This window comes from Chiloscyllium punctatum, chromosome 23 (assembly GCF_047496795.1).
Source record: "Chiloscyllium punctatum isolate Juve2018m chromosome 23, sChiPun1.3, whole genome shotgun sequence".
NCBI classification, from domain to species: Eukaryota; Metazoa; Chordata; class Chondrichthyes; order Orectolobiformes; family Hemiscylliidae; genus Chiloscyllium; species Chiloscyllium punctatum.
The window spans coordinates 68179303-68415704 of NC_092761.1; the positions used below are offsets into that span (position 1 = coordinate 68179303).

General features: G+C 41.0%; 2 protein-coding genes across 3 annotated transcripts; one reads left to right on the forward strand and one right to left on the reverse strand.

Annotated features, from left to right (window-relative positions):
* Nucleotides 1–17656: 17656 nt before the first annotated feature.
* On the reverse strand, nucleotides 17657–116346 carry jhy (junctional cadherin complex regulator). 2 transcript variants are annotated; one of them, XM_072593137.1, is made up of 9 exons: nucleotides 116275–116346; nucleotides 108629–109186; nucleotides 87066–88095; nucleotides 56908–57027; nucleotides 47053–47258; nucleotides 38849–39137; nucleotides 27734–27820; nucleotides 24797–24934; nucleotides 17657–20156 (listed from the first exon to the last, which is right to left on the reverse strand). In XM_072593137.1, exons 2-9 carry the CDS (start codon nucleotides 108982–108984, stop codon nucleotides 19944–19946), a joined length of 2439 nt encoding a protein of 812 aa, XP_072449238.1. In that variant the 5' UTR covers nucleotides 108985–109186; nucleotides 116275–116346; the 3' UTR covers nucleotides 17657–19943. The 2 variants fall into 2 exon arrangements, with proteins under 2 accessions (XP_072449238.1, XP_072449237.1); XM_072593136.1 differs by having other exon boundaries at nucleotides 47053–47864.
* Nucleotides 116347–136859: 20513 nt separating this feature from the next.
* Nucleotides 136860–224893, forward strand: LOC140494123 (beta-galactosidase-1-like protein 2). The gene is made up of 19 exons (XM_072593138.1): nucleotides 136860–137082; nucleotides 160766–160963; nucleotides 167057–167125; nucleotides 168379–168474; nucleotides 173608–173716; nucleotides 175426–175518; nucleotides 178039–178120; nucleotides 185211–185272; nucleotides 187601–187682; nucleotides 198205–198342; nucleotides 199926–200006; nucleotides 200901–201007; nucleotides 203242–203388; nucleotides 206487–206558; nucleotides 208248–208326; nucleotides 211856–211943; nucleotides 216794–216905; nucleotides 223085–223201; nucleotides 224268–224893. The coding sequence occupies exons 1-19, from the start codon at nucleotides 136958–136960 to the stop codon at nucleotides 224349–224351; spliced, it is 1941 nt and encodes a 646-aa protein (XP_072449239.1). The 5' UTR covers nucleotides 136860–136957; the 3' UTR covers nucleotides 224352–224893.
* Nucleotides 224894–236402: the final 11509 nt, after the last annotated feature.

Sequence of the window (236402 nt, forward strand, 5' to 3'; positions counted from 1 at the left end):
ACTGCAAAACCTGCCCCCACACCTCCTCCCTCACCTCTATCCAAGGCCCTAAAGGAGCCTTCCACATCCATCAAAGTTTTACTTGCACATCCACTAATATCATTTATTGTATCCGATGCGGTCTCCTCTACATTGGGGAGACTGGACGCCTCCTAGCAGAGCGCTTTAGGGAACATCTCCGGGACACCCGCACCAATCAACCACACCGCCCTGTGGCCCAACATTTCAACTCCCCCTCCCACTCTGCCGAGGACATGGAGGTCCTGGGCCTCCTTCACCGCCGCGCCCTCACCGCCAGACGCCTGGAGGAAGAACGCCTCATCTTCCGCCTTGGAACACTTCAACCCCAGGGCATCAATGTGGACTTCAACAGTTTCCTCATTTCCCCTTCCCCCACCTCACCCTAGTTCCAAACTTCCAGCTCAGCACTGTCCCCATGACTTGTCCTACTTGCCTATCTTCTTTTCCACCTATCCACTCCACCCTCTCCTCCTTGACCTATCACCTTCATCCCTTCCCCCACTCATCTATTGTACTCTATGCTACTTTCTCCCCACCCCCACCCTCCTCTAGCTAATCTCTCCATGCTTCAGGCTCTCTGCCTTTATTCCTGATGAAGGGTTTTTGCCCGAAACGTCGATTTTGCTGCTCCTCAGATGCTGCCTGAACTGCTGTGCTCTTCTAGCACCACTAATCCAGAATCTGGTTTCCAGCATCTGCAGTCAATTTTTTTACCTAAACTAGGACAACACCTACTTAAGTGACATGCTACTGTGTTTGTTGATCTACTTATATGTGCTCTAAAAAAGGTATCACAAATTATTTTCTTGCACATTTATAAAATAAGCTTATTGTCCTCCTTGATTATTCAATTGAATCTTTGTCAACTTACAATCTACCTGCAACAGTCTCCAAAGAAGTGCCAAACCGAAACGTTTTCAGCTTGGCAATTCATTCTAGCTGCAGTTTCCTCTTTCAAAGGATGGACTTGATTCCAATCAAGGTACCTGGCTTATGAGAGATTGGGTATTAATTACAATATTTAAATTAAACTTCAGGCTGCATGTTTTTCCGTTTTTGAATTTAAACACTGCAGATCCGGATTCTTGCGATTTAATAGAATAGCAATTCATAGGAAACAAAGACTGCAAGATCTAATCCTTTGTCAAGTCTGCTCCTGAACCAAGAGAAATAAAAATAATTTCCCCCCCAACAACTTCACTGCCTCAGTATTAAAAGCCTTCCTCTCCCTGATTATTCATAATCTTTCAGCTTCCTCCCTGTGATCACTAATCTGCCCCTTGACAAGGTCTATTCTCTTTGACTTCAGGCTTCACAACCATCTCTTTCTCCATTTCTATTTCCACCTCTTCTGTCTTGATCTTTAACTATAACCTTGAACAGCATGTCTTCCTGCAATGTCTCACTCAGTTACCCGCAGGGCAACCGACCAGAACAAAAATGATGTCCTGCTGTCAATTCAACAAGACCTCTGCCATTCCAGGATTTAGAGAGGTTTCCAACAGCCAATAGTTATTCCTGTTCCTTACATGCCATATTGGCCATCCTGTTATTCTACCGCTACAATACAAAACTGGCTGAATAATCATTATTGAAAATCACTTTGATATGTCCAGAATAAAAAATCTGATGAAATTATTTCGAAGACTCCTTTGGATCTCACTTACAATATCTGTTATGCCTTTTTCTATCATGGGTTTACTTGAATGCTTGAACCACTCACCAGAGGAAGATTTTAGCACTGAGCACATGAAGATAAATTGGTGACTTTCCACCGACTCTGTAATAAACCCAGGCTGAGAGCTAAAAGTGCTGTTTGCTGTTAATATACAAAGGCAGCTATTAAGGTCTAAAAAGCTTATGTCAATTAAGGACTAGTTCAAGACCATTTCCATGACAGCCATCAGCAAAGCAAGAAAATTACTGGAAATTATCTAATGTGAATTCAAAGGATAAAAAGGATTGTAAAACCTGAGCCTAAGTATAATTTCAGGTTACTGTCTTTGAGGGTAGCGAAAGAGCTTGGAAATATGATGATTTATGGTTTATAGTGATAGCTTTCAACTGCACCAAAGGTGTCTCCTACTAGGAAGACCATTTTATTTTTCAGCAAGGGTCAGACTGCTGCCTTGCCTGAGAATTAACATCTAGGTCACATTGGCTTGTGGTGCTCAGGGTCTAATGCTGCACAGTTTTCTTGTTTCTCTGATGTTTACCAGATATTTTAAAATGTCACATAGTTACCATCTTTGTTGATGGTCAACAATGAGTTCTTCCTTTGGATTTAGCATATCCTCACTTTGCTCCAGAATATATGCTCATTCATAAGGAAGTCCCTTGCCATCATTATGTTATAGTCCAACAGGTTTAATTGGAAGCACTAGCTATTGTAACACTGCTCCTTCATCAGGTGGTTGTGGAATATAAAATCATAAGACACAGAAGTTATAGCAAAGATTTGCAAAGTGATGCAACTGAAATTATATATTGAAAAAGACCTGGATTATTTGTTAGGTCTCTCAACTTTTAGAATGACCATGTTGGTTTCACTTCTGTCATATGCAAATCTCAGTCCCTTTATTTAAAAGTTACATTCTCAAGTGAACTTTAACAATAGATGCCATGTCGGCCGAGATAATGCATTGAGGGTGTGAGGTGCTCTGTGTGAGGCTGTCTGTGCCCCAATGATGAGAGACTTAACAAACAATCCAGGTCTTTTTCAATACATAATTTCAGTTGCATCACACTGTAAACTTTTTGCTGTGTCTTACGATTTTATACTCCACAATCACCGGATGAAGGAGCAGCACTTCGAAAACTAGTGATTCCAATTAAACTTGTTGGACTATAAACTGGTGTTGTATGATTTTTAACTTTGTACACCCCAGTCCAACACTGGCACCTCCAAATCATGCCTTGCCATCATGAATTTTATTGCGGATAATTATACTGTCATTCTGTCTTTGACCAGTATTTAGCTGACTGATACTTGGTGTCTTGTGTGCCCAGCTACATGTTCCCTCACTGACCCTGTCTAAATCAATTATTGCCCTTCGCATCAAAACAATCCTTGACCTTAGTTTTGATTTCTTCTAATTAAAGCATTTTGTTTTATTCAGTCTCAACTTCTTAATTAAGCATTTTGTCCACTGCTGACTGCAGTTCTCAAGTAAGGATGCTCTCTGATGATTGCACAATGTTCAGTACCATTAACAATTCTTCAGGTGTTCCTATGCAGCAAGACCTAGACAATATCTGACTGATAAGTGGGAAGTAGGATTTGCATAATGGAAATACCAGGCAATGATCATCTTCCACAAGAGAGAATCTAATCTTCACTCCTTAATGTTCAATGTCATTACTATCACTGAGTCCCCTACTATCATTATCCGCTAGGGTTACCATTGACAAGAAACTGATCTGGACTAGCCACATAAATATTATGATTACCAGGGCAGGCTAGAGGCTATGAATTCTGTGGTGAATAACTTAACTTTTGTCTCCCCAGTATTGGTTTATTATCTACAAGGCCTAAGTCAGGGCAGTGATGGAATACTCTCCACTTGCCTGGATGAGTGTAGCTCAAACAAGGCTCAAAAAGCTTGACACTATCCAGGCCAAAGCAAGCTATTTGACTGGCACCCAAACCACTACTTTCAACAGTCACTCCCTTCGGTGCAGAACACATAGCGACTGCAATTATCTACAAGATGCTCCCCTGACACCACCTTCCACACTGGTGATCACTACTAGTGTCTCAGGAAGGGTAGTACAGGCATGGGAACACCCCACCTGCAAGTTTGTCTCCAAGTCACACACCAGCCTGACTTGGAACTCCATCATTATTCCTTCATTGCTGCTGGATCAAAATCCTAACAGCAATGTGGATATCCCCATACTCAAAGAATGTAGGTCACCACAATGTACTCCAGGGCAGTTAGGAATGAAAAGTCAATGTTGGTGAAGCCAGTGACACCCACATCCCAAGAATAAACAAACACTTTTTAATCTAATGTCATTATAATCACATCCCCTTCTGTCCTCTCCATCCTGCCATCCTGATCTGCTTAAATTTCTCCTTTCAGTAATACTTTCCTACCCACCTCTCATTGGTGGGTATGTATCACCTCTCATTGCCTTTCAAGTTCCTTGATCTCAACTACAGAGAAGACATTTTTGACCATTACTTTTGTCTTTCCATTCTCCAGATTGTTTGATTCCCAACATATGACTAGAGATATGCGTCAGGTAGAGTGCCAATGTGTTGGCCTATGTTTGGATTTTTAGATTCTATCTTGAAAAAAACAGGAACAGTAATGAACTTGCATCCCTCAGCTGTTTTGCAATAATATTATTAATTGAACAATGCCTTTATCTGTTCTGATTCCATATCTCATAGTACGTTTGTGTTGCAAGGAACTCCTCTCACATCTAAAAATGGATTTATTAAATCTTTCTCCAGGTTTAATTTTACTACATTGTTGTTGATAACCTCACAAATTCAGAGTCCACCAAGAGATGGAATGGGGAAATACTCTTAATCCCAATTTTAATATAAAAAGGGGGAAAACAAATCATAATCTGCTTGACAGATCAAACCTTAGCCATATTTCTATACTGCATTCCAAGATCCCAGACTTTAGTTGCAGCTCCAGTTTGACATAGCTGAGGTATTTAGCTGAGGTATTTTCCCAGCTGACTCTGATCGCTACATTGGTCATCATTGATTGCTTTCAGTTTACTCTTTAGTTAGTAAAGTAAATTTGCCTTTAGTAAATCTGGACTGACTTTCTTCAAAAAATATTTTTCCTAGCATCAATTAATTTTGACTCAGAATAATATCCCTAAGAAATTCCCTATTTAGACTGACTTACCTGTGGATGTCAGGTTTGCCCCTTTCTCTTTTTTGGATTGAGTCATAACATCTGCAAGTCTCCAGGCTTCTAGTACCATTCCCATATTTAAGGCCAGAATTTCAGCAATTTCCACTCTTACTTTCCTCGTTTGTCTAGAATGTGTTAAATTCAAACCAGGTGATTTTACTGTTTTGAGCACCACTAACCTTTTACTAACTCTTTACCTCCTGTCATCCTAAACTATTTATTTGCTTCCATCTGTGTTCCAGTGTTATTCTCAGTGAATATATCAACATTAATAAACTAGACTCTGACATGAAAAATTAGTCAAAATATTTGTGGATATTTTACAGATCAGTATCTTCAACAAGACAAAAGGAAATCAGGGGAATGATGAAACCAAATCTGTATTAGTATTTTTACTATCTTGTTGTATTCTCAATGGTCTTGGTGTATTTCTTACCTGAATAGCACTCACTTGGGGCAGGTGCAACTTTGAAATTGAAAACTTTTAAATTAAAAGAAAGTATAAACTGTAATCAATAACGATTTCATTCTCAAAATTAACTGAAAGCACTGTAGAAATGTAACAACTTTGTGAAACAATAACATTTTCATTGCTGCCATTTAAAAATATTTATAACTTTACAATTAGTACTGCTGATTATCCCAAGTAAACCAGAATTTATATTATTGTTGTTTACACTATTAGAATAACCTTTTCTTCATTTTAAACAATTTGTGCATTCCATTCTCCTACCTTTAGAAATGTCCTGTGCTCTGCCCCATAGTTCAACATCGTATCTGTTAAAAAGTTTACTGTCTGCCCCATAATTTCGAACTTAATTTTTGCTGTACCATATGAGCAACACCAACAGGCTACAAAAGACCTATTACAATGCAGATTAATTTAATCTACTTCCTGTAGGATTGATTCTAAATTATCTGGCTTCTGCAGGTTGTCTGTGTAAATATTGCCATTTCTAGTCTTGCCCATGAAAAGGGGACAGTAAGTTTAGTTCCCCTCGCCCCTCCCCATCACTGTTTGTTTTCTTTATTTATGAAATTAGCTCTTTCTTTTCACAGATGCATGTTAGTCATTTCCTTCTACAGTTCTTTTTGTGCAAATTACACCCATTCAGTCAGGGAATGCATTTGCATTATCATTTATCAGCATAAAGATCAAAAGAAAGATTCCCTTTCACTGAAAGGCATACAGTTATAGCTACTACAACAGCACCTTTTGAAATTTCAATGATTGTGAAATGTCAGGAATAATTTTGTCTCACGTTCAAAAATACTACTTTGGGGAAGCTGGGTATTTCAATTGGACTTGTATATGCTTTGGTAAGCCAAAATATTTCATTTTCCAAAATGCGACTTTGATAAGTTGACAATTTAAAAAAAACAGTAGTGTACGGATCGTGTAGAGGGTGATCAATTAAGAGATTAAGCATTTTGTAGCACATGGGGTGCATCTGCATTTTATCCTAATAACAAGGCCATCAGCTCATTTTCAGAGCACTACTGTCTACTTCAATTCAGACTTCACTTCAAAGAGGCAACGTCTGCCTGTGCAACATAATCAGAAAAGGGATGTTAATTTGGCCTCCTTAATGTGTGGTGGTAAGAGACTCCTTCAATTAACTAAATTCTATAGTCAGGGAATAAAGGGATGCAAACAGAGTCGAACTGGAAAGGCAGATTTCTCATTAAATCAAAAGGTCCGGCATTTATTACCGCTCGCATCTGAGGCTAAACACTAAATACACACAGAGCATCAAAGGGTCCGTGATGGGTTAAATAGGGAATGCAATCTAATTAAAATATTACATATGAGTAAATAGCTCTTTGATATTCATCTAAAGGTTCCATTAAAGAAATAGGTGCTTCAGATTTGTATTATGGGGGGATTATCACTTTTAAGTACAGGCAACAAGTTTGTGCCTAATCAGAACCGCTTCAAAGTGTCATCATTTTGTGACCCATTTGCAGAACCAGCCACGAATGAGAAAATATGTTGATACTTAGGTTGTGAAAGGCCATTTAATTCTGGCTCAATATAGCAGCAGGTGCACAAGCCAGAGAAACGAGACAGATAAAAAGAGTGGACGGAATACAGCAGTCGCTTCATAATAATATCAGTCTGCATCCATTAAGATTCATTAATTTGAACTGTAACAATAGTTTTGCTTGATCCTGCACTCTATTAATAAAAATGCTCATTTCCCTATTTTGATAGCAATGTTGAACGTCCTACCACTTCTGATTCACCACTCGCCGATACTCGGCTCCACAGACACATTGGGGTGACTGACTCTGTATCTGCCCAGCAAATTGTGAATTTGTTTGGCTTACCTGCTAACTAACGTTAATTTTACCTGTGGAATGAGGCAGAGAAATTTAGGGAGCAAATTCCAAAGGTTAGGGGCAGGACTTACACAGTTAATGGTCTGACCCTGGGGAATGTTGTCAAACAGAGAGAGACTTAGGGTTACAAGGTACATTGTTCCTTATAAGTGGCATCACAGGTAGACAGGGTGGTGAAGAAGGCATTTGGCATGCTTGCCTTCATCGGTCAGAGCATTTGAGATCAGGAGTTGGGACGCCATGTTACGGCTGTAAAAGACCACATTTATAGTATTGAGAACAATTCTGGTTACCCTGCTATAGGAAGGATGTTATTAAACTGGAAAGGATGCAGATGAACATTTACAGTGATGGAACCAAGTCTAGAGATTTTCAGTTATAAGGACAAGCTGGATAGGTTAGGACTTTTTCCCTTGCAGTGTAGGAGGCAGAGGAATGGCCTTACAGAGGTTTATAAATTAGAAGGGGCACAGACAGAGTGAATCGTCAAGGTCTTTTGCCCAGGGTAGGGGAGTCAAGAACTAGAGGTGAGAGGGAAAAGATTTGAAAGGGACCTGAGAGGCAACGTTTGCACACAGGGTGTGTGTATATGGAATGGGCTGCGAAAGGAAATGGTAGAGGTAGATACAATTACAACATTTAAAAGACATTTGGACAGATAGATTGGTAGGAAAGGTTTAAAGGGATATGGGCCAAATGTAGGCAAATTGGACTAGTTCAGTTTTGGAAACTTTATTAGTATAGGCAAATTTAGCTGAATAGTCTGTCTCTGTGTTGTATGACTCTCAAGGCCTTGGCGATGAAATAGCAAGCTATCAATAATGGAACCATTAAAATTGGCGGCTGTGAAGAGGTCAGATTTAGAAGAGTGCAGTTATGTTGAAGAACTGCAAAGGTGAAGGAGGTTACAGAAGAAAGGAGCAATGAGGTATTGTATTAGTCCATTCATGGCTGTTTCTGGCTGCCTCAACATTTATTTCTGGTTTCTTGTTGACTTTGAGATGGTAGTAGTGAGTTGCATTCTAGAATAAGTGCTGTCCATATGTTGTGGGCACCCTAGCAGCATGGTTAGGAAGACAGTTCCTAGATTTTGAGCCAGAAAACACTGGCAAAATATTTCCAAATCAGAACAGTGAGTGGCTTAGGGGGATGGGAACTTGCAGGGGGTGGTGTCCCCATCTATCTGTCCTTGTGTTTGTGTGTTTGTAAGGTACTCTCTAAGGAGCCTTCGTGAATTTTTGCAGTTTATCTTGTAGATAGTACACACTGCTACTACTGAACATCAGTGATGGAGGGAGTAGATTTTTTGTGGATGTGGTGTTAACCAAATGGCTGATTTATCCTGGATGGTGTTAAGTTTCTTAAATATTTTTGGAGCTGCACTTATCTAGGCAAGTGCGGAGCATTGCATCACAATCCTGACTTGATACTTGTAATTGTTAGACAGTCTTTGGAGAGTCAGGTGAGTTACTTGTTGCAGGAGTTCTACCCTCTGACCTGCTTGTGCAGCCACAGTACTTATATGGGTTGTCCAGTTCAGTTTCTGGTCAATAATAAACCCCTGGATATTGATAGTAGGGATTTAATAATATTAATGCCATTGAATGTCAGAGAGTGATGGTTTGAGGATTGTGGGTAATCCAAGATGGAGGATGGGAAAAACTTCTGGCTGTAAGAGCTGCTCCTTTTTGGGGGGGTATTTTAGGTGTTGGAGGTGATTTCCTTGAATTCCAGGAGCAGCAATGACTGTTGTATATGCCGTTGCATTGTTTTGGAACGTTGGGAAAAAAAGTCGAAACAACAGCAGTTTAAAAGGGAGAAGGGCAGACAAAGGAAGCACAAGGTGAGGACAGTGAAGGAGAGAGAGAGAAAGAAAGAAAGAATTCTGCACAGTTACAGCCTTTGCTGTTTGAACTTGTGTATTGCTGGACATACGAGTGCATCTGGGAAAATTAACAAACAGTCAAATTCACAACTAATCTTGAAGGAACTGTTGGGTGAAGTTCACAGCACAGAATCAGATAAGTTAATTGTTGTTTTAAGTCTGTCCAATAGAAAGGCTGCAGTAGTGGGTACAGTGGATTCTTTCTTGATTATATGTTTTTGGAGAAAAGTCTCTTGATGAAACTTAAAATATAAACCATAGCTATTAATTTAATTTAACCTGGGTCAGTGTTTGTAGAGGAATAAGACGGTGTTATTTTCTGGGTCTGTAGATTGTGAAGGAGCAAAAATGGCCTTTGCAGTGATATGTACTTCTCGTCAGATGTGGGAGTTTAAAGAGAGTTTAAGGGTTACTGCAGATTATATCTGCCATAAATGCTGTTGGATGCAAATCTTATCAGACCAAGTGGATCGGTTGGAAAGACAAATAGAGCAACAGCTACAGTATGTGATGGATGGCAGTTATAGAAAGGGGGGAAAGTCTCAGATGCAGTCATATAGATGGGTTAACTCCAGGAAGGGTAAGAGAGGTAGGCAGCTAGAGCAGGAGTCTTTTGTGGATTTACCCATTTCAAACAGGTATGCTGTTTTGGAAAATGTAGGGGGTGATGGATTCTCAGGGAACGTAGCACAAACAGCCAAGTTTCTGGTATTGAGACTAGCTCTAATGCAACAAGGGGTACGTTGGCTTCCAAGGGATCAATTGTGTTAGGGGATTCTGAAGTCCGAGGTACAGACAGACTTTTCTGTGGCCAGCAGAGAAAAAGCAGAATGGTGTGTTGTTTCCCTGGTGCCAGGATCAAGGATGTCTCAGAGAGGGTGCAGAATGTTCTCACGGGGGAGAGGGGCCAGCAGGAGGTCATTGTCCACATTGGAACCAATGATATAGGAAGGAAAAAGGTTGAGACTCTGAAGGGAGATTACAGAGAGTTAGGTTGAATTTTAAAAAGGAGGTCCTCAAGGGGAGTAATATCTGGATTACTCCCAGTGCTACAAGCTAGTGAGGGCAGGTATAGAAGGATAGAGCAGATGAATGCATGGCTGAGGAGCTGGTGTATGGGAGAAGGATTCACATTTTTGGATCATTGGAATCTCTTTTGGGGTAGAAGTGACCTGTACAAGAAGGACGGATTGCACCTGAATTGGAAGGGGACTAATATACTAGCAGGGAAATTTGCTAAAACTGCTTGGGAGGATTTAAACTAGTAAGGTCAGGGGGGTGGGACCCAGGGAGATAGAGAGGAAAGAGATCGATCTGAGATGGGGTACACCTGAGTACAGAAGTGAGTCAAACAGTCAGGGCAGGCAGGGACAAGGTAGGACTAATAAATTAAACTGCATTTATTTCAATGCAGGGGGCCTAACAGGGAAGGCAGATGAACTCAGGGCATGGTTAAGAACATGGGACTGGGATATCATAGCAATTACAGAAACATGGCTCAGGGATGGGCAGGACTGGCAGCTGAATGTTCGAGGATACAAATGCCTCAGGAAGGATAGAAAGGGAGGCAAAAGAGGAGGGAGAGTGGCATTTTTGATAAGGGATAGCATTACAGCTGTGCTAAGGGAAGATATTCCTGGAAATACATCCAGGGAAGTTATTTGGGTGGAACTGAGAAATAAGAAAGGGATGATCATCTTATTGGGATTATATTATAGACCCCCCCACTAGTCAGAGGGAAATTGAGAAACAAACTTGTAAGGAGATCTCAGCTATCTGTAAGAATAATAGGGTGGTTATGGTAGGGGATTTTAACTTTCCAAACATCGACTGGGACTGCCATAGTGTTAAAAGTTTAGGTGGAGAGGAATTTCTTAAGTGTGAACAAGACAATTTTCTGATTCAGTATGTGGATGTACCTACTAGAGAAGGTGCAAAACTTGGGAAATAAGGCAGGGCAGGTGACTGAGGTGTCTGTGGGGGAGCACTTTGGGGCCAGTGACCATAATTCTATTCGTTTTAAAATAGTGATGGAAAAGGATAGACCAGATCTAAAAGCTGAAGTTCTAAATTGGAGAAAGGCCAATTTTGACGGTATTAGGCAAGAACTTTCAAAAGCTGATTGGAGGCAGATGTTCACAGGTAAAGGGACGGCTGGAAAATGGGAAGCCTTCAGAAATGAGATAACAAGAATCCAGAGAAAGTATATTCCTGTCAGGGTGAAAGGAAAGGCTGGTAGGTATAGGGAATGCTGGATGACTAAAGAAATTGAGGGTTTGGTTAAGAAAAAGAAGGAAGCATATGTCAGGTACAGACAGGACAGATCGAGTGAATCCTTAGAAGAGCATAAAGAAAGTAGGAGTATACTTAAGAGGGAAATCAGGAGGGCAAAACGGGGTCATGAGGTAGCTTTGACAAATAGAATTAAGGAGAATCCAAAGGGGTTTTACAAATATATTAAGGACAAAAGGGTAACTAGGGAGAGAATAGGGCCCCTCAAAGATCAGCAGGGCGGCCTTTGTGTGGAGCCACAGAAAATGGGGGAGATAATAAATGAATATTTTGCATCAGTATTTATTGTGGAAAAGGATATGGAAGATATAGACTGTAGGGAAATAGATGGTGACATCTTGCAAAATGTCCAGATTACAGAGGAGGAAGTGCTGGATGTCTTGAAATGGTTAAAGATGGATAAATCTCCAGGACCTGATCAGGTGTATCTGAGAACTCTGGGGGAAGCTAGAGAAGTGATTGCTGGGCCTCTTGCTGAGATATTTGTATCATTAATAGTCACAGGTGAGGTGCCGGAAGACTGGAGGTTGGCAAACGTGATGCCACTGTTTAAGAATGGTGGTAAGGACAAGCCAGGGAATGAAAGACCAGTGAGTCTGGCCTCGGTGGTGGGCAAGTTGTTGGAGGGAATACTGAGGGATAGGATGTACCTGTATTTGGAAAGGCAAGGACTATTCGGGATAGTCGACATGGCTTTGTGCATAGGAAATCATGTCTCACAAACTTGATTGAGTTTTTTGATGAAGTAACAAAGAAGATTGATGAGGGCAGAGCAGTAGATGTGACCTATATGGACTTCAGTAAGGCGCTCGACAAGGTTCCCCATGGGAGACTGATTAGCAAGGTTAGATCTCATGGAATACAGGGAGAACTAGCCATTTGGATACAGAACTGGCTCAAAGGTAGAAGACAGAGGGTGGTGGTGGAGGGTTGTTTTTCAGACTGGAGGCCTGTGACCAGTGGAGTGCCACAAGGATCGGTGCTGGGCCCTCTACTTTTTGTCATTAACATAAATGATTTGGATGCAAGCATAAGAAGTACAGTTAGTAAGTTTGCAGATTACACTAAATTTGGAGGTGTAGTGGACAGCGAAGAAGGTTACCTCAGGTTACAACAGGATCTGGACCAGATGGGCCACTGGACTGAGAAATGGCAGATGGAGTTTAATTCAGATAAATGTGAGGTGCTGCATTTTGGGAAAGCAAATCTTAGCGGGACTTGTACACTTAATGGTAAGGTCCTTGCAGTGCAGGTTCATAGCTCCTTGAAAGTGGAGTCGCAGGTAGATAGGATAGTGAAGAAGACATTTGGTATGCTTTCCTTTATTGGTCAGAATATTGAGTACAGAAGTTGGGAGATCATGTTGCGGCTGTACAGGACATTGGTTAGGCCACTGTTGGAATATTGCGTGCAGTTCTGGTCTCCTTCCTATCAGAAAGATGTTGTGAAACTTGAAAGGGTTCAGAAAAGATTTACAAGGATGTTGCCAGGGTTGGAGGATCTGAGCTACAGGGAGAGGCTGAACAGGCTGGGGCTGTTTTCCCTAGAACGTCGGAGGCTGAGGGGTGACCTTATGGAGGTTTACAAAATTATGAGGGGCATGGATAGGATAAATAGGCAAAGTCTTTTCCCTGGGGTTGGGGAGACCAGAACGAAAGGGCATAGGTTTAGGGTGAGAGGGGAAAGATATAAAAGAGACCTAAGGGGCAACTTTTTCACGCAGAGGGTGGTACGTGTATGGAATGAGCTGCCAGAGGATGTGGTTGAGGCTGGTACAATTGCAACATTTAAGAGGCATTTGGATGGGTATATGAATAGGAAGGGTTTGGAGGGGTATGGGCTGGGTGCTGGCAGGTGGGACTAGATTAGGTTGGGATATTTGGTCAGCAAGGATGGGTTGGACCAAAGGATCTGTTTCCATGCTGTACATCTCTATGACTCTATGTTCATTTTTGTTGGAGATGGTCATTATCTAGTGCACATGTCACTTGTTGCTTGTCAGCCCAAGCCTGAACATTGTCCAGATCTTGTTGCATTTCACACTGACTGCTTCAGTATTGGTGGAGTCATTGATGGTGCTGCATGTTGTGCAATTGTCAGCAAACCTCGCTGCTTCTGACGTTATGATGGAAGGAAGACCACTGATGAAACAGCTGAAAATTGTTGGGTCTAGGACACTATCATGAGGAAGTCTTGTAGAGATGTCTTGGAACTGAGGTGACTGATATCTAATAACCACAACCATCTTCCTTTGTACTCAGTATGACTGTAGTCAGCAGAGATGCCCCCCCCCCCCCCTTCTGATTCCCATTGATTCCAGTTTTATTAGAGTACTTGATTCGACCTTCAATTACACGTGGCTGTGGAGGGATTTAGAATAAATACTAAAATTTTTTAAAATGGCAGCATTGCTTAGCCAGGGGTTAACATATGTTAAGTGAGAATGGGGGTTATTAGTTAATTAGACTGAAAGAGAGCTAGCATATGAGCAGGACAATTTAGAATGATTTCAAACACGTGGAAGGTGCAAGATGAGAGGTCAGTTAGGTGTGCACTGGAATTAAATACAGGCTAAAAAGAATGAATGAATGTTTTAGCACGATATGACCTGAGGCAGGGACAGAGTCTGCTGATGCTGGAGAGCTCAAAGTCGGTGTTCTTGGTGAAGATGTGAATATGTCGTTAGAAGCTCATATCAGAGTCAAATATAACGCAAAGATTATGAACAATCTACTTCAGTCTCAGACATGTTATGAAGAAGGATCTGAGCAGTGACTAAGGAATGCAATTTATGGAGGGGACCAAAAGCTTTACCTTCCCAACACTTAGGTGGAGGAAATTTCTGCTCATCCAGTACTGAATGTTAGACAAAAACTGAAAGAACTACGGATGCTGCAAATCAGAAACAAAAAACAGGAGTTGCTGGAAAAACTCAGCAGGTTTGGCAGCATCTGTGAAGAGAAATCAAAGTTAACATTTCAAGTCTGATGGCCCTTCCTCAGAACTGATGGTACCTAGGAAATGTCGGTTTATATTCAGAAGATAGGGTGGGGGAAATGGGGTAAGGAGTGAACAATAGGTAGGGATAGAGCCCAGAGAGAGAGAACAGTTGGACAGACAAAAGAGGGGATAACAATCTGCCTGAGAGGGTGAATAGCTGTTAATGGTGACTGTTAGTGGCTAACACTAGTTAATGCGTAATGGCAGACTATGTGATAACAAGGCCTGGTATGTGTGGTAGGGGACTAGGGCATGGGAAAGTTCAGGCCCTAAAATTATTGAACTAAATATTGAGTCCATAGGGCTGCAGGCTGAAGCACTGCAACAAGTCTTAGACAGAGATGTTGGCCAGGGAAAAGGATGATGTGTTAAAGCCTGCCAGCTCGGTCTTTTCTGCAGAATATCGATGTTCTGCGGAGAGGTCACCCAGTATACGATTTATTTCCCCAGTATAGAGGAGACAATATTGTGAACAGCAAAAGCAGTAGACTAGATTGGGAGAAGTGCTGGAAGGTATGTTTGGGCCCTTGGACACTGAGAAGGGAGGAGGAAAATGGGCAGGTGTTTCATCGTCAGCGGTTGCAGGGAAAGCTTCAGTGGGGTTGTGGGGTGGAGGTTGTTGGGAGTGAAGGAAGAGTAGACCAGGATGGCCCAGAAGGAATAATCCATGCAGACGGCAGACAAGGGAGTGGTGGGGAATATGTGTTTTGTGGTGGCATCTTGCTGGAGTTGGCGAAGATGAAAAAGTTAATCAATTTTGCTTCCAATTTTCATCCTGCCCTCACTTTCACTTGATTTATCTCTGACTCCTCCCTTTCTCGACATCGCTGTTTCCATTTCTGGGGAGAGATGGCTATTAATATTCACTACAAACCCACTAACTCTCACAGCTACCTGAACTATACATCCTCGCACCCTGTTTCCTGTAAAGACTCCATTCTATTTCCCAGTCCCTGTCTCTGTCACATATTTTCTGAGGCCAACTGTGTCAAGGAAGCCTCTGAAACATGCACCTTCTTCCTCAACTAAGGATTCCCCAGCATCGTTGTCCACAGAGCCCTCAACTGGATCCAACCCATCTCCCACACTTTTGCTTTCACACCCTTTCTGCCCTCCTGCAACAGTGATAAAGCTCTCCTTGTTCTTTCCTACCATCCCACCAGCATCCACATCTAGAAAATCATCAACCACCATTTCCACCACTTCCAGAGAGATGCCACTACCAGATACATATTCCCCTCCCCTCCCTTGTCCACCTTTCGAGGGTACCGTTCCCTCTGGGACACCCTGGTCTACTTTTCCTTCACTCCCAACATCCCTCTTCAGCCCCATGGCACCTTCCCCTGCAACTGCTAAACATATGACACCAGCCCATTTACTTCCTCCTCAGTATCCAAGGACCCAAACACACCTTCTAGGTGAAACAGCACTTTACCTACACTTCTCACAATCTAGTCTACTGCATCTACTGCTCACAATGTGGTTATCTCTATATTGGGGAACGAAGTGTACACTGAGTGACCGCTTTGCAGAACAGCTTCATTCTGCCCACAAAAAAGACCCTGAGCTTCCAGTTGCCTTCCATTTCAATACAATACCCTGTTCCCTGGCCATCATTTCTTTTGTCAGGCTTGCTGCAGTGTTCCAGTGAAGCTCATCGCAACCTAGAAGAACAACACCTCATTTTCCACTTGGGGATCCTGTAGCCCTCCATATCAGTATCGAGTTCAACAATATTAGGGCCTGAATTCCCCCATGTCTTAGCCTCCTACCACACAACCAGGCCCTTGTTACCACATAGTATGCCATTATAGACTATCTACTGTTAGCCACTAACAATCTCCATTAACAGCTATTCACTCTCCCATGCAGATCGTTATCCAGTCTTTTGTCTGTCCAACTGTTAGATTATTAGATTAGATTAGATTACTTACAGTGTGGAAACAGGCCCTTCGGCCCAACAAGTCCACACCGCCCCGCCGAAGCGCAACCCACCCATACCCCCACACTTACATCTACCCCTTACCTAACACCATGGACAATTTAGCATGGCCAATTCACCTAACCTGCACATCTTTGGACTGTGGGAGGAAACCGGAGCACCCGGAGGAAACCCACGCAGACACGGGGAGAACGTGCAAACTCCACACAGTCAGTCGCCCGAGGCGGGAACTGAACCCAGGTCTCTGACGCTGTGAGGCAGCAGTGCTAACCACTGTGCCACCGTGCCGCCCACCGTGTTCTTGTCTCACTATGGGCTCTATCCTTACCTATCGTTCATTTCCTACTCCCACCCCTCACACTAGCTTCTGCATACAAACCAACATTTTCCAAGGTACCATCAGTTCTGAGGAAGGGTCATCGGACCCGAAACATTAACTCTGATTTCTCTTCACAGATGCTGCCAGACTTGCTGAGCTTTACCAGCAACTTCTATTTTTGTTTCTGAACATTAGACAAATGGTCAGATAACTCAGAGAAAGTACAGGGGACGAGACCGGATTGGTAAAGTTGAGCTGACTGTTTTCAGCATAGATGTACATGTACCTCAATTCAATACTAAACATGGTGGTGTTGCTGTGCTCCCCTGAAATGTGTGATTTTCCATTGGTTTGAATCCATTACATTGTCTTGTGCTCATTTTGAAGGCACTTTCTAAAAAAGCAAATACAAATTACCACAAAATTACACATTAAATCATTGAACTGAAATGCTCTGGGTGAATTAGCAAACTTTTCAGGGAACTATACTGGGTTCCTCATGCTCCTTCACATTGGGTGAGTTTATGCTTATGATTATATATATGTTGAGTTCATAATCTCAGCTGGGCTGCTATCGTCAAGAAATTTTATGCTTAACTAAAAGTTGGAAGTAGAAAAGGTAATAAAAGGCCCAAAGTTGCATTCCTGTTTGTCTTAATGTTCAGTTTCAGAGTGGCACTGAAACAGTTCACTAATGGCCTCCTGTGCTCCATTTATAAAGATGAATGGACAGCCAAAGAGGAGAAAATATTTTAACTGACTGGCATCTATCACAAAAAGTAAAATAAATCATTGACATTTGTAAAGATCGAGTACTAGTATACCTTGCAGATCAAGTGTACACTCTGGTGATTGAACATTATGAAATTAGACATAATTTAATAAAAGAAACTTAAAGATACAAGCAAATGCTGTTTAGTACATATTTATAAAGATTATACATAATTACACTGTGTAAAAAACAGGTCATGCTTCAGTTAATACATAATAGACAAGCAATATTTCTGTAAGTGCATATTTTATTGCATATATTACATATCGATATTATGTGACCAACAAAGTTAAAATAATTTTGTTCTGGTAGTACAGCCTCATCTGTTCTGTAGATGCTGTCTGCTTACAGTAGACTCAATTGCATTGCCCAATTTCTGACTGTTTAGAAGGGCAAAGGGAATAATTTTCTGCAGAATCCCTACAGTGTGGAAACAGGTCTTTTGGACCATTGAGTTCACACCAACCCTGTGAAGAGCAACCCACCGAGAACTACCCTGTCCCTGTTACTCTGTATTTCCGTGGCTAATCCACTTACCTGCACATCCCCAGATACTATGGGTAAATTAGCATGGCCAACCCACCTAAGCTGCACACTTTTGGACTGTGGGAGGAAACTAGAGCACCAGGAGGAAACCATGCAGGCACAGGGAGAATGTGAAAACTCCACTCATACAGTTACCTGAGGGTGGAATCAAACCTCGGTCCGTGGCGCTGTGAGGCAACAGTGCTAACCATGAGCCACTGTGCCATTGCAACTCAGGAAACTGATATATTTGGGCTATTCAGTGGGAAGTAATGTATTACAAGGAGCAAAGTAATATATTAATTCAATTAAATGGTATGTTTTAGCTTCTTTTGGTAATAAATGAAATATTTTCAAAATACATGCAATAAAATAATGAGGGTTAGGAAGCCCTACAGCAATAGTCTGGGAACATTAAAGTCAGCTGGAGTTATTCAAACACCAGGGATCAATATTATTGTTCACTATTTTAAATTAAAAACATAAATAAATCACAGGTAAAACTTATACTCATGCAGACTTTTTCATTAAAATTAGCAAACAAAGGAAAATAGACACCTGTATGGGCCTAGAGACAGAAAGAACAAGTTTCAAGTTGACCTGCCACTTAAAAAAATAAAATCACATGGAAACAATAAACTTGCTGTTGTGCAACGTACTATTTCAAGAACAGGCAGAGTGGATGTCAGACACAATGTGCATTCTGATATATCATTTAATGTTGCCTGAGTTCGGTTGCAACCGAATATATTGCTTTGCTCCATCACTACTTGTTTGTGACTTCTACTTGATAGGCTTTATCTCTATCAATATTAAGATCAATCACAAAGAAGATTATTATTATGCAGAGCACTCAGCTAAATTAAACTGACAAAGTATTTTGAATAATCATCTGAGGTAATTTACTTTATATAGAAGCTCCTATCCTTCTAAAGGGTTTTTTGTAGTAAATTATGGATTTATAGAATCAAACAGCACAGATAAAGGCCATTTGGTTCACCATTCATGGTTTGGTATTTTGGAAGAGGTATTCAATTAGTTCCACTCCCTTATTCCTGCATCACACCCTAGAAATTTCTAATTAATAAATATTAATTGACATTTATATACACATTTTAATTGCAGATGGCAAAATTACATGACATGTCCTTTTTATAGACTGTTAAACACAATGCAGGATGAGAAATATTGTAATAATTCTCATGCAGTTGTTTAATAAAATCAAACCTTTAAGTTGGTGATAATATAAAATCATGATAACCTCTGTCTTTGAGTTCTTGCTGTTGGCTTTTAAATTATTTTTTAAACGGCATTGCCAAAGAGCTCTTAGTCTCAAGGATAAATGCTAAGCCATTATTGAAAGTACAAAGTCATTTGTAAAAGTGTTTGAATTTTAGAGTACTTACAAATTTTGTTCACAATCAATTTGGCTAAGCCCTCAATTAGCAAGATTTCTTCAACATTGAACAGACTTTTGTACCTTTTCGTAGTTTCCTTAGGTGCCACACTTACAAACAGGCTCTGCCTCGCAAATGTACAATTTACTTTTCTGGAGCTACAAGACTGCAGATTACAAGTATCAGTTTAATGGTGAGAAAGCAAGCTTCAAAAATAAGAACCCCACCAAAACCTTTAAGCCAAATTGGAATAACTCTCTAAATCCATTCAACGCATCATGAATAACGGTCAGTTATAATCCCTCCTCTAAATAGTTTGATATCCTGAAAAGACAAACTGCAAAGTATTTTACAAAGAATTTTGCACTACTTTCTCAATCACAACTGTTATACAGTATACAAGGTGAGCCCATCATTTACTATATTTCAACAGTGGAATCATGTAAGTCATGACAAAATGTAACTGTTTATAAATTATACAATATATAGCATAGTAATAAAAGTTTCTCCTGTGTGATTCATGTGATGTCTGATGTTCCACTTGAAATACAAATTCACTTATCATCAGCTCACATGCATTGCTGTGAATCTTGCTACAATTTGCTTCTCCTTTTCATGTCGTTGCTGCAGCATTGCAAGAAGTATATTGTGGGATGGGTCTAGTTGTGCATATTGACTATGTTCAGGGAACTCACCCCTTTCCGATTTCTCATTAGCATCCCCAGGTTTAGCTGCAAGTGGTTTTGGTTTCTGGATGTTTCTAGCATATTCCAATGCCTACCGTTGTGCAAAGAGAAACAGGGCAAGTTTCATTTAAATGATTCATTGTATTCTGGTTGCAAAGTAGAGTTTTACAATTGTTATGAATTACTGTCATGATCAACTTTCAAAAATGACTTTTTTTACAATTGATTTCTGAGACCTGGCATGGCCTGAAATGGCAGAAGAAAGAAACTGTTACATCCATGGAAGCATCTTTCTTGTTCACCAAGCTGTCAAACAACACTGATGACAGAAACCATGAAACTGTTTCCTTAAATAGTGAATAGATACCCTTCTGGCATCTATATCATGATTCCTGAAGTACGGACTCCAATCACAACCATTGTAGAAATAAATTTATTTGTGCAATATATTTTGCTGTTTTTCATTGAAAACTTTCTCTATTTGTGCAGTAAAGTGGAAATACTATAGGGTTCTCTCCACAAGAACATTTCATTATGCAGAATAGATTGCAACTGGAATTTGTAAAGTGACCAGAGAAGTACTGCAGAGGGGTTAAAGGCATTTGTGGAACTTGTGTGGAGGAAGCAGTCTCAATAGTAGCTTTCAAACTTGAAAGATAGCAAATTTCAGGACTTGAGGAAAGAGTCAGGAAGTGGAACTAATAGAAAAACAATGTAGGGTAGGTTCTGGAAATCTGAATGAAAACAGAAAACTTTCTGTTTTTTAGAAGTATTCAGCAGGTCAGATAGTAGGACAAAGTGAGGACTGCAGATGCTGGAGAGTAGGGGTCGAAAAGTCTGGTGCAGGAAAAACACAGCAGGTCAGGCAGATCCAAGGAGCAAGAGAGTCAACGTTTCGGGCATAAACCCTTCATCAAGGTTGTCAGACAGTAGGTCGGACAGTAACTGCTTAGAGAAACAGAATTAACACTTAAGGTCCATGACCATTCATCTGAAGTCCACTTGACTATATACAGCATTTTCTACTTTTATTTATGGGGAGTGAAGCTAATTTGCTAGCTCTCTCAAAGAACCAGAGCAGTTGGTTGCTGACTTCTTTTTATATTACAAGATTCTAACATTCAAAATGATGTCTAGAAAGTAATTAATTTGCTTGACATTTAGGTTTACTTATAGGTCTATTCATGAATCATTCTCACTGTATTAAGTCACTTGGTTTTAGAGGTTTAAACAGACATGCAAGACAACAGAAGGTAAAGTGACATAGATAAAATATAATTTGATAAAATGGTATAGGATTATTAAAATTAGGACACCTTTTGATATTCCCTTCTCAGTTAGATAATAGGATAAAAATCTCGCCCAACATAATAAAAACAAAAAAAAACTGGAGAAACTCAGCAGGTCGAGCAACACCTGTGGAGAGAGGAACACAGCTAATGTTTCAAATCTGATTTGACTTTTCTTCAGAACTCCTAGACCTTTGTATCATCGTATCATCCGTCGTCATTTCCACCACCTCCAAACGGACCCCACCACCAGGGATATATTTTCATCCCCTCACCTACCAGCGTTCCGAAAAGACCACTCCCTCTGTGACTCCCTCGTCAGGTCCACACCCCCCACCAACCCAACCTCCACTGCCGGCACCTTCCCCTGCAACCGCAAGAAATGCAAAACTTGCGCCCAAACCTCCCCCCCTTACTACCCTCCAAGGCCCCATGGGACCCTTCCATATCCGCCACAAATTCACCTGCACCTCCACACACATCATTCACTGCATCCGCTGCACCCGATATGGCCTCCTCCATATTGGGGAGACAGGCCGCCTACTTGCGGAATGTTTCAGAGAACACCTCTGGGACACCCGGACCAACCAACCCAACCACTTCGTGGCTCAACACTTCAACTCCCCCTCCCACTCCACCAAGGACATAAAGGTCCTTGGACTCCTCCATCGCCAGACCATGGCAACACGATGGCTGGAGGAAGAGCGCTCATCTTCTGCCTAAGAACCCTCCAAACATAAGGGATGAACTCAGATTTCTCCAGTTTCCTCATTTCCCCGCCCCCACCTTGTCTCAGTCCCAACCCTCGAACTCAACACCACCTTTCTAACCTGCAATCTTCTTCCTGACCTCTCCGCCCCCACCACCACTCCGGCCTATCACCCTCACCTTAACCTCCTTCCATCTATCGCATTTCTAACGCCCCTCCCCCAAGTCCCTCCTCCCTACCTTTTATCTTAGCCTGCTTGGCACACTTTCCTCATTCCTGAAGAAGGGCTCATGCCCGAAACGTCGATTCTCCTGCTCCTTGGATGCTGCCTGACCTGCTGCGCTTTTCCAGTAACACATCTAACCTTGCTAACCAGACTCCCATGGGGAATCTTGGATCTCTCCACCCTGCAGGCACTCTGCCTCTATTCCTGATGAAGAGCTTTTGCCCGAAACGTCAATTTTCCTGCTCCTCGGATGCTGCCTGTACAGCACCACAGTAATCTAGATACTGGTTTCCAGCATCTGCAGTCCTTGTTTTTACCTTTTTAACCTTGTTGAACACCTTACGAAAGTCCATATAGATCACGTCTACCGCTCTGCCCTCATCAATCCTCTTTGTTACTTCTTCAAAAAACTCAATCAAGTTTGTGAGACTGATTTCCCACACACAAAGCCATGTTGACTATCCCTAATTAGTCCTTGCCTTTCCAAATACATGTACATCCTGTCCCTCAGGATTCCCTCCAATAACTTGCTCACTACCGACATCAGGGTCACTGGTCTATAGTTCCCTAGTTTGTCCTCACCATCTTTCTTAAATAGTGGCACCACTTTAGCCAACCTCCAGTCTTCCGGCACCTCACCTGTGACTATTGATGATACAAGTATCTCAGCAAGAGGCCCAGCAATCACTTGTCTATCGTCCTGTGAGTTCTATGGGGATTAAACCACTTTTTTGCATTTCAAGACATCCAGCATTTCCTCCTCTGTAATATGGACATTTTGCAAGATGTCACCATTTATTTCCCTACATTCTATACCTTCTATGTCCTTTTCCACAGTAAAATCTGCTGCATCTCCACGCAAAGGCTGCCTTGCTGATCTTTTGAGGGGCCTTATTCTCTCCCTAGTTACCCTTTTGACCTTAATGTATATGTAAAAACCCTTTGGATTCTCTTTAAATCTATTTGTCAAAGCTATCTCATATCCTTTTTTTGCCCTCCTGATTTCCCTCTTAAGTACACTCCCATTGCCTTTACATTCTTCTAATGATTGTCTTGATCTGACCTGTCTAGATCTGACAATAGGCTTCCTTCTTTTTTTTTTAACCAAACCCTCAATTTCTTTAGTCATCCAGCATTCCCTACACCTACCAGTCAGTCCAGAATATACTGTCTCTGGACTCTAGTTATCTTATTTCTGAAGGCTTCCCACTTTCCAGCCATCTCATTATCTGTGAACTTCTGCCCCCATATCAGCTTTTGGAAGTTCTTGCATAATAATGTCAAAATTAGCCTTCCTCCAATTTAGAACTTAAACTTTTAAGTCTGGTCTATCCTTTTCAATCACTATTTAAAAACTAATAGAATTATGGTCACTGGCCCCAAAGTGCTCCCCTCAGTCACCTGCCCTGCCTTATTTCCCAAGAATAGGTCAAGTTTTGCACCTTCTCTAGTAAGTACATCCACATACTGAATCAGAAAATGTTCTTGTACACACTTAAAAAATCCTCTCCACCTAAACCTTTAACACTATGGCAGTCCCAGTCTATGTTTGGAAAGTTAAAATTCCTTACCATAACCACCCTATTATTCTTACAGATAACTGAGATCTCTTTACAAATTTGTTTTCTTTGTCAATTATTATTTCACATCTAATTTCCCATTGACCACATGAAACATCCCAACAATGGACCTATCATCCAGTACTTTCTTCTAATTTACAATCTGCAGATAGGCGTGAACCCACCAAACCCTCTCCATATCAGAAATGTATCCTTGTTCCTCTCTCCTCTCAGCTCCCAAAGAGATGCAACTAAGACAGCAAATGGAGGAATTGCAAAAGAACAGAAATGATGGAAATATATCAATATTGATTTCATGTTTGCAGCTACCAGGTTAGATACCACACTGCAGATAACAAGAGGAGAATTTTGCATTGTGAGACAATGAGAATAAGGCCTTTAGATAGAACAAACGGCATAGATCATGCAGGTGTCAAATCGTACATAGTTCTGTTATGGAGGGATCAAATGAGCATTTCCAACGTCTAGTGGCTGAAGCATTGAGCTCTAAATGGCATGCTGATGTCAAATCAGCACTTGATGCTGAATATTGTTATGAATTGCCTGTCTTGCAGATTCCTACTGGCAGTTCACTGCGTACTTAAGTTGATGCCCTTACCTGGATATCATTTGGCACAATTCATCAAGAATTGTGCATGCTTATGGATGCCACTTTTGAGCACTAAAAGCACAGAGGTGCAAATGATCTGAAGTCTCACCTATGGCATTCATCAAAAAGAAATTCGCAAAATGTAAAAAAAAAATCACATGCAATGACTTTTGAGATTCAGTTAAAATAAATTAATAGCATTTCAATGTTTTAAGTGTTTCTATGACTTCCTGTATCGCTACTTTAATTGCAAAATCTTATTTTCATAACACTGTTATCCCAAATCATTCATTGTTATGATAGTGATACAAGGCTGTTTGCTTTTCTTTTTTACGCACCATTTTCCGCCGAGAATTTGTCTTGTTTTCAATGCCTGGAGGAGGTTTAAGCTGAGATGGGGATGGTTTGGAGCCTAGTTTCATGTTCTGGTTTTTAACTTGTGTTGCATATTCCTTTTGTCGTTTCATTTTCTCTGTCTGAACAAAGGCACAAAAACAAATATCAACTGCAGAAGTGGAATGAAAAAAATAAACTTATTTCTGGCTGAAGGAAGAGCTATGATGGTGATGGTGGATTGGGAAATGTTACTGAAAGAAATGACTAGGTAGCAACGGCAAACATTCAAAGTCCAAATGGCTGAACCACAAAAACCATTTATTCTTGTTTGACACAAAGAGAACAGTGGCCAAACCATGGTTTGCAAGGGAAATTAAAGCTAGTATCAGATGCAAAAAAGAGGCATGTAAATTGGCAAGAAAAAAAAAGCACTTGAGGACTGGAAGCAGTTTAGAAGATAGAACCAAAGAAAAGGGATTGGTTTAGAAGGGGAAAATAAGTATGGGAGTAAACCTGTGGGGAACATAAGAATTTACTCTAAAAGGTTCTATAGGTATTATTGAGAGAAAAAAGATTAGTGAAAACTAATATGGATCCTTTACAGTCAGGAAATAGGGAATTTATAATGGAGAACAAGAAATATCTAATGAACTAACTCCATACTTCACTTCTGTCTTGGACATGAATAACATACCAGAAGTTATGGGTAGCACAGGGTTTAGTGAGAGGGAGGAACTGAAGCAAATCTGTATTAGTAGAGAAATAGTGTTGGACAAATTGACGGGATTGAAGGCTGATAAATCCCCAGGGCCATATAACTTACTTTGCAGAGTATTTAAAGAAGTGACCCTCGAAATAGTGGATGCATTGGTGGTCATCTTCCGAGATTCTTTAGACTCTGGAACAGTTCCTACATATTGGAGGATAGCTAATGTAATTCCACTAATTAAAAAGATATAGAGATAAAACAGGGAAATATAGACCAGTGGGTCTGATGTATGTACTGGGGAAGATGTTAGAGCCCACTGTCAAGGATTTTGCAGCATAGCACGGAGAGAAGAGTGGTAGAATCAGATGCATCAGTATGGGTTTACAAAAGGGAAATCATTCTTGACAAATCTACTAAAATTCTATGAGGATGTAACTAGTAGAGTTGATCGGTGAGCCAGTGGATGTGGTGCATTTGAACTTTCAGAAGGTTTTCAAAGAAGACCCTCAAAAGACATTAATGCATAAAACTAAAGTACATGGGATTGTGTGTAGTGTATTGAGGTGGACATAGAGTTGGTTAGCAGACAGGAAAACAAAGTGTATGACTAAATGTCTTTTTTTTCAACGGCTGTGACTAGTGGGATACTGCACAATAGATGTTAATGATTTAGATGAGGGAACAAAATATAATTGCTCCAAATTTGCAGGTAACACAGACTGGGTGGAAGAGTGAGCTGTGAGGAGGATGTAGAGATGTTGCAGTGTGATTTGGACAGGCTCAGTGAGTGTGCAAAGGTATGACACATTCAGTATAATGTAGATAAATGTGAGATTGTACACTTTGGTAGAAAAAAAGGAAGGATTATTATTTGAATGACTGTATATTGAAAGAGAGGAGTGTTCCATGACACTCTGATGGTCTCATGCACCTGTTGCTGGAAGTAAGTGCACAGGTGCAGCAAGCAGTAAAACTGGCTACCTGGATGTTGGTTTGCACTGCGACAGGATTCAAGTACTGGAATTATACAGGGCATTATGAGGCTATACCTAGATTGTGTGCAGTTTTCGTCTCCTTATCTGAGGAAGGATGGTCTTGCTATAGAGGGAGTGCAGTGAAGGTTTACCATATTGATTTTGGAATGATAAGACTGATGCTTGAGGAGAAATTGAGTCAGTTTGGATTGTATTAACTGGAGATCAGAAGAATTACAGGGGATCTCATAGAAAGCCACAAAATTCTCACAGGACCAGACAGGTTAGATGCAGGAAGCATGTTCTTGATGGTGGAGGTGTCCAGAATCATAGTTTAAGGATCGGGGTAAATACTTAAAGACCAAGACGAGGAGAAATTTCTTCACTCAGAGAGTGTTGAACCTGTGAAACTCACCAGAGAAATAGTTAAGACCAAAACATTATGTACTTTCAAGAAGGAGATAGATATAGATCTAAGGAGGTAGCCCTTGTGGCTAAAAGAGATCCAAGGAAATAGGGAAGGAGGGCAGGATTAGAATCTTGAGCTCAATGATCAGTCATGATTATGTTGAATGGCAGAGCAGTCTCAAAGGGTTGAATGACCTACTTCTGCTTGAATCTTCTATGTTTCTATGTCAGAGACAAAGGCTGGGTTGTCACTTTTCTATATCTTGCAGTTTGTTCCTGACATTGTGTTTTGTACAAAATGCCTAGTACTACCAGAGAAACCAGATTTGGTTATTCTAAATAACATCATTAAGAGGATTTGATGCAAGGGCACATTCCCACTCAAAACTAGCAGGAATCGCAGCCTGGATTCTGAACTTAAGGGACAGCAGGAAGCCAACCAATAGTGTTCAAAAGGAAAATCTGCCCACATAGGAGGTCCAGAAATGGAAACATCATATAATGGGAAGGGTCTAGGGAAGAGTGGCTCAAAGTTTCCCTGAGAAACCTTTAGGAATACACCTAGTTCTTCAGCACACGAGGAGACTAAAACAAAATACAAACATGGCTAGATCTTCTTTGTCCTTGGCTGTTGTTCCCAACAGGTTTACTGTTAGGAAAAGCACCACTGGCTTCTTGCTCAGACTACAAGTTAAAATGGAAATTTGGATCATAATTACAGCATTAGACCTCCATATTTAAAGAGGAGTTGGAAACATCCAGATTATAGTGGGAAATGTTTGGAAAGCGCCATTTCAAATAACCCCCTGACCTTTCTTAATATGAACACAAAAGCTGAAAGCACTTGCCTTTTCTTGAGCAGATTTATAGTCTGGTCCCAAACCTCCAAGTTTCACATCCTGTTTTAAACTCTTATAATCTCTCAATGTGTAGGGCTAAATAGGAAAAAAAATGGCATAGAAATCAACAATGTTTCCTTAACTATTTTATACCAGCTGATATGCTGTAAAGGTTGCACTTGAAGTTGTAGAAATTGTAAAACAGACAGTGGATATAAAAGATAAAAAGGGCTGAGAAGACTCTGCAGGTCTGGCAGCATCTGTGGACAGCCAGAGATAATTTTTTGAGTCCAACATGACTCTTCTTTGGGACTAGAGAAGTGGAAAAGTGATGGATGTTATTCTGTAGACAAAGGTGGGGAGTAGCAAGTGGAACAGAAGGAAGGTCAGGGGAAGATTAGAGGGCAAGGGAGGTTAGAGATAAGAACATAAGGCAAAGGTAGTAATAGTAATGTTTGTAGTGAAGTGAGATAGGTCCAATGTAGGTGTTTAATAATAGAATGTAGACCAGCTCTCTCTCCAGTTTGAAATGGCCATATTTGACTTAAAATATTACAGTCAGATTAAAAAGTGACAAAGGATCAGCACTCCAAAAGCTTGTGATTTTGAATAAAATCTGTTGGACTATAACCTGGTGTCATGTGACTTCTAATTAATTCCAAAGGTGTACAGCCTAAGTGGATTAGCCATGGGTAAATGGAGGGTTACAGGATGGGGTGGGTCTGTGTGGGATGGTCTTCAGAGGGTTGGTGTGGACTCAATGGGCTGAATAGCTTGCTTTTGCACAGTAGGGATTCAATAATATTTTCAGTCAAATATAGCTATTTCAAAACAGAAGAGAGAGCTGGTCTATATTTTGTTATTAACTTCTGGTTTTGCCTACCGAAGTCCAACTCCACATCATGGCCACCTTTGGACTGTAGGGGGAAACTCACACAGTCACAGAGAGAATGTGCAAATTCCACACAGTCACCAGGGCGTGTACTTGAACCTGGGTCCCTGGTGCTGTGAGGTAGCAGTGCTAACTACTGAGTCATCATGCCATTAAGTCTGTTTATCTCCATAGATGCTACCAGAGCTGTAGAAATTTTCCCAGCGCTGTTTTTATTTCACATTTCCAACATCCACAGCATTTTGGTTTTGTTTTAATGACTACAGAAATAATTATTTGGTATTCCCCCCTTGTTTCTTATTCTCCATAAGCTACATAAATAATTAAAACATAACTAAAGAACCTGTGTCTCTCAAATTATTTCTCATTGAGGCACAGATATCTGGAACTGTTCTTCACTCTAAGTCATCAAGACTACACCAATGAATGATTAAAGTTGACCCAAACTGTGGTTGTTCAAATAAAAAGTAGCTTAGCGAATTTTCAGAAGATTTGTTGCTCAGGTTGAGATTTTAGATGAAGGCTTGCTCGCTGAGCTGAAAGATTCATTTCCAGACATTTTGTTACCTTACTAGGTAACATCTTCAGTGGACCTCATGCGAAGCAATACTTAAACATCCTGCTTTCTATTTATATGTTTGGGTTTCTTTGGGTTGGTGATGTCATTTCCTGTGGTGATATTATTTCCTGTGGTGAAGTCATTTCCTGGTCCTTTTCTCAGGGGGTGGTAGATGGGGACTAACTCGATGTGTTTGTTGATAGAGTTCTGGTTGGAATTCCAAGCATGGCATTCCAACCAGAACTCTATCAACAAACACATCTAGTTAGACCCCATCTATCACCCCCGGGAAAAGGAACAGGAAATGACTTCACCACAGGAAACGACATCACCAACCCAAAGAAACCCAAACATATAAATGAAGCAGGAATTTTCAGCATTGCTTCGTATGAGGTCCACTGAAGATGTTACCTAGTAAAGTAACAAAACATCTGGAAATGAACTTTTCAGCTCAGTGAGTAGACCAACATCCAAAAAGTAGCTTAACCTGTTTATGCTTCCAGACCAGCAAAGGACATAATATCATGATTCTGGTACATTTCGCCTTGCTGATCAGTTTCAAATAACCAGAAATTGAGGTTATATGTGATGTTAGTGGTGGAAAGTATTTCACAAAGTAGATAAAAAGTTAAGAGAGAGCAACTTAGTCAAAGAATGAATTTTGAAGTAGTTTTTTAATATGAAGAGAAAAACTGATGATATTAGATTTTTTATAGTGTGGAAACAGGCCCTTCAGCCCAACAAGTCCACACCGCCCCTCTGAAGAGAAACCCACCCAAACCCATTCCCCTATATTTACCCTAACACACCTAACACTACGGGCAATTTAGCATGGCCAATTCACCTGACCTGCACATCTTTGGATTGTGGGAGGAAATTGGAGCATCCAGAGGAAATCCATGCAGACACGGGGAGAATGTGCAAACTCCACACAGACAAGCGGGAATCGAACCCAGGACCCTAGTGCTGTGAGGCAGCAGTGCTAACCACTGAGCCCCCTTGCCACAATAGCTGAATCCTATGCTGTCAGTAGCAAGATGGAGACAAGGCAAATTGCTTAAAATTTTTAAGTTGGAAATCAATTTTGTGGGAAGGTCTATAGTACAGGAAAAATTTGTAAGTTAAGCTGTGGCGAGGCTGTGGAGGGATTTTAAGACAGGGACATATTGGGACTTACCTAAAATTTTATTCATGATTAAATGAACTAGCATTATGATTTCTTTTATATGAAAGCAAAGATTTTACTTTTAGTACAAATATGGCAAAGCAAATGTATTCTTTGTTATGCAATTACTGTAATCTACAAATGAAACTGAGAAACCATTCAATTCCACAAGAATTGAGGGGAGAACACGTCCTGTTACTGGACTATAAAACACATTGCCTATCTAATAATTAACCCTATTGTGAGCCGAGTTTGCAGAAGGAGGTAATTTATACCAGCACTATAGGCAGTGAATCTTTTGGCTAGGGGTGCTTTTGAAAAACCAGAAGAGGCACAGACAGAATGTAAAACATGGATGTTTTCAACCAGAATAAAGAGTTACTCAGGAAGAATAAAATATTTTCAGCTTTTGTATATGTCATGGAGTCACCTAGACAATAAAATAAAATGTTACAATCCATGAAAGAGGAACTATTGATTATACTTGAATGTGGTAGAGAGATCTAGCAACTGGACCAGGTAGCATTCAATTCTAAAGATTCCCCTCCTAAATTATTGCAAATCAAGAGTGGATATTATGGAATTTAGGCACAAGGAAGTTAGCATAAATTGCATTTGCTTTCATTGGAGGAGTCTTGAAGATGTTTTGATTAAAAATTTAGAAGATTGTGAAGGGATTGAGAACACTAATTCTAGAAAACTGTTCACTATGGTGAAGAATTCAAACTCACAGAGAAAATCCAAAATTCAAAAGAGTAGGTCACAAATAAAAAGTGAAGTTAGACTGAGGGAAATCAAAATAAACTTCATCGTTCTGATTATAAGAGAACTGTAGACAATATGTAAAAATGCATAGTATAAATGAGTTAAAGAGGCAAATACACACACCTCTGGTCAGATGTGATTTAGGGTTTTGATCAGAAAATGAGGTCCTTTTTTCAAATGTGTCACGTCTGCGGGTAAATTTTAAATGTCAATTTGACTGAAGTCGACATTTCACAACATGGTTATCAAATGTTATGTTTCATGCATGCCTCTAATTCTAAGTTTACATCTTTTTTTTAAAGAGTGTGAGGACTGAACCTAGTGAAAATGGGGGTGGTGCAAACTTTAGCTGTTGTTCAATATGTATCAGAACCTCTTCTACCCACACTTACACAATTTACTGATAAGATTACACATTTTGTTTAGTGATCAAATACCTCAGAGGCATAGATCTGACAAAATTAGCAAACACAAAGGGAAACAATTATTACAGCACTAGGGGGGATGGATGAATCAGACAGATTTGTTCAATAGTCAGTGACTAATCCCTAAAACCAGTCTGCAGGGCAGTCAGCTGGCAATACACAAAATGCACAGCACAAAACTACAAAACTATTACTTATGTTTACAACGTCAGTATTAGAGCTTTAAGGTAACTTTTAAGTGTGTGCGTGATATTGGCTCTGCGAATCTCTTTAATTCTTTACCAGTTACTTCACTGATAATCTGCAATGTTCAAGCTACATCATGAAAATCTTCCCTATGAGAGTAAACAGAAAATACTAGTCTTAATTGTCATTCAAGATAAAAAGGATGTTGATCCATCCAAATCTCAGTTAACATCGGTTGAGTGACTCTGAGCTCCACTGTCAGCATCACTTCAAACTATAGAATAAATAGACCTTTAATTCTTTTTAATGTAAACAGATTATTGATTTGACAAAAGTATACTGCATTTATTAACAAAATAGCTGCATGTTCAGGGCCCTGCCACTGACAGGATTTTATAGTGCAGTCAAAGAACGACTAGAAACCATTACAAAGCACTAATCTCACTGAGGTGTTCAGACTACACCATGAACTATGAAAGCAAAGCTTGAATGTTTATAATTGCCAACTGAATCAGATTACACATTTACAAATCACTTGGATGCCTGACTACATCTATTATCTCAGGGAAACAAACATGGTAGAGATTGTACTCTCATATGCAAATTTAGAATTAGAGGCATACATGAAAACATAACATTTCATAACCATATTGCTAAAATCACATAAAGTTAGAACATAGAACATTACAGCGCAGTACTGGCCCTTTGGCCCTCAATGTTGCGTCGACCTGTGGAAGCAATCTGAAGCCTATGTATCCTACACTATTCCATTTTCATCCATATGTTTATCCAATGGCCATTTAAATGCCTTTAAAATTGGCAAGTCCGCTACTGGTGCAGACAGGGCATTCCACACCCCTGCTACTGTCTGAGTAAAGAAACTACCTCTGACATGTCCTATGTCTATCACCCCTCAATTTAAAGCTTTGTCCCCTCATGCTAGCCATCACCATCTGAGGAAAAAGGCTCTCACTGTCCATCCTATTTAACCCTCTGATTATCTTATATGTCTCAACTGAGTCACCTCTCAACCTTCTTCTCTCGAATGAAAACAGCCTCAATTCCCTCAGCCTTTCCTTGTAAGACCTTCCTTTTATACCAGGCAACATCCTAGTAAATCACCTCTGAACCATTTCCAAAGCTTTCACATCCTACCTATAATGCAATGACCAGAACTGTATGCAATACTCCAAGTGCGGCTGCACAATAGTTTTGTACAGCTGCAACATGACCTCATGGCTCAAAACCCAATCCCTCTACCAATAAAAGCTAACACAAAGTATGCCTTCTTAACAACCCTATCAACCTGGGTGGCAACGTTCAGGGATCTATGTACATGGACACCAAGATCTCTCTGCTCATTTTCACTGCTAAGAATCTTTCCATTAGCTCAGTACTCTTTATTCCTGTTGCTCCTTCCAAAGTGAATTACCTCACACTTTTCCACATTAAACTCCATTTGCCACCTCTCAGCCCAGCTCTGCAGCTTTTCTATGACCCTCTGTAACCTGTAACATCCTTCGGCACTGTCGCAACTCCACTGACTTTAGTGTCATCCGTAAGTTTACTAACCTTCTGTGCCCTTTCCAGGTCATTCATAAAAATGACAAACAGCAGTGAACCCAAAACAGATCCTTGCAGTACACCACGAGTAATTAACCTCCAGGATGAATATTTCCCATCAACCACAACACTGTCTTCTTTCAGCTAGTCAATTTCTGATCCAAACCGCTCAATCACACTCAATCCCCTGCCTCTGTATTTTGTGCAATAGCCTACTGTGGGAAACCTTATCAAATACCTTACTGAAATCCATATACATCACATCAACTGCTTTACCCTCATCCATTTGGTCACCTTCTCAAAAAACTCAGTAAGGTTTGTAAGGCATGACCTACCCTTCACAAAAACGTGTTGATTATCCCTAATCAAATTATTCCTTTCTAGATGATTATCAATCTTATTCCTTATAACCTTTTCTGACACTTACTTTACCCAGAACTGAAGTAAGGTTCACTGGCCCATAATGACCAGGGTTGTCTCTATTCCACTTCTTGACATTTGCTATCTTCCAGTCCACTGGCACTATTCCTGTAGACAATGACAACATAAAGATCAAAGCCAAAGGCTCTGCAATCTCCTCCTTGGCTTCCCAGAGAATCCTAAAATAAATCCCTTCCGGCCCAGGGGACTTATCTATTTTTACACTTTCCAGAATTGCTGACACTTCCTCCTTGTGAACCTCAAACCCATCTGGTCTCACAGCCTGTATCTCAGTATTCACCTTGACAACATTGTCTTTTTCCAGTGTGAATATCGCCAAAAAATATTCATTTAGCACTTGTCCTATCTCCTCGGACTCCATGCACAACTTCCCACTACTGTTCTTGAGTGGGCCTAATCTTACTCTCATCACTCTTTTATTCCTGATATACCTATAGAAAGCTTTAGGGTTTTCCTTGATCCTATCTGCCAATGACTTCTCATGTCCCATCCTGGCTCTTCTTATTTTTCTCTTTAGGTCTTTCCTGGATAGCTTGTGACTCACAAGCACCTTAACTGAGCCTTCACGTCTCATCCTAACATAAGCCTTCTTCTCCCTCTTGACAACTATACTCCAACTATAATTCTAATTGAAGATTTTTGCAAGTTAATTAATCTATAAAAATAAGTGTGTAATTTTAACTTTTGCAGTAAATTGCATTGTGGTACAATTCAATTTTATTTAAGCACGGAAGCAAAATTAAAGGTTCATGTCTTAAAATAACATTTCGATGGTAATTTTAAGGGGCAGTATAGGACAGTATTGCTCTTAGTGGGTCTGATCTTTGCCTACTGCCCAATTTTTGCCTGTAACGTGTAGATTTATATATTTTAATATAATTTATCATAAGTTCGGGTTTTTGGTTTTTGTGTTAGTGACATATGGGTTTTCTGTATGTCTGAAGTTAATAATTAACTTGTAACTTTTGTAGACGTGGTGATTAGTTTCGAAAAGGTATCTGAGGCCGAGGTTTAGAATTAATGGATTTTTGTATACTTTAGGTTGTTTTGCGAAGCACAAAGGTAAATAATGGAGCCTCAAGGTTTGTTAGAGATTTCTGGAACATGTTTGCTTTAAGTGTGAGGGAATCACACATAACTTAGAGATGGACAGATTGCTTATAGTTTGACTTTGAGTTTTGAGCATACCTGTCAAGCCTATGGATGAAATTGGCTCTATAGATCAGTGCTGCTTACATCAGAAGGATATAGGGAAGAGTTAATTTTAGTCCCAGACTAGAATCTTGGGATAAAACCATGAAGAGGTTTCTTAAAACTTCATAAATTTAATCTCAAATATAAAATAGCTCCATGAAGAAGATCCAGGAGTGACATCAATTTATCTACAGTTCAAATCTATAAAGTCACAAGTGACCTAAACCTACTGAAGTATTTGAGACAGGTTCTCTGGTGTGTGTACTGTACAATGGTGTCTTTTGACATTAGACAAGGTGTGTTTTGGGGTACTGTACCAGGGGTTTGTTTTGGATACTACACAAAAAGCTGTTCTTTTTCTTTACAATTTAGAAAGGTATGCTAATAGACTTATATTTTTCACAGTGTGTTTAAAAATCTTGGAATTTGTGCTTTCAGTAGATAGTTTTGTTTATTCCATTTCATTTTCCTTCTTTGTGATAATTAATTTCTGATTTATTGTTAACGGAAAGTCTGAAGAATTGTGTACTTATGTTTCAGCAAGAGACAAGCTTGTTAAAACAAAACAAAATAAAATATGATCAATCAAACAAGCTTCAGCCTGGGATCTGATTTATTCAGTAATAACATCAGCTGTGATAATAATAGCTTTTAAAAAAGAAAATTTACTCCTGGCTTAAAATCTTTAAATAAAAATCAAATAATACAGTTAAGACTCTAATAAAATATTCATTAAATTCAGCACTCTCTCCTCAATTCACTCACAAGTTATAGCTGATAAAAGTTGGGAGCTGGTCATTTTCTTTATTATTTACACAGATTTTACCTGATCTAGTTTAATACGCTGCCAAAATTGGGAGATGTCCCGAACCTTATTACTTGATTTTAAGCTGCATTTGGAAACAGAAGAATCTTCTGCAATCGTAAGAGGGGATTTCTGACCTTCTGTCAATTCTAACCTGGTGACAGACAAGGGGTTAGCAGAGAAAGGTAGAAGGACTATATGGAGTGATAACTGCAAGGAAATCAGCTACAAGAGGTTGTACTACACCAGCATAGTGTAGGCCCAGTCTAACATTAGGTAGATCTCATTGAGGAGCAGTGCAAATCTTGTTACATTTCCCAGTGAGAACGCATAAGAAGACTTACATCCCATTCCACTGCAATTGCATTGTCCCTTGCAGGCTTGGTCACTAAGGTATCAGTTTCTTTACCTCGAGCCTCCTCCAGATTGCAAAAGAATATATGAGTGACATCAATTTATCATTCATACATGTTTTAAGGTGACTGGTGGCGTGCTTGCTAAAGCAAACATTTTTATTTGATATTCCAATGGATAACTGGCAACAGCAGATTAAGAATTTCTCATATCCAATTTTCATTGACTGAAACTATATAACAGTATGAGCTGTTTCAGATGTCACCCCTTGCTTTTACAAATTGCACTAAGAGTTATTCCCTGCAAGCTGATGAAATGACCCCTTTAACATCCCACATTCATTGAGCACAATTGTTAAATCAGATACATAAGTCAACTTGAGCTTGAGTTGTCAAGCAACATCTCTGCCCTCTGGCTGCACTTGAAATGGTGTGCCAGCATAGCTCAGAAGGAGTAATCAGTATGCCAGTGATTCGTCACATGTGGTGAACTTTGGACACATAATTGATAGATGGATTCACTCATGAATATGGATCTTCAGCAAGATAAGGATAATGATACTGATACTAAGATTATTAAAATATCAGAAAACATAAAATATTTGTTAGGAGCTACAGATCTTTTGCAGTAGTTCATTGAAGAAAGCTTCTGTTGAACAATACTTATCTCACTGCATTAACAGTTATGGCCAAAATCTATCCAAGTCTTTGCAACTTCCAGTAAATTACAGTGTCCCAGAGATTAACTTTGATATACAGTGATGAAGTCAAAAGCAGGTCAAAGCGAGCAATCTCTAGAAATCTTCTGAAAACAGTGAGGGAAAAACTTGCAATACATGGAACTACAGAAGGAGTGGTTGGTAAGGACATGGCAAAGGGAATGAGGTGCAGTGTGGTGTAGGAGGAATGGAATCTACACAGGCATTTTTTAGATGACTTAAACATGGCAACTGGGCACAAAAAGGTCCCAGGAGGAGCCACGTATCACTCTGTGAGCAGCAGGAAATGCTTTTACAATTAAATCAGAAGCAGGAAGGGGCCAATGCCCACAACTTGATTGTATCAGGAAATCCATCCGACTCATTAACAAGCCACTTGACACCAATTATCTCTGAGCCTACCAGTATTTAGAGAATTCAGGGAATGAATGGCAGTCACAGACCTCTCCTGTGTCTTTTGAGGCTGCATTGCAAACACCATCACATTTGTCAGCAGGCTACTGAGAGGGTCTCTCATTACTAGGCGCTCTGTTCACAAACGAGGAACCGGGTATTGGGAATCAAAGGGGTCACAGAAAGCCCACTCACTCCCATCATCTTTGCCTCCAATCCTGCTACGCTCTCACTCCTGTTATCCTATCCCACTGACCCCCAGCTCACCCTCAATTACTCTCAAGCCCTGTCATTCAATGAAGTTCCATGGTGTCGTTTTAGTAGCATGACTGTCCTTTGCATTTGGTCGCACTGCAACCAATCATGAGCTGCAGGCTTCAGATTGACTGACAGTTCCAGAGTGAGGTGGAATTTTGCCCCAAGTTCCTAAATCACATGCAAAGCTTAATGCTGGTCATTATTTATTCAGGCTTATACCATGGACGTAATTGTAGTTTCTCCTCAGTTCTGCAACTGGTGGGTGGAACCCTCGATGATCTCAAAAAGTCCAGCCCATCATGTGCGCTTCTAAGGAACTAAAAATAAAAAAAAAACTGACTTACATCTATAAAGCACTTCTCACAAATTCAAGACATCCCAAAGCATTTTACTGTCAATGAAATACAGTCACTGTCAGAAAACAGAAATAAGGCAGCCAATTTGTTATAGCAAGGTTCCACAAAAAATGCATTATCAAACAATTTGTTCTTGATGATGGTGAGACATGAACTTTCATCAGTACTTTAGAAAATATTCTGTAGAAACTGGTCAGTCATATTAATAAGATAAAAACAAAACATAAATACTAAATCAATTTAAAAAATGGAAATTAAGCAAATTAGTCATCATGCTGGTTAAAAAAAAAGTTGTATTGATTTTCTTATACTGATTTGCTGAAACTCTTTCCATTCGTTAATATAAAGCCCCGATTCTATGCAAAGGCTCAGTTCCCACAAATTTCTATTCTTTATATAAACAGAAACCATGGATACTGGAAACCTTAAATCAAAAAATGTGGAAATACTAACCAAGTTCTTAATTATGTTTGTGTGCACAGAGACTGTACCCAAAATACTAAAATAAAGTTAAGATTAGATTAGATCCCCTATAGTGTGGAAACAGGCCATTTGGCCCAACAAGTCCACACTGATCCTCCAAAGAGTTACCCACCTTGACCCATTCCCCTACCCTAAATTTACCCCTGACTAATGCACCTAACATCATGGGCAATTTAGCACAGCCAAGTCACCTGACCTGCACATCTTTGGATTGTGGGAGGAAACCGGAGCACACCCACGCAGACACGGGGAGAATATATGCAAACTCCACACAGACAGAAATCTGAGGCAGAAATCAAACCCAGGTCCCAGGTACTGTGAGGCAACAGTGCTAACCATTGAGAACTGAGACAGAAGATTTGCACATGACATCATATAAGCCTTGTAAATTAATATCAGTTTGAAACGCATGAAACTTCTTTGTGCAGGATCATCAAATGACAAAAATTCCAGAAAGGATGTAAATACCATTTACCACACGTAACACAAAATGTCTTATTAAGATGCTATTTTTATAACTATCATGTAAAGTTTCAGAAACTGTCAGCCATTATGCTGTGTGTGTACCTTGTATTTATTATTTTCTTTCAGCTTATTAATCTTCTCCATTTGTGCCAGGTAGCCATCTGAATTACAGCGTGATAGTGTCACTGCTTTCTTCTCATTTGGCCGAGTTTGCTCTAGTTCAGAGTCACTGTCTCCCATGAGACCAATAGGTGGCAGCACCAGGTGAGAACTAGGGTGTGTGTGAAGCGGACGTGGTGTACCCTCATAAATATGCTCCATTTGCTGAATGAGGCGTGTGCTCGGAGACTGAACCAAATGATAAGGGGGTAGAAAGGAAAGCGGTGGAAACCTAGATAAAAAAAACAAACAGGAAAGGTGTTTAAATAATTTTTATTGAATTAACTATTGCCTGTAACATATTTTAAAAGGTAGAAATCCAGAATAATCATTGACAATAGGTCAGGGAAATGGTTCTAGTACTTAGCTTTTAGCTAATGAAAAACAACTAACATGTTCTTACAACCCGAGTGGGATCAGTGCACTAGAAGTCAAACCCCACTATTGCATGAGTTGTCATCAAAGTGAAATACGACCAATTTAATCTCTCAGATGGTTAATGCTTGACTTCCATCTAAGATAAAAGAAATTCACACCAGGTTTCATCAATGAACAAGAAAATCAAAATTTTATTGTAACAAGCTTATCCTCTGACAAGTGGCAAATATGGATTATTAATAACTAATATGAAGTTAAACAATACTTTCTTTAAACCTAATCATTCACACGTAGAATGGGCACTCAGATGGGAGAAGCAGACCTTTTAGAAATAGCTGAGATAAAATAAGGCACAAAGTCTGTGGATCAGAGTCAAATCAAAAAAGGGAAACAATGACTTTTCTCACAGTTTAAAAAAAATACTTTTGCAATTATATCAAACTGTTGACTGTTGCAATTGTCAATTTGGTAGTGGAGAAGTTGGACTTCGGTCTTGGCTTGAAGTAGATGTTTTCCTCACTTTTAAAATCTTCGAGTGTGTTTTCTTTTTATTTAAAGTTAGAGAAAGACACAATGATCTGGTTTGCTTAGAAGCTATTTGGAGATCTGTGCCCCAATTGCTCCTTAGGTCTGCACAGACCTAAGGATAGGTTTGTGCACACAAACCAATGCAAATCCATTGATGAGCAACTACTTTTGTCTCTCATCTGATACCATTGTGTCTCACAATAATTACTGAAATTCATCTTGTTAAAAGCATACAGGTCTTTGTCTGTCCAACAAGCATCTTTGAGTTATAAATACAATGAGGCAGATTTCCACTGGCCAGGCAGTTGTTATTCCAGCGTAGGTAGGAGTTGTGCTTGAAAGCCCTGCAGAATCCCAATTGTAGCACACTCCAAATGATTTGTCAGGGAAATTGAATTTTCATCTGGGGAATTCCTCTATACCTGGAACCCTCCAAAATTCTCCATTAAAAACTTGAGACTTCAGATAGCTTTGATGAAATTAAGTAAAATAGTTACTCAGGAACATACACTAAAATATACAGTCTAATTCCAAATCATGTCTAATTCCTGAGTAACTATTAAACTGACATCATTCTTACCTCACATATTCCAAACTACACTTCCCATAGAACACCTTACAGACTCTGACCCAATACCTCTTCCTCCAAGGAGCTGACACATCTTTGGAGGCCTAACTCTGGAGAATTAACATTCCCTACTCATCAACCTAATATCCTGTGCCATTGCCAGACATGACAACTGATGCCTCCCCAACTGCAGCACCACTAGCCCTGTTCCTGCCAAAACAACTGTTGAACATAACCCAACCTCTGAACCCACCTACCACCACTGAACCCAATCCCTGCATCCCCCCATCCTGTTGCTACTGGACCTGACCCGTGTCATCAGACCCAATGACCCATTCCCCACTAGACTGTACCCTTCTTCATCCCAACAGGATCTTCCCCTTGGTCGCAGCCAGACTCCAACCCCACCCCATCCCAAATCAACTCCCACTCTTCCTGCCCTCCTTAAACTCTTAAGTGGCTTCTTTGGCACTTACACCCTGGAACCCTAATCACTTGGTGATCTATACTTTTCCTGAAGAAGAGGTACACCCTAATCGTCGACTTCTCCACTCTTGATGCTGCTTGGCTTGATGTGTTCTTCCAGCCTCCTGACTGTCTACCTTGGATTCCAGCATTTGCAGTTTTTTTTGTCTCTTTCCCTTCCCACTGCATTGGACCAACCTGACACCCTAGCCTCACCACAGCTGGCAGCCTATGACTGGCACCTTACCCCTTCCAAGCTGATCTCCTATTCATCTGACACTCTAGCCAGCCTGCATCCAACTTAGCTGGCACCCTAGTCAATGCGCACCCTACTTACCTGTCACCTTAACCTCCTAGAGTCCTAACATCACACTTACCTGATGTACTGTTCATTTGACAGCAGCTGTTAAAATAGATGTCAGTACCTTTAGATTTCAAAACACAGCACTGAACTGCTCTAAAAAAGGGACTAGGTTTGTATAACAAAGAACTGTCAGAACAGTTTGGACCGAAGGGTCTGTTTCCATGCTGTAGATCTCTGACTCTATGACTCGAATGGACGTACGGCTCCATATTTTTGAGGAAGACCTAAGCAGAATGTTCTCTCAGAGATATGGAGGTCTTTTCTTTCGTAAAATTAAAAGACTGGAGTAGCAATCTCACAGTCCTCAGAAAATGTGGCCCAGTAACTGGTTCATTCTCTGCAACAAGGCAGTTGAACAAATCTGAGTCTGAGACAGATTTTTTTTCTGGCTGCAACAGAAGCACAAAGGCTGGAACCAGTTACAGTTGGTTCTGAAATAACGCGATAGTTCTATTCTCACGCGGTTATGTTATGAGAAAATCGTGCAATAGCCATGCCATTTAACCTAATGGGGCTGGAATCACCAATACAGGTAAGGAAAGTTTGCATTCTACAAATAACAGTCTAAATGATTTAATCACGTTAAAGCCAATTCGCTGTGAAGAAAAACACATTAAAGCAGAACCGACTATATGCTAATTAGTGTCTAGCAGCATTCTCAAATTATCAACGTGCATATATTTGGTTCACAAGGTTTTGTCAGTCTCAAATTGGAGGAGAATTAGCATTTTTTGTTAAATTTGGTTTTGATTGTCAGTGTTATGTAAAACATTATACCAACCAATATCAAAAATTGAAAAAGAAACGCAAAAACAAAAATTGCTGTAAAAACTTTGCAAGTCTGACACCACTGGTGGAGAGAAAGCAGAATTGACATTTCATGTCCAGTGACCCTTACTTTCTTACTTAACCAAAAATATTAACTCTACCACCACAGATACTGCCCCACAAGCTGAATTTTTCCAGCAAATTCTGTTTTTGTTTCTGATTTCCAGCATCTACAGTTCTTGAGGTTGTTTTTTTGACATCTATTGAATTCTTTTCTTGCATTTTGCCTAGTTAGACATCAGAACTTGCTAACCTTTTTAATAGTCATCTTTAGGAAAGGTGATCTCCCCATGGGAGCCATTTTGGCCACAATAATCAACAAAATGTGGTTTTTGTACATGTCAAAAATTTGACCTTGCTATAATTGTCAAATTAATAAAAAATGTTTTAAGTTGTTTTGGTCTATAAATATTGGAACAGTGTTTAATATACTGCACTTCAACTCTAGTCATAGTTTCCTGTGAGACTATTTTGCGTGTAGCAAGTGGATTTCTCCAAGTAAGTCATTAGTAACTTTCAGGAACATCATCACTACAAAGATAGCCTGTAAAAGAAAAACAGCTCTTAATCATAGAGGATAAAACCAGATAACATAAACTGATTAGACAACCGCAAAGTTGGCCAATTCTATAATTAAAAAAAAGACATCAAACTTGATCTTGAAAAAATATCAATTCCCCAATCCCTTTTAGCTAAAGGGACAAACGATTGTTACGTCAAAGGGGCTAACATTTTTACAGATAACTTGCAAATAACAATCTCCCATATTAATTTGGAGAAATGCTGCATTAATCCAATATCATACAGATTTTACAATGAGTTTGAAAGACAAGAATTAGTTGTTCAATTAGCACCACTAGTTGGCCTACCAGTAAATGACTCTTATAATGTTTGGACATATCAACATGCTTTTCAAATCTACTGCTGAACAGTAATCATCTGCCAGTTAAAAACTGATTGCCAACAACTTGTTTTAAATAGTCGTAATTGCTTGTAGTAAAACAGATGTAGCTGTAATAGTGATTGCATAATTGTTTTATGTTAGCTTCTTCAAATATTTTTGTTCCAATTATACATAATATTTGGAAAATACTATTAAGTATTAGTGAAAATGAGAGAACGCAGTTTGAGTAAACATGACTTAGTTAACTTATACAATGAAGTACTTTTTAAAAAATGGAAATTAAATGACAAAAAAACTGTTTTATACATAGAACAAGAACAGTGCAACGCAATAGCAGTACATGACCTTATCTAGCAAGAATTGAGATAATTTTTCAGAAACCAAACAACCATTCAATAAACAGTGATATATTAAAACCTCAAATAATTATTGTCAAATAAGATGTCAACTAAAGTGTAAAAGGTTTACTTATTTCTTTCAGGACTTCTCTCTCATCATAAACATAAATAACCAATAACTATGAACCAGTGATGGTGCTGTCTTTAGGAATGAGAAATTTGTCTCAATGCTAATAGTTCAGTAGTTGTTAGTGGAACAATCCAAGCCCTGCCATCTTCATTAACACCTTGTTGCTGATCATCCATCCATTAATTGTCATAAATGTCTCAAAGTCCCCTCAGTGATATCTAATGTAATTCGACATATTTGAAAATAATAACAACTGGCTGTTATGCTGCACATGAAATATTCCAATTACCTCTTTGCTAATGTGCTAGGAGCAGAGTTGGGAGGAAAGAACAAATAAAATCTAATGCAATCTTCAGGTTTTGCAGTTTTTAAAAAGCATGAGATACCGCTGGATAAGCCTGGAGAAAAGGGTGTGAGACTTTGTTCTGAAGATTTGTGCTCCAGAATTAACTGTGTCCTTTGACAAACTATTCAGCTAGTGGTGCTGATTGTCAAGATCGATGGATGACAGCTTCAACACAGGCATTTCTAGAATAATTTGCAAATTTCTTCAGCTACATGCTTTCCACAAAAAGCAGAACACATCCAATTCAGCCAAGTACTAATGCATTAGCTTGCTCCCTATAATTAGCAAAGTGGTGGCAAGTGTCACCAACAATGCTATCAGATAGCATTCACTCACCAATGTTCATTTTAGGTTCTTCTGAGGTCACTTAACTCGAAATGTGGCATCAAGGTGTCCTAGAAAAACTGAATGAAACTTTCTACTTTTTGGAGCCATACCTTGCTGGAGGGTGGACAACCTTCACTTTAGTGCAAGAATTATAGGTAAGAGCATGAATTCACACATGGAATTGTATTGTTGGTGTCATCATAAAGACATGTTTGAAGGAGGGGCAGGACTGGCAATTCAACATTCCCAGGGTATGCATCTTCAGCTAGGACAGGGGAGGGTGTAAAAGAGGTGGTGTCACATTGTTAATTAAGAAGCCTGTTACTGCAGTAAGGAGGGACTGTATTCTGGGAGAGTCTTCAGCTGAGGCTTTGTAAGCAGAGTTTAGGAATAAAAAGGGGACAGTCACACTGTTAGGAGTCTACTATAGACTGCGAAACAGGCTGCAGACAACAGACAAGCAGATATATTGACTACTCACTGAGGTGTGTTAAAACAATAATAGGATTATATGAGGGGATTTCAACTAACCCAAAATTAACTGAGATAGTCATAGCATAAACAGTTTAAAGGGCACAGATTTCTTGAAATGTATACAGGACAGCTTTTTGTATCAGCATGTAGTATGTCCAACAAGTGACAGTGCATTGCTGGACCTAATTCTGGGAAATGAAGCTGGACAGGTGCTCAAGGTGGTAGTGTGAGATCATTTTACTGATAGTAACCACAACAAGTATATTTTAAGTTTATTATGGAAAAGGAAAAAGATGGCCTGTGATAAAAGGGTTTTGTAATGGGGGAAGGCAGGATCTGGCCAAAGCCGACTGGGATCAGTTACTACTGGATTAGTGGTGCTGGAATTTCCTCTTCCCCCACCTCACCCTAGTTCTAAACTTCCAGCTCAGCATTGTCCCCATGACTTGTCTGGACTTGTCCTACCTGCCTATCTCCTTTTCCACCTATCCACTCCACCCTCTCCTCCCTGACCTATCACCTTCATCCCCTCCCCCACTCACCCATTGTACTCTATGCTACTTTCTCCCCACCCCACCCTCCTCTCGCTAATCTCTCCACGCTTCAGGCTCACTGCCTTTATTTCTGATGAAGGGCTTTTGCCCGAAACGTCGATTTCGAAGTTACTTGGATGCTGCCTGAACTGCTGTGCTCTTCCAGCACCACTAATCCAGAATCTGGTTTCTAGCATCTGCAGTCATTGCTTTTACCTCAGTTACTACTGGGCAAGCCTCCAACAGTATAGTTGAGGAGATGATCCAAAATGGAACTGGCAAGTGTGCAGGCATAGCATATTTCCTTTAGAGGGAAATGTTGCAGCAATAAGCCAAGAGAAGCCTGGACATCTAGGAATATTCAGGCAGGATAAGAATGAAAGGGCAGACTTTTAGTTAATTCACCACCTTAAATCTTTATTCTCTTCACTGAAGGTGCACAATGACAGCACTGTATACTATACTGTAGCACCAAGGCAAAATATCCAAGGCTCCTTCAACAGCACGTTCCAAATCCATGAAGGATACTAACTAGATGAACAAAGACAGCATACACACTGGAACACTTGGAATTATAAGTTCCTCTCCAAGTTACGCTATCCTGATCAGCAACTTGAGGCTAGATTTTCTGAGCAATGATAATCACACAAAGATTGCCACCCCATCCGTTCTTTTTTTACAAAAGGAATTAATCAGGGGGTCGTTCAAAAATGTACAGTCATACTTCCATTCTGACAGTTCTCTTGTGGTGCAGAAATGTCAGGGTAAAGCAAACCACACCTTTTTAAAACAGTCAACTGCCATACTCTGAATTTTGAAAGTTTGGTCGGCAAATTTGATAGCAGCTGTCAAAGAGCAAGTACAAAAGATAAGTGTGATGTTTGTGTGCAGCATGGTTAGGGTGCCAGATTGGCTCGGGTACAGGGTACCATGCAGGCAGAATGTCAAATGATAAGGTGTCAAGTGTCAGGTGCAAGGTGGCAAGGGGAGGGTCATGTCATCTGGAATGGGAAATGGAGGGAGCAGGTCCAGTTGTGGGGGAAGGGGTGTTAGTGCAGTGTGGGAAGAGGGGTTGTTGGCTCAGGAGTGTAAGTGATCTGATATGTACATGCGGTCCTTTGTGTTAAGTATGGGGTCAGTTGAATGACTCAGAAGTCATTCCATGAATTTAATTGTCCAGCTTCTCCTAAGTAACTGTTTACATCATTTTGTTTGAATCCTCTGAATTTTCGAATTTAAGTGGAAACATTTGAAGAGTTCCAGGCATAGGGAAATTGCCCAGTGGAATCTTCAATTTCTTAAGAATCTGTTACAATGCGAATTCTGTAGGATCCCCATGAACTACTCTCTTCCACGATGGCAAAAAGAAACTGTTTGACCAATGGAAAATCTCGACTTCTATTTCCATTCTCTCACTGTCACTGTATTAAAAAATTTGAAGTCTCTCCATAATCACAGTGTGGGTGAACTTGCGCATCTCGATCACAGTGCTTCAGGAAGGTTGTTGACCACAACTTTTACAGTATCACGAAGGGATTGGCAGAAAATGCTAACCTTGGTAATGATACCCGTGTTCCAAAGGCAAATAAAAAGGTTACTTCCATCCAGTTAATTGGATGGCAAGCAAGCCCACCCTCTGTCATTAATTGGTTGATTCAAATAAAATCACCACAGTTTCCAACACAGTATGGAGTCAGGACTCCCATTTGACTCAGCGTCAGTGTCCCAACCCAAAATGTAACATTTTACTCATTTTTCCTTGATACTAAAGGATCATGTGTGATTGAAAAAAGTGAGTAAATTTTATATCGTAAATCAAAGTGTCCTTTGGGTAAAAGCAATGTATTTTTTAATTAGGATTTCTTACCATAATTGACCTTCCCTGAAGCAGGTTTTCACTAATTGTAAATAACACAGAGAAAAATGATTGTGACATTGCTATACAGTTATTGCTTCTTGATTACCTTGAATTCCCATATTCTTTTTCAAACTGACTGTGATCCTCTTTTGTCATTTTTTCTTGATTCATGGAATAGGATTGAGAATTTCCAGCAGCAATATCTGTCCTTTGTAGATGAGAGTTACTGCAAAGACCTGGTGCTAGTGTTCTAGCATAAGCACCTTGATGATAGTTAGGATTGAGCATCTGGCCATGTTCGGTTTTCCCATACTGCATATAGAAAGGGGACTGCATGTTACACAGAAGTTGATGGTGGGCATTTTCTGGTACATACAAAGTTTTTAAAAAATGGGATGCATTAGTGCTGAGCTGGTTTGGAAAATGAGAGATCCTTGATTCAGGATTCTTCTGATACTCCTGAAAACACGGAACAGGGTTTTGAGATGTATTATAAACATTGTGATCTCTGCAAATGGAAGCATCTTGATTCATCGCATGATGTGCCGGGACCAGCTTAACAGTGGTCTGCGTATTGCCACCAGATGACAATGTATTTAAGTTGATATTCAGATTCACTGTTGGATGAGAATTCGGAACAAAGGCAGGACCAATTTGATTGACAGATGATGAAGTAAATGTTCGGTCAGTGCTAGGAGTCAACAAGACATGGCTGTCATCTCTCTGAATTACTAGCAACTCAGATGCATTTTTATTCTGATGGACTATGCTTTCAAAGTGGTGTGGTTGGTCCTCAGAGACCTCGGATTTCTGCATCTGCTGTTTATTGGAAGGTTTATCAGGAGGTTTTGAGGATCTCTCTCTCAAAATACTGGTCAATCCTTTTTTCCGAGCAGATAGTTGTTTTGCTTTCTGGTTCTGCATTTTAAAAATTAACATAATTACACAGTGTATTAATACATAAGTATCTTGGGTGATTTTTAACTGCCTGAAACATTATGACTTGCAATTGTCATAAAAGTGGTAAGGGGGCCTCAACAGCCTGATCTACCTAATATAATTTACAGACAGAATTGTAACTGAGGGAACCTGTACACACATGTAAACCATGTTATACCAATAAAGGTACGAATGGCTGAATGGCTCTCTTTTGTGCACTGATGTCTGCTATTTTAGAGAGATGGCAAATACATCTGCAACCAGGATCTTCCAAGTGGTGAGCTTCTGCTTTCAGTACTATCATTGTGCACTGCAATTGAGAGGAGGAGCAGCACCTTTCCACTAAAAGGGACTATTTAACAAGAAATTGTCATTTTATTTGGATTCAATAGGATTGTTTTGTTGCACAAGAAATATGGGATGATTAAAAAAATCCCTGTTGTCTTTTGCTGAAGAACAAAAAGTGAGAAAAGGGAAGGACTAATTCCTTTCACAGACTACATTCTGTTGCTCCCCAGCCTGTGTTGAATGCAGGCTCACACCTTCTGACTCCCCAAAGCCTGTCTATTATCTACAAGGCACAAGTCAAGAATACTTCTCACTTGCCTGGTTGAGTGCAGCTCCAACAACACTCAGGAAGTTTGACACCATCCAGGACAAAGCAGACGATCTTGGTTAGTGTCACACCCATAAACATCCACTCCCTTCACTACTGACCCTCAGTAACAGCAGTGTATACTATCTACAAGATGCACTGCAGAAATTCACCACAGATCCTCAGACAGCACCTTCAAAACCCATGATCACTTCCATCTAAAAGGATAAGGGCAGCAGAGACATGGGAATATCACCAACTACAAGTTCCCCTCCAAGCCCATCCTGATTTGAAATATATCGCTGTTCCTTCACTGTCTTTGTGTCAAACTCCTAAAAACTGCTCCCTCACGGCAATGTGGATCAACCCATAACAGGTGACTACAGCGGTTCAAGAAGGCAGCTCATCATCAGCTTCTCAAGGGCAATTGAGACGGGTGAAAAATGTTGGCTAGCCAGCATTGTCCATATTACACAAATGAATAAAAAAAAGAACATTTGTGCCGTGACCACAGGTGGAATGTAACAGTTGCATGAGGCCTAAAGACATCACTGTTTTGTTACCACTGTAAGATGTACAGAACCCTTAATAATTTTGTTTTAGGATAGTATAGAACTGTTATGGAACTACCTGGCATAGCAGTAATTTTATCTTTCAGGAAAGGCATAAATAATTGAAGGAACTAAGATAAAGTAGAGATAAGATTGCGCTCATTGCATTTCTGAACTGAAATCAAGGAGTTTATCTGATGTCCTGGGTCACCTTTGATCTTTGTAGGTTTTTGGACAGATCATGAAGAGACCTTCAGCTAAAAGGAAAACTGAGTGACAGACTGGGAGGGAGGTGAACATTCTCACATTCTCCTTACCTGTCCTGTATTAATTAGAAAGTTCAAACAAATAATTCACACAGGGTACATTACCAGGCTTAAGAAATAAATTATATTAACGTCCTTGGGGGATTCAAGATGGCAGCGATCTGAATAGATCAGCCTTGCTGAGCTTTGCACCCCAATCCAGGGTAGTAATTATTTTGCACCCCCACCATAGTTTTGTATGGAAAAAAATATTGTTAAGCGGTAATACAACCATTTAAATCAATTTTCGAGCATGCAAGAGTGATGAAGGGGAAACAAACGGCCAAGTCTCGACACTTGGGACATTCGAAAACATTGGGTGGGCCTGAGACTGCAACTGGGGAAGCAGCTGCAGGTCCCTCTGCAGCTGTGAAAGAAATGCATGCACAGCAGAACATTGTGGAGGAACTCGGAGCAATCAGACAGCTGATCCAGGAGATGAGGGAAGAGACTCGTAATCAACTGGAGCCCATCTCAGCCATGCTGCAAAAGCACGAGAAGGAGTTGGAAGTGCTCAGGAAATGAGTTGAAGAGGTTGAGCAGTGGACCGTGGCGTCAGAGACTGAGGTCGAGTCCTCAGCGGGGCGGATCCAGGCCCTTGAGAAACAGGTTCAGGCCCTCGCTGAGCAAGTCAATGACCTGGAAAATAGAAGTTAGAGGAAAAATATCTGGGTCGTTGGCCTGCCAGAGGGAGTAAAAGGTGGGCAGCCAGCGAGTTTTTTTTGAAGACTGGTTGCCACAATCTTTTGGCTGGAATGCCAAAGTGAACCAGGTGAAGGTTGATGGAGCTCACTGGGTTGCAGTGTGCAGATCCGGTCAGGGTCAGTGCCCTCACCCAGTTCTGATATGATTTCAATGTTACAGGGATAATCAGAGAGTCATGGAAACATCTAAAAGGTTGGGGAGAGATCCACAGGCCCTGGCCTACCAGGGAACTAAGATAATGTTTTCCCAGGACTTTTCTGTGGCAGTGATCCATAAAAGAAAACTGTTTGATGAGGTTCAGAGAAGGTTAAAGGACCTCGGTATTCATTATTTGATGAGATATCCAGCAGTGCTTCATATGACTTATGAGGAGACTGTGCGATCGTTTGATTCCTTGGAGCAAGCCAAAAACTGCTTGGACACTTGAAAATAATGTAGATGTATTTATGGACATGGACAATACTGAGTTTTTTTTTGTCTTGTGTTTATTTCTTGTACTTTCACTCTTTTCCCAAACAAGTTGTTGTTGGTGGGTTTTTTTCTCTCTGGGCTGGAGTGAAATTGATATTTTGTAGGGAGTGGGCAGACTGCTCACTGTTTTTGTTATACTTTTGTGTTTACAATGTCCTCTGTTTGGTTTCTTCCATTGCTTGGGTTTGGGGTGCGGCTCGAGCTGGAAGGGGGAATGGAGGTATGTGTGGGAAATGTAAGCGCCCTCTGTGGACAGAGGGTAGAGTCCCAATTAAGTACCTTTTGTGTTTTGCGGATGGCTTTATTTTGTTTTTTTTTGTAAATATGAGTCTGCTTTTGAGTATGCTCAGCGTGTTGCAAGACAAAGTCTTCCTCTTGGCAGGTCAACGGTGATTGTAAAGGATCATGGTTAGTAGCATTCTTAAATGGCACCTAGAATATCAGAGGGATTCATTTGCCAGTTAAAAGAAAAAAAGATGATGTCGAGCCTTAGAAGGAGAAGGTGGAAGTTGCCCTGTTGCAGGAGACTCCTCTTAATGACAAGGAACACTTGCAGCAGGGTGGGTTTGATCAGGTGTTTTTCTTGTCTTTTAGTACTTTGAGCAGAGGAGTGTCAATGTTCGTCCGGAAGGGTCTCCCATTTAATAGATTGTGTTAAAAATGAGTATATTCCTTGGTTATTCTTAAGGCTCTTATACATGGTGAGGAATATGATATTTTGAATGTCTCCTGTCCGCTGACCCAACCTCTTAAATGTCTGACTGACACACTATCTAAACTGATGACCTTGGCGTTGCGCATATTATTAAGGGGGATGGGGGGGGGGGCATTTTAGTTGCCTTATGGATCCTGTGCTGGATAGAATGTCCAAAGGCCCCCCCAAAGCTTTCTTCACAATCTAAGCAGTTGGGTATCTATGGGTGGAACTGGGGTTGATAGACATTTGGAGATGTTAACACCCTATGGACAGAGATTTTATGTTCTTTCCCAATCGTCATAAATGCCACACAAGGATTGATTATTTCCTAACTCCTGCGGTTTTTTTTTTAGATTTGGTAGTATCCTGTTTGATTAGGAATACTGCCACCTCTGATCATGCAGCGTGTATTTAATAGTTAAGATTAAGGGTAATGCAGTGGGCTCATGGTAATGGTGAATGGATCCCTTCATCCTCAAGGACAGCAAGTTTATAGATGACCTCCCTAGGGAATTTGAAGATTTTTTGGTCACCAACTCCGTAAAATTAGTAATCCGAATCATGAGTGTAGTGCTAGAAATGCACAGCAGGTCAGGCAGCATCCGAGGAGTAGGGAAATCAATGTTTCAAGCAAAAGACCTTCATCAGGAATCAGCTAGTAGTTCACCCATTCTTTGAGAGACTGCTAAGGTCTATGCTAGAGGGATGATTATCTCATACTCTGCCAGCCAGAAGCAAGAGAAGGGAGAGCAGCAGTTTCTGCTTGAGGTAGGACTGAAGGCAGCTGAGATGGCATATTACAGGAAACTGTCAGTGACTTAAGCTGCAATGGATCACAGCTCTCCGGTCCACCTTAAACTCCATGTTCACGCAGAGAGCAAAGAAGGAATTTCCTTTTGTGCAGCAGAGGCTGTTTTAGCATGGTGATAGGCCGGGTAAATACTTGGAAAATTTGGTCAGGAAGAACAATGCCTCCCAATCTATTGCTTCTATTAGGGAACGGAATGGGACTCTTACAATGCTAAGAACATCAATGAGGCATTTCGGAGGTTTTACTCTGAACTTCACCAGTCTGAATGCTGTGAGGACAGATGGGATAAGATGGAGTCTCTTTAGGAATTTGGATCTTCCTGGTGCTTCTGCTGAGCAGGCGTCTCCCCTTAGTATTCCATTAACAGCTCAAAAAATAAAGGAGGCAGTGAGGCAACTTCAAAGTGGTAAAGTGCCCGGCCCTGATGGTTTGCCCAGTGAGTTTTATAAACATACTGTCAGGACCACTGCTAGACATGTATAACTATTCACATAGTCAGGATTGCCGCCAGCCATCCTTGAGAAAGGCTAATATCTCTATTATCCTCAAGAAAGGGAAGGCCCCAGAGGACTATGCTTCTTAGAGATCCATCTCGCTTTTAAACTCTGATTTTAAAATTTTATCGAAGACTCTGACATTGAGGTTAGAAAGGGTGTTGCCCTCTACTGTTAAGGAGGATCAGACGGGCTTTATAAAGGGTTGCAGGTTTTCTAATAATGTTAGGAGACTACTTAACATGATTCCAGTATGCCAGCAACGGTCAGTTCAAGGGTTGTTAGTTTCCTTAGCTGCAGAGAAGGCATTTGACCAGGTGGAATAGCTGTATCTTTTTTATACCCTGAAGCAGTTTGGCCTGGATGAGGTGTTTACTAGATGGGTAAGGGTCCTTTTACAGTGATCCTCTGGCAGTAGTTCTCACTAATGGTACACGGTCCAATAATTTTAACATTGGTAGGGGCGGTTGGCAAGGCTGTCCCCTCTCACCTTTGCTCTTCACATTGGTGATTCAGCCACTGGCAGAGGCCATTCATGGGAACCCTAATAAAGCTGCCCCAAAGGTAGGGTTGAAGGTGCACAAGAACACATCATATGCGGGTGATGTTTCTCATTTTTCTTTCGAACTTGGCAGTTTCAGTGCCTTATTTGATCACAATGAATTAATTAATTTGGCTTTTTCAAGATCAATTTTTCAAAATCGAGAGGCTATGCCTATATGGGGTTTAGGGGAATACTAGACGTTGAAGGTAGGGTCCCCTTTAAGTGGGCACAGGGAGGCTTTCTTTATTTGGGCCTCTCTGTTACCCCTAATTTTGATCAGTTATTCAAGGCTAATTTTGTTCATTTCTTTGACAAGATTAAAAAAGACCTTCTAAGGTGGGGGGCCCTTCCAATATCATGGATAGGTCGTGTCGCTCTTATGAAAATGAATGGTCTTCCTTGCTTATTATACCCTCTGTGGATGCTTCCTTTGCTTTTTCTGAGACAAACATTTTGGAAATTAAATAGCTGCTTTAGTTCTTCTATTTGGCACCAAAAGCGGCCCCTTATCATGCTTACAAAATTGCAAATGCTCCAGAGTTTGGGAGGAGTGGATCTCCCGGATGTCAAAAGATATCAATTGAGCTCCCTTCTATCTTTTGTGAGTGATTGGGTCTGTGAGGACTTGGCATCGATATGGTCAGACATTGAGGCCTCCCAGGCAAAATATTGGGGTGGATAGGGGAGTCTCTTGTTTGGGATGACCTGTTCGAAGATGAAATGTTCATGTCATTTGATCAAACAAATGCCATGGGTGGCACGGTGGCACAGCAGTTAGCACTGCTGCCTCACAGCGCCAGAGACCCGGGTTCAATTTCCGCCTCAGGCAACTGTCTGTGTGGAGCTTGCACACTCTCCCCGTGTCTGCATGGGTTTCCTCCGGATACTCCGGTTTCCTCCCATAGTCCAAAAATGTGCAGGTTAGGTGAGTTGGTCATGCTAAATTGCCTGTAGTGTTAGGTGAATGGGTAAATGTAGGGGAATGGGTCTGGGTGGGTTGCTCTTCAGAGGGTTGGTGTGGACTTGTTGGGCTGAAGGGCCTGTTTCCACACTGTAAGTAATCTAATTTAATAATTCATAAATATGGATTATCGAGTACAGACCTCTTCCGTTTCAGATTCTGAGATTTTATCTGAAAAGATACTGCACTTCTGACTGGTACAGAATCAGTTACAAATCTGATACGGAAAAGAGGGCGCTTCAGGCTAAGAACACGCTTTCAGTGAGTACCCTCCATCATTTGTTGGGGGGAGGTTCCTCGGATGACATCGAGTGATTATGGGAGGTCTGGGGGAGAGAGTTAGGGGTGGAGATCACTCCGTAAACGTGGGAGGACATTTGTGAGAATGCGAGGAAGATTTCAATATGTAACAAGACCCATGCTATGCAATTAAAGATTCTTCATAGGGCTCATCTGGCCTCAGATCATCTTGCAAATTTAAGCAGGGTGCATCTTCAATGTGTCCCAAATGTAACATAAATATGGGTACCCTCACTCATTGTTTGTATGTACTGGAGTGCTGTGGCAGGGGTAATAGAGAGGGTCTTGGGGACCAAAGTCAAGATGGAACAGTTTCTCTTCTCTTTGGTTTGCCGAATTTATCTCCCTGAGATGTACACGGGAAAAAGCTTTTTAGCATCCTCACTTATTGTGCAAGGAAGAACATTCTGATGTGCTGGGTGTCTGAGAACCCCCTGGCTCTGTCAGGGTGGCATAAGTTAATTATGGAATACATTCTTTTGGACTTTCTTACAAACATGGTACACCAGAAAGCGGTCATTTTTTAATAAGACATGGCAGCCCTTTTTGAAGTATTTGGAAGCAGATTTGTTCGCCATTTTAATTAGGGCTTTTGCCTAGCATGGTGGTTTGGTTTAATATGTCTAATGTCCTGAGAGGAACAATTTTGAGCAAACATGGGTTTAACTCTCTCTCCCAGACCTCCCAAAATCGCTCGATGTCATTCTAGGAACCTCCGCCTAACAAATGATCGAGAGTACTCACTGAAAGAGTGCCCTCAAAGGTGGAGAGCTGAGGTTTTGTTACGCTGAGCAGTGTTATTTATTTATTAATGTGTAATGAGTGTAGTTGTGAGTTCTTTTGTAGAGAAGTATAATAGTTTGTTTATTGTTGTTGTTTTTGTTGTTGTAATGTTATATTTTCATATTTTTGTAATTTTATAATTTTGCAAAGAAAAAAATTTTTTCTATAAAAATATTTTAAAAAATACAAGTCCTTGGTACCAGAGCAGTCCTAATCAGGCAGCTGCCTTCTTCAAGTGGCAAGTGGACTGGGAAAGATGAAGGAAGATCAAGGGAAGAATTCTCTAACATTCAAGGAGAAGATTGCTAACATCACAAGCTACTGCGATCTACACATTCTGTGCCAATTATGTGTCCATAGTCTGGGACTATTGAAGCATTGCCAACAAAAATGATAAGTTAATAATAACAAACCTAATAACCTTAACACTACTTATGATTACTGCCTATTAAATATCTGTTGCTGCTGAACTATATGTAAAGCTTCATCACTGAATACAGACATAATCTGTGCCTTATTCTACCGTGTTTAAGGATAGGTAATCTTTAAAACTAGTGCTGTACCATGTTCAAAATATTACATTAAGGTTAGAAAAAAGATGAATTTTGGATGTTAGTGATTACTTTGATCAAATATCTTAACCTAAATTGTGAATATGTCCCTTTTTAAACTCTCTCATGGATGTTGGGCATCACACGCTAGCCAGCATTTATTAGATTAGATTAGATTACTTACAGTGTGGAAACAGGCCCTTCGGCCCAACAAGTCCACACCGCCCTGCCGAAGTGCAACCCACCCATACCCCTACATTTACCCCTTACCTAACACTACGGGCAATTTAACATGGCCAATTCACCTGACCTGCACATATTGGAGTCCTCTATTTGTCCTTGAGGTGGTGTGTGAGCTGCCTCTAGAACTGCTACAGTCCATGTGTTTTCGGTAAACCCCAATATCATTAGGGAGGAATTTCCAGGACTTTGAACCATTGACAAGGAAGAAACAGTGATATATTTCTAAGTCAGGAAAAAGTGAGGACTGCAGATGCTGGAGCGTCAGAGTTGTAAGTTGTAAGGGTGGTGCTGGAAAAGCACAGCATGGGCATAAGCCCTTCATCCGGAATGCCAGGACATTCCTGAAGAAGAGCTAATACTCAAAATGTCGACTTTCCTGCTCCTTGGATGCTGCCTGACCTGCTGTGTTTTTCCAGCGCCATCCTTTTTGATCCCCCCCTCCACATATTCCTAAATCAGTATGGTTAATGAACTGGAAGGGAATTTACAGGTAGTGGTCCCATGTATCTGTTGCTCTTGTCCTTTTAGATGGAAGTGGACATAGGTTTGGAAGGTGCTGTCTAAGGATATTTGGTGAATTTTGCAGTTCTTGTAGATAGCACACAAGATGTGATGCCAATTGAGTAAACTGCTTTGTTCTGGATTGCGTCAAGTTTCTTGAATGCTGTTGGAGCTGCACTCATCCAGCAAGTGCCTGACTTGTGCCTTGTAGACAGTAGACAGGCTTTAGGAGTTAGAAGGTGAGTTATTCAATGCAGTATTCCTATCCTCTGATCTGCTCTTGCAACAATCATTGATGGTGACACCATTGAATGTCAAGGGGTGGTGGTTAAATTGTCTCTTATTGGAAAAGGTTATTGCCTGACATTTGTGCAATATAAACATTATTTGCCACTTGTCAGCCCAATGTTGAATGTTGTCTGGGCCTTGTTGCATTAAACATGGACTGCTTCAGTGTCTGAGAAGTTGCATATTTATGGCATAAAATAGTAAGACTGTAAGTAACCTAACCTGCAATTTCTGTGCCTTTTGCTTCCACTTCACTTCAATAGTACTGCTCTCCTCACCATCCAAAACATGCTGGACAGACTCATGAGTATTCACACATTTGGAACTTTTTGCAGAAGATAGCTGTGAAGGTAAATGAGTGTTAGTATCATTGAAAACAGCAGGAAAAATAATAAACAAAAATAGAATGTGCTTGCAAAACTCCACAGGTCTCACAGCATCTGTGGAAAGGAAGTAAACATTTCTAATCCACTTCTCTTCTCATGAAATCAAAAATCAAATGACACCAGGTTAAGGTCTAACAGGTTTATTTGAAATTGCAATCTTTTGGAGTTCTGCTCCTTCTTCAGGCATGGTATGATAGGGAGGTGTAAGACACAGTATTCCTGATGAAGGGCATTTGCCCGAAATGTCAATTCTCCTGCTCCTCGGATACACCTGACCTGCTATGCTTTTCCAACACTCTCGACTCTAATCTCCAGCATCTGCAGTCCTCACTTTCACACAGTATTTTTTTGACCTTGTCCACCCCAGTCCAACTCCGGCATCTCCATATCACATCTTCACATGAAGGTTTAGAACAGAGTTTCACACCATTTAATACACTTGAATGTGAAGAGATGACAAGAGGTGGTTTTACATAAGTTACAGATGATAGGTGTACCTCAAGACAGCAACTTCCAAATTTTCTCATTTGACTATTAACATATACTTCCTGCAAGTTACTGTTTGATTTGTTCATAACTCAATGCCATTAGCTGCATTGTTAATTTCATGGCAAAATTTCATAGTCCACTGTGAAACAACTGCATCCACATTCAGAACAGTATAAAGACCTGAGAATAGTAATACCATATTACATTCATGTTCACGAGATAACAATCAACAAATGCAAATTAATTATGTGAAAGGTCACAGGGGCATTCAATTTGGAGGATAAAGAGAGTCCTTAAATAAAACACTTCAGGAATGAAGCAATGATTATGTATTTTTAATCAGTCTTCAATGACTCACATTTGCTGAGATGAATGCACATCACCAATGATGTCTAATTGAAGCCGAATACTCCTTACAATGATCATCCAACCACTTAATTCAATGTTTGGAAGGTGCAGCTGTTATACCCACTGGACCCAATAAAGTGAATTGTGCAGCATATTAAATTCAGAAAAAGAATATCCACAAAAAATATAATTTCCACCTCACATTCTGTATGCCCTTGTCCCACCCCTGGATGCCTAAGCTGAACAGATATCACCGTTATCATAAAGGGATCATTTTAAGTGTGCCTGTGAATTGGGCTGTTTGGGATGGGACAGGGGATGTGTAGAAGACAGAAACTCCAAATGTGCCCAAGCTCAGCAGTGTGGTCAGATAATTTTAATCTGCAGGCTTCATCTACATGCCACCAGTCAGCTCCTCCTCCCCGCCTTTCAAAATCAGTGAGTAGAAGATTAGAGGACCAGAGCAGACTAAAGTGAGGCTAACCGTGAAGGAAGTGAGTCACCAGGAAGGGGTTTTGGAAGGGTCATGCAGATATGATTTTAATGGCATAATTGTCAGCAAACATGCAACTCCAAAAATATACGATATCAGATCTTCTTGCCAGTGATGGAGCTATGGTAGACTACAATGATTACAATTAAAAGTAAGGCCCATTCTATTTGCAGCTGGGACTTCCTGTCTGGTTGTGAGCAGCAAGCCATTATTGCAGAAAGTCATGAGTAATGTTGGAGAGGAGAAGGACTGGTGAGATCATACCCTTTCAATGTTACTATCTCTAGTATCCCCCTTCAAGTCAGCATGCTTGCTGTATTATGGTAAATTTTTTAAGTGCTGAAGATGTTTTTGAAGCATTAGGAATAGGGTGTATCTTTTAAAGACTTTTAATTTCTTTAAGAATTTATGGGGTACAATGGTGTGTGGGGGTGTTGCTAATTGTTCAGGCTTAGTTTTAATACATTTCTAAGCATTTCTGATACAGCTCCCATTTATAATTACTGTTAACACAGGTTTTATACCTGTGATTACCATCATAAGTATCCTGAGTAAGTCCTAGTGCATAGAGTGGCAGATGAGAGCAGCAGCAGAGACACCGTGAGTGCCAGGTAGCAGAAAAAAAAGTGGTCTTACCCTCGTGGAGTGTAAAATAATTTTGCAGCATTGCTGACTGTTCCTCTTGATCATAGAGGATGAACAGACCTAGATAGTGACCTCAGGCCAGACTGTCAGGTCTGGTGTCGTAGACTCTACTGCCAGTCCTCCAGGAAAAGGACAGCCCTTCTCTACACAAACTCATCCACCTGGACTACCAGGTCCCCCTCAGAGAATTGTGACATTATTTTCTCCTTCTCCTACATTTTCTGAATGTATGCTCATCATCGAGCAGGCCAGCTTTGGAATGCACAGAGGCCTTTAAATATGGATGCCAGTCTTTCATATTAGATATCTGATAAAAGGTGGATTTTCCTGGGAATAGTCCATGGAAAGATGGAGCTAGAACTGACACGAGAGAGGTGCCACTAGGGTGGTATATATTGTTAAGAAGGCAAATTTGAGAAGATATGAAAGGTGTCTTGATAGACCTCAGGATAAGAAATCCTCCAAGAAACATGATGAAACTGACACAACTAAAAATGAGTAAGGTTCAGCCTGTTCCATTTAGTCAATAAGGGAGAAAATATTAAGCAAGGCATATGGTATGGAGGGAAGGCAGGGGACTCGAGGCTGTTTTCGTTAAAGAGAAGGAGGTTGAGTGGTGACTTAATTAGGACATGTAAGATAATTAGTGTTAGATAGGATGGATAGTGAGAGCCTATTTCCTCGAATGGTAATGGCTAGCACAAGGGGACGGTAGCTTTAAATTGAGTGGTAATAGATATAGGACAGATGTCAGAGGTAGTTATTTTACTCAGAGTTGTAAAGGCGTAGAATGCCTTGTCTGCAACAGTAGTGGACTTGCCAACATTAAAGGCATTTAAATGGTCATTGGATAAATAGGTGGATGATAATGGAATAGTGTTGGTTAGATGGGCATTAGATTGGTTTGACAGATCGGCACAATATTGAGGGCTGAAAGGTCTGTACTGTGCTGTAATATTCCTACGTTCCAATGTCCTATAATTCACTCTGGTAGCTCAGAGTGACTCAGAAATTACACCATTAATTTGAACTGAAATTTGAATTAAATTTATTGTCATATGTACTCACATGAACAGTGAAAAGTTTACAAGTTGCCACCCTAGATACATTTTTACCTAAGATGCTACCCTAGATACACATTCTTTGTTTATCTTACTTTTCTGCTTTGTAACTAAGTTAACTATTTTAGTCTTTTTTACGAGAAAAACAAAGCAACACTACATGGAAAGCTGGATTGGGAAGTAGAGTTCACCTAAAGAATTTGGGAAGACATCACTACGGGATCTCCTGAGAGCCAAACTAATTATTACTAACTGAAACCAAGCAAATAATGTCGTACTTTCCTAACCAGCTGCAGCTAAAGAATAAACAATTTACCCCTCAAACTATATGTTTGAATAAATAAATATCTGCACGTAATAAGAGAATGACTTATTGTCATTTCATTCCAGCTATTTTAACAGTGGTTCTGTATTGTGAAGGACAAGAAATATTAGCGAATTTTGAGAAGATTTGTAGCTCAGGTTGAGGTTCTGGATGTAAGTTTGCTCATTGAGCTGGAAGGTTCATTTCAAGAAGTTTCGTCACCCTACCTAGGTAACATCTTCAGTGGGCCTCTGGGCGAAGCACTGCTGATGATTTCTGCTTTCTATTTATCTGTTTGGGTTGGTACTGTCATTTCCTGTCGTGATATCATTTCCTGTTCTTTTTCTCAGGGGGTGATATATGGGGTTTAACTCAATGTGTTGATAGAGTTCCAGTTGGAATGCCATGCTTCTAGGAATTCTCATGCATGTCTCTGTTTGGCTTGTCCTAGGATGGATGTGATGTCCCAGTTGAAGTGGTGTCCTTCCTTATCGTATGCAATAGTGAGAGAGGGTCATGTCATTTTGTGGCTAGTTGGTGTTCATGTATCCTGGTGGCTAGTTTTCTACCTGTTTGTCCAATGTAGTGTTTGTTACAGTTCTTGCACAGTATTTTGTAAATGACATTAGTTTTGCTTGTTGTCTGTATAGAGTCTCTCAAGTTCCACAACATACAAAAACAACAGTTAATGAACTTCAAAGACCCTATACAGACAACAAGCAAAACTAATGTCATTTACAAATTACCCTGCAAGAACTGTAATAAACACTACATTGGACAAACAGGCAGAAAACTAGCCACCAGGATACATGAACATCAACTAGCCACAAAACGACATTACCCTATCTCACTAGTATCCTTACATGCAGATAAGGAAGGACACCAGTTCGACTGGGACAACACATCCATCCTAGTACAAGCCAAGCAGAGACATGCACGAGAATTCCTAGAAGCATGGCATTCCAACCTGAACTCTATCAACAAACACATTGAGTTAGACCCCATCTACCACCCCTTGAGAAAAACAGGAGATGACATCACCACAAGAAATGACATTACCAACCCAAAAATATAAATACAAAACAGAAATTATCAGCAGTGCTTTGCCTGGAGGCCCACTGGAAATGTTACCTAGTAGGGTGACGAAACAACTGAAAATGAACCTTCCAGCTCAGCGAGCAAACCTACATCCAGGACAAGAAATATATTAAACTTTAGCATAATCATTTCCCTTTTGAATATTTTCTTTCTTTACTGGTTTATTGCTTCAATATTGTATTTCAGCAAGATTTTGTAAAATGCGATTTAGCAGAACTGCTCCACAAAACCTAATACTGTCCTATTGCTCACATTCAAAAGCTTAAAAGAAATCACTGTTTGCTTAAACTTAACTAAAAATGCCATTTGGAAAGTATTTAAAAAATTAAGTCCACCAGTAAGGCTTTTCCAGCTCTCTGGTTTCTCCAGCGGGAGAATGTGTATTTAGTCCATGAGGATCCTGCTATGCCACAGGTGAACTGATGTCCAGCATAATTATTGAGTGAACTGAGTAGACAGCTGAGAAGTTCAAACAAAATATGTTCCACTCAAATGCATTCCAGTAAATTTAGACTAATGTTTTTGTTCTAAATTGTGAGACTAATTTGGCTTGTTGTCTCCCTTCTTTTAATTTATCAATTTACAGCTATTTAAACCCAATGATTAGTCATTTCCATTGAGTATTTGCTAAGTTGCAAATATTCTACTCAGCTGCAATTATTTGCCTATTTATGAATATAAAATATGAACCAATTACATGTGCTATCGCAGGCAAAACTATATAAGATCTACCATGTGGCAGAATTGTTTGTTGGTTTGTTGGGCACAGGCACTTCCAACACACATTATGCACAACAAAACCAACTTGCAATATATAAGAATTAATCAGTGTTTTTGAAAAAAGAAATCTCATCAGGAAAAGTATGTATTACTTATAAAAATAAAGTGATGTTTTATTTATGATATGGTGCACAAACCTGTAATCACTGCAAGGAATTAGCAAATATTTTTACTGGAAGATCTTGCATGATATTAAACACAATCAGCAGGAAAGGTTTTTTTTTATCTGTTCTTTTGTTTTTGCACAGGTGATGTTAATTTTAATTTTAAAATCACACAAAATGGAATATCTTTGTTTGAATTCAGGAATAAAAAGCTGCAGGTAGAACTGAGGTAATTCAATACAAGTTGGCCTACTATTCCCATTTATCTGAATAAGTGAACATGATCATGAAATAATGGCCACAATAATGATTATCATTGGTTAAAAGCACTTCTGTACTTGATAAGTTTTTTTAAAAAAAGACAATGGATTGGCTCAAATGTTCAATCCTCTACTGAATGAAATCTACACTATGTTCAGCATTTCAAAATGCACTGTAGTTATAACATTGGAAAATGTACACTGCTTGAAAGGACTCCCAGAGACAGCATCTATTTCAGGTGTTGATTGCTCAGACACAATCACAACATAGTTCCTCATTATCTCTTTCACTGTGACGCAGGCCTCAACCTCTGCCATGTTCTTTTCTGAGCTATTCTAATAATACCAATCAAATTGAGAAAATGATCAAATGAAGTTACATTTTGAGCATCATAAGCTGTGTAATGTTCTTTCTGTTAAATTGAGTTCGTAATTACTTCTCCACAGAGCATATACAACAAAGCTTGCAATCATGGCATGCTATTATCCCAGGCTTGGGTACTGAAATCTGCAATAGAACTTCAAAGACTCACGGTTGTTGAATTGCATTTGGCTGCTATTGTGGAGGCTTGGGCAATCTTGATTAGATGTTCATACTAAGGCGAAATATGCCGCACTGAGAGCCTAGGCCTTTTGGTCTAGAGCCAATGAGCCATTAATAAATTGTATATTATGTCTTCCCACTTTGAAGTGACAGTTATTGGTAAGGGAAGAGCGAGTTTAAGTGCAGCTGAGGTAGATGTACAGCTACATCTATTATCAAAAGAAGTCAACAGGTTCTCCTAGACTAACATGACTGGAAAAGTTGCTGCTTTACGCAACAGCAAATTCATTTTTATAGATTCAATATCAAGCTTATATGTCGCTAATAAACTGATGTGATAACATCAATTATCTCTCTCGAAACGTAATGTTAAAGGCAAAAGTAAAATGAAGCAGTACCCAAAAATCTCACAGCAAAATTGTGTTCAACATTGATAACTTCAAAGAAAATAATCCGCAGAAAGAAGAGACAACTGTTTAAGAGAAGTAATTAGTTGCTGTAAGGTGGTTGGGACTGACTTCATACACAGCTATATTCTGCAATTATCTTTTACTCACCATGGTTTAGTGAAGAAATAATGCTGCTGTACTCAGGCAAAGCAACCATTGTTTCAGCTTTTCTTTCTAAAATACTATCAGCTGTATTCCATTAGCAAATAGAATCCAATTGCTATTAGTTATGAGTAAATTAAAGCCACAAGTCCTGAAAGGGTTGTGTGGCATTGCCGAAGTGAGTATACCTCTGTTCAAGAAATTCAGGTACCAGGCACAGCTACCACCGAAGTGTTTCGAAATGGGTCCAAATAGTTTGATTGAAATAAAACACAAACCTGCATTACCTGCAACTGGTTGACATAACAGTATCAATATTCACATTTAAAAATAATTACATTTTCTTTTATTCATTCAGGGGCGTGGGCTCACTGGCTGGGGCAGCATTTATTGCCCATCCCGAGTTGACTTTGAGAAAGTAATGGACAGCAGCCTTCTTGAATCACCAGAATCCATTCGTTGTAGGTATAGCCACAATTTATTAGAAAGGGACTTCCAGGATCTTAACAGAGTTGCTCTGAAGGAAAGACAATGTGCTTCCAAGTTCAGATGGCTTGGTGGGGTACCTATACATGGCTGTGCTCCTAGGTATTGGCTGTTTATGTTCTTCTAGATAGTGGCAGTCCTGGGTTTGGAAGGTGTTGTCTAAGGAGGCTTGGTGAATTTCTGCAGTGCATCGTGTACATGGTTCATTACTACTGCTGCTACTGAGCATCAGTGCTGGAAGGCTGTGAATGTTTGTGGATGTGGTATCAAGTCTCTCGGTGGAGATGCACTCATCCAGGCAAATGGGAAATATTCCATCAAACTCCTAACCTTTGGCTTGCAGTTGGTGTACAGACTTTGTGGAGTCAGGGGCTGAGCAATACACTGCTGGATTCCCAGTCTCTTGCCTGCTGTTTTAGCCATTTTACTTATATCGCTAGTTCACCTTAGTTTCTGGCAAATGGTAATCCCCAGGACATTAATAGTGGGTGGTTCAGTGATGATGGTGTCATTGAATGAATGCCAAGGGGCAAAGGTTAAATTCTTTCTTACAGTCACAGAGCATGGAAGCAAGCCCTTCAGTCCAACCAGTCCATGCTGAACATAATCCTAAACTAGTCCCCACCTGCCTGCTCCTGACCCATATCCCTCCAAACCATTCCTCTTCATGTTCTTATCCAAATGTCTTTTAAATGTTGTAATTGCACCCACATCCAATACTTTCTCAGGGAGTTCATTCAACATGCCAATCACCCTTGTGTAAAAAATTTGCTGCTCATGTCTTTTTAAAATATCTCTCCTCTCACCTCAAAAATGTATCTCCGAGTCTTGAAATCCCAGATCCTAAGTACAGCATGAATATTATGTGCTACTTGTCAGCCAAACCTGAATACTATCCTTGTCTTGCTGCACTTGGATACAGACGACTTCAGTATCAGAGGAATTGCAAATGGTGCTGAACATTATGCAATCAATAGGTAACATCACGTGTCTGACTTGTGAGGCTGGGAAGGTCACTGCCAGAAGATCATTGATGGAGCAGCCAAATATGCTTGGGCTGATGGAATTCCCCTGAGGAACACCTGCAGAGATGTCTCGGAGCTAAGATGTTTGACTTTCAACAACCACAACCATCTTCCTTTATGGCAAGTATGACTTCAACCAGCAGAGAGTTGGCAATCTAATTCCCATTAACTCCAGTTTTGATAAAACTCCCTGATGCTACACTTGGTCAAATGCTCCCTTGATGTCAAGGGGAGGCACACTCACCTACCTCTGGAATCCCGCTACAAGACTGTAAGATGTAGGAGCAGAAGTAGATCACTTGGCACATCAAGTCTACTCCACCACTGAATTAAATCATGGCTGATCTGATAATCCTCAACTCTACTGCCCTGCTTTTACCCCATAAACCTTGATATCCAGACTGACTAAAAATGTCTTTCTCAGGCTTAAATATACTTGATGACCCAGCCTCAATAGCCCTCAGTGGTAAAGAATTCCATAATTCACTACTCTGAGGAAAGAAATTCCTCTTCATCATGTCTTAACTAAGAAACCCTTTATTCTAAGATTGTACCCTCTGGGCCCTGACTTTTCCAGAAAGAGAAACAGCCTCTCTGCATCTACCCTGTCAAGTCCCCACATAATATTGTATGTTTAATAAGGTTGCCTCTCATTTTTCTACATTCAAATGAATACAGGTTCACGTACTCTCCTCATAAGACAGACCCCTCCATACCTGGCATCAACTTAGTGAACCTTCTCTAGACTGCATAATAAAGTTGAGCTTGTTTGTTCAAAATCGGGGAATCTTGTGACCTTTTTCTCCTCATAGGTACCTGGCAGCTCAAACTTAATCTTGTTAAGAAAAACAAAAAAATGTTAGTCCCTAACTGGAACATAACCTAAGTTTATGGTCTCCTCTGGAATCTGAACAAAGTACAAAATGAGTCCTCAAAAAAAAGGATACAAACTTGCAGGGAAAACCTTGTTTATATATACGTGGATAAGAGAGGCAGTGGGCATTGAAATTTTGCAATTATTTTAAGTTGATTTGGCATTATTTATACCAAATCAATCTTGAAATGACACATCAACATGACTCTGCTTAGAATCATAAAGTCATAGAGATGTACACCATGGAAACAGACCCTTCGATCCAACTTGTCCATGCTGACGAGATATCCCAACCCAATCTAGTCCCACCTGCCAGTACTCGGCCCATATCCCTCCAAACCCCTACTATTCATATACCCATCCAGATGCTTTTTAAACGTTGTAATTGTACTTGCCTCCATACACGTACCACCCTCTGCATGAAAAAGTTGCCGCTTAGGTCTCTGTTATATGTTTCTCCTCTCATCCTAAACCTATGCCCTTTCGTCCTCAACTCCCCACCCCAGAGAAAAGACTTTGCCTATTTATCCTATACATGCCCCTCATGATTTTGTAAACCTTTATAAGGTCATACCTCAGCCTCCGATGCTCCAGGGAAAACAGCCCTAGCCTATTCAACCTCTCCCCATAGCTCAAATCCTCCAACCCTGGCAACATGCTTGTAAATCTTTTCTGAACACTTTCAAGATTCACAACATCTTTCCGATAGGAAGGAGACCAGAATTGCACGCAATATTCCAACAGTGACCTAATCAATGTCCTGTACAGCCACAACATGACCTCCTAACTCCTGTACTCAATACTCTGACCAATAAAGGAAAGAATACCAAATGCCTTCTTCACTATCCTATCTACCTGCAATTCCACTTTCAAGGAGCTATGAACCTGGATTCCAAGATCTCTTTGTTCAGCAACACATTTGATCAGGTCCTAGGGATTTATCCATTTTTATGCGTTTCAAGACATCCAGCACTTCCTTCTCTGTAATACGGAGTGTATAAGTGTATAGGTCCTGCTAAAATTTCTTTCCCAAAATGCAGCACCTCACATTTATCTAAATCAAACTCCATCTACCACTTCTCAGCCCATTGGCCCATTTAACCAAGATCCTGTTGTAATCTGAGATAACCTTCTTCGCTGTCCACTACACTTCCAATTTTGGTGTCATCTGCAAACTTACTAACTATACCTTTTATACTCACATCCAAATTATTTATATAAATGATGAAAAGTAGTGGACCCAACACCAATCATTGTGGCACTCCACTGGTCACAGGCCTCCAGTCTGAAAACCAAACCTCCACCACGAACCTCTGTTTTTGACCTTTGAGCCAGTTCTGTATCCAAATGGCTAGTTCTCCCTGTATTCCATAAGATCTAACCTTGCTAACCAGTCTCTATGGGGTAACCTTGTTGAATGCCTTATTGAAGTCCATATAGATCACGTCCACCATTCTGCACTCATCAATCCTTTTTGATACTTCTTTAGAAAACTCAATCAAGTTTGTGAGACATGATTTCCCATACATAAAGCCATGTTGACTATCCCTAATCAGTCCTTGCCTTTTCAAATACATGTACATCCTGTCCCCCAGGATTTCCTCCAATACCTTGCCCACCACGGCGTCAGACTCACTGGGCTATATTCCCCTGGCTTGTCCTTATCATCTTTCTTTAACAGTGGCATCATGTTAGCCAATCTCCAGTCTTCCGGCAACTCACGTGTGACTATCGATGATACAAGTATCTCAGTAAGAGGCCTAGCAATCACTTCCCTAGCTTCCCACAGAGTTCTAGAGTACACTGGATCAGGTCCTAAGGATTTATCCACTATTATGCGTTTCAAGACATCCAGCAGTACCTTCTCTGAAATACAGACATTTTCCAAGATGTCACCATCTATTTTCCTACATTCTATATCTTCCATGTCCTTCTCCACAGCAAATACTGATGCAAAATACTCATTTAGAATCTCCCCCATTTTCTGCGGCTCCACACAAAGGCCGCCTTGCTGATCTTTGAGGGGCTCTTTTTTCTCCCTAGTTACCCTTTTGCCCTTAATGTATTTATAAAAAACCCTTCTGGATTCTCCTTAACTTTATTTGCCAAAGCTATCTCATGTCCCCTTTTTGCCTTCCTGATTTCCCTCTTAAGTATATTCCTACTGCCTTTATACTCTTTTCAGGATTCAGTCGATCTATCCTGACAATACTTGACATATGCTTCCTTTCTTTTCTTAACCAAAACCGCAATTTCTGTAGTCATCCAGTATTCCTTATACCTACCAGCCTTTCCTTTCACCTGAATAGGAATGTACCTTCTCTGGACTCTCCTTACCTCATTAATGAAGGCTTCCCATTTTCCAGCCGTCCCTTTACCTGTGAACATCTGCACCCAATCAGCTTTTGTAAGTTTTTGCCTAATATCTTCAAAATTGGCCTTTCTCCAAATTAGAACTTCAACTTTTAGATCCAGTCTATCCTTTTCCATCACTATTTTAAATCTAATAGAATTATGGTTGCTGGTCCCAAAGTGCTCCCCCACTGACACCTTAGTTACCTGCCCCGTCTTATTTCCCAAGATGCACCTTGAGTAGGTACATCCACATACCGAACCAGAAACTTTTCTTATCCACACTTAACAAATTCCTCTCCCTCTAAACCCTTCACACTGTGACAGTTAAAATCCCCTACCATAACCACCCTATTATTCTTACAGATAACAGAGATCTGCTTCCAAATTTGTTTCTAAATTTCCCTCCAATTAATAGGGGGTCTGTAATACCATCCCAAAAAAGAGATCATCCCTTTTTTATTTCTCAGTTCCACCTAAATAACATCCCTGGATGTATTTCCAGGAATATCCTCCCTCAGCACAGCTGTAATGCTATCCCTTATCAAAAACACCACTCCCTCTCTTGCCTCCCTTTCTATCCTTCATGTAGCATTTGTATCCTGGAACATTAAGCTGCCAGTCCTGTCCATCCCTGAGCCATGTTTCTGTAATTGCTATGATATCCCAGTCCCATGTTCCTAACCACGCCCTGAGTTCATCTGCCTTCCCTGTTAGGCCCCTTGCGTTGAAATAAATACAGTTTAATTTATCAGTCCTACCTCGTTCTCTGCTTTGCCCTGCCTGCCCTGACTGTTTGATTCACCTTTGTTCTCAACTGTACCAGTCTCAGGTTGATCTCTTTCCTCACTACCTCCCTGGGTCCCACCCCCCCACCTTACTAGTTTAAATCCTCCTGAGCAGCTCTAGCAAATCTCCCTGCCAGTATATTAGTCCCCTTCCAATTTAGGTGCAATTTATCTTCTTGTTCAGGTCACTTCTACCCCAAAACACCTTCCAATGATCCAAAAATGTGAATCCTTCTCCCATACACCAGCTCCTCAGCCATGCATTCATCTGCTCTATCCTCCTATTCCTGTCCTCACTAGCTCGTAGCACTGGGAGTAATCCAGATATTACTACTCTCAAGAACCTCTTTTTTAAATTCCTGCCTAACTCTTTGTAATCTCCCATCAGAATCTCATGGTTTTCCTTTCCTATGTTGTTGGTTCCAATGTGTACAATTACCTCCTCTGGCCCCTTGAGAACATTCTGCACCCTCTCTGAGACATCATTGATCCTGGCACCAGGGAAGCAACACACCATTCTGAATTTTTGCTGCTGGCCACAGAAATGTCTGTCTGTCCATTGGACTAGAGCCCCCTAAGACAATTGATCACTTGAAACCCAATGTACCTCTCATTACATTAGAGCCAGACTCAATACCAGAAACTTGGCTGTTCATGCTACATTCCCCTGAGAATCCATCACCCCCACACATTTTCCAAAACAGCATACTTGTTTGAAATGGGGCTAGCCACAGAAGTCTCCTGCACTACCTGCCTACCTCTCTTACCTTTCCTGGAGTTAACCTATCTATAAGACTGTATCTGAGACCTTCCCCCCTTCCTATAACTGCCATCCATCACATCCCCTTGCTCTTGTAAATTCCTTATAGCATCTAACTACCTCTCTAACCGATCCATTCGATCTGACAGGATTCACAACCAACGGCATTTATTGCAGATATAATCCTCAGTAATGTGTGAACTCTCCTAAACTCCCACATCTGATAAGAAGAGCATATCACTCTACTAAGAGCCATTTTTGCTTCTTTCAATCTACAGACCCAGAAAATAGCAACAGCATATGAAACAGTAATTACTGCTCCTGGAATTCGAGGAATCACCTCCAACACCCAAAACACCTCAAAAAGGAGCAGCTGTTACAGCCAGATAGTTGTCCCATCCTTCATCTTGGGTTTTCTAGCCAAAGACAGGTCTGACCCATAAAAACACATCTTCACACTGGTAAGGCAAAGAGGTAAATCCTAAATCCACTACAACCAGCTCTCTTCTGATCTTAATTCATGCCATTTGTGTATATTGGAACATATTTAGAAATGTTATAATCACATATAGTCTATGATTGTTAGAAGGTGCATATTGTCTTGCAAATTCATGCACACACTAAAGTATTAATATTATTTGGTTTTAAAATATTTTTATTCATTGTATTTTCTTTTGTAATTAATTTGTCACAGGAATTTAGTAGCAATCATAAAATTCTTTTAAAATTCCAAAATTTGGTTCTGTAGTTAAGAGAATAAGTTGAGATCAGAAAAAAAACATTTTGCTCAACTGGCTGCAAAGTAGTTATAATGAAGTGCTCTATTATACATGGTTGTTTTGTATGTTTGAATGATAAGGCGAAAAACAATTTACTAACTAACATCTGAGTTGGTCAATCCATCAGAATACAATGGTCTATATATATGTATCTTATTGTTATGATCCTAGACAGTAAGCATATCCAACTCTATTGAAATCAATGCTGTGCATTTTCTTTCAGTACAATGCATTGAGTTTGCAATTAATTATTGCAACCTAGCATGACAATTTCTCTATAAAATGACTTATCTTTGACAATTTGCAAATTTTTAATCAAAGCAATGTCTGCAGCTTGGATACTGCAAATCCTTGCTAAATAAATTGAATGGTGTTAGTTTTGGAAATTAAGAATTGCACATCAATTAATATGTGGAGGACTACAGACACACTGCAATGTTTTCCTACATCAGTTATAATTGGCACTTGAATATGTTAATATTGGTGATAGAGAACATTATCACCCTGCTGAGAACAGATGGAGGCCAGAAACAATAACCTAGCTCTTTAATAGTACTAAAAAAACTGTAGAAATTCCCATATTGTCTCTTGTTCTTGTTGTGATTAGATTCCTAGAATAAGAACATCAATGTAACATTAGAGACTATGTAAAATACAAACTCATGGCCTGGCAATGTACTAACATGATACTGTCCCACAGACATATGAAAAGGAGGGTAACATGAGACTTGTAAATTAAATATTTTTGTAAAGAGATATTCATTTAAATTGGAAAACAAAAGAGTATTTGTTAAGATACAGATCTTGTGAAATACACCACAAGAGTACCTCCTCCTAGGTGATTCCTTCTTGATGAGAGTTGGTCAATCAGTACATTAAAGGTGAAAATACCAACATTTTCCACGCATTTCCAATGTTAGTATTTAGAGTTAGTATCTGAGCTGCAATTACACATGCGTAAGGGATTAATCAGTAAAGGGGAGGCAATAGCTGCATGGTATTATTGGTAGAATATTAATCCAGAGATTCAGGCAATGTTCTAGGGTTCAAATCTCACTTTGGCAGATGGTGAAATTTAAATTAAATTTAAATTCAATAAAAATCTGGAATTAAGAATCTAATGATGACCAAAACAAAACATCTGGATCAGTAATTCCCTTCTGGGAAGGAAACTGTTGTCCTTACCTGGTAATGGCAACATGTGAGTCTAGATCTTAGCAATGTGGTTGATTCTGAAATGGCCTCACAAGCTACTGAAGTGTATCAAACTGCTCCAAAGCAGAAATAAAGAATATGATGGACCGCGACACCAAAAATTACAGCAAACACAATACTGTTGATCCCCCTTACTAATATCTGGGGCTTCTAATTAAAACTTAGGAAAGCCGTCCTATAGACTTGTCAAGCAAACACCCGACACAGTTAAACTTACCTCTAAAATCTTACATACAATGTCACCATCCGTGGGTGCGTCCTGACCCACTGGCAGGCCAGTTCCACCAGAGGTATCGCCAGTGGAAATCCTCAACATTGACTCCAGACCAGTTCCAGACATGGGCAAGGATAGCTTGTGTTGATTATTAGCTTTTGCCATACCGGGCCATCAGCTAAGGAATCCATTCTGTTCCACGTTGAACAACACTTGGAGACAGCACTGAGGGTTGCAAGGGCATATAATGTATTCTGGATGGGGAATTTCACTGTCTGTCTTCAAGAATAGTTTGGTACCATCACTATTAGCTGAGCTGTCTGAGTCCTACAGGACAAGGCTACTAGACTGCAGCCTCTGAAAGTGTAATAAACTCAGGAAACCCGACTAGAAAGAAACAGTTTACTGTTGAACACCAAAATACAGCCACTACTTGTGGCATATATAGACTTGACCCAGCCAGCGAAAGACAGCCTTTTCAGGCCCATCCCTCTATTTGCTTTATAAAGGGCTCAGGTGATGGGTTCCAGTTGGGCAGGCCACTGTTTGTTACCAAGGGAATTCATACTCAACAAATTCCATCAGGAGGTTAATTAGTAACTACCCATGCACATTATGGGGTTATCACATCCCTCCTTCTTAAAGTCCAAGGGGTGCTCCTTGACTGCAGGGATGAGGGGACCTCATGTGTGGCTCTGTCCATAGCCCCATTCCTGTTGCTTTCTGGATCTGGTTGGGTGAGACATAATAATTAGGTGAATGTCTTTTCCATGAAGACCATCCTCAGTGGCATGCTTGACTGGGCTTTTGCTGCCTCTATCTCATTGTAGTACTCAGGGCTGGCTCTCAAGCTTTTACTGGGTAGAGTTTCATGTCCACAGGATGCTGATAATAGTGTGTCTGTTGAAAAATTGCTACCATTGTGGGTTCCCTCTGACAGAGATAGTCAATGTGCCTTTTTGCACTCTTCTCCCCAGTGTAAAACATGTATGATACTGATACTGTTTTTAAGGTTAACTTCTGGCATCTGTGGAGAGTCACCACTGAGGTTCCTTACATGGACTATATCTCCCAGTTTAAAATCTATGTCTGGCTTATGCCCATTGTGGACCCTTTTCTGGGTTTCTTCTTTCACTTCAACCTTGCCGCCAAAGTTTGTGAAAATCAGGCTAAGCCTAGTCCAAAGACATCAGCCCATCAACAGTTCCACAGGGGGTAGTTGTATCATCATAGGTGGCATTGTCCTCTAGTTGAAGAAACTTTGTTTTCAAAGACCCTGTAGTTTGTTTTTTCATGCTACTTTTAAATACCTGGACTGCGTGGATGTGTGTTAAGGTGCTCATCAGATGTGCCTTACCCTGTTTGTTTTCATTTAGGTCTGAAACTCCCTGCAGATTAATGGGGTCTCACTGTCTGTTACACGGACCTCAAGGACACCATACATACTAAAAGACTGGCCGAGTTTTCCTATGGTGCTGTAAAAAGAAGGAGAGGCCAATTATTTCTCATTGATCCATTTTGAATGAGCATTGATAAGGATTAAGAAAGACAAGTCTATTAATGGCCCTAGAAAATCTACATGAACGCACATCCTGGATCTCCCCGGTATTCCCATTAATGCAATGAGGCTTCTGATGAAGCCTTCCGGTTTTCCTGGCATGTTTTGCAGCGCTTGACCAGATTTTCGATATCCGTGACTCTGCCAGACCACCAAACATAGCTCCTTGTCAGTATTTACATTTTTCAAAATTTCTGGGCGGCCATTGTGCAATTCTTGAAGTTCTGGTCATAAGTTCTGGCTTAGACCCGGGACAACTACCAGGCTCCCCACAAGAAAGTACCATCTCCTATCGTTGACTCCTGATATTTCAAGATAAAGAGTTTCAACTCTTCTGTAGGATGTTGTTTTGGTCTACCATTTAGGATGATATGATGTAGCTTTGATATGGGGGTCCTTTTAACTCCAAACCTAGATTTGCTTAACAGGCACTGGTAGTCTGTCCATGAAGTTCAAAGTCACAATAGCTTCCATTTGGAAGTGAAGGTATACTGGTGGATAGTGGCAGGTGGCTGAGCGTATCCATATTGGCTGTAGATTTCTGCAAGATATTCCAAGGTATGTTCCTAGGCAACTAACAGCAGTGCCCAGCATTGGATCTGAGCTGATATAACAGGAGGAATTGCTTTGTCTTCCTTGAAGTTGCCCAGCAGAGGCTTGTTGGTCAGTTACTATGGCGACATGCTGATTTTAGACATACTGGTGGCACTTCCTCATTGCAGACATTGTGACCAAACCTTCTTTCTCAATCTGGGCATACTTCCTTTTTGCCTCCGCCAGTGTTTGTGGTGTGCACATGACTGGATCTTGTACCCCATTGACCCAATGGTGTGATAATGCTGCCCCTATCCCATAGGAGGAAGCATCACAGATTACAATGTGGTCTCAGTGAGTCGTAATGAGTTTTTTTTTGTTGACAGTAGTTTTTGTTTGACATGTGCAAAGACATTCTCTTGTACCATTTGCCACAACCATTTCTGATTTTTGTTTAGCAGGACTACGAGTAGAGTTTTAATTTCCCACAGTAATTTATCAGACCTAGAAAAAACTTCAACTGGCTTGTGTTCTTGAAGTCAGAGCCCTTTTTATGGCCTTCACATTCTCGTCGACAGGGTGTAATCCATCCTTGTCAACTCTATACCTGAGTCACGTTAGCTTGGTTACATGGAACACATATTTTTCCCTTTTTAACCAGATGCCAGCTGAACAGAAATGGTGCAAACTCTTCTTCAAAGTCTCCAAATGTTCCCTTTGCAACAGCTCCTGAGATAAAAACATTATCTAGACAGAGTCTGGGCATGCCTTGGAGGATGTTCATCATCACCCTTTTAAGATGGCACATGCCAAAGCAGCCCAAAAGCGAAGCAGGTATACATGTACGGTTCTTTGTGAGTATTTATAATGATGTACATCCTGGATGACACCTCAAGCTTTAGTTGGAGGTAATAGTGGTATATCTATCATGAAAATATGTGACCCCCCCAGCCAGCTTTGCATGGAGGTGAATGTATCATAGAGATTTTTAGAGGAGTTTTAGAGATGTGGTCACACCCAAGGATCTGGCAGATAAATGGATGACTGCAAGAAATGCCCTGTGGCTATTCTCCTCTCTAACAAGTAAATCATTTTGGACACAGGAGAGTTTAGGGGAGATTGTCTATCAGGGGATGACTACAGCAGCAGCCAGTGCAGTAGTAATAGTGGACATTCTAGTTAGGGGCACAGATAGGTGTTACTGGTCACAAAAGAGACTAGAGGGCTCCCTGGTGCCAGGGGCAAGGATGTTTCTGAGCGGGCGTGAGGCATTCTCAAAAGGGAGGACGAGCTGCAAGAGGTTATGGTACACATTGTCATTCTTTCTGGCTATGTCATAAGTACCAAAGTCCTGCAAAGGCAGTCTAGAGAGTTAGTTGTACTTACTAACTAGTACTACTTACTAACTTGCTAGTTGTACTTACTAATCAGTACTACTTATTAACTTACTAGTTAGTTTTCCACTAAATCTGTGGACTGCCTTTGCAGGACTTTGTCATTCTAGTACTAATTAGTAAGTTGAAAAGAGACTCTAGGATTGTAATCTTGGAATTACTCCCTGTGCCAGGTGCTAGTAAGTTAGAAATAGGAATATAGTACAACTAAATACATGGCTAAAGAGCTGAAGTTTGAGGGAGGCCTTCAGATATGTGGATTTTTGGATGTCTTTTCCAAGGCATCTAGGACCTGTAGATAAAGGACGGGTTGTATCTAAACTGGAGAGGCACTGATATCTTGTCAAGGAAGTTTGCTAGTGTTATTCAGAAGGTTTTAAACTAGTATGGCAGGGTGGTGGGAACCAGAGCAATAGGTCAGCAAATGAAATGACTGAGGTGGAGTTAGAAACTAAGACCTGTAAGGCCAAGAGGAAGAACAGACAGGAAGAATTTATTGAACACTGTGGGACTGGTGGTCTGAAATATATCTGTTATAACGTGAGGAGTATGACAGGTAAGGCAGACAAACTTAGAGCTTGGATTAGTACATATAAGTGTGATGTTGTAGCTATTTCAGAGATTTGATCAAAAGAAAAACAAGACTGTCAGCTTAATATTCTGAATTTTAGACGTTTCCAGCAAGACAGAGTGGAATGTCAGAGATGTGGAGTTGCATTATAGCTTAAGGAGAATATTACAGCTGTAATAAGGATGGACACCTTGAAAGGCTCATCCAACAAGCTGATATGGGTGGAACTGAAGAATAGGAAGAATGCAATCACTTTGATGGGTTGTACTAAAGGCCTCTCAATAGCCAGATAGAAGAACAGATACATGACATAAAACAACAAAGTTGTTATGGTGGGTGAATTTAATTTCCCATATATTGACAGGGACTCTGTTAATGCCGGGAGCTTAGATGGGCAGGAATGGGCAGGTGCATCCAAGAGGATTTCTTGAAGCAATATGTAAATAGTCCAAATAGGGAAGGGGCCATAACTGACATGGCACTGAAGTTTCAATGGGCAAACAACCAAAATTCTGTACGTTTATATTACTTATGGATAAGGATAAGAGTAGTCCTCAAGTGGAAGTACTAAATTGAGGAAGCTTAATGACAACAAAGGTCCATTTATGTACTGTATGACCTTATGACTCCATTAGGCAGGAACTAGGGAATGTAGATTGGTGGCAGCTCTTTGAGGGTAAATCCACATCTACCATTTGGGTATCTTTTAAAGGCCAGTTGATTAGACTCCAGGACCAGCATGCTCCTGTGAAAAATGAAAGATAAGCATGGCAAGATTCAAGAACCTTGGATGATAAGAGAAATTGCGAGTTTAGTCAATAAGACAAAGGAGGTTTAGGAAACTGAAGACAGACAGAGTCCTCCAAAAATATAAAGAAAGCAGGAAAGAACTTAAACAAGGAATTAGGAAGGCTGAAAGGGGCCATGAAATATTCTAGGCAAAAAGAATTGAGCAAAATCCCCAAAATTTTATATTTAAGGAGCAAGCAAGTAGCTAGAGAAAGGGTAGGTCCACTCAAGAACAAAGGAGGGAATTTATGTATGGAGCCAGAAGAAGCGGGTGATGTCCTTAACGAATACTTCGCATTGGTATTTCCAAGTTGGAGGACATTGTGGAGGATGAGTCTAGAGATGAGAACAAGTTTTTCTGAGGATGTGACAAAGTTGATTAATGAAGGTAGGGAGTAGATGTTGTCTACATGGACTTTAGAAAGGCTTTTGACATGGTCCCTCATGGCAGACAATGAAGTCACATGGGATCAGCAGTGAGATGGAATAAACTGGCTTGGTCATGGAATGCAGAAAGTAGTGGTTTAAGGGGGCTTTTCTGACTGGAGATCTGTGATCAGTAGTATTATACTGGGATCATTGCTGGGACCCCTGTTGATTGTCGTGTATTTAAATAATTTGGAGGAGAATGTAGGTGACCTGATTGGTAAGTTTGGGTGGAACAGTGGCATAGTGGTAAGCACTGCTGCCTCACAGTGCCAGAGACCTGGGTTTCAATTCCCGCCTCAGGCAACTGTCTGTGTGGAGTTTGCACATTCTCCCCGTGTCCGCATGGGTTTCCTCCAGGTGCTCCGGTTTCCTCCCACGGTTCAAAAATGTACAGGTTAGGTGAATTGGCCATGCTAAATTGCCCATAGTGTTAGGTGTAGGGAAATGGGTCTGGGTGGCTTGCTCTTCGGAGGGTCAGTGTGGACTTGTTGGGCCGAAGGGCCTGTCTCCACACTGTAAGTAATCTAATCTCTAATCTAAAAAGACACAAAGATTGGAGGAGATGCGAATAGTGAGGAGAATTTTATACTGTTTGTCCATACCAAACTGAATCAATTCTGCATTAAATTTCATCTAACAACTTTTCCACTAATTCCACTAACCTGTCAATGTTCTTTTCATGTTCTCCATTATTTATTTTATTCAGTTCATCAGATCTGGACATTGCTGACTGGGCCAGTGTTTATTGCCCATCTCTCGTTGCCCTTGAGAAGGAGTTGGTGAACTGCCTCTTTAACCATTACAGTACATTTGATGTAGGAAGATCCGCAACACTATTAGGGAGAGAATTCCAGGATTTTGATCCAGTGTTACTGGAGGAATAGCGATATATTTCCAAGTCAGGATTGTGAGTGGCTTGGAGGCAAGGTTATTTCCATATCCCTGCTATCCTTGCCCTTTGAGATACCAGTCACCATGAGTTTAGAATTTTCTGTCTAGGTTTGGAAGATGCCTTGGTGAATTTTTGGAATACATATATTGTGTATAGCAGATGGTGTACCCTGCTGCTACAGCTTGTTGGCTGTGAAAGGAGTAAATATATATGGATGTGATGTCAATAAAGCAGGTCACTTTATCCTAGGTGGTGTGAAGCTTTTTTTAGTGTTGTTGGAGCTACACTCATCGAGGCAAGTGGGGACTATCCATTATAATTCTGATGTATGGCTTGAAAATAGTGAGAAGGCTTAGTGGTTTCCGGAGGTGAGTTATTTATGGACATGATTCCTAGCTTCTGATGTGTTCTTTTACGCAGTGTTTATGAAGCTAGTCCAGTATAGTATCTGGCAAATACAAAGCCTCAGGATGCTGATAATGGGGGATTCAGTTATGGTAACGCTATTGAATGTCTGGGAATGAGGGTTGGATTATCTTTTCTTGGATTTGGTCATTTCCCAGATTTTGCTTTGTGTGAATGTTACCTATCACTTGTTCAGATCTTTTGCTGCATTTGGATATGGACTGCTTCAGTATCAATAGAATCACGCAAATGGCTGAACATTGGGTAGTCATGAGCAAATGTCACCACTTTGGACATGATAATGGAGGAAAGGTCATTGATGAACCAGCTGGAGATGGTTAGGTGCAAGACACTTCTATCTTCTTCACTGTAATCTTTCAAATTATCGTGATTTAGATGAAGGTTTTCATTGCATATTAACAACATTTTCAACTTTGAATTGGTTGATATCACATGCTAATGCATAAGTTTTTAATTTTGTGAATTTTTAAGAAGCAGTTTCTATTGTAAGAAACTAAACTCAATAGATTTATGCATTAAAGTTATGAAATTAGCTTGAAAAATCTTTCAGTAAATGTTCAGACAAGGTGTTTTCTTAAGTAGATAAAAATAAAATAGCATATTGAAATCTCTTTTCAACTTTCTATCATCTGCAATTTTAAATGTATTCTGGCCACCAAGGCATTAATACATATTGGGTACAACACCAATTCCTGGAGATTGCATTTTTACATTTCCTTCAACTCAAAGATAATTGTCATTATTTCTTGTCACGCAGCCAATTCTGTATCCATGTTGCTTTTGTCCATTTTAATTCATGAGCTCTGAATGTTCTCAAATATCTGTTGTGCAACATCATCCCAAACACATTTTGGAAGTCTCTGGACAAAAGCAATATCCTTATGAATCTCTCTGTTACCTCATCAATAAACTCAAGCATGTTAGTTAAACATAATGTTCCCTTAACAAATACACATTAGCTTTCCTTAGTTCACCCACATCTCCCCTGAATGACTATTTATTTTGTTTCAAATTATTAATTCTAAAAGCTTCCCAGAATCACTAATAAATTTCATAAGAACACAAGTGTTGTGTGCTTGAACGCTATTACCTTATAGATAATTCTGAAGCTGAATGTAGCAAGTGACCTCTCATGGGATTGCTCAAGAAAAGGAGTCTCTACTATCATAGTAGGCTTTTAATCCATTTCCCATTCGAATATCTTGTCTTTCTTGCTTTTGAAGGAAATCTGACAGTGCTGCTGAACAAAGAAACCTTTGAGTGCAGGTTCATAGCTCCTTGAAAGTACAGTCACAGGTAAATGGGATGGTGAAGAAGGCATTTGATATGCTTTCCTTTATTGATCGGAGCATTGAGTATCAGAGTTGGGAGGTCATGTTGCAGCTGTACAGGACATTGGTTAGGCCACTTTTGGAATATTGCTTGCAATTCTGCTCTCCTTCCTATTGGAGGGATGTTGTGAAACTTGAAAGGGTTCGGAAAACATTTACAAGGATTTTTCCAGGGTTGGAGGATTTGAGCTATAGGGAGAGGCTGACCTTATAAAGGTTTATAAAATCATGAGGGGCATGAATAGAATAAATAGACAAGGTCTTATTTCTGGGATGGGGGAGTTCAGAACTAGGGTAAGGGCAAAAGATATAAAAAGGATCTAAGGGGCAACTTTTTCACACAGGTGCACGTATGGATTGAGCTGCCAGAGGAAGTGGTGGAGGCTGGTACAATTACAACATATATAAGGCAGCTGGATGGGTGTATGAATAGGAAGCATTTAAAGGGATATGGGTCAAGTGTTGGCAAATGGGACTAAATTAGGTTAGGATATCTAGTTGGCATGGAAAAGCTCGACTGAAGGGTTTGTTTCTGTACTGTACATCTCTATGGCTCTATCTCTATCTCGTTTGATCTTTCTTAAACCTGAAACTCACAGAAACATGGCTGACTCTTATCTGCCCTCTAAAATGGGCCAACAAGTTGATCAGTTCAACAACAATTTTAGATGCATAATAAATCCTGGCTTTTGCAGCAAAGTCCACATTCCAGGAAAAAAATTAAAACAAACAGTAACAAACATCATAGTTTTGTTCACCAGGTATGCTGTTTCTTCATCCCCTGAAAATAGTTGAATCAACAAGGGAAGTAAAGTTAGAGTTGAGATCATCATATTAATGAAAAGAAAAATAATTATGGTATACAGAAAACCAAAAATAAACACAGGAAACAGTAGTGACTTGCTTATCTGAAAGAAAATACTACTCAATCCATAAATTTCTTACAGTAACTTCAGAAATCTGCCTTTTGAATTATCATTGTCAATCTCTATGCTTTTGAATATATTTTGATATGAGAAATTAGAAATGGCCATTCTATTGTTTGAGAAATCATTCCCAGATAATTCTGAATGTTTTAACTGTGTATGGAATCAGATAATTATAAGACAATGTTACATCCTTTGACACCTTTCTGAAGACTGATGTGGATTGATTTAAGACTGGGTTTTTGCACAACATTTATCATATGTGGTTTACAAGATCCTTACTGAAGGGCTAGGCTGGATAACTCACTTATTTTCTATTATGTAATCAATAAAGAAATAATGACATCCAAAAATCAGCAGGAAGTTATCCAACATCATGAACCCTGACAGCATTTAAAAATTATTCCTCTAATTAGTGGAAGATGTATATTCCTAGTGAACTTCAATCCTCATCTCTGTACAAACTATATGCAAATTCTGCTGCTTTGATGTGTTACGTCTCTCCAATACACCAGGATGAGAATGCTACTCGTCATCTACTACAACATTGTTTTTATAACAGTCATAGAATCCTGATTCTTTTAAGTGTTCAGTTTTTCTCCCTGTCATAGGCAAAACTATTTTGATGCAGATAAGTTTGTCCATACTGACACATAGAACAAGAAATAAAGATTTTCTAAACATATCGTACAATGTAGGAAACTACATTGATATTAACTTTCCAAGCAATCTATAAATAAGGAAATAATTTTGAATTTCTAAATGCCAGTTTTAGAAGTCTAGTGTAACACACTTATTGACATATGGGATGTTATAATGAGCCGACAATTCTCACAATATCCTTTAATACTGGAACTACCTGTATTTGCGATTAGGATGATAAAATGTTCAGAACTGCTTTTTCTTGGGGAACACTTCAGTAGTCCAGGACATTCAGCCTCGGACCTTCGGGTGACCCATCGTCCAAGGTGGATTTTGGGACAGGCAGCAGAGAAACGTGGCCGAGCACAGACTGATAGCTAAGTTCGGTCGGTACCCATAGGGAGGGCCTCAACCGGGACCTTGGGTTCATATCATATTACAGGTGATCACCATTGCACTACACACACACAAACACACACTCTCACATACACACGGACACAGGCACACACAGACGCGCACACAGACACCCACACACACCCTTATAGACACACACACTCCCACACTCATACATGCACCCCCTCACAGACTTAAGACACTCTGCACTCACTACACATGCACACACTTTCTCACACACACAACCCCCACCCCAGAGAGAGACACACACACACAGACATGCACAGATATATTTTGTGGGGTGAATTTGTACTTGCAGAGTTACATTATACTTTACTCAAAAACTGCATGCATTCATGTAGAACTCTGGGCTCAAAAACTGCATGAATTTATGTAAAACTCTGTTATCTCACTTTTTAGATTAGAATCAATCTAAACATCATGGCACAGACAGAGAACACAGGGGGCCAACACCTTCAACATATTGTCTAGCTATCACCATTGTTAACAGCTAACCTGAGAATGCAACTTTAAAAAAAAGGTTTTGTGATTTACACATGAAGGAAGTGAAACTATCACTGTATTCTAACAGATGAAAAGCTTAACAGACAATCAACTTTTCAATGTATAATTTCAGTTACATCACACTGTAAATTTTTGCTATAAATTCTGTGTTACGATTGAGCCCTCCACTATCACCTGATGAAGGAGCGTCGCTCCGAAAGCTAGTGTGCTTCCAATTAAACTTGTGAGACTATAACCTGGTGTTGTGTGATTTTTAACTTTGTACATCCCAGTCCAACACCGGCATCTCCAAATCATGGCTTTTTCTTTATGATTACTATAGTTTAGCCCATACAAAACGTAGTTTTTCAGTATAGCTGCATTTTATTACATATAAAATGTTTTAGCTCTGGAATCTGATTTTGATTTTAGCAGGGAATCAGTTTGGCTAAGTTGTGGCAATATTGCTTTTTCAATGGGCCAGAATTTAGTGAACTGCTGAATGAACAGCGCCTGCCATTCATTGACATGCCTACTTAATTTAATGAGATTCTGAACGATAAGTTTTCCACTACTGGGATCTACAGGATGCCTAGGATATGTGTTAACAGAGCAGAGGTCCATTTCCGTATGGCTCGAACCAATCAGATTGAAGAATTGTTAATGAGCAAATCAGCGTCTGAACTAGAAAGTGTCTGTTGCAATAGTGAACCCAATGTCACACCAAACATTGAAAAATCAAGAGGAAAAAGAAAGATTGAAGTAATAGAGCGAGAGGGCCAGGAGAGAAATAGTTTTTTTTTGGAAAGTGTCCAATAATATGTACTTATGTTATCTTTATTCTCAGAATAAAAAATGATTTCCCTCCATTTGAAACATTTTTTGCAATACTTCATGTAACGCAGCACTCTCTAGGGACTAAAGGTGTCAATGTACTCTAAAACTTCACTTTTCAAATAAATATGTATACCTACATACAATATAACAGAGTTCCCAAACACTTTCCCATTTTTCTTTCCCACTCGCCATTTCAAGTCTGGAAAATTGTTATGACTCCCCCTTGAGGTTGTAACCAATTTGGGAAGTCCTAGTGTGTGTATATATACACACATATACATGCTAGATTTAACTTCTTTGGGACAAATTTCCTCAGGTATTTAGTGCTAAAGCCCACTTAATTTTATAATTCCTCAGGCTTTTTTTAGAAAATGTATGTATAAGAAATAAATTAAGTAGCAAATCTGCAGAGTGCTGCTCCCCAGTTCCAAGGTGGTCTATGTATTTATGCCCCTGAGCTGATATCATCCAATGATTAAAATCATTCGATCATTACTATACTTCAGTATCACTTTAAAATATATGTCATAACATCTTGGCATTGCAAAGAGTCCAGTCATGACTGGACATAATCCTACATAATTTTACACCTTAAAATTAATCAGAACTAGTGACTGAGAACAGACTGGATCATTTCAATGGTCAGGCTCTCGAGCAGCTAGTACAAGCAAACTGAATTGTATTGATGGAATAACTTACTGATATTTATTTGACTGACACAGAAACTTGGGACTACACATCTAAAGCAGGAAACAAGATCAAACTAATTTCATATACACTACTTGAGATCTATTTGGCAACACTAAGTCCGAGCAGAAAAGTACTGGAACTTTCTAACACCAAAAAAATCATGGCAATGCTCAATTATCTCAACAAGATGGCTAGGCCATGATGGTGGTTGTCTTTCAGAAAATGCACTCTATGCAGAATTTAATTATGCCAGTGGATGTATTCGACAGCCAAATTCATAACAGAAACAAGACATAACTTCATGCCTTACTTTAACAACTGGGAACCGTTCGCACATGACCAAAGGAACTGGTGCCAAAGCCTTCTGAAATGTAAGAATTATACTTCTAGACTGTTGCAAAAAAGCATCCTTATATGAAGAAACCTGAACATGTTGGCCCTGCAGCAACAAATGACAACTTACAGTATTCCTAATGTAATCAATAATATGTTAAGTTTACTGTAATTCCACCTAAGGAATTACACCGGATAAGTAGATGGTGTGAATCATTTGCACCCAATGTAAAGCCAAAGAAACAGTGGGGCTGGAAATTGTAGTTCTTCCAATCTAATGAAAGGTATTACATTGAGATCAGAAACATCCATGGCCAGAGTCACAGATGTACAGCACGGAAACAGACCCTTCAGTGCAAACTGTCCATGCTGACCAGATATCCCAAGCTAATCTAATCTCATTTCCTAGCCCTTGGCCCGTATCCCTCTAAACCCTTCCTATTCATATACCCATTCAGATGCCTTTAAATATTGCAATTATACCATCCTCCATTTCCTCTGGCAGCTCATTCTATACATGCACAACCCTCTGCGTGAAAAAGCTGCCTCTTAGGACCCTTTTAAATTTTTCCACTTTCACCCTAAACCTATGCCCTTTAGTTCTGGACTCCCCCACCCCAGGGAAAAAAATAAATCTTGTGAAGGTGAAGGGAACTTCCTTTTACTGGATGCCTCCCAGAGAAAAAATGATGAATCTATTGGTCATGATACCTACTTGATACATTCCCTGATTTTCAGCCTACAACTGCAAAAATAATGTCCACACTTGATTGTAGGGAGTCTCCCATTCAAAAGTTAAAAACAGTTGTAAGTTTATCATAGACTCAGAGAATCACTGCTGTTCCTATGCATGAACTAGTCTCCAAATCTGGCCACTGATCTTGAAGCCTTCAGATATTCGAGTGAATGCTGGCAGGTATAACATCTCACTTATCTAGCATGCCTCTGAAATGGGCTTCATGTATAATCTGCAAGTATCAGTATGGCAAATTATTCATTGATATTTGGAGAATCCCTTCGTATTCATGTGTTGTATAGCATTAGATATTTCATTTCCTAAAACTGTGTTTTTCACAGTATGGATTGATTATTCTAAATTCAGTATCGGCAAATTGTCAAGGATTCATTTATCAATGTGATATTTGGGAAAGAAAGGTAATCCATTAAAGGTACCTTCAGAAAATTCTTGCAAAAGCCTATTTCAACACTGCCTTCCAATTTGAGGTTACCTGCCCACCTTTTCATGTTAAATAAAGTTTCATGTGGAAGATGTAGTGGTTGTAACAAGGTCAGCCAGATGGACCTCATAGAATATGAGTTCCTTTATTGATGTTTTTCTGAACCAAGCAGGGTGCCCTGGATGACAGATAAAAATAAAAGTGTCAAATATCCTGTTGCTCTGAGGGAGCTGGATCAATGTCAAGGACAAAGGGTAACTCGTGATGGGATACTGGCATCTGTGGAGTTATTTCATAAGAAACTAAAGATATTATAAAGGATTTTGTTTAACATCAAGGAATTGAGAAAACTTTAAATCAGTCCTGAAATAGAAATCAGATGATAACATTTAATGAAACAAAAGTTGGAGAGAATAATCATTCAGGGGTTTGAAAGATAAAATGAATGTACATGTAAATATTTCGCTACAAAGTTCTTGCTTTGTTCAAAAAAAGACAGGAACTAACCTACCAATTAGAAGGAAGCATACAATTCACTGCTTATTCTTGGGAAATACAGTATTTTGCCTCTTAATACTAGAAAGCAGTTGCTCATCTGATTTCAGTTGTAATTTGGGACTGAAAATCCTGGGGTTTTCTGTGCATTGTTAACAAATTTCATAAATGACAATGACAATCTGTTTTCAGATCAAAATGCTGTTTCCAATTTATTTCTGTGCTTTTGCTATATGATCGAGATTAATAAAGTATTAAAATAATGTTCTAGTTTGCAAACTAGGAGCCATAGTTTCAGTCCCATTTGGACTTGGATTGAAAAGACAACTATTTATTGAGCAGATGCTACTCCTAGTCCTGTCACTTGAAAATAACATTCAGAACATGTGAGCAAATTTAGTTTAGTAACTGAAAAATCAGAACATAAATATAAATGAAGGAAAAATTACAGATTTCTTACCAAACTTAACTGCCTGTCAAGAGTATATTAACAAAAGAAATAGTGTTTAAATCTCTGGCTTCGTGGTTTGGTCATCTTAACTCCAGTATAGCAACTAGTATACACACACTGATAAACATTTTATCACTTAAACACATGATGGCTTCTTCCTTATACTTAATGAAAAAAGACCAGAATCTGTGGTGAGAGGTCAAACATCTCCAGTGACTCATGGGAGTCTCTTGCTTCCAACTGACCAAAATGTTAGCAAATTTAGTCATCAGAGAGAGTGCACAAGCATCTCAACAACCCATCTACTCAATTCTCCAAGAGTCATCAGCCCCAACTACAGCAGATTAAGCATTAGATTTACTAAACCATCTTAGAACCCATTGAATGAAATAATTTCTTCTTCATTCAGAAGGACAATATAAGAAAAGAGAATTTTTACTGTGACACCTACCTGCTGTGTACCTTTAACCTCTTTCTTTTCACTATACAACAGTTGGTATGAGTTTATTTTGTGTCTTCCCAGGGTCTGTTTATTCCGTTCCACAATATCATCCTGCACTCTTACTTTTGTTTGCAATTTCCTGCCATGAGAGATCACACGGTTGTTGGAGTGTCTTACACTCTTTATGCTCATATCACTACAGGTTGACTCATGCTCCATGAATTGCTGGTATTCTTTTTGAAAGTGGTCATTCAAACTTTCATAGTCATCTTCTTCATTGTGATCTTCATCTTTCTCATGTTTATCCTTAGGTTCTTTAATTAAGAATTTTCTTGTTCCAGTTTTCTTATTGTTTTCCAAATCACTCTTAATTGTATCAATATAAAATCTAGGAGAATCGAGTGATTCACAATCTTGAGCACTTTGTTCATTTTTATAATAAGAAGGCAAATGTTTCCTTTCAGATTGCTTTTGCACATTATTACTTTCTCTCAACCTAAATTTAACTCCTTGAGATTTATCTGTTTGTCTTTTCTGTTCCAGTGAATCCAGGTATTCGCATTCAGAATCACTAAACATTTCACAATTATCTTCATCATGAGACTGATATTCCTCATGGTTTTCCTGGGATACTTCTGCTACAATTGTGTTTGATTTGATTTTCCTGTCATTTTGCAAATCACAAAATCCAGAAGAACCAAGTGATTCATATTCTTCTTGCATGCTAGCTTCACATTTAATGTAAGGTGAAGACGGTCTTTTCCTTTTAAGTTGTTTCTCTACGTTATCATCATCTCTCAAACTAAATCCAACTGCACGAGCTTTATTTGTTTGTCTTTTTTGTTCTACTTTATCTTGGTGTTCATTGTATCTTCCTTCAGTTTTCTCCAATAGCTCATTTGACTCTTGAAGCAAATTCTCCAGTGAATCATGAAGTGATTCATAGTTTTGTTTGGACATAAGAATCTTTGCTCCTGCTCTGGTATTTCTCCAATTAGGATTATATCGCAGGTTGGCGTATCTGTCAGTAGTTTGAAGGCTGAAAGAATTTTTTAAAAAGTTCAATTGTAACATAAAAAATTGTTGATCAAAATTATATTTTAAAGGTATCTTACGAGTTTGTCTATCTCAGATTAAAACGAATGTAAGATTAGGTATTTAATGCAAGGGTCATATAGTGTCAAATGTGGAACAAAGGATTAAATGGGAAAGCTACTGTTCCACTGTATGACTGCACATTAGGACTTTCATATATTTGTATGTTCATGCACAGAATAAAACAGTAAGCTATCTTAAATTGTATAATTGAATAAAGGCACATGAGAACACCTTACTTTCAATTTTGAATATTGTTAGAAAAGAGAAATTTTGCATTGGAAGCATTTATACAACAATGCACTCACACTTGGAAAACTCCTGTCATGTGAAATGCTATAAGCTATTATTTCTCAAAAAAGAAAATTCCACACAGGCCACAAAGTGTGGAATTTTGTGAAAAAGTGCAACCCAAATCTACAATAATTTTTAAAAGAATAATCTTTTGAACAAAGGGAGAATGGTAACAAAAGAATAATAAACAAAATAAATCCAGAGAACAGTGGTGGAAAATCTGTATTTAATGCTGGACTGTAGGGCTAAGATCAGGACTTAGAATTAGAGGCAATTTATTGGCTTAGATAGGGAAATGGCTCACATGGAGAAATTATAGACAGTGAGAATTACAGGCATATCTTCAAACTGGCAGCAAGTGATGAGTGGTATCCGCCCAGGGTCTGTACTGGGGCCACATCTTTTCACTATATCTAGAAATAACTTGGATGAAGGGATAGAGAGCTATTTCTGTAAATGTGTTGATGACACCTTGTTAAGTAGCGCCATAACTACTGGAACTAAGAAAAGAAAATTACAATAAGACACTGTGAGATTAAGCCTATCAGCAAAATTGTGGTAAATGGGATTCAATGTGGGAAAGTGAATTGATCCACCTTGTAATAAGATCAGGGTATTTTTAAAAATGAAAAAGAAACTGGGGACAAGCAACGGTATTTAGGGTTTAACCATAGAAATTACGATAAGTTAATAAACATGTGTAGCTAATAATTAGAAAGGCTAATGAAATGTCAACTTTAAATTAGGAATTTAGCAATATAAAGGGATGGAAGATATGTTGTAGCTATGAAGACCTTTGATTCAATCCTGTCGAAAGTTCTGCATTCAACTGTTTGTAATCTGCTTCAAGAAGGATATGTTTACCATGGTATATGTGTAGTGCAGATTTAGCAGAATGATTTCAGGGTTACATATTCCTTTGAATTTACAACATTAGGGAATGATCTGGGTGAAGTGTTTACGAGGTTTCGAGATTTAATAAGGTAAATAAAAAGAAAACTATTTTCTTTGGTAGGAAAACAGAGAAGAAAACATAACCTTAAAATTATAGTTATTTCTTTCAAGGGTGATGGCGAAAAAAATCAGTTCTTTACACAAAAGGTTGAGGAAATTTGGAACTGTCTTTGAAAACCTTTTGAAGTTCTGACAATAGCAAAAACATTTCATTATAGATTGATATGTTTATTTGGGACGGGCATTAAAATTACTAAACCAAGAAGGATAGGTGGAGTCACAAAAGAAGTCAGCTGTGATGCAACTGAATAGCAGAATCAGCTTCTGGAATGGACTATAGAATTCAGAGGATTGAAATGTTCAGACGAGAACATAAGAAATTGATTGTGATCAGGCCGATACGATCAAATTTTATGATAGCATTCAAGAAAACTGGGGAAAAATATTTTTACAAATTTAAATCCTAGCATGCCATATGCTGTACTTTGATGAGCCGTTAATGGCAATTCAGAGCAATATGACATTGGCACTAGAAGTGAGGAGGATAGCAATATGGAACTTTGGGATGCAGAGGAATCATACTATAGATTTCTGAATCAACAACTTTCTGCAGGATGTAGGTTAGATGGACTTTTGATCCTTAATAATGTTAAGGCATCAATGAGCATTTCAGTGGCAGGATGGATAAGGCACATGCTGCTTTGCAAAATCAAAGTGATCCATGAACTGTTTTCAGTGCTCTAATTGCATTGATAATGGCCACCAATTCTGCATCATATTTCAGTGCAACACAGTGCCAATGGTGCTGTTTTAAGATGGTGAGAGATAAGCACTGAATTACAGAATTGCAGAAATATTACAGTGCAGATAGAGGCCGTTTGGACCATTGAGCAATTTAGCTTAGTGTCAATCTCCTGCCTTTTTCCTATAACCCTGTACGTTGCTTCTGTTCACATGTTCATCAATGACTTCTGGAACACCTTAACTGAACCCGTCTCCATCACATTTCCAGGCACTGCATCCTTCAGTTCCCTATCTGTTTACAAACTAGAACCACTTTTTCCAAGTTACTCTGACCAGACCTCTGATGATATTGAAAACTTCTATTAAATCTCATCTCAACTTTCTCCTTTGCAGGGAAGACAGTCCCAATTTCTCATAAACATCTACCCAGCTGGCTTCCTTTGAAGAGCCATTAGATGTCATTATTTATTACTGCTATAAGTGATTCCCTGATCAATACTGTAACATCCCATCCTCTCTGATCTCTTTTGTTGTCTCACCAACAGATCCTATATTTTGAAATACTGAGCCACCAATCTTGCCCTTCTCTCAATCATATTTCAGTAGCAGCAATGACATGTTATGTCCATGTTTTAATTAGTGTGCTCATCTCTTCTGCCATGTTCATGAGACTCCTTCTATTAAAATAAGTGTTATCTGACCTTGCTCACCTTCGTTGTGCCTTAAATAGCCTATAATTTCTATATCTTGACTCCCTTTTCTGTTTTTACTAATTTTGGCCATTCATTCCCTTCAGTTGAGCCAGTTTTCTGGAACAACCACTACTCACATGCACATGGCACCACAATTCAGAGATTACTACCTTTACAGTCCTATTTTGGGAGTTGGGAAGTCATGTTGCAGCTGTACAGGACATTGGTCAGGCCACTTTTGGAATACTGCATGCAATTTTGGTCTCCCCGCTACAGGAAGGATGTTGTGAAATTTGAAAGGGTTCAAAAAAGATTTACGAGTATGTTACCAGGGCAGGAGGATTTTAGCTAAAGAGAGAGGCTGAATAGGCTGGTGCTATTTTCCCTGGAGGGTCAGAGGCTGAGGGGTGACCTTATAGAGACTTATAAAATCATGAGGGACATGGCTAGGGTAAAGGTACAAGGTCTATTCCCTGGAGTGGGGAATCCAAAACCAGAGAGCATAGGTTTAAGATGAGAGGGGAAAGATTTAAAAGGGACCGAAGGGGCAATATTTTAACGCAGAGGGTGGTGCGTGTATGCAATGAGCTGCCAGAAGAAATGGTGGAGGTTGTTACAATTGCAGCATTTACAAGACATCTGGATGGGTATATGAATAGGAAGGGTTTAGAGGGATAATGGTCAGGTGCTGGCAAATAGGACTAGATTTATTTAGGATATCTGGTTGGCATGGATGCTGTGCATCTCTACGACTCTATGCTTTTTAATCTACTTCTTAGCTCAGTAAATTCTGCTTCCAGGACCCCATCTCATTGACCACTGTCTGTTTGCTCTCCATGTTCACAATGTCCTGTAGCCTTCCAGTGACATCCCTGACCTTGGCACCAAGAAGGCAACAAACTATCCTGCAGTCTCTTTTGCAGCCCACAGAAATGTCCATCTGTTCCCCTTACCACTATGTCCCTCCCATTCTTTTTCCTCCTCTTTTGTGCAGCAGGCCTATCCATGGTGCCATGACGTTGACTCCCACTGTTTTCTCCTGCATTGTTATCTCCCACAACATTATCCAAAACACATATCTGTTAGAAATGGGATTGGTCATTGGGGACTCCAATACTACCAGTCTTCCTCTATTCTGTCTATGGTCAACCATGCCCTTCCTGCTTGTTACATCTTCACCTGAAGTACAATCATCTCACTGAACGTGATCCACTCATGCTCGGTAATGTAGAAGCTCTAGAGTGAATTCACCTGCTGCTCCATCTCTGAAATGCGATTAGCCAGTAGCTGAAGCTTGGACATATTTCCTGCACATGTGACTACCAGGGACAACTGAAGCTTCCATGGTTTGTCACATCTCACAGGAGGAGGATATTACAGGTGCAAGCTCTGTTGCCATGACTTCCATTAAGCCCATTAGTTACATACTTCTTAAAAAGATGCTTCCACAAGAATACTATGAACTAACGTCATTTATGGAAATTCACACAATTATCTAACTTTACTATACTGATCCTGATTTTCACTTGTTCCTGTTTTTTCTCAGTTAAACCCTGCTTCCAAAAAAAAGCTGCAACTGTTGAACTAGGACTCCACTTCACCACCTGGGCTCCCAATCTTGGGCCTCAATTTGTCTTGATGCTGACTCCCTTTCTCTCTACTCAGTTGAAGCTGAAGAACTTCATCTGTCACCTAACTGCCCATTGCACTAATGTACCAATGTCCATTTGAAGTTGCACACTATTCTCCTCACACTTTACAATTTGTTCCCTCTGCACACCTTGAAGATGTCCCCTGCACACCAAGATGTGGTCCCCATTATATATTATAAGGAAAAGCTACAGTCCCAATTTCAACACCAGGAGAACTCCATAATAAACTCCATAATAATCTTCCAGTCCGGAAAATACCAATTAACCATGACTGACTGTTTCCTATGCCCCAGCCCATTTGTACCCATTTGTTATGGTTTCTTTCAGCGCAAACCTGTTGTTTTGAATTGTCAAATGCCTTTCGGAAGTCCATATATATGACGTGAACAGCCTTGCCCTCATCAGCTCAAAAAAGACCAGCAAGTTAGTTGGGCACAATCAACCTTTAACAAGTCAATGTTGACTCTTTTAAAGCAATCTTTCCCACGTGACTATTAACTTGATCTCAAATAATTATTTCTATAAGTTTCCCCATGGCCGAGGTTAAACTGGCTGATCTGTAATAGCTTTTTGAACAAGGGCGTGATGTTTGTAATTCTCCAATCCTATGGTACTAGTCCTGAGTTTAGGGAAGTTTGGTAGTGCCTCTGCAATTTCCACTCTCACTTCCTTCAATATACTTGGATGTATCTCATCCAGTTCCAGTCCCTCAATTTTAAGGGCTGTCAGCTAATCCAATGCCTCCTGCTTATCCATTTCTAACTTTTACCATGACGGAGTTTCCCCTTCTTTCACCACCACCTCAGCCATGCCTTTTGCCTCTATGTGTAAATTCAATCTTTGACCTTAACTGACTTTGTTTCTACTTTGGCCAAGCTTTTACTATTGATATGTTTGTTGAAAACTTTGGAATTTTCCTTAATATTAGATGTCAGTCTTTCACTTTGGTTTTGAAGTTTCTCTGCTTGGTTCTCAATTATATTCACTATGACACCTGTCATAAACATACTTTTCTTCTTTAACTGAATTTCTGTCTCCTTTTCATCCAGAAAGCTATGGATTTGTTTGTCCTACCTTTCCCTTTTGAGGGAACATAGCATGAAGTTCCCAAACCATCTCCTCTTTGAAGGTAGCCCAATGTTCAGTTACTGTTTTTCTTGCTAACCTTTGGTTCCAGTCTATCTGGCACAGTTCTTTTCTTGCCTAACTGAAATCACTTCTCTGCCATTTGATTATTCTTAATCTAGATTGACCAATGTCATTTTTACTGTCATCCCAAAATTTAGTGATCACTTGACATATTTGGCCCGCATCTTTCCATTAACCAGGTAGAAATAACACCTTTTCTGTTGGACTGGATGCATACTGCTGTGGGAAATTCTCCTGAACAAAATCGAGGAATGCTTGCCCATTGCTTGCACCTTTCTTATTCCTTAGCTCTAGCTAAATAGATTCTGCCCTTGAACACTGAAACATCCTTTTTCTGCAGTTCTGTAATATTTCCACACCCTTCCTGCATTTTTCCCTTTCCTTTTTTTTGCCTGAACACCTTGTAACCAGGAATATTTAACAACCAGATTTGTCCTTCATTAAGACAGGTCTCCATTACTGCCACACATCATAATCCTACAAAGCAATCTGTGCCAGTAATTAACCAATCTCAATAACTATACTCCAGGCAGATAGAAATACTTATCAGTATCAGGCACACAAAGTGATTATAATATATTCCAAATTTGGAATGCCTTTATCATTCAAGTGTACACTTTGGATTTATCTGTATCACATAACTGTAGAAATTCTGAAATTACTGTTGTGAAAATCACAACTATAAATAAAGTGATCAATCAGGGGAAAAATACTTAAAGAATTCAAAATTAAGTTCAGGTGGCTCCCAGTTTTAGAGACCTTAAACTTTTTGAAGAAAATGGATGGAGATTTTTTAAAAGAGCAAAGACATCTCACATAAATTTTCTAAATGTTTAAATGTTAACATTCTCAATAGTCTCAAAGCCTGTAATGGCTTTTCTCAAATATATATTGTTAATTAATATGATAAAAACAGCGAATTTATTAAAAGGTTAACAAGTATTTACTATGAAAAACAATATGCTAAATTCTAAAGCATTTGACTTCTAATTCATTTGTGGATAGATAATTTGAATTAAAAACTAGGCATTTTTGGCTAAGTAAGATAAAAAGAATGTAAATCACAATAAAAAATGCAGCTGCAAGCAAACCAATAATTTAAAATACACAAATGGTAATTGTGAACAACTTGTTTCATTTGCATATTAAAGAACAATGAGTCACAATTATTGGAAATGTTAACTATATCCATGAGCTATAATCATCAGAAAACTTTCCAATTCAGCTCCTAAGACTGAATAATGCAGTGTTTGTGAAGCTATTATTTATTAGATAGATTTTTTTTATTTGATGTGACCATAATGAACACCATTAATATAGTCCATTGACCTACAAAAATATTATTGTGTATGGATTTGAACCCCATTAGACACTCAGGAATTTGAAGCACTTGTCACATCTGCTGTATATCTATAAAGTGTTGCGCATCAACTGTCTGCATAACCTTTTACTCGACTGAGAACAAAACGATTCACATTTATTTCACGATAGACTATGAAGGAGCACTTCATACTTGTTGTGTTTCCACACGGAGACTTGGGTCACAGTGAACAATGTGCTCTATTTGGGCATGGTGCACCACAATAGACCTCTTGAGATTCATATTCAGACAGCTAAATGATTAGAATCATTTGAAATAATCCAATCTTATAGGGAGCTGAGGTTATGAAAAGGATTTCAACCCATAAATTGCAAATTACAAATATTACTTCAGAAATCTTAATTAAACTTTTGTTTAAAAGAGTCTCATCCAAACCATTAACAATCTTTCTCTTCCAAATGTTGATTAATTGATCCTAGATTTTGCTGCTTTATTTTCAGACAGTTTAGCAGTAATACCTTCTTATATTACGTCTTCTGTAAGACAGACTAAGTTGAACATACCTTGATACACAGAAACTGCTGGTTCTAATTAGTGATCACCTGCTAATTATTAAAATTTTGTACAGAAAATTTAATAGCGAATACTGTATGATCACAATTTTGCTTGGTTCTGTTATATGAGCAAAACCCAAATGGTAGCCTGGTGAAAGGAGTGGCACAAGAAAAAGTAAGCCTAGCCAGTAATTTATTACAATGACTACATTGATTATATTGATTACAATACAGAGTTCTAAGGCTCAGAATAAATATTTTAATGATGAGCTGTGGGAAACATCACCACAGTAATGGTGCTGGAACCACTACTTTTCATTATTTATATAAATGATTTGGATGTGAGCTTCAGAAGTATAGTTAGTAAGTTTGCAGATGACACTAAAGTTGGAGGTGCAGTGGACAGCGAAGAAGGTTACCTCAGATTAGACGAGGAGAAAGTGAGGACTGCAGATGCTGGAGACCAGAGTTGAAAAGTGTGATGCGGGAAAAGCGCAGCAGGCCAGGCAGCATCCGAGGAGCAGGAGAATCGCCATTTCGGGCATAAGGCCTTCTTCAGGAATAAGGCTGGTGTGCCAAGCAGGCGGATATAAAATGTGGGTGGGGGGGCACTGGGAATACAATAGGTGGAAGGAGCTGAGGGTGAGGGTGATAGGCCGGACAGGGGGTGGGGGCAGAGAGATCAGGAAGAAGATTGCAGTTCAAGAGGGCGGTGCTGAATCCATGGGTTGGGACTGAGGTAAGGTGGGAGGAGGGGAAATGAGGAAGCTGGAGAAATCTACATTCATCCTGTGTGGATGGAGGGTTCCTAGGCAGAAGATGAGGCACTCTTCCTCCAGGCGTCGTGTGGCCTGGGTCTGGCGATGGAGGCGGCCAAGGACCTGCATGTCCATGGCCGAGTGGGAGGGGGAGTTAAAGTGTTCAGCCATGGGGCAGTTGGGTTGGTAGGTGCGGGTGTCCCAGAGGTGTTCCCTGAAACATTCCACAAGTAGGCGGCCTGTCTCCCCAGTGTAGTGGAGACCACATCGGGTGCAGCGGATACAGTAAATGATGTGTGTGGAGGTGCAGGTGAATTTGCGATGGATATGGAAGGATCCATTGGGGCTTTGGAGGGAGGTGAGGGGGGAGGTGTGGGCGCAAGTTTTGCACTTCTTGCGGTTGCAGGGGAAGGTGCCGGGAGTGGAGATAGGGTTGGTGGGGGGTGTGGACCTGACGAGGGAGTCGTGGAAGGAGTGGTCTCTCCGGAACGCTGATAGGGGTGGGGAGGGAAATATATCCCTGGTGGTGGGGTCTGTTTGGAGGTGGCGGAACCTGACTGCCCCGGCCGACCCATTGTCTCAGCCTGCTCCTGCCCCACCGAACTCATCTCTGCATACTTCGACATTGTCCTGTCCCCCTTAGTCCGAGAACTCCCCACCTACGTTCAGGACACCACTCACGCCCTGCACCTCCTCCACGATTTTCGCTTCCCCGGCCCCCAACGCCTTATCTTCACAATGGACATCCAGTCCCTATACACTTCCATCCACCATCACCAAGGCCTCCAAGCCCCCCGCTTCTTCCTCTCCCGCCGACCCAACCAGTACCCTTCCAGTGACACCCTCCTTCGATTGACTGAACTGGTCCTCACTCTTAACAACTTCTCCTTCCAATCCTCCCACTTCCTGCAAACCAAAGGAGTAGCCATGGACACCCGCATGCCTGCCTCTTCGTCGGATATGTGGAACAGTCCATCTTCTGCAGCTACACTTGCACCATCCCCCACCTTTTCCTCCACTACATCGATGACGGTATTGGCGCTACCTCGTGCTCCCATGAGGAAGTTGAACAGTTCATCCACTTTACTAACACCTTCCACCCCGACCTCAAATTTACCTGGACCATCTCAGACTCCTCCCTCCCCTTCCTAGACCTCTCCATTTCTATCTCGGGCGACTGACTGAACACAGACATTTACTACAAACCGACCGACTCCCACAGCTACCTAGATTACACCTCCTCCCACCCTGCCCCCTGTAAAAACGCCATTCTATATTATCAATTCTTTCACCTCTGCTGTATCTGGTCCCGGGAGGACCAATTCCAATACCGAACAGCCCAAATGGCCTCCTTCTTCAAAGACCGCAATTTCCCCTCCGACGTGGTCGACGATGCTCTCCACCGCATCTCCTCCATTTCCCACACCTCCACCCTTGAACCCCGCCCCTCCAATCGCCACCAGGACAGATCCCCACTGGTCCACACCTTCCACCCCACCAACCACTGGATATATCATATCATCCTCCATCATTTCTGCCACCTCCAAACACACCCCACCACCAGGGATATATTTCCCTCCCCACCCCTATCGGTGTTCCAGAGAGACCACTCCCTCCGCGACTCCCTCGTCAGGTCCACACCCCCCACCAACCCAACCTCCACTCCCGGCACCTTCCCCTGCAACCGCAAGAAGTGCAAAACTTGCGCCCACACCTCCCCCCTCACCTCCCTCCAAGGCCCCAGTGGATCCTTCCATATCCGTCGCAAATTCACCTGCACCTCCACACGCATCATTTACTGTATCCGCTGCACCCGATGTTGTCTCCTCTACATTGGAGGGACATGCCGACTACTTGTGGAACGTTTCAGGGAACACCTCTGAGACACCCGCACCAACCAACCCAACCACCGCGTGGCTGAACACTTCAACTCCTCCTCCCACGCGGCCAAGGACATGCAGGTCCTTGGCCTCCTCCATCGCCAGACCCTGGCCACACGACGCGTGGAGGAAGAGCTCCTCATCTTCCGCCTAGGAGCCCTCCAACCACATGGGATGAATGTAGATTTCTCCAGCTTCCTCATTTCCCCTCCACCCACCTTATCGCATCCCAACCCCCGGATTCAGCACCGCCCTCTTGACCTGCAATTCTTCTTCCCGACCGCTCCGCCTGCACCCCCTCTCCGGCCTATCACCCTCACCCTCACCTCCTTCCACCTATCATATTCCCAGCACTCCTCCCCCAAATCCCACCCCCCCCACCTTTTATCTCAGCCCGCTTGGCACACCAGCCTCATTCCTGAAGAAGGCCTTATGCCCGAAATGTCGATTCTCCTGCTCCTCGGATGCTGCCTGGCCTGCTGCGCTTTTCCAGCACCACACTTTTCAACTCTGCCTCAGATTAGAGCTGGTTCTTGATCAGATGGGCCAATGGGCTGAGGAGTGGCAGAAGGAGTTTAATTTAGATAAATGCAAAGTATTGCATTTTGGGAAAGCAAATCTTAGCAGGACTTATACACTTAATGGTAAGGTCCGAGGGGGTGTTGCTGAACAAAGAGACCTTGGAGTGCAGGTTCATAGCTCTTTGATAGTAGAGTCGCAGGTAGCTAGGATAGTGAAGGAGGCGTTTGGCATGCTTTCCTTTATTGGTCAGAGTATTGACTACTGGAGTTGGGAGGTCATGTTGCAGCTGTACAGGACACTGGTTAGGCCATTTTTGGAGTATTGCGTGCAGTTCTGGTTTCCTTTCTATTAGAAGGATGCTGTGAAACTTGAATGGGTTCAGAAAACATTTACAAGGATGTTGCCAGGATTGGACGATTTGAGCTGTAGGGAGAGGTTAAATAGGCTGGGGATGTTTTCCCTGGAGCATCAGAGGCTGAGGGGTGACCTTATAGAGGTTTATAAAATCATGAGGGGCATGGATAAGGTAAATAGACTCCCTGGGGTGGGGGAGTCCAGGATTAGAGGGCATAGGTTTAGGGTGAGAGGGGAAAGATATAAAAGAGACCTACAGGGCAACTTTTTCACACACAGGGTGGTGCGGGGATGGAATGGGCTGCCAGAGGAAGTGGTGGAGGCTGGTAAAATTGCAACATTTAAAAGGCATTTGGATGGGTATATGAATAGGAAGGGTTTGGAGAGATATGGGCCAGGTGCTGGCGGTGGGGCTAGATGGGTTGGGAAATCTGATTGGTATGGATGAATTGGACCAAAGAGTCTATTTCCGTGCTGTACATCTCTGTGACTCTATGACTCTAATTCTCTTGGAGAAAAGCAAATAATACTATGGCTGACCAAATGAAATCAATTCAGATAAGATCAAATTAAAGTTTGGAATGCCATGCACTTTCCTCAAGTATATCCATGCAGCCTCTAAAGCACCTGACTTACCATTAATAAAATCTTTGTATCATGCAATTCTGCCAGAAGCCACACATATCCTGAAAAGCTATGAAGCAAAGGCATATAAAAAATAAAGGGATTAGGAGCAAGAGTAAGTCATTTGCAGTTTTGTATCTACTCCACCATTCAACACAATCATGGGTGATCTGGTCTCAATTATACTTTCCTGTCTGCTCTTGTAAATTTTAACTCACTTGTCAATTGAAAATTTATTCAACTCTGCCCTGAATAAATTCAATGCCTCTGCTACTTTCTTACAAAGGGAATTGCAAATACTAATGATCCTCTAACAGAAGACAACTTCTGTTAAATTTAGATCTCTTACTCTTCAACTATGTCCCATTATTCTAATCTCCCCTACATGAGAAAGTATCATCCCAGTATGCAGCTTAAGATGTTAAAAGTTTCAATAAGACCGTCTGTCATTCTTTTAAACTCTAATCTGTATAGGCCCACCTGTTCAACTTTATTCCATTCTACTTCCAATAGGCACAATCATTCCATTTGCTTTCAGAATCATTTACTGTACCTGCATAGCAGCTTTTTGTGATTTATGTCTTAGGATACCCAAAACCCTTGATACCATTGAGTTCTGTAATCTCTCTTCATTTAAGTAGTAAAGCATTGCTTTTCTATCTTTCCTGTTAAAATGAACAAATTTACATTCTGCCACACTTTTATTCATCTGTTAATATTTTGTCCACTTACTTAAACTACCCATATTCCTTTGCAAATGCTCTACCTCCTTTTGACAACTTAATTTGATGTATTTGACAAGCATAACTACCACACATTCAGATCCTTCAATGAAGTAATGTCATGGATTTTAAAAGCTGAAGCTGCAAGCACTGATTCCTTGGTACTCCACTAGCTACAGCTTTCCAATCTGAAAATAACTCATTTGTCTCTCCTCTGTTTCCTGATTGCTAACAAAACCTTTATCCACTAAATACCATACTCTTATCTTCTGTCATAACCTTTGATAAAGTACCTTCTCAAATGCCTTTTGCTTACTTATATAGGCTCCTCTTTATCCATTTTGTTTGTTAATTCCTGAAAGAATTCTAATGAATTAAGTAAACATGATTTCTTCTCACAAGGCCATATAAGAGGCAATCGTGTCCTAAGGATTTGTCTCCTTTTGTTCCAACAGCTTTCCAAGCACCTTTTCTGCTGATGACTATTAATTTAAATTCTTCCCTTCTATTCAGTTTCTGATTTTCAAGTATCTTTGCAAAGTTTTCGCAAGTCTTCTATAGTGCTGACAAGAGACAAAATAGCTGTTCAACACCACCATCTAGTTCTTCATTATCAAGCCCTCAGATCCACTCTCTTGAGGACCAGTGTTAGCTTTAATTACTCTTTTCCTCCTTAAAATATTTATATAAACTCTTAACATCTGTTTATCTATTACTAGAAAGCTTTCTCTCACATGCTTGATTATTTTTTTAGTCATTCTTTGCAGGTCTTTCAAAAATGACCCACCTTCTGATATACTATCTTCGCAAATTTGAACAGTGTTTCTTTGAATTTGATGCTACTTTTAACTTTCAGTTAGTTACAAATGGTATATTGATTTCAAAGAATTTTTCTTTCTCACTGGGCTAAATTTTTGCTTAGAATTAAGTATCTCCTCAAAACAGTGCTACTGTATATCTACACTCCTACATTTTAAACTTGCTTCCAGCTCTTTTGAACTAGTTTTCAACTATCTTAAGCTAGCTTTGTCTTCATATTATTCAGGCTTGAAATACTGGTCTCACACCCATACTTTTCTTCAAACTAAATGTGAAATTTGACTATGCTATGGTTATTTTAACATAGACTCTTCACCATGAATTTATTGATAAAAAACACATTGCTGATATCAAAGTCTGGATTAGTCTGCTTGTGGGTTGGCAATAGAACATATGACCCTTATGAATTGTCTAAAATACACTCTGTGAACTCATTTACCAGGATAGCTTTATCAATCAGTTTCATTCAATTTATATGTAGGTTAAAGTCATTCCTTACCCAATTTATTCATTTTGTTATATTCTGTCCTCCAGTGTAACTACTTCCACAAGTTACCTCTACAAATGACTTCTCATCTTTCCTATTTCTTATCTGCATCCAAAATGATTCTAAAGTTTTCTCATTTGAGCTAAGGTCATTTCTCACTAGTGCACTGATGTTAAAAGCTACCCCGCCAAATTTTCCGAGCTTCTGTTTGAAACACTTTCAATGTTCATGTCCCAGCCTTGGCCATCTCTGTAATGGCTGTCATGTTATACCTATTTATATTCTTTATTCTATATTCAATCACAGTTTGCTTGCTTGATGTCAAATTCTGTCTGATAAAAATAATCTAAGAATCTGAATCATTTATACATATGGCAGGAAGTAATGTTTGCTAGGGTACCAGGATAATGTTTTATTGATTAATATGTTTTCAGTCCAATAAGGAAAGAAACCAATTTGGACCTCACTCTGGGAAATCAAGTGAGGTAAGTGGGTTAAATTCAGTAGATCATCACTGACCTAACATTGACTGCGACATCATTTAAAGTAATTATGGAGAACATTTAATCAAAGCTAAGAATGTTAATTCGGAAAATCTGATTTGAGTGATTTAAGAAAGAATCTTGCACTACAGAATAAAACAGAAAGGGAGGGAATTCAGGGAAGAGACAATTCAGATGGGAATAGTCCATTAAAGAGAAAAGATATATGTTCCAAAGCTATTCTTTGAAATGAAATAAAAATTATGATGAAACAGAAAAGGTTTAAAACATGTATCGGGAGCAAAACTTAGTTAATAATGAGGAAAATTATGGCAAGTAGAAAAAAGCTGAAAAATGTTAATACGGGAGGCAAGGAAAGGTACAGTCTTGCATTAACTGACAATTTTGCATTAAATCTTAGAACAATTCATATATGTATAAGACAGGGCTTTGTAGTATTGGCAATGGAGGTTATCAGTAGCCTATTGTTGTATAGAACTGGCAGCAATTTGTGATGAACAATTTATGTATGCTGCTAAACATAAAACTCAAAGTTTTTGTTCATGATGCTCTCCTCCTCTAAAAAAGATAGCAAAAGTAGAGACAGCAATGAATTTGGCTTGGCAATAATATCACTGTAATAGTGTGAACCTTGGTTAATTATTCATTACAACAAAACTGTGTTCATTTAGGAATAACTGGATTTTACTGGACAGCACGGTGGCTCATTGGTTAGCACTGCTGCCTCTCAGCACCAGAGACCCGGGTTTGATTCCAGCCTTGGGTGACTATGTGTGTGGAGTCTGCACATTCTCCCTGTGTCTGCATGGGTTTCCTCTGGGTTCTTTGGTTTCCTCCCACAATCCAAAGATGTACAGATTAGATGAATTGGCTGTGCTAAATTGGTCACAGTGTTCAGCGATGTATAGGTTGGGTGATTAGTCAGGGATAAAAATAGGGTGGGGGAATGGGTCTGGTTGGGTTACTACTCAGAGGGTCGGTGTGGACTTGTTGGGCCGATTGGCCTGTTTCCACACTGTATGGATTCTATGATTCTATCCATGCAAACAATTCATCTATTTTCATGCAAATGCTATATGCACTCATTTAGAGCCATTAATTCTGTCATTGTTACACACCTTCAATCGCTGATCTTAGAGTTTGTTTTATTAATCTGCTCAGATAAATAATGATACCTCTTGAGCAACTGCATCACAAAAACCCTGTTATGTTTGTGAATACTTTTAATCAACCTGTTCAGACTTGTTATGACATACTGTCTGGCCCAGAGGGTTGATAGGGATACTATTCCTGTGTCACAAAAGCCATCTCTAGAGCAGGTGGATTTGAACCGAGATCTCCAGGTCCAGAGGTAGAGAAACTACCATAGTACCATAACAGCCCTGTTTCTCTCGTTTTGTGTACTGATGCATTCTTAAATTTGCTCATTTAGTCCCTTCCTGTCACAATCCAGTTATCATTACCAAAAACACCACCCTGCTCTATTACCTCATTATTTCCCTTTGATTTATCACACTTCCTCTTACACAATTCCTTCCTCCCACTATTTAGTTTAAAGCTGTCTTACTACACTTCAGCTCAAGAGTGTCATAATGGATAATAACACTCATGTTCCCCAGTAATGATGCCAATAGCTATGAATCAAAATTGAAGTTATTACACACTAGTCTTGGAAGCACACTCGTCTAACCTTATTTACATCATGCCATATTGCATAAGGATTAAATTCAATAAGTGATTAATAACTATCAGAATCAAAGACATCTTATAGGGTCCTTAGACCCTCATCGACAACTTAGCTGGATCATGCACTTTTAATTTCCATTGGACAAAATAATTGGGGGATAAATAACCACGTTAATGTGCTACATTGCAAAATGCAAAATCTCAAGATTACCTATCTGCTTGCAGGTCACGAAGGCTCATAACAGTAAACGGCAAAGAATAACCAGAGGCAAACAAATGGGTTTACCCGGGTTTGATTTCCGCCTCAGGCAACTGTCTGTGTGGGTTTCCTCTAGGTGCTCTGGTTTCCTCCCACAGTCCAAAGATGTGCAGTTAAGGTGAATTAGTCATGCTGAATTTCCCATAGTGTTAGGTGCATTTGTCAGGGGTAAATACAGGATAGGGGAATGGGTCTGGGTGGGTTACTCTTTGGTCGGCGTGGACTTGTTGGGCCAAATGGCCTGTTTCCACACTGTATTCTAAATGCCTTTGGTTTAATCAGGTGTCCACCCAGCACATTAAAGAACATGAAAACACCAAGGAAATAGCAGACAATGAAGCTAGGAAATTCCACTGAGCCCAGATGCACTATCATCATATTGTTCATATTTCAGTTGTCAAATCCAGTCATGGACATAGAGGTTTTAAAATCATGCAGGGCATAAATAGGATAAATAGTCAAGGTATTTTCCCTGGAGTGGGGGAGTTCATAACTAGAGGGCATAGGTTTAGGGTGAGAGGGGTAAGATTTAAAAGGGACCCAAGGGACCCATTTTCATGCAGAGGCTGATGCATGTATGAAATGAGTGCCAGAGGAAGTGATGGAGGTTGGTACAATTAGCAACATTTAAAAGACATCTGCATGGGTATACGAATAGGAAGAGTTCAGAGAAATATGGGCCAAGTGCTGGCAAACGGGACTAGATTGATTTGGGATATTTGGTCAGCATCGACGAGTTGGACCAGAGTCTGTTTCCATGCTGTGCATTTCTAAGACACTATACATTCATTTAGAATCAGGAACAGTGCACCTAATAGGTACAAAACTAATGACTAATCAACATTAAGGATACATTTTGATTCTCTTCTTTTGTTTTTGCAGGCCCAGAAAAGTAATGAAATATTAGACAAGAGAAGACAAACTGAATATGAATAAAGTGGAACATCTTCCTATTTGTGTTCAGCATTACATTATGGATGACAGTCCTGTGATTATACAGATAGCATCTATTACCAAAATAGAACTGGGCAAGCTTGTTGTGCCATAATTCTAGATCATTAAATTTGACTTTTAATTTATTGGTCCTTCGGAAGAAATCATCAATCTTTATTATCTACATAAACAGAATTTTTTTCTCATACCATTACCTTAAATGGACCAAAGGAATTAAGATTGGAAAAGAGTATCAGCCATATTGCTGTCTGCTGACCAGTAATCCACGGTGTCCATGGCCAGAAATGCCTAGTAGATGATCAATCTCAATCTCCTCCAGAAATTCCCAGCATCACAGATGCCAGTCTTCAGTCAATACAATTCACTCCACATGATATCAACAAATGTTTGGAGGCACTGGAAACTGCAAAGACTATTGGCCCTGAAAACAATCTGGCAACAGTACTGAAGAATTGTGCTATAGAACTTGTCGCTCCCCGATCCAAGCCAATCTAGTACCCTGGCTCTCCCTCTACAGTGTGGAAAATTAACAATGTACATCTTGTACACAACAGCAGGATAAATCCAACTGGGTCAATTATCTCTACACTTGATCAATAAAGTGATGGAAGGTGTTATCAACAATGTTATCAAGCAGCACCTGCCAGAGCCACTCAGCTCGTGACCTCATTACATTCTTGATCCAGTCATCGATAAAAGATCTGAATTCCAAAGGTGAGGTGAGAGTGACAGCCATTGACATCAATCTGCATTTGACACAGTCAGGCATCAAGGAGCCTTAGCAAAACTGGAATCCATGGTAATTGGGGCAAACTCTCCATCAGTTGGAGTCATACCTGGCATATAGGAAGATGGCTGTAGTTTCTAGGGGTCAGTCATCTTAGTTCCAGGACATCTCTGCAGGTGTTCCTCAGGTCAGTGTTCTAGGCCTAACCATCTTCAGTTGCTTCAATGACCATCGCTCCATCATAAGGTTAGAACTGGCATGTTTGCTGATGATTGCATAATGTTCAGCATCATTCACAAGTCCTCAGATGGTGAAGTAGTCCATGTTCAAATGCAACAAGATCTGGACAGCCTTGGGTTGACAAGTGGCAAATCACATTTGTGCCACACAAATGCCAGATTATAACCACCTTCAATAAGAGACAGTCTAACCTTTGCCCCACAGAATTCAATGGTATTACCAGCACTGAATCCCTCACTATCAACATCCCGGCACTATCGTTGACCAGAAATTTAACTGGACTGGCCATACAAGTACAATGGCTACATCAGCAGGTCAGTGGCTAGGAATACTGCAGCGAGTAATTGACTCCCCAAAGCCTTTCCGCAATCTACAAGGCACAAACCACAAATGTGGTCGAATACTTCCCACTTACTTAGATGGGTGCAACACCAACAACACTCAACAGACTTGACAATGTTATGAATAAATCTGTCTGTTTTGATTGACATCACGTCTACAAGCAACTGCTCCTTTCTCCACTGATGCTCAGGAGCAGTAATGAGTATTGTCTACGAGATGCACTGCAAAAATTCATCAGAGATCCTTAGATAGCACCTTCCAATCTGAAAATTACTTCCATCAAGAAGAACAAGGTCAGCAGATACATGGGAACACCACCATATGCAAGTTTGCTCCCAGGTCACTCACCACTCTGACTTTGAATGTCCTTTCATCCTTCCTTCACTGTCACTGGATCAAAATCGTGGTATTCCCTCCTTTAAGTGCATTGTGGATCTATCTATTGCACATGGAAAACAATGGTTCAGGAAACCAGCTTACTACACCTTCTCAAGGGGAACTAGGGCCAGACAATAAATGCTAGCCAGCCAGTGATGCCCACCTCCCACAAATGAAAAAAAAATTGGTGAGAGCAGATTATAGAGCAGTGATGTGACCATCAAAAATCAATTAGCATGCCACACTGTGTCTAAACAATACAACCACGGGTTTGAGGAAATGAATCATCACATATCACTGATCAGAATTTTAAGAAGGTAGCAACTTAGACAAGATTGTAATGAGGAGAGAAACGCAGAAGAAAGCAGTGAGCTAAACATCAGTGTCCTGAACAAGATTTTGGTGATAGAAAAAGCAACTAATTGTACACAATGTCTGAACAAAATAATGAATGATGAATACAAAGTAAAAGGTGTGGAACTGTTTACACACTTAAGAAGATGTACACCCAGGCCAGGAATAAATGAGCGAAATTAAAGGTCTTTTGCTCTCAGCAAAGTGTGCTGACAAACTATGATAAACAAATCTGAAAGAACAAAGAGGAATATAGAATGTAAAAAGAATGCATTACTCCAATGTCTAAAATATGTGAGATGCTTGAATCCACAAGCAGCTAAGATATAGTGAGCTTGGATGCAAGCCAGAAGCATACAGAAACTAAGGGATAATATGTAAAGCTTTGCTGAAGGATGGCTTTCAGCAGGGAAATAAATTAGGTTAAATTGGCTGTATCTGTGTCATGTGGAATTATGATGAATGGCTAATTGAATGAGATAGCAAAGATCTATTATGCCAATGAAATGTGCCTAGCTTGAGTGAATACCTAGAATCATTGAAATTTACAGCACACAAGGAAAATAATCATGCCAGTGCTGACCCTCTGAAAGAGCAATTGTGGTTAGTCACAAATCCCCACTTTTAGTCTGCATCTCTCAGTTCCCTAGCCTCATATATGCTTGTCCAACTCCCTTTTAAAACTTTCCATGGAATCAACATTTTGCCACTTTTCCAGTAGATTAATCAAGAATCATGAAATCTTAAAAACATTCTTAAAAATAAAGGGTGGCATGGTGGCTCAGTGGTTAGCAGTGCTGCTCACAGCACCAGGGACCCTGGTTTGATTCCAGTCCAGGCGACTGTCTGTGTGGAGTTTGCACATTATCTCCATGTCTACATGGTTTCCTCCAGGTGCTCCGGTTTTCTCCCAATCCAAAGATGTGCAGGTTAGGTGAATTGGCCATTCTAACTTAGCTATAGTGTTCAGGGATGTGTAGGTTAGGTGCATTAGTCAGGGGTAAAGGTAGGATAATAGGGCAGAGGAATGGGTCTGGGTGGGTTACTCCTTGGAGGGGCAGTGTGGACTTGTTGGGCCAAAGGGCCTGCTTCCACACTGTAGGGATTCTATGATGCTTATTTCCCCTCTATATATTTTTGCAATTAGCTTGAATCTACTGCAGGTTCTCCTGTTATTCAGCCCTCATCACAGTTTTTTCTCTATTCACATTATCAAAACTTTGCACCACCTTGAAATCTCCAAGAGGTAACCTTGTAACCTTCCCTGTTCAAGAACTGTTGGAACATTTTCAATCGCAGCTCATAATTGAAGAACCCTCATCCCTTGTAGCATCCTGAGAAATCTGGTCTGTATGTGTTCTCAGGCTTTTCTTGAAATTTGATGCACAGAAATGCCCACAATGTTGGAGTTGAGGCATAACTAATAATGTAGAAAAACAGAAGGAAATTTGAGAGTGGTTGCTTGAGGGAAAACAAAGTCTACATACATTTTCAAAATTAAGAATTACCTTATATTGTTATTGACTTTGTGTTCTGGTTCAATCTGTTCTTCATATTGCTCATCTTCCATATCCTCCAGACTGTCATAGAGATTCCATTCATCCTCCTCCCCATTATTTACATCATATTCAGTGTCTTCTAAAGTTACCATCTCTTCATTGTCCTGAATGCGATGCTGCAGTTCCAGTTGATATTCCCTTTCTTGAATTAAGCTGTCAGAATCAGACTCCAATGAGTCAAATAGCCTTAAGGGAAAATCCTCTCCTTCCTGTGGAAGTGGCCTTTCAGGTACCTCTTTCAGTTGGGTGCAAGCTCCAGGGTTCAGCAACTTCCTATTCTGTGTAGGACTTCTATTTTTCTCCATCGTTACGACATTCAAGATGTTAGAAAGGCCTTATTGATTATTCGTTGTGCAGGTTAAGTACTAGTTCACATGTGGAAACTGTATATGATGACTTGTATAAAGTAGAACTTTCTTGACTTCATTGAATGCACAGAAAATTCATGATCTACACGACATTACAGTCATATGGTTTATTTGTATTTGTACCACATTTGTTCAGAAGCTAAAAAGGAAAAAAAAAGTGTTAAAAATCATTGAAAAGAAAGCAAACTACAATGCAAGTTTTATACTTATTTAATGTGTTAGAAACTCTTAATTAAATACTTTACCAAACTTGACTTCAATAGATTGGATAACTTTAAATTTTAGCATGTTTCTCCATTTTGGACACAAGTGACCTACATTCTACATACAATGCCTTTTTTCATAATATTGAGCAGTGTAAAAATACCGAGTATGAAACACATGACAGTACATTTTTCAATCATACACCCCAATCTCTATAAATCCTGATGAAGTTCAAATCTAAAATGTTAATTTTTCTGTTCTCTTCTTTGTTAGCAACTAACATTTTGAATGTTCATATTTTTATGTCAACTATAATGGCTTCACTTTTAGTTCTTTGATTTACAAAATATCCATACATGCACTGAGAACTGATTCTGTTGTTTATGAGATGTAATTGAATCTAAAAAAACAACCTCTGATTAGAATTAAATATATTAAAATCCAATGACCAAATTATACTTCCCATCATTACTTTATGGGGAAAAGTTTCAGTTCAAAGTGACGCAAGCAGTGGACAACATCTCTACATTTTACATCCAATACTAATTACTCAACTATATTACAAATGAATGCACAGTAAGGTTCAGTACAGTCATAACAATTTATCTTTGCATCGATCTTAAAAACACCCCACTCATCAGTGCACCAGTACTATAGTACTTTCGTAAACACGTCATTCTTATAACCTCTGAATTAGACCGCTAATTTAATACTAATTCTTCCTAAAACATGCCATTATGAACTCAGTCAAAGCAATCCAAAACTCTGAATTTTGAAGAAGAGTCATATTGGACTCAAAATATTAATTCTGTTTCTCACTGCATAGATTCTGCCACTCCTGCTGAGCTTTCTAGCTTTTTCTTTTTTTCTCCCAAAATTCTTAGGGCTGTCAAGAGAAGATTTCAAATTCACGATGGATTTAAATCTAGGTCTTAACCTAATTTCCTCAAGCTTGCAAATTGCAAATTGCATAAATGATGCCAGCCCTCATGCAGTGTTACATTGTTTTGGTTAAGTTCAAAGTTACAACATGTTTCATTTTAAATTGCTTCTTCACCAACGTAACTGAAATGAGGAACTTGATGCTTGGGAATCAAAGTCACAAGCCCACAACCTATATCTACACTAAGTAGCTTGCATATGAGAAAGTGAGAAATGCAGATGCTGGAGTACTAGAGTTGAAAAATGTGGTGCTGGAAAAACACAGCAAGCCAGGCAGCATCGAAGGAGAAGGAGAATCGACGTTTCGGGCAATAGCTTGCATACCCACTATTGAAACAACTCTCAGCAATACAGGGATACAGGGATATAATGACTGCCAGGTCAGTAGGTCCTCCTGTATTGTGTAAAATAATGTTTTAGACTAGAAACTTGCATGTCTTAGTTAATTAAACTCCCCCAGGAAATGTTGTTCCAGACTCCAAATATTGGAATGCATTCAGTGAGGTATTTACATCTAATGTTAGTGGAATGGATACTAGTCCATTATATAAAGCAATTCTAAGTATATTAAGGGCAAAACGGTAACTAGGGAGAAAATTGGACTCATTAAAGGCTAATGTGGCGAACCACGGATGGATGAAATTCTAAGTGAATAATTCACATCAGTATTTACCATGGAGAAGGACATATTCGGGGAAATAAATACCGACATCTTAAAAAGAATTCACATTAGAGAAGAGGTGGTGTGGGAGATCTTAAAACGTATAAAGTTAAATAAATCCCGAAAACCTGATCAGATGTTTCCCAGAACTTTGAGGGAAGCTAGGTAACATTGCTGGGTCCCTTGCTTAGATATTTGTATCACTGACAGCCAAGGGTGAGGTGTCAGGAGATTGAAGGTTGGCTAATGTGGCGCCATTATTTCAGAAAAGCTGTAACGAAAAGCCAGGGAACTACAGATCGATGAGCCTTACATCAGTGGCACGTACATTGTTGGAAGCAATTCTGAGGGACAGGATTTACATGCATTTGGAAAGGCAAGGTACAGACAGACATTTCTGTGGCCAGCAGCAAAAAATCAGAATGGTATGTTGCTTCCCTAGTCCCAGGATCAAGGATGTCTTTGAGAGGGTGCAGATGTTTTCAAGGAGGAGAGGGGCCAGCAGGAGGGTCATTGTCCACGTTGGAACCAACGACATAGCAAGGGGAAAAAGGTAGAGATTCTGAAAGGAGCTGACAGAGAGTTAGGCAGGAAGTTAAAAAGGAGGTCCTCGAGAGTAGTAAGATCTGGATTACTCCCAGTGCTACAAGCTAGTGAGGGCAGGAATAGGAAGATAGAGCAGATGAATGCATGGCTGAGGAGCTGGTGTATAGGAGAAGGATTCACATTTTTGGATCATTGGAATCTCTCTTGGGGTAGAAGTGACTGTACAAGAAGGACGGATTGCACCTGAATTGGAAGGGGACTAAAATACTGGCAGAGAGATTTGTTAGAGCTGCTCGGGAGGCTTTAATTAGCAATGTGAGGGGGTTGGACCCGGGGGATAGTGAGGAAAGAGATCAATCTGAGATTAGTACAGCTGAGAATAGAAGCAATTAAAACAGTCAGGGCAGGCAGGGACAAAGCAGAGAACAAGGTAAGACTGATAAACTAAATTGTATTTATTTCAATGCAAGGGGCCTAACAGGGAAGGCAGATGACTTCAGAGCATAGTTAGGAACATGAAACTGGGATATCATAGCAATTACAGACACATAGCTCAGGGATGGACAGGATTGGCAGCTTAATGTTCCAGGATACAAATGCTACAGGAAGGATGGGGGGGTTGGCGTTTTTTATAAGGGATAGCATTATAGCTGTACTGAGGGAGGATATTCCTAGAAATACATCCAGGAAGTTATTTGGGTGGAACTGAGAAATAAGAAAGGGGTGATTACCTTATTGGGATTGTATTATAGACCCCCTAATAGAGGAAAATTGAGAAACAAATTTGTAAGGAGATCTCAGTGATCTCAGTTATCTGCAAGAATAATAGGGTGGTTATGATAGGGGATTTTAATTTTCCAAACATAGACTTGGACAGCCATAGGATTAAGGGTTTAGATGGAGAAGAATTTGTTAAGTGTGTACGATAAAATTTTCTGATTCAGTATGTGGATGTTCCTACTGGAGAAGGTGCAAAACTTGACCTACTCTTGGGAAATAAGGCAGGGCAGGTGTCTGAGGTTCAGTGGGGGAGCACTTTGGAGCCAGTGACAATAATTCTATTAGTTTTAAATAGTGATGGAAAAAGATAGACCAGATCTAAAGGTTGAAGTTCTAAATTGGAGAAAGGCCAATTTTGATGGTATTAGGCAAGAACTTTCAAAAGCTGATTGGGGACAGATGTTCACAGGTAAAGGGCTGGAAAATGGGAAGCCTTCAGAAATGAGACAAGGAGAATCCAAGGAAAGTATATTTCCGTTAGGCTGAAAGGAAAGGCTGGAAGGGATAGGGAATGCTGGATGACTAAAGAAATTGAGGGTTTGGTTAAGAAAAAGAAGGAAGCATATGTTAGGTATAGACAGGATAGATCGAGTGAATCCTTAGAAGAGTATAAAGGCAGTAGGAGTATACTTAAGAGGGAAATCTGAAGGACAAAAAGGGGACATGAGATAGCTTTGGCAAATATAGTTAAGGAGAATCCAAAGGGTCTTTACAAATACATTAAGGACAAAAGGGTAACTAGGGAGAGAATAGATCCCCTCAAAGATCAGCAAGGCTGCCTTTGTGTGGAGCTGCAGGAGGTGGGGGATATACTAAACAAGTATTTTGCATCAGTATTTTCTGTGGAAAAGGACATGGAAGATACAGAATGTAGGAAAATAGATGGTGATATCTTGAAAAATGTCTATCCCACAGAAGAGGAAATGCTGGCTGTTTTGAAATGCTTAAAAGTGGATAAAACCCAAGGACCTGACCAGGTGCATCCTAGAAAATTTGTGGGAAGCTAGGGAAGTGATTGCTAGGCCTCTTGCTGAGATATTTGTATCTTCGATAGTCAGAGGTGAGGTGCCAGAAGACTGGAGGTTGGCTAATGTGGTGTCACTGTTTAAGAAAGGTGATAAGGACTAGCTAGGGAACTATAGACTGGTGAGCCTGATGTCAGTGGTGGGCAAGTTGTTGAAGGGAATCCTGGGGATTAGGATGTACATGTATTTGGAAAGGCAAGGACTGATTGGGGATAGTCAACATGGCTTTGTGCATGGGAAATCATGTCTCACAAAGTTCATTGAGTTTTTTGAAAAAGTAACAAAGAGGATTGATGAGGGCAGAACTATAGACATGATCTATATGGACTGCAGCAAGGTGTTGACAAAGTTCCCCATGGGAGACTGGTTAGCAAGGTTGGATCTCATGGAACACAGGGAGAACTAGCCATTTGGATACAGAAGTAGCTCAAAGGTAGAAGATAAAGGGTGGTGGTGGAGGGTTGTTTTTCAGACCGAAGGCCTGTGACCAGTGGAATTTTAGATTAGATTCCCTACAGTGTGGAAACAGGCCCTTCGGCCCAACAAATCCACACCGACCCTCCGAAGAGTAACCCACCCAGGCCCATCTCCCTCTGACTATTGCACTATGGGCAATTTAACATGGCCTATTCACCTGGCAACCTCTGGCAATTCATCTTTGTGTGCTGTGGGATGAGACCAGAGCACCCGGAGGAAACCCACGCAGACACGGGGAGAATGTGCAGTCGTTCGAGGCTGGAATCGAACCTGGGACCCTGGTGCTGTGAGGCAGCAGTGCTAACCACTGCGCAACGGTGCAGCCCCTAAGAGTCTGAGAATTAGGGCCAGACCATTCAGAAGAGATATTAGCAAGCCGTTCAAGGATTGGTGCTGGGTCCACTACTTTTCATCATTTATATAAATGATTCGGATATGAGCTTCAGAGTAAGTTAGTAAGTTTGCTGATGACACTAAAGTTGGAGGTGTAGTGGACAGTGAGGAAGGTTAACTCAGATTACAACGGGATCTTGATTAGATGGGCCAATGGGATGAGAAGTGGCAGATGGAGTTTACTTCAGATAAATGCAAGGTGCTGCATTTTGGGAAAACAAATCTTAGCAGGACTTGTACACTTAATGGTGAGGTCTGAGGGAGTATTTCTGAACAGAGACCTTGGAGTGCACGTTCATAGCTCCTTGAAAGTAGAGTCGCAGTTAGTGAAGAAGGCGTTTGGTATGCTTTCCTTTATCAGTCAGAGTATTGAGTACAGGAGTTGGGAGGTCATGTTACAAGGATGTTGCCAGGATTGGATGATTTGAACTATAGGGAGAGGTTGAATAGGCTGGGGCTGTTTCCCCTGGAGTGTCGGAGGCTGAGGGGTGACCTTATAGAGGTTTACAAAATTATGAGGGGCATGGATAGGGTAAATAGACATAGTCTTTTCCCTGGGGTCGGGGAGTCCAGAACTAGAGGGCATAGGTTTCGGGTGAGAGGGGAAAGATACAAAAGACACCTAAGGGGCAACTTTTTCACGCAGAGGGTGGTACGTATATGGAATGAGCTGCCAGAGGATGTGGTGGAGGCTGGTACAATTGCAACATTTAAGAGGCATTTGGATGGGTATATGAATAGGAAAGGTTTGGAGGGATATGGGCCAGGCACTGGCAGGTGGGACTAGATTGGGTTGGGATATCTAGTTGGCATGAATGAGTTGGACCGAAGGGTCTCTTTCCATGCTGTACATCTCTATGACTCTATATGCCAAATGTTGGCAATTAAGACTACATCTGATAGTGATATCTAGTTGGTGTGAACGAACTGGACCCAAGGGTCTGTTTCCGTACTGCATTCCTCCATGACTCTAGCTAATTCTCCTGGCAAGGGCAGTAAGCAGTTCACATAAGGCACTGTTGCCACAAAGTAAAACCCAGAGCGCCATCTGCTGGGTGTAAGGCATTGAATGAAATGGATTGTCTTGTGCTGTTGGTATGGAAGAATTTAGCTATGTGAGTTAATACCATAGATATTGAGGAGAAAACTAACTTAAATGAAATCAAACCATATTTGCAAAGTAAAGCAGCAGAAAACATAACTAGATAACATTCTAAGAAGAACATTTTCAATTTACAATCATCAATCATACTTGGGAAGATTTTGTTAACAAATATTTTTCACAATGCAACACATTCTTTGCATAAGTTCCTTTATACTCTTGGCAACAATCATACAAGCAAAATATCAATGTTCCACTGTCACCTTATTCCTGAAAAAAGGGACCTTGGCCTATTAAATTTACAAATCATCTCCTATGTAACTGTGTCCATGATATAATTGTCCTCATCATCTTTTTCTATTTGTCTACAGCCTTCCAGTCAATCATCTACATCACTATCATTATCTCGGTGAATGAAGTTATTTTTTTTTATCTGGTTTTATTCTCATCTATTCAGTCGTTGTCAAATATTTTACTGGGACAACTTCTGTTTCCTTATTGTTGACCCTGAAGTTCTTTAAGGATCTAATTGAGTCTCAGTGATTATTCACATCCCTTGTGCTGCTATCCAAAAAGTGAATTCCCTGTATACACTTGTAACACTCAGATCCAGCTTGCCTCCACCTATTTTCATTGTGCTCCTTCTTTAATATCCAGGTCTAGATGAGCCAAAAGATTTACCAAATAAATATTGGGAACACAAAAGGCATTGTCTTTGGACTCCCAGGAGAAACACCAAAAAATTCATCCAGAGCTGGCTGTAGAGTGGGAAATGTTAGAATTTAATGATGAGAAAAGCCTGGCAGTTATTCGAAACAAATTAAGCACATGTAAGGTACAGTGACATGTTTAGATTTAGGATGACCGAGCTGGGGCCCCTGCCTTGTCGCCCTTGAGTCCAGAACCTGGAGTGGCGCAGGCGCAGTCATCTGGAGAGTTTGAGGAAAACTTCCCCGCCGCTCGGGAGCTGCCTTATTCGAATATTACCACATTTTCAGAACCCGTTGGATCTCTGTCATTGACTGACTGACCGAATTGCTCATTTATGAGGCATCAGATCGCCAGTTGCTACGGGCTATATGAGCACACAAACTCACCCAGACGGGCACGCCGCCATGACACTAGTCTGGCCGATACAACGTCGTCGCCATGGCAACGACGCGGCAGACATCATCACGTAACCAGCGCCTCCGTGCGTGCTGTCGTCACGAGGAGGGAAATGCAACAGTTTACATCATGTGATCACCATTCCATGTGTTGGGTTGTTGGAGTGTACAATTCCAACTTACAAATAATTTTTTTTTGTATTCTCGCTATCTATTGATAGCTGCATCTGAAGTCAGTGTATGGTTCTGTGGCAGTTACATCTGATTTCTTCGAAAAAGTCTGATGGGCTGTTGTGGTGCCCCTAGCTCTGGGCCAGGAGGGTTCCTGTCCCACCTACATCAGAGCTGTGTCACACCATTCCTGAACAGGCTGAGGTTTCGGGGTGCAGCGGCAGTGTCTCTTCTGTGGCCTCAAGGGTATCAGCTCAAGATGCACCCACCTTTGGGTTTGGCAGAACTGGTTGACTTTTCAAAAAGTCTTTTGGGAAAGCTTGTCAGTTTAAGGCACATGTGGCACAGTAAGATCAGGGTTCAAGTCCCATCTGCCCATGTGTCTGAATTACAAATAAGTCCTTTACTTTCCCTCAATAAAAATACCTATTTACATTATCCCATTTATGTTGGACTTTTTTAATTTAAAAAATGTTTACTTAGATATTCTTAGTCAACCTGTTCAGATGTTACCCTAGAACAGTTGGAATTGAACCTGTGCCTTATTGCTCACAGGTAGCGAGATCACCACAGCATATATTTAAAACAAACAATGGTAGAGGGAGGTAATGCTTAAGTGGTGGAATGAGAAAATTTGTTTCAGTAGTGGCTTAACACCCAGTATTGTTCGGGCACAGCCACTTTATGCACTGCCTGACATTCAGTTATAAAGCACAGAAACAGACCTTTTGGTGCAACTAGTTCATGCCAACCATGTTCCCAAACTCGACTACTCTCATGTGCCTGTGCTTGGCCCATATCCCTCCAAACCTTTCTTATTCATGATCTTATCCAAATGTCTTTTAAACACTAACTTACTTGCATCCACCACTTTTTCTAATATTTCATTTTACACACAAACCACTCTGTAAAAAAAGTTGGCCCTCAGTTCGTTTTTAAATCTTTCTCCTCTCACATTCAAAATATGCCCCCTAGTTTTGAACTCCCCACCCTAGTGAAAACTCTTGTTATTTAGTTCTATAGCTCAATTGGCTAATTTGTAATGCAGAGTGATGGCAACTGTGTGGGAGCAATTCCAGCACTGGCTGAGGTCACCATGAAGGACTCTCCTTTTCAATCCTTCTCCTTGTCTAAGATATGGTGACCTAGGAGAAAGTGAGGACTGCAGATGCTGGAGATCAGAGGTGAGAGTGTGGTGCTGGAAAAGCACAGCAGGTCAGGAAGCATCGAAGGGAGCAGGAGAATTGATGTTTCAAGATTGGTCAAGAAGGTGGTGCCGAGTTGGAGGCTTGGGATTGGGATAAGGTGAGGGGAGGGGAAATGAGAAAACTGGTGAAATCCACATTAATCCTATGGGGTTGCAGGGTCCCAAGGCAGACGATGAGGTGTTCTTCCTCCAGGTGTCGAGTGGTTAGGATTTGGCAATGGAGGAGGCCCAGGACCTGCACGTCCTTGGCGGAGCGGGAGGGGGAGTTGAAGTATTCAGCCATGGGGGCGGTGGGGTTGGTTGGTGCGGGTGTCCCAGAGATGTTCTCTGAAATGATCCGCAAGTCGGCGTCCTGTCTCCCCAATGTAGAGGAGACCACATCAGGTGTAATTGATTCAGTAGATGACCTTGGTGGAAGTACAGGTAAATTTCTGTCGATGTGGAAGGATCCTTTGAGCTTTGGACGAAGGTGAGGGAGAAGGTGTGTGTGCAAGTTTTGCACTTTTAGTGGTGGCAAGGGCAAGTATGGGCTGTTGGGGGACGCGGATATGACAAACGAGCCGCGGAGGGAATGGTATCTCCGAAACGCTGATCGGAGTGGGGTCTGTTTGTAGGTGGTGGAGCATGATGTGATGTATACAGAGGTTGGCAGGGTGGAAGTTGAGGACAAAGGGGATTCTGTCCTTGTTGCATTCGGAGGGGTGGGGTTCAAAAGCGCAGGTGTGGGAAAAGGAGGGGATATGCTGGAGGGTATCATCAACCACGTGGGAGGGGAAATTACGGTTTTTGAAGAAGGAGGCCTTTTGGGATTTTCTGTGATGGAATTGGTCACCCTGGGAACAGTTGCGGTGGTGCTGGAGGAGTTGGGAATAAGGGATGGCATTTTTACAGGAGGCAAGGTGGGAGGACGTGTAGTCCAGGTGGCTTTGAGAGTCGGTGGGTTTGCAGTAGATGTCCGTCGTTAGTCGGTCACCGGTGATGGAGATGGAGAGGTCCAGAAAGAAGAGGGAGGTGTCTGAGATAATCCAGCTGAATTTGAGGTTGGAGTGAAAGGTGTTAGTAAAGTTGATGAACTGTTCAACCTCCTTGTGGGAGCACATGGTAGCTCCAATACAGTCATCAATGTAATGAAGGAAAAGATGGGGGATGGTGCCGGTATAGCTGCGAAGATGGTCTGTTCCATGTACCCGACAAAAGAACCAGGCATAGCTCGGGACCATGCAGATGCCCATGGCTACCTCTTTGGTTTGGAGGAAATGGGACGATTGGAAGGAGACGTTGTTAAGGGTGAGGACCAGTTCAGTCAGACAGATGAGGGTGTTAGTGAAAGGGTACTGGTTGGGATGGCGTGAGAGGAGGAAACTGAGGGCTTGGAGGCCTTTGTCTTGGCGGATTGATGTATACCTGTACTTCCACCACCTTTATCTAGATTAGATTAGATTTCTTTAATTAGATTACTTACAGTGTGGAAGCAGGCCCTTCGGCCCAACCAGTCCACATCGATCCTCCAAAGAGCAACCCACACAGACCCATTCCCCTACATTTACCCCTTCACCTAACACTACGGGCAATTTAGCATGGCCAATTCACCTAACCTGCACATTTTTGGACTGTGGGAGGAAACTGGAGCACCAGAGGAAGCCCATGCAGACATGGGGAATATGTGCAAACTCCACACAGACAGTTGCCTGAGGCGGGAATTGAACCTGGGTCTCTGGTGCTGTGAGGCAGCAGTGCAAACTACTGTGCCACCATCTCGCCCAATCCACCATGCTGCCCAATCTACTATATCCATTGCACCCGATGTGGTTTCCTCTACATCGAGGAGACAGAACACCAACTTCAGATCATTTTGGAGAACATCTCTGGGACACCTGCACCAACCAATCCCATCGCCCCATGGTTGAACACTTCAACTCCCCCTCCCACTCCACCAAGAATATGCAGGTCCTGTGCCTCCTTCATCGCCAAACCCTAAACACACAATGCCTGGAGGAAGAATGCCTCATCTTCTGCCTTGGGAACCTGAAACCACATGGGATTAATGTGGATTTACCAGTTTCCTCATTTCACCTCCCCCCATCTTATCCCAGTCCCAAGCCTCCAACTCGGCACCGCCTTCTTGACCAGTCCGTCTTTCTCATCTATCCGCTCCAGCCTCCTCTCCGACCTATCACCTTCTCCTTCATTTACTTATTGCATTCTTAGCTACCTTCCCTCCTGCCCCACACCCTTTCATTTGTCTCTCAGCCTTGGCCCACAAGCCTCATTCCTGATAAAGGGCTTATACATGAAACGTCGACTTTCCTGCTCCTCAGACGCTGCCTGACTTGCTGTGCTTTTCCAGCACCACACTCTCGACTAAGATATGGTGACACAGCTGTCATGAGAGCTGTGTATGAGTATAGTAATTTTACCTTTCTATTGTCACTCTGTCCACCCATAGTGCCTCAGGTTCCATATGCTCCAGATATATTGGAATTGATTTTTAAACTTATCATTGAGGAGACGTGCATTGACTTGTGTTGAGTGGGAATGAAGGAAATTTGCTAATCTTATTTAAAGGAAATATTTACGAACAAATTCTCAATAGTTTTGATGCAGAGACATCATTGATTTGGAATATTAACTGTCCCTTACCACAGATGCTACTTGATCTGCTGAGTAGTTCTGTTTTTAATATCAGATTGCTGGTATATGTAATGTTTTTCTCTTGTTTTCTCAAATATCAAATCAATAGGCCTGAACATACAGAAAAGATTTAGTCTTTTGCAGAATACATTGACGAACAAACAAGGCAAAGAAACAGCACAAGACAGAGAGGATTCGACTGTGTGGAACTCAAAGGCATGTTGATGCTGAAGTCACAAAATGAAAAGATTGTCTTGCTGAATATAGTTAGTGCAACTGAAGGAAGGATGTACAAAGGCAATAAGGTAAGTCAGCAGTATTAGATGAGAAGATTTTGAAAGCAAACCAAGAAAGTTTGGAGAAAAGCCACCAAACTACCTGTACACCATCTCACTGTGAAAATAATTTAAAGATCATGTGAACTATGCATTAAATAAATAAACAAAAGTGAGATTAGCTGAAATAACAAACAGATGGTAATGTGTGAGAACAGTACTTGTATATAGTTGGAAACTTGCTAGCTAAAAATATACATGATTATGCTTACTTTTTTTTCTCTTTTTTTCATAATAAAGGGGAATATTCTAGTCTGCTGTAGCTATATGACCTCTATAATAATTGAAACAAAAGTGTCAGAACTCAGCAACATGACTTCACCAAAACTGACTTCAATAGTTTGGACGTGAATAGAATTACAAAAATGAATATCAGTTATTCTAACACTCTCCAGAGGATGTGCTGTTGGAATTCCCTCTGATCTCTGTGCCTCTTCTGACACCGTGTTTCAAGTGTACAATACAACAGTGTGTTCATGCAAAAACTTTATTAATGTGAATTCAAGATGTCTGTCTCCAGGACATATGCCTTGTGTTAGAGTCACATTATGACAGCGAACTAGGACAGAATTTGCACATGATTGCCTTTCAGTCCAAACAATGATCATGTAAGGACCATAGGCATATCTGCATTTGCAGCTGTAGACTCCAAACATTGGCACTTCCAAAGCTCAGCATATCTATCACAACATTGTACAGGATCGGAACCTACCAGTTCAAAAGTAACTAGTTCAAGATTATGAGGATATGGGGTAGGGCGTTTCAGACTGAGGTGAGAAGAAATTTCTTCATCCAGAGAGTGGTGAGCCTGTGGAATTTTCAGCCACAGGAAGTAGTTAAGCCCAGAGTATTGAATGTTTTCAAGAAAGATATGTATAGTTCTTAAAGTAAAGAGATCAAATAGTATGGGGAGAAAGCGGGTATAGGATACTGATTTGGGTGATCAACTATGATCATATCGAAGGGCGGAACAGGTTTGAGGGGCTGAATGGAAAACTCCCGCTCTTACTTTCTGTTACAATGTTTGTTGAAATTGCATTTTACCTCCAGTAGATGGCATTTATAAACCAATGCGGGTTTTAGCCAAAATCAGATATAATGGTAAGAATGTGACTGCAATCTATTGGAAAATTACAGTCACTTAAAACCCCAGTTTTTGCAAATACTGTGCGGCTCTGTATGAAGTTGATAGCTGCTCAGAACTGGCTAAAAGTTTGGTGTTCCTGTGTTTGTTTCCTCTCTGCTGTATTGTGGAAAAGGAAACATGGAATTCTCAGAATATTGTAAGCGTGAACAGAATTCAATCAGTTTAGATGAAACTATTGCCTATATTTTGCTCTGAAAAAGATACACAACTCCATTTGATTAACTAAGAGTTTAATTTGTTTCATTCATTTTAACTATAAATGTCAATATGAAGGTCATAATTTTTGACAGTGTTTTTGTCCAGGGTAGGGACATTATCACTGGTCCAGGGTAGGGACATTATCACTGCGCTATAAGAGGGCCCAAATCTTACCTCTAGACCAACAAGCCAGCTCCACTAAGAAATAGTTGAGTTGGGTCAATAGCATTTATTTATTGAAACAGTGATTTTATTCCACAGTCTCCAGATAAAGAGATAATTGTTTTGTGTTGATGTCAATGTAATGAATAGGAAATCAAAAAATGCAGTTCTGTTACACATGCAGCATTGTGAATCTGTAATATAATATTTCCTGAAAAGAGTTTAAAAAGTGTGAATTTTTTTTAAAGAAAATTATAGAATACTTCTGCCAGTTGAAATTAATTATTTTCCTATGCCTGTACCTGCTGTCTAAGACAAAGTCATGCAACCTTGTCATCAAAATATAGTAAGATTCCAACTTTGGTAAATTATCTTACTTTGTGGTAACCTAGTTTTTAGCAGTAAGGGAGATTCTGGAATTCTATGTCCATGGCACTGAAATAAATGGCAAGCATTAGTTTCTTGATTGCTGCATGGTGTTGGAGACCAAGGCCATGTTGCTATACATCTAATTGAAAAGTACACTAACCTGTGTTACAATTGATGCTGGAGAAATGCATTGTCTCTCTCTCCCTCTCTCTGGTCCTACTACCCCGCAGGTCACAAAACATATTTAAGTGATGTACCTAGCTATCAGTATTGCCAATTGTCTATCTTGCATGTTTTAAGTTCAGAACAACAGTTCCACCAATCAGATTTCTTTTATAAATGAAAAAAAATTACACCACACTCTTAATATTCACAGGAGATGGAGGCATGATCCTTGGATAACACAAAAACATAGATAGAGTTATAATACAAATCCGCCCTCTCTACCTTGGGGGACCATGTGATCAGTCAGAACTGTCAATTTTGGAAAACAGTATTGGGTCTGCGGCCGAACTTATAAAGTTCTACATATAACGAGGAGTAAGTGTAATGATTCATTTTAAAACAAAACTTATTCAGCAAAGATCCAAAGCTGATAAGCGCACACAGGGTGAAATATGAAAGTATAAATATATACCCCTTTAAATAACCTAACACATTAATACTAGGAACAGGCAGAGAAAATAATTGTGGTTTCTCTGCAGAGACTGATGTAGGGGAGATAAACACTTTGTCAATAATAGTTGATTCTCAAAGAGAAAGAAGGATGAAGTATGAGATCATAGAATTCCTATAGTTTAGAAGCAGACCATTTATCCTATCAGGGCCATGCTGACCCCCTGAAAAGCATCCCACCCACACCCCCCTCCTACCCTATCCCCGTAATCCTACATTTCATCGAATTCATCTAACCTAGACATCATTGGACTGTGGGAGGAAACTGGAGCACCCACCGTAAACCCATGCAGATACCAGGAAAAGGTGCAAACTCTGCATAGACAGTTGCCTGAGATTGTAATCAAACTCAGGTCCCAGGAGCTGACCCAGCAGTGCTAACCAGTAAACCACTGTGCTGCCCCATGTTCAAGATAATTTTCAGATAGTGTCATGATACGTGTAAACACGTTGTGTCTGCAACACTTGCAGATATAGTTCACGTAAGACTCATCTAAAAGAACTCTTTCAGACCCTTTTATGATGAGAGGGGAAAGTCTTTGCACCAGGAGGATGACCCACATGTGGAACTCACTGGCTGAAACCAGATAAATCAGGATTTTAGTTTGCATACTGTACCCACAATGGTTTTCAGAAAAGCAGAAGCTAATTTGCATAGCTTCTTTCTCACACTTGGCTGTGACCCAAATGACATTTTAAAAAACGCTTTATGAAATTCAAACAGCCATCAACCCAGTCAGAAACAAAAAAAACAGAACCCAGTCAGGTAATTTGCCTTTATAGGTCCGAGCAACTAATTCAAGTTTTGTGATATTTGGGATGTTTTTTTTAAATGCACTAGTCTCCAGCTTCAATTTTGACATAAATCCTCCAAAAAGAAATCTCCTAAACATGTTTTTGTGATAGGATGCATGCCATTTGCAACATGAGTGATTCGCTGCCTTCATACTTGCTATATTTTTCTTTGAGAGAAACAAATTTTAACTGAGAAGAAACACTTGAAAAGCACATCTGAAGTTTCACTGAATCATCACGTCTTACAACATCAAAATGTTAATTTTAATAGAAAACTTGAGCAGCAAAAGATATTTAAAACATATAACATAGCAAATTTGCCACACGCTGAACTCCAGAGAATGTAGTTCTTTGCCATGTTTGCAGCTTTACAGTGTTGGAGAAATTAATGTCTTCCAACCTGATGTAACAGGTCACTTGCCATATGTGGTGGTCACACTGACCTGGCAAATACCAGCAAAATTGCCTTTGGTCTCTAACTGTATGCTGCAGCCAAGAAATTATTACTTGCAGTTCATTTCAGTGCCACAGCAGAGTAGTTTCAGAACCTTACACGCTCCAAAGTTTTAGATATCACAATGCAAGATAACTATTACTATGGGCTGAATCTCACCATCTTTTGAGACAATAAAATTGCAGCTGCTGGAATCCAAGGTAGACAAGCAGGAAGCTGGAAAAACACAGCAAGCCAGGCAACATCGAGAGGTGGAGAGGTCCCCCGAGAAGGGTTACACCCAACACGTTGAGTTCTTCACCTCCTGAAGCTGCCTGGCTTGCTGTATTCTTCCAGCCTCCTGCTTGTCTATCTTACTATATTTTAGCAAAGTATCATTGTTGTCTTTCTTTCTCTCTGTGAGATCCCGTGAGTTTTCTTTGATATCATTAACTAGCTGGAATCTCCGGTGGTGCTCCTCTCATCCAATGTTAGCCCAACTCTCCCACCTGCGGTAACTGGAAGTACTCACCATTGCTGGGATAAACCGGCATCCTTGGTGCTGCAGCAATATAAAAAAAAGATTGATGTTTACCTAACCAAGGGCTGGAAGTCCGGAGCTGCGCTGAATGTTTGCAGACACCAATCATCCTGGGCATGGCTGAGTAGGAGAAATTGGTGCCACTTCACCTGGAGGTTGTGGTGGTCAGGGTGGTACAGACAAGGGCTTTCCTCTTTTCAGAGGATGCCAGAGGAGACCACATCACCAGACAGAGCCAGCCTGGCCCTAGTTTGCCACCTGGAACAGTGTGGTCGGCAGAGTTCAGAGAAATGCGCAGCAACGCTGCAAAAAAGTCAATGGCCGAGGTAAGTACATCTGCTCTGTGTAACCTGATAGTCCATCCCTACTACGCACCCACCTCCCACTACGGCTCATGTTTTACCACCCCTACATGTAACACCTTTTTCCAATCTTTTTTCACCGCAACCTGTCCCACACTACTAATTCTGCATGACCTCTGCGCTGCCTACTCAGAGCACTCCGATGGTATCCCCATCTATACCTCCTCAAGCAGCGCATCTCACTCAGTACCTTCCTTTCTCTCATCTTAGCGGAAAATAGCTAATAGCAAAGCTGCATGGGCCAGGATGGATAGTGGCTTGCTGGATATTTGTTTCCTCGCCATTTACGAGGAGAGAATCTTGGTGCTGGTCAGTAAAGACCAGGAACACTCCTGTGGGGATGCTGAAACTTCAGTATGTTGGCAACCAAGTAAAAAACATTATTCATTGTTGTGCTACTCTCCCGTACTCAAATGATTCATTTAATATAAATATGCCACAACATTCATCTGTTTGTCACAGTCGTTCTACTATCTTCTGCAGACACCAGCAGAATATGGGCAGCACGGTGACTCAGTGGTTGGCACTGTTGCCTCACAGCACCAGAGACCTGGGTTCGATTCCAGCCTCGGGCAACTGTCTGTGTGGAGTTTGTACATTCTCCCCATGTCTGCGTCGGCTTCCTCAGAGTGCTCCAGTTTCCTCTCACCATCCAAAGATGTGCAGGTCAGGTGAATTGGCCATGCTAAATTGCACATAGTATAGGTTATTAAGTAAGGGGTTAATATAGGTTAGGGGAATGGATCTGGGTGGATTGCTCTTTGGAGGGTCGGTGTGGACTTGTTGGGCCAAAGGGCCTGTTGCCACACTGTAGGGATTCTAATTTGAATATTCACATTATTGACCATTGTGAAACCTGCCCCACAAGACATACCTTCCTCCATCTCTAAGGAAGAGAGCATGGTTGATAATGATAAGAAAGTTAGCATTAAGGCACTTTACCTGACTGCTCGTAGCATTCGTAACAAAGCAGATGAACTAATGGCACAGATCATCGTGAATGATTATGATGTGGTAGGCATCACAGAGACATGGTTGCAGGAGGGTCAGGACTGGCAGATAAACATGCAAGGGTTTTCAACTTATGGAAAAGACAGGGAGGTGGGTAGAGGGGGCGGGGTTGCCTTGTTAGTTAAGAACAAAATTAAACCTATGGCACTGAATGACATAGCGTCAGATGATGTGGAGTCTGTGTGGGTGGAATTGAGGAACCACAAAAGCAAAAAAACCATAGTGGGAGTTATGTACAGAGCTCCTAACAGTGGTCATGACCAGGGGCGCAACATGTACCGTGAAATAGAGAAGGCATGTCAGAAAGGCAAGGTCACGGTGATCATGGGAGACTTCAATATGCAGGTGGACTGGGTAAATAATGTTGCCAGTGGATCCAAAGAAAGGGAATTCATGGAATGCTTACAGGATGGCTTTTTGGAGCAGCTTGTCATGGGGCCCACAAGGGAGCAGGCTATTCTGGACCTAGTGCTATGTAATGAACCAGACTTCATAAAAAATCTTAAAGTATGGAAACACTTAGGAAGCAGCGATCATAATATGGTAGAGTTCAGTCTGCAGTTTGAAAGAGAGAAGGCAAAATTGGATGTAATGGTGTTACAGTTAAATAAAGGTAATTATGAGGGCATGAGAGAGGAACTGACGAAAATAGACTGGAAGCAGAGCCTAGCAGGGAAGACAGCAGAGCAAAAATGGCAGGAGATTGTGGGTAAAATTGAGGACACTGTACAGAGGTTCATCCCCAAGAAAAGAAAGATTATCCGGGGAGGGATTAGACAGCCATGGCTGACAAAGCAAGTCAGGAAATCTATCAAAGAAAAAGAGAGATCCTATAAAGTGGCCAAGAGCACTGGGAAATCAGAAGTTGGGAAGGCTACAAAAACAAACAGAGGATAACAAAGAGAGAAATAAGGAAGGAGAGGATCAAATATGAAGGTAGGCTAGCCAGTAATACGAGAAATGATAGTAAAAGTTTCTTTCAATACATAAGAAACAAATGACAGGCAAAAGTAGACATTGGGCCACTTCAAACTGATGCTGGAAGCCTAGTGATGGGAGATAAGGAAATAGCAGGAGAACTTAATAAGTACTTTGCATCACTCTTCACAGTGGAAGACATGAGTAATATCCCAACAATTAAAGGGAGTCCAGGGGGCTGAGTTGAGTATGGTTGCCATTACAAAAGAGAAAGTGCTAGAAAAGCTAAAAGGTCTTAAAATTGATAAATCTCCTGGCCCCGATGGGCTACATCCTAGAGTTATGAGGGAGGTGGCTGAGGAAATAGTGGAGGCGTTGGCTTAGATCTTTCAAAAGTCACTGGAGTCAGGGAAAGTCCCGGATGATTGGAAGATCGCTGTTGTAACCCCCTTGTTCAAGAAAGGATCAAGACAAAAGGTGGAAAATTATAGGCTAATTAGCCTAACCTCGGTTGTTGGTAAAATTCTAGAATCCATCATTAAGGATGAGGTTTCTAAATTCTTGGAAGAGCAGGGTCGGATTAGAACAAGTCAACATGGATTTAGTGAGGGGAGGTCGTGCCTGACAAACCTGTTGGAGTTCTTTGAAGAGGTTACAAGTAGGTTAGACCGGGGAAACCCAGTGGATGTGGTCTACCTAGACTTCCAACAGGCCTTTGATAAGGTGCCACACGGGAGGCTGCTGAGCAAGGTGAGGGCCCACGGTGTTCGAGGTGAGCTACTGGTATGGATTGAGGATTGGCTGTCTGACAGAAGGCAGAGAGTTGGGATAAAAGGTTCTTTTTCGGAATGGCAGCCGGTGACAAGCGGTGTCCCCGCAAGGTTCAGTGTTGGGGCCGCAGCTGTTCACATTATATATTAGCGATCTGGATGAAGGGACTGGGGGCATTCTAGCGAAGTTTGCCGATGATACAAAGTTAGGTGGAAAGGCAGGTAGTACTGAGGAAGTGGGGAGACTGCAGAAGGATCTAGACAGTTTGAAAGAGCGGTCCAGGAAATGGCTGATGGAATTCAATGTGAGAAAATGCGAGGTCTTGCACTTTGGAAAAAAGAATACAAGCATGGACTACTTTCTAAACGGTGAAAAAATTCGCAAAACCAAAGTACAGAGGGATCTGGGAGTGCTAGTTGAGGATTCTCTAAAGGTAAACATGCAGGTTGAGTCCATGATTAAGAAAGCAAATGCAATGTTGTCATTTATCTCAAGAGGGTTGGAATATAAAAGTTCCGTTGTGCTACTGAGACTTTATAAAGCTCTGGTTAGGCCCCATTTGGAGTACTGTGTCCAGTTTTGGTCCCCACACCTCAGGAAGGACATACTGGCACTGGAGCGTGTCCAGCGGAGATTCACACGGATGATCCCTGGAATGGTAGGTCTAACATATGAGGAATGGCTGAGGATCCTGGGATTGTATTCATTGGAGTTGAGAAGATTAAGGGGAGATCTAATAGAAACTTACAAGATAATACATGGCTTGGAGAGGGTGGACGCTAGGAAATTGTTTCCTTTAGGCGAGGAGACTAGGACCCGTGGACACAGCCTTAGAATTAGAGGGGGTAAATTCAGAACAGAAATACGGAGACATTTCTTCAGCCAGAGTGTGGTGGGCCTGTGGAATTCATTGCCTCAGAGTGCAGTGGAAGCTGGGACGCTAAATGTTTTAAGGCAGAAATTGATAAATTCTTGATGTCACAAGGAATTAAGGGCTACGGGGAGAATGCGGGTAAGTGGAGTTGAAATGCCCATCAGCCATGATTGAATGGCGGAGTGGACTCGATGGGCCAAATGGCCTTACTTCTGCTCCTATGTCTTATGGTCGCGTCTGAGGAAGCAAGGCAGCTTCCTTTAAGCCCCTCCAGTTTAAACGCCGACACCTCCATGGGCAGCTTTTCTAGTTTCGAATTGGAGCACATACTGGTGAACATTTCATTGCCACATCCCCGCAGCTGGGTGTGGGAGAAATGCCCAGGTCACTGGCATTCGGAGGATTGCCCACCTTGAATTAGGGAACATCATGTAGTGCTAAGGATCAATGGGATCTGTGTCTTTAATGTTGCAGTTTCAGCTAGACAGAGACTTGCGCAAACACAGGTGATGGTCAAAAGAAAATATATATTTACTAACGTGATAACATTTTTCCAGTGATGTTTGATCCATACCATCTCTGTGCCTCTGGAAAGTCTTTCTTTCACTCTCACAATGGCCTGGTGCAGTCTCAGGGTCCACAGTTTTAGTGGAGAAAGCTTACCCTACCTGTTGACCTGTTGGCATTCCTGATGAAGAGCTTTTACTGGAAACGTCAACTCCCCTGCTCCTCGGATGCTGCCTGACCAGCTGTGCTTTTCCAGCACCACAACTGTTGACTGTTGATCTTGAAAGTTTGGTCGGCAACCCCAGCGGTGTTTTGTCAAAAGGGTCGAGAAACGTGAGTGTGTTTTGTCCAAAAGAAGTGCATTGTCCTTGACAGCTAGTGGCGGATATTCTCAGCATCCTCGTCCAGCTCTGAGAAGGATGCCTTTCAATCTTCAGAGTACAATCTGTTACTGACATGTCTCCCTAGCTGTTCAAGGCAGAGACACCCCTGATCTCTGACACTTAGGGAACAGCTGGAGAGCAGGCACCTGGTTAGTCCCAGGCAAAAGACAATTTCATTTTGCCTTTCTAAAGATGCACGGAGAAATTCAGGAATGTCAGGCAGTCAGTACACTGCATCAAGGACTGGAGGAATTCACCAATGTTATCAGTACAGTTCTAGGTCCAGCGTGCAGCATGGACAGGTTGGCTACCGCCATGGTGACTTACATTCAGTACAGTGTTTATGAGACATGTGCATAGATCTGTACTGCATCAACCTAACCATAGATGCTCACCAACAATGGTATCTCAAACTGGACCTTCATCATCATTGAAGGAATCATTCCCTCTTAAGGAAACAGACTGGCACTCACATGGAGAAGATCCCACACACAAGCCTCCCAATAGCTTCTTGGTACATTTGAGGGATTCCCCCCTCCCCCATGTCCCTTCTGCTCATTATGCAAAATCCTCCAGAATTTCAAGGTTACAAGGAAACCTCCAAGCACAGGTTCCATTTTAAGTGCATAACTGGATAATCTGTGGAGAATGTCAGAATAGCACACCAGTAACAGGACTCCTGATCTCTCAATGAAGCAATGTGTTACGCGCTAAGAAAAGTCATCTAGAAAAGGCAAAACCAAGTTAGACTTGGGTGGCACGGTGGCACAGTGGTTAGCACTGCTGCTTCACAGCACTAGAGACCCGGGTTCAATTCCCATCTCAGGCGACTGACTGTGTGGAGTTTGCACGTTCTCCCCGTGTCTGCGTGGGTTTCCTCTGGGTGCTCCGGTTTCCTCCCTCAGTCCAAAGATGTGCAGGTTAGGTGAATTGCCCGTAGTGTTAGGTAGGGGTATGGGTGGGTTGCGCTTCGGCGGGGCGGTGTGGACTTGTTGGGCCGAAGGGCCTGTTTCCACACTGTAAGTAATCTAATCTTATAATTTTGGTCCAAAGTATCTAATTCGTTGCTTGAAGCCAAAATGTTAATGTTAATTGTTGCCAAGAGAATGACCTTTCAATGAAATCCAATTTGACGACAGTGGTGACATTACACCATCAGTGAGTGCATGACTCATGCAATTGCCTCTAATGAAACAAATTATACTGGGCCTCTGAAGGGAAAAAAGAGGAACTTACACTGCCCACTCTGTGTGTGGTGGCAGCCATTTTCTCTCATTGCACAATTGGATCCAAGATTGGCAGGGTAAGACGTTCCTCTGCTCGCCAGTTCCCTTTTCCTTTTTCTTTCTGTTCCCCACTTTTTTGAAGTATTTCTTTCTACACCCCTGTCCACCCAACTCTTAATTAACCTACCTGGGAAAGAAGTGACGCACAGGCCGAGATTCCCGGAGAGGTGGAAATCCATGGAGAGATGGAGAAGCCGAAATCCCCTAGAGAGACAGAGGTCAAGTGGTGAGCATTGGCATATAGTCCCATAGCAGCAAGAGGTGAAGGCAAATCCTGGTACAGCATGACTTATCTTGCTGCTGAGTGTCAGTGAGGAGTGGTCTAGAAGCTGCAGTGATGTTGGACTTGGATTTAGTATCACGTGCTGAGCTGCTGCTGAACTATAATTTATATCTCTTTCAAAATTGAACTGTAATTCACATTCCTTTCACAATGTCGAAGCAATGATACTGCTTTCCTTTAATCCTCTTTGTAAAAAAGACTATATTTTTATACTCTGTAAGATTTGTACTGAGGTACTTGTATCTGAGATGGTGCCAGTAAAAGGCAGCCATTTTTAAAAAAAACTTTCACTGTCCTCCTGTACTTGAGTACAAGTGACAATAAAGGATATTCTGATTCTATTCTGATTCGGAGTTAAATTTGCTGCAAACATGGCAAGATTTCAATTTCATATCCTCATCAATGACCCTATCACAGGCTCCACAAGATGAATGACAATCACCCAGATTCTTAATGTTCACTTTTGTGTGAGAGCACGTGTACCTGATGACCTTTCAGCCTCCTCTCTTTCTATGCAGCCCCGAATACTGTAATTTTTCAGATTTAAGCCCAGCCATCTGCTTTACAAATGGCATACCTTTATTGGCCATACACTTTCCTCAGGCTAAGTTCTGTGTGATTATGACTTATGAGAACCCAACACCCCACCCCCACAGTTTCCAATTCCCACCTACGCTTTATGAGATCCTATCCTTCCATCTTGAATTGCCCCTTTCATGAACATCACTCCCTGATTGACCCAATCCAATGAGCCACAATCTAGACCTAAAACCACCCATTTTCTCCATGGGCTTGTCTTAATAACCCTCCACCCCTATAGTAAATATCCAAACCCCCAGAACTAACTTAATAGGACAGCCCCAACTGACCTCTGGTAGGACCTGAGTGTCTGACTGACTGGCCAACCAGCTAAACTGAAACCAGATGTGCCCCTGACTCACTGTGGTGGCGCCCATTGTTTAACCATCATTCCTCTTCACTCCACTCAGAACTGGTCTCCTTTCATTTTCAGACATGGCCATTTCTTATAATTCATTCACAAGATGAGTGTGTAGCTGGCTAGGCAGTGTTTATTATCCATCCCTAACTACCTATAGGGTAGTTAAAAGTCACATTGCTGTGGGTCTGGAGTCATATATAGGGCACACCAGGTAAGGATGGCAGTTTCCTTCCCTAAAGGGCATTACTGTAGTGAATTAGATGGGTTTTTTCCCCTGATAATTGACAATGGATTCATATGTATCATTAGATTCTTAATTCCAGATTGTTTTTATTGAACTCAAATTCCACCATCTCATGGAGCAGGATTCAAAGCCAAGTCCCCAGAACATTATCTGGATCTCTGGAATAACTGTCTCGCAAAAGTCTCACTAGGCCATCGCCTTCCCATTTGATGGAAGCAGATGCAGTGTGATTTTCTTTTAAGTTGGTGGCACGTGGTGTGACACTGATTTAGCACATATTATATAGGAACTAGTCGAGTCATAGAGGTACATAGCATGGAAACAGGCCCTTCAGCCAACTCATCCATACCAACCAAGTTTCATGAGTGGAACTAGTCCCATTTGCCTGCAGAGGCCCATATCCTTCTAAAACTTTCTTATCCATGTACCTGTCCAAATGTCTTTTAATTGTGGTAATTGTAGCCACCTCTACCCCTTCCTTGGCAACTCACTATGCATCCATACCACCCTCTGTGTGAAAAAGTTCCTCCTCAGTTCCTTTTAAATCTTTCCCCTCTCATTTACACCTGTGCCCTCTAGGTTTGGATTCCATTACGCTGGGAAAAGACCTTGGCTGTTCATTGTATCTAAGCACCTCATGATTTTACAAACCTCTATAAGGTCACTGCTCAGCCTCCAACGTTCCAGGGAAAAAAGACCTCGCTTATCCAGTATCTCCTTATAACCCAAACCTTCCAGTCTTGATAACATCCTTCTAAATCTTTTTTTTGCACCCAGTACGCTTGAGAGTTGCCTGGTCTGCCAGATCTATGTGGTTGCTGTTCTGCAATATCCTCCTGACATTAAAAGGCTCCACATACTATGAGCAATTCCAATCTTCATTCTGAGGAAATACTAGACACACTTGAAATAAAAAAGCAGTAATTCACTAACAAGTTAGAATTTGGAAAAACGATTACAGCAGCATTTCTACATCCATTAGATTGACGTTTTATTGTCATGCATATTCAAGGACAGAAATACAGTGAGAAGTATATGAAGTCGCCTTTCTATGTCGCCATCTTAGCAGACAAAAGAGAGGATTAAAAACAGAAACAGAAATGAAGTAAATAGCCAAACAAAAAGCCAGTTCACTCCCCTGCCCCAAGCCATGAGTCCTCGCCACCAGAAAAACAAAGGCACAAAGTCCATCCCTCAGTCTGTGAACACTCAGGTGCCCTGTGTTCACGCAAGTCACACGCAGCCGGAAAGTCACTGCCTTCGCCGTCAGGCAGGCAGGCCCATTCATGGCCTGGAGCCACACCCACCACAGCTGGAACTGTGTCGCCATTCTTTGATGCCATCTTGCCTCCACTGATGTCACCGCCATGAGTCTGCAGGAGCTGCCGGGTCCTGAACAGGGCTCCAAACCAATGCTGGGCCCACCACACCGAGGCAGCTGGGGCCTCGTTCTGGATTATGTTGCTGCCGCTGCTGTCTCCTGGTGCCGCCATTTCAACAAAGGAACCAGCTGCTGACTCCCCAGAAAGGAACCTCTCCTGCTGCTGCCAACACCCTGTTTCCTGTGCATCTCTTCAATTTCTCAGCATTTAGATAAAATGTTTCTTCTTTTTTCTTCTTGCCAATATGTTCAATTTCTAATTTTTCCACCTTATCCTTCGTTTGCTAGATCTTTGCCCACTCACTTTATCTCTGTCTTTTTGTAGCTTCATCTTCTTCACAGCTTATTCTTACCCATGTTTGATTCATCAGCAAGTTTGGCAATAATACCTTTGGTGCCTCCATTCAAATTGGTTATATGAATTGTCAACAATGGAATTCCTGGCATTGATCTCTGTGGCACATCACTCATTGCATCATGACAACCTGAAGAAGGTCCATTTATGTTTAATCAGTTTCCTGTTTACCAGTCAATATGCAAGTCCACACCATGAACTTTTATTTTCCTCAATGGTATGCTGTGGGAATTTGAGTATAGTACATCCACTGGTTCTCATTCATCCATAGTAGTTGTTACCTACCTTTATCAACAAAACAATGTTTTTACATGGTTATCATAAAAAGCAGAGCTATACCAAGACTATTAAGCTATTGTCAAACCTTAAACTTGAGAATTTGTGCAAGATTAGGTGTCACCTGGAGTTATGCTTTCATACATTCGTCTCTTCAAAGAGCAGCTCTACATATCTGCTCCCTGATGGTTGCCTCCTGACACTTCACTCGCCACAAAGTGAGAGACCATCAAGACGTTGGCAGAGCTGAGAACTTCATTGGTCCACCACACTACCTTCTGTCCTCACGCTTTATCATCATTCGTTCCCTCTTGGCGCACCATCTCTCCTCTGTCTCACTCTTTGATGTGTCCTCCTTCTACAGACATCATCTACTCTTATGGTCATGTCACAGAGTGGCAAAAAGCACAAAACAGGCTCTTTGGCCTGTCATTTCTGCACTGACCTAGCTACACTAATTCCATTCTCCAGCACGTGTCCCATAGCCTTGAATTTTGTCACATTGCAAGTACCCTACGGGGCAACCTTTTTACACAGAAAGTTGTACGTGTATGGAATGAGCTGCCAGAGGAAGTGGTGGAGGCTGGTACAATTGCAACATTTAAGAGGCATTTGGATGGATATATGAATAGGAAGGGTTTGGAGGGATATGGGCCGGGTGCTGGCAGGTGGGACTAGATTGAGTTGGGATATCTGGCATGGATGGGTTGGACCGAAGGGTCTGTTTCCAAGCTGTACATCTCTATGACTCCCCCCAGTGCTATCACACCCTTTCTGTTGTGCAGAGACCAGAACCGCACATGGTAATCCAGTTCTGAAGAAGGGTCACTGGACTTGAAATGTCAACTCTGATTTCTCTCCACACATGCTGCCAAGCCTGCTGAGTTTTTCCTGCCAATTTCTGTTGTTGTTCCCATGGGATCTTCCGTACTTTTACAATCCATGCTGTGACTGATCAAGGCAAGTGCCCTTAATCCCTCCCAAAGCACTCTCTTAACCTGTCCTCCTCCAACAATTTTACTCAAAACCGCCCTCTGAAATAACAGGAGGAACTAGGGATGGATAGTAAACTGGGAAAGCTAAAAGAACTCTCACTGTTATTGTTATTGTTATTGTTGTTGTTATTATTATTATTATTATTATTTTTTTTTTTTATTTCAAAAATATACTTTATTCATAAATGATTTGATGGTCTGTACATTGGATCATGCCATACATATGTCCATATTTACAAACACAGATTCGACTTTATTCTTGTCCTTTACAATCCTGTGCATTTTTTCAATCTTGTATATATACATATATTTGGCTGAGGCATCAGCAGAGCCCAAAAAAACGTCTGTATGGGCCCCCTGTTCTTCTTTCGGCAGGCCGATCTTACACAGTGGTCTTTCCCCTCCGCGCCTTGGCGGCAGCTGCCCCAAGCTTCAGCGCGTCCCTCAACACGTAGTCTTGGACCTTGGAATGTGCCAGTCTGCAACACTCGGTCGGGGTCAACTCCTTCAGCTGGAAGATCAACAGGTTTCGGACCGCCCAGAGAGCGTCCTTCACCGAGTTGATGATCCTCCAGGCGCAGTTAATGTTCGTCTCGGTGTGAGTCCCAGGGAACAGGCCGTAGAGCACGGAGTCCCGCGTCACGGCGCTGCTCGGGACGAACCTCGACAAGCACCATTATTCCTCCTCCATCCACTTATTCCCCTCTGACTCTCCCTCTAACCTATGCCACATACATTCACTCACTCACACAACCACAATCACTTCACGATCAGCTCAACTTGCTTTAACTTTCCAAGTCCCCAACGTCTCCGCCTCACCAGTCAGCCAACCAATCACTGCTCCCTGATTACAATTGACGTGTCAGCCACCCAATCGGATATTTCCATCCACAGCCTGGACCAATGAGATGCGCGTCTCCGAGTTGGTGGGGACGGACCCAGACCCCGAAGGACCAATGGTATAAGACGTAAGGGGAGAAGCCGAACCAATAGGAATGGGAGGAAACGAAGCGCCAATGAGGTGGGAGGTAAGGAATAGCTAATCAGAAAGGGGTATTGTGCACGTCCAGCCAACGGGAGTAGAGGGACTGGAAGACAATTGGAGTGGGAAGCCACTCAAAGTGGGGTTTCGGGGACACGTGGCCAATGGGAGAGCACAGTGTGGAGACCAATTAAAATTGGAGATGGACGGGGCGTGTGACCAATGGGAGAATACGGTGTGGAGAACATTCAGACGAGGGCACAGCCAATGGGAGGAAAGGTTGTCTCCGACCAACGGGAGTGGAAGGATGGACAACCTATCGGGCAGGGAGCCAATAGGAAGTGGCGACAGCGCGCATGCGGGGGATGCCTGAGTCCCAGGTGGTAGCGGAGACTGGACGGTTACCACACCGCCGGCCGGAGGAGTCCCACTGCGGGCTGCAATGTTGAAGCTACTTGCCCAGAAAGGATCAAGGTCCATGCAGATCATTGCAGTGCGGAAAGAGCATATGAGGAGGATTGGCCTCCTACTCCTGATTATAGTGGCTGTGGTTCTGTATAGACTCAGGTACTGGAATGGGAGGGTGCACTGCCCTTGTACAACCCCCTGCCCACCCCAGTGGTGCATTCGCCTATCTGTTCACCAGCCCCCTTTCCCCTTTTTATTTCACAGTTATTGCTCGATGCATAACACGTTTGCAGATGCAATGATTATTGTGTGTTGCTAAAGGAACATGCATACCTCGCAAGTTATGTCTCAGCCACTTCGCTGAGTTCACACTTTGTCACTATTCTGGTACCCAGGCTGTCAATTTGAATATAGCAAAATTTCACGTAAGATAAAGTGACCAGGCATATTATTTTTTGTGCAGGATCTTCTTTAAGGAATATTAGTAGGCTATAGCAACTTCAGTGATCTTCTCCAGTAATGTTAATGGTTTTTTTGGGACTGACAGCCACTACCTTTTGACAACATTGCACTGCACTGAAGATTTAGCCTACATAATTGTTTTTAAGTATTGAAAGCACAATCTTCTGAATAGGAAACAAGAGTGCTACTGGATAACATCAGTGATGCATGTGGATTTTTCTACTGTCCAGACATATTGTAACATCTGTTTTGTATCTATATTTCTTCTCTCAAACTGTTAGTACTCTCCTCTTGTTTGGTGATCCCTCGTGTTCCACTTGCTCCTGCTCTCACTCAGTCAACAGAATGCGAATCTCAATGTTTTGGCCCCCTTCAGTTTCAAATATGTAGATAATGTTAACTTTTTTTCTCCTACACAGTTGCTAAGTTTCTCCAGCTCCTTATTTTTATTTCACATCTCCAATGGCAGGAGTACTTTGCGTTAATTAGATTAGATTAGATTAGATTACTTACAGTGTGGAAACAGGCCCTTCGGCCCAACAAGTCCACACCGCCCCGCCGAAGCGTAACCCACCCATACCCCTACCCCTACATCTACATCTACCCCTTACCTAACACTATGGGCAATTTAGTATGGCCAATTCACCTGACCTGCACATCTTTTAGTTACTTTTGTGGAGATGAGTGTTTCCTTTAAGAAATACGTTTAATAAAATGCATTACTTGGTCCATTCAATAGTGAAGTTTAGGCATGTCTGTATGGCCAGTCCAAAAGCATTGGAATGATTGATAAATGTTTGATGCAGACCTCCATCTGTCTTCAAATATTGGTAGGAGTACAGAAATATAAATACTAGAAATAGGAGTTTGGCCCTTGACATTGCTTTGCCATTTGCTAATACTATGGCTGATCTAATTGTTGATCCAACTCCACTTTCCTACCTATTCCCATACTCTTTAACTGCCTTGTTAATAAGTTTCTATCTATCTCTGCCTTGAAGATATTCAGTGATCCTACTCCCCATCATACTGTAAGGAAGAAAGTTCCTCATACTTACAACCCTCAGAGAAAGGATTTCTCGTTATCTTCATCTTAAATGGGAGACTGCTCATTTATAAACTGTGTTCCTCAGTACCAGTCTGTTTCAAAGTTGGAAATGACCTTTGTTATGACATGGCTGTGAGCCCTCTGTTAATTAAACTGAACACCCAGAAAAGTTCACCTCGCTTCATAATCTGTTTAAAATCAGAGTGACAGAGGCATCCTAATTTCCACTATTTAAGGAAAATAATATCATTTTATTTTAACTCTAAAAGTGAACATTAAGCAACAACTATTCATAGCTGTAAGCCCCCCTTTCTCTTAACTGTTCCTCCCTGCCTCCAACTCTATCGCAATATACTGTTCCAATAAAACATTTATTAAAATTACATCTACTTAATTACTTACTTAAGATAATGCTGTAATGAAACACATCAACTGTTCTGAACTCCTTCAAACAGATCTACATCCATCTTTTAAATAAGGAGACCAAAACTGTGCATTATTCATAAGATATAGTCTCACCAGCTTCCTGTAGATTTAAAACAAACCGGGCATACTTGTGTTCCATTCCTCTTGCAGCAAATTCCAACATTTAATTTGCCTTTTCAGTCACTTGCTGCACTTAGGTACTAAATTTTGTTTGAATTTCTTGTATTGAAATAATATGCTGCTTTTCAATTCTTCCTGACAAAGTAGACAAGTTTGTATTTCTCACATTATACTCTTCACCTTTGTGGACTTTAGCAAAGCCTTTGACAAGGTTCCGTGAGGTACAGTATACCAATTAATAATGTTCGATCACATGGGATTCTAGGAGAGCTTGCTAATTGGATGCCAAATTGGCTTGACGATAGGAGACAAGGTGGTGATGGGGTTTTTGTTTTTTTGGACTGGAGGCCTGTGACCAGCAGTGTTCACAGCGATCTGTGCTAGGTCTGCTTTTGTTTGTAATCTGTATAAATGATTTATTTGAGAATTTATGGTTTGTACATTTGCAGATGACACCAAAATTGATTGAATAGTTGACAACGAAGCACGTTACCTAAGATGACAAAGGGATCTTGATCAATTAGGCCAAAGAGCTGAGGAGTGGCAAATGGATTTTAATTTGGATAAATATGAGGTATTGCATTTTGGTAAGACAAACATGGATAGGACTTATACAATTAAAAGTAAGGCCGGGGTATTGTTCTCAAACAGATAGGTCTTTAGAAGTTGCCTCATGGTTAGACAGGGTGGTTAAGAAGGTGTTTAGCATGCTTGGCTTCATTGAGTATAGGAGTTTGTACATGATGTTGAGTTTGTACATGATGTTGGTGAGACCACTTTTGGAGTACTTTGTATAGTTCTAGTCACCCTGCTACAGGAAGGATATTATTAAACTGAAGAGGGTTTAAAAAAAAAACTTAGCAGGATGTTGATTGGACTGGAAGATTTGAATTAAAGAGATAGACTGGATAGGCTGTGACTTTTTTCACTGAAGCGTAGAAGGTTGAGAGTTGATCTTGTAGAGGTTTGTAAAGTCATGAGGGGCATAGATAGGGTGAATAACAATGGTCTTTTCCATAGAGTAGGGGAGTTCAAAACTAGGAGGTGTATTTTTAAGGTGATGAGAAAGATTTTAAAGGGACCTGAAGGGCAACATTTTTTATATAAAAGGTGGCTTGTATGTGGAATGAATTGCCAGATGAAGTGGTAGATAGAAGTACATTTACAATATATGTGAATAGGAAAGCCTTAGAAGGATATTGGATAAATACAGGAAAATAGGACTAGTTTAGTTTGGGAAACTGCGTCGGTATGGACGAGTTGGATGGAAAGGTCTGTTTCTATGCTGTATGATTTTATCTGCTAAATATTTGTCCACTTGCTTGACCTATCTGTGTCTGTTTGCAGTCCCTTATACTCCCTTCACAATTTACTTTCCTGCAAACTTAGCAACCAGACATTTGGTTGATTCATCCAATTAATTGATGTTAGGTGTCAGTAGTTGACACAGTATCATCTGTTCAAAGGAATACTGCTATAAATGTTGGAACCATTATTGTTATTTGACTGCAAGTAGAAATGATTTGGTAATAAGTTAACATGTGCAAATATAGAAAGTTAATGATTTCATAAACTTCTTGCTCAATTTAAGAATTGAGAAAATACGCACTATGAGCCATTGCTTCAATATAAAGAAAGTCAGATCAGATCTGGTGTACAACTAAAGCCAAAAATTTGGAAATACAAAATCAGTCACATATTTTGGTGAGAACACACCATTGATGTTTGGACCTTTGTACCTTTTTTCAAAAATGAGAGATAAGAACTTATACATCTGGGAAAGTGGAAAGGGAAGGAAAGCAGCAGGGAGCAACTATCAGTGTAATGGGTGACAAAACAATGGTAGCAAGCAATCAAGATTGTTTTTTTTATTCGTTCATGGGTTATAGGCATCACTGACCAGTCCAGCACTTATTGCCCATTATTGCCAATTGCTCAGAGTGCAGTTCAGTGGGTCTGGAATCACTTGTAGGCCAGACCAGATAAAGTTCCTTCCCACTGAAGCAGATGGGTTTTCCTGACAATCAAAAATAGTTTCATGGTCATCATTAAACTCCTAATTCCAGATATTTATTAAATTCAAATTCCTGCCACGGAAGGATTTGAACCTAGTTCCCCATTACTAGGGTCTCTAGATTAATAATCTAGCTGTAATGCCACTAGGCCAGTATCCCCCCCACGATGTTGGTCTTTGCCACCAATCAACACAATGTTTATGCTAAAAATAGTAAAAATGGTGAAGTTGATGCCTGAGCTGTCAGAAAGACCAGTCACGAGGCACAAAAATATTATCTTGGGCCTCTTTAGCACATCCGAGCACGAGTTGGCTGTTCCGCCCATCAGGCCTGCACCAATATTCTCTATCATCATAAATGATTATCCACATAAGTACCTTTTCTCCATACTATTGTGATGTCCCTTTATATCTTTGGTACTTACAAATCTGAAAATGTGTTGCTGGAAAAGCTCAGCAGGTCAGGCAGCATCCAAGGAGCAGGAGCAGGATTCCTGAAGAAGGGCTCATGCCCGAAACGTCGATTCTCCAGTTCCTTGGATGCTGCCTGACCTGCTGCGCTTTTCCAGCAGCACATTTTCAGCTCTGATCTCCAGCATCTGCAGTCCTCACTTTCTCCTACTTACAAATCTGTCAACCTCTATTTTAAACATCCTCTGAGCTTCCACAGTGATTAAAAGCACATGTCTCAGTGAAGATTAGTATGAAAGAAATATACTTTAAGATGTCTGAGGGGTTAGAGAACATAATGCTGGAATAAAATGAAATATTTGCATTTATATTGTCTTGCATAACCACAGGATGTCCCAAAATATTTGGGAAGTGTAGTGACTTATAAAGTGCCATATAGTCTGTTTTTGTGTAATATTGATTGATTGAGGGATAACTGTCACACAGGAGAGTGGAGTTAACACAGGTGTCCTTTGAAGTAATGCTTTGGGAGTTTAATGTTTGAATGAAAAGACAGATGAGACATTGGTTTGACTTGAAGTTAAGAGGGCTGACAATGAAGCTACACCTGAATAATAACTTTTATACATGCTGATGAACATGTTCAACAGTTTACAAGACAAGTTCAGGGCAAAACATCATAGCAAAAGCTGTAATGCAAAGATTAGAACAAACAGTCTTACCGCAAATTCAATCCAAACTCTGGGTCAGATATGTGGATGACACCTTTGTAATCATTAAAACACAGAAATAGAAAACACACACCGGATCATCAACGCCACACTCACAGGAATCCGATTCATTAGAGAGGAAGGAAAGGACAACCAACTCCCATTCCTAGACGTGATGGTACAGAGAACACTGAACGGAGAATTCATCACAAAGGTATACAGGAAAGCCACACACACAGACCAAGTCCTGAACTACGAAAGCAACCACCCCAGCACACACAAAAAGAAATTGCATCAAGACTGTTCAAAAGGGGCACAACAGAACTGCAAAAAGAGGAAGAAGAACACCTCTACAAAGTATTTGCCAAAAACAGTTACCCCTGCAATTTTATCAACAGATGCCTAAGGGAAAGACAACGGAATGAGGACATGCCACAACCCAAAGGACTAGCCACGTTACCATACATCAAGAACATTTCTGAACTGACAGCCAGACTACTACGACCACTAGGACTCATAACAGCACACACAAACCAACAGCCACTCTCAGACAACAACTCACCAGGACAAAGAACCCGATACCCAGCATGAGCAAAACTATTGTAGTGTACAAAGTCCCATGCAAGGACTGCACAAAAGACTACATAGGACAAACAGGAAGACAGCTAACGATCCGTATCCATGAACACCAACTAGCCATGAAACGACTCTTAGTAGCCACACACGCAGATGACAAGCAACATGAGTTTGACTGGGACAACACTACTATTATAGGACAAGCCAAACAGAGAACAGCCAGGGAATTCCTAGAGGCATGGCACTCATCCACAGATTCAATCAATAAGCACATCGACCTGGACCCAATATACCGGCCACTGCAGCGGACAGCTGGAACTGACAACCGGAAGCGGCAGAGACAAACCACTATAAATGCTGGAGGAAACATCACAGAAGTGCTTCACAGGAGGCTCCCAAGCACTGAGGATGTCACCTTGACAGGGGACGAAATGTCTGCTCAGCGAACAGAACCACAACAAGTTATGAAGCTGGAAAAGATTTGCAAGAGACATGGGTGGAAATTGAGATATATTTCTAATGGTGCCATGGAAGAAGTTCATCCTGGTATCAGGATGCTGTCAACAGAATTATTTTTCACTTGATTGTAATTTTGCAATTTTGTTATCTTTTTCTGCATGTCTCCCAGTTATGATTGAGGGAGTATGTAATATTGGTGCTATTTTGAATTTCACTCATTGTGTCACATTCTAAGTATATAATCCTTCAGTCTTGTCTTTACAACTTTCCACATTCGGGAAACTATTAGAATCAAAAATTCCTATTAAAATTACCAATTCAGTAATTCTCATATTCTCTTGTTTTCAAAAATGACCATGTCCTGCATTATGGACTTTGGCCCTTCCTTACTCCTGTCTCTCACTGTCCAGCTGGAGTTATTCTATCCATGTTGCAAACATAACCTGTTTGGTTAAGCTAGCAGCTTGACGAAGCAAATGAATCTGCAACATAAGATGCACTGTGCAGTCTATTGAAAACTTAAATTGCACCCGAGAGGCCAGGAGTGGTAATTTGGAATGTTGTTGCTCTGACTTAAGGGAATGACAGTCTTATTCTAGTTTTATTTTCTCTACCAACGTTCCCCCATCTTCAGTAATCAACTGATCAATTGTGCCTAAACCTGTCCTAACTTTTCATCTTGTATTTAATTATGTGGATCTGGTAGGTTCATTTTGGCAAGAGATAATGCAGTATTCGTGCATTTTAAATTATCTGTATTAGTCTGTTACGTCTGATTTGTAGAGGCTTTCCTCTGTTTTTAGATTAGAAAAGTTTCACTAATCAGTTGAGACTTTAGTATTGGCAAAATTACAAACTACTTGATCATTTGTATGTGAAAATTTATTTGATAATACTTCTTGATCCAACATAAATGCAGGCTATTATGTAGTAAATTCCTTAACCATTTTGACTCTTGGAAAAAACAATTATTCAACAATTACCCTTTGGTGCTTTGTGTCCTTTTATGTTTTAATTTTGATATAGTGGAGAGGATTTTGTTGAAAGCTACAGAAATCGGCGAGAGATTCATTAGGCTGACGATTGTCACATTAGAACAACTAGCGTCAGGAGGGGACATGATTCAACATTTTAAGATCACAGTTTGCCTGTTTACTTGAACTGTATTATTAAAGAAGTCAAGATTGCAAAGCAGAAGAGTATTTGATAAAGCCTTTGAGAAAGACTACATGCCTAATTCCTATGTTTGGTATAAAATATAGGTAGAAATATTCAAACAGTTCAGTAAACCCCATGATTTTTAAGCAGATTTGCAGCTTTATTGTATTTCTGTGAAAAACAATCTGTTCAGTTTGGATAGTCATCAATATTTGAGGATGTGTAGACAATCAGCCTAATTGTTCACTTTATAGCTGGGTTGAGGAAGAGTTTCAACAAGTTGTCTGTTGCTTGTGAAAGTATATAATGTATGAAAGGTCTGTCTGTTTTGAGCCTATATTGTTACATCATTCTTGTCCCCACCCTGTGTTCCTGCAAATTCATACAATCCATTCTTTGAAGTTCTACAATTCTAAAAATGTTTGTTCAGGTATAATTTTTGATCCAGAGAAGTTTTAATATACCAAAAATATTGTGCATGTAATTTTCTGAATAGCCATTGCTGCTACTGTTTTAGTATAGAGCTAATCAGGCATATTACCAGCAAATACAAATACTCAAAATTACAGGGAGCTTCAATGGCTAAGTAGAAAATGACTCTTAAAATATGAATGACGATTGAGGACTTTTGATCGGTTTTATACATCTTGACCAGCCATTCACATTTATGCTATTTGTCAATTCTCTGAAGTACATAACCTGCTTTAAACTTTGAAATTGGTCCCATGACAATATTCTAATCTTCTGGGATTCAGTGTCTGGATAAAAATGAGTTTCCTTGATCATCTGCATAGGATTGAAATGTCTCTTTCTGCTGATACTTTTATTGTAGAACAGGTGTTGGCAACATGTTTTTTTTAAAGCGTGAAGAGCTTTTTAAAAAATGATTACCTCAAATCCGAACCATTAGGGGCTATTAGAAAATTTGCCATTTTAAAATCAAATGCTTGGGAAATTACCAAGTGTATCTGGCAGAATGTAATTTGCATCCATATACAAAATACAGTTGTTGAACCATGTTAATTTAATGGAAAAACAGCATATTTCCATTGGGTTAATAAAAACGTACTTTGGAATATGTGAAAAAAGTCCTACCTCTGCTTTATGAGAAACAGTAGCTGTAATTGTAAAATCTGTTTTTCAAGCCAAACATGTTGGTCAAACTGAAGCAGCTATGTAAAATTGTGATGCAGCTATCCCACTCAAACAGGTTTTATTTTGAGTTAAATAATGTTTGCTCTTGTTAAAATATTTATTTGAAATTGTAAAGTGCAGCCTATTGTATTCACAATATCACTTACCTAATTTATTTAGGCCTTGTAGTGTAAAAGGAGGGCCTGGGGGCCTGATAAAGAGGCAACGAGATTCCAAGTTAGCTTGCTGTCTCTCCATGGATGCTACCTGACCTGCATTTGTGACCTCCAGCATTTTTTGTTTTCAGTACATCTTTCAGCATCTGGAGTAATTTGCTCCAATATTAAAGAGATGCTTACAGCTCTGGAGCCACAGCCTGTGCACTCCAGACCTTAGGAAGCAAAGTTGATTGCTGTCAGGGAATGGATGGATGATCTACTCCCTGTTCACGTTTTGTCTGAGCCTGGACAACCATCTTTTACAGTGAGTGCTGCAATATTACAGCTGTAGTGTGTTTGGCTAGGTCACTTTTGAAATACATAGAACTCTGGTCTCCCTACTGTTGGAAAGATGTTGTGATACTTGAAAGGGTTCAGAAAAGATTTACAAGGATGTTGCCGTGGTTGGAGAGTTTGAACTGTAGAGGGGTGGGGCTTTTTTCCTTGGAACATTGAAGCCTGAGGAATGACCTTGCAGAGATTTATAAAATCATGAGGGGCATGGATCGGGTGAATAGCCAAGGTCTTTTTCCCAGTGTTAGGGCAGTCCAAAACTATAGGGCATAGATTTAAGGTGAGAAGAGAAAGATTTAAAAGGACCTCAGAGGCAACTTTTTAATGCAGAGTGTGGTGTCTGTATGGAATGAGCTGCCAGAGGAAGTGGTGGAAACTGGTACAATTACAACATTTAAAAGGCATCTGGATGGGTATATGAATCAGAAGGATTGGGGCCAAATGCTGGCAAATGGGACTAGTTTAATTTGGGATACTTGGTCGGCATGGACTAGTTGGACTGAAGAGGTCTATTTCTGTGCTGTACAGGAAATGTATGACCAATAACTGACAGGAACCGACAAATGAGAAGTTTTCTTTTAAGTTTTGAAAAGTGAATATTTGCTATTTAGCACCTGAATGTAAATGCAACCACACACAGTCTACTTTCATGCAGCCACGCTGAAGAAAAGGTTTTGAGTACAAACTGTATCATGCATTTAGTTCTTAAGACCGCTTTTCCATGTTGTAAAGACTTAATGAGGCAGACCTGCAATCATTTTTGGTCCACTGAAGAAATAAAGTTTGGAAGTTTTAGCAACATAGATTTACTGTTGATTAATGTACACAGAAGCAGATTTTTCTTGCACCTCAACTAGAGTGGAGCAATATCAAAACCATAATAGTGATCCCTTGGCCTACTTCCTCAGTAAAAATCAACTCCGATCCCGGTGTACTGGTGGATCTTGGGTACATCTTGTTGCTTTTCTGGTCTAAATGTTTTTCATAGAGGCATAGAAGAAAGTGATGACTGCAGATGGTGATCAGAGTCGAAACGTATGGTGCTGGGAAAGCACAGCAGGTCAAGCAGCATCTGAGGAGCAGGAGAGTCAAAGTTTTGGGCATAAGTCCTTCATCAGGATTGTGGGATGGTGGGGAAGGGGACTGAAAGATAAATAGGAGAGTGGAGATGGGGTTGGGGAGAAGGTGTGGTTCCGGTAGCTGTTGGAGTCGATGGGTTTGAAGTAGGTGTCCATTTTGAGTCAGTCACCAGGAAGGGGAGGGAGGTGTCCGAAACGATCCAGGTGAACTTGAAGTCAGGGTGGAAAGTGTTTGTGAAGTTACACTGGCACCATTCCCCATCTTCTCCTCTGCTACATTGATGACTGCATTGGTGCTGCCTCATGCTTCCTCAAGGAGGTTGAACATTTGATCAACTTTATGAACGCCTTCCACCTTGACCTCAAGTTCACCTGAACCAGCTCGGACACCTCCCTCCCCTTCTTGGACCTCTCATTCTCCATTTCCGGCGACCGAATTAACATGGACATCTACTTCAAACCCATTGATTCCCATCCCTTCTGCAAAAATGCTACCCCATACTCTCAATTCCTCCGCCTCTACGGTGTCTGGTCCCAGGAGGAGCAATTCCACTCCAGAATACCCCGGATGGCCTCCTATTTCAAGGGCTGCAATTTCCCTTCCCAAATGGTCAACAATGCCCTCCAGTGCATCTCCTCCACTTCCTGCACCTCTGTCCTTGAACCCCAAAGCTCCAACCACAACAAGGATAGAATTCTCCTGGTCCTTACCTTCCACCCCACCAATCTCCAGATGCAGTGCATCATCCTCTACTATTTCTACCACCTACAGTCAGACCCCACCACCATATGTTTCCATCTGCACCCCTCTCAGAGAGACCAATCCCTCTGTAACTTCCTCATTAGGTCCATGCCCTCCACCAACCCATCCTCCGTAGCTGGCACCTTCCCTTGCCACCCCAAGAAGTGTAAAACCTGCGCTCACACCTTCCCCCGAACCTCTATCTAAGGCGCCAAAGGATCCTTCCATATCCGGCAGAGATTTTCCTGCACATCCAACCACCTTATCTACTGCTCTCTGTGGTCTCCTCTACATTGAAGAGACAGGATACCAACTTGTGGAATGTTTCTGAGAACCCCACCGCCCTGTGGTTGAATACTTCAATTCCCCCTCCCACTCTGCCAAGGATATGCAAGTCCTGGCCTGCCTCCACTGCGAAATCCTAGCCACCCAACTTCTGGAGGAAAAATGCCTTACCTTCTGCTTTGGGGGCCTCCAATCACACACAGTATCAATATCTATTTCACCAGTTTCTTCATCTCCCACCTCCCATTCCCTCCCACCCAAACCCAAATCCAACCCTCCAACTCAGCACCACTCTATTAAACTGTACTACCTGTCCATCTACCTTCCCACCCATCCGCTCCACCCTATCACCGTCACCCCCCCCCACTCACCATAATTTGCATCTATCTATCACCTTCCCACCTACGTACCCCCACTCCCCAGCCTTGCCTCCTATTTATCTCTCAGCCCCCCCCATACCTGATGAAGATTTATGCCCGAAGCTTCAATTCTCCTGCCCCTCTGATGCTGCCTGACCTGTTGTGCTTTTCCAGTGCCACACTTTTTGATAGAGGTGTGGGAGCCCTGCGGTGCAGAAATAGTCCATTCGACCCATCAAGTACGCGCTCACCCTCTGAGGGGCATCCCATCCCACTCCACACCCTATTCTCGTAGCCCTGCATTTAGAATGATGAGCCTACATTGCTCCAGGATGTGTAAGCTGTTTAGCATGGCCAATCCACCTAACCTGCACATGTTTGGATTGAGAGGAAATTGGTGCACCCAGAGGAAACCCATACAGGCATGGGGAGAATGTTCAAACTTTTCACAGACAAGTTGCCCGAGGCTGGAATCTAACCCGAGTCCTTGGTTCTGTGAGGCACTGATGTTAGCCACTGTACCACTCGCTGTTTTTCCTTGATGTTCCAAAATAAAATACTAAAGCTTCTCATCAGAAAGTTTGTTTGAATTTTGATGACTTTGTTCAGGCACAGGATTAGCTCAGGGAACCTTGCTAACTGTATTAGGAGGAAAGAGAAAAAGACCACCTGACATCTCGACTCCATATTAGATTAGAATAGATTAGATTACTTAGTGTGGAAACAGGCCCTTCGGCCCAACAAGTCCACACCGATCCTCCGAAGAGCGACCCATTCCCCTACATTTACCCCATCACCTACCACTGTTTTAATATAATGTCCTTTTATGTGTTTATACTTCATGGCTCCATGTTGTGTAAGCATGACATGTATATGAAGAAGAACTTGCATTTATATGATACCTTTCCTGGCATTCGGACATCCCAAATCACATAACAGCAATGATTATTTCTGAGCAGTTGCAACACATGGAGACAATGGCAACCAGTTAGTATACATCCATTGTGATAGTAACTAGATAAATTACTTTATTTGCTTAAAAAATAAATATTGGCTCGGATGGCCACCTTTAAACAAAAGCCAGTGAGATATTTGTTTTTGGGAAAACAGGAATGTCATCTGTAAACACCCAGTCATTTGACAAGATGTAGGAGGTATTATAGAGACTCTGCTATGTTGGAGCTTTCCACCTTCAGAAGGAGAACGGCCAGCTCTCTTTAGACTCTGCAATTATTGTACCAATGAAGGGGATTGGGCTTCCCCATGAGTTCAGAAAAAATGCATGGTAATATGATTTCTGCAACTATTTTTCTTCAGTGCTTGGGTTCAGATTGTTCAGAGTGTAACTTTACTGTCACCAAGGCATGTACTTTTCAGAATTAAGAATCACACAACACCAGGTTATAGTCCAACAGGTTTAATTGGAAGCACACTAGCTTTCGGAGCGTCGCTCTGAAAGCTAGTGTGCTTCCAATTAAACCTGCTGGACTATAACCTGGTGTTGTGTGATTTTTAACTTTGTACACCCCAGTCCAACACCGGCATCTCCAAATCATGACGACTATTCAGAATGTATTGTGTGACGATCTTTCAAATATCATGGGAGTTATTAGCAAGTATTTGCATAATTCTGAAAAATACCTGACCTGACTTCCAGAAAGTAATATTGTGCATCCAAAGACAAACAGTGGTGTGGCTGTAGAAAATATTTTCATTAGCAAATGCTAATTGAAGTAACATTTGAACATATCTTTTTTAAAAAAAAACACCAACTTATGGGAATCAACAATACAGCTCTGCAGATTGTTTGCCTGAATGCTGCTCTTCCAGGTCGGGCAGTAGAGTCATTTTGTATATATGTAAATCTGCAACTTCTCTGGTCCGTACACAGCAGATCGTAAGAGCACCAGGGTTTTGAGTTGAGTAATCGAATACCAGCAACCAACCAAGTGTGGTTGTCTCCTAGAGTAGAAGACAGAAATGACTGGAGCAAGGATGTTGTTCAGAAATGTTCCATTTATCAAAGTAGCCTTGTAGACCTTGTAAAGAAGTGTGGCTGATTTTGGGTGGCACAGTGGTTAGTACTGCTACCTCACAGTGCTAGGGACCCAGTTTTGATTCCACCTTCTCTGCAGACTCCACACACAATCTCCCCGTGTCTGAGTTGCTTTCCTCCAGAAATTCCAGTTTCCTCCCACAGTCCAAAGATGTTCAGTTTGGGTGGTTTGGCAATGCTTAATGGCCCATTGTGTCCAGAGTGGTGCAGGCTAGGTGGATTAGCTATGGGAAATATAAGGTTAAAGGGAGACGGTGGGTCTGGGTGGGATGCTGTTCAAAACATCGGTGTGGATTTTATGGGCCAATTGGCCTGCTTCCATACTGTAGGGATTGTATAATTTTTGGGGGTCATGCCCTGTCTTGCACAGTGGAAAGAGTTTTAGAACTTGATAACACAGTGAATACTGAGTTTCTTGTCAGTTTTTTTGATTCTAGGTTTAGTTTGATAGGACTAAAACCAAGACCCTTTGGGCTTCTTGTCTCATTGTAGGCAATCAGATCTTGTGAACTTTTTAAAGTAAGACCACCCAGTTTTCAGAGTTATTCCATCCAACTGTTTAGCTTAGACACTGTACTGAATATCCCATCAATTTAGCTAAGCATCAATTTCATTAAATTTTCAGAAGGTTTCTCTGCAAGATTTAGCAAGTTTCCTTGCTGCATCTTAGCAAGCTCACTTCATTAACTACCTACACTGTCTTGTCCATTCAGTCACCCACCATTCCCAGAAGAACTCTCCACTCACGAGATAATTCCCAGTAACATTGCTGGTGGTCTGACCCTGACCCTGACCGTAACCCAACTTTAACCTTTAGCCTTGAAATGGCCGCTGTGCACCTGGGCAAGTGCCGGCGATCCCATGTTGTCCTTCACTGGCATACCTTCCACAAAGCCACACTGCTAACAGCATGTGGTTGGTTGACAATGTGGCACAGCTATGTTTCCGAATCCTGTTACCTAACTGCTGCAATGATCTAGTCATGGGGAAGGGAACTGGTGACGTGGTGAAAATTCCATCGATCAGCATTTGAACCCGAAGTACATTCACTCTGCATGCATTGCACGTGAATAATTAAATTATTGCACTGCATCTTGCAAGTACATGCTTAATATATTTAACCCTTGAATGCTGTAACATTTGACGGATGTGGGACCCTTGTTTTTTGCCCATCCATCTGATACTGACTCCAACTACCCTGGGTATTGTCTCAGCTATTGCTGAGGTAGTATCTAGTGAACAGGAAGTGACTGCCGGGAATGCACCTTGCAGTGGACACTATCAGCACTGGGCTGTGCCTATTCACCAGGGTCCCACTCTGTTAGAGTCACCCCGACCCTTTCTTTTAACTTTGTACTACCTAGATAGCCCACCTTCACCCACTAGACCCCATCCAAGAAAATGTGGAAAGCCCCTACATTAAGCTTTGCTTCCAACTTTCCTCCTTGCTCCCTGAACTCTGATCTGTATGCTTCACTGTGGAGGTGACAGACTTGGTCACTGTCAATGCCTGCAGTTCCACCTCATCCAACCCCTCAGCCCCTTTCTCTGCATGGTACTGCATCCTCTGATACTGTACCTTATGCCTGCTTTGTACCCTGACTAATCCTCACTAACCCCCCCCCCCCACAACTAATCCTCATATGATAGCTCTTCTTACCCAAGATCATTCTGCTCTGGACCTGCTTCAAGGCCGGTAGGTCATACTTAGATACGATGCCCAAAACTGCACACAATATTCCAATGTGGCCTAACCAGAGACTCGTATAACATCAGGAGGGTATAGCTGGAGGAAGGTGTAGGTGATCTGATTAGAAAGTTTGCAGATGACACTCAGATTGGTGGAGTAGCAGATAGTGAAGGGGACTGTCAGAGAATGCAGCAGAATATAGATTGGAGAGTTGGGTGGAGAAATAGCAGATGGAGTTCAATCCGGGCAAATACGAGGTAATGCATTTTGGAAGATCCGATGCCAGAGCGAACTACACAGTAAATGGAAAAGCCCTAGGGAACATTGATGTACAGAGAGATCTGTGTCTTCAGGTCCATTGTACCCTGAAAGTGTCAATGCAGGTTGATAGAGTGGTCATGAAGGCATAGGCATGCTTTCTTTCATTGGCCAGGGTATTGAATGTAAGACTTGTCATTTTTCAGTTGTATAGGAGTTTTGTTTGGCCATATTTGGAATACTGCTTACAGTTCTGGTCGCCACATTACTAAAAGGTTGTGGATGCTTTGGAGAGTGTGCAGAGGAGGTTCATCAGGATGTTCCCTGGTATGGAAGGCACTAGTTGTGAATAGAGGTTGAGTTGAGTAGAGTAGGATTATTTTCATGAATAAGACGGAGGTTGAGGGGGGACCTGATTGAATTCTACAAAATCATGAGTATAGATAGGGTGGATAGCAAGAAGCTTTATTTTTCCCCAGAGTGGGGGACTCAATTACTAGGGGTCACAAGTTCAAGGTAGGAGGGGAATAGTTTAAGGGAGATGTGCGTGGAAAGTTCTTCACGCAGAGGGTGGTTGGTGCCTGGATTACATTGCCAGTGGAGATGGTAGAGACTGGCATGATAGTGTCCTTTAAGATGTATCCAGACAGATACATGAATGGGCAGGAAGTAGAGGGATACAGATCCTTAGAAAATAGACAGCAGGTTTAGATAGAGGATCTGGATTGGCGCAGGCTTGGAGGGCCAAAGGACCTGTGCTGTCATTTTCTTTGTTCTCAACAATGCATCCCTGCTCTTGTTTTCTAGCCCCCTAAAAATGAATCTGAACATTACATTTCCCTTCTTACCTGCAACTGAATCTGCATATTAAACCTAAGAGAATTCTGAACTAGGACTGCTAAGTCCCTTTGTGCTTTCTAAAGCCTTTTACCCTCTTAGAAAATAGTCTCTGTCTCTATTCTTCCTACCAAAGTGCAGAATCTTACACTTCCTCGCTTTGTATTCCATCTACCATTTCTTTTCTCATTCTCCTACCTTGTCCAAGTCCTTCTGAAGTCTCCCCACCTCCTCAACACTACCTGTCCATCTATCTATTTTTGTGTCATCTGCAAACTTTGTAACAATACCCTCAATTTCTTCATCCAGATTGTTAATGTATACCATGAATAGTTGTGGCCCCAACACTGACTTCTGCAGAACTCAGAGTCATATGACATGGAAACAGATCCTTCAGTCCAACTAGTCCATGTTGACGATGTTCCCAACCTGAACTAGTTCCACTTGACTGCATTTGACCCATATCCCTCTAAATGTTTCCTATTCATGTACTTTTTCAAATGTCATTTAAATATTGTGACTGTACCTGCATCCACCACTTCCTCTGGAAGTTTGTTCCGAACATGAATCACTGTGTTTAAAAAAAAATGTTGTCCCTTGTCCTTTTCCTAACTTTCTCATCTCACCTTAAAACTATGCCCCTTGGTTTTGGACTCCACCTCCCCAGTGAAACGATCCCTTGCTCGTCACCTTAACTATATCCCTCATGATTTTATAAACTTCGATTAGGTCACCCCTCAAACTCCTATGTTCCAGTGAAAAAAGTCCCATCCAGTCCATTTCTATAGCTCAAACACTCTTTTCCTGGCAACATATTTCTAAATGTTTTCTGAATTCTCTCCAATTTAATAATATCCTTCCTATAGCAGAACATGTAGAATTTCACAGCACTCCAGAAGAGACCTCACTGACATCCTGTACAACCTCAACATGATGTCCTAACTCCTTCACTCAGTGGTCTAAGCGATGAAGGCAAACATTCTAAAGGCTGCCTTAACCACCCTCTCTACCTGTGACACCAACTTCAAAGAATTATGTACCTGACACCTAGGTCTCAGTTTGACAACGCTTCCCAGGACCCTACTATGAATTCTACAAGGCCTGTCCTTGTTTGTTTACTGAATTACAATGCCTCGCATTTATACAAATTAAACTCCATCTGCCAATCCTCATCCCATTGATGCAATTAATCAAGATCTGTTTGTAATCTTCGAGAACCCTCTTGACTGGCCACTATACCACCAATTTTGGTGTCATCTGCAAAGTTATTAACAATGTTTCCTGTATTCTCATCCAAATTATTTATATAAATAATAAACAAAGTAGACCCAATACCAATCCATCTGGAACCCCACAGGTCACAGGCCTCCAGTCTGAAAAACAACCTTTAGCACCACCCTCTAAGACCCATCGTCAAATCAATTTTGTATCCAATTGGCGAGCTCATCCTAAATCCCATGTGATCTAACTTTACTAAACTCCTCTAGTCACCTGCTGTCATCTTACCCCAATGCCTAATGCTTAATTAAAAGATGCAGCAAGTTGATCCCAATGTCGAGATGTACCCTAAGTGACTTTTTGCGTGATTCTATCAGATTACTCAGCACAGCTCAGGTCTCAATAAAATTCCACCCAATGTGATCAGTGTCTCCCCCATTCTGTTTGAGGCCTTCATGTAACAAAACGCTGATAGAGATGTGAAGGCCCCTATTTATGAACTGGTGAAAGCAGATTTTTTTGTTAGCTTCATGTGTGAGGCAAGGAGTATGCTGCTAACCTGAAAAACTGGGAAGAAGAAGCATGCTAGTTTCTGGAAGATTGTCAGGGTCTGTGAAGCAACATGTTACTGAACTGTTTTGAATTTAAGCAGTATTTTACTCAGCTCAATGCAGTATCCCAGGCTGCAAACGCACAGTCCACATGTGATCCAAATAACACCAATATTGTGTCCTTTTATGATTGTGATGCTTGATCCATGTGGAAAGATTTTCATTTCAACTATTTCTGATGCTAATGGATATGTTCCTTGCCATAGCTCCACATCTTTACTGATGTTGTTGGCTAAACAGCAGTTTCAGAAAACAATCTGAGTCCAAAGTCCATATCTTTGTATGGGTTTCTGCTGGCCCGGTTTAAAAATTAATCATAGGCTACAATAAATTGTTCGGGAAAGCTAGGAATTAATTAATGGGTGAACTAGTACAGAAGTTAAAAAAAAAAGTGGTACAAAATAGCAGAAAACCTTTTTTGAAAATATCAAATTAGACACTGTCCACAAAAATGAAAAACAGATATTTGTCCTATGGAGTTGCTACCTGTAAAAGAAAATGCAAGTTTCTTTCATAAGCTACATTTAAAGATGGGAGAAGGACTGTACTAACTGATAGTTTATGGACATCAGAGACACTTTTGTCACTAACTGGTGATCTAAGGAACTTTTATAGAAAAATGTTTATTAAGGACAGAAAACCAGAATTCAATTAACTTAAGTTTCATTTATCTGATTTCTGACGAACTAGCCCTGTGCCCATTTTAGAATGCTTCCTGTTTCTTAATAGTAATGTGAAAAGATTGATGTTTCATATTGTCATTAACTAATTAAATAACGATAATTTCTGTATATGTTTATTTGTTACAGATGCTGAGACCAAGATTACTTCTATAGAGGTGTTGACTCTTAATTCTGGATGACACAAATTTCAGTTTAAAGAGAAACAAACCTTTATTTCTGGATGGCCAGCGAGAGATTCTGGGTGACACCAAAGGAGTCTCATAGCCTTCTGTGATGGCACCCTCGATGAATCTCTGAATATTATATGCAAGCAGTGTACGTTCTATCGTGTTTGGGTGTGACCAATACAAAGTTCTTAACATCTCATGGCTGACTGCTATTATGTTGTTTAAAACAGATATTTCTCAATCTTACAATGACTAGTGATTGCTATCTTCCTGTGACAAATACCGAATTGCTCACATGAGCCTGTTACTGTATTATTCACAATCTTGTGTTAATAGGTAAGGAGATAGATAATAGGATTCAGTATTGTTCTCATTGTTGGTCTTCACATCCCTTGTTAATGGGTAAGGAAATACATTAATAGAAACAGGAGGTTGTTATTATGATTACAACCAGGGCTGACAATCTTATCTTTGCCTGAGAGCTGAGAGCAAAATACACACCTATGGCTCCAGACAATTCCTACAGTTCTGAGATAACCAGACACTCACTGTGATTTCTGGTCTCAGCCTGTCAGAGGGCAGGCATATAGTAAAAATTATAGCAAACCACTATAATAGAGTTTTTTTTAAAACTGTTGAATCCCAATGCTCTAATATGCATTATAATAGAACTTTTGTTGTTGTATTCTTGAAACTTTATCAGAGGACACCACCATATCACAATATTGTATGCATTTGATGGAAACCACAGTCACTAAATACTTAGTGCTGTCCAAATTTGTTTGCCAATCTTCCCATTCTTAGTTTAAATGCAAGAATAAATTTAATTTATTGCTGACCTATTTGAACCTAAAATTGAAATTTGTCAGTGTACTGTCTAATATTACACATTCAAGGTCAGAAGCCACACAGCAGGTTGTCGTCCAACAGGTTTATTTAAAATCATAAGCTTTAGGAGTGCTGCTCCTTCATTAGATGAAGTGAAGTGAAACGCACAGGCACAGTATTTGTCATTTGTGAAAGAGGAGTGTTCTGAAAGCTTATGATATCAAGTACACCTGTTGGACTATAACCTGGTGTTGTAAGACTTCTGACCCTGTCCACCCCAGTCCAACACCGGCACCTCCACATCGTATTACACATTGACTATGCTCCCTTGTTTGACATGACAATTGAATAGATGTCAAGTGAAATCTATACTTTTTGACTAAGGTTGTGTCTCAATTCAGTCTACTTCAGGGAAATTGAGCACAAGACAAACACCCATGGCTCCTCCATTTGTGTTAAGAGATGTTGCTATTTTAAAAGCCATAAAGTCTGGATTTTCTGAACGGGCTGAAGATCTGTTGGATGTAGCGCAGAAGGTAGCTTGTAGCATGTCTGAGTTCTGGGTCACTGTAATGTTGAAAGATTAGATTGGAATGTCTCTCTGGATATTGATGTAATAGTAAAGAGTTAAACTGCACTGAATGAACATTGTGGAAATGGGTGGGGATGACAATAGTGAAAGAATGCAGACGACTCACGCTCCAATTAGACAGTCATTTGCTGCTACTCCCCTACTATTATCCATTTAAACTATCATTCAATTTTTTGCATTTAGAAATACTTTCATAAGCCATTCCCTAAAACTAGGTATGTTGCACCTGCATTGTTTTGGGGAATAATAGAGTCAGGAAATCGTCTGCATAACAATTTCCCAAGATTAGGGCAGGAGCATTTGCATTACCTCTGAGGGTGATCTCATCCTACCATTGTACCTGGCGTAACCTGACTGTCAGTAGCTGGGGGTTGGCTTGAGTGGCCAGAGTATCTGTAAGCATGACCAACTGACCTGTGTAAAGGGGATATGTTTTCTTTGTTTAGGGCCTCACTTTGACCCGACTTCACTCGCCTGTGAAGAGGGCCGAAGGGGATCACCTAGCTTGTACAAGCTTTCATAAACTTTAACTGTTTGCCGAAGTTGGTGTGTGCAAATTGCATCTCGTGTGTGAAACCTCGGAAAAGAACCTCACAACTGACCACATTTACATACATGAAGGCTATGTTTCAGGGGGAAGTCACACTCCTTAGACTAACTACCTTGAATTTGGTCTGTGGTGAGGGACTGGAGGGTGTGACCAGGAGTGAGGCAGGCGAAGGGATCCAGGAGGTAGTGCTGCAGGAGTCTCAGTTCCTGAGCTTGTCTAACAGGTTTGTGATTCTTGCTGTCAGTGTGGATGAGAGCTGGGGTTTGCATGGAGGGTGAGCAAACTGACCATACCACCATTGTACAGGGAACCATTCAAGACAGCAGATAAAGGAGAAATGTTGTTGTAATCGAGGGTAGTGAATTCATAGAATAAACACTGTTCTGTGGCCTGTATTAAGAGTCCCAAAGGCTGTGTTGCCTGATTGGTGCCCGTGTTCAGGATATCTCATCTGTCTGAGGGTTGCTAGTTACAGCATGTCAGCATAGCGCAAAGTGATGAGGCATATTCAAGAATTATCTCAGCCATTATAGGGAATGAATCCATGGTATTGGTGCTCTTAAGTACAGTCTGGAGAAAGTGAGGACTGCAGATGCTGGAGATCAGAGTCGAAGAGTCTGGTGCTGGAAAAGCACAGCCGGTCAGGCAGCATCTGAGGAGCAGCAGAATCGACATTTCAGTTATAAGCCGTTTATCAGGATCGAGGCTTGTGGGCTAAGGGGGCTGAGAGATAAATGGGAAGGAGGTTGGGTTCGGGGGTGAAGGTAACTGGGAATGAGAGAGGTTGGAGAGGAGGATTGAATGGGTAAATGGGAAGGAAGATGGACAGATAGGACCATTCAAGAGGGTGATAACCATGTTGGGACTGGGATAAGATGTGGGGAGGGAAATGGGGACACTGGTGAAATCCACATTAATCCAGTGTCGTTGAAGGGTCTCCAAGGTGGAAAAAGGGGTGTTCTTCCTCAAGACATCAGGTGGTTAGACTTTGGTGGTGGAGGCGGCCCAGGACCTGCATGTCCTTGGCAGAATGGGAGGGGGAGTTAAAGTGTTCAGCCAGGGGTGGTAGGGTTGGTTGGTGCGGGTGTCCCAGAGATGTACAATCTGACTGAGCTAACCATTATTGTTGACTTCCATGACACTGTTGAGTATTTCAAATTGTTCACCATGAGCCTTGATTCATCTGATTTAGCCTTGATGCTTTCGCTTCTGTTCTCCATCATTATATCATTCTATCAGTAATCTCACCCCTTGTGCCTTGCATAGTTTTTTTTTTATTTGGTCATGGGATGTGGTTCTAGTTAGGCCAGCATTTATTACCTACCCCTATTTGACCAAAGAGCAATTAAGATTCAACCAGTTGCTGGAGTCTTATGTAGCCAGACCAGGTAAGTTGGCAGATTTCTTTTCTGAAAGGGAAATGAATAAAAAAGAACTGCAATTCCTGGAAATCTGAAACAAAAACAGAAAGCTTTCTCTCCACAGATGCTGCGGCATTTCTCCAGTAAGTTCTGCTTTTGTTTGGGTTTTTTAACAATTAACAATGATTATGTGGACACCATTAGCATAACATTTGCTTTTAATTCTAGATTTTTATTGAATTCAAATTTCACTGTCTACCACAGTGAGATTTGAGCCCTTTGCTCAAGAATCTCAGCCTGGGTGGGGTTCTGGATTCCTAGCCCAATGTCGTCACCACAATGCTGTCACCTCCCATTTCTTTAACTACATAATCACAGGCTTCATGTTGCTGTCACTGAATTTCTTGATGATAAAGGAAAGCTCTCACTTGTATCTTTTTCAAAATCAAACAACGAATGATACTTTGAGCTATGGCTGAGGATGACCAATCAAATGTCAGACTTTCTCTGAGGTAGAAGGGTTTTTATCCTGGGGGTGGTGTGCCTGCAGATGCTTCATAATTGTTTCCTGCTTTTCCTACTCATTAATGCCCACATTAATTGTCAACCAACTCGCAGGATGGTGTACCCCACCCAAGCGGATTGATAAGATCTTGGTTTAATGCTGAAAGATAGCATCTTCAGTGATCTGGTATTCCCTCCATCTCCAAACAGGAACTTGGAGGGAATTGTGGCTAACATTACAAGTAAATTCTTACAGGTTACAGTAGATTGTAAAAATCACAGGATTGGGACAGCTCCCGAACTCAATTTATACAAAGTTAAATGATGAAACAGCAACATCGGGCATCCAAAAGAAAGTCTTGCCATTCCTAAAATAAGAGCTTTCTGACTAAAGCCTGTGACCAGTTGTTGAGATAATGAAATTCTAAAATAAAGAGATATGCTTGATTTTTGTGAATATCAGAATTTATGGTGGCAGTTAGGGAAGGCTTTCAGATAGGTAAAGCATGCTGTAATGGAAAAGTCCTTTGCCTTTAGAAAATCTCAGTATTGTGAAGATCATAAAATGTCTAAGTACGTGTTTTTGAGTACAGTATGGTGTAGTATTTGTTATATTAGTGTAAATCTGTTTAACTCAGCATACATTTACATTGAAGTGTGTTTTTGATGAGCTATGCACAAATTACAGGGTCTCTGCAATAGTTTTCAACAATCACCTTTAGAAATGCCATTGTGTGCGTGGAAAATGGATAATGTTTTTTAAACTGTTGACATCTACTCCCTTCAATCGTTTGGACATGCATCTACTAAATACCCGGAGAGATATAGAAGAGGAAGGCATTTTGACCTATCTTAACTCATCTGTACACTTTGTAGTTGAAGTTTTCTGATGCTTGGGATTGTGTGTTGGAATTCACCATGTGTCTACTCCGTAAATTAATAGCTGAGCTACAGTTATACTTTGAAATAAGACGCTTCTCGTCTACTTCTAGGTTCCATTGGATATCGCTCACTCCAACAAGAATGTACAGCCGAAAAATAGGTTTGCAGGCTGACCGAGAATACTTTGAATTAGAGGGAAATAAATTTCTCATCTTGGGTGGATCGATGCACTACTTTCGTATTCCACGGGCGTACTGGGCAGACCGTATGCTGAAGATGAAAGCTCTAGGTTTGAACACTTTAGTAACGTAAGTAAAAACCATACATTATGGTTGCTTCTGCCTTGTCTCTTTGAATTTCTAACTCCTCTGTTATTTCCCTGAATCCCACTGAAATTATCAGTTTAAATTTTCTAAAATACCTCGTATAGTCAAAGAGTTAGCTTGATGATTGTGATGGAGACTTCACCCGAGAGTGACTGAGGTCAAGTGAATGTATCTGGGAATTTGGTGTAGAGTGGGAAAAGAAGTACTTAAAGAACAATTTACTACTAGAAGTAAAATTTGCTGAGAGAAGTTGGTGAATGGAGGGTGCGGGTTGTATCAGTTATAAATGAATTAGCAATTACTCTTTAATTAACACATTAGAGGGCAGAGCAGATAATGTGCTGAGATTGAAAAGTACTGGAATTTCTGGATGCCGATGTGATCTAGAGCAAACACTAGTGTCTACCGGACTTCAGCTCAGAGTTATTGAGCACTGTAGAACATCAGGGAGGGGTAAAATTAGCTAGGCATTTTATTTTAGGAGGTTGTCAAACCCTTTAGATTAGGTCTTTGGATTTGGTCAGGAACGAAAGTTTGTGACTACACAAGAGGCAGTTAAGGGGGTCCGGAGAGCAGGAGCCTCAGATTTTGAAATTGTCCAACAGGTTTGAGGTTTTTACAGCTTGCTTGGATGAGAGTGACGGCTGAAGGGCAGTCTGAGTTAACTGGCCAAGGCACTGTGAAACAGCAAACCATTCAAGAATAAAAAGTGGCGGCACATTGGCTCAGTGGTTAGCACTGCTGCCTCACAGAGCCAAGAGCAAGTTTGAATCCAGCCTCAGGTGACTGTCTGTGTGGAAGTTGCACATTTTCCCTGTGTTTGAGTGGGTTTCCTCCAGGTTCCTCCCACAGTTCAAAGATTTGGCTAAGCTAAATTGCCCATAGTGTTCAGGGATGTGTAGGTTGGGTGCATTAGTCTGGGGAAATGTAGAGTAATAGGGTAGGGGAGTGGGTCTGGGTAGGATGCTCTTTGCAGGGTCGCTGTGGACTTGTTCGGCCAAATGGCCTGTTTCCACACTGTAGGGATTCTAATGTAATGATAGTGAGAGATGTTATAGTGAGCGGTATGGACACTTTTTTTCTCTTGGAGTAAAGGACAGTCCAGATGGCATGGTTGTGTGGACTATCTGATGTCAGAGTCCTGGATATCTGTTGTGGGCTAGAGAGGAACTCTCCATGGGAAGGGGAGAATCAGGGATTCTGGTCCATGTTTGTCCTAGACAGTGTAAGAACTAGGAAAAATATTCTGATGAAGGAATAAGAAAAGTTAAATGCTAAATTTAAAATGCAGAACATTTGAGGTAATACTTGCCTGAACTGCATTCAAATTGACTACGGATTAATAAGAATGGAGAAGTGAATGTGTGGCTCAGAGTGAGAGAAGTGGGTTCCAGTTGTTGGGGCCCTGGCATCAGTAATAGGTTAAGTTGGATCACATACAGTTAGGGTAATCTACATCTGAACCGTGCTGCAGCTGGCATTCTCATGAGCCATATCATTAGAGAAGTAGAGGTGGCTTTAAGCTAAGCAAGGCAGGTAAGGGATCAAATTTGGATAACTGTATTGAATCAAGGGATGGAGTAGGCAAAAGTGAGGACTGCAGATGCTGGAAACCAGAGTTTAGATCAGAGTGGTGCTGGAAAAGCACAGCAGGTCAGGCAGCATCCGAGGAGCAGGAGAATTGACGTTTCGGGCTAAAGATAGGGTCATAGAGATGTACAGCGTGGAAACCGACCCTTCGGTCCAACCCCTCCATGCTGACCAGATATCCCAACCCAATCTAATCCCACCTGCCAGCACCCGGCCCATATCCCTCCAAACCCTTCCTATTCATATACCCATCCAAATGCCTCTTAAATGTTGCAATTGTACCAGCCTCCACCACATCTTCTGGCAGCTCGTTCCATACACATACCACCCTCTGTGTGAAAAAGTTGCCCCTTAGGTCTCTTTTATATTTTTCCCCTCTCGCCCTAAACCTCTGCCCTCTAGTTCTGGACTCCCCAACCCCAGGGAAAAGACTTTGTCTATCTATCCTATCCAAGGCCCTCATAATTTTGTAAACCTCTATAAGGTCACCCCTCAGCCTCTGACGCTCCAGGGAAAACAGCCCCAGCCTGTTCAACCTCTCCCTGTAGCTCAGATCCTCCAACCCTAGCAACGTCCTTGTAAATCTTTTCTGAATCCTTTCAAGTTTCACAAATGAAGAGCTTTTGCCCGAAATGTCGATTTTCCTGCTCCTCAGATGCTACCTGACCTGCTGTGCTTTTCCAGCACCACTCTGAACTAAAATCAAGGGATAGAGTTGAGGCAGGATGGCAGAATACTAATGTGGAAAATGAAGGCCAGACAATGACAGGAAGGGACAGAGAGGGGGAAAAAAAAAATCCAAGATTATACCATCAGCCAAAACTAGATGCTGTGAAAATTTTATTTTAAAAAAACCTCAGTTTCTGAATGTGTGTTGCATTCATCACAAAGTAGGTCAGCTCTTAGTAAAGAAATTGAAGTAAATAAATATGAACTGGAAGCAGTTATGGATGTGTAGCTGCAGAATGATGAGCATGGAGTTCTGAATGATAAAGCACTCAAGAAATACAGTGGAGGGGCAAATTACTGCAGATGCTGGAATCTGTACTGAAAGCAACAAATACTGGGGATCATGGCGGGTCAGACAGCATCCATGGGAAAGAGAGCAAGCTAATGTTTTGAGTCTATATGACTCTTCATCAGAGCTGAAGTGAAGTATGGACGGGGCAGCATTTATACTATAGTTGGGTGGTGATGGGGTGTAGAGTGTATTTGTCCCCCAGCACTCTACACTCCACCACCCTGCCGCCCCAACAGCTCCCTTCAACCACAGCATAAATGCTGTCCCCTCCCCACCACTTCACCTCCCCTCTGAAGAGTCATCTAGACTCAAAATGTTAGCTTGCTTCTCTCCCACGGATGTTGTCTGACTCGCTGTGATTTCCAGCACTTATTGTTTTCTGTGTGATACAGCAGCGCCCTACGGCCCTTGATGTTCCGGCCTTCTATCCTACATTAAGATCAGACTAAGCTACTTATCCTTCATTGTACTATCTTCCATGTGCCTTTCTTCCAAGAGATGCTTAAATGTCCTTAATATATCTGATTCTACTACCACTAGTGGCAGTGCATTCCACCCACCCACCACACTCTTCTGACAGAACCTACCTTTGACATCTCCCCTAAACCTTCCTCCAATCACCTTAAAATGCTGCTCACTCACGATAGGCATTTCTGCCCTGGCGGTGCACACTCAATCAAAAGTTGCAATGGTGCAATTGTATGAAATGACCTTATTTCAAGAGGTCAGGATATTGAATTTGTTTGGGTAGGGATATGGAAAGGTAATATATTAAAAAAAACTTGTGAAATGATCTACAGCCCCTCACACAGTAATCACTATGTGGGAAGAAGCATGCGCGTGATTACAAATGTCTGACTTATGAACATTCATAGTTATAAATGTGATCTCCTTTATATTATTCTGCATTGCATTCTGACTTGCATATGAATCAGCTTGCAACTCCAGAATCAAATCCATTTGCAATCTAGGGACTACCAGTCAGGAGAAATGTTGGGTGCTACAGATAAAGGGATGGCAGCAATTGTGGGTGATTTTAATCTAGTTATAAACTGGCAAAATCAGTTTTGGAGAGCAGATATTGTGTAATGCGATAGGATTAATTAATGATCTCACAGTAAAGACGCAGTAAAAACGATTGAATGTTACATCCAGTTTGAAAGGGAGAAGAGCAGATCTATATCCTTCTGCAATTTAAAAAAATGGCAAAGATGTGGGTGTGAAAGCTGAGTGAGTTAAAATGAACTAGATCATTAGGACAGGAGTGTCAGACATTTAAAGGAATATTTCAGAACAAGTACGTTTCCTATATAAAAAAAATTCCAAGGGGTGGATCCAGTAACTGAAGAATTTGAGGATATCAAATTTAAGAAAAAAGCTTGTCATTGTGAAATGGTGAATAACAAGTACTATGACAGATCAATATCTAAATAATAGCAGAGCACTGCTAAAACAATAATTAAGACAAATAAACTAGAACATGTGGAAGCTACAGAGAAATGTAAAAACAGACATCTAAACAAAGGAATAGGAAAAATGTTGGTCTTTTTAGAGGGCAAGAATGGGGAGTTATTTGTCAATTGTTAAGAATTGGCAGCTGTAATGAATAAACTTTTGTCTTCACTGTAGAGTATGCAAAAAGTTACATTTAATATCTATAAATCCAGAAGTTGAAGGAGGAGGGAAACCTGGTGAAATTATAATCACTACAGTTACAATCAGTAAATGTTGTGAAGATGACATGGGAAGTTGCAAGTGGATATAGATAGGTTGAGTGAGCAAAAATCTGACAGGTGGAGAATAATGTGGTGAAAATCCAAAGTCATTCATTTTGGCAAGAAAAATAAAAAGGTAGAGTATGACTTAAGCCATAGCAATGGAAGTATTCAGAGGTCTAGAGGGATTTAGATACTCCACCGAGTCACAGAAAGTCAGTGTGCGATTTAGCAAGTGATTTAAGAAGGCTAACTGAGTGCTGTCCGTTATTAAAAGAGGCATCAATGTAAGTTACATAAGACATTGAACATGCGGCCATCAGTTTATTTTTGAGATTCCCTGATCTAATGAGAATCTAAAGTTATTAGAGCTTTATGAATCTGTGGGATCCGGTACACAGATTAGCCTTGATTTTATTGAATGTTGGAGCAAACGTAGAGGGCCAAAAATCCTACTTCTACTTCTAATTTATTTGCTTGTGCATAAAATCTTTTTTATGGTTAGTATTTACAGACAACTTAAGATTGCCAGGTTGTGAAGCAGCCATGAGCCCACGTCTACGGCGGGAATAGGTTTAGGAATATTCTGAGCTTGAGTATGGGAGCATCAGATGTGTAGTTTGCAATTTTTGAAATGATTTTGTAGCTTAGCTTGAGATTCAGGTTGTAAGTTTAGTTGTTGAGCTGGCAGGCTTGTTTTCAGATGTTTCATCACCATGCTAGGTAACCTCAGTGGGCCTCTACTTATGTGTCTTGGTCTCTTAAGGTGGGTGATATCTCAGAGGATGGTAGATGGGGTCCACATTGATGTGTTTATTGATGGAATTCCAGTTAGAATGCCAGGTCTCTAGGAATTCCCATGCATGTCTCTGTTCAGCCTATCCCAGGATAGATGTGTTGTCCTAGTCAAAGTGGTGTCCTTCTTTATCTGTGTGTAAGCATACCAGTGATAGTGGGTCATTTCTTTTTGGTGTTCGTCTATCTTGGTGACTAGTTTTCTGCCTGTCTCTGACATAGTGTTTGTTGCAGTCCTTGCAGTGTATTTTGTAAATTACAGTAATTTTGCTTGTTATGTGTGATATTTTAGGTTCATCAGTAGCTGTTTCAATGTGTGGGTAGGTTTGTGGGCTACCATGATGCCAAGAGGTCAGAGTAGCCTGGTAGTCATCTCCGAGGTGTCTTTATATAGTAACTTGGCTGGAGTTTCTAGGCATGCTGTGACTACTTGTTTGGCTTTGTTGTTTAAAAATCGGCGGACTGTGTTTATCAGGTATCCGTTCTTCTCGAACTTGCTGTATAGGTATTTTACTTCTGCTCGTAGTTCCTGGGCGCTGCAGTGTGTTGTGGCCCGTTTAAATAATGTCCTGATGCAACTCCGTTTGTGGGTGTTGGGATGATTGCTCCTGTAGTTAAATATTTGGTCTGTGTGTTGCTTTTTTGTCTTTCAGAGTTGATTCTAATGCTACTAAGAAGTCCTTTTTGTTCATGCCTCTGCAGTTGCAGTTCATCCCTCTTACTAGGACGGTTTTTTCCCGTGTCTGTTTGTGACCGGTCTGATAGGTTTTTAATCCAAACTACTGAATTGTCTGTGTGGGAAAGCAGGACAGAGCATCAGCGCTTCACTGGAGGCTCGCTGATGACATTACCTCACATGGTGATGAAACGTCTGAAAACACACCTGCCAGCTCACTGAGCATTGTACTTCTTACTGCTTTGGATATGATATCAGTATCTGTGATCTTATTACAGGTACATACCATGGAATCTCCATGAGCCACAGAAAGGAATATTCAATTTCAAAGACAACCTTGATTTTGAGTAAGTAATTGCACCCCCGTTTCCCCCCCCCACCACCACCTTTCTTGTTGTTGTTGCCTTTGTTTCCCTTCATCTCCTTTTAAAAGCGGTCTTTTTTTTTTGGGGGGGGGGGAGTGGAGAGAGTTAGTGAGCTCATCTTTCACACACAAATGCAGTAGTGTTTTGATTTCAACTAATTCTGAACCTTATTGAAGGTTATGGTATTCCCTGCAAGCGTCTCTGAACTGTTAGGGATTGAACCTTTTGATGTGGCGGTATGTGAATGGCCATTCTTAAGTTTTACATTTGCAGAAACTCAGATTTTTCTCCACATTACCAACCCCCTGCTCTTTTCTCTGGTCAGTTGTCAGGTTGGGAATGCCTAGAATAGAATATTCTTTATCCTTTATTGTCACATGTACTCAAGTACAGGAGTACAGTGAGAAGTACACAATATCGCCTCTGGTGCCGCCTTGGGTACAAAATACCTAGGGTACAAATCTGAGATACAAAAAGTGGAATAAAGAAAAGTTGTAATACTTTAGTGATTTATAGTGTAAGTTAAGAAATGCGACATAGTTAAAAGGATAAACATTGCAGTCAGCTGAATTACAGATAAACATTACATTGTAGTAGCTCAGTGCAGGGGCTTCCACACGGGACTGACCAAGTCCAACAACTATCTGCACCCTGCTGCAGGCCTCCAGCCTGCTCCACTCTGTCTCTCGGCCGCCGTACACTACTCAAATACACACCCTGGCCTAATCTGTGGTTGGGTTCACCATTCTAAACGGGGCTTGAAAATTGGATTTCCTCAATTGTAATCGTTTTGGATGTGTGAGGTTTAAAAACCCAATGAAAATAGTGTTAAACTTTTGAGTGTCCAGAAAGAAAATGGAAAGCCTACTAATGAATCTGGAATATTTTGAAAGATGAAGATAAAGAATTTTCAAAACTGTGTGTCTGAAAACAGGCAAGATCCAAAATTGACTTGGTCCCGAGGTTGCTGGTTTTGGCACACTGTATCGGTACTTGTGAAATATATTTGATGTTGTAGTATAGAAAGATATGAACTGTTTGATTTTGTCCGTTATAAAGTTTCTACTGTTCCCCAAAATGGACATATACCACTTCGCTAAGTTCGAGAGAATTTAGATGTTGTAGGATATGGAGCAGACAGTGAATGCAAGTGTAAAGTTCATTCATCTCTTAAACACACTACATTTAATCACTACTTTGTTCAAAAGGATCAACATAATTATTTTGTCTCTTAGGGCATATCTCACATTGGCCAATGATTTGGACTTGTGGGTCATTCTGCGTCCAGGACCGTACATTTGTTCGGAATGGGACCTTGGTGGTTTACCCAGGTAAATACAACGGCAATCAGAAAGAGGAAACTTTAATGCTGCTATATCTTTTTTCTCTTTGCTGAAAATAAATTTTCATCAGTCATCAGTGTGGATGTCATCCTTCCTCACATTTTGATGGTTTATAAATGGACTGTAGCATGTCACAGAATAAAAGCATATCGATGGACTCAAATCAGTTTAAGCTGAGAGAGCAATGCTTGGATTGCAATAACTTAAATTATTTTTAATCAGGCAACTCTGGGGGATGAGGGGCATGAGCCTGGGCCTTTTACACCAGAGCTGAAAATGTGTTGCTGGAAAAGCGCAGCAGGTCAGGCAGCATCCAAGGAACAGAAGAATCAACGTTTCGGGCATGAGCCCTTCTTCAGGAATGAGGAGAGTGTTGCCAAGCAGGCTAAGATAAAAGGTAGGGAGGAGGGACTTGGGGAAGGGGTGATGGAAATAGGTGGAAGGAGGTTAAGGTGAGGGTGATAGGCCGGAGTGGGGGTGGGGGCGGAGAGGTCAGGAAGAAGATTGCAGGTTAGGAAGGTGTTGCTGAGTTCGTGGGTTGGGACTGAGACAAGGTGGGGGAGGGGAAATGAGGAAACTGGAGAAATCTGAGTTCATCCCTTGTGGTTGGAGGGTTCCTAGGTAGAAGATGAGGCGCTCTTCCTCCAGCCGTCGTGTTGCTATGGTCTGGCGATGGAGGAGTCCAAGGACCTGCATGTCCTTGGTGGAGTGGGAGGGGAAGTTGAAGTGTTGAGCCACCGGGTGGTTGGGTTGGTTGGTCCAGGTGTCCCAGAGGTGTTCTCTGAAATGTTTCGCAAGTAGGAGGCCTGTCTCCCCAATATAGAGGAGGCCACATCGGGTGCAGCGGATGCAGTCCCCCAAGTCCCTCCTCTCTACCTTTTATCTTAGTCTGCTTGGTACACACTCCTCATTCCTGAAGAAGGGCTCATGCCCGAAACGTCAATTCTCCTGCTCCTTGGACGCTGCTTGACCTGCTGCGCTTTTCCAGCAACACTTTTTCATCTCTGATCTCCAGCATTTGCAGTCCTCACTTTCTCCTTTTATACCAGAGGTAGGGACATTGCCTTCACAAGAGATCTCTGCTAGTTTTTAAAATATTCATTCATTGGATGCTGGCTCAGTGTTTATTGTCTATCCCTAATTACCCCTGAGAAAGTGATGATGAGCTGCTTTCTTGTACTTCTGTAGTGTGACAGGTGTAGGTACACACACAGACTGGTGTTCAGAAGGGGGTTCCAGTAACAGTGAAGGAATGGTGATATAGTTCCAAGTCAAAAGCCATGGTAAGGATTATTGCAGAGAAACCTGTGCAGCATCACAATGTAGACAGGGATAAGAATAAAAGTTGAGAAGGAATTATTGCACTTCAAGGGAGTCTTTGAGCAGGGAGAATTCTGGCTTTGCCACAATGAAGTAGCTGGCATCAGATAGTATTCTCACTTTCTATCCTTACTTTGTAAAAATATATTATTAATTGTACACTTTCTGCATTTCTTGTTATACACTTTCAAGATGATAAGGTAGAAGACTGTCCAGTATTATTACAGAAGTCAAATCTTGTGTTTGTGTGATTTCTGTGACAGATTGGAAGGCATTAAATGGCAGGTGGAACTGTTAAATAGTTGAAGTAGGGGTTGGGGCTTTAATCAGGTTTCCTTGTTCAAGAGCCCCATCTGTTGGCTGAGTTTAAAAATTGCTCATTTTTTTTCAGATGAAACATACTTTTTGTTAATTTTAGATTTTTTTTGCAGTTCTGCAGTGCTTTACAGTGCCTCCACTGGAAGCAGAGAGTGCTCAAATTATGTGCAGTAGTTTACAAAGATGTTTTCATTATAAATATGGACATGATTTATCATGGAAATAGTTCAAACAACGTGCACAAAAGCCTATGCATAGTCATATATGGATCTATTTGACCAGTAAGCTTTTAAAGCAATATACAATTCTGACACTTAGCCTTGAAAGTAAGTCAATATTAAGTAGCATCCTCGAAGGTAGTTAGAATTTCCAAACTTAAATTTTTGCTTATTTAGTGCACAAGAAAATCTTGCGAAAACATAATTACCAGAATAAATGACGAACTCATAATTTAACTGGCTGGGATTATGATAAAAATCCTACCTTCTCAACCTCACCCTTTTCCTATGACATGGTGACCCTCAAGTTAAATTCACTCATCCCTAATGAGTGCAGCCTTGTGGTCTGCTTGGATTATGGTGACTTCACTTTTAATTTAGTTCCATGTTTGGTACGTCCAAATAAATCCTTTTGAATTTCCAAATATAATCTCCTGGTATCATGGTATGACAGTATGTTGAGAAGATTTGTCGGCAGAGCGCCCACAGTGTTTCAAAGTACTGGTGTAGAGGAAATTTGTGGCAAGGCAGTAATGCCACTGGACTGGAGGCCCAGGCTTGTGTGGTAGGGATATGGGTTCAAATCCTACTTGGGCAGCAGGTGATGTCTAAGCTCAGTTAATAAATCTGGATTGGTCTCAGTTATGGTGATCATGACAAATATCTCTCATAAAAGCACACCTGTATGTCTTTTAGGGAAGAAAATCTGGGTATCTGTTCCAGTCGGACCCACATTTAACTCTGGATCAACAGTAATGCAGTAATTCTTGAATATCCTCTGAAATGGCCCAGATCAGCCACTGTGTTCAAGGGCATTTAGGGATGGCAACAAATGCTGGCCTAGTCGCATCCTTCTAACAAGAAAACCAAGATATCGAGGCTGAGTGTAGAGCGTTGTCTTAATTTGGTTGATTTTGCCCATCTTTTTCAATGTCAATTCTCTTTTATTTTTTCCAGATTTTGTCAGTGTGGTATTTATCATAAAGTAACACAGGCATGGTATCTTACAGGCTGCATGTCTGTGCTGTTTAGTGACAGCATTGCTTGTGACCAATCATGATCGCACACCTGCACATATTCTACACCTCCCATTCTGCATACATTCTGAATTAATTCATGCAGTGTTGGGTAAGACTTCTGTAAATAGGAGTAAATAGACATTTTCTTAATTTAACCGTGTTGTAATGGGCTGTCTTTCCACTTAACAGAAACCTTTATAAAAATGACTGCATAAGCACTTTGTTCATCACCAGTTGTTAACAGTTAAAGTGCTTTTTTAACCATTTATGTTTTCCCCTACAATGACAGGTAGCTGTTCATGTTTGATCTTGTTACGGCAGTAGTATCAAGTCTTTTCCAGTCTTTTGACATGGGAGGATATAAAATCATAGAATTTTACTGTGGAGAAGGAGACAATTTGACCCATTGTGTCTGTACCGGCACCTGAACGAGCTACCCAGCTCATCCCATATTCCAACCTTATCTGTGTAGCTGTGTAAATTTATTAGCATTTTCGAATGTATATCTAGCTGCCTTTTGAAACCTCCTGTGGAATCTGCTTCCACCGCTCTTTCAGGCAGCACATTCCAAATTCCCTCAACCCTTGTGTAAAGATGTTTCTCCTCATCTCACTCATAGCTTTCTTGTTGACAATCTTAAATTTGACCCCTAGTTACTGATATACCAACTTGTGGAAACAGAATGTCCTCTTCACCCTGTCATAATTTTGAGCACCACAATTAGCTTACCTCTTAATCTCTTCTGCTTTAAGGAGAATAATCCCAATTTCTCTCACATTTCCTTGTCTGTAAAATCATTCTGAAAGTCCAAATAAATAACATCCACAGCACTATCCTCATCCGTTGCCTGTGTCACTTCATCAAATAACTCAATCAAATTTGTCAGACATGACCTGCCATTAACAAAGCCGTGTTAACCGCCTGGTATTATTCTCCTCCAAATGTATGTTTATCGTATCTCATATTCTGGCCTTTATCAGTTTTCCTGCTATTACATCAAACGAACAAGTCTGTCGTTCCTGGGTTTATAAATCTCCAGTCCCCTGTTCAGAGCGACTTGGAAAATTTGAAGAACATTTTTGCTGTTGTTCTACTGCAACCTGCTATCCTTTCCTCATGTTATCTCCTAATCTTTCCTATTCCAACCTTAACCACTCTCCTGTATTTGAGATACTCGTCCTAATTTCCAGTACTTTTACTAGTCTGGTAATAAGATCACTTTCTTCCTTATTTTCTCAATGTCCTCCAGGGTACTCTAGCTTTTAAGACCTTTTTTTCTTATATGTATGTAGTTAGCCAGCACCCTATTCATCACTCCTTTTGAAATCCTTCCATTTTTCATTCACTGTTCTATTACCAAAATGTGTTTCTGATCAACCTCTTCCAATTCAACTTTTAAACCTGTCAAACCTGCCCATTTGCAGCCTGGAATCTTACTCAGTGACTTACTTTTATCCTTTTCTAACTTAAAATTGAACCTTATTGTATCATGATCATTATTTCCCAAATGCTCCCTCACTCTGACATACTCCACTTGTCTGCCTCATCTTTCTAGGACCAGATCCAAGACAGCTCCTTCTCTGATTGTCCCAGAAATGTACTGTTCCAGAACGTTCTCCTCCATAAGTTACAGGAATTTCTCCCCTATGTGCCCCATACTCTTCCTTTTTCCCAATCTACCCTGGAGTATTTGAAATCGCCATCCACCACGACTCCACTTGACCTGCAGATTTCCATAAAGCTCTGTTTTACTTCCTCCTGACTATAATAAATACCCACAAGATCACTGTTTCCTTTCTGTTTCTCACCTCCAACCTTATCTATTCTAACTGTCTTTGAACAAAATGCAATGATACTATCTTTGACCACTGCTCCACCTTCCTGTTTACACATCCGTTTCTATGCTAAGTATCCAGCTATGGTCTTGAGCAATGTTTCTGTGACGGCTTCTGTATCGGATCACCCTGAGACTCTGCTGTTTCTAAATCACAAACAAATTTTCTAACCATTCTCCCTCCCTCTCCTCCCTCTCCTCCCTCTCCTCCCTCTCCTCCCTCTCCCTCTGTCTGTCCCCTGTCTCATTTACCCCCCCCCAACTCCGTTTTGAGGGGAACACTCCAGTAATGTTTGGGGCTTATTTCGTCACTACTGTCAGTACTAATTCTAAAGAATAATGAACGTTGCGGGAAACTGATGATCAGTAATTGTTTAATTTAATTTAAATTGTGATTTGTTTTTCCTTGTAGTTGGTTGCTGAGAGACAAGACCATGAAACTGCGCACAACTTATACTGGATTTACTGATGCAGTTGATGACTTTTTTGATGAACTAATTCCTAAAGTTATTCCTTTTCAGGTGAGCCTGACCAATCAATTAGTTTTTGTAATCTTGTAACTGTACAGCCAGGACTCTTGAGAAATACTGTTTATGTTGTAGACTTTATTCAGGTTGCATCTATTGTTTGGACTTGGCAAGCTGACGTTCTAGCAACTGGCATTTTATGTGATCCAGATACTTTTGATTTACAATCTGTTAAGCATTGTTTTAGGCCGATGACGTACTTTCTGACCTGGTTGTATTCTCTTTGTTAACCAACCCTCATCATGTCAAACATTGACTTTCTTACAAGTAATTGCACTAAGCCCAAAGCTTTGTGAAGATATAACTTTTTTTTTCTTTGTGATCTTAATGCTTTTCTACAGTAACCATTCCTGGTTTATATCTAGCAGTTCCTCTTCAGTTGTGTGTGAATGGACATTTTCTTCCTGTTATGACCCCTCTGTTAGTTAAAATTAAACCCGCAGAAAAGTTTGCCTCGCCTTGTGATCTGATAAAATGTGTGAGTGACCGAGAACTACTAACTTCCACCATGTTAAAAAAAAAATTTAATTTCCTAACACTAATAGTGAACACTAAACAAAAACTATTCAGAAATCTAAACTCCCCTTTTTCTGAATTACTTGTTATCTGACTCCAATTCTATTAAAATGCTGTACCAATACCGCAATTATTAAATGTTATATTAACTTAATCTCAAGACTGCACAGTCTGTCTTCTCCATAGTCTTCAGTTTTCCGTCTGATATCCCTTGGTCATTTTTTTTTCTTGTTAATGCGAGTATGTTTTACATGAAAAAGGTACCTTTTGGTAGAGGGTGTTTTCTGGTTTCTTTGAGAGCAAGATGTTAGATGGGCAGCTAGCACTCTGGCTCTACGTCAGTTGCAGTCTGACAAATTTTCAAAATACTGGGTTTACATACCACCCCCCCCCCCCCCCCCCCCCCCCCGCCAATGAGATATTGCATTCTTATAATTTGATTGGTTTCCAGGTGCCAAAACAAGAAAATTCAAATTCCATTGGCTTCTGGTATCCTGGGCGTAATTTAAACTAAGTGGTCAAATTCAAATTGTTGTCAAAACAACAAACAAAACTCAGGTATCCATTTAACAGCCATTTGCTACATCTATCTACTTTGGAACAGCTCGTATCCAGCCTTTCCATTCGGGCAGCTGAGCCTGCACTTTAAGTTTGCTTCAAACTTCAGAAAATGCTTTTAACTTTGTAACAACCTTAAATCCATCATCTTCTCCACATTGTCTTCTCTACAATCCTCCATAAAACTCTTGACTAGTTATTGGTTACTTCTCCTAACATCTCCCCCTTTCTCCTTGGCAGCAATTTCTTCAATTGTGGGGGATCACAGAAATGCAACTCATTTCTTAGAAAAGGAAGCCTACCACCCTCACCTTGTCCAGCTTGCATATATATCCTGTCCCCACATCTGTGTACCAGTCTAGCCAGCCAATTGGTTGTGTACAACCCACTTAGTGGTTCAAGGAAAAGGTTGTAAATTCATAGACTCCTAATCTAGACTCTAATCTAGACTCCTAACTGACTTGGGTGAATAATCGGAAGGTGCCTGATACAATATGACACTGTATCCTTGCAAAATATCAACACTTTCCTGAATGGAAAAAGATTGGTTGAAAGAAGAAATAATGGTGACGCAAAACATGAATGTTAATCATTAAAATAACTTCCCATTTTGTTCTCTTGTTCTGCAGTACAAAGAAGGAGGTCCAATCATTGCTGTACAAGTAGAAAATGAATACGGTGGCTATGACAAAGATCCAAAGTATATGAAATTTGTGTATGAGGTAATTTTATTTGTTATTTTGCTATGTGAATGAAAATAATGTACCTTGATGCCATTTTCAGTCTTGTTTCCCACTCTGTCCATCCAGGGCCTGAACAACCAAGCAAGGTTGGGCTGGGGTGGGGTGGAGTAGTGGTTGTGGTAAGGAGGGAGAGAGACAGGTAGGTGAATGATAGATTGTTTCCCAGGTCAATGTGAGCTCAACTGTGGTAAGGGTTTTGAAGAAGAGTACAAAATGTCTAAATAGTAACTTGTTTTTTGAACTCTTATTCCCTCTTGTGGGAGAAATCTAGACACCGGGCCTTTTCCTACGTGTTTCCTTCGGGTTTAATGCTTCAGTATTCACCTTTTTAAAGACTGTACTCAGGACTGATCAGGAAGTACTTCAGGTGAAGAACAGTACCTCAGTATAGTTAACTGAGTTGCACAATGGAGTCAAAAGCTCTTCATATGTTGAAGAGATTGTTGACCTTTTGAAAGCAAATCATAGGTTTCTATAGGATGAAATGCATGAGTCCAATGACGTTTCTCCTCTGCATTTGTTTGAAATTCCAGGTTAAACGAGTGGTGAGTAGTGGAGGGAAGGGATTTGACAAACTGAGTTTCTCTTTCTTGTCTCTTGTGCCATTATGGATCCAACCTTCTAGTTGACAACCGTGCATTTTGCTATATAAAAGATAGTTCCATGCTGCAGCATCATCAACATTTCTGCGATATTCATACCAGGAACTCAGAACAAATTTTGAACAAATAATGAAGAATACCTTCAATAATTTGAACTTGTTGTACATATCAAATGGATCAACCCTGCTGTTGTAATGTTATGTAAACTGGTGTTTTGAAGGTGTGATTAGCATTCATTCTACGCTGTTGTGTACAGCCTTATCTGTTTAACATGTTGGTTAAAATTATTGGATTCATGAGCTGTCCAGGAGGAGAGTCACAGTCCTACTCTCACCTGCTGGAGATATAGCTGAAGTATTTGTGTGCTGATTTACCAAACCTTTGGGTGGGTGAATATTTCTATTGATTAAATACAGCTCCCTCCCTAATATAGCACTATGCCGCATATTTACATGTGCGGGACTTCACTCACCTTATTCCAAAGGTCGATGAACTGTTAATGCTATCAATAATGTGAAGTCACTTTCCAACTTGCACTAAATGCATGAGAGTGTCATTCAAACATGTATGTCAGTCATACAGAGGAAGGTGATGAAGTGGTCCCTACAGCCTGCCCAAACTTACTTCAGATGACTTCATTCACCAGTTGTACATCCCCTTCATACATTATAAGAATAACTCAGCATTAAACATGTATATTTTAAAGGCTCAAATGTGATCCTCTAATAATGCATGATCATTCTGAGCATCCAGCAATATAGTTTATTGTCTGTGAATCATTAAAAGGCACATTTTGTTGAAGTTTTAGTCTTGCACTTATGAATGCAATATTCATGATCACAGTTACCTAAGAGGCAGTTGATCATTTTAAGCAATTCGCAGATCACTTCAATTTAGGAAGCAGCAGTTCAGTAAGAAATGAGAATGCTTTGCTTATCTTGAAACTGTTCTGGACACTGGAGAGGCAGAGGCAGTGAGCCACTACAGTTTAGGATAGTGGAGTATTCAGCCTTGATGTTACTCTGCATTTGGTGATAGTGAAATCTGTTTTTACCTCGAGCTGATGTTTCTCTCTGTGTCTCTCTCTCTCTCTCTCTCTCTCTCTCTCTCTCTCTCTCTCTCTCTCTCTCTCTCTCTCTCTCTCTCTCTCTCTCTCTCTTTCTTTCTCTTTCTTCTCCCTATCTCCATCCCTCTCCCTCTCCCTCTTCCCCCAGTTTGTTTGTTTCTCTTTCTCCCGCTCACATACCTGCTGTCTATGCGTGTGTTTCATTCAAGTCACTCTCTCGCCATCCATCGGCCTGTCTCCCTCTCGATCTGTGTTTGTGTCTTTGTATATGTGGGTAAAAAGGTACACATGGCATCCTGTAAATCTTGGACAATAGTTCAATGTGGTATCACAACCTCAGTGACTCTTCTGACCTTTCCTTTTTGTTTGCATTTGCTAGAAGTTTGGAAAACTAGTTCCTGCTGTTACAGCAGTTAAATGCAACCTTACACTGTGTGGTAAATAATAGGAACATTCCATTTTAAAGGGACCCCAACTTCTGTCAACATTTGACAAGAAATAACAAGGTAAAGGGAATATAACATTTATGTTGGATTAGAGGATTGTGGTAATTAGTTGGCAAATGGACTCTGACTGGTAAAGGTGTTGCCATGGCGAATGCACAAGTATGAAGATGATAATTGCTTAGCATATTGATGAGTGCAAGACATAAAGCTTCAACAAAATGGCTTTTCAACTACACTGTTATACCAAATGACAATTTGGAAACTTTTAAAGATGAAACACTGACTTCTCAACGTTGCAAGTATTGCCCAGGCCACCTTGTTTGAAGGTCTTGCAAGAAGTTTGAATAAAGAGACCCAAAGTAATTTATCTTTTTAATCCCGAAAGGCCCTAGCAAACAGAGGGATCTCAGAATTATTCATGACTTGCGACAACAAAGATGGGCTAAGTAAAGGATCAATCGCAGGAGGTAAGTACCATTTTGGGAGATAAGGGAAATGATTGATTTTATGTAAATATTCATCATAATTGCCCAGGAAACGAGGCACATGAATGGTGTACATGCAAAAGGTTATGTATAAAGCAACTTCGGTTTGTTTTTTTTAAGCACCAAACCTAGTGAAATATCTTTTAGGTATGATCTATCAGTTTTGAGAGAGAAAATTTGGTATTGTGTAGCATGGCATTATAAACAGCTGTAGTCAGATGATTCATTAAAATTTTTGTCCAGGCAGCCTAAGACTTTTTGCCAGATTCCCTAACAATTGATTGTTTATCCACCTCTTGTGTGTACTGGAAGATACATATATTAATGCACAGTGTCTTGTTCTTTGAAGTTAGAGAGATCATGAACATACTGTCCCTTTTTGAACTTCACAAAACAGGTGACAGCCATTCTGTAATACGTTGCTGAGCACAGTTCAGTGACCAGTTAACCTGACTGGTGGATCCTTATCCACCAACATTTAAACAACCGCTTAACTAGGTGTTGAGAAGTGGTGGGGGTGAGAGGTGAGGTTCCCAAGAGTCTGAATAAACATATTTTGGTTGCATCTACTCAACTTGGCATGTTCTTGCAGCTTTCTGCATGTGCTGTTGATGTGAAGCACTGACTGTCGTGTGATAATAAGTGCTGTGACATCCATCCATTGAGTCCCTCTATACTTCCCATTGCCTTGGGAAAGCAACCAATATAATCATGCATGCATACCTGTGTATAACACCATAGCTCTAAAATTATTCAAATAACATAAACTTCATTGAGCAAAATGATCTCCCGCATTCTTGGAATCTTGCATCTTATCCTCCAGACTATGCATTAGTGCTTTCTAAACCTTTCCTGTCTGCAACCCCATCTTCAGCCTTGAAGGTTGTTATAACCCCTAAATGGAACCCGTACTGTGGGTGACTAAGAATGTGAGAGTCTCTTAGGGAGTATAGCTGTTATAACTTGTTATGGACCAGGGCAGACCCCCTTATAACATTTCATGAAGGAAGCCAAGACCCTCCCTTTTCTAGCAGGTGTAGTGTGGGTATCTAGGAGTGATGCAGCTGGTCAAAACTCCTCTATTTTAAACAAAACAGAATTTATCTACAATGTACTGAATAAAACACAAACAAAAGAGAACAAAACAACTTAACCGATCTGGAAACCCAACAGACTACCCCAACAGCCCCTTGGCAAAAAGGTAAAATCAGAAACAGGTTCTTACAGGAGAGATTCAGCATGGAACACCTTCCATGTAGCTGTTTCTTTAGGATTCCCAGCTAACACCTGACCAGCAGCTCCGAACAGCCAGACTGCTAAAACCCAAACCAAATCAGACTAGAGAAAAGCTAAGCTGGGAAAACTGGCCATTCCCCTTTCATTGTACAAGTTTTTTTTAACTTTGAAAGCCTTTCATCTGAGGCAGTGTCTGATGATTGTAATCAAATTGGCCCTAAAACCCATCCAAACCAGACAAATCAGAACCTGTGTCTTTATGACCCCTCTGAAAAATATCCAAGGACAACATAACCTTGGTAAAGGGGCAGCATAATCACACCTCCCCTTTTTTAAAAAAATGTGAACCATTAATATCCAAAGATGGCTTCATTTTAAAACCCCTTAATCTTACACTTTTAGTACACTACAACACCTACATACATTCCATTGACTTTAAGCATGCACACTAAATTCTGTTACAGTCTGTTTTACTCCCATCAATAAATGCCTCTGTTTCTCTAAGTCTTGACCAATGCTTCAGCAATCACGTTTTCTTATCCTGCCAAATGCACAATTTTCAAATTAAACAATTGTAACAACAAGTTCCATCTGGAATTTTTGTCCTTAAATTTCTCCACAAACCTCAATGGGTTATGAACAGTGTATATGATTGTCTCAGAATCGTTACTGGTAATATAAACATTGAAATGTTGTAACGCCAATACCAAGCTGCAAGTCTCCTCAACAGTTGAATATTTTTGCTGATGAATGTTCAGTTTCCTGGAGAAATATCCAATGAGTCTTTCTATCTTCACCATCTTCCTGTAAGAGCACACCGACACCCACATCACTCTCATTTATAGCCATCTTGAATGACTTTGCAGAATTAAGTGTAGCTGACACTGGGGCAGTGGTTAGCACGTTTTCAGGCTGTCACATGCCTCCTGATAGTTCACTGTCCACTGAAACTTCTTGATTTCTAAAGTAATTCAGTGAATGAAGCAGACACACTGCTAAAATTTGATAGAAATTTCCAATAAAATCCACTCAATCCCAGGGATCATAGTACTGCTCTTTTTGTCGATGGTATAGGAAGTTCTCCAGTTACCTTTTGTTTTCACATCCCTTGCAGCCATTTGTCCATGTCCAATAACAAGACTCAGGAAGTGACTTGGGCTTTGGCAAATTGACTTTTAGGTAGGTTATCACCAAGCCTGCCCCCCAAAGTTGATCTTATAAATTTCTTATAAATGTGGCAAATGAACCTTCCCTGTGTGACTAAAAATCACCAGGTCATCTATGTGTACACAACACAGTTGGGTGATCGGACAATGACCTTACTGGTTAATCTCTGAAATGTGGCTGGCATGTTATTCAGACTTTGAACTAATACATTCCCTGTGATTCTATAAAAGCCGAAATTGTCATCACTCTTTTGGACAAAGATTCCTGCCAGTATCCTTTGAGCAAGTCCAACTAAGAAATACGAATTGCTAGTGTCACCTTTTCAGCAGTTTTCCAAGTGCGGAATCGGATATGCATCTGTCTTTGTAACTGCATTGACTTTATGATAGTCTCTGATGTAACTGTTTCAACTGGTGACTTTGTGAGCTTGTTATCACACGGTTGGGAAAAATCCCAGGATATCCGTCCTGCAGTCGTTCTGTTAGCTGAGTTTCCACTGGCTTTTCAACCACAGTAGGCAGCGCTCCTACTTGTGAACCAGCTATGTTGTTAGCAAGGACAAATTATATTCCTGGAGCTGAGTGTTTGTCCAGGACTCCTACCACAACTTTTCCACTCTTCACTGAACACTCTAACCTCACTCTATATAGTTGAGTGCTTCTGTCTTGCTGTAAATTCCAGTTACTCACATGTTTTCTAGCAATAGTCCTTCAGAGGTGCACATCTCCTCATCTTTCAACATCATAGATTGACATGATACTGTAACTCTCTCTGCTCCTGGCCTATGCGCGTATACTTTATACTCGCAGGTATATGGTTTAAGAAGATCTTGTGCTTCCTCCTTAACCAACCTCCGACCAACTTGTACATTCTGGTGCAGCTTTTTAGCCTCCACTGTGCTTTTTGTTACCACTCCAACAAGATTCACTGGCTTATCCTGTTTTCCTACATCTGGCTTCCCAGTGGTTTTCCTAACCCACCAACACTGATTTTGTGTGGCTTACTTTATTACAGTGAACACACAGGAGCTTTTTAAACTTCTCTTAAACAACACCTTCAAAGGTTTACTTTTTACCCTATGATAAGTTATCCTTATATCTTCACAGATCTACCTTTCGCTTTTCCACATGAGGATCTCTCTCTCTCCTGAATTTCTGTTGAAATTGATGTTGGAAGCTAAACTTTAATTTATGGGCCAACTCATAATGATCAACCGTTTCAGCTGCTAATCTTGCCGTTTTAACTCTCTGCTTTTCCACATGAGTTCTCACTACTTCAAGAAGTGAATTTTTGAACTTCTCCAAATTAATTGTCTCTCTAAGAGCATCATAGGCATTGCTGTATTCTTAATGCCCGAATCCACTTCTTAAAATTAATTTGCTCGATTGTTTCAAACTCAGTGTAGGTTTGACCAGGGTCCCTTCTTAGATTCTTGGAACGTTGTGCGTAGGCTTCTAGCACAAGCTCATACACACTTAAAATGGCTTTCTTCACCTCCTCATACTGTTACGACACAGGGTAAACCCTCCTGCTTAATATAAATTGGCAACACAGAAAAGATTTATCCCATGCAGTAATCTGTGAAAATTCAAGAAGCTAACAACTATTTCAAGTAAAAATTAACAACTTTATTTCTTAAAGTATAACAGAGAATACTTAACTAACAACCATTTACAACTCCTTCCTCTAACCTATCTTTTACTTTCCCCTCTACAATACTAGTCTGATAAAAGCCCCCGATTAAGATTTATCAAAAATTCAGGTTTTCAAAACCAGCCAGCTATTGAATCTTCTATTTGGATCTTACTGTCGTCTTTTCTTAGGGATTATGCTTCACAGGTCACAGATCAATAAAGGCACCTTTTCAGAGGGCTATTTTTCAGGCGGTCTCTACATGCTGGTGGTATGGCGGTTCTCCTCCCAACTGTTCAATTTTCCCTGGTCTTATACCCCCAAAACACCACATTGTATCATTGGCTTTTAAGATTGTTAATATACTCAATTCAAGCTTGATTGGAGTGTTTCTTTGGAGGTATAAATTAAACTGATTGGCCTAATTAGAGTCTGGTTTTGTCTCCAGGCAACCAGCTACGCTAACTACTGGACCAAAAGGTTACATTATATTATTTTTTTAGAACCATTGGTGCTGTCAGGTAGTTCTGTTGCTTTTAACTCTCTAAGGTACAGTATGCCCACATCTTCATAACAATACATCCCAAGTACCTCACTAGCTCTACCTGCAAGTTTTGTTTGGATCAACAAAACCCCCATGGTCATTGGCCACTGCTTTTGTTTAGCCACCTTTTTCAAATGAGATTTCCACATCCTTCTCATCAAATTTAGGCAATGCTTGAATATATTTCAACAGTTTCTCACCGGGCCTTTGGATACCATGGGTTTGCTCGTCCTCATCAGGCTTATCTTTAGCTTCATTTCCATCATTTGGAGCTGACTTTCCTGTCTAAGAGCCAGTTTCTGAAGTTTAAACTCCCTATCTTTGTTCTTTTCTGCTCTCTCGCTCCCTCTCTCTCCATTTCTTGTTCTGCTAAAGCGATCCGATCTTTCTCTCTTTGCTTTTAATCGTAATTCAAACAGTTTCATTTCTTTGGCCCCCTTCCTTTCTTTTGCCTTGAACTCAAGCTGCTTCATTTTCAATTGAGTTTTAGCCATCTCTCAAGATTCTGTTGGTGTTTCAAGCAAATTTAAATGCTGAGCTATTGCTGTAATCATCTCCTTTTCTTAAGGAGACCGCTCCAACTCCAGATTGTCTGCTAATTCCAGCAGCTTGGTTTTATTCACCTTTTGTAAAAGCCCCAATGTCACTCTTTCCACCCCCAGAAAACTCTCGGTGACTGAAAGAGCCATTACTTAGACCAAGCACTGTTTGAACCAACCTAATTCAACACCCAGAACAAAAGACAATGCCACCTACCATTCGCTGCCTCCACGTCCAGCAACCATAATCCCAAATTGGAACTAAAGAACAAATCCCACAAAGAGCCCCTAATCTGTTATGGACCAGACCCCCTTGAAATATTTCAAGAAGGTAGCCCAGACCTTAACTTTTCTAGTTGTTTTGAGCAGGTGATAAGTGGATATTTCAGGAGTGATGCAGCCGGTCAAAACCCCTCTGTTTTAAACAAAACAGAATTTATTTGTAGAGCACCGAATGAAACACAACACAAGCAAAAGAGCACAGAATACGGAATAGCTTAACCGATCCGGGAACCCAACTGACTACCGTAACTTAAAGGCGCTGTTCCAAATGCAGTCCCCATAAACGCCCCCTTGGCAAAAAGGTAAAAGCAGAGACAGAAGAGTTGTCAGAGATTCAGCATGGAACGCCTTTTATATTAGATTCCCTACAGTGTGGAAACAGACCCTTTGGCCAACAAGTCCATACCGACCCTCTGAAGAGTAACCCACCCAAACCCGTTTACCCCTGACTAATGCACCTACTACTATGGGCAATTTAGCATGACCAATTCACCTAACTTGCACATCTTTGGATTGTGGGAGAAAACTGTAGCACCCGGAGGAAACCCACGCAGACACAAGGGGAATGTGCAAACTCCACACAGACAGTCACCCGAGGTGGGACTTGAACCTGGGTCCCTGGTGCTGTGAGGCAGCAGTGCTGACCACTGAGCCACTGTGCTGCCCATGTAGCTTCTTCCATGTAGCTGTATGTTTTGGATACCCACTGACCAGCAGCACTGAACAGACCAGACAAAAACTGAGCTAGGAGAACTGGCTTTCACTGTACAAGTTTTATTTTAAACTTGAAAGCCTTTTGCCTGAGTTAGTGTATATTAGCTATATTCAAATTGGCTCTAAAAACCCATCCAAACCAGACACATCAGAATCTGTGTCTTTATGACCTCCCTGGAAAATAAACCAAGGGCCACGTAACCTTATTAAAGGAGCAGCGTCCTCACAAACTAGATCAGAACTTCACAATGACCAGAACTGCCTCCAAATTTGTGATCCCAAAATTTCAGTTTACAACCTAAGCTCTGCTGTATAGAATCATTGAGTCCTACAGCACGGAAACAGACCCTTTGATCCAACAGTCCAGGCCAAACATAATCCCAAATTAAACTGGTCCCACTTGCCTGCTGCTGGCCCATATCCCTCCAAACTTTTCCTGTTCATGTATCTATCCAAATGTCTTTTAAACATTTAATTGTACCCGCATCCACCACTTTCTCAGGAAGTTCTTTCTACGTGTGAACCATGCTTTGTGTAAAAAGATTTGCCTGTTGTCTTTTTTAAATCTCTCTGATCTTACTTTTAAAATGTGCTCCCTAGTATAGAAAGCCCCTATCCCAGGGAAAAGACAACTGCCATTAACTGTCTGTACCTCTCATTATTTTATAAACTTCTATCAGATCACCTCTCAACCTCCTATGCTCCAGTGAAAAATGTCCCAGCCTATCCAGTCTTTCTTTATAACTCAAATCTTCCATACCCGGCAACATCCTGGTAAATCTCTTCTGAATCTTCACCAGCTTGGGAATATCCTTCCTGTAACAGGGCAACTAGAAGTGGACATGATATTCAGACAACCCCACATTATGCACGTGGTAAATTGTTCCTATTGAAGCTATAAATTTAGGAGGTAAAATAAATTGCCTGTTTGCGCTAATCCTTTTTGATGCATTTACAGCTTTACCAACTATCAACTTTCAGAAGCTGGATTCTGGAATGACACTTATGAAAAGTCTAGCAGTAAGATTATTTTTATATATTCTCCTTGTTTGCTCAAGATTGTTAGTTGTGGAAAAATCTGACCATGTCTTGAACTCTGAATGTGAATTAACATAATAGCACATCATTCCATTGTTAAAAAGTTGGGTGGAGCATGGGGATTGCAGGCACTGTTCAGGCAACTGCATGACTGAGTTCACAAACACAGAGTTCAGCTCTCAGCTATATATCTACATTTGTCATTCAGTTCTGAGTCAGTGAAGTGCTGACAGAAGGGTCTTAGAGCAACAGTAGAATGTTTTAGTACAGCTGTGGTGAGAGAAACCTTTCAAGTTGGTACACTTATGTCAGAACTGAGAAGTGTTTGTGAATGTAACTGTTCCTAAATCTGCTGAAGGACAGTGGTTGGGGAAACAGCAGACCAGGAGCCAAGACAAATACTGAGGAAGCTCAGTGATCTTGGGGCAGAGGAGTAGTCAGTCCTTCAGCTTTTTGACCCCGCTTCGCCATTCCATAAGATCAAGGTAGACAGGCAGGAGGCAGGCGTACACAGCAAGCCAGGCACACCCAGCGGGTGGAGAAGTTGAGGTTTTGGGTGTAACCCTTCTCCACCACCTGATGCTGCCTGGCTTGCTGCGTTTGCCAGCCTCCTGCCTGTCCCTCCTGATGCTGCCTGGCTTGCTGTGTTCACCAGCCTCCTGCCTGTCCCTCCTGACGCTGCCTGGCTTGCTGTGTTCACCATCCTCCTGCCTGTCCCTCCTGATGCTGCCTGGCTTGCTGTGTTCGCCAGCCTCCTGCCTGTCTCCCTTGGATTCCAGCCTCTATAGTTTTTTGTCTCGTCCCATAAGATTATGGCTGATCTGCTTGTGGTCTCCTCTCTGCTCTCCTGTCTTGACCACATTGTGCATCTCAAAACCAATCCTACTCTGCCTTTGAATAAATTCATTCAATAACTGGTCCAGCCTCCACTACTTTCTGGGGAAGATAATTCCATATACTCATGACCCTCTAAGAGAAAATCATCCTCTTGATCTTTGTCTTGACCTGTTATTCTGTAATTATGTCCTCTTCCTGTGGTATCCCCACACGAGAAAACCTTCTCCCAATTATTCACTCAAACAAGACACTCAATCTCTTCAGTTGCAATATGATCACCTCTCATTTCCTCCAAGCTTCAGTGAGTGAAGGCCTAACTTGTCCATCCTTTCTTCATTAGTTAATGCCTTCATTACACTCCATCTGGCAAAGTTCTGCCCACTCACTCAACCTCTCTGGATCCCTTTGCACACTGTTTACTTTCTCTGGATAACTTATTTTCCCATTCCTCTTGGTAGCAACAGCCTTTGGCTGTTTGTCCAAGTCATTGATGCAGATTATAAGTCGTTGATTCCTGTGACACTGCACTTGCCATAACTAGCCAATCTGAAAACAAATCCCAATTATCTTTACTCTCTCCTTCCTTTTAGCCCATCAATCCTTTAACCATGTTTAATATGTTATCTCCTCCAGTGTGCTTTTATCTTGTGTGGTAATCTTCCATGTGACCTTTGAGGCAGGAGAGATTAAACAACATAAAATTGGGTTGGATGGTTTCTTCTGGTGCTGTCACTTTTCTATACCCATTGATTCTTAAAAAATCTAATAGTGAAAGATGATAGTAATGAGACAAGCAAAGAAACAAAGATTGGTCGAGAGATGGTATAAAAGTGAAAAGCAGAATCACCAGCAGTTCTTGTTCACAGGAAGGCTGTTCAGCTATAACACCATAAGCAGGAAACAGCTGTTATATTAATTTAATGGTTTTATATTATAGAACTCGTCATTTTAACTTGATGTAGTGGGACAACATTCAGAAAATTACAGAATCTAGAAGGTTGGATTCTTGGTTTACATTCGTCTTAGCCAGATAATGGTATAGATGCTTTTGATAATTTCAGAGCCCTGGGTAAACACAGCTTCTATCGATTGCTAACCAAAGATGCATGCAGAGAGTCACACATCGCATTTGTGTGAAGTTTCACTCCACAAATTTGCATCTGGGCTGGAAAGCCATCCACAGTCGGTATTCAAAGATCAAACTGTCAATTGAGAAATAAGCAGCGGGACGAGGAATAACATATTCTCACCATAGAATTAACTCCGTTAATGATGAGGAGAAGGAAAAGGGAGCAGATTGAAAGTTAATAACTGAAGAAGCAGAGCCTACAATCTATAAGTAGTTTCCACTAACTCAAATGTTGATGCTCCCATTGTTGTCTATCCCCCTCAAACTTTGTCTTTGTGTGTATCAATTTACAGTGATCTCCTTCTGAGCAGTAAATATTTGTGTATTACTCCCTCACTTTGTAGCCTGGGAAGCCTAAGATGGTGATGGAGTACTGGAGTGGCTGGTTTGACCATTGGGGAGGTGATCATCACGTCTATCATGAAGGTATGTTCACTTCGTTTGAACTTTATTTTCAATTCAGTTTGTCCCTTTCTATTTGGCTTGGCTTCAGTAAATGATATTTTCTGCTACTTCAGTTACCCGTGGTAAGTATAGTGATGGCTGGGGTTGCGAAAAGCAGTTTGCTTTTAGCTTGAGACAAAAAGTCTGCTGGATGCTAGAATCCAAGCAGGAGACTGGAAGAACACAGCAAGTCAGGCAGAATCAGGAGGTGGAGGAGTCAATGTTTTGGGTGTAACCCTTCTTCAGGACTGGGGTTAGATGAAGGGGGAGGTGCAGGTAAAGGGGATGGCGGGGGCAGGGTGGTGAAGTGGGATAGTTGAAGACAGGTCGAGGGTATGACCTGGTTGGTCGATGGGAGGAATGAATCCCGTTGGTGGTAGGGAGGGGGTGGGGTTGGGATGGGAAGGGAAGGGAGGTTAGTTGAAATTGGAGAACTCAATGTTTATTGAGTCCTTTTGGGCTGTAGGCTGCCCAGGCAGAAGATGAGGCCTTGTTCCTCCAAATTGCAGTTAGGTTTGTTGTGGCAATACAGGAGGCCAAGGATGGTCATGTCAGAAAAAGTTGTGATATGGGGAATTAAAATGGGCGGTGACTGGGAGGTCCAGTCAGCCTCTGAAGGCCTGGCTGAGATGCTCGGTGAACTGTACTCTGTTTACATTTGGTTTCACCGATGCAGCGAAGACCACATTAGGAGCACCTGTCTTTGCAACCATCCCATTCCTCAAGGCCTGCAGATACATTTTAAACTCTCCAAATTTGGACCCACCTTTGATGTTCCATTTCGCAATCCTCCAATGCCTCCACGAGCAATTCTCTCTCCGGATTCTCCACTCCACTCTCTCGGTGACGCAGAGGCACCTCCATGCCCTCTCCTCTACCCTCCCCCAGCTCAAGGCCTCCCTTTCACAAACATGTGGGGGACCTCTACAATTCTACATCAAATGCAGAATCCACTAGCTCAACAATGTTTCTCAGTTCCATAACCAATATAAAAAAAATCAAAAGTCTGCAAAACTCTGCTCCTCTCACCTCCCGTTGGATAACTTGCTCATTGTTTGGAATTTGCGCCCTGGTTCCAGCTGTCACCAGGCCCTGATCCCACTGCTGCTGCCATTCCCCACATGGAGACTTCATCCAGCACTGGGCCTTTCCAGTCCAAAGTGACTTGTGGGTCGGATGCCACTTCCGGTTCCAGGTAGGTACCTGTGCCTTTGCAACCACCTACTATGACCTCCTGGTACTCACCCATAACCACCGTCTCCTCTCCGGACATCTCCAGCAACACTGCCCCGGATTCTGGCGCCAAAAACACTTGGACTGGCCTCCACTTCCCTCCAGCTTCTGGCCCTGCCCACTCTGCAAACAAGACTCTGACTCCATTTCCCAGGATAATCCCTGGGTCCTACTGCCTACCTGCAACCAGCCAGCCAGCACACCACACCAGCTCTCCCTCCTCATCCATCCACCCCCACAATACACCCTATCCCTCCACCTCTCCTTCTTCACCTCATTTCCCCCCCCCGCACCCCTTCCCACTCTCCAGCCCATCCCCTTCTCAATTTCCTTTCCCCCCCCCCACACCCGCTCCCCCCACCACACCCCATCTAACCCTTACTCATCACATGCCATCACCCTTCTCCTCACAACCCTCATTCAAGCCCCTTGCGACCCCCAAAACCCTACCCCTGAGCCTTGCCACATGTTCACTACCCCCCAACTTTGAATTCTCTGAAGCCGAACAGTCTGCCCTCAGGAAAGGGCTCTCGTTTATACCCCTCTGCCCCCACCTCACCGAATTCCACACCCAACACAACATGGAGCTCTTCTTCCACCGCCTCCTTCTTTGATAAAAACTCCCAACTTCCCTCTGAGGACCTCTTCTCCCACCTCCAACCTTCCTCCTCCACTTGGTCAAACCCACCCTAGACCTTTTCATTGCTGACTGCTAATGTGACGTCAGCTGCCCCAATTTCTCCATCCCCCTCACCCACTCCAATCTCACCCCCTTTGAACATGCAGTGTTCCACTCTCTCCGCACCACCTCTTGGTTCACCATCAAACCTGCTGACAAAGGCGGGGCAGTGGTAGTCTGGAGAACGAACTTCTATGTCGCAGAGGCTAAACGCCAACTCTCTGACACCACGTCCTACCTCCCCCTTGACCACAACTCTACCGTGACCTATCAGGCCAAAATTACTTGCACTGTCCGTGCCCTCATAGCCTTCAGTGATCTCCCCTCCGTTGCCTCCAATCTTATAGTCCCCTCCAGTCCTGCACTGCTCAGTTCTGTGTGCTCCCTAAGATCCACAAGCCCGGCTACCCCTGCCGATCCATCGTCTCTGCATGCTCCAGCCCCACCAAGCCCATCTCGTCCTACCTTGACACCATCCTCTCCCCCTTGGTTCGGACACTTCCCAACTACATCCACAACACCAACCATGTCCTCCACCTCTTACAGTAACGTCAGCATTTTGTCTTCACTATGGGTGTGCAGTCCCTATACACGTCCATACCCCACAATGATGGCCTGCAGGCCCTCTGCTTCTTCCTGTCCAACAGACCCATCCAGTCTCCTTCCATCAATACCCTTTTCCACCTCGCCAAACTGGTCCTCACCCTCAATAACTTTTTGTTTTACTCCTCCATTTTCCTCTAAATCAAGGGGTTGGCCATGGACACTCGGGCCTGCAATGCCAGCCTCTTTGTCGGCTTTGTTGAACAGTCCCTCTTCAATACCTACACAGGCATTGTGCCCCAACTCTTCTGCCGTTACATCAATGACTGCATCGGTGCAGAGCCCTGCACCAAGACTGAACTGGAGCAGTTATTGACTTCACCCACAACTTGCACCCCACCCTCAAATTTGCTTGGTCCATTTTGGACACCTCTCTCCTTTCTTGACCTCTCCATTTCCATCTCCGGCGACAGTCTCCAAATGGACATTTATGATGAACTCACAGACTCTGACAGCTACCTAGACTCACCCAGTATCCTGCAAGAACCGCATCCCGTTCTCCCAATTCCTCTGCCTATGCCGCATCTGTTTGGATGAGGAGATATTCCATTCCCAAGCATCCTAGCTGTTCACCTATTTCGAACAACATGTCTTTCCTCCCTCTGTTATCCAGACAGCCGTCCACAACACCACCTCCATTCCTCCACTCTAAGCCACACCCCCCTGACAAAACGCAATCAAGACAAAGTCCTTCTTGTCCTCATCAATCACCCCATCAGTCTCCACATCTAATGCATCCTCCTTAAACACTTCCGCCAACTCCAACCAGACCCCACCCATTCATTTCCTCCCCACCCTCTCTGCCTTCTACAAGTACCATTCCCTTCACCATTCCTTGGTTTGTGTTACTCTCGCCACCAACCCCACTGATCCAGCAGGTACCTTCCCCTGCAACCGGAAAAGATGTAAAACCTGCTGGCACACCACCCACTTCACCTTCATCCAGGGCCTCAAACAGTGCTTCGAGGTGAAACAATGGTTCATCTGCCTCTCTTCCAACCTAGCTTACTGCATCAGGTGCTCCCGATGTGGTCTGCTCTACATCGGGGAGACCAAGCGTAAACTTAGAGAACAGTTCACCAAGCATCTTGGCCGGGCCTGCAGGGGCTAACCGGACCTCCCAGTCACTCCCATTCTGACATGACCATCCTTGGCGTCCTCCATTGCCACAACAAACCTTGCTGCAAATTGGAGGAACTACACCTCACCTTCCACCTGGGCAGCCTACAGTCCGGAGGACTCAACACTGAGTTCTTCAATTTTAAGTAACCTCCCTTCCCATCCCCCGACTCCCTTCCCAGCCCCTCCCCCTCCCTTCCTTTCCTCCCTGCTACCAATTAGATTCATTCCTCTCATTGATCAACCAGGTCGTACTGGCTACCTGCCTTCACCTATCGCCACTTCACCACCCTGCCCCACCATCCTCTTTATCTACAGCACCCCCTACGCCCACCCCCAGCCCAGAAGAAGGGTTACACTTGACACATCGACTTCTCCACCTCCTGATGCTGCCTGGCTTGTTGTTCTTCCAGCCTCCTGCTTATCTACCTTGCTGTTAGTTCAACAAGCGTTTAAGCATTTCTTTGCGTTTTGTATGAATGAAGCCTGTCCAAATCTTTGTGGCTGGTTGTAATATCACACGCAGCTTAGAAACTAATGTGTGAAAATAGCTCTTCGCTCCCTCTGGTGAAGCTTTAAAAATTTTATAGCCTGCTTTCAACTCATGAAGAACACAATTACAATGGGATTTTATCCACCCTTTATAGGATGAATTAGCACACCAGGGCAAATGCAGCTGCTCCAGCTGCGATCAGTTGAGTGTAAGAAAATATTCGATAACAGCCACTTCACTTGCATAATAATTAAATCGTGTGAAACACTTTATCGACTTTCCAATGATATGGACATTGAAGAAACAGAAAGAAATTGCATTTATTGTCAGACCTGTCATGCCACAGGACATCCTAGACAACTTCACAATCAGTCAGTCCCACGTTTCACGTGGATTAACTGTTGTAAAATAGAAATCTTGATGGCCATTTGTATGCAGCAAGCTCTCAAAAGCATAGCAATCCCATAATGACTGGATAATCTGGTGATGTTGGTTAAGGGATAAGTATTGGCCAGGATATGTGATGAATTTCCTTGCTGTTCTTTTGAAGTAGTGAAATCTTTTACTTCTGCACAAGATCTCAGACAGAGCTTCAATTCAGTGTCTCATCTGAAAGATGACACTCTGACATTGCAGCACTCGCTCACCTCTGCCATGACGTGTAGTCTCTAGAGTGGCATTTGCATCCACTTCTGTTATACTCCGTCCCTCCCTTTGTTTCCTTTCAGGACAAACTGGACCACCATAATTGCCAGAGTTCCAGAACAGGCGGGGAGTGGCGGAGATGAGGCTCCTTACGTTGTATGTGAAGAAGATAGTGGAGCTGGCCAGTGATGAATAGGACCACTTGTGTTGGCGATGCACCAATGGACAGCCAACCCAGTTACCTCCTTTGTTCTGTGCTGCTCTCCAATTATGGGGCCTAACTCATTCTTAATCTCCTTCGGTTTTTACCCATCTTTTCTGATGAATTTCCTCAAGGTCAGTGCTGGAGACTCCCAGCTTCATTTCATCTTTGAGGTGGAAATGGGTTAAACCAAACAAGCTGCACTGACTACGCTTTCACCTGTTCCCTGCACCTGGATGGAGACTTTCGGTGCAGTGATTACTGTTTAGGTTAGATTCGGGTCATGACTTGGTGAACACACCACGGTGATGTTGCAGAAGGAAAACCAAGGTTGTTGGCACTCAAAAGGGTTCTGGAGACCTTGCATCTGTTCAATCCCAGGTAGAAGACGTCCTGTCAACCAATATTGACTTGGTCGTCCTGTAGACTCAGGTCCAACAGGATGCTCAATGGCTGCTGGACATGTGCTCAGACATGCAACCTGTTGCTCCTGCTCCTCGGATGTTGCCTGAATGGCTGTGCTTTTCCAGCACTACACTTTTTGATTCTGATCTCCAGCATCTGCAGTCCTCACTTTCTCCACACTGTTGCTGTAGCCATGGGTTCAAGAGACCTTTACTTTGATCCAGGTACCCCTTCTCAGATTGATGTTAACAGGCAGCCTGAGGGAGGATGAGGAGCACCAAACAGACAGATTTACACCAGAAGCTGTTTCTTAGGAAACTCCAGTGTAACCTCCACCCCTGCTCCCCAGCACTCCTTCCTATGATCCCAAAGCATTTCTAGTTGAGGAGGGTCAGCTTGCATCTGGGCCAGATGCTGTTTGTAGGCCAGAGGCCTCAGATACAATTGACTAAGTCTTCAAAGTTAACGAGGCAAACAGCAAAGCAAGCTTCCTGTACCCCAGCTGTGGAAGTCAGGCCTGCATCTGAAAGTAATGTGGGGGAGGAAGAAGGAAACAGAGGGCAAACAAGGTCAAATGTCCTTGTAAATGATCGACCACCTTTAAAAAATTACTATATATTCACTTGCATTCTTGCAATGTCTGCTGCAATATAATACCTGCTGTCAGATCTGGTGGGGTCACAACCATGTGACCGGCTCTTCATACAGCCCCAGCATATAAAGGCTTTCAATCACCAAGAATTGCTGTTCTCTCATATGTTATTGACACTGAATGAAGATGCCCTCTGATGTCACGGATCCTTGAACTGTGATGTCGGAGACTATGGCCAAGGCATTGCTCATTGATGTGGATTGCACTGAGCATAGACAAAGTGCCCATTGAATGTGCGAGAATCTGGCCTGCATACAGCATTCTGTATTTACATCAAGCCTTTGCATGTGTCTGCTTCTCAAAGAAGTGCACTTGCATTCAAGTTTGGGAGATATAGAATGGCAGCTCGTGTGTCCAACATCCCTCCAGTTCAATGGTCTGTCAAGAAAAGCTGCATGAACTGCTACCTCTTGCAGGTAAACACCATCTTCAAGCATTTCAGGGTGACTGCACAATCTGTGTTTATTGTGAAACATTGAAGGGTTCTATGTGATTAGAAGGATCAAAAGGGGATTCCCAAGGATTCTTGTCAATTTGGCCATCATGAAGGCCTGCAATACATGTCACACAGATGTTATATCCTCATACATTCCTTTAAAATATTAGTGCATGCATTCTAAGTACACAGTCTTGCTGCTACTTTTCTAACAATAATACTGGGCAGGTACTTTGAAAGTGGGATCACCTGAAGAATACAAGTAAAACAAGGTCCATGTGTCCATGCAGGCACTGATTTCTGGATTGGGGAAGCAGTGGCCTTAGTGGTATTTTCGCTAGACCGTTAATCCAGAGCTCCAGGTAATGTTCTGGTGACCCAGAGTCTCACCAAGACAGATGGTGGAATTTGAATTAGGTAAAAATCTGGAATGATGACCATGAATCCAATGTTGGTTGTCAGAAAAACCTATCTGGTTCACTAATATTCTTTAGGGAAGGAAAATACCACCCTTACCTGTTCTGGCCTCTGTGTGACCTCCAAACCCACAGCAATGTGCTTGACTCTTAATTCCCCCCGGGCCATTAGGGATGGCCGAGCCAGTGAACATCCTCATCCTGAGAATGAAAAATGAGCAACAGAATTGCAAAGTTATGCAAAGTCCAAACCAACTCACTCATCCAGGAAGTCTGTGGCTCTGAAGTTGTTTCTCGACTCTCGAACCCTGTGATGCACTGCTCTGTCCTGCTTTCCTGGATGGTCTTTTCCAATTAATGTTCTGACTGTTTGCCGCATCTTCAATCTCATAAGATTATTCTGTCAGCATTTCATCTGCAACTGTGGAAGCTGGCAGCCTGTACACTGTGGTCACTCACAGCCTGAATGCCTCCCAACTGAGCCCTAAAGTCACTCAGTGCAAAATAGCAAGCTAAGTCCCACGAGGAGCCTGTCTTCTAGTCAGTGCAAAATCATTCTATCTAGGAAGAATACTGCAGATAGGTGGAAATCAGAAACAAACACGGAGAATGCTGGAGAAACTCAGCAGGTCTGCCACCAGCTGTGGAGTGGAAACCGTTGATGTTTTGAATCCGGTATGGCTCCTCTTCAGAACAGTTCTGTGGAAACTAGTTACCAGATACCTGCTCTGTGTTACCTGCCATCTGCTTGCATCGTTAATTTACTTGCTGGAGGCGAAGAGAATTGGAAGTGCAATGTTAAGAGAACAAGTTGGGGTAAAAATTAGTTGTGTGAAATTTAAACTATTCGCCATTGAAGGGCAGGATTCTGGACTCATTATTTAAGGCTTGCATCAAATATACAAAGCAAGAGTAGATTATTCACTCCCTCGAGCCTGCTCCACCATTTCGTCAGATTATGGCTGATCTGGCTCTAACTTCAACAACAATATTCCTGCCTACCCCGATAACCTCTCAGTCCCTTGCATAACAAGTATTTATCTACATCCGTCTTAAATAAATATTCATGATCTCTTGATCCATTACTTTCTTCAGGGAGAGAGTTCCAAAGACTCCCGGTCTTCTGAGAGGAAAAGAAATTGCCTCATCTCTGATGTAAATGTAAATGGTCAACTTAATTTTTGAACAGTAACTTGCAGTTCCAGATTCCACTGTAAATGGAAACATCCTCTCCACATCTTCCCTGTCAATACCCTTCTTCACGATTTTGTTTCAATCAAATCTCTTACTCTTCTATGGTCCAGCCGATACAAACCCAGTGTGTTTAACCTTTCCTCCATTATCCAACCTGTAGTTTCCAGGTGTTGTGAATTTTCTCTGAACTGCTCCTGACGCCTTTGCATCCTTCCATTAAATAAGGCAGCCAAGACTGTACATAGTATTCCAGATGCAGATTCACTAGTGCCCTGTGTAATTGAAGCATAACTTCTCTACTTTTGTATTCAATTTCCCTTATGAGAAATGGTACTGTTCTAATAGCTTGCCTGATTACTTGCTTACTAATCTTGAGTGATTCATGCACAAGGAAAGCCAGATCTCTGCATCCCAGCTTTGCAATCACTGTCCCATTTAGATTTTTTAAAATTCTTTCTGCTAAAATTAAACATATTATATTTCACATTATACTCCTTTTATGACAACTTAACACACTCACTGAAATTGTCTATATCATTTTGTAACCTACTTGTGTCCTCTCCACAACGTACTTTCTGATCTATTTTGGTGTCATCAGCAAATTTGGTAACTGTACCTTCTGTCCCATCATAGACAATGTTCATTAAATTGTAAGTAGCTTGATTTCTGTGGATCTCAGTGGCACAAGACTTATTTCATATTTCCCACTTGGAAAAGACCCATTTACACCACTACTACTTCTGTGCTACCTAATATTTTATCCATAACAATATGCTACACCTCACTCCATGAATTTTCCTTTTCCACAATAACCTTGGATGGTGGCTTCATAATGGAAAAATTGGGAACATTTTACTTTGTCAGGGTTATAATTTTTTTTTCATTCGTGCTCACCATAATTTTTGTCAAGAAGGGAAAGCGTCTGCCCCAAGTGTTCTTCTTTTGATTTATCACGTAAGACCAGGAAACATAAGAGCAGAAATTAAGCCATTTGGCCCATCATGTCTGCTGTGCCATTCAATCATGGCTGATAGGTTTTTCAAGCCCATTCTCCCACTTTCTCCTTTTGATCCCCTTGGCAGTCAAGAACTTATCTCTCTCTGTTTTAAATATATTCAATGACCTGGCCTCCACAGCTTTTTGTGGCAATGAATTCTACAAATTCACCACTCTAGCTGAATAAATTTCTCTTTATCTCCGTTCTAAAAGGTCTTCCCTTTACTCTAATGCTGTGCCCTCGGATCCTTGTCTCTCCTCCCAATGGAAGTATTGTCCCAACATCCACTCTGTCCAGGCCATTCAGTATTCTGAAGTTTCAATCAGATTCCCACCTCCTCCTTCTAAACTCCATTGAATATAGTCCCAGAGTCCTCAAACATTCCTCATAAGTCTTTTATTCCTGGGATCATTCTCATTAACCTCCTCCGGACCCGCTCCAGGCCAGTACATCTTTCCTGAGGTATGGGGCCCAAAATTGCTCACAGTATGCTAAATGTGGTCAAACTGGAGCCTTTTAAACCCTCAAGTGCATTTCTGCTTTTATATTCTAGTCCTCTGATAATGAATGACAACATTGTATTTGCCTTCCTAACTACCGACTCAACCTGCAAATTTACCTTAAGAGAAACCTGGACTAGAACTCCCCAGTCCCTTTGCACTTCAGATTTCTGAACTTTGTCCTCGTTTAGAAAATAGTCCATGCCTCTATTCTTCCTACCAGAATGCATGACCTCACACTTTCTCACATTGTATTTTATCTGCTGCTACTTTGCCCACTATCCTAATCTGTTTAAGTCTTTCTGCAGCCTCCCAGCCTCCTCAATGCTACCTGCTCATCCACCTCTCTTTGTATCACCTGAATCTTTATCCATAACTTAGAGATATTTTGAGAAAAATAAATATTTACTGTCGGTAATAGAAAGCTGCTTGTGTTTGCTTTTGCAAAATGTCCGGTCATTGCAGTAATCTTGAAGTAAGTAGTGGTCACTTGACACCTAGATTCATGTGTTTGAACCCTATAGATTGTGGGAGAAATGGAAAACTGATGGATATACAATTGCATGAATTTAAACTCTCCAGAATGAATGATTTAGGAGGTCACAAAACATCAGTGAATCTTGGAGGAGAGTATTCTTCCATTTAGTTGTAGCTTAGGAGGAGTAAATGAGTAAAGTTCAGTTTGGCATCAGAGATAAAATGGGGAAAGGCAAATGCAATTACAACAAAGAGGTAAAGTTAATCTTGTGTCAGGCATACATTCTGTAATATTTTGTTGTACAAATGTAAGTCTTATATCTCATTAGATCCTCTTTTTTTTGTGTGTTAAGTTTCCTATACTTGCGGTTATGTGTATAGCTAAGCCATGATGTACTTTAGGAGCGGGTAAGTGAATATATGAAGATGTTACATTGTTGATTTCTTCTGCAGGAATACTGAATACCATTGCAGCACTTTTAAACAAGGGTGTATCCATAAATCTCTACATGTTTCATGGAGGAACCAACTTTGGCTTTATGAATGGTGCTCAGGACTTTGGCACCTATATTGCTGATGTAACCAGCTATGGTGAGTACACTTGACTTGTCACCAGATTTCCTTTAATTGTTCCTTTTAGGAAGTTCAGATCTTAACCGAATTCTTCAAGCCAATCAGGTCAATCAATTAATTGTTAAGGTTTTGACTCCAAATGCAAGTATTTTCAAATTTTGTGATCGTACCTTTTATCAGTTTCTTCTTGTCATGAGCATTGTTAGAACAGGACCACTTTTCAATTTGTCTGACTTTCCCCTCAAAACTATCAAAACTACTTGTTTGCAACACCAAAACAGTCAAACCAGAGACTTAATGTGATGTGTAGGGCTCTGTGTCATATTGGAAAATGTATTTGGCAATTCACTCAGACAAGTTATCTTCTAAGAAGATTAAAAGGTCCTCAATGAATAAACATGTGGAAATAAAACTGGACAGCAGGAGATAATTTTCTTTCTGGTGGCGTGCTGCTGAATAAGTTTGTGTAAATTCCCTTTTGTGCTATTTTGATACAATCATTGATGACTGTATTAAATTATATAGTTACCAAAGAATTTTACCCCTAGATTAATGAGGGCAGTGCAAAGAAACGGTGAGCAGTCATATGTATAGAGAGAAAGTGAGAGAGAGAGATATCAACACTGTCAATCTGGGAAAAGACTACAGTTCTTTCTTGAAAGAAGAAGGTCATTGGGGGAGGTAAATGAACAAATGAATCTGACAAAGTAAGGTTTAAAAAGAACAATTTATGTTCCTAAAGAGAGAGTATTTAGCTTGGGAGGCTAAAGCCTGAAATTATCTTGGGAATGATTCATGGTTTTTCTTGATGGAAAAAACTCAGTTAGATGGCCATTTTGATGGGTTCATTTGCATCTGGCTCGTCCATGTTTTATTATGGGTCTTTTCTCCTTCATTCCTCTGGGTGCTGGCTCCTTTTATTTGAAAACTCTGGTCAGTGCCTTTGGACTTGCAGTCAGGTACAGGCATGTCATTGTCGTCGTCATCATTATTTAAGAATTGGAAAGGTGCTGGTGCCGGTCAGCCGCCTTTCAGAACTGAACTAATTAAAGCTTCTTCTGCCAACTATAAATTGCATTTATACAATACTTTTAATGCAACAAAGTGATCCAATGTTATTAAACAAGATTTGACACTGAACAAGGAGTTAGGACAAGTAACAAATCACTTGGTCAATGTGATGTGTTTTTAAAAAGCTTCTTAAAGAATGGGAGACTGAGAAGTTTGGGGAGGGAATTTCATATATTAACATCTAGCTATCTGAAGCCACATCCACCAAACGTGGAAAGGCCTAAATCAAGACACAGAAGAATCAAACTGGAATTTACACATTGCCTCTTTCAAGTTTGAGCAAGTGCTTTTTGTACGTAGTCCACTCTAACCGCAAAGCAATGTTTACTTCTTGATTTTGATTGTGGGCTGTTTGGCCAGTCACTGAAATTTGATGAGTTATTGTCCCTTTTCAAAATTCAGTAGTTGAGTTTGATGCTGAACAATTCAGCTTTGATGATCAGTAATTTTTGCTATGTTGTTTTTAAAGATTTGAAAATATTTTGAAACCATTGATATTTTTTCAGCTGAATTTTTTTCTTATCTTTCAGATTATGATGCACCCTTATCTGAATCAGGAGACTACACTGAGAAATATGCTCAAATTCGTGAACTTTACAGCAAGTGGTTGGGTAAATGCAATTTGCTTTTGTGAATTTTGTATTCTATTTATTGTGAAAATAGGGTTTACAGACTTGTTTATCCAACAGTCTAGGATTGGACATTGAATGGAGTGTAATTGTCCTTCGATCCTCCGGCTCACAGTACTATACCTGTTTAAACGCCCCTCTTTTTGTATTGCATGAGTAAAACGTTATTTGAATGATTTAGGTAGAAAGTGTAAACATTTCAGTACCTGCTTTCTGAAAGTATGGAAATTTTTATCGAGGGGTCCATTTCTGTTCATGTATCTTAAATTGAACATATGGCCCATTAAAACAGGTTTCATCAGCTGCCTGGAAGCTCTGCGAATCCTGATCAGATTGGTGGGACTTTAATATCTGCTGTCACATTCAATGCATCAAATGGCTATAATTTATCAATGGAGGCATGCTGATAGGTCGGGCAGGTCTGCTAGGTGGTTTAAATGAGAAAGGTTGCAAGGAGAGGGAATATTTCAATCTAAGGCAAAATGTAGGAAGATCTTTACTCTGCCATTGATCTTTGCTATAGCTGATGGTGGAAACGTTGCTGTGGTGATGTTACAGCTGAATGTGCAATATTAGAATTTTAAATTGTGGAAGGGTGATTTAATATCTGTTCTTATGACATCAGTGTGACTGCAAAATGAAATAATCATTTCAAACTACAGTTTGGAAAGTTGAAAGCCAAACTTATTTGCTGTTGCACAGAGTTGGTATATTGACTCGACAGACCAAATGGCCTCCTGCTGTGTTGTACCCATTCTGTCATTTCATAAGCTCTTTTTCCAAATCCCATTCTTCAGCCACTCCAAAATGTTTTTAATTGATATTAATTCATACAGTGTAATGACTTCGGTTGATTTGTTTTCCACTTTGTTGCAGGTCAGAAGTTGCCTGAACAACCTGCTCAAATGTATAAAGCAAGATACACCACCATTCGCGTAAAAGAATACATTCCTTTGTGGGATGCATTAAATCAATTGGAAAAGGTATAATTTTAGTGTCTCTGACTTTGTACAAATTGCTTTGAAAGATACCATTGTTGATGAGTAATGCCAGTGCAGTTTAGAATTTGCTATTAACAGGTTTGGACATAACAATCTTGATCATTGTTTACACACTTCTAATGTAATGAGCGCTACCCAGTGGAATGTATTAGAAACATCTTTCCCCCCCCCCCCCCCCCCAACATAATAATAGGTTAGAATTTTCATTGTGGGAGCTCAATGAGCCACTCACACTCCATTCCTGTATGTTATGTTGGTTCACATTTTTAAAAAATTCACACCTTTAGTAAGTAATCAGAAGTTCTATCAAAACAAATCACATTATCATTAGTTTCTTCAAAAGCATGAGCCAGGCAGAGACTAAATTTTCTCCTAATAAGTCTACCAAACTATTTGAAGACAAGTAATCTCTGTATATTCTCACCAGCTGCCCAGGAGCTGCTTGCAAAGCATTAGTCCAGTTGTACTTGTTGTCTCTGTGTCAGCTGAGAAAGGGTTCCTGGAAAGTAAATGAGAGAGGAGTTTCACATACTGCCGTCTCCCAATTCCATTCTCACAAGGGGCTTTACTTGTTAAAAATGAAATCATGTAAGCCTCAGACCTTGACGTCTGAAAGTTCTTTTGTAATAAATGCATTGTTTTAAAGAACATTTAAAATGGAAACATTTTTTCTGTAGAATAGCTTAATTCTCCAGTGCAGAATCAATTTTAATTTCCTATGCTGTAGAGTAACATTTCTTCCACCCCTGGCCAATAAGTAATTGCCCAAATTGGTTCTATCCTGGAAGTTTAAAAGCTGCAATGGTTGCTTGAATGGATTGAATCAATTGAATAAATATATTGTTGAACCAATTACATTGAAGTGAACTAATGTTTAAAAAAACTGCAAGTTTACACCTGCAAAAAAGAAAATAAAAAATGAAGAAAAATAATATATAAAACTGCAAGTTTTTTTTCTGTGTGTGAGTTTCACACTTGAGATTTGAAGTCATCAGGACATAATAAGCTTATCAGTTTTATTGATTTGTAATGTTCCCTCTGAAATCAGCAACTTATCTCTAACCTGCACATTCCATTGTTGATTTATCTGTCTGGGGAAACTTGCTGATTTTAAAAATGTGTTTAAGTCTTTTGAGTACTCGTATTAGTTTTGTTGTAGATTGCTTCGCGGCACAGCAGTAATCAACCATGTGTCATGAGTCATACTTTAAATTTTCATGCTTTTAATTATTTTACGGCATCAAATCAATGCTGGCAAGGCCAGCAATTGTTGCCCATTCCAAATTGTCCTTGTGAAGATGATAGCGAGATGGTCATTAGATCTGGTGGAAGTGAAACATGCAGTCTATGTTTCTGCATGTTGTATGATCTCTGAATGTTAATACAAGAGACTCTTCAACAGGATGACACGATGGCTCAGTGGCTAGCACTGCTACCTCAACGCCAGGGACTTTGGTTCGAATCCATCCTCAGATTATAATTGGGTTTGCATCGGGTGCTCCAGTTTCCTCCCACAGTCCAAAGATGCAGATTAAGTGGATTGGCCATGTGACATTGCCCATAGTGTCAGGGAATGTTCAGGCTAGGTGGATTCGCCCTGGGAAATGCAGGGTTACAGGGATGCGGTAGGTCTGAGTGGGTTACTCTCTGGATGGTTGGTGTGGAATTGTTGGGCCAATTGGCTGGCTTTCATGCTGTAGTGATTCTATGATTCAAGGTCTAAAAGTAAAAATCAAAGTTTCTTAATTCTTATTCCACTGAAGGCTTTCAAATGTTAAATCAATGTGCTTATGGGTGTATTTATGGATATCTTTTAATTTGTTCATGGGATGTCGGTGTCGCTGGCTGGATCTGTATTTATTGTTAACCCCCCACTCACCTTTGGAGAAAGGAATGGTGAACCACCTTCTTGAACTGTCAGTCTGGTGTAGGTAGACCCACAGTGCTGTTAGGAAGGGAGTTTCAGGATTTTTGACTTAATGACAGTAAAGGAACGGCAATGAAGTTCCAAGTCAGGATGGTGTGTGGTTTGGAGAAGAAAATACATTCGGTGTGTTCCTTTGTATCTGCTGTCCTTGACCTTCTAGACGTAGAGGTCATGAATTTGGGGGGTGATGCTACAAGACTTTGTCAATTGCTCTCAGGGTTGACTGGTGGAAGGTGAACAATGCTCAAGTGTTTAATGTTTCAGAAGTAACACTTTTCAACTTTTGTAGCCAATTCAAAGTGAAAGACCGATTAATATGGAAAACCTTCCAATCAACAATGGCAGTGGACAAGCCTATGGGTATACGTTATATAACACAGTAATAAACAGTGGAGGATTACTTCATTCTGGCCAGAATGTACGGGACAGAGCACAGGTAAGCTAGCAGTCTTTCTCACCATTGGTGCTCATTGGTTAAAATGGGATTTATGTTCCAAGGAAGGTACACATTTCAGTGCTTAGTATCAGTCACTGGAAAGTTGGATGGAAGAGGAATAATCTTCCCTGTGATACAAATTGTGCATTTATCAAGGTATCACTGTACTGGAGGAGCTTGGGGAATATTCTAATATTTCAGTGACCAGGTACATGTCAAAGCAGCATGGACCAGAGTTGCACATTGGGATCCTGCAGAATCCCCAGTGCAGTTGATTGCATGGGATTTGATTTGATTAGATTCCCTACAGTGTGGAAACAGGTCCTTTGGCCTAACAAGTCCACACCGACCCTCCGAAGAGTAACCGACCCAGACTCGTTTCCATACATTTACCTCTGACTAATGCACCTAACACTATGAGCAATCTAACATGGCCAATCCACCTAACTTGCACATCTTTGGACTGTGGGAGGAAACCAGAGCACCCGGAGGAAACCCATCCAGACATGGAGAGAATGTACAAACTCTACACAGACAGTCACCCAAGGTCCCTGTCGCTGTGAGGCAGCAGTGCTAACCACTGGGCCACTCTGCTGCCCCTGGAAAATTTGAATAGTGGGCAAGTCCGCTGCATCTGGAGCCATGCAAACTATTCCATTACAGTTGGAGATTTTGAAAGGTTTTGACTCTCAAAATTATAGCTACCCAGGAAAGGGTAGCGGATTATCTGTAAGTCCTTTGTCACTATTAAACTGAACCCCCGATCCATTGCTGATCAACCATCCCCACCCCACCCCACTCCACCCCCAAACATCACTTTCCAACCCTGGTCCTGCTGAATCCAGCCCAACCCAACACCATGCTATCCACCTCACTTATTTTACACACTCGTCTTTCATAAAATCTTGTTTTTTTGGGACCTTTTATATTCCTGAAATATGGAAGCAGATGTTCTGAGAAAAATGTGCATGTAATTCTTCTCCTTTTCTGAGAAGATGTCTCTCTAATTTCCTCTAAGGGACACAGCTAGCACTGGTGAGGCTCCAAGTCCAGGCACAATATAATCTCTGAGAGATGAGTGGGTAATTTTAAACAGAGTTAGCATTAGCTGATTCAACAATATTTTGATAACTGTCTGATGTTGAAAATGGAAAATGTTGCCAAATCTTAAATTTAAAAGCTTTCCAACTTCAGGTTAATAATTATACGTCATATTGAGTCAGGAAATAGACTGCACACAATTTAATGCCCGTAACTGGCACCTGAAACATGCAGTAAATTCTCAGTATCTGCAGAATCGCAAATTCTAAGTTTGCCTAGATGTGCCCAAAAAAGTGACAAAAATCAACTTTGCGATATATCTGTGATTTTTAACCTCTTCTTAAATGAGCTCTGCATTTGTGAATTTCTCTGGCTTCTCAGGAATGGGACCCTCACTGATATGGAGGGATGACTGTATTTTGCACACTATGTTGCTATGGCACAAATGATGGGGAATATGTTGCACTATAATTGTTTTGAAAGTGTCTGCTGGACATGTAAAATGCAGAATATAGCACTCAGTTGTATAGATGTAGGTGTGGATTCTAAAATGGTCTTCTATGCAGCTGGATTGACTGATTCCTGGATAGGTTTGTAATGGGAGCCCAATGTTCAGGAATTTCTAACACGGAAATCCTCTAAAGATACATGTACTACTTAATTTAATTGGGCATAGAGTCACTGACCCTGATTGGAATTTCTGCGTCTGGGTTGGTCAGTGCAGCTTGGACGGGCTGAACAGCGTACTTCCACACTGTAGGGATTCTCTGACGATTTTAGAAACGTGCCTGGTCTGGCCTAAGTCTAACTCCAGACCCACAGCAATGTGATTGACGCTTAACTGCCCTCTGGGCAATTAAGAATGAACAATAAATGCACAAACAAGGATTTTATTAATTAAGAATACAGACATATCTCATATCACTATTGCAGACATTCTGAAGCAGTGACATTTGTTGATGTCGCAATTTAGTTTCAGAATTGCAGCTATAGAAAATGTCTGTTGAAAGGCACTGTGGCTGTTAAACTGAGTTGACGGTTTCTTCTTCCCCTAAAATTGGCTCACCGATTAATGGAGGCTTTAAGGTGAAGAATTTGAGGTGAAAGTGTTTTTTGTATGTTCCTTGCAGTCAGGCTTTGAATGTATCTGCAGATGGAGACTTGCACCTGGGTGCAGTCTCACAGCGCTCTCTAATATGCATTCACCAAGTGGCCATGATCTTTTTTGTGTGTCTGGACAGTGGCAGTCAGTTTTCTTTATAATGGTTTGAGGAGGAAGCAACAAGGTGAGATTTGTAACGATTGTTTTGGTAAGGAGCTGTCCCAGAAACCGTGAGAGGAACAACTTCCATCTGTGCTGTAAACTTCTGTGAATGCTGATACAGCCAGGACTGAAACAATGATGATCTCTCTCAAATTGATTGCTCAATTCTAAACTTCAGCATCCATAAATTAGAAAAAGCTTAGAAGAATAACTTAGTTTATTGTTCAGTTTTTAAATCCGTTTTTACAGACTTTTAAATCTGCACCTTTGTGGAGGGGAGAAAAGGAGTGAGATAGGAATCAGAGTTTCTGTCCAGAGGATGGGTTTCCCAGTGCTCAGGAAGTTGGGAATCGGACAGCTTTAGGGAGGTGAAAGGGGATAAAATTGTTGGATCATTGCTTTTGCAGTCTGCTTGTGGGACTGGGGCAGTGAAGTATTTTTCACCTGCATCAACACACTTGTCTGTTTTACTGCCCACAGTCAAGGGAATAGGGAAGGCCAAATTTCCTTGCTATGTATCCTAAATAATCCTTTAATACCGTGCAGAGCTTTATGTTGACCATGTTTGGTTGAAAAGAGCTAACGATATACGAAGTGAGGCATTTTATAAGGGAGGTGGAGTGAGAAACCACAGCCATCGGTGATATGTAAATGCAATAAGCAATAGGCATTCATGGTGTTATTCTTGCTTAAGGTTGTTTCTCACACTGTTGTGTGCTGACTCCTGCACAGCCTGTTGGTCTCTCATAGCTCTTGTACTTTGTGTGATGAGTTTTTTTTTCTGCCGTTTCAGATCTTTGTTGATGGCCAGTCAGTTGGATTCCTAGATTACAATAATGTGGAATTGGCTATCTCAGTTGCTGCGGTAGGTGCCATTCGATATCAAATCTCCAAAATTTGTCTCTCATTAATTGAACAAATAATTAGTTATCAATGTTGCTCTTCATGAAGGTTGCAGTAGATATTTGGGCTTTAGTTATTGATGGCTTCACAAAGACAGTGATTATAATGAAGGAAAATAAGCGAGAAAGAACTACAAGTTATATCGTGCCATTTATCTCCCCATGATATTCAAAATTGTTTCTCCACTAACAACTTGTTTTGTTCTGTAGACAAAGACAGTATCTATTTTGAAATGCATATGGCAAATGAGAACCATGGCATGGTGGCTCAGTGGTTAGCATTGCTGCCTCACAGCGCCAGGGGCCCAGGTTTGATTCCAGACTCAGACAGCTTTCTGTGTAGCGTTGCACATTCTCCCCGTGTCTGCATGGGTTTCGTCCACAATCCAAAGATGTTCAGGTTATGTGGATTGGCCCTGTTAAGTTACCCATGGTGCTCAGGAATGTGTAGATTAGGTGCATTAATCAGGGGTAAAATGTAGAGTAATGGGGGTTGGGTTTGGGTGGGATACTCTTCAGAGGTTTGGTGTGGACCTGTTGGCTGAAGGGCCTGTTTCCACACTCTAAGAATTCTAAGAACTGAAGACCAATTAACCTGTTTATCGAAGTGTTCAATGAAGGATAAATGTTAGACCATACACCAGGAGAAATCCTTGCTCATTTTTTGAATAGCCACTGAATCTTGTGCATTCGCCTGAACAGACTTTAAACTCCCATCCAAAGTCGGAGCCACCTGCTCACTGTGGGGTTAGTTTGAATAATGAGCTGGACTCTAAGGGAGAGGGTTGAATCCATAATCTTCTGATTTAAAATAGCACTGGAAATGTAGGTTGAGGTGGTTTTGTCATGCCTAGGAAGACAGTAAATGTACAACTTGGTTGTAGAACCTCTGTGCAAAGGAATTGGAACTAATTATGGTAGCTGACTTCTAGTGGTATCTGCAAGAACATTTCCATGGGCGTTCAATTAAAGTGTAGATCAGAGGCAGTGCCCAACACTGCACTCAACATGGAGTTCAGTTGCTCTAAAAATGTCAGTTAGGGCTGCGTTATTCATTGGATGATAATTCTGGTGAAGGCCCACATAACCTGACTACGCATAGTTAACGGACAACATAAAACCTACAATCTTCCATCACTTCTTGGTATAATTCATTAAAATTCACTGTTAAAATATTGTATAGTGCCGTTCTCACCTGCGATACACTGGACTCTCCAACACAGTGACATTATTGTAGGATGTCCCACGGGGTTGACAGAGGAACCTTAATTATCCGGCATTCAATTATTCGAATATCCAGCAAGATCGCACAATCCCAATGCTCAGCTCAAGTATGTTATCCGGCATTAGATTATCCAGAATTTGATTTAACCAAACAAAATACTGCCCGCCCGTGTCCTTCGGTTAATTGAGGTTCCTCTGTATTATGTTAGTATTCTATTTTTGTTTTATTAATAAGTAAGATTTCTGTATTAATGGTTATGCAATCTTTTGTATTGTCTGTCTTTTTAAATCATTAAATTACTAAATCCATGGCAGTGTGAATTTGCAATATCGCTTAAAAGGGTATACGCTACCTCAAGATGTTCTGATTAAAATTATTTGGTGATGACATTCTTTGCTGCCTTGCATTGATTGTTTGTTTCTTGCAGGGAAAGCGAAATTTGAGCCTTTTGGTGGAAAATCGTGGTAGAGTCAACTATGGAAACAAACTTGATGATCAGCGAAAAGGTGATTCTGTCAGATTACTAACAATGTGGTTTGTCCTCCTGCGTGAATAATGAGGGATTTCCACTCAGAGTTTGTATGTTGCAGATGAAGGCCATTCGGCCAGTTGTGTCTGCACCAGCTCTGAGCATTTTAACTTATTGCTGTCTTTTCCAGTGACCCTGCATGTCATCTCTGTTTAAATAATTGTCTCATAATAAATTGAATGCTTAAGTTGAACCTGCCTCCACCACGCTGCCAGGCAGTGCATTCCATCTTCTAATTACTCACTGTAAGATTTTCATAGCTAACATTTTGCAAAGTGCTTTAATTCTGTGCCCTAGTTTTTGATCCCTTTAAGTGGGAGCAGTTTCTTCCTATCTACTCTGTCCAGGCCTTTCATGATATTCAAAAACTCAATCCAATCTCCTCCAAACCTTCCAACTTCAATCTTTCTTTATAATTGAAGTTTCTCATCCCTGATACATTTTTAATAAACTTCTTCTGCACACTGTCCAATGCATTCACATGCTTCCTAAAATGTGGCACTCAACTGTGTGCAATACACCAACAAAGGTCTAACTGGTGTCTCTTATAACTTTTTAGTATAACCTCCTTCCTCTTGTAGTCTCTGCCTGTATTAATAGAGTGTAGAATGTTTAAAGCATTATGCTTTATCTCCCTGTCCTGTTACCTTTTTAATAATTTATCCATATGTATACCCAGGTGTCACTGCTACTACATATACTTTTTAATAACATCCTTTGTTTAATACTGGCATTCCATTGTCTTTGTACGAAACTGTACCATCTCTCATTCTCTACATTGAACTTCATCTGCCATGTCACCTACTTGCCCATTCCACTGACTTGTCCTTGTGGAGTTTTATGGTGCCGCCTTCACAGGTGGCAATGCTTCCAGATTTTGTCGTCTCCACATTTTGAAATTTTCCCACCTTCAACACCATAATTCCAAACAAACTTATCTCTTAAACTCTGAGACCTGTGTCGCAGCTGTCTACTCTGTAACTGGATTCTTGACTTCCTGACCCATAGACTGCAATCAGCAAGATTGCAACAACATCTCCTCCACTGTAATCCTCGACACAAGTGCCCCGTAACACCGCATACTCAGCCCCTACTATACTCCTTATACAGTCACAACCATGTGGCAAATTCCACCCCAACTCAGAAAACTTGTAAATGCAGAATACCACTATTGTAGGTCAGATCTTAACAGTGATGAGACAGAATACAGGAAAGAGTGCCAGTGGCGTGGTGTAAAGACAACAATCTCTCCATCAATGTCAGCAAGACAAAGCAGCTGGTCATTGACTTCAGGAAGCAGAGTGGAGGGCAACCCCTTGTCTGCATCAGTGGTGCTGGAGTAGAGGTGATCAAGAGGGTCAAGTTCATGGAAGTGATGATCACCACAATCTGCCCTGGTCGCCCATGTCAACGCAATGGTCATGGAAGCACAACAACATCTCTGCTTCCTCAGGAGGCTAAGGAATTTCGCATGTCCACAAGAACGCTCATCCGTTTTATAAGTGCACCATAGAAAGCTTCCTATATAGATGCACCACATTGTGGTGTGGCAACTGCTGTTTCCAAGACCACAAGAAACTAGAGACTTGTGAACATAGCCCAGTGTATTACACATACCAGCCTTCCATCCTTTGACTTCTATACTTCCTGCGACCTCAGGAAAGCAACCAATGTGATTGAAGACCCATCCCCTTCTGGTTATACTCTCTTTCGTCGGGCAGAAAATATAAAGGTTTGAATACACGTACGAATAGATTCAAGAATAGCTTCTTCTGCATTGTTATCCGACTTTTGAATGAAACTCATAAATGTTAAGTCTGATCTCTCTCTCTCTCTCTCTCTCTCTCTCTCTCTCTCTCTCTCTCTCTCTGCGCCTTCTCTGTAGCTGTAATGCTGAATTCTGCAGTCTGTTCTACTCCCCTCTGGTGCACTTTGTAAGGCATAATCTGCCTGAATAGCATACAAAACAATATTTTTCACTGCATCTCAGTACATGTGACACAATGAATCAATTAATTAATCAATCTATCAACCAGTTTACCAAGATCTAAATGCTTCTCCAGATCATGTAAAAATTGAGTCACCATCCAGCCCAAAAAATACTTACTAAACATCTCTCCCTGTTTGATTCCATAAACTGTAACTTTTCTGACAGGTCTATTGTGTGGCATTGTCTTCTGGAAGTCTGTGTGTACCACATCAACCGCATTGCCCTTGTCAACACTCTCTGACACATTTTCAGAAATCTCCGGCAATACTCAGTCATGACTTTCTCTTAACAAATCCATGCTGTGATACTTCTCCTACTTCTCCAATTAATTGGAAAAATATTTACAAAAATGCTCTGGAATTCAATAGAACAATGGCCAATCCGATTTTAACCTTAACTTTACATTCCTTAATACCCCTGATAATTTTTCATACCATTATTTTCATTTCATCTAGTTATAGCTGATGGGATTTCTTTTTCACCTCTGATCTCAACTTTTCCTATGTTCTTCTAGTCATTCTTCATGTTGCCATAGATTTCAGTTTATTAAAATTTCACTACCCTAATGTACCAAATCATGTAACCTCAAACACACCTGTATTGTCTCCTGCTGCCCCAAGGTCTCCAATTTAAACTTCACCTCTAACTTTATCATCATCTAACTCTGCAGCCCCCTGAGAACTTCATGTTTCTTCGCTGCCAACCTCCTGTGCTCCACTCCTGCAACCCCTCCTTTCAGCCAAATCAACCTTCTCCTTGAATATCCTCCTTTAAAATCCCAACATTTTGTCCAAGCTTCTAGTGACCTCTCTCAATATCTCCACTAAGTTGACATTCATTTTTATTGAGTCAAGATTAAAGTGGTGCTAGAAAAGCACAGTAGGTCAGGCAGCATCCGAGGAGCAGGAAAATCGACGTTTCGGGCAAATGCCCTTCTCAGGAGTCTGATGAAGGGCTTTTGCCCGAAATGTCGATTTTCCTGCTCCTTGGATGCTGCCTGACCTGCTGGGATTTTCCAGCACCACTCTAATCTTAATTCTAATCTCCAGCATCTGCAGTACCCACTTCTGACTATTCATTTTTATTGAGTACACTTCTGAAAAGACCTTGTGACGTTTTTGTCTGTTCCAGATTCCTTATGCAAGTTGTTCAGTGGCTTTTGCTCTGAACCATAGTCACCTGAAGATATTTCCATTATTTATAATTCACTAAAGTAATAAACCATTGTGACACAGTGTAGTCTCCCTACCTCTTAGCCAATAAGTCTCAGTTCAGGTTTCTCCTACCATGGAGCTGTGTCATAACATGTTTACTGAGTGATTATGCAGAGATGATTTGACTAAAGTGAAGGAAAAAAAACACCGGAGAATCACTTCATGATGTCCATAATTTCTTTCAAGACTCCTTGTGTTCTCCTGTGACTAGATTACTAATATCCCAGTTCAAAGTGAGTACACCTCATAAAAACTGGTGATTGTGTTTAAAAAAAAACTTGTTGTTTCCTTTGATTTTTCAGGTCTCATAGGTGATGTCTTTCTGAATAAGGAACCTTTGAAGGACTTTACAATCTACCCCTTAGAGATGAAAACAAATTTTATTGAAAGGTAAAATATTAGGAGTTTACCATGCTTTCAGTGATTTGTTATATTGTGTAACCCTTGACTTGTATATTTTCAACACTACTTGTAATAATTATTCTTTGCACATATTACCTCAGATCTTCTGGAGTGAATAGTCAGAGCCATTAGAAGTCCCAATGCAATGGCTGCATAGTAATTTCCCAGTGGACAATCACTCTGCATCCAGAGGCCTCCAACAAAGTCTGAGTTAACGTCACAGATTTCAGAGGGCTTGCCTGGAAAAGTTGTTTGATTAAAACCAGTTCTAACTCTCGATGCAACTGGCCCCCAACTCAAGAATATCACCCTACCTCTCTGCATTAAACAGTTGGCTCCATCATCACCCCCCATCTCTCTTTCCCCCAAACCCCTGCCACGGTTGCTCAACCCACTTACACAGCTACTCATTGATACATTAACTCATACTGCCATTAAGACATTGTATTCTGGTACTTTATAAACTTTTACCATAATATAGGAATATGGGATTTAGGAGTAGGCAGTTCAGCCCTTCGAGCCTACTTCATCTATTTAACATGATCATGATTGATCATATTCTGGTCTCAACTCCACTCTCCTGCCTGCTTTCTGTAGCCATTTATCCTGCTTTGACAAGTAGTGCAGTTCCAAGGGATACTGAAACAATTGTGGGTCCTGAGCAATAGTTCTGAAGATGTGCTGCAGGACTTGTGCGACCATGGCCAAATTGTTCCCGAACAGGTACGACACTGTCATCTAACTGACAGGGTAGAAGATTACCCAGGGGTATTTTATCCACAACAGCAGGGCAAATCCAACTTGGTCAGTTTCAGCCAATCAATCTACTCATGATCATCAGTAAAGTAATGGAAGGTTGCGGAAGAGCTGAATTCCACAGGTGGAGGGAGAGTGATTGCCCTTAACATTAGGGCTGCAATTGACTGTGGAGCCCTACATAAACCAGAGTCAGTGAGAATCAGGAGGAAGACTCTGCACTGGTTGGAGTCATACCAGAAACAAAGGAATCTGGTCGTGGTCATTTCAGGTTAGTCCTCGCAACTCAAGTACATCTCTGCAGGAGTTCCTCAGGGTAATATCCTTGGCCCAAACACCTTCAGCAGCTTCATAAATGACTCTCTCTCCATCATAAGGATGAAAGTGGTGATGTTCATTAATGGAATGTTCTATACCATTCAACACGGCTCAAATACAGAAGCAGTATATGCTCAAATACAGCAAAACCAGGACAATGTATACATTTCGGCTGACAAGTGGCAAGTAACATTTGCACCACACAAGTGCTAAGCAATGAGCATCTCATATAAAAAGATTTACCATTGTTATTTGACATTCAATGACATTACCTTTGCTTAATTCAACATTCTTAGTGTTCTGGTGGGGGGTGCGGAGAGGTTACCATTGACCAGAACTTGCAGTCATGTAAGTACAGTTCACAAAATCTCCCTGACTCCCCAGAGCCTATCCGGTACCTACAAGCAAAGTGCTAGAGAAACTGAGCAGATCTGTCAGCATCTTTGGAGAGGAAATAGAGTTCATGTTTTGAGGCCAGTTTTGAACAGTTCGAAGGAGATGAGTTGTCAGGTACCTCCCCTGTTTTACCTGTTATGTGTTTGCATTGCCAACTTTCTTGCTGGGGGAAGAGGAGAATTCCAAGTGCAATGTTAATAGTACAAGCTGATATGAAAATGAGATGCAGATGCATGGAAATAAATGAATCTCCATTGAAGGTTCAAGATTCAGAACTTGTCATTTAAGGCTTACATGCAAGCATACAAAGCAGAAGAAGGCCATTCACGTCCCCAGCTTGCTCCGCTGTTCAATAAGATCATGTCTAATCTGAATTCAATCTCCAATCTGCATTCCTGTCTACCTGATAATCTTTCTACCTCTTGCTTAACAAGTTCATTATCTATCTCTCCATTTAAAAAAAACTATTTAACGACTGCATCCGTTGCCTCCTTCAGGGAGAGAACTCCAAGGACTCTGGATCCTCTGAGTAAAATATTTGCCTCATCACTGACTTAGCTGAAAAATGTGTTGCTAGGAAAGCGCAGCAGGTCAGGCAGCATCAAAGGAGCAGGAGAATCGATGTTTCGGGCATAAGCCCTTCTTCAGGAATCACTGACTTAAACAGGCAACTGTGATTTTTAAACAGTGACGCCTAGTTCTAGATTTTCTCGAGGAAATATCCTAGGTAATTGTGTTTTGTCTTCATAGATGCTGCCAGCCCTACTGAGTTTCCCCAACACCCTTTTTTTTTTTAATTTTCAGATTTTCAGCATCTGCAGTATTTTGCTTTTCTTCCTTGTCCACTACTTACAAGGCACAGGTCAGAACTGTGATGGAGTACTCCCCACTCGCTTGGACAAGTGCAGCTCCAGAAGCTTAACACTATCCAGGAGAAAGCAGCCCACATGATTGGCACCACATCCGCAAACATCCATTATTTCCACCACAAATGTTCAGTAGCAGTCATATGTACCATCTACATGCATTTACTGCAGAATTTCCCTTGGACAGTACCTTCCAAGTGCAGTGCCATCCAGATGGATTCGGGCAAATACATAAAACGTGGGACTCTACAGATACATGAGCTGCCTCCTCAATTTACCCTCCAAACCACACTCCATTTTGATTTGGAAATATATCTCCTTCATTCAGCATTGCTGGGTCAAAATCCTGGAATTCCCTCCCTAACAGCATTGTTACCTGCCTATAGCAGATCAAGAGGCAGCTCACTATCACCTTCACAATTGCAACTGGGGATGAGCAATAAATACGAAACAATAAATCAGCCATACCCACATCCTATGAATGAATCAAAAAATGTATTCAAGGGTAATTACATAAGTATGTTAAGGTACTATGGCACTTGCTTTGTTTTTATTTTAAATCACTTGAAGCTTCCTGAACTCCATCCTAAATTACAAATGGTTAAAACACTTAGTGAATAGAACCAGTAGTTGAGATGATAACAAAGACCAGACGAAGAAAGTTTTCATAGTTTTCCAACTGTTCATTGTATGCGGAGCTTAGATTACTGTTTACAGGTTGCTCCTCAATCTTGGATAGATTTTGTGATGAACCATAGGAGAAATTTGAATTTCCTACTTTAGTTGTCCATTGGAAACACCAAATGCACTCACCTCAAATAATACTGCTGTGACTTGGCCTAGTTTGAACCCATTTCTTAACTTCACACACAAGAAACCCGTGCCAATCTAAGTGCATGCTACCATTGTGCCACCCTCATTGTGAATTGAATTCAGGCTGATTATGCATTAGTGCCTCATCAACAATGGTCCCACAGAAATAATGGTTGGTTTAGAGTCAGAGACGTACAGCACGGAAACAGACCCTTCGGTCCAACTCGTCTGTGCCAACCAGATATTCTAAATGAATCTAGTCCCATTTGTCAGCATTTGGCCCATATGAATATTTGGCCTCTCCCTATTGCCCAAATCCTCCAATCCTGGCAGCATCCTTGTAAATCTTTTCTGAATCTGTTCAAGTTTCACAACATCCTTCCTATAGGAAGGAGACCTAAATTACACACAATATTCCAAACGTAGCCTAATGTCCTGTACATCCACAGCATGACTTCCCAACTCCAATACTCAATGCTCTGACCAAATGCCGCCTTCACTTTATTGAAAGATTCTAGTCTATGTAATATAAAATGTATGTCTTCATACTTATGCCAAGCCTTTTTTGTTGTCCATCACTTCCTCTCTGGATTATGGACACTGCTTCTCTGTGGTATCTCTTCTGCTTTTTTGTGTTGAGCTTAGACTAATTGACAGAGCAGTGTTTTAGAGCTGGGTCTGTTTCTGTTCTTGTGTAGTCTCCATTTGTCTGTATGGGCATACGTGTACATGTACACACTTCCAAAAACAGACTCTGCAACTGGCCTTCAGTATCTATCTCTGGTTTAGGAACCAAGAAAAGCTGCTAAGTGTTCCACTCAGGAGTGGAAAGTTTAGCAGCTTTTCTTGGACGGTAAACCAGAGAGACCAATTGTCGTATTCTTGCAAGTAAAGCATCATAGAATAACTGGGTCCAGTTTATCCACCATTCGTTTGCCAGTGTTGTTCTATACAATAATACCACACTGAAGAAATATTTCTGAAGTATTTTTAACCACCACTCAACGCTGTGTCTTTCATTCATTTGTCAAGCAGCATTTATTTTACATTGGTAAACCAGGAGACTTCTTCAGCAGTACAGACTTTTAAAGTAGTTTATACACAATTCTAATTGTGTTACAATCGAAGTGCTACACACGTCTGATACCATTAAGGACTGAAATTTAGGATGTCTCAACAATGATGCAGGAATACCATCAATATGTAATCTAATTAAGAAGCAGCGGATACCATTGCTGGGGGCATTTGTTATAACAATGTCCACTTACCCCTGTCACAGAAGGAGAGAATATCTTTTGCATAAAAGATCAGCTTGGCAGGCAGGGACACTTCATCTGAGTGAAATGGATTTTTTTTATTGTAGAAGTGAAAGTTAGCCCTGAGGCGTCTGTCCAGAACAGACTTGCAGGATCAAGGCAAATGAAAAGCACTAGTTGCCCGGCAGGATGCTATCAGGCGATGCATCTGTGATACTGTCACTGGGCATACCATGTGATTCATATCCACAAATAAGTTGGTTCATTGTTTCTAAACTTTGTAAGCTTAGTGCCTGAGAAACATTTTAACCTTGCACTTGCTGTTTGACTCAAGTATCCCTTCAATGAATGAAGGTGGTATCGTCTGTTAAGTTGAATATTGTTTATTAGGAATAATACTGCCAACTTTTTCTTTGTCTCTTTTCGGTTGAAGTTTCTCAGCTATCCAGTTGAATTCTGTTCCTGAAAATCCGACGTTACCTGCCTTTTTCTACGGTGTACTGTACGTGGATTCGTTGCCTTATGATACCTTCATTAAACTTAAGGTGAGGAAAATAATTTCCACGTCCTGTTTGTGGGTAGGGATATTTGAAATAAAATACTTGCGATTTTTGAGAAGATTTGTAGCTCGGGATGAGGTTCATATTGTAAGTTTGCTTGCTGAGCTGGCAGGTTTGTTTCAGATGTTTCATCACTATGTTAGGTAACATCATCACTGAGCCTCTGATGAAGCACTGGTGTTCTGTCCTACTTTCTATTTATGTGTCTCGGTCTGTTGTGGTGTGTAATATCATTTCTGTTCTTTTTCTCAGAAGTTGGTAAATGGAGTCCAAGTCGATGTGTTTATTGATGGAGTTCCTGTTTGAATGCCAGGCCTCTAGGAATTCCTGTTCATGTCTCTGTTTAGCCTGTCATATGGTGGGTATGTTGTCCCAGTCAAAGTGGTGTCCACCTTTGTATGTTTGTAAGGATACTATTGATAGTGGGACATATCTTTTGGTGGCTAGTTGGTGTCTGTGTATCCTGGTAGCTACTTTTCTGTCTGTCTGTCTGTCCAATATAGTGTTTGTTACAGTCCTTGCAGGGTATTTCATAAATGACATTAGGTTTGCTGATTGTTGGTATGTATAACTTGTGTAAAACAAAATGTATAACTTGCATCCTTAATGCAAGACTTCTTCAATAAAGCAGTTGGAAGAGAAAATGAAACAACAGATTATAGAACTACAAAAGGTCAAATTCAACCCAACATGGCAAGAAAATATGATGCTACTGTTTGTAAACAATTTTTTTAAAGGAATTTTTTTTAGAATTTTGAAACATTTCATCTGTGATTGAAAATCTGACACAACTGAAGATTCATTCTGTGGCAGTTTAAGTTTTAGAATGTGCCTGTGTTCTAACTGAACAGATCACTGTTTATTAATTGTTATTCCTGCTATGATGCTGACAGTTCTCTTTGAATTTTCAAAATGTTGTCAAATCTGCTCTTTATTTCCCCTTTACTCTTAATTACGGCAATTTCTTAAACACAATTGAGACCAGAGAATGTATTGATTCAGACTCTATTCATTCTCCTTGCAGTTTGACCAAGAGCTGAGACGTGACACAGTATTGAGGGAAAACAGAGACAGACTGAGGCATGGCATCAGTTTAGATCAGTCCTATCCATTTCGTGAGATTAAATTCATTGGGCCATGTTTATGTTGCCATTCATTGTTTAGTTCTTTTTTTAAACAATAAACATTAGATTGAGTTTTAAGAAAATGTAGAGCTATTTTGTGTTTCTTGACCTTGTTACTGTTGAATGAGCCAGGGCAGAACAGATACAGGAAACCCAGATGGAAAGTCCACAGACCTGGCAGAACCTACCCTAATTCTAAAAAGAAATGCAAGTTAATTGCAAATCGGGTTACTCTTAGAGTTCCTCCTTTTCCTGCAGTTAGACAACTTTCTAAAAATGGGTATAATCTGCCTCTGTTCATTGTTAAATGATTCCATGATGTAAGAGGAATGGTAATCCAAAAGAGCCAGTACTTAAGTGAAGTACTCAATCAAATTAATTGTTAAATGTTTTTAATGCATTTTTTGTTTATTTGTTCATCATGAGATATGGGCATCACTGGCTAGGTCAGCATTCATTGCCCAAAGGAAGATGATAATGAGTTTCCTTCAACCACTGCAGCTCTTTGAGTGTAGGGACTCTTTGAGTGCAGTTAGGGAGTTCAAAGATTTTGACCTAGCAATAGTAAAGGAAGTTGGCATGGTCTACGGTTTGGAGAAGAGCTTGCAGATGGCAACGTTCACTTGCATCTTCTATCTTTGTCATTCTAAATGGTAGAGGTCCTGGGTTGGGAAGCTGCTGCTTCAGGAGCCATGGTGAGTTGTTGCAGTGCATCTTGTAAATGGTACAAACTGCTGACATTGTGTATCAGTGGTGGAGAGAATGAAAATTGAAGTTGTTAGGTGAAGTGTCAATCAAGTAAATTTGTTTGACCTGGATTAGGTTGAGTATATTAGTGGCCCTTGAATTAAGGGGAACAGCTGATTGCTATCCACCCTGCCCATGACCCTCATAATGGTATATAGCTCAATCAAATGACCCTCAGCTTTCTCTGTTCAAAAGATAGTAACCTGAACCTATCCAGCTTTTCTTTCTAGTTAAAATGCTCCATCCAGATAACATCCCGGTGAATCTCCTTTACAATACTTCCTACAGTGTTGCAGCCATAACTGCACACACTACTCCAGCTGCAGTCAAACAAAGGTTTTGTATAGTTCCAATATAACCTCACTACTCTATAATCTGTGCCATTATGGATAAAGGCACGTTTCCTGTATGCTGCCTTAAGCACCTTATTAATCTCTCCTGCTGCCTTCAGGGATGTATGGACAAACAACCCAAGATCTCTCTGTTCTTCTGAGCATCCTAGTGTACTATCATTCATTGATTATTCCCTTATCTTGTTGCTTTATCCAAAGTGCATCCATCACTTCTCAGGGTTAAATTCCATCTACCACTTACCTGTCCATTTGACCAACCCATCCATATCTTCTTGGAACCTGAAACTTTCCTCAGTATTGACCATCTGGCTAATCTTTGTCATCAGCAAACTTACTTATCATTCACTTCCCACCTTCCCCCATACTGTTCTCATCCAAATCAGTTATATATAGCACAAACAATGAGGGTATGAGCACTGATCCCTGAGGTATCAGTGCATACTGGCTTCCATTCTCTCAAACATCTTTCTACTACCACCTCTGTCTCCTACCACTAAGTCAATTTTTTGTCAGTCTTGCCAAGTTACCCCAGACCCCATGTGCTTTTACCTTCTTTATCAGTCTCTCATTTGGGACTATGTCAAAAGCTTTGCTGAAATCCATATAAACTACATCAACTGCACTACCACCATCTACACATTGGATCACCTTGCCCAGTGAACCTGGACAGGCTTCTCACAGGGCTTATAGCCCACATCAAACCTCCTAAATAAAGACTTCCTGGTGTCCTTTTGGTGAGTGCTTCTTTTGACTGCCATGAGAGCACACCCCAGGCGAGCTATCCATAGAAGATTCACTTTGATACATGAGGGTTAAGCATTCTGAATGTAAAATTAGCCCAACTTAGTTGTGACTTTCACAATGGTTTGGTGGTTTGGCGTATCCGTTCAAATGAGCACCTGTGGCTTGTGGTTTGGTCCTGCCATTTGATCTTCTGAAGTTTCTGAAAACAGGTCAAATGAAAGTGGTTAAAGCTTCTTGGCACGAAGGTAGTACGCAGGTCATTACTGACATACAAAGCACATAATAAGCAGGACTATTCATCTAAGACTTTCAATTTGGTAGGCAGACTTACTCCTTTTTGTTTCCACGTTGAAGTTCAAAATCTCTTGAAATTTATGTTTTATTTGCCAATTCTTGCATGTATCTTCAAAATAGATTGCCCAATTAGAGCAGAGGTTCGTTTAAGGTGGCTAGTAATTCCAAAGTCCCTAGAGTTTTTAAATTTGAAAACCGCCTACCTTTTAACATTATTTCTTTCTTTCTGTTTGTCGTTAGAACTGGTGGTTCCTTGCTGATTTGTGAATGAGTCACTTTGACAGTTTCTAGCCCTGTTCTGAGCAGTACATAGTTGGAGTGAGATATGTATTGTGCCTGAGTAGAATCCAAACAGTTGCCAGTCAGTTTAAATTCCCCTCTTCCTTCTGTTATGGTCCTTTAAAGCTAATGCTTTGAGCAATCTTTTATCTTCTCTTCATCTGTTTTGATATTTCTACAAGTGCCAGATGTTGCTTAATAATATTTCTGTGGAAGACTAACAAGTGCCCTGGAGCTAATTCCCTGCATCCTGGGTCTTAAAATAAGTGGTTGATATGGGTATAACCATTCAAAATTCCCCTTCTTAAAAGCTACCAGTGGATTGGAAAACCACAAACCTGATACCTCGATTCAAGAAAGGAAGGGGTCTAGAAGCAGGAAATTATGGGCCTGCTTCAGTTGGATGTTTATGATTGGAAAAATGGCAAAATTCATGAGCAAGGATTTTAAAAAATCATATTGCAATCAAGCAACACCAGCAGGAAAACAAAGTATTTGGCAAATTGTAACCACCAAACCTGTAAAGGAAAACCAGTCCATATAGTGATTTCCAAAGGTGGTCACTAAAGTGTCACATTACAGTTTATGACACAAGGTAAGAATTCAAATGTTAGAGGTAAAATGTTAGAGCATTGACTAATAGTAAACAGTGTGTCTATGATAAATGAGTTTATTTCAGTTTGGCACACTATAGTGAGATTCCCCAGGGATCATTACTAGTGCCTTAACTATTTACAATCCACATTAATTAACTGGGTGAAGAAACAGTGTAGCTACATTTGCTGATGCTACTAAAATCAGTGAGAAACCTTGCTGTGAGAAGAATATTTAGGAAAAAACATTTTAACTTTTGTCAGTTTTAAAGACAAGAGACATGATCTGTTTCTGTGATACCTACTTCAATTTCTACCTTGAGATATTTTATAACTCCACTATAAGAATATGAAGAGTAAGCCTGCATTCTGGAAACCTTGTCTGCATTTAAAACCTCTCCGCAATTTTGATGGTATTTGACTGGGTTTTGCATAAGATGTGCTGGGCGATTCCCCAATGAGTTGTAAATTAGTGAAAATGACTAATCTGGAGTTGGGAACCTTTTGACAGTAAAGTATTAAGTGATATCAGACTTGCATTTTATACTGAAATGATATGTGATTTGTTTGTGTTAATTCAGTGATTAATGATAGGGCTTTGATCTGAAAATGTAAATGGCCATTGAAGTGAACTGAACAGCATTGTGGAAATGTTCACACCTTGGAACCTGTTCTCTACAGCAGAAATTGATTTTGTGTGTTCTCCAGAACATGTGTGGGTGACTGAACAATTTCAAAAATTAAATGTACAGTGTTCTAATATTTGAAGAGTTCTTCCAGGTTCCACTGGGTACAGAACCAATGAACCCTACAATAACATGAGCAAATCTTTGAAATGTTCATAAAATTATCCCTCAAGCAGAGACACTCATAATGACTTGGAAAGTTTAATTCTCTTAACACCTCTTAAGCTTCAAGTAATACTCAAGTAAACAAAGGTGCATTGAAAAACCACTTCAAAGAAAGATAGAACATCTTTATAACATGTTCACATGGCACAAAAATTGCAAGTGTTGTGGACTGGAAGGAGGATAGTGGTAAACTACAGAAGGAAGTGAACAAGACTAGATAAATAGGTTAGTGGGTTAGACAGAGATGTGGTAAATGTAGTTTAATGTGGAGAATTTCAATTTGAGGCATTTTTTTTAGATAGAATGAAGGAGGGCATTATGGGTGGAGAATAATTATAATTCTACTGTATAAATTGAGGAATAGGGTAGGAAGTAAGAAAGTTATGATAAACCCAAGTGAAACAGTGATTCATCCTCAACTGGAATATAGTGTCTAATCTTGACACCACACTTCAAGAAAGATGTAAATCTTTTCTACAACCTCTCCAGTGCTTTTCAGCAAGTGGTTCTGGAGATGAGGGACTTTAGTTGCTATTTTCAGACAAGGTTCTCCTTAGAAAAGGGGAAGTTGAGAGAAGTTTTGAGATAGCTATTCATAATCAAGCCTGGATGAGAGATGGAGAGAAATTTTCCCACTGTCAAATGGTTTGGGAACCAGAAAATGCTGATTTAAGGTGATTGACCAAATAACAAAAGGCACAGTGAGGTAATACCTGTTTTACTCCGAGTCATTCCAATCTGGAGTTGCTGGCTAGCAGTTGGAGCAGACTAATTGTGGCTTCCCAATGGGAATTGGGAACTTCATGTGAATGGAGAAAAATGTAAGGACATGGGGAAAAGGCAGGGATGTGGGACTTGGAGGGCCAAGTTAATTTTTTTTTGGGATTCTAACCATTCCAGTACTCTCTTCAATGATATTTAGGATCAGCAATTGTATTTCCAGCCAGCTCATCAACACTCTGTACTCCTTTTGCCTATTGCGTATTCTTGTGAAACATTTACAATCAAGTACCACTCAAAAAAAAACCAAAGGACTGCGTATGCTGGAAATAAAAAATCAGCAGGTCTGGCAGTGTGTGTGGAGAGGTTGCAGAGTTAATGTTTCAGGACCAGCAACCCTTGTTCAGAACTGATTTTCTTTTCAATCAAGTTATTTTATTTTCTTCTTGTAACTTTCAGGGCTGGACAAAAGGAGTGGTTTTTGTGAATGGAATGAATTTAGGCCGTTATTGGGAAATAGGGCCACAACAGACGCTATACTTACCAGCCCCTTGGCTACAGCATGGCAGTAATGAGGTAAGAAGCCAGAATATCCAGCCATTGGAATCCATTACATTTTCATTCCTCTCCATTGGTAACAGTTGCAACGGTCACAAGAAACTTTTTTTTGGATCAAATTTACCCTTTGTGCAGTAGTTCTGACAGTATAGTTAACTGGGCTTCCATATTTCCTTCTTCAATATTAGAGCAGAAATGATGGGGGAAGCTGTTCCAAAGAACCCTGAACTTTCGTCTCTGTGCAATGAAGCAAAATTTCGACGTAAGAATTTTAAAAATAAAAATCCAAAATTCGGTTCCACGCTAGTGTTTTGAATGAGGCTCTCCTCTCAGCATTCTATCTTCCTTACTTCATTTTCTAACATCGTTTCATACCTTTCCCTGTAGGATTATTTTTGACAACAAAAACAAGTCAACTTATTTGTGAATGAAAAATGCAGTGATTAGTGACAGCAGGTGATAAATAATAATCCGTGTTAATCTTGAACAAACCCAATGTTGACTTTAAACGATGATCTCTGACAATAGGAAAGTTTGGAGTTGACTGCACCATAACTGCTGTCACCTTTTGAGTTAGATGCCCAGGTTTAAGGTTTAAGCCCTCACCGATGATCAAAATTCATCATTTAGGCTGATACTTGTGTGGTATTCTATTGTCTGAAGTGTTAATTTTCACATCAGCATCAAAAGATAGTACTTTTTTCTACTTGGGGGGGGGGTTACACAATACATCAATTTAGCCCAAGCACAGCATTTTATGACTGTGAGCAGACTAGTTATTAGCTCATGGAAGAGCTGCAGATGTTGGTTTGTATTTTTTTGGGGAGGGTGGTGTGTGGTCAATGGCTAGGTGCAACTTAAATACATTCCTCTGGGATATAAACTGATCCTCCTTTCTTCTGTCACTGGCACTGTTAAATCATCAAGGCAGCTCTGGAATGCACAGCATCCCATGGCAGCATTTTGTTAAAAAGTAACAGTTTTATGTTTTTCTATGTTACTATTATACTGTAAATTTCTACCAGAGTCCCCCTACCTTTTTCATTTGTAATTATGATTTGACATCTTTCCCTTTTTAAATTAGATTGTAATTTTTGAAGAGAGCAAAGCTGGAAGAACAGTTGAGTTTTTAAACAAACCTGACTTGGGGCCAGCTCAACATGTCTGAAGATGAGAACAGAGAACTTTTCTTGACTACTTCTCATTAGCTTTTTGGTGGAAGAGAGCATTCATTTGTACCATGTCTGATCAGCACCACATTCAAGTTTTGGAATAAAGTCTTCATTGAAAAGTACCAGAATAACGCGAGTATCACTTGGATTGATCTATTACAGAATTGTATAAAGGTTTTAAGTACTAAAATTACGCTGATTAGAAGTTTAGAAATGCTTGACACAGTGTTTGAAATCTCCTTTCCCACTGTTTTAGCAAAGTGGTTAATATGTTTGAAGTAATTGTGTTGCAGCTTTGCTGAATTAGGGGTCAGAAGAATTGCAAATAGGTGTGTTTTATGTAATCCGTGTTATTAATCCATTTTGGGACTGAAATGTGCAAAATTAGTTTTTATAATCTCACTGAAATTCATTTCATTTGTTTTCAAAAAATTCTCATTAGATATCATATTTAAATACGCGCTGAAAATGTGTTGCTGGAAAAGCGCAGCGGCATCCAAGGAGCAGGAGAATCGACGTTTCGGGCATGAGCCCTTCTTCAGGAATGAGGAAAGTGTGCCAAGCAGGCTAAGATAAAAGGTAGGGAGGAGGGACTTGGGGGAGGGGCGTTGGAAGTGCAATAGGTGGAAGGAGGTTAAGGTGAGGGTGCTAAGGTGAGGGTGATAGGCTGGAGTGAGGGTGGGGGCGGAGAGGTCAGGAAGAAGATTGCAGGTTAGGGAGGTGGTGCTGAGTTCGAGGGTTGGGACTGAGACAAGGTGGGGGGAGGGGAAATGAGGAAACTGGAGAAGTCGGAGTTCATCGGGTGCAGCAGATGCAGTAAATGATGTGTGTGGAGGTGCAGGTGAATTTGTGGCGGATATGGAAGGATCCCTTTGGGCCTTGGAGGGAAGTGACGGGGGGAGGTGTGGGCGCAAGTTTTGCATTTCTTGCGGTTGCAGGGAAGGTGCCGGGAGTGAAGGTTGGGTTAGTGGGGTGTGGACCTGACGAGGGAGTCACAGAGAGAGTGGTCTTTTCGGAATGCTGATAGGGGATGGGAGGGAAATATATCCCTGGTGGTGGGGTCCGTTTGGAGGTGGTGGAAATGACGATGGATGATACGATGTATATGGAGGTTGGTGGGGTGGTAGGTGAGGACCAGTGGGGTTCTGTCCTGGTGGCGATTGGAGTGGAGGGGCGGGGCTCAAGGGCAGAGGAACGGGAAGTGGAGGAGATGCGGTGGACAGCATCGTCGACCATGTCTGGGGGGGACTTTGCGGTCTTTGAAGAAAGAGGCCATCTGGGTTGTTCGGTATTGGAAAAACCGGTCCTCCTGGGAGCAGATGCAGCGGAGATGAAGGAATTGGGAATATGGGATGGGGTTTTTACAGGGGGCAGGGTGGGAGGAGGTGTAGTCTAGGTAGCTGTGGGAGTCGGTCGGTTTATAGTAAATGTCCGTGTTGATTCAGTTGCCCGAGATAGAAATGGAGAGGTCTAGGAAGGGGAGGGAGGAGTCTGTGACGGTCCAGGTAAATTTGAGGTCGGGGTGGAAAGTGTTAGTAAAGTGGATGAACTGTTCAACCTCCTCGTGGGAGCACGAGGCAGCGCCGATACAGTCATCGATGTAGCGAAGGAAAAGGTGGGGTGTGGTGCCCCGTGGCTCAACTCCCCCTCCCACTCCACTAAGGACATGCAGGTCCTTGGACTCCTCCATTGCCAGACCATAGCAACACGACGGCTGGAGGAAGAGCGCCTCATCTTCCGCCTAGGAACCCTCCAACCACAAGGGATGGACTCAGACGTCTCCAGTTTCCTCATTTCCCCTCCCCTCGCCTTGTCTCAGCCCCAACCCTCGAACTCAGAACCATCTTCCTAACCTGCAATCTTCTTCCTGACCTCTCCGCCCCCACCTCCACTCCGGCCTATCACCCTCACCTTAACCTCCTTCCACCTATCGCATTTCCAACGCCCCTCCCCCAAGCCCCTCCTCCCTACCTTTTATCTTAACCTGCTTGGCACACTTTCCTCATTCCTGAAGAAGGGCTCATGCCTGAGACGTCGATTCTCCTGCTCCTTGGACGCTGCCTGACCTGCGCTTTTCCAGCAACACATTTTCAGCTCTGATCTCCAGCATCTGCAGTCCTCACTTTCTCCTATCATATTTAAATAACCTGACATTTGGATGAGTTCCCCATCTAGTGACCTTTTATATTTTATAAAATGGTGTGAAATATCAAACATGCATAAGAACTAGGAACAGGGTCAGCAATTCAGTCCCTCAAGCCTGTTCCACCATTCAGTATGATTGTGGTTAATCTGGGGTCATTAATGTTAAATTCTTTTTTGTTTTCCTGGAAATCATTAACAATGCCCTCCTGTGTCTTACAGAAGTATTTCCTTGCAGTGAGATGGTAAAACTACCCTTTATATCTAGTAGGAGCAGATAGCTATCCTGCAACTCTGATCTTAGTGCCTCAGGTTTTTCTATCCGTGGGGGTTGTTAATATTTTGATGACTAACTAAAGAGAGAGCACTTAGTCAAATAGGTGCTTTCAAATTTGTGTGAATTCAGTGATGGCAGCTTGTGTTGAAAACACTTCGTGATGTCGGTGAAAAGTCCCAAAATGCTTGTAGGGGAATAATTAGACAAAGATTTGAATCCAAATTGAAGAAATGGGGAATTACGTGACAGAATCTGACTGGATAAGTATGAGTAGCATCAGATGAGGGCAAGATTAGAGTGGTGGTGGAAAAGCACAGCAAGTCAGGCAGCATCCAAGGAGCAGGAAAGTCAACATTTCGGGCAAAAGTCTGAAGGCAAGTCCATTGAGTTGAACAGCAGAGGAGAAGCTTTGGGGAGAAGGTGATGCACTAGGGAGAACAAGAAGCAATACTGCACCTTGGTCACTTTTACAAAATATATAATTGAAATGTTCCTAATTAAAAACTGTCCTCCATTTGATTTGATTTATTAACTTGTGTATTTATTACAAATACAGTGAAAAGTCTTGTTCAGCAGGTTTGGATTTTCCTTCCCATTAACTTGTCATCTTCCTCTTCAACTTGCTCTCTATTCCTCCCTTGAACTTGTATTCTCCGCTGTCTCAATTGCTTCTGCTAAAACATGTCATCCTCGTGCTTTACATGCACCTCTCAAATCTAAGTGCTTAATTTGTAAGCTCTCAAAACTTCTGTATTTGCAAATTTCATATTGTCTCAAAACACTGTGACAAGGGAATCTTACAAATTTTGCACAATTGAATAAATGTTTGAGGTTAAAAATAAAGACCAGTCACCTCCTCTTGTTCGTGTGTTTACTTTGCTCTAATTTTGCTTTTTACATTTTGTTGCAAGCTATTTCCAATTGCTTCTTGAATCAATGACAGGGGTTAAAAAGGAAAAGTCTCCTTTGAAGCTAATTGACCACAACCCTCATCAACCTTTGTGAAGGATAGGGGTAAGAGTCAGCGGACAATATCCTTCCAGGTTAGCTCCTTCAAATGTCTGGAAGATGTCATATTCATCCCTGTTTTCTGTTGAGTAATTGGCTGTGTTCCACAATTTAGCTTAGCTGCATAAAGACTGAGAAAAGTGCAGTTGACCTTTGAGTTCTAAAGACCTTTATTGATTCTGTAGACCGAGCTAAGGAACTTCAAGATGGTTAAGTTTATCCCTATTAGTTGATGGTTATAAAATAAAGCCTCTCATTTAACACCTGTCTACTCATAACACGCAACTTTCAGATCTATAAAAATAAGGTAAGGCAAACAAGAGGATAAGAAATCAGGTACAGAATTCTAAAAGTTTAATTGTTACCACTTAGGAATCCCAAAGCTATTTAATAACTGACCACCTCAAGGAATGGGGGAAGACAGAATATTTATTTTATTTTTGTTATTTCCTGGAATATGGCCTTTGCTGGCAACATCTTCATGTGGTACCTATCTGAATTGTCCCATAGAAAGGGATTAGCTGCCATCTTAGCTGTTGCTGTTAGGAAGGAATGATCTTAAGTTCCAAGTCAGGATGGTGTGTAGCTTGGAGACAAACTTGCATGGGGTAGTGCTTCCATGCATCTGCTGTCCTTGCCATTCTAGGTTGTAAGGGCTTTAGGTTTGAAAAGTGTAGTCAAAGGAGACTTGGTGCATTGTATTTTGTACACTGCTGCATCAGTGTATTGAATCAGTGGTTGAATGATCAATGTAATGGATGGGCTGACATTCGTTTTCACCATGGCAGTTAAAATCACTGGCTAGGCCAACATTTATTGTCCATTCCTAATTGGCCTGGAGACAATAATTCTAAACTATCTTCTTGAGTTTCTGCAATCTGTGATTGTAGGTAGACTGACAGTTCCTGGTAAGGAAGGAAGTTCCAGGATTTTGACCTAGTGACAGTGAAAGGATAATATAATTTCAAGTTAGGATAGTGTGTGGTTTGGTAGGGATTTACCAGCTTGTGTGTTCCCTTCCATCTGATGCCCTTGTCCTTTCAGAAGGTAGAGGTTGCAGGTTTGAGTTTGGAAGAAACTTGAGTTGCTGCAGTGCATCTTGTTGACTGTGCATTGCTGTCACTCTGTGTCAGTGCTGTAGAGTGTGAATATTGAAAAAGATGGATGATATTGCCAGTCATGTGCTTTGTAACAAATGGTATCAAGTTCTAAGAGTATTGTTGAAATTTGTATGCATCCAGGTAAAAACAATAACTGCAGATGCTGGAAACCAGATTTTGGATTAGTGATGCTGGAAGAGCACAGCAGTTCAGGCAGCATCTGAGGAGCAGCAAAATCGACGTTTTGGGCAAAAGCCCTTCATCAGGAATAAAGGCAGAGAGCCGGAAGCGTGGAGAGATAAGCTAGAGGAGGGTGGGGGTGGGGAGAAAGTAGCATGGAGTACAATAGGTGAGTGGGGGAGGGGATGAAGGTGATAGGTCAAGGAGGAAGGTGGAGTGGATAGGTAGAAAAGAAGATAGGCAGGTAGGACAAGTCATGGGGACAGTGCTGAGCTGGAAGTTTGGAACTAGGGTGAGGTGGGGGAAGGGGAAATGAGGAAACTGTTGAAGTCCATATTGATGCCCTGGGGTTGAAGTGTTCTGAGGTGGAAGATGAGGCGTTATTCCTCCAGGCGTCTAGTGATGAGGGAGCGGCGGTGAAGGAGGCCCAGGACCTTCATGTCCTCGGCAGAGTGGGAGGGGGAGTTGAAATGTTTCATAGCTCCTTGAAAGTGGAGTCACAGGTAGTTAGGATAGTGAAGAAGGTATTTGGTATGCTTTCCTTTATTGGTTAGAATGTTGAATACAGGAGTTAGGAGGTCATGTTGCGGCTGTTGGACATTGGTTATGCCACTGTTGGAATATTGCATGCAATTCTGGTCTCCTTCCTATCGGAAAGATGTTATGAAACCTGAAGGGGTTCAGAAAAGATTTACAAGGATGATGCCGGGGATGGAGGATTTGAGCTGTAGGGAGAGGTTGAACAGGCTGGGGCTGTTTTCCCTGGAACGTTGGTGACTGAGGGGCATAGATAGGTCTTTTCCCTGGGGTTGGGGGAGTCCAGAATTAGAGGGCATAGGTTTAGGCTAAGAGGGGAAAGATATAAAAGTGACCTAAAGGGCAACCTTTTCACGCAGAGGGTGGTATGTGTATGGAATGAGCTGCCAGAGGGAGTGGTGGAGGCTGGTACAATTGCAACATTTAAAAGGCATCTGGATGAGTATATGAATAGGAAGGTTTTGGAGGGATGAGGCCCAAGTGCTGGCATTGGGACGAGATTGGGTTGGGATATCTGGTCGGCATGGGCGAGTTGGACCGCAGGGTCTGTTTCCATGCTGTATATATCTCTATGAACTGAGTAGTTGTGGGATCACTTAGCCCTGTGCAAGGTTTGAATCAGTTTCATTTTGTTCATTTTCAGTCATTTGTCAAAGCAAAAGGGAACCACATGCAGAGGCAAGCTGCACTATAAGCAAGATAGTACCAGCCTTTGGGTGACATATTGGCTGTGCCTGTGAAAACTCTGGGAAACCAGTGAATAATTTAATATGTACGTTGTAGTGTTTTATATAATATTTGGAGACATTTGTATCCCACCTGAGTCAATTTTACATTTCACGCTGATGAGATAGGCTCTCCTTGCATACACATGAAATAAAGTTAAATGATTGTTTATTTTTATCACTATTATCCTGTTCTATAGTTTTAAACCAATCACTGACCAAGAGGAATAGTCATTGGCTCCTTCCTGGTGATCAGCTGGTGAGAGATCCTCGACAGAGTAGACCATTCATTTCTGAAAAGCTTTATAAACAGGGCATGTTTCAACTGGGTTGCTTGGAATGAAGTTACCCAGAGGATGTTTCAAATTGTTCTTAATTGCTACACATGCACTGGTCAATTATATTATTATGGTTTTTAAAAGCACTATTAAAAGTGTACCATATTGTATGTGGAGAGTAGCAAATCTAAGGCAATAGATAGGATGTTGGAACTTTTCTTGGGCATGTGGACCAACACAGTCACTGGCAACGTGTCAGTTTTTCAACATTAATGAGCTGACCTTGTAGTTCTTCCAGTGAACTGGAGCATGCCTGTTAATTGGAAAGATAGTTTGGATAACAGCTGCTCAAGGGAATTATTTTGAGGTAGTCTGTAACAATGTGCCTGAATATCCAGGACTTGTTGCCACCAGCGATTTGTTTGTGTTGAAGCAAACAGCTGTAGCGGAAGCTGTATCTCTGCAATTGGTTGAATAACCATTCAATGTGGTATGGCATGCCCCATCGTCAGGATGACAGCACGCACATTTTGTGATAAGTTATACTGCTAGCTGCAGATCTTGAAGCACAGAGTGCATACTATCAGTCTGTCTGGTTATGGTTCACACCCATGACCGATGCCTAACTATTTCTTAATTGCGTGAGTGGAAGATAGATCAGTTCTCTGAAGTTGGGTGAACACCAAGGTGATCAGCTGACCACAAACAGTGACTTGCTTCAGCAATCCATTGGTAGAGACCCTCCTACTGTTGAATATCACTCATGCCAGCAGATAGCATACTTGGTTTAACATTTCATCCAAAGGACTTCACCTTGATTCGACTCACAACCACCCCTTCTCGAGGCCAGGAATGGAAACGCAATAATGTCAATTCCCCACAAGTGAATTTAAAAAGGTCTGGAAAGTTACTGATATAGAGTTCAAGCCAACAACTGTTGAGTCAAAGCTGAGATTTTCAACGATGGATTAATCTGGATACATCGTCCTGTATAAAGAAGCCAATTAAATGTCAAAATAAACCTGGCAATTAATAGACTGGAAATCTGGTGCTATCACTTTGACACAGACATGTTATAGAGTCATACAGCATAGAAACAGACCCCTCAGTCCAACCAGTCCATGCTGACCATAATCCCAAACTAAACTAGACCCATCTGTGTGCACTTGGCCCATATCTATTCTAATGTTTCTTATTCATGTACTTATCCAAATGTCTTTTAAATATTGTAACTGTACCTGTATCCATCATTTCCTCTGGAAGTTCTTTCAAAATGTGAACCATTCTCCATCTAAAAAAAAGCCCCATTTTTAAAAAAAAATCTTTCTCCTGTCACCTTAAAAACACGCCTCCAGTATTAAAATCCCTCATCCTAGGGTAATGTCACCTACAATTCACCTTATCTATTCCACTTGTGATGTAATAAACCTCTATAAGGTCAGTCCTAAATCCCCTCCATTTCAATGAAAAAGGTCCGAGTCCATCCGGTCTGTCCTTACAAGTAAAACCCTCCAGTTCCATCGACATTCTGGTAACTCTTCTGAATACACTCCAGCTTAATAATATCCTTCCTTTAACAGGGTGAACAGAACTGGCATCACGGTACATCAATATTCTCTACAACCTCAACATGACTTGCCAACTCATATACTCAAAGGTCTGAACAATGAAGGCAAGTATGTTAAATGCCTTCTTAATTACCCTGTCTACATGTGACACAAACTTTGAAGAATTATGTGCATGAACCCCTAGATCTCTCTGATCTACAACACTACCCACGGCCCCACTTTTAATTGTATAAGTCCTTGTTCGTTTTATCAAAATGCAATACCTCATATTTATCCAAATTAAACTCCATCTGCCACTCAGTCCATTGATCCAACTGATCAAGGTCTCTTTTCAATCTTGGCTAACCTTCTTCATTGTCGACTATGCCGCCAGTTGTAGTGCCATTTGCAAATTTAATAACGTTGCCTACTACATTCTCATCTAAATCATTTCTGTCTCCTGATATTAAACACATTTCGTATCCAATTGGCAAACTCACCACGAATCCCATGCGATCTAACTTTTCAAATTAGTCTACCATGTGGAACCTTATCAAAGGCTTTACTGAAGTCCAAGTAAACAATATCTACCATTCTGCCCTTATCAATCTTGGTCATAGAGAAATAAGAATGCGGAATACAGGGTTAATGGTAGGGTTCTTGGTCAGGTGGAGGAACAGAGGGATCTTGGGGTCTATGTACATAGATCTTTGAAGGTTGCCACTCAGGTGGATAGAATTTGTAAGAAGGCCTATGGAGTATTATCGTTCATTAGCAGAGGGATTGAATTCAAGAGTCGTGAGGTGATGTTGCAGCTGTACAGGACTTTGGTTAGGCCACATTTGGAGTACTGTGTGCAGTTCTGGTCGCCTCACTTTAGGAAAGATGTGGAAGCTTTGGAGAGGGTGCAGAGAAGATTTACCAGGATGTTGCCTGGAATGGAGAGTAGGTCGTACGAGGATAGGTTGAGAGTTCTCGGCCTTTTCTCGTTGGAACGGCGAAGGATGAGGGGTGACTTGATAGAGGTTTATAAGATGATCAGAGGAATAGATAGAGTAGACAGTCAGAAACTTTTTCCCCAGGTACAACAGAGTGTTACAAGGGGACATAAATTTAAGGTGAAGGGTGGAAGGTATAGGGGAGATGTCAGGGGTGGGTTCTTTACCCAGAGAGTGGTGGGGGCATGGAATGCGCTGCCCGTGGGAGTGGTAGAGTCAGATTCATTGGCGACCTTTAAGCGGCATTTGGATAGGTACATGGATGGGTGCTTAATCTAGGATAGAAGTTCGGCACAACATCGTGGGCCGAAGGGCCTGTTCTGTGCTGTATTGTTCTATGTTCTATGTTCTAGATGAGCAGTATGGAAACAGATCCTAGAGTCTAGCTAGTCCATACAGACCAGATATTCTAAATTAATCTAGTCAAATTTGCCAGCACTTTTAAGTTTGTGAGACACAATTTGCCTCTCTCAAAACCATACTGACTCTACCTAGTCATTCTTTGTCTCTCCAAATGCATATAAATCCTATCTTTCAGATTCACCTCCAACAACGTACCCACCACCAAGGTCTATAATTCCCAGGCTTCTTCTTAAACAAAGGCACAACGTCTTTGGGCATCACGGTGGCTATAGTTGATTCTTAACTGTACTTTATAAATTTAGGGATGGGTGCTAAATGTTGGTCTAGCCAGTAATGCCCACATCCCATGAACAAATAAAACAAAATTTAAGGCAGCCATCACAGGGTTACATAATGGCTCAGTGGCTTTCACTGCTACCTCACAACACCAGGACCTGGATTTGTTTCCAGCCTTGGGCAACTGTGTGGAGTTTGCACATTCTCCCTGTGTCTGCCTGGGTTTCCTCTGGGTGCTCCGGTTTCCTCCCACAGGGCAAAGATGTGCAGGTTAGGTGGATTGGCTGTGCTAAATTGCCCATAGTGTTCAGGGAAATGTTGGTTAGGTGTATTAGTCAGGGGTAAACTTACAGTAATAGGGGAATGGGTCTGGGTGGGATACTCTTCAGAGGGTCGGTGTAGGCTTGTTGGGCCAAATGGCATGTTTCCACACCGTAATGATTCTATAATTAGGCACAACATGTAGCAAGACGTTCTCCATGGTAGGCTCATTCAGAAAGTAAGGAGGCATGGGAATACAGGGAAATTTGGCTGTCTGGACACAGAACTGGCTGGCATATTGAAGACAGAAGGTGATAGTTGATAGAAAGTATTCTACCTGGGACTCCGTGACCAGTGGTGTTCCGCAGGGATTTATTCTGAGACCTCTGCACTTCATGAGTTTTATAAATAACTTGGATGAAGAAGTGGAAGGGTGGGTTAGTGGAGTTGTGGTTAGTATGGAGGACTGTTGTAGGTTGCAATGGGACATTGATAGGATGGAGAACTGGGCTGAGAAGTGTAAGATGGATTTCAACCTGGAAAAATGTGAAGCGATTCATTTTGGAAGGGCGAATTTGAATACGGGGTTAAAGGCAGGATTCTTGGCAATGTGGAGGAACAGGGGGATTTTGGGGTCCATATCCATACATCCCTCAAAGTTGCCACCCAAGTTGATAGGGTTGTCAGGAAGGCATATGGTGTGTTGGCTTTCATTATCAAGGAGATTGCGTTTAAGAGCCGTGAGGTTATGCTGAAGCTCTTTAGAGCCCTGGTTAAACCACACTTGAAATATTGTGTTCAGTTCTGGTCGCCTCATTATAGGAAGGATGTGGAAGTTTTAGAGAGGATGCAGAGGAGATTTACCAGGATGCTGCCTGAACTGGAGCCTTATGAATAAAGTAAAAACAATGACTGCAGATGCTGAAAATCAAATACTGGATTAGTGCTGCTGGAAGAGCACAGCAGTTCAGGCAGCATCCAACGAGCAGCGAAATCAACGTTTCGGGCAAAAGCCCTTCATCAGGAATAAAGCTTATGAATAAAGGTTGAGGAAGCTAGGGCCTTTCTCATTGGAGTGAAGAAGGGTGCAAGGGGACTTGTTAGAGGTGTACAAGATGATGAGAGACATAGATAGACTGAATAGCCAGAAACTTTTTTCCAGGGCGGAAATGGCTATCATGAGGGGGCATAGTTTTAATGTGATTGGAGGAAGGTTTAGCGGAGATGTCAGAGCTTGGTTCTTTACACAAAGAATGGTGGGTGCATAGAATGCACTGCCAGCCATGATGGTAGAGTCAGATACATTCGGGTCATTTAGGCGACTCTTGGATAGGCACATGGATGATAGGAAAATGAAGGGTGTGTAGGTTAGTTTGATTTTAGAATAGAATAAAAGGTCAGCACAACATTGAGGGCCAAAAGGCCTGTACTGTATTGTATTGTTCTATGCTTTATGTTCCATTAACCACTGTCCAATCATCCGGCATCTCACCTATAGTTATAGATGATAGAAATATTTCCACAAGCGGTCCCATAATTTCGTCCCTAACTTCCCATAACATCCTGGCATACACTAGAATCATAGAGATATACAACACAGAAACAGACCCTTCAGTCCAATGTGTCTATGCTAATCAGGTATCCTAAATTAATCTAGTCCCATTTACCGACATTTGTCCTGTACCTATCTAAACCTTCCTATTCATGTACCCATGGTAGGCTCATTCAGAAAGTAAGGAGGCATGGGAATACATGGAAATTTGGCTGTCTGGACACACAATTGGCTGGCATATTGAAGACAGAAGGTGATAGTTGATGGAAAGTATTCTACCTGGGACTCCGTGACCAGTGGTGTTCCGCAGGGATTTATTCTGAGACCCCTGCACTTCATGAGTTTTATAAATGATTTGGATGAAGAAGTGGAAGGGTGGGATCTAGAATCATAGAGATATACAACACAGAAACAGACCCTTCTGTCCAACATGTTTATGCTGATCAGGTATCCTAAATTAATCTAGTCCCATTTACCGACATTTGTCCCGTACCTATCTAAACCTTCCTATTCATGTACCCATCCAGATGCTTTTAAATGTTGCAATTGTACCAGGTTCCATCACTTCCTCTGGCAGCTCATTCCATACAAGCAAAACCCTCTGCGAGAAAAAAGTTGCCCCTTAAATCCCTTGTAAATCTTCCCCTTCTCATCTTAAACCTATGGTCTCTAGTTTGGACTCCCCTACCCTGAGGAAAAGACCTTGAATATTCATGCTGTATATCTATGCCCCTCATGATTTTATAAACTTCTGTAAGATCACCCCTCAGCAACACTCCAAGGAAAATAGTCCCCATTTTCTC

Bases quoted from the DNA above. Each gene is read 5' to 3' on its own strand.
- LOC140494123 (XM_072593138.1), top strand. From the start codon at position 136,958: ATGTTGAAGCTACTTGCCCAGAAAGGATCAAGGTCCATGCAGATCATT. The intron at 198,343-199,925 runs GTGAGTACACTT...CTTATCTTTCAG, and splicing joins TGCTGATGTAACCAGCTATG to ATTATGATGCACCCTTATCT. The intron at 200,007-200,900 runs GTAAATGCAATT...ACTTTGTTGCAG, and splicing joins ACTTTACAGCAAGTGGTTGG to GTCAGAAGTTGCCTGAACAA.
- jhy (XM_072593136.1), bottom strand. From the start codon at position 108,984: ATGGAGAAAAATAGAAGTCCTACACAGAATAGGAAGTTGCTGAACCCT. The intron at 88,096-108,628 runs GTAATTCTTAAT...AAATTCTTTCAG, and splicing joins AAAGTCAATAACAATATAAG to CCTTCAAACTACTGACAGAT. The intron at 24,935-27,733 runs GCAAGTGCTTTC...GCCTTTGTTCAG, and splicing joins ATAAATCTGCTCAAGAAAAG to ACAGAGAAAATGAAACGACA.